This window comes from Uranotaenia lowii, chromosome 2, assembly GCF_029784155.1.
Source record: "Uranotaenia lowii strain MFRU-FL chromosome 2, ASM2978415v1, whole genome shotgun sequence".
NCBI classification, from domain to species: Eukaryota; Metazoa; Arthropoda; class Insecta; order Diptera; family Culicidae; genus Uranotaenia; species Uranotaenia lowii.
This window is the reverse complement of record NC_073692.1, coordinates 430,660,662-430,898,703: the sequence shown is the minus strand read 5'-3', so window position 1 is coordinate 430,898,703 and position 238,042 is coordinate 430,660,662. Positions and strand designations below refer to the sequence as shown.

The following is a 238,042-nucleotide window of genomic DNA, read 5'->3' as shown; positions in this document are numbered from 1 at the left end:
TCATTTTTGTCATTTTTGTCATTTTTGTCATTTTTGTCATTTTTGTCATTTTTGTCATTTTTGTCATTTTTGTCATTTTTGTCATTTTTTTCATTTTTGTCATTTTTGTCATTTTTGTCATTTTTGTCATTTTTGTCATTTTTGTCATTTTTGTCATTTTTGTCATTTTTGTCATTTTTGTCATTTTTGTCATTTTTGTCATTTTTGTCATTTTTGTCATTTTTGTCATTTTTGTCATTTTTGTCATTTTTGTCATTTTTGTCATTTTTGTCATTTTTGTCATTTTTGTCATTTTTGTCATTTTTGTCATTTTTGTCATTTTTGTCATTTTTGTCATTTTTGTCATTTTTGTCATTTTTGTCATTTTTGTCATTTTTGTCATTTTTGTCATTTTTGTCATTTTTGTCATTTTTGTCATTTTTGTCATTTTTGTCATTTTTGTCATTTTTGTCATTTTTGTCATTTTTGTCATTTTTGTCATTTTTGTCATTTTTGTCATTTTTGTCATTTTTTGTCATTTTTGTCATTTTTGTCATTTTTGTCATTTTTGTCATTTTTGTCATTTTTGTCATTTTTGTCATTTTTGTCATTTTTGTCATTTTTGTCATTTTTGTCATTTTTGTCATTTTTGTCATTTTTGTCATTTTTGTCATTTTTGTCATTTTTGTCATTTTTGTCATTTTTGTCATTTTTGTCATTTTTGTCATTTTTGTCATTTTTGTCATTTTTGTCATTTTTGTCATTTTTGTCATTTTTGTCATTTTTGTCATTTTTGTCATTTTTGTCATTTTTGTCATTTTTGTCATTTTTGTCATTTTTGTCATTTTTCTCATTTTTGTCATTTTTTGTCATTTTTGTCATTTTTGTCATTTTTGTCATTTTTGTCATTTTTGTCATTTTTGTCATTTTTGTCATTTTTGTCATTTTTGTCATTTTTGTCATTTTTGTCATTTTTGTCATTTTTGTCATTTTTGTCATTTTTGTCATTTTTGTCATTTTTGTCATTTTTGTCATTTTTGTCATTTTTGTCATTTTTGTCATTTTTGTCATTTTTGTCATTTTTGTCATTTTTGTCATTTTTGTCATTTTTGTCATTTTTGTCATTTTTGTCATTTTTGTCATTTTTGTCATTTTTGTCATTTTTGTCATTTTTGTCATTTTTGTCATTTTTGTCATTTTTGTCATTTTTGTCATTTTTGTCATTTTTGTCATTTTTGTCATTTTTGTCATTTTTGTCATTTTTGTCATTTTTGTCATTTTTGTCATTTTTGTCATTTTTGTCATTTTTGTCATTTTTGTCATTTTTGTCATTTTTGTCATTTTTGTCATTTTTGTCATTTTTGTCATTTTTGTCATTTTTGTCATTTTTGTCATTTTTGTCATTTTTGTCATTTTTTTCATTTTTTTCATTTTTGTCATTTTTGTCATTTTTGTCATTTTTGTCATTTTTGTCATTTTTGTCATTTTTGTCATTTTTGTCATTTCATTTTTGTCATTTTTGTCATTTTTGTCATTTTTGTCATTTTTGTCATTTTTGTCATTTTTGTCATTTTTGTCATTTTTGTCATTTTTGTCATTTTTGTCATTTTTGTCATTTTTGTCATTTTTGTCATTTTTGTCATTTTTGTCATTTTTGTCATTTTTGTCATTTTTGTCATTTTTGTCATTTTTGTCATTTTTGTCATTTTTGTCATTTTTGTCATTTTTGTCATTTTTGTCATTTTTGTCATTTTTGTCATTTTTGTCATTTTTGTCATTTTTGTCATTTTTGTCATTTTTGTCATTTTTGTCATTTTTGTCATTTTTGTCATTTTTGTCATTTTTGTCATTTTTGTCATTTTTGTCATTTTTGTCATTTTTGTCATTTTTGTCATTTTTGTCATTTTTGTCATTTTTGTCATTTTTGTCATTTTTGTCATTTTTGTCATTTTTGTCATTTTTGTCATTTTTGTCATTTTTATCATTTTTATCATTTTTATCATTTTTATCATTTTTATCATTTTGGTCATTTTGGTCATTTTTGTCTTTCTTGTCATTTTTGTCCTTTTGGTCATTTCGGTCATTTTGGTCATTTTTGTCATTTTTGTCATTTTTGTCATTTTTTTCATTTTTGGCATTTTTGTCATTTTTGTGATTTTTGTCATTTTTGTGATTTTTGTGATTTTTGTCATTTTTGTCATTTTTGTCATTTTTGTCATTTTTGTCATTTTTGTCATTTTTGTCATTTTTGTCATTTTTGTCATTTTTGTCATTTTTGTCATTTTTGTCATTTTTGTCTTTTTTGTCATTTTTGTCATTTTTGTCATTTTTGTCATTTTTGTCATTTTTGTCATTTTTGTCATTTTTGTCATTTTTATCATTTTTGTCATTTTTGTCATTTTTGACATTTGGGTCATTTTGGTCCTTTTGGTCATTTTGGTCATTTTTATCATTTTTGTCATTTTTGTTATTTTTTCCATTTTTGTCATTTCTGTCATTTTTGTCATTTTTGTCATTTTTTCATTTTTGTCATTTTTGTCATTTATGTAATTTTTTTCATTATTGTCATTTTTGTCATTTTTGTCATTTTTGTCATTTTTGTCATTTTTGTCATTTTTGTCATTTTTGTCATTTTTGTCATTTTTGTCATTTTTGTCATTTTTGTCATTTTTGTCATTTTTGTCATTTTTGTCATTTTTGTCATTTTTGTCATTTTTGTCATTTTTGTCATTTTTGTCGTTTTTGTCATTTTTGTCATTTTTGTCATTTTTGTCATTTTTGTTATTTTTGTGATTTTTGTCATTTTTGTCATTTTTGTCATTTTTATCCTTTCTTTATTTTTATCATTTCTTTATCCTTCCTTTCATCATTTTTATCTTTTTTCATTTTAATTTTTTTTTGTGTTATTTTCTCTTATTCGGTCAATATAGTCATTTCTGTTATTTTTGGTCATGTTTGTCTTCTTCCTCACTATTCAATAAAATAGATAGAGATTGATAAAAGAATATGGATGATAAATGATAGTTGATATGCGTCGCACTGAAACAAATACGCTATCCAGGTGAAAAGATTGATATCTTTTTTTATCAACATCTTTCCAATATTAAACTTGAACAGTGTCCCAAGCGCCCGATAAATTATTGAGGAGAGAAAGTTTGATTTTGGCTGCCCAGCTGCTTCTTTTTCCAAGATAAACTTACCAATTCAGCAAAAGAATATTTCAGTTTGACTTCGAATACAAATAGGGGCCCAATTTTCAGCCATTCTTCCATAATCGAATTTACCAGAAAAATCGGCCAGCTGAGACACTACACTGACTGTTTGAGTTATCTTACGTAATATCCGTTTCCGAAGTCTCTGCTCAACCATATCAGTACAAACAAATCGACTACATTAGCATACTAACTGAACTTCATTTTTCTGCGTCTCATTTTTTTCTTCTTTCTATCGAACGAAAAATGTCCGAATACAGAGAATAGAGGAACCTTTCCTGTCGGCGGTATCGACAACGCTCGGCGACCGGTACACCCAAAACGTCGAGGGCATCTACAAGGTGACTATCAAGTTCATAATCGAAACGCTGATCGCAGGATATGAATCAAGTGCCAACAATAACGACGACGTCAACAATGCGAATCTATCGTCATCCGGTGCGGCGGGAGCGTCGGGCGAGGCGAAAAAAACCTCTTGAACTCCGACGGCCCCAGCGGAATAATAAAAAAATCATCCAAAACCAAAACTAGCGAAAAACCAAGGGTAAAATAGGAAAACCAAAAACCAAAACTGTATAGCGATTAAAAAGTGTGACTATAACGGAAATTATTGCACACAAAACAGACACAAATCCAGTTCGTTTTTGTAGGATAGAAATCGCACTAAGTCGACCGTTGATAAGTATAAAACTTGTGATTTGAGGAGCCAGTGTGTTTGTTCTCGAGTGTGTAAATAATAAAAAATAAAATCGATGCCATCATTATCGGGGAAAGTTGAGGCGGACACGAAACGTTAGAGAGTAGGACTATAGAAAACAGAAGGAGATTCAACCAAAAAAAAAAGTAAAAAAATAAGAGAATCAACCGGTAACATTAGGATGCTTTTCCAGCCAACTTAACGACAGCATCCTTTCCTTTTTCCAGCCCCTGACGACACAATGACATCCTTTTTGTATACCAACACTCACACTCTCCTTCTCTGTCTCTCAGAAAAATACTTACTACTAGAAACAAAATGTGCAGGACACTCGAAATCTTTTGTATATGCATTTAAAGCGTTTATAAGTCTATATATCTAGAACAAACAAACAAACATGAATGGAGAGGACAGAATCAGCCGGGGAAAGGAAAAATTTAAGGCACCGATTAAAAGCAAGCAAGCATTCGTTTGCCTGAACGATCATAAGAGGACCTCTTCTGTCAACCGAATCTCTGTCGGCGGTGGTGGCGGCAGCGGGGCAGATGAACGAAATTAGACGACTAAGGACGACCGCCCCGGTTAGTGGACCGAGCAACAGTCGACAGACACATAGTCAGAGAGATGCGATGCTGTAGGTGGTGGGTGTGACTTGTGGGTGTGTGTATGTGTGTCTGCAGTAGATTCATGCTATCACGATATCACTCTGGCTCCGGCTCCGACTGCCCCGGTCATTCGATATCACGTTGCTGTGCTGGTGGACATCTCGAGCACAGCACACAGAACAGCAGCTTGCTGGAGCCCGGGACATGGATGCTATCATATCGGTGCATGGGAATGGCACACGTGGTCAAATTTAAACCCCGGGACACCTGTTATTACAAATTTTCCCATGAAAATAGATTCTGAGTGGAGAGTGATTGAAATCGTTTCAATTTTCCAATGTTTTTTCGACCAAATGACCGATGGATAGAAGTCTGAAGTTGATGTTAAAAGTTTGGGTAACATTTTCATCGAAAAATGTACGTTTTTTAAGAAAAAAATCATTTTGATCTACTGTACTTATTGTTTGGATGGGTATGCCTATTTGTGGCCTTTTGTGTGTACACAAACCTTGTTTGGTGTATCCGGGAAAAACAAAAACCATCATATCGGTGTGGGTCTCTAAACCATCGCATAGGTGGGACAGGTACGCCGAACGGTTTTATTGAACAAACTTACCCCGGTTCTAGGTACATGAATCGGGGACAATATTGACAATCGGTGGGAAAATAATCGATCCCCAAGATCCAATATTCAAAAAGGCTTCACAGTTTTCTGTTTTAATTTTTGTGCTTGACATTCTTTGAGAACTTAGCTGCATTACCGTTAATTTGAGGGAACACAAACTTGGATGTTTTGGTACATTTCAGATGATGATGACTGCTTTTTGTTCCGCATGTGGAATTACTTCAGGATTGTGGCTACAGAGAGTCTCTCTGAAGCCACAACAAATTTACAAGCGAAAATCAAAATTTTACAAGCCTAATCTTATGTGTTGAAAATCATCGCAGTTGCAATCACCTGGTGAAAAGCAACGGGCATAATCACTACCTTTGAGGAATACACATCTAGCTTAGTAGATTTCTAACCTTATATTACAAATTTTCTTCGGTCTATTACCATTACAGCCGGGTATTTTTGTAACAGTGTTTGGGTTCGTCCCACTAAAAGCACCTCGGGTTTAATTCTAGGATTCTACATTAAGGGGAGACCACTGGTCTTACTGACTGGACTCGATTTCGTTTGTTGGATAATTTTTCTAGCAGTACGTAATATCGATTACAGAGTGCGCATCGATCGATTTGAAGAATTGCTACCCCAGTTAGAAAGTGCTATTAAACTTTTAAGGAAAAATAGACAATTTTGATGATACTTTCGGACGAAATAGGTCCATTTTTCTTACATGGCATTTTTTTCTCAAATTTTGCAGATTCTACCGACGGTAGGTGGAAAAATTAGCCAGAAAATGATCAAATTTTTAATCTAAGTGTCATTTCAAGTGGGGAGACTGTGGCATTGTACTCTCTTTATCTGCAATCTCTAATAAACTGTCTAAGCCGTTCCGACGAATCCCTGTAGATTAAACCTGTAAATAAACAAGGAAACATTTAGTTAGATCGTTAGAAAAAAAGACTAAACGATACAAGATTTACCTTAAAATTAATTCGATTGTGTTAACTTAAAGTAAAAGAATAGAGGCCAATAATTTGAGAAGGCAGACTAAGCAGTAAGTGAAGCAAATTAAAAAATTATCTATTTACAGCTTTGAAGCTATGTATTTGTCAACGGGCAATATGCCAAGAAAATTTCCGACTAAGTTTCGAAAGCACTTTTATTCTGTTGACGAATAGCTTCAAAGCTGTAAATAGATCATTTTTTAATTTACTTTACCTACAGCTTAGTCTGCCTTCTCAAATTATTGGCCTCTATTCTTGGCAATTCAAGCAAAGCACACTCGCACGAACATCAGTCGATGTTATCGCCGTAATTTGGATACTTTATGCTTTACGTCTTGAGCGGATTTCTAGGCCACTAATCTGTATCGAATTTTCTCGCGGTAAAAAAAGAACAGTTTTAAGAAAAAAATCAACATCTCTGAAAATTTGCCATTTTTTATAGAAGACTCTCTCCTTTTCAACGCACTGTTGACGAAAAAAATCAATCGGAGGATATTGAACAACTTTTTTGTTTGAAGATTTTCGAACAAAATACACGATAACTGTTTTGAACAGATTTCGGCGTCCTGAATTTGAATCATTTGTCAGATTTTGTCTATCAGCTCTTGTTTTGAAGATATGGCATAAAAAATTTAATAGACAACATTACAACTATTTCTGACATCACTGAAGAAAGTATTTAAGTAGTTGATATTGAAGATTTGAATTGATTAAAGAACTGTGATAAAATTCGCAAAACGATTTGACTTTGAGAAATATCAAATATTGAATTTGTTTTCAAAGCTCTAAAAAATTTCGTAAGAATTCCCGAATTTTGCAGAATTGTAAAAAATAAACAATTGAAAAAAATCTGCAACTTGCTTGGAGAAATATCTAATATTGAATTTGGTTTAAGAGTTCTTAAAATTTTCGTCGAAATTCCCGAATTTCGCAGAATTGTGAAAAAAATAAACAATAGTAAAATTTTTACAACTTGCTTTGAGAATTTTTTTTGAAAAGTTTTAAAAAATTTCGTCCAAATTCTCGAATTTTGATAAATTGTTACAAAAATAAAAAATAAGAAAATTTCTACATCTTGCTTTGAGAAATATTTTATATTGAATTTGGTTTAAAAATTCTTAAAAATTTCATCAGAATTCCTGAATTTTGCATAATTATGCAAAAAAATAAACAATGAGAAAATTTCTACATCTTGCTTTGAGAAATATCTATATTGAATTTGGTTTGAAAGTTCTTAACAATTTCGTCAAAATTCTCGAATTTTGAAAACTAGGAAATTTCTACAAATTGATTTGAGAAATATTTAATATTGAATTTAGTTTAAAAGCTCTTAAAAATTTCGTCAAACGTCCCGAATTTTGCAGAATTGTAAAAAAAAAAACAATTTCTCTGAGAAATATCTAATATTAAATTTGGTTTAAAAGTTCTAAAAAATTTCGTCAAAATACCCGAATTTCGCAGAATTGGTAAAAAAAATAAACAGTAAGAAAATTTCTACAACTTGCTATGAGAAATATCTAATACTGAATTTGGTTTAATTTTTTTTATTGCATCAAAATTCCTGAATTTTTGCAGAATTATGAAAAAAATGAACAGTAAAAAAATTTCTATAACTTGCTTTAAGAAATATCTTATATTAAATTTGTTTTAAAAGTTCTAAAAAAATTCGTCAATATTCCCGAATTTTGCAGAATTGTGAAAAAAATAAACATTAAGAAAATTTTCACAACTTGCTTTGAGAAATACCTAATATAATTTTGGTATAAAAGTTCTAAAAAATTTCGTCAAAATACTGGAATTTTGCAAAATTGTGAAAAAAACAATGAGAAAATTTCAACACTTTGCTTTGAGCAATATTTCATATTCATATTTGGTTTAAAAGTTTGAAAAAACTTCGTCAAAATCTCGAATTTTACACAAATTGTGAAAAAAATAAAAACAATAAAAAATTTTCTACAACTTTATCCTCTCAAATCAAAATAAAAAACGGTTGTTGGGAAAGTCGATCTTTGAATTGAAAGCTTTAATTTCCGAACCTTTATAATGTTGTACAAGTTTGCCAAAAAAGTGCACAAATTGATTAAACAATTTTTTACCTATTTTTCAAAGTTATCTTGAAAACAAGAGCTGTTAGAAAAAAAAACTGCTTAATTTGAATCAGCGTCCTCAAAAAATAATTTTAAATTTTCCATTTTCCAGCTTAAATGTGTAAAGATATCTTCAAGAAAAGATAAAACTCCGAAAATTTTGAAAAAAAAAATATTAACCAACAATTTTGGCTAAGTAATTAATTTGTTGTACAAACTTCAAGCAACACTGTAGACAACTAACAAAAACACAAAATTTAATACATGTAAACTAAAAAATTTAAAATTTGGAGAATTTAAGAATAATTATTAGAGATTATTTTTTAATTTGATCGTGTATTTTGCTCGTATATCTTTAAAAAAAAGTTTTTTTTTTGCGTTTTATGAACTTCTTCTAAAATGTGGCAAATTTTCAGAGATGGCGACTGTTTCCTATCATTGGGTACCAAACAAGAAACCGTCCTCTACACAGATATCTCTTTTGACTTTTTGGGCATGTATAATCTAGGCTGAAGAGTTTTTGACTTTCAATGACTCCAGTGTTTCGGTTTGTCAAACATTACTCCAAGGTATTTCAGCTTTTTTTTTCGAGAAGATCCTGTGTCCTCCAACAGTTGAGCGGCTAAATTTTTATTTTTGATACATTGATCTTACGGTGACCTAGCTGGAGCATTACTTCTTTCATCCTTATGCCTACCTTTCCACAGACATCACAGATCATTTGCATCATATCGTCCCGCAATACCTACTTTTAAGTTCAACATTTTCACCTCATAGAACAAAACGATTCAGAGAACAGGCCTGATTATCTACTTTACTTTAATGTACCCGCGCCGATCCTCCGATGCATAGCGTCGTGGTAAAAGTCCTCCACTGTTGAAGATCCGGAGCCAGCGTCTTCACTTGGTCGCAGTCAAGACAGGCCTGATGGCCTTCAAAATTTGAAAAAGGGGAAATGAGTTGAACAAGTTTGAAAAACACAAATGAATTTTTAATAACTTTTATGTCTTGTGTCTCTTGTGAAATTATGACAGGTGAGTGGCTCCAGAGAGACTGATAGGGTATACTTAAGAAGCGTTGGAGGAAAAATATAACCCTCAGGTATCAGTATCAGAAAAGGGGTAGGCTTAATAGCGGCACGTTATCCAAACATACGGGAAAATTGTGCCTAGCCTTTTTATCAAAGATTTCATCATTTGCCTGAGAAACCTGAAAAAAAATTTATTATAAGTAGCATTCTCTACCCGTCTCTCTGGAGCCACTCACCTATCATAATTTCAAAAGAGACATAATTTCAAAAACTAATTCTTAATTCATCTGTGTTTTTCAAACTTGTTCAACCCATTTCCCCTTTTTCAAATTTAGCAGCCTATCTGCTTAGAGATTTATAGCATTAAAGCTTTTTTCCACATTGGGTAAGGAATGATAGTATGTATTTTAAGTTTAAATTCTTAAACTCAGACTCACTTAAAGCGTGATATCCCAGAGTACGAAAACATAGTCTGACAAATTAGGGACAGTTACATCTATATATATAAAAATGAATTTCTGTCTGTCTGTCTGTCTGTCTGTCTGTCTGTCTGTCTGTCTGTCTGTCTGTTCCCTATAGACTCGGAAACTACTGAACCGATTTGCATGAAACTTGGCAGGTGGAGGTATTGGAGGCAGGGGAAGGTTCCTATTGTGGTTTGAGACCCCTCCCTCTCTCATTAAGGGGGGGAGGGGCCTCCCAAACAAAAGACAATTTTTTGCATAACTCGAGAACCCATCAAGCAAATGGTATGAAATGGCATGGGGTGGTATTTGGGAACGAGGAATATTTCTATGAATATTTGGTACCCCTCCCTCCTTTCAGTGGCGTGATAGGAAGGGGGGAGGGGGGCTACCTTACAATTTTTCATATAACTCGAGAACTAATCAAGATATTGGATCCAAATTTGGCATGTGAAGGTATTTGGATACGAAAAATATTTCAATGATTATTTGAGACCCCTCCCTCTTTCCAGTTGAAAGGGAGAGGGACCTTTTTCATATTTTTTTATATAGTTCAAAAACTAATAAAGCAATTCGAACCAAATTTGGCATGGGAGGGTATTTGGATACGAAAAACATTTCTATGATAATTTGAGACCCCTCCCTCTTTCCAGTAGGGAGATATAAAGGGGGAGGGGCCTCTTTTATAGTTTTCAACATAACTAAGAAAGTAATTAAGCAAATGGAACCAAACTTGGCATGGGCGGGTATTTGGGGACGTGACATGTTCTAATGATTGTTTGAGACCCCTTCCTTCTTACAGCGGGGAGGAAGGAAAGAGGGAGGGGAGTTTCATACAATTTCTACTGCATAACTCAAGAACTAAAACAGCAAATGGAACCAAATTTGGCATGGAACGATATTTGGGTACGAGAAATGCTTCTATGAATATTTGGTATCCCTCACTCTTTCGAAGAGGTGGATGAAAAGGGGGAGGCGAGGTCTCCCTTACAATTTTCAGTATAACTGGGGAGCTGATCAAGCAAATTGAACCATATTTGACATGTGAGTGTATTTGGATACGAAAAATGTTTCTATTATAAATTGAAGCCGTACCTTTCAAGCGGTAAGATATAAAGGAAGAAGGGGGGGTTTCCATTTTTTCCATAACTCAAGAATTAATCGAGCAAATGAAACCAAATTTGGCATCAAAAAGTATTTGAGTACGAAAAATACTTTTATGAATATTACGTTATCACCCCTCTATTGAAAGAAGAGAACGGAAAGGGGATTGTACTCCCTTTCAAGTTTATACAAAACTCAAAAATTTACTACGTAAATAAAACCAAATTTGGCATGGCATGGAATATAGGAAGGGAAGAGGTAAGCTTACATTTAACTTTTATTTTACAAAATCCGAGAAATGGACAATACTTAACATGGAAAATCATTTTGGTATGACTCTATGATTATTTGACACATCATCCTCCTTTCAGTGAGAATGTACATGGGAGGAGGGAGGTGAGCCCAATACAATTTTTTTAGCATATGTTCTCAATTTATGCTTACGAAGCCAACAAATGGAAACAAATATGGCATGGAAAAGTACTTGGTTACGAGATATGTTTCTACGATTGTTATAGACTCTTATGCTTTACAGTGTAGAGAGGGAAAGAAAGAAAGGGGCTCCATACAATTTTTGTTGTAAAGCTTAAATACTTATCAACAAATGGAACTATATTTGATATAAGAGGATTTTTGGGAACGAAAAAAATATTTATTAAAGATTACAATCTCCATTCAGCAGGGGGTGAAGGGAAGGACAGGGGGGGCTCTCTAATCAGTTTTTTAGCATAAATCCAGAACATATCAAGCAAAAACAACCATACTTTATAAGTAAGATTATTTACGAACGATTAATTTGGGACCCTTCTTTTTTAGGGCGAAACTTGAGGAAACAGATGAAAATTATCAGATCTTTAAAACAAATTTATAAATCAAGATTCAGAATATAAGTTATGGTTTGTGTTTCAATTTGAAACTCCAGCTGAAGCTCTCATTTTATAGTGGTTGCATATTAATTTCGTCATCATTTGATTTAAAATAATACCAAAAACAATAAAAATTTGAATGATCTCTGAAAATATCATTTGATTCTGAAAGGTGTAGCAAAGCACACCGGGTCAGCTAGTACAAGATAAAAGGGATCTTCCAAAACTGATTCGCAATTACTACATACTGAAGATTCAGCACGCTGAATTTTGTGCATATGATAGTTGAGTTTACAATGACCGGAGAGTGCTCCGATCAGGATGCTGCAATGAGATTTACATAAAGTTAACCAGTAATTCGATATGATTGGAGATGGTTTTTCAAAATATAATTTAATCTGACGACAAATGTCCAACTACTCCCAGTATCGTTCATGCTGGTTAGAAGACCAAGTTTGAATTGGCGATATTGGGACAGCCGGCTCTGGTCCGCAAAAAGGAATCTCCGATCCAGCGAATCCATCGGCGCACTCGTTTCCAAAAATTCCCTTATGTCCGGATACCCATAGAAAGTTGAATCCGTTGCCTTCAGCAAGTTCTTCGACTGCTCTCCGGCATGAGATTACCAGTTTTGATTTAGAACTGGAAGCTCTAAATGCTTTGATAGCTGCTTGACTATCTGAACAGAAATAAATTGTTCTGAACATAATTTTCTTTTGAAGCGCAATTTGCACTCCATACATAAAAGAATATAGCTCAGTCTGAAAAACTTTACAATATCTATCTAGAGGTTGAGCATGTTATATGTTCAACTCGTGACAGTAAATCCCTGCATTTGCACGGCCGTTTGATAATGAACCGCCATTATGGAATACAATATGAGAGAACATTTGGTCCTCTACGAAACCATGAAATTATGCGTCTTGTAAAATTATGGGCCCTATTACATAAGACGAGTCACGAGTCATTTTACTCGAGTGAGCCATTTTGGTATTGCAGTAGTCGAGTCGAGTCAAACTCCAGTGGAGTAGCTCGACTGAATCGACTGCGAAAAATTTCAACAGCCGCCATTCGAACACTCAAATTAATTCGATCAGTTTCACTTGACTACCGTAAAACGACATTTCGCTCGACTCGATAGTGACTGGAGTCGAGTCGAGTTACTCGACACGTTTTATGTAGTAGGGCCTTATGAAAGGTGAGTGGCTCCAGAGAGACGGGTAGCGTATATCTAAGACGTATTGGAGGAAAAAAAGAACCCTAATCCGCTCTCTGGAGCCACAGTTCTGTAAGCATTTCAAAAGAAAAACGAACGAAAAAATCATAGCCAGGGTTGCGATCCGTCATCGTCATGAAGCGTGAAGCTGTGACTGTGAAGACTTTTGGTCCGTATTACTCATTGACCGTTCCTCAAATGGGTTCCTATTTGTTTGCCGGTCACTCATCCCCTAGTCGTTTGAACTATAAGAATTTCAAAGTCGTTTGGGTACAATTCCAAAACAATTTTTGTCTAAAATATGGATTTATCAATAAATCTCTTAGTGCATTATGGAAACACTATCGATGTCATGTTCATAGAGATCGGATGCCAAATGCCATCCGAACAATAAAAGGAAGAGAAATAGAACAATTTGGAACACAACATTATGAAAATTCATAAAAATCATTACTTTAATTAAGAAATGGTGCCTGGAACCAATACAGACAATTAAACAAAACTTTTCATACGAAAAAGTTAAAACTTTTAGGTTTATTTCTACGGTGAGGTTTGCAAAATTTTATGAATCGCTCTTAATACTTAGACATAAAATCATAAAAATATAACCTCGCCGGAGCACGTTTGGTTAAAATTTCTTCCCACTGCATTTCGTTGATACCTACTCCCACACAAATCTGTCAACAATGACTCTCGGTAATGTTCCTTTTATGTGTGTTTGAACGGAAAAACCACTGCTCATTTCCATTAAAGGCCAATAACAAATACCATATTGGATATGGATCAGATATCCTATGTTGATAACTGGAGGGCGGGCGGTGGGTTTAATAAAGAGAACCATTTCGATAATCTCTTATGTGGCTCCATAAAATTTGATTGCTAGACAATTTTGAATCCATTGTCTGATTACTGCATTTTACCATTTAAAACAAGCATCAACGGTCTGAGATATGTTTTGGGCCAGACAACAGTAAAAGGGGTTAATTTATTCGATTTAAAATTCAAGTTAACAATTGAATAGAGTTCAAAACCTGTCTGATACACAAAAATCAATCTGGAACCGCTCACGTTCATCTTTATTCAGAAGAATTTTTCAAAACGTACTCAAGCATTATTCAATAGAAATCCAATGCAGCATTCGATTAACAAACTTCCCAACGAAAAAGTCGTCGGACGTCCTTTTGGAAAGCCTTAACGGAAAAAGCGCTAAGTTAATTTGCCAACCGAATGACGACACCGACGAATGGGTGGATAAAACAAAGGATCATTTAGCTGATAGCGAAGCGGATCCTTGTAGGTATCTACACGAACGTAGGTTTCCGATTCTGTACTGTCCTGCCCAGTTTTGTGTGTTCATATGTGTCCCGATCCTCCTGCCCGGACAGCAGATATCGGCCATACGCGTCCGGGCTGACCGTCAAATGGGGGCACTCGTTACCGGGAAATAAAAAAAAGTTCTATCAGAGATTAACAACTCAAAGTTAAATTACCCTAACTTACTCTATTGAAGGACTTCAGACAAGCTCTTAATTATTTAAGAATTTTTCCACGCTCCAAGTCCACAAAATGTGTCTCTTAACGGTAGACTTTTTTGTTGCTTCCCCGGCTTCCCGGAAATCGCGTTGCTGTAGCGAAACTTCAAATGAAACGGCCCAAAACTTGCATCCCGGTGGCATTGTCTGTCGCCCATATCGGTTCCAACGTCCAATCGATTGTTGTGATTGTTGCGTGCCAACGATTCATTGGACAACAGATTGTATTTAGGTATGAATTGGTGAGCTCCGCTTTCGGTGCAGTATCAATGAACTAGGTACAGAATGACAACGATGTTACCGGATATTCAAATGAGCTACATGGATTAGGCAACGTTTTTGGTTTTTTTGGAAATCGTGAAAATTTTTTTTTGAACCCTTTTTTAGAATCCCATCCTCAAAACAAGCATAATCGATTAAATTTAAAGTTATATCATAAAACTGACCAACGCTTTTCGATTCTATCCTTTGGTTGGTTCGTGTGGCACGCCACTGCACTGCCACTATACTGACTGGAATGCATCGCTTTCCCAGGGAAAAATTCCTGCGGAAGTATATTAATGGATTGGAATTGGAAAATTTCATGGATGGGAAAAGTTTATTGTTCACAATTTCTCTGTGCTATCGCCGGGTTTTCTGGTGGATTTGCAAATCGGAGTTCAAGCACCAGAGATCAACCGGAAAATGATGATGAATGTGGTTTTTGGTATGGGTTAAAAATTGTACAGTCGATAAGTTTTATTGATATTGACTGACCGCATTTGAGAAATACATACTCTATCACTGAGCTACTCGAGTTTTGCCACGCAAAAAAGAAAAAAAAAACGTATTCAAGGGCAAACAAGAAATTATTGCGACACCGAAAATCTCATGCCAATTTTCTTATAATGTTTAGAATGAAACCAAAATTTTAGGGTAGTATTATACATAAATTTACTTAAAAAATCAAAAGAAAAGTTAATCGATGAAGTCTTGGTGTAAAATTGAACGCATTTTCGCTTGATGTCTTCAATCAAAGTCTTTACAGTGTCATCCGGTATCAGTTTCTCAGTTTTTTTTCCATTTTTTTAACATGTCCTTCTCGTTTTTGACTGCCTTCTTGTTCTTCTGAATTTCCCGCTTCGTTATTGCCCAGTATTGCTTCACCGGGCGCAGCTCCAGACAGTTTGGCGGGTTCATGTCCTTTGGAACAAAATGGACAGACGTGCTGCTGCAAGGACGGCAAAAGGCGCTTCTCGAGGCACTCAGATTTGTAGATCTCGCCATTTACTGTGCCTTTCGTCACGAAAGGCTCAGTTCTCAGTCCGCAAGAGCAGATAGTCTGTCAAACGAAATATTTGGAGGGGAACTTTGACATTTTCTTCTTCTTAAATTTGTCGTCCACATCGAACTTGCTCTTGCCGGTGAAAAACTCCAACCCCAAGATTTGCTTAAAATCGGCTTTTATATACCTTTCGTCGTCCATCAAAAGGCAGCCATATTTTGTCAGCATCTTCTCGTAGAGCTTCCGTGCCCGAGTTTTATCCGTCGATTGTTGCCGCTCATCGCGGTTTGGGAAGTTCTGTACCTTGTATGTATATGTAGTCCAACTCTCTTCTTTGCATTCTGGACTTAGCTCTGCGACATGCCGATCTTTTTAGCCAAATCACGACATGAGACGCTGGGATTTGCTTTAATCATCCGCTTTATCTTTTCGTCCGTCTTTTTGTTCTCCGGTCCCGGTTTTCTTCCAGCTCCTTTGCCGTGGTCCAACGTCAACCGCTTTTGGAACCGCTTCAACACTCTGGAGACGATTGAATGGTGAATGTTCAACATTTTCCCAAACTGCTTACTTACTTACTTAATGATCCCGACTTCACCTGGTCCCAGTCAAGATTCTCGTCGACTGTTTGGATTTCAGCAGCTAGGCTTCACCGCCACGAGTTTCTGAGTCTGCCTCTTCTTCGATGTCCTTCTGGATTCCAATCTAGCGCCTCTCTGCAAATCTCGTTTTCATCTTTTCGCAGCATGTGCCCAATCCATCTCTACTTACGTTCCCGAATCTCGATTTCTAGTGCCTTTGATGACACCGGTGATGTAGTTCCTCATTCGAGATCCAAGTGCCAGGCCACCAAGCGCGGATGATATTCCGCAGGCAGCGGTTTACAAATACTTGCAGTTTTCGCGTCGTTACCGCATATGTGCACCAAGTTTCGCACCCGTACAGCAATACGGATTTGACGGTTGAGTTGAAGATTCGGATTTTTGATCGTAGAGAGATCTGGCGTGACGGTCAGATGTTTCGGAGAATCGCAAACGCAAATCGGGCCTTTCTGATTCGGGTTTCGATGTCTTGCCTGGTTCCACCATCAGGCGTTATCTGGCTACCAAGATACTGGAAACACTCCACTTTCTCAACTTGTTGCCCAGCTACCATGAAACTGGATGGAAAGGAAATTCCAGGTGTTTGGAAAGAATTTGTTCACTCGACTCGTGTTGGTTCACCTCCATTTTCGTTGAATCGATTTCAAGTTTGACAACATGTAAACAATACACATCAATGAGAAAGTGTGTAAAATTTGGTAATTTTTGGTGTCGCAGTAAGCCTGTCTTATGGATAGACAGTCTCGTGGTTAAAAGCAATTAAAACTTGGTGTGGGAAATGTCACTGATTGGTGAAACGTTCATTTGAAATTTTTCCACATCATATTTTTTCTCATTCCTCACAAATTTTCTCGGACCGATCTCATTTTATAGATTGGTAGGTAAGTGGACTCGCGTCATTTGCTGGGCAAATGGTAAAATAAATGATGAACGGTAGGTACCTACTCGAATTGTTTGCAGCAATGATTTATACATCCCATTGAAGCTCAGAAAGTTCACCTGACCTAGGAAACAATAACTCCAATTCTGTGGGTCGTAAAAATTTTCTGCAGATGGTGACCCGACCCAGCACTAACGAGAAGCTAGTGAGTTTTCCGATGATTGAATTTTATGCTGCAAACGTGTACCAAATGTGGAAGTAGGTACCTGTACAAGTACTTGGAATGCATATGAATAAGCACTTCCACCTGAACGAAGTATTCAGTAGGTCTTTCGAGAAAAATATTGAAAAATAATAGCACAACTTCTTGGAATGCCGATTTTGTTGAACGAACTTATTTTACAACAGGCTAATAATTCATTTATTTTAACTACTTCCACACAGTAAAATCAACCTTCTTAGGCTGTTCGCTCCAGCCATACCTTTATGAGCGGCCATATTAAACTACCCCACGATGAAAAAGGTTGAATAAATCTGGGCCGTTTTTGATCCCCGCGCTCCTTAATTTCCCGATCTGCCACCAACACAGAATACATTTTCGAACAGGTGAACGTTCCCAATAAAAGCGTCACGCACAAACCACAATTTATTTCCACCTTCACACCTACATGACTTTTCCCCACCAAAAGCAGAAGCTGGTTGGCTTTCCGGTCACCCAACAACAATGCGCAGTTTGAATTGGCGGGAGAAAAAGTGCAGCTGAAGACCCAGTCCAAACCAGGCCGGGCCATTCCGAAATTCCCGGAAATACCAATCCACGTATCATCATCATCGAACCACCACGCTGGCAGACTCACAAATACATATTCAACATATCATAAAAAGGCGGACGCGCGGAGGTAACCGTTTTGTTCGCTTGTTGGTTTGAACACGTCCTGCTCGTTAGCTCTCTGCAAACGTCCTACGATATGAATGGAGCGACGAGGATGTGATTCGCACTTTATTCGATTCCATAAGCACATATGGGGACTGAAGAGAGTCTCGGAAGATGCCTTACTAGAAGAATAATCGGCTTGTTTCGTACGGCACGGATTTAATAAAGCTAATATGATGATTTCGTATTAATTGTAGGGATGATTTTGTATCACAGAAATGCCAATTCAACAGGCTGATTGTGATCGAGTCTTTTTTTTGGTCATTCAAGAGGGAAAGAACATTGAAAATCCTACAGAATGTACAATAAATGGGTCACAGGGCTCAGCATTTCGAACCTCAAATTTCATTACTGATAGATTCGAGGATATTATAGCTTAAACTTACCGGGTGACAAAGCTTGAATATTTTCCTTCGGAAAATGGGTAGATTAAAGATAAGAACGGAGTAAATCCTTCCGCATTCTCGGGCTCCTGATCCAAGATGGTATCCAAGTGATTTGGGACACTTTACTTCCGACACTTTTAAACACCACCTTTGAACACATGTTGATAATATTTTACAACATTAGTTGTTTGGTTCAAAAGTCGCAACTTTCTCGGCACGTGGTGAACGTGTTTGTAATTAACGCAGGTCATCGCCTACTTCTGCAAGAAGTTTAGTTCATCTACTACCCGTTAATGAAATCGAAACGTGAAGTAAAAATGAATTTGAGATAACTCTAAATTGATAAATTTTATCATATCGCGGCCATTTTATAATACATCTGGTCGATTTCGCTGTTAAATGATACACATACACGCTCCCACGAGGTTGCCCCTGCAAGAAATGAGGTCCTTTTGTTCGAAAATTATTTGTTCAACTTTATTCCAATGATTCGCAGCTTCAACTATTTGTAATTCAAACAATTCTGTCTTCTCTGGAAAATAATGATCGAACCTGTAGGAGAACAAATTTGTTTATGAGTTGAAAACACAACAACAAACATGAACAACTAGCGTGGTTGAATTAGTGCGTTGGAAAACAACTAAATGTGGTTATAGACAAGTTTAGGATAGCTCTATAGATGGAAATATTTGTAAGGAAAATCGCATTGTCGTGAACAAGAAATCGGCGCAACAACAGACAAAAAATCCTAGACGAACATGTGGTAATTGATATTGCTGTCAGAACAAGCCGTTAAGATTATTTCTGTCATATTAGTAGGGCCATTGATGGGCCCAGCAAGTAACATAAACAAACCTAGACATATATCCTTGAATGGAAGAATTTAGCGTAACAAATGAAAGAAGAAAAAAAACATCAACCAATGTAGAACAAGCAGAAAAACCAATAGTAGACGAAAATCGGAAAAATGTTGACCATAAAACTTTTATAAGAAAAGAGTGTCGACAACATTGCGGAACACTCTGGAGTCATATTTGCAGCTGTTTAATTGCATGTATTTTGGCGAAGTATTACAAATTTAAAAACAGAATTCATATAGTTCGGTCATCAGTGACATAAATTTATGATTAGCATTTGTATAATAACCACTTGATTTCCTCATATTGTTATCGATAGATACGAGCTTTCAAAATTTGATAGAAAGTAAAGTAAAAGAAAGAAATTGGCAATAAATTATTATTCATTCGAATAGGATTGTAAATTTACAGCAAGTAGTAGTAAAGAATTATATCAAGTAAAAACTAGTTGAAACCGTGATGGCATTGAGATATCGAAAGCATGTTGTAATAGAACAGGAAAAATACCTAAATTGTAGACAACAACAACATTCAAGCGAGAAATAAGAGGAAAAATATATATACAACAAAAGGCTGATTTCTTCACAAAAGCGCACGAAGCAAAATCCAGACTAGTTTGACTTCCATCAACTTCAACCACAAACACAAAAATAAACGACGAAGACTAATCTCGGTAGCATCACCGGGTCATCTCGAAAGGCAGGCAAATTAATTGCGTAAAACTTTTCGCTCTTTCTCTCGAACAATCTTTACTCGATAAATAATTTAGTGCGTGTTGTGCTTTTGGCTGCCAAAATACAAAAGGCGAACGAACGCTCCTGTTTTACCTAAGTAAGTAAAAGCTAGACAGCAGCGTATCGGGAGCAGACGGAAGATGGAAGAAAAAGTCAATTAATCGCTTAAAGGTGACCACCACAACCACCTTTCACACTTTGGGAAAGGGTAATGCACTATTATGGCTAAATAGGAGAAGAAAAAATGAAATCATAGGAGCCATGTGGAAAATTCGAGTCCGTGACTCTCACCATGGCGATCAACGTTCTTGTAGCAGCAAAACAAAGTCAACCGTGTGTAATCGCAGGTGGCATTTGTACAAAATATGTTGTATCCAGTAGCGAAAAGTTACATACATGCACACGCTTCTCTCCACATCCACCCTTCGCTCGCTGATTTTCCTTTCCCATCCCATACATTCGTGCTATTTTCGTTCTATCGCCAACTATAGATCTGTAGAAAACTCACTGTAGAACGGCAAACAAAATAACAAACCTGCTCCAGGACATCAAACTAGGGAACGACAAATCTTACATAAATAACAACACAATCTTGAACGAATCCTGAAATAACTGTTCAGTATTTTATGGTTTCCTGATACGCATAATTTAAGGCACAAAACTAGCGGAAGTAAAAACAAAAACAACCACAACAACAAACCACCAAAAAAAAGTGTAAACCAGAACCAGCACAAAGGAACAATCCTCATGCAAGGAAGTAGCCGAAGAAGAAGAAACCAAAAACCAGCAAGATACAAAGTTCATTATCATTCTAGAAGAAAAGTCATCCCACTTTCCAAACCCTTCTGAAAAAGCAGAAAAAAGAATAAAAATAAACCCAAACAGGAATAACGCTTCCCTGGTAAAGTCGAGAAACTGAATGTTGAATGGAATTAATATCAAAGTAGGCAAGCCAACGATGAAAACGGCTGCAAAATACACAAAAACCCACATACACACACAGACACCAACACTAACACACACACAGATACAACGGCAGCAGTGGCCGAGGCAGCAAAACCAGAAGAACCAGAAGAAGAGAAGAAACAAAAGCAAACACAGCTTCATGATATTATATTGTAAAACCCGGAAAATTAAAACAAACTGCTGAACAACAAAGAAGATAACAGAAAAAAAGAAACAAAAAAATTGTCATAATAAACATATTTCGTAAATGTGCTTTAACTGGGTGAAAGTTCTATTTCCAAATAGATGCTTGAGCCCCCACCCTCTCCGACAGGTGAAATTTCAAGAGTGGGGAAATTGACTATCCGAAAGCCTGTGTCACGAATGGATTCCCGCCGAGGGATTTACATCTTTAAGCAGCGGCTTTTTATTTGCGGTTTTTATTTTCCTGTTAGTTTTCTTGTGCTCGACGATCTCAGTGCTTCAGTTTAACGTCCATTTTGTGCTTCCACAACGACAACGTGGGAAATTATACTAACTAAAATATCCGTTTATAAAATTTCAAATTCTTAAGCTTACTAGGAAAGTCATCAATTTCACCTATGAGGCCGATAAATACAGTAACAAATATTTCAGATTCAGATTAAAGATTCAGATTTCGAATTCAGATTTCAGATTCATATTTAATATTTCAGACTCAAATTAACGATTCAGATTTCAGATTTCAGAGATTTCAGGGATATCAGATTTCAGAGATTTCAGATTTCAAATTCAGATTTCAGATTCAGATTTCAGATTCAGATTTCAGATTTCAGATTCAGATTTCAGATTCAGATTTCAGATACAGATTTCAGACTTCCGATTCCAGATTTCAGATTTCATATTCTCGATTCAGTTTTCAGATTCAGTTTTCAGATTCAGATTTCAGATTCAGATTTCAGATTCAGATTTCAGATTCAGATTTCAGATTCAGATTTCAGATTCAGATTCAGATTTCAGATTCAGATTTCAGATTCAGATTTCAGATTCAGATTTCAGATTCAGATTTCAGATTCAGATTTCAGATTCAGATTTCAGATTCAGATTTCAGATTCAGATTTCAGATTCAGATTTCAGATTCAGATTTCAGATTCAGATTTCAGATTCAGATTTCAGATTCAGATTTCAGATTCAGATTTCAGATTCAGATTTCAGATTCAGATTTCAGATTCAGATTTCAGATTCAGATTTCAGATTCAGATTTCAGATTCAGATTTCAGATTCAGATTTCAGATTCAGATTTCAGATTCAGATTTCAGATTCAGATTTCAGATTCAGATTTCAGATTCAGATTTCAGATTGAGATTTCAGATTGAGATTTCAGATTCAGATTTCAGATTCAGATTTCAGATTCAGATTTCAGATTCAGATTTCAGATTCAGATTTCAGATTCAGATTTCAGATTCAGATTTCAGATTCAGATTTCAGATTCAGATTTCAGATTCAGATTTCAGATTCAGATTTCAGATTCAGATTTCAGATTTAGATTTCAGATTCAGATTTCAGATTCAGATTTCAGATTCAGATTTCAGATTCAGATTTCAGATTCAGATTTCAGATTCAGATTTCAGATTCAGATTTCAGATTCAGATTTCAGATTCAGATTTCAGATTCAGATTTTAGATTCAGATTTCAGATTCAGATTTCAGATTCAGATTTCAGATTCAGATTTCAGATTCAGATTTCAGATTCAGATTTCAGATTCAGATTTCAGATTCAGATTTCAGATTCAGATTTCAGATTCAGATTTCAGATTCAGATTTCAGATTCAGATTTCAGATTCAGTTTTCAGATTCAGATTTCAGATTCAGATTTCAGATTCAGATTTCAGATTCAGATTTCAGATTTAGATTCAGATTTCAGATTTCAGATTTCAAATTTCAAATTTCAAATTTCAAATTTCAAATTTCAAATTTCAAATTTCAAATTTCAAATTTCAAATTTCAAATTTCAAATTTCAAATTTCAAATTTCAAATTTCAAATTTCAAATTTCAAATTTCAAATTTCAAATTCAGATTTCAGATTCAGATTTCAGATTCAGATTTCAGATTCAGATTTCAGATTCAGATTCAGATTTCAGATTCAGATTTCAGATTCAGATTTCAGATTCAGATTTCAGATTCAGATTTCAGATTCAGATTTCAGATTCAGATTTCAGATTCAGATTTCAGATTCAGATTTCAGATTCAGATTTCAGATTCAGATTTCAGATTCAGATTTCAGATTCAGATTTCAGATTCAGATTTCAGATTCAGATTTCAGATTCAGATTTCAGATTCAGATTTCAGATTCAGATTTCAGATTCAGATTTCAGATTCAGATTTCAGATTCAGATTTCAGATTCAGATTTCAGATTCAGATTTCAGATTCAGATTTCAGATTCAGATTTCAGATTCTGATTTCAGATTCTGATTTCAGATTCTGATTTCAGATTCAGATTTCAGATTCAGATTTCAGATTCAGATTTCAGATTCAGATTTCAGATTCAGATTTCAGATTCAGATTTCAGATTCAGATTTCAGATTCAGATTTCAGATTCAGATTTCAGATTCAGATTTCAGATTCAGATTTCAGATTTCAGATTTAGATTTCAGATTCAGATTTCAGATTCAGATTTCAGATTTCAGATTTCAGATTTCAGATTCAGATTTCAGATTCAGATTTCAGATTCAGATTTCAGATTCAGATTTCAGATTCAGATTTCAGATTCAGATTTTAGATTCACAAGTTAGATTCAGATTTATGATTCAAGATTCTGATTTCAGATTCGATTTACAATTCACATTGCAGATTCAGATTTCAAATTCAGATTCATATTTTAGATTCAGATTCAGATTCAAGATTCTGAGTAACGAAGATTTCAGATTTCAGAGTTCGATGTCAGATTCAGATTCAAATTTTAGATTCAGATTTCAAATTATAGATTGAAATTTCAGATTCAGAATTCGGATTTAGATTCCAATTTCAGATTGTATATAGATTAAGGATTTAAAATTTCAGATTTCGGATTTCTGATTCAGAATTCAAGTTTAGATTTCAGATTCAGATTCCAGATTTAGATTAAGATTTTAGATTCCGCTTTCAGATTCAGATTTCTAATTTCAGATTGAAATTTCAGATTCCAGGTTCCAGATTTCAGATTTCAGGTACAAAATTCAGATTCAGGTATCAAATTTAAATCTCAGATATAAGATTTGAGATTCGGATTTCAGATTTAGAATACACACTCAAACTCAAGTTTCAGATTCTGATTGAGATTCCAGATTTCAGAATCTCCCTGTTTCTCTTAAAATTTTTATTTTTCAAATTATTTATAAAAAAAAATCTGTAGCGATTAAATAACTATGGGAAGCTGACTGTTCAAAGGAAAACTAGGTGATAGTTTAGAGAAGAAATTTATAGTTTAGATAAGGCAGCGTAAAATAATAAGCAATCATGAAAAGGTGGTTTTCCAAATTATTTCTTGAAAAAATAAACATCAAATCGTGTTTTGGGAAAAACAAGCAACGCTGTTGTTTTATAGCTAATTTTTTCTTCATGGTTTATGTCTCCACTTTATGGCAGGTCGGTTCACAGCATTTTATAGCTGAAGGTATTCACTCAGAATTGAAACTGTTTTTAGATTATATTTTGTTTATACCGCAACAAAAAAGTTTACCATATAAAATGGAACGTTTGAAATGTTGGATTTGTCCAAGCAAGTTTTTCGAAAATTGTCAGCTATATGATCATCATACAGAGGTAAGACGTAATTATTAATCTTTGAGAACTATAATTTAAGAATGATTTTTAGGAAGTTCATAAAGGATATCGCTATCGTTGCGACGAATGTGCCGAGGGAATTCTCTTCAAAGATGTTGATGAAGCGCGCGCTCACATTGACGACAAGCATGATTTCAACATGCTTCAGTGTCCTTCGTGTAGTTTGAAAATAAACGAGTTTAATTTGAGGAAACACATGCGCGAAATCCACCAACAGAGCTATGGCTTCAAGTGTGACCTCTGTTCGGACAAACTGTTCGAGGATAGAGAAAATTATGAAAAGCATATTCAGGTATTTAATTGACGATTTAATTAACGGATAAAGATAAAGCATATTTTTTGTAGGATGTCCACCAAGGTTACCGGGTAAAGTGTCCAGTATGTCACAAAATGTTGAAAACCAAACTTCAAGTGCACATGGATTCGATCCATTTGGAAGGAAAAGTTCGATGTAAAATTTGTAACCGAGGCTACAGTACGAAATACAAACTGATTCGTCATCTCAAAACTCACATGGACCCCAAAGAGCCGGGCCTGGTGGTTCGATGTGCACGCTGTGATGAAACATTTGAGAACACCTTTAAGTTGAACCAACATAAAGTTAGTCCAGGTGTTGTTTGTAAAGCAAGATTAGTTATCTCAAGTGTTTATTTCGTTCCAGAAGAAACATCAGACGAAAGTATACCAATGTGAGAAATGCTCGAAACTATTTTACCGAAACCAATCATTGCAACGACATCAGAGAAACCACGAGACGTAGAGGGGTCGCCTTGTGATTTTTCCCTCGCATCTAAAGATGTTTACATGATTTGGAAGTTTTAAACAACTCAAATAGATGATGGGAAATCAGCACGAATCCACAACAAGCTAAGAACTTGTGAGTATCCGAAATCCTTGCATTACCTAATACAAAGACGCTTCATGTACTCCAAAAAAAACTTGTTGTCATTGTAACGACACAAATGAAAGCACTTTTCACAACCATTATTGATTTTGTCGTGTTATATTTTTAGAAGAATAATAGCTTTCAAACATTGAGTATTAAACTATTTTTCCATAGAGTTATAAAATTTCATTTGATTATTTATCATTTCATTAGGTTTTTAAGCTATTCGACAAATATTTATGTTTTTTTCCTAATTGAATATGAAATGAACAACTGAACAGTAATTTTACGTGTAAATTTGAGTAAATTAATAGTTACATATATCATTGAAAACACTGACATGATACTTATAGAACGAAGATCCGATATTATCGTCGAAATTGCTAGTTTTTGCTTGAAAGTTGGGTGGCACTTTCCAACTAATAAGATAGCATTTCATCAAAATTATCGTACAAACGAAATCGAGTGTCCAGTTAGTATAGTCTGTGGTTTTATTATAGCTCGATACTGCCAGCACACTTACAGCACAGTGTTGCATAAATTCCAAATTTTAACAAGTTCTTCCATTTTAACGTGTATCTGCTAGCCAGTTTGACATTTATGCTGCAGTAACCCGCCCGCCGCAGCATGTGATTTTGCTTTGCTCAACCCCCTTTCGCATAAAACACATCAGTGCTTCTCGTGGTGCGCTTCAATCTCAACATTCGAGGCTTTTTTCGGTCTTATGCGACGTCGTTGTTTGTTTCTCTCCATCCAACTTCCTCGTCGAACGCGTAGGTATATCGTTTAAACGAAAGTGTCCATCCCATCGTTACGGGTTGTCGCTTTGTAGCTCCCCCACTGACTGGTGGAGCAGCTTTTTTCCACTAAGATTGACAACTTCAATAATACAAATAGTTTGTGCTGGTAAGTTTCATTTAAGAATTAATTGGTACAGTTACTCGTTTGGATAAGGTTTAAGTTATAACATTTTAGATTTAGAAAATGTTTAAAAATTAGCTTTAAGATATTTAAACAAATATTTTCGTAGATGCGCTGTTTGAATATGTATTTGACCAAGGAATGAAAAGAAAAAAACATCAGATTTAGAGCAAAGTTAAAGTGAGCGAACTTTCACGTGTCATGGATTAGTGCGATTGTACAATAACAGACTAGCTAACTCTCGTTCGTCACAAACTTGCGCCGATAACGAAAAAGCGGCTTTGCAAAAACAAGTGGCAATTATATAAGTGCCAGTGTTAGTGCAGCGCAACCCTCAGATAGGGCTCCCCAATAATAAAGCACCAAGTGCGATAAATTTTGTGCATATTTGCTGCCGCAAGGCTCCCAACTTGTAAAAATAATCAAAAGTAACTTTCATTGCTGTTACCTATATAAGGAAGAAAACTTTCTGTCTTCCCACCGTTTAGTAAAACATCAATAATTTGTCGCAGTGAAGATTTTCAATCGATGTGTGTTCTTTTTTTCTGCCTTCCAATTTCTAGGTCACAGAACGTTACAGTGGAGAACTCGAGGCTGACGCAGCAAGGATGCTGAACCCGGTGGAAGCGTTGGCCAATCTTTCTGGCGCCTCACAGCCCGCCATCCGATTGATACTTTCCGTTCTAGCCGGTGAGGAAATGTGTGATTTTTACTGGTGGAAAATTTAATTTTGTAATCTATTAAATCTCAGTTTATTTATCTTTCACAAAAGGCTTTCCCTTTCATAAAACAAATTGAAGTGTCTTGTGAAACATTCTTCCTTCACCACTCCGGCGGGTTTGTTATTGATTTTGTTTTGACTTATTTTTAGCTTCATTCTGTCGAGCGTTTCATGCATATACACAACGATAACGTATTATTGTTATTGATAATACTATTCTGCTCTCCTCAACGACCCCACTTCTTTTACTACATTTTCACTTGCCTTCGACAGCTTACCCGTTGGGTGGATTCTATCGCAAGCTTCAAGCATCCAGTACTGTCAAGCACATCTTCATCGCTACGAGTGGAATCGCAATTGTTCTGTTCAACTATGGCTTCGATCTCTATCATAGTGCACTGGCCGTGGCCGTGACCTACCTACTGAATGCGTTCTTTTCCAACAGCCCGCTGCTGGTGCCGCTTAGTTTCGGCTATCACATGGGCTATCTACTTGTCGGTAAGAACCCCCTCATATGCTTTTAAAGAAGGTCACCTAGATTCATCAAACCAATTTCAGGATACTACTTCACCACTTCGGAAACGTACGACATCAAATGGACCATGCCCCATTGCGTGCTGGTGCTTCGGTTGATCGGGCTGGCGTTCGAGATCTCAGACAGTCGGGAGAAAATAGCCGCCAACAAGCGCGATGACAAGTGCATCGATGTGCCCTCGCTGCTGGAAGTGACGGCCTTCACGTATTTCCCGTCGTCAGTTCTGGTTGGACCCCAGTTCTCAATGCTACGTTTTCGGCGCTTCATCAGCGGTGCCTACGAGCCGTATACGCAGGGAACGCCGGCTTACGCCACCAAGAAATTCCTCTTCGGGGCGTTCTATCTGCTGGTGAACCAGGTCGGATCGCAACTCATTCCGGACAGTTTTCTGCTGTCGGGCGACTTTGAGCAGGAATCCTACCTTATGAAGCATATCTATATGGGCCTTTGGGGTCGGCTAGCCCTATACAAGTACATCTCTATTTGGCTGCTCGCCGAGGGGGCTACAGTACTGTTCGGTGAGTTGATATTTTTGAAAAATTACATAAACATAAAAACCTTTACAAATGCAATGTTGCTTCTTCAAAATCAGCGGATCTTTTTATCCGTTGATAACTTTCTCAGTTATGAGACCCTCTTTGTGTGAACTAAAACGTTATTACGACTTTAAAATGTTTATGTTTCAACTCGTTTACGATATTCCCGAATGTATTTATTTCTACACCGTTTTTTCATGTTGACTCTAGGTAGAAATATTTTCTCTTATTAAGATCTGGATCTGATCTGATCTCTTATCTGAAGATCGATGAGCCGATGCTGCACGAAACCATCGAGTCCTAGATTCCAAGGTTGCTAGGGTCTCAGCCCTAAGAAGCATTCCCTTGATTCAGATTTAGACACTCTTTTCAAAACTTAACCCTTCCTTCCCCCCTTACAGGTATTACATACATCGATGCCAAACCGAACGAACGCGAGTACGATCCGGACGAGCTGTCTGGATGCACCAACATCAAGGTCGGGGTATTCGAAAATACCACAAAGTTTGCTCACTACATTGAATCGTTCAACGTCCAAACTAACCACTGGGTTGCCATCTACGTCTACAAACGGCTCAAATTCCTCGGCAACCGCTCACTGAGCCACCTCGGGGCACTTATTTTCTTGGCAGTTTGGCACGGCTTCCACAGCGGATATTACGTTACCTTCTTCATGGAGTTCTTGGTTGTCCGTTTGGAAAAAGAGGTATTTTACTAAACTTTGAGAATACTCATACAACGTAATAACATTTGATTACTTGTTTACCCATAGGTTGAACCTGTATTGAAGGCAAACGAATTCTTCCAGGCAATAATGCAGAAACCGTTGGCCAAGATTGTTGCCTTTCTTTTTCTTAAATTCTACACCATTGTCTTGGCCGGCTGGTGCCTCGTACCCTTCGTATTTCTCAGCTTTGCCAAATGGTGGCACGTCTACTGTGTCGTGCGCTTCTCCGGCATCATTGTGTTCCTGTTCGGGAACTTTGCCCTCAAGCCAATACTGTTGGCCATCTTGCCTCCAAATGCTGCAAGACCAGCAGCGGAAACCAAGAAAAGTGATTAATTTAGTAACACGACTGCAAAAACAGGATATGTATAACTTTTTTTTCAAATATTTTTCGTATTGATTTGAAGTGTTAAGCAAGCGTTTCGAAACAGTCAATTATTGATGAAAAATAATGTGTGGAATGTCAAGTAAAAACAATTGATTCCATCCGATACTTTAACTCTACTGCTATAACGACTGCACTGAAAAATAAGCTTTTTTATACTTCGTCCTTCGACGATTCTCAAAATCAGCAAATTTCCATTTTTTTCTCCAGCTACCTCTCTTCGAAATTCTCTACTTACTTCATAAGTTCTCATTAGGAAAAAAGAAAATCATTCATTATCACTATTTTCGGGAAAAATGGTTAATATAAAAATATTTATAATCCACACACCAAACGTAACGGAAATTATTAAATGACACGTTGTTCAATCTCACTCCTATATAAATACTTGTTCTTTTCAACTCCAAGTCAAATGTTAGCGATTGATGATGAAGGTGTAAGGTATAATAAGAAAATTATTTATTTTTAATCAACGAATCTAGCAGTACTCTCACATACTACAACAACATGAATGAAAGACGACGAGCAATACTGATTAGCCGATGATACCAACTATGAACGGATTTAGCGTTAAAACCAAATTTGGGATTAAAAAGTATTTATGCAGTTTGTAGAGGGAGCGTGCGGTAGCCAAGAGCAGTGCGTAGACAGTAGCAACTTTTAACTTTAAATAGAATAAAACGCTAGTCAGTTTACGAGTTAATTCAAGTGCGTGTGTTATGTATACTGTGTTTTTTGATGACAGCCAAATATTCAGCTTATGATTGTTGTGTTAAATAAATTCAAAGCCTAACAAGGACGAACGAAAAAGGACCACCCCAAACTTCCCTGGCGCACCACCAACCAGCGCGGTTAGATCAACGGGATTGGATTTGGCGGATAGATGGTGCCTTGGTAGCAGCATCACTGCGATGACAATAACATTGGGGCATGATGGGAAGAATTAATGGACCTGAGATCGGGGTTAAAAACTGCATGCAAGATCCGCTTCATTTGGATGGAAGATCTCGACGAAGTCAACTATTGTAGTAGTAAGCTACGACCAATGTAAAATAAATTTATTCTGTTACCTACTATTTGTCAACACTAGAAGACGTGTTTCAAAAGGTTATGGGCCTATCGTTTCCGAACTTGGAACTCTGAAGTTATGTCAAGTAAAAATTTTTCGATCGAGAGGCTCTGCGGATGGGATAACTGGCCGACGTGGAAGTTTGTCGTGCAACCTATCTAGAGTTTGAGTGCCTTTGGGAAGCAGTCAAGCCCGAGAGAAAAGCTGACGGAACTTTCAACGATGTAGATCCCGTGAAGAACAGAAAAGCAAGAGCCAAGATCATCCTTTTACTGGAAAAACTATATCCACGTGCAATCGGTGTCGACAGCGGTAGAAGTTTGACTAAACCTGGAGAAGGAATTTGAAGATTCGGGTCTTACAAGGCGAGAAGGACTTTTGCGCAAGCTTGTCAAAGCGGATCTCGGAAACTGTTCTTCAATGGCGGAGTACGTGAATCAAGTGGTTCCTATACGGCATATCAACTCAACGGGATAGGATTTCTAATTTCGGACTACTGCACTACTGGCAAAAGGGAAGTGTGGAGGATTCCACAAGCAACACAAAATTTCAAACCATCCGAAAACAGAATCGAGAGGTCCGAAAAGTAGTAAGTGCAAGAAATTTGTCCACATTGCGAAGGAGTGCAAAAATACGTCCGATAAAGCACTGTCCTCTTGACGATCGAGTCATGTCACGCCACCGATTGGTATTTCGATTCCAGGGCCACAGTGCACATGCCTCACAACAAGGCGTGGAAAAACCATCCTGAAGACACTTTTTCAGAAAAGCTGTTTTGAACTCCAAGTCAACGAGGTGCGGTACATTCCACAATTGTTTCGTAAACCTGCTCTCCGTCAACAGGATTGTCCGAAATAGATACAGCGTGGTATTCAACAACGCGGGCTGTAGAGTTCTGCAACACAGTGGCTCAAGGTACTCATACGAATGACTTGTTCAAGCTGGAGCAATACGGTGTAGGCGACAGGGCACTGACATGCTCATCAAAAGTATCTCTGGACATCTGGCATAGCCGAATGAGCCACTTGAACTCGACAAGTTTAAAGCAGCCGGCAAATGGTCTGGTTGCCGGCGTTGAACTGAGAGAGAAGACGGTCGTCAACCATTTCCCAAGACAGGCACGGACCCATAGAGATGAAGTCGCTCGAAAGAAGCCGATATTATTTCACTTTTAGAGATGACAAGTCTAGAACAATTTTTGTCTATTTTCTTGAAACAAAAACCGAAGACGATGTACTAAAAATCCTCAAACGGATCCAAGTGCTGGCCGAGCGGCTAACAGGACGCAAGATCAAAACTCTACGAACTGACAACGGATTGGAGTATACGAACTGGAAGTCTTGCAAAGTTTGGGATTCTCCATCAGGCAACGACTACCCACACACCACAGCAAACTGGGCTAGGTGAGCCAGAAAATCGGACAATCGTCGAGCGTGCGAGATGCATGCTATTCGAAGTGAAGCTGAAGAAGACTTGGTGGGCTGAAGCCGTTTCAACTGCGGTTTATCTCTTGAACCGTTTCCCTACGAGAGGTCATCATGTTACACCTGAACAGCTGTGAAGTGGAAAGAAACCGGGATCATCGCGCGTGAGGACCTTCGCAACACAATTTATGGTGCATGTACCTAACGAGCCTATAGTAAACAAAGAGACGAAATGTCACGGTGGAATGTTTGATTTTATGTCAGTGTCATTCCAATCGAGCAAAATAACCAAGCAGTCTTATTTCAAAAGGGATCAGATTGCGCCTCTTTGTTTACTATAGTTTCTTTACATGTACCGAAGCCCAAACGACGCAAATGGGATGCAAAATCGGAACCTGGTATTTTATTTGGTGTTGGTATTCGTTAGGTTTCGAAGAGGATACCAAGGGCTACCGTCTGTATGACTTGAAGACCAAGAAGATCATCAAAAGCCGGGACGTGATATTCATCGATGAAGGCGCAATCGATCATCGCAAACCGCAACCTGGTGCGAAAACTGACGGCAAAATGGTTTACTTGGACTTCGAAGCCAACGAGGAAGCAGTAGAATCGGCTAGACCAGTCGAGGTTCCGAGCGTGCTCCTTGAAATTCGATGACAAATTTTTCCATACGTTCTTTGCCATCTTATCTTATACCCCCTGGCTTCAAATACACAATTAACCCTCTTAAAGCCAACCCCGTATCGTCATAATAAAAAAGTCAATCATTTTTTAACTTAATTTTTGCGGAGAATGAGAATGGTTTGACAAGCAGTTATAAATGACCTATTTTTCGAAAAGTTATCACTTTTGTAGCTACAGAAAAAAGTTAAAGTAAAAATTGCAACCAAAAAAAGAACTGAAAATCAAATTCTTTGGCCCCTGTGGTAATGCAATCAATAAGATGATGATGTTTGACAAATTGAATTGTTTAATTTTTTCCTCAGCGATATAGTTTTTCATAGAACAAAAGTTGTTTGTCATCATAAAACTAAACTTCTGTGAACTTTTCATCCAAATAAAAAAAAACCAGGGTTTTAGAGGGTTAAAACCAGCGAGTATCGTCGAAAAGGTGTTCGTTTTGTTAAAATGTAGGCACGTAGGACTAAACATACTGTTAATGGGGAACTTAACAATGCTTCTTTTTGATCGCGGTATTTAGAACCAGAAGGCAATAAATATTTACAAAGCTTATTCCCTATGCAGATATCGATAAAACTCTCCCATTGGGATCGAGAATTGGATTTTCAGGACCGATGGACTTTTATATCAAAATAGCTGTACTCAGCTGTATTATCATAGCAAATATTGATGAATGAAATGGTGAATTTTTAAAAACAAATTTTAACAATTTCTTCGACGTTTCGGCCTCCTGCTAGGTACTACCTACTACGATGGCTAAAAATCCTCAGAAATACTAAACAAGCTTAATAACAAAAAACTAAGAATTATAACGAGAGATTCTCGACACAACTTTTATCACTTTACTACTTACACTTTCAAAATTTTTCGGCGAGAGTTTCCTTATTGGCTTTTTGATTGAATTTTAGTCACCGCTTTAAACGGCGTGTTCGTTAATTGATTTTTTCTATCGAAGTGATTTCTTTTATCGATGCTGGCGTTGGTAAATTATAAACAAACGTATGCAAAAGCATTGGAAAGTGATTTGACATCTACCAAAATAAAAATCGATCGACTGATGCATCACCCAAAAAATCCGTAAGTGTCAGCTGGCGTCCGGCGTTCTCGGCGTCGCCGTCTTAATGTCGTTTGTTGTCGTCGAATTTTAAACCGTTGTTTTCACTTTAAATTTTGGGGTCTCTTTTAATTTCAAAATTATTGAGCTGTATATTTCAGAAATTCCCGGCGATGATCAAAATACGTGTCCATCTCAAATTTCCAAAACTTACTTTTTGAGGCAAGGCAACATCAATGCCGTTCTTAACGATGAAACCCTTCAATAATTGTACAGGGGAGCAACCCTAGCATGCGAAAGTCACATTAAAAAAGGTACGAACAAGATTACTTAGCCCCATTATTGATCTGAAATATGTTCTTTGCAGCTCAAAACTTAAGTTCTTATTGCTACTTTCAAGTTCCTAGAGAAGCCTAAATGACTTCTATTCAGCTTCCAGCAGACTCCAAAAAATCGTTAAAAAAATCAACAAAAAATCATATTTCTATCTTAATTTAACCCAATTCCAAACTCGACCAATTGCGGTTTGCCGAGATTTGTTCAATATGCTGCTCGATTGCTTCTTTTATACATCTCCTACATATGTATATCGCAACAGAATGGTCATTCAAGTTATCAAACTACATATTGAAAAAAAAAATTGTTTATGAGCATACCTGCAGGCGCACCCGCGCAACCAGTCAGCCGGCCAGTCAGTAATGCACTCTTTATGACTAAGTGAATGCCCTCTTAAGTACTTTTGTGCACTTTTATGCTCTTTTTGTGACTTAAGTTCCCTACAACGTTTATATAAATATCTTTTGCAATTTTCAAGTTCATTAATTTGTCAGCCAATATGTATAGCTTCCAAAGCCTTCATTTAAATAAATGTGTAACTTTTGATTGCTTGGGAATGCCTCGAAAACTGATTTTGAATAAAGTTGATGCTCCGAACTCGAATTTTTTGTCAGAAAATGCGGTCAATCGGAAGCGGAAGAGCAAAGATGGTTGCGGAGTTGTATTTCCTTTGTTCTTTATTCAAGTTGCATGATCGACCAGCCAGGATACCAACACATGCCGATCGAAGGTTTTCGGATATGGCTGACAATGGTTGACCCTGGTAGAAGTACCGTAAACTGGGGTAACTTTGATCACTTTTTTCATTCATTTTAGAATATTTTGGAAGGGGTTGCTTTTTAGTAATATCTAAAAGCTTTAAAACCCTTACTAAGGTGAGGAGTTTTAAACATGATCATGGATTGCAGTAAACTCAAACGACATTTGTGGTCATAATTAAATGTTTTTTACAAAACCAGATTTCGAGTTTCGGGGTAACTTTGACCACTATGGTTATTACGTATCTCAACATCTTCAAATTTATTTTTTTGATGCCATTAAGCACAGAAGGCTCAAAACATCGATAAAAGTAATTTTTTGTTTCGACTCAGTTGAATTTTTCAACGTTTTCTTTCAAAAACAAATATACTCGAAAGATGGACAATGTTGCTGCATACATTTAGGGGTAAAAATTATTAACATTTTTCAATATTTTTTGGCCTCGAAAACAAATAAAAATTTACCTTCATGCAATTTCCTCGTCCTCGTACTGTTCCCACGTTCTTTTTTTCTTCAAACTTTACCATTTGATAGGGTTTTTAGCCATTTTTCCTATGTACAGGCTTTTTCATGGAAAACGACCGTTCTTTTTTAATATCCAAAAATTATCATCAAATGACCATAAAAATAACACTTAAACTTAATCTAACAAGAAAAATAGTTGAACTTTCACATGAAACAACCCATTTCCTTCTATATGCTTAAATTTTATCAGGAGAGATGTTTGTTTGTGAGCCTTCAAAAAACCAGATATTTTAAGATTTTAAAATTATGTTTAAAGTAATATAAAAAATCTCTTAATAAAAACCAAATTTAGTTTATTTGTAACTCCATTTAAAAGCTTTCAAACGTAGTAAACAGTTTTCAGATATTTTAACTTTATACTAAGTTAATGATAATTATCTGCAAAAATTTCATGTTGATCAAAGTTACCCCGCTGATCAAAGTTCCCCCAGTTTACGGTATATCAAAAAGTTTTCATAATTAAAGATAAAAACGATCAAAAATTCAATAATAGATAAAATATATGGCCCAATCAAAACCAGTAGTTCGTGTGCTATTGTTATTCTGAAGTGAAGTTTCCTTAATTAACAGGTTGTTAAAATTCCAATCAAGACTAGTTCAAACGCCGAGGTAATCAAAACGTAGAATTTTTCAGTACGAATAAATTGATACGTTTCAGGCTGTATGCGCATATTACCCGATATGCGCATTTAGGAACAATTTCCCCTATTCATAGCGAGATATTCAAGTAAGCGTTTAACGGAATTTCAAAACAGTTAATAATTCTTGAATTGCAACTTATGATTGCATCGTTCAACCCCCAAACATCACAGGTATATAGTAAACGTTCCACTTCCTGCTAAAGTGTGATACTAAATATTTTGTGAACTGTGGCAAATTCTTATCAGCCACGTGCTCACTGCTGGGCACCACCTGTTGTAGGATGCAACACCAACCACCTCATCCACGTGTTGTGGGTGTAGTTTTATTTTTGTTTTGTAAACACCCGTCTCCATGGCAACGGTGAAGTTCATCGAATTCATTACGGTTGCCACGGTGCGGTGGTGGTGCGCTGTTGTTGAGATTTATTAGAACGCTTTTGTCAATCGAGGGACGCTCGTCCTGATAAAAATCGAAAAATTTCAATGAAAAGTGCTACAAATGCGGTTTAAAATATGCGGAATGCCGAGTGCGTAAGCCGTTCATTATGGAATTGAGTTTGTACGGATCGCAGGTAGGTAGTTTGCGTTAAAATAGTGATTTTTTGTTGTTGATTTTTTTGATTTTCAAATTCTCGATTTGTTTGCAACCGTAGATCAACCTGGCAACGCGCGAAAAAATAACCCCTACCAATAGCTACCAACATTTGGTAGGGATAGGGTTGGGGAGCAATCAACACCACCCCCACGGCCACCATTTTCATCATCAAAGGCCCGGGTCAGCCTTCAATGGTAGTAATAGTCGTCTTTTTCCGCCAAATATTAGACGTCCACTATCAGCTGATAGTCAAATTCAGCGTAAAGCGACACATTTTGGCGGAAGTGGATTTTCGAGTAGCAACTATCTGTCGAAACGTAGTACTTCCTCTTCGAGTTTACTGAAATCGCTCCTGGCCGAACCGATCTCACGCTATTGGGAATCGAAAACATTAACAGGTTCTTCCACGTCAGGCGTGGCTTCGGGGCAGAGGTCCTCGAAGCAGATGTCCTGTAAGGTTAGGAGCAAGAAAAGATCCACCGTTGCAAAGAAAAAGCTAACAGCTGACTGTAGCTCCGAGGAAAGCAGCATGGACGACGATACACAAGAATCGAACAACGAAGCCGAGCTGGAAAAAATATGGTCCGGAGAAAGATTGAGGATAGCGCCGGGTGTTGAAAAAAAACCTCCACTGCCGAGAAGCGTGATACGTAAACCGGGACCAAGGAAAAACAGTTTATTGCCGGGACAACTTAGTAATAGTGGGGGTATGTCATCTAAGGTTGATAAGAAAATTGATCTTCCTGGAAGGGTCTCATTCAGCTCTAATGATCCGTATGAGATAGATTACAGTGATTATGAGGATAATAACTTCGGTATGAAAAAACCTACGGGTAAAGCTGATTCAACTTATGACGAAAGAAAGTATCAGGATACAACAATCGAGCCAAAACCCAGGTACACATCGGTTAAGTTCGAAGAGGACCTAACCAGTTCAGGCTACGATACCAGAGAAGATAAATCTGATAAGCTGGTCAAGTTTGATTCGACGCCGGAATCGACGTTTTGTGATGAAGATGATTCTCAGAAAATTATCGAAGATTACAAGAAAGAAATAGAGGATATCAATCGACGACGGGAAATGGAACTTAAACTAGTCCAGGCTGAAAGTACAAAATCGTATGATCCGAAAAATTACACATCACTGGAAGTCACTGAAACGTACGTAGAAGAAACATTTCGGATTACAGCATGCGCCAGCGTCAGTGCTACAGAAGATACAGATGTCGAAAACGATAGATTGTTGGATAATCGACAGCATGGTGATGAAAAGCCTGATGTTATAAATGAATACTATGATTGTATCAATGAAATCATCAACAACCAAACAGACAAAAGGGATAAACAAGACACAAAGGAAGATTTGTTAAAGTTGAATCTCAACAACGAAATCAAAACTAGTCCCACTGAGAAGAATTTCAAAACTTCACCAAAACCTACTAACTCATTAGACAAAAATAAATTAGACAATAGCTCGAATCAAGTAATCAAAAATTATTTTAAGGTCAAAGATCAAAACTTAAACGAAGTGAAGCAACAAAATAAATCCCACCAAAAGAGCAACGTTCTGTTAAATAAGAAAAATTTTAAACCGAAATCTGCGGACACCCACAAATCGATACTAAGAAATGCGTCTCAGAAGAAAGCTCCAACGCCGAGTAAGTTTTCTCCAACGCTTTGTCGCGAGGAAAGTAACATATCAGAATTTCACATGGATAAAGTTGTCAGCTGGATGTCCTGCAATGAGGAAACCTTCCCAAAAGCACCATATGAAAGTGACACTGATGGACGAGCAGCTCCGCAATCGGCTCCTCCTATCGTTGGTAAATGTTCTGTCACAACCCCAACGGATATGGACAAGGCTGAAGAGGGATCCAATTTTAACTTCAACCTAGAGAGAAGAGAACCTAGTCGAAATGAATTTACAAACTTTGATGAAGCATCATTGGCAAGCGAACTGAACAACCCACCCTCAGGTAATTTTATAATTGTAATCCCCAAAGCTTTGTTGATCACCAATTTCATGATTTTTTAGATTTCCAATCATTGAAAAAGGAAGTCGAGTACAGGCTGAGCAACATCCTGGACTCCCGAGATTCGCCGGACAGTACGGGTCAGATTCAGGAACAGCAGCACCACGACAAAGACAAGATGAAGGATCTACTTTCGTATTTAGATCATATCGAGATGAAGTGCGAGAAAAGTTTGAAACCGGCGAGACCAGCATCAGAATCGGATCGCTCGGAGCTGGAATTTGCCGCCGAACCGGACTACATCGAAACGATACCAAAGTGATTGATCATTTCACATTTGATCAGAGCTTCTAATTTCAAAATGGTTTTATACTTTTAGAATGAGCGATTTACTGGAAATTCCAGCCCATCAGTTGGCACGACGTGTGATCAAGCTTTCACTCCGCGCAAATGAACTTAGCAATGCTATGCATCTATCCAAGGATCACCTTTCGACGGTTAAAGCGGACAAAACGAAGGCAATCCGAGCGGAAAAGGTCACCTTCCAGAACAAGCTAAAGGAGCAGAAAAAGCACTACGAGGATATCATAGGCCGACATCAAGAGTTCATCGATCAGCTTATAAAAGACAAATCTGGGCTGTGTGAAAAGGTTACACAGCTTACAAGGAGAATTGAGTCACAAAATCAGAGCTGGGAACATCGTCTCAAAACTGAACTTGAACGAGCAAAGGATACGGCAGTTGCAGCTGAGAAAATAAGACGAGAGAAGTGGGTTCGTGAAAACACTAAGAAAATCAAGGAGCTCACCGTTAAAGGTCTCGAAATGGAAATCAATAAGATGACAGCAGCCCATCAGAAAGATATGATCGAACTGAAACGTCAACACAAAGAAGAACTCATGTGCGCAGTTTCCGATCTCAAGCTTCAATACGAGCAGAAGGAAGTCGACCTCAAGCAAACTTTGATGAAAGACCGCGAAGCATTCATCGAACGGGAACGACAAATGACACTAGAACGCTTCGACAAACAGGTCAACGAAGAGCGGCTAATCTTCGAACAGCAGAGGCAACATTTGCTGAAAGAGTTTGAAATCGAAAAAGAACGGAATCTCAAAGAACTGAAACAGCGCAATCAATACTTCGAATCACAGATTAATGAACTTAAGAGCGAAAATGCTAAAAATTTGGAGTTTGCTCGCAAAGAGTATGTTCAAATGTTAAAAGATCGAGAAAATAAACATAAGGTTACATTTCATTTGAGAGTTAAAAATGTTGATAATTTTACATTTCTAAACAATTTCAGGAGGAGTTGGCTAAATTGCAGAATCAGTTGGAAGCTGATTTCGCCATTTGGAAGAGAAAACACGAGGAAACGGCCCGCATGGCTTTGGAGGATCGTGAAAACACTATAAGGCAACAGCTGCGGTCCGAGAGAGATCAGCAAATTGATAGAATTGTTGCCAAAGTGGATGCCGAAACGCAGAAATACCAGCAAGATTTCGATTTAAAAATGAGGTAAAGCACAATTATTTATCAATTAACAGACAATCTTTAACTAACATAATTACAGTCGCTTGAAGGAGAAACATTCGGCTGAGTTGCGTGAGCAAGAAACAGCCGAAGCATTGCTTAAGCAAAAATATCAGGACACCCGTACCCAGCTGGCAGAGAGCGAAGCCACAATACAGAACATGAAGTCTACCACCAAACAGATGGAGCTGCAGCTGACTCACTCGAAGAAACTATGCGACGAACTGCTGCGAGAGAAGGAAACGATGAAGGATTCTGCTCGCAAAGAGGTTCAGAAAGATCTGGCGAACATGCAGAAGGATCATGATCGGGAAATTGAACGGATTTACTGCAGGTGTGTTCTGGTTAAAAAAAAATTGAAGAAAAATGTTGTATTATCGATGGTTGTTTTTTTTTAGAGTTCAACAAGCCATCGATAAAAAGGATTCGACCATTGGAAATTTGCAGAAGGAGATATCCGGATTGAAAGAACGATGCCTAAAGCAAGATGCTATTATCCGTCAACAGCGAATCGATTATTGTATAAAATAACATGAAATACCTAGTTCAAAAGTGGTAATGAAGAGTTTTTTCAAAAAGTAATTTAATTTTTACAATTACAAAACCTTTGAGAAACATTCTTGAACTTTTTTGTGTAGAGATGTTTCTACAAGTGAAGCTGCAAAAAATCACCAGGAACTCCGTATTCTGTAGAGCCACTTATCTAATTGGCGTTCTAGACGGACTATAAACTGAGAATATCGGACAGAAAAATTAACGTTAGATGATAGAAATAAGAGTCTTTTACAAAGCCGTCGCGACGCTTGTTGTTGCCAGCGCCTTCAATACTGCCTGTGGCGAGTTCTCAAAATCGTGTGTAGTTTCTACGAATACAGTGTCATTGCTTACGAAATAAACCTATACGCTCTCAGTTGATATCTTAATCTGAAACAGAAGCTTAAATAGTTACTAAGGCGAGCAAATCGTCGTGCTTGGGATTTGTAAATACGGCGGGACAATCGGAAAGGTTGAAGACCTACAGATTGGTAGTGTCAATCCTTAACCATTTTAAAACAAAAGGAGTGAAACTTCCCCTCGCTTCGAGCACTGGTTTCTCTCATTTTAACTGAAATTTACTCAATTTACCATCGACTTGTTAGCCCTGATTAGAGATATCTTCTGAGAAATGTATGACTTTTCGAAAAGCAACCAGCGTGTGTGTAGCCTCTCAGGATAATTGAAAATCAGTGAAGTAATTTATAAATGTACGGAGGAAATTTACCAGTGGAGGAAGGACCTGTGTCGGTGAAGGCAGGCTAACCATTTCAAAAAGCATCTGTGTTTACGAAAAAATCGACTCAACCTATGATCCAGCTTGAACCAATAACAGATGGCACTGAACGTACGAACGTAGGAGCTCCCATTGGCGGGCTTCGCGATCCTGTGGGTGCAATGGTAGGAAGTCCAAGAACGGGAAATAACGTTAAAAGCCAAAAGCAATCACTTCACAAAACATCTACGGAAACACCAGCCTACATCGGTAGTGCTCATTATTGTCGAGCTATTGTGAAGTAAATTGTGCGTGGTTGAATTGTAATTACGGCCAGGTAAGAAGTGATCGACCTCCCCGGAACCGAAGAAGCACAAAACCGCGCCCCCCTTTTGGTTTGGCTTAGTGCACTGGACACATGGGCCGTCGCGAAAAGCTCCGGGCGACTTATGAAGGTCGACAGGCCAGGAGACACTTGAGGGAGGTCGACGGACAGGTCGGTCGTGACATTCAAACACTGCGTTTGTTCTTTCTTTTCCACTCCGAAAGTGCTCCCTGTTGCTGCTGCAGGTTATGGGCCCAGCACTAGTGGAAAGGAGGAGTAGTTGAGTCTGGTATCCAATTGGAAGGCAGTCGAGCCGGAAATCCGTCGGAGGTGGTCGATCCGGCAACTCGAGGAGGGTCGCGAGCCGCTGTGAAGGGCGTAAAGCCTTGAGGATGGGCTACAAACTGCAAGGAGCGTCAAGCCAACGGAAGATTGTCTTCGAGCGAACAGAAAGCAGGTTGTGGTCGAATGAGCCAGGAGATGATTGTCGGGCGAAACCGAAGGAAGGTTTTGTCGAGCGAAACTTCGTCGTGTTGAAGACAACCAACAACTTCAGAAGACTCCGAGACGTGTGCCGGTTGAATGGCGCTTTCAAAGGAATGTCACAGCAGCAAGGAAAGATTGAAGCTGAGTGCGTGACTGATATATGGCCGAACAATATTTTCATGATTTTTATTAAATGATCCCAAACTATTGGGCGAGAATATATGAAGGGGTTTTACCGCGCCCTAAGATTGCGTAAGATTGCGTTATGCTTCTTCTGTCCATTTTTAAATGTCCTTATATTCTAACTTGGCTTCAACATTACTCGAATATTTCCGGCAGTTTATCAGAAAATGTTATTTAATTTTGTTTACATGGTGTTCCGTCTCACGAGATACTCTGATCAACAATATTCCTCCAATTAACTCGGTCCATGGCAACCGTCCTCCAACTCCTCGGGCATCCCACATTCGCCAGATCACGGTTCACTTGGTCTAACTACCTCGCTCGTTGTGCCCCTGTTCGTCTCGTTCCTACCGGATTGGCAGCGAAGACCTGTTTTGCAGGACAGTCGTCCGGCATTCTCGCAACATGTCCTGCCCAGCGTATCCGTCCATCTTTCGCCTTCTGAATACTGCGTTTGCCGTACAGACGCGCGAGCTCGTGGTTCATCCTTCGTATCCACACTTCGTTCTCCTGCACTCCGCCAAAGATGGTTCTTAACAATCGTCGCTGGAATACTCCGAGTGTTCGCAGGTCCTCCTCGAGCAATATCCACGTCTCGCCCTCATAGAGGGCTAACTCTTCTCGACCGCAGTTGTCGGAAAATGAATGTGTGGTTTGAAATATGTTCGGATCGCAGCATTTTTGTATCAACCGGCACTACCAACCAGGAGTTTTAAGCCAACGATTGTACCCAAAAGGTTTCATGATGATTTCGCGGGATTTGGCCTCATACTACTACACAGCAAAGTCCCCATCGTGTCTATAAAAACCCGCCCAACATCCCAGAGCTTCGCTCAATTGAGCAATGCTTTCATCCTCAAAGATTCTACGTATTTAATTTTCCAGACTTGGGGTGATCCAAAACGGCATTATAAAAGTCTGGGATTCTGGGTCTCAAACTTGTAAGCGTCAAATAACCCTTTCATCGAGGTTGTAGTGATTGGTCGCGAGTAAATGTAGTTTTCAAATTTCGCAGTGAGAGAAAATGATGGGTAATGGTTTTCCCCAAATAATGCAGCCTTCAAAGCCGACGACAGCGCCACAAGCTACCAGTATGCAGCCAGGAAGCTTCAACACGTCACAACCAGATGGCCATCCATGGTAACCTGCGCTTCTTGGTAAACACGCCGATCGGTAGCGACGCCCGACGAATTGAAGGAGGAGAAGCGATCGTGTCCGCCACAATGGGAGAACAACGACCTGTACTCGCGGTTCAAGGCCGGTCACATGCGGCTACCTAGTGCTGGCTCACTTCGATTATTACCACGAAACGTAGAAGTACAAGTGCGAATACAAACATAGCACACAACTAAGCTAAAGTGTTACAAACCAGACACCAGGTAAGCCATGCGACACCGAACCGCATTTTTGTTCCCGCTGAAACACGTAACCCTAACGCCTGAATCTCACAATATGCGCCTAAGTCTTGGGACAAAAGCAACCATTTGGCGGGAAAGAAGTCAACCTGGTCCCTGAACCCTGGTCCTGCATCGGCCTTGGTATTGGTCTCGATCGTCACGGGTAGCCATTTTATCCGGGTGATGATCATACGTTGGAGGTTTGTGGTCGATTCCGAATCACGCACCCTTCGGATCGACCAACCAGTTCCTCAAACCGTTCATTCGTCCTTGTAGCCGAGATTCCCGGAAAGAACATCCCCGTTTAAGGTAGGAATTGGACCGACAAAGCAGTTGGTCAGCAGCAGTAGCGTCGATCTCGTCGAAGCTCCGCTATCTTCGAAACGCGACAACCATGGCTTGGCCCTTAAAGGTACCGTAACCATCTGATCATTACTGCGCATGTACAGTAGAATTATTGTGACATTTGTTAAATAAAGATTGAGAAGTGCATAATTGGGGTTTTCCTGATCTTAGAGTTCGAACTCTCTGCGATTTCCTTGTGATAAACGAGCCGCCCTGAGGACTAATAAATGGAGTCCCTGTGACGCCGGTGGGGTGGTAGGTTTTAAAACTTACAAACTCCAAAGGATAGCTTACGAGGATGTAACAAACAAACTGTGGTGTAAAGTGTCCGTAATAAAAACACAAAAAAAAAACTTTTATATTGCCGCAACTTAGAAAAAATAAAGAGTGATACGGGCAAAATTTTGCCAATATCAACTTGACGTATTTCTTTCAATTTTGCATTTAAAAAACCTGAACACCCCTCATTTTGAAGGTGTGTGTGTGTAGAATGTTGCTCCTATTTTGATATTGGAATTCACTCTTCAGTTGTCAAAATACCATCCGAGGAAGAAGAGCAGCGTATCAAAATTTTGCTCGCGCATCGCGAAAATCCGAGCTACTCGCACGTAAAGCTGGCAAAATCGCTAAAAGTTGCCAAATCAACCGTTACAAATGTAATTAAAGTGTTTGGGGAACGTGTGTCGACAGCCAGGAAATCTGGATCTGAGACGACAAAGAGAGTTGCCGGTAGTTTCAAGCGAAATCCTAACCTCTCTTTCCGAGATGCCGCAAATAAGCTGGGTGTATCGTCTACAACCGTGCATCGAGCCAAAAAACGAGCCGGACTATCGACTTACAAGAAGGTAGTGACTCAAAATCGCGATGATAAACAATATACGACGGCCAAAGCGCGATCCCGAAGGCTGTACACGACGATGCTGACGAAGTTTGACTGCGGTGGTAATGGACGACGAAACCTACGTCAAAGCCGACTACAAGCAGCTTCCGGAACAGGAGTTTTATACGGCAAAAGAAAGGAGAAAGGTAGTAGATATTTTCAAGCACATGAAACTGTCAAAGTTCGCGAAGAAATATCTGGTTTGGCAAGCCATCTGTACCTGTGGCTTGAAAAGCAGCATTTTCATAGCTTCCGGGACTGTCAACCAAGAAATTTACATGAAAGAGTGTTTGAATAAACGTCTGCTGCCTTTCCTGAAGAAACACGGTTATTCCGTACTGTTTTGGCCGGATTTGGCATCTTGCCATTACGGTAAAAAGGCCATGGAGTGGTACGCCACCAACAACGTGCAGGTGGTTCCCAAGGACAAGAACCCTCCCAACACGCCAGAGTTCCGCCCAATTGAGAAATACTGGGCTATTGTCAAGCGGAACCTAAAGAAGACAAAAAAAACTGCTAAGGACGAGTAGCAGTTCAAGGCAAACTGGCTACAAAATCTGATGGCAGGGGTTAAGCGTAAGGCCCTGCAATTCGGATTTGGAAAAGCGGAAGCCTAACTGAATATTTTTCCTGAATTTTATACTAATTAAACTTGAAAAAGAAATTTAATTTTTTTTAATTAAAAGATTTCACCGATTTACACACGTTTTCCTTGACCAAATTTTGACCGTATCACCCTTTAATTCTAAATATGTTTGAATGAAAACGATAACTCCATATTGTTGTTTGGACTTCCCGGAATTAGAGGTATTTCGTATTGAGTGGGTGTTGGGAGATGAACACGTTAAAAAGTGTGAAACATATATCTATCCCCTTTTTTTAATTTTACTTGCTAACTTTAGTTTTAAACTAAAAATTTTCCATTACAAATTTCGTCGTAATATCATAATAATTTTATAAATAAATAGAATGGATTCTGCACAACGTGAAAGTCGCCTAGAATTCCAGCGTACGTTTCAAATATTTGCGCGCATTGGAATCTACAGGCAGAGAATCGATGAAAACCGCGAGCGAGAACGTGATTTCGACGATAAAATGTGCTCCATCGACCGACAATGGAAATTCTAACCACCCACCCCCCACAACGGACAACTGGCGGAATTGCATGGAACGGCATGGCACATGGAACTTGCCTGCCATTCGTGAAAATCGTGCTCCGTGAGAATCAACGCTCTCTTTCTCAGAAAAACAAATGCTACCGAGTAGGTTCCGACTCGTCCAGTCCGACAATACTTTGTAGAAACAGTAAAGGAATGCTCCCGCGAATGAATCGGAACCAGCTGTTCAGAGGCAGCTCTAGCATTTGTTCTGTTCTGTTCTGAAACAGACATCGCTCGAACGCATCTCCCCACATCGCATCAGTTGCTTGCAAGATCTCGGTCGGTGTCGGCAGCGAGTCAGAATTTCTCACGGAACGATACGCGAAACTTCCTACATATTGCGCGTCGATTTCTCCCTAGCAGAGTGGTGGAAGTAGTGTGACGCAGTGCCGTAGAACAAGTGGAATAATCCACTACGAAGCAGAACAAGTTTCGTCGCCCCAAGCCCCAAAAACGTGAGTGAGATCACTGTGCTTGTTTGCTCCATTCCGGTGGATGACTGACTGAGTCAGCAGCAGAAGTGTTACAGTACATCGTCCTGCACGTAATCCTTTTTTTCTGTTTGTGCCCAAAAGGACTCTCGAACGTCGCAGACCAGCGCTAGACTCAGGAGGAGCAGCTGAGAAAGTAACAGGACGCGGACGGACGAACAGACGGTGTCGTGGCCAGAAATCAGGCGCCTCCTTTTAATCGATTCTGCTGGAACCTACCTAGTGGCATTTTTTGAGCAGCGCGTCTCGCCAGAACATCTAAAATGTTCAGCGGATTCACAGGTGAGTACCTACTGGTCGTTGTCGAAAGACGCAGTTTAAATTCTACTGTAACCTGAACTGTTCTCACCTGATTTGAATATTGATTTGTCTACAATTTTTTTCTCTTAAGATTCTACAGAATCTTGAACCGATTGATTTTGCTGATAGCACATTCTACGTTTTAGTTTTTCTTTTGTGAATAACCCTCATCCAACCATCGCCCTTTGAAAATAGGCCAGCAGAAATAAATACATTTGAAAACTAATGGATTTTCAAACATCCCAGAGCTTGGTTTCGATGAAATGTTTTGAGTTTCGGTTGCGGAAATTAAACCGCGGAAAATTGTAAAAAATCGTTGTAATATATACAAAAAATGCCAGTGTCAATTATCCATCACAAGCGTTTTTCGAATGGAATGGCAAATATACGTTCGTACAATGTCGTTCGAATCGATGTGTTCCTGTTTTCACATGGCATGTCGTCTTGTAGCGTTGGGGCCAAAGTTGTGTGATGGTTGGGTGGGTACAGTTCAGCCACACACACTGCTCTCTAGCTCTTCCTACGTTGTTACAATTTATAGTTTTTTTTTGTTTTTTATTTAATGTTATTTTTTCCCGCTGATCTGATGACCTCGTGGGTCACCTATTTATTTTGTGACAGAAAATACACATTCCTGCACAAGTAATTCAATCAATTACTACACACCGCACCGGTGCAGTAGTGGTGTGATTTTTTTCCCTCCCGTCAATGGTATACCAAATATGTAAAATCGTCGCGTTGTTTTGAATAATAATAAGGTGTTTCTCTCTGTCTCTCAAACGCATGCTTTAACACTACATTTGGATAGGAGGTGCAACGTGTAAGTATCAGACATAATGAAAATTTTGAGTTAAATTTATGCAAAGGTGAGATCACTTTTTCTCAATTCGTTTGTGGTTTTATTCTGTTAAGGCTGTTAGACAGAAGAAGCAAAACAGAATATCTACCGAGAGAAAATCAAACAATAATTCCTGTGTCTACAAACTCTCGTAATCTACGAAAAACATGCCGTTGCAGACTTCGATATTAAAATATGACTCTATGTGGTATTTTTAAATGTGAAATTGTGCCAGAATTAAGAGGTTTTTGAAAAAAAAAAGTGTGTTTGCACTATCATCGCAGCGTTACAATGCAGACACAAGATGTCGGAATATCGGAAAAATAGCATTCAAAAGACGAAGAAGAATCTTTTCCGACATGTGTATTAGGGTGGAAATAGTTGTAGGGAAGAAAAATCATGTACGTATTTTGAAAACCGACCATATACATTTTGTGGATTGGCCCAAAAAACTGACCTTGGCAAAATTTCAGCTCAATAGCACTTGGTTTAGAGGTGCCTCAAAGCGCTCAAAGTTTCCGTTTTTCTACCCTCAAAAATCACACCAAAGAGAAGATCAAAGAATCGGAAAAATCAAAATTTCATTATTTATGCTAAATGACTTAAAAATTCATAAAACGTCGGAATCTGGTTTTGCCTAAAAAAAATTTTGATCAAAAATCGACTTTAAAATTTAAAAAATCACCAAAGGGGGGAACAAAGGAAAATCGGAAATTCGAAATTTTAATTTTGGTGCCAAATGACTTAGAAATGCACGAAACAACCAGATTTGGTGCCATTTCGAGAAAAAAAAATTGGCCAAAAAATTACTTTCTGGGAATTAGCCGTTTATCGGATAACAAGTCATTTTTCGGAAAACCAACTAAGCTTGAGCTTGCTATCAACTGCGGTCCACCTACCCCCCCCCTGGCCAACGGCATAATGGTTGCACTTCGTGATTGATTCGAGAAAATCAACATTGCACAATGAACGAAATGAAAGGTGCTGGGAACAAACAACACATTCTGACTGTACAATTTTGAGGATCTCCTACTTTCAAATAAACCAAAAACGACGCCGGCCAAGTCCAATAGAGAAGAAAAACACTAGTATCTATTTTTTTTATCAAAACATATCAGCAGATTACCTAAAGGCTTCCAAAAAAAACCTGGAATAATTTTTGATAAAAATCGATAAAAAAAAAACGCTATTTAGTACCTAGATCTTTAGAAAATTATTTTCAAAGAAGCAGAAGTCAAAGTTTGGGCCAAATGCTTCGATAGAATGACGGCAAACACCGTTTTCGCTAAAACTCCCTTGTTTCTTAACCGATTTCTATCATATTTATAGTTTTGAAAAGCTTATAATTCGACTCAAATATGTTTCTCAGACAATTTTCAGCTACAATCAATAACTTTAAAGTTATTTACAGTAAAAAAAATTTTTATGAAAAAACATGCTTCAGGAAAAAGGCTGTAAATCAGTTATTAAGTGCTCGAAAAAAATTTCACTTAGTGCCTGAGAAAGCTGAAGTTAGAATCTATATGTTGCACATATGAAACATTTTTTTGAGATCATGGCCACAAAAAATGTAAAAAAGTTGTGTAAAACACGTACTTTTCAACCGATCAACCACCAAAGCTGTTCCTGTTACAGTAGAAAATTTTGAAAAAGTGAATTGAAAAGTAGACGTAATTTGTCACATTTTGGCATCTTTAGATTTTTTAAATACTAAATACATAATTTTTGACGGCTTTTCAAAGGTAGTTGTTTTGCGAACTTTTTATGAATCTGGATTTTCTGAAACAATCCCTACACCCAAATTCAGCTTTGCACTGGATTTTGAGTACGTTAACGTAAGGTTTAGGCAATAAAACTATATGCAAAAGAAAGCAAATTTCATGCCGGTTCTGGTGATGTAACTGCATTGGCGGTGCAATGCTTTACAAAAATATAATAAATATATTTCTGAAAGTAAAACTAGAAAATTTGAGCTAACGCTTGTTTGTTTTTTCGTTTCCTTTCATCCGTCTTCGTCTGCAAAATAGCTTTGAAATATTACCACCCACTGCGCCCGTCTACCAAGCAAGAATTTGCGCTGACTTTTCAAAATTCAGATTCTACTTCACTGTTTTTTTTATCATATTTTTGTCAAGCATTGTACCGCCAATGCAGTTACATCACTAGAACCGTTATGAAATTCGCTTTCTTTTGGATATAGTTTTATTGTCTAAACCTTACGTTAATGTACTCAAAATCCAGTGCAAAGCCGAATTTAGGTGTAGGAATTGTCTCAGAAAATCCAAAATGATAAAAAGTTAAAAAAAAACACCTACCTTTGAAAAGTCGTCATAAATTATATATTTCGTATTTTAAAAATCTAAAAATGCCAAAATGTGACAAGTTACGTCTACTTTTCAATTCACTTTTTCAAAATTTTCTACTGTAACAGGAACAGCTTTGGCGGTTTATTGATTGAAAAGTACGGGTTTTACACAACTTTTTTACATTTTTTGTGGCCATGATCTCAGAAAATTTGTAAAAAAATTTTCCACATATGCAACATATAGCTTCTAACTTCAGCTTTCTTAGGCACTAAGTGAAATTTTTTTCGAGCACTTAATAACTGATTTACAACCTTTTTCCTGAAGCATGTTTTTTCATAAAATTTTTCTTGTACTGTAAATAACTTTAAAGTTATTGATTGTAGCTGAAAATTGACTGAGAAACATATTTGAGTCGAATTATAAGCTTTTCAAAACTATACATTTGATAGAAATCGGTTAGGAAACAAGGGAGTTTTAGCGAAAACGGTGTTTGCCGTCATTTGACCGCTCGCGGTATGAATAGGTATACCACATGCGTTATTCGAAAACCGTAACACTTAAAAAATTTTCAAAAACGCAAAAATACTTGCATTTCAAAAACAAAAATAGTCCTGTCGTTAAATTTGCGAAAAAACAATTATATAAGGAGTAATCATCGTTTAAAGTTCAAAAACCGTCATTTGACCGCTTCCGGTACGTTTAGTGTTAAAATTATGAATTTTGAGTACTCTCAAAAAGTATTTTTCGATCAAGAAGTAACGAGCTTTAGCGAATTGTTTCTTTTGAAAAACTTATTTAAAAAAATTGTTATGAATAATTATCATAAGTTAACTTCTACAAAACGGCCAATGATGTTTTCAAAACTTATTTTTATTAAAATTAAACAATCGAAGTTTATATGAAATTTGAATGCATCGGTTCTCTTTTTTGTTCATCAATTTTGCTGCTTCTCAGTTCTTTTTAAAAACATTACTTTTGAAAATTTTTATGAATTTTCCAATTATATGCATACCTTTTTTGAAGGCCACATTTAAACAGAGCGTCTATGTTTTTTTATTTCAATGGACTGTGGCCATTTGCATGGTCCTAGTTTACATTTATTCGATGAGATCTTTTCCAACAGGTACAATTTGATAATGCCCAAGCGGGTTTTAAAATTAAATAAAAACGATCGTATGCGTTTCATTTAAAACTCGTAGTATTTTAAAGCCTTCAATTGCCTTCAAATGTGCTTGCAATGAAAAACTAATTTTTGAGGAGCAAAAACTTTTTCCGTCATTGGTGAAAAATTCTTTCAGAATGCAGTTTAAAAAAAACTGATTGGAACCTGGGCGTCTAAGGTAAATAGAAGGAAAAAATTAGAGAAATTTCGAATTAAAACGCGATCGCGCATTTTTCGGAAATCCAACTCCAGAAAGTCAATTTTGGCCAAAGATTTGTTTCAAGGTAACATCAGATTTCGACGTTTTAAGCATCCTTAAGTCATTTGGCATCAACATTAAAATTTCAATTTTTCCGGTTTCTTTGGTCTCCCCTTTGGTGGTTTTTGTAGGTAAAAAAAACGAAACTTTAAGGCACTTCTAAATCAAGTCAGATAGAGCTAAAAATTTCCACAGATCAGTTTTTTGGCCAATCTACAGAACCGATCATATAGGTACGGTTTTTGGAATTCGACATGACCCTTTTCGGTATCATCCTAATGTGTATAAAGCGGAATGAGAGAAGGTACAAAAAATTAAACTTCACAAGTGAGGTCCCCAGGATCAGAGGAACGCAAGTGCCAAAATCATTAATAATAGGAACATCTTTAACTCTGATAGCTGTTGCACGTTAAGCCTGTTTATCTGTACCTAGGGGAGATGAGGGCATAACGAGCACCCGAGGCATAATGAGAACTACGCTTTTCTACGAAAGTGCGTATTTTCTTAAATAAATTTTCATGAGGATTTGTTTCGTACTTCCTATAGTATTAATTTTTCACAAAAAAAGGAATCTCCTTATCATCTTTACAGAGACATTTAAAAAAAACTAGCTTGGTTCTCAAGTTACGAAAATATTATAATTTTTGAGCACCACGAAATAAGCTCTTATGATCTTAAAATAACCTTGATCTATAATGTACGCACTGCAAAATGATGTACACATTGTTTCTCAATTTTTACCATCAAAAAAATTTTTATTTTTCACTTTTATAAATTTTAAAACACGTTTTTACTTAAATTTGTTGACTAGGGGCATATAGAGCACCATATTATCGAGGCATAATGAGCATTTTCTGCCGTAGAATCTAGCAGCGAATTAAAATTGATTTATAGCGCCACACCTTGACTAGTTTTCATCCGACGATTTAGCCTATTGGTAAGGTGTCGGAGAAGTAATCAAAAGACTAGAGTTAGATTTCTGTTCGAGGTGATATTTTTCCATTCACAATTCATGATCGATTTCTTTATTGTTACATTATACGGCTAGTAGCATCATCCTCCGAACAAAGCACTTAATGTATGAGCGTGCGTGAATTGTTTGTATTCTACAAACAGACCTAGATTATTTTGTTATTGCTTTGTTTGATGAATGTACGACTCACCTGACTTCATCGAATTGAATTCGCTGCTAGATTCCCCGGCAAAAACGCACATCTTGCTCTGATTAATGGTGCTCATACTGCCTCAGGGGGGGTTCTCATTATGCCTCCACAGTGGCTGGTTTTCAGCTTTTGGCAAAATTTTTTAAAATGCATTTTTTAACGTTTTCATCTAGTTTTTCACGTTTCAGCCCGTTAGGGAATAGGCTTTTCAAGTGTCTGAACACGAAACAATAATGTAACCTCCATATTATAGCTATTTTCTATGGTTAAATAACCGTTTTCCTTAAGGTGGCCATTATGCCCCCATCTCCCCTACTGTACATTTTTCAACCATTTGCGAAGCAATGGAATTTTACAATGGTTAAAAAATGGTTATTCAACCATAGCTTGGAAAATAAACATTCCATAAAATCACAGGTATTGTAGAGAGCTTATTGCCTTCCCGGACACAATATCCAAAAATCTCATACAAACTCTGGGCTCGTTGAACATTCCGTTCTCATACTCCTTTCAAATTTATGAAGAGCTAAAGACAGTTTAAGTTTTATAATGATTAATTTTCTTCAACAACTCGTATAACCTCAAATTCACAAAATTGTCATTCATAAAGTTATATCATTTTTCAGATGAAATAAATAAATAGAAATAAAATCTGTAAAAAAAAAGTTATAAAAATTATCAGACTTACGGTGCGTGGTAGATGCTTGGATTGTTTTGAAGCTTACCTATAAAAAGAAAGAAGTGTATTTTCATTAGTAATGATTCGATAAGTTTATTTATTCAAATCTACTAAAAAACATAGCATAAAAGGATTTTGTGTTTTTCATTCGTTGTGATGTAATTCGATTCGAACAGAGCCCACAAAGAGAGCAAGACAGAGTGACATAAATATATTCCCGCTACTTATGACTCGGGCGTATGTCATGTTTTTAGGCTTGCCTCTTGTACTCTTCCTAAATTCATTTACAATATAATGATACATGGATCATGTACTAAAAATAATTATTTGAAGCATGATTTAAGTAAAAAAACCACAAAAAATCATTTAACAACCTATTCTTACATTACTAATTAGCTTAGTTTTAAAAATAACTGAAAAAAATTGAACTGATTCTAACTGAAAGATTAGAAGAATTTTCAAATAAAAGGAAAAACTTTTTCGATCAAATACCGAAAGTTAGTTTGAATTTCTAAGGAAGATTGGTTGTACATATTGATTTAACTGATATACAAAATTGGAAGATTTCAATTGTTCCTCCCCTCTCTTTCAGAATGACAAAAAATAAAAATTTAACGGATTGTTGAATGGATTCTTGTTATCCATTGCGGATTTTTGAAAATTAGCAAAAGAAATATTCTACACAAGCGTTAGAGAAATTTGCCTCTCTTTAATAATTCAAATGTATCTTCAACAAATGATAACGTCAAATCAAAACGTCGATTTTTTCTGTTGAATAATCAATAATCAAAAAGGTCAAACAATCAAAAACTTGAGCACAACCGCTCGTTTCTATGATTAAATATTGATTCCCCCAACAGTCGTAATGAATGTATAAAACATTTCCAACACTTATGCCGTTTTGAAATTTAATTCATGCGTTAGCCCACATTTGCAGTCACCATAGCAATCAAGAATTATAAAACAAAGAATGCACTAAAGGACTGCCGGACCATGACCGTGACCTTGCCGGACACAAACCCGGATGACATCATCGCTGTTCGGTTTTGTATTTATTCTGTACTGTACATAGTATGTCTATACTGTTGGCATATTTATTGCAAGCAGGCGACACCAGGCGGCGGCACCAGCGGGTGGGCTATAAATGCTATCATCGAAATGATTATCATCATACCACAATCGTGCCCGGCATTGGGCGTGTTCTATCAACTATCAAACTACACCATCGAAGTTCGAAAGAATAGTTAACCTTATGAAACGGTGAAATGTCCTCGCGAAAGCCAAGAGAAGAAAAAGTAACCGTCATCATAATGTTTAGGGTACGTCGTTTTGCGAGACGCCGACCGACGTCCTTCGGAGCGCCGCCGCCTTTTTACACCAAAGGAGTGACAATCGCGTGCAGCAGCAGTCGACAAATCGAAACTTTCCTGCTGAGTTAGTTTTTTTTTTTGCTGTTACAAATCATCAGTAACAAAATGTGAAATGATACAGGACCTATCAGGGTGCAGGTATTTTGTTCGTCACTTTGTGAGGATTTTGTATTCAATTGATTACGACGTCCAAGAGCGACTAAATAGAAAATCGTGAAACTTTGACCTGTTTCTCTAACTTTATTACCAGGCGTCGCTTGAGTTTCGAACATATTTGTTAAAGGATCTGACCCGAACAACCAACCTTTATAGATTTTTGTCCGAACTCGATGGTTATAACTTCTTTTTCTTTTTCGTCGATTTGTGTATTAGATTACGCCTAACTTTGAGTTTTAACCATTTCTCGATCAAAAGAATATATTAAGATATTCTAACAACATGATTTTCTTTTTGATTTTCGGGTTTTAAGGATTTCGGAACAGTACAGATATTACAGAATTTTGAAAGCGACGTACAGCTTTGCTAGATATAACTTTTTTTTTGTTTCGATTATAGTCGTTCTTACATGTTTGTGGTTTCTTTTAGACACATGCAATGCGGTTGCGCTGGGAGGACAATGCCAGCGATCAAAAAAGCTTGTTAGTGCCAGCCCGACACAGAATCTTATGCCGATAATTCCACCTCCAATGAAGGTCATTATTGGAGTAGATTCTGATTTGTGGGTGTACATTTTGCTAATTTCATCGTAATCGGACTGGTCAGGGTGCCTCAAAGTCCCCCAAAGTTTGTATATTAACCCTAAAAATCTTCTTAGGGAAGGGTACATTCAATAAGGAAAATAAAAAAAAATGGTATTTTAATTTTTTTTCTCTAGGGTGGTCCTGAAAATAATCATTTTTTCGGGGGAGAAAAAACCTAAATTTTAAGCATTTGAAGCATCGTTTTTTCAAGTCCGATTGAGCGATACTTGCGTTTAGATAATTATTCGAAGGCAATCCTCAACTTAAATAATTTTTATCTACAATGTCCTAACCACAACGAACTGCGGTCGAAAGTAAACTTTAACGTCAGCACACAACGAACGTTTTACGTATATTAATCGAAGATCACTTATCGACATCAGAATTCAGATAAGCTACATCCAGGGTTGCCAACATATATTTTCAATAATCAGGGAACTGGTGAAATAAAAATCAGGCAAAATCAGGCTACATATGTAAGTAACGGAAATTCCTCTCAAAGTGATGACCTTTTTTTTTTTTTTTGGTCAGCACTCTACATTTTTACTGTGTTGTGGGCCTATAATTCTACTGAATCAAAGCCGAACGATTCCTTTTCATTCCCTTTTTAAGATATGAATTTATGGGAATCTGTCGATTGGTTTCATTAAGCCACATTTTCGCTTTTTAACTTCAGCCATGGTACCTAATTTAGTTCCTTACTACCCATTTTTCATCACATTCGCAAAAATCAGGCAAAATCAGGCATTTTTTGAAAAATCTGGGAAATTCAATGGCTTTTCAGGTTGTCAGGCAGAGCCTCGAAAAATCAGGCAATCCCTGAAAAATCAGGCATATTGGCATCTCTGGCTACATCGGATTCATTTTCTATACCTACAACATCTAATAGTAAATGTTGAAATCTTGTTTGGCGTCTATCGAGAGAGAAAAAAATTGAAACGCAACATCATAATAATATTATTCTTTGCTTCTGTGATATTCGCCTCTATCGAAGGAGGACGCTGCGCCGGGATGATGTCATCCTCCGCGCTCAACGACGCGACGCTCGTTGGTGCCAGAGTCGCTTTTGAGTAACGGAATAAAAATTATACTTCATCTTCTCCTATAGTGGAGGTGTGGAGCAACTAGAGTGGGTATCTGCCTACCGGATAGTAACCTGCGAGTTGTACCTATAGAAGGGATTTTTTTTCTTTTAAATTTTTGTATACATTTAACCTCTTCACTTTAATAAACCACATTCTTCACGAGATGTGTGTAATCAAAAAATTCTTCCTTTTAATCGACAACCAAGCAAAATTGCGCACGCGGAGAGAGCGCCAGCAAAAAAAACAGACGCTTGTAAATGCAGTGTTTAATTTTTTTTTTCTCGAGAGTGGTCTAATTTTACAATCTCAAAACTAGATCTGAGAGAAAACATACTTAGAACAGGCGGAGTATACCTACCTAGTATAGGTTAGGTCGGTATTCTCAGTCAGACAGAGGTGGAACTTATGGTATGCGCGTTATTTCTGTTTGTATCTGCCACTGCTGGATCACGCCTCGCGGACCTTTGTGCAATCCGATAGCGTCATCACATTCCTCTTACAGCTGCAACAGTTGAAAAAAAATGTTATTATCTTTTAATATGATGTTTTTTTTTAAATTTTCAAATACGTCCTTTAGAAAATTTCAAAAAAAAATCTACTGAATAGGTATAACAATTACAAACGAAAAAAAAAAAATAAAAATCTAGAAATCAATTGCACAGTAATTAATGTCATACTCCATCAACTGTGACAGAATTATTTCGATATGTCTCTATTGAAGGCTAGACTCGTGCGATATCACAGCAAAAAAGGAATGTTTAACATATTAATCGTTCAAACGTGTCGATGTTTTCAACGTTGATTGAACCCAGTGGTGTACCTCGCTACTGCTTTAAATGGACAACAAATAGAAACATGATCTTGTGTTGTTATTTCACATACTGATCCAATCATAGACGTAACTAAGGATATTCCAATAAGGTCATCGTACCCAAGGACTGCGGATGTGATGCTACTTATGTAAAATTACCAAGGTAAAGTTAATGCTTCCAAACTGGAAAGTCTATTGTCAAAACAAAGAGGATTTTAATGAACAAAGGTGATTGAATGAGTAAAGAATTTTTGTTTTTCGATGTGTACTACCAACTTATAAAATGATGATTATTTTCAACAACTGATGTTAGATCTTCCAAACGATTTTGGTTTTATTGGAAAATGGACAATACATAATTACTATGGTTCTATCTTATCCTAAGACGCGGGAACGCTTTCAGACACCACGTATTTGGCGACCGTAACAACTTTTTTAACGTTTAGTTACACATAATTTTTATCTTAAAAAGCAAGGAATTTAAAGTGATAGTTGCATAATTTATACGCCTTATCGGTGAAAAGTCATATCATTTCTAGTAAGGACCAAAATTGCAGTATGTGATGATAATGCTTAATAATGATGATACCCGCTCATTTTCACCATCATTCATCTCTTCTAACTTTTCATCCATTAAGAAAATCCAATAAATGTATGATGATGATAATCTCAAAAACCGGACATTTTCCTCTGTTATAAGTGAACAAATAAAAAATCATTCAGCGAAATTGACTCTTTTTAATTGATTTGCACTTATACAGCATTAATTTCAATTATGAAATGAATTTGCGGCTTTATCGGTGAGGGTTAAAGAGTTGAAATGAAAGACGGATAGAAGATCAGAAGAAAATTCTAAGGTGGTGAAAAGAGCGAAGAGCATTTGAAATAGAAGCTTGACCACATGCTAAATTCTTTGTCCCGCATCAATTAACTGTATAGAAGAAGTAGTACCCAATAGAGAAGGCACTACATTTTTCGATACAGTTAATCATGGATGGTTCGACCGCCATGTGAGTGTGCACATGTGCCGAAAATTTTTTGTCCGTTCGGTTACTTCATCCTCCTGACTCATATAGTACCTCTGTAAGTCTAGTTTAAAACAAGTCTATTTCTTGAAACGTCTATAACTTTTCAGTTCTGACAAATCCAAAAAAGTACATGTAGGTACATTTGGTTTCAAGCGTTTCTGAGACATTGCAAGGAACATTTTGGATTACGAAGACTTGAGTTAAAATGAGTTAAAGTTTGACAAAATTTGAAGTAAGAAATTATTCATATGATTAGTATTGGATTGATTCCGTTGTATTGGAAATTATTTCGGTGAATGGGAATTTGGTGAATTTAGAAATTTCTCATTAGTTGTTTGAAAGCGTTCTAAGATTTTAAATTTTGTTTTTTTATAAGGTGCTTCTTAGTTTCTTGAATACAGTAGTTTTTCGATTTTATCACTGTTTGTTTTTTCAATACTCGCTAAATTCACGCTCGATTTTATCACGCTTTTTTAGAAATCATTCAGAAACCATTTTCAGGACCTTAATTTTCTTTCAAAAGCTTAGAGCGTCTTTGTTCATGACATTTTTTATGGTTTATGTTATGGTGTAAAAGTATTCAATAATATGAAATTTTCATTGAAGCAGCTCACTTTAGCTGTATAGTTTTTAAAATCGTCATTTGGATTTTATAAACATTTGTAATAATGGACTTAAGTATTTTAACGTCACGCAAATGCAAGTGTTGTTTTTTGTGCTTGGTGAGCCGCTCTTAAAAAAATAAAAAAAAATATATTTTTCAATTAAAAAAAAAGAATTAAAAATGTTGAAAATTTCTTTATATTGAGAAGAGCAGATTCATGTTTTAAAATGTCTTTGTTAAATTTTGAGAAATTTTTTGTATTTTTGAGGGATCAAGCTGTTTTTGTGGATTTTATTCATTCATGTGTATTTTAGTGATTTTAAAAGAGTTTTTAAAATATATTTTTAAATTAAAAAGAAGAATTATAATTTTGATAATTTCTTCATATTGTCAAGAGCAGAACAATGTTTTAAAATGTTTTGGTTAACTTTTGAGAAGTTTTTTGCATTTTTGAGGGATCAAGCTTTTTTGTAGATTTAATTACCTAATTCAAAGAAAAACTTTTATTGTAATTTTGTAAATCCTGTGGCCTATATTTAACTGATTTTTTTATACATTCATGACTCGAAATTAATTTCTTAGTCTGTTTATGAGAAATGAAGACTTATGAAAGGATTCTCTCAATTTCATTGAATGCGATGAACATGATTGCTATACACTACGAAAAATACTATCATGTATGCCATAAGAATTTTATGATAAAATTCTCTTATGAACTGGCGCCATAAGAAAAATAATTTAAATTCATAAGATTGTCTTATCAAGAGAAACAATTCTTCGGATGAACATTCTTATTTCAATGAAAGGTTGCTGCTATTTGTAAGAGGGGTTTATGGAACTAGAAAATCACGTTTGATGAAATAATCCAAGATAATTGATGTTAAAAACGTTCAATTTATTTTCTGGATAATTTGTTTAGATATATGAAGAAATGTGTCAAAAAAATCAATGATTTGTGGAAGTGATTGATCGTAAACAAATGTTCTCTTGATTTTCTCAATTGTAATGTTTGTAAAAATAACAAACTCATAAATTATTCATGTTATTTGGTGAGTTTTGGTTTAGTGGCCCATAAATCCCCACATTTTATTTCAAACACTCTAAGATTTTTTTCAAAACATCCATAGCCTGGTAAAATCAATTTTTTAAATTCAAATATTACTGTCAAAAGGTACGTTAGAAACGTATTTAGAACATAAGTCTGCGTTCTTTCTGTCTCTCAGACAATATAACTGTGAAACCTTCTTAAATTAAATGAGTTAATTTAAACTAAAAGTTGATTCAAATTTCGTGTAGCAATCTTGAAAGAGTATCTTGCCCGATTCAAGTCATGTTTCAAAAAGTTTCAGCCCGACTGGATTACAAATAATCTCTATCGCTTTGATCCACCGTCTGGTCTGGATGACCCTTTGAGAGGTTGATTTTTTAAATACATTTGCATAAATCATGTGTAACATTTTCTCAATTTTTCTTCCAGCATCTCTGAAGAATCTCGGCAGCAAGGCCGAGGGCCTGTTCGACAAGAAGAAGAAGGAGGCTCAGGATTTGGCCAATGAGAAGGTCCAGTCGGCCCAGAGTATGGCCGAGGACCAGGCCAAGAAAACGCAGGAAGCCTTCGGCAAAACCAAACAGGACGCCGAAAACTTGGCCACTTCAGCAGCGTCCGAAGTCCAGGCTACCAAAGACCAGGCCACGTCCGTAGCTTCCGGAACCAAGGAGGTAATGAGGATTGGGGTTGAATTTGTGGATTCAGATGGGAGTTACCAATAATTCGTTTTTGTTCGTTTAAGGCTGCCGGTACCTTGATGGACCATGCTAAGCAAGCCGCCGAGAATGCCGCTCAACAGAGCGCTCAAGTCGTTGAGAAGGCTATCGAGGATCAGATGAAGGCGGCTGAAGAGAAGATCGATGAAGGTAGACCTTTGCTTAGATAATTAACTTACAGAAGACACTAATTTATTTTATTTTTCAATTAAAGGCATGAAAACGGTAAGCAATGAAGTGGACAAGAAAATGCAAGATGCTAACAAATACGCCGATGAGAAGCGAAACGATTTGGTGCAGGTAAAAACAATAAGGACTTTCAAAAACCAGTTTAAAAAATTAAATAATGCATTTTTTAGGGAGTCAACAACGCTGCAACCAAGGCGCAAGAATCGGCTACATCAACGGCTGCTGGACTTCTCGGAAAAATGAACATTGGAAAGTAAATCTTCTCTCTAACATTTTAACAGTAATCTCTACAACTGAACAACATGCAAACTCAACTTGACAGAATATTCCCTTGAAACATTACAAATGATAATTATTAATCTGATATTTAAAAAAAATGAACATCGAATGAGCGCAACAGTTTTCGTCGCCGTGATTGTTCCAGCTTTCTAATGAAATAAATATTAAAAAAAAAAACAAATAATCAATCCAAAGTTTTTCAACACACAAAATGCAAAGCATCGCACGAAATTTTTGAAATTTTAATGCTTACCTGATGAAATGCGACCAGTTCAAAGCATATGGCCTTAAGCATACTATAAATATAAGTAATGCAGAAGATAGTATACAATTTAATTTTGAATCAAAGAGAATAATCTATAAACATATTATATGATATAAACTTCGCTGATGCCTCGACATTTTCAAGCATACACACAAACAAACACACACACAAGATGTGATTTTTTTCTAGACTTTCGAAATGAATCTTACAATTAAAAGAAAAACAAAACAATTACTACGTAGAAGCGAAATGATTGAAAGCTTTTTGAACAGAGATAACTTTTTTGACAAGTAGAAATTTAGTGCACCAATCGAAATGATTGAAACAATTGTTGAATAAATGTTACTCAACTTAGCTGGTTGTTTTACTCGTCAATATCCGAACATTTTTAACCTGTAGTATGAATGGAGCAGACCTGTACCTAGATTATGTTGTTTCAGTTCTTTATATGTCTAGACAATTTCAATTCTTAAAAATAATTTAAAAACTATCCTCATTCTAGAAAGCGAACTTGAATCTAGATTTTTCTTTCAAATCGAGACTAGGGTAAGGGACCTAATTGAGACCAGGTCATTATGGACCACTATAATATTGTATTGGAGAAATATTATCCGATTTTTTTTAAATAAAAAAAAGAATCTGAAACATTGCAGGGATAGTTTTTTTGAAAATAAGAACCGTTAAAACGTTTTATTTATATAAAATTCATTTGAATAGTACCTACTATGAACTTAAATAAGATTTTTCAATATATTTCTTAGTTTTAAACCTACAACTCTGATAAAAAACTTGGTGTTTGAATTCAAAAAAATATTCTATTGAAACAAACTTCTTTTTATTTGAAACACTGTATCATGAGTTTGATTCTAAAGGAAAATTTTTGAAACAAAGCATTTCCCGCATAAATGAGGATTGTAACCAAACGGTTTCCTTAATAGTAAAGCGATGATTTGATGAAGCGTAAAAAAACGTTTAGCAAACGATTATTCAAACCGTGAAATACATTAGTTTAATCGTGAATTCCAAATTCACAGTATTTTTAATATGTCGTTAGGTTATGTAATTGTTAATAACCGTTAAAGCACTTGTATGGAGGAACTGTTCTACATGCAGTCCATGTTAGGTTTAAAAACCGATTGCTGAAAATGTATTTAGATCATCGGAGAGACGGAGACGGATTTTTCATACATTTTACGGATGAAATTTAACCATTTTTCAACTATTTCTATAGAACTTCTAAAATGCCTGAAATTGAATCGTACACTACGGTTGAAAAACAACAATTATGGCAGTTCTATCAAAAATCTCAAAAAAAGGGTTCAAGAAAAGTCATTAATGGTTGAAAAAATATGAGCGTGTAAATTAAACAAACTGTATGCAAGTGATTTGACATCTACCGAAAAAGTCGATGCATCGCCCAAAAAAATCAGTAACTGTTTACGAACACGCCGTTAGGCAGTGTACCCTTCCTTTAATGAGTTCAAAGTTATAGTTACTGTTAAGAATTCTACTTTGAATGAAAATGGTAGCCCTAGCACATTTGCGTATACGCAGTATATACACTGAGCCGAAATAAAAACGTTAAATTCACCTAGATTTTCACGTAGGCGCTCTCTACGTGAATTTTTGCTCGACTTACGTGTTACGTGAATCACTTAGAAGCTAATACAAATTCACTTGATCCGTACGTGAAATTCATATGGCTGATCGCTGTCAAAACGAAGACACATTCGATTTACGTGAAAATCGAGTGATCCGCCAAGTACAAAGGGATTTGGTGCATTCTATGTGACGTTCACGTAGCTCTGGATAACTTATTCACATAAAATCTATGTCTACACTACTCAAGATGGCGCGGATCCAACAGTTGGTGCTATCAGAAAGACAAATTCCAGGTGATGGAGAAGCTGATTTTTCGTAAGTAGTTAAAATTAAGTTGTGAATTCGTTATTTATATTTTTTGTTATTTTTCAGAATTTGGAATTGGGGCAGCTAGGACGACCAGGCAATTATTATGGAGGCAACCCAAATGCCGTCTTCGATGCGATATATGTTAGGTATGTAAAAAAAGTGTACAAAGTTCAATTAAAAATAAAAAGTGCATCATGTTTTAGAAAAATTAAATGTCCTGCAAAATCAACACTTTTTTTGTTTATAAGATCCGAAAAAAAACCAACTACGTTTATATTTCAATACAAGCTACGTGAATCGCATGTAGCAGAACGCATCCCTTTTCACATTCGACCTACGTTATTTTTACATACAACTCATATGAAAATTACGTGAATTCCGCTTGCTGCGCCAGCTCCGTTTGCTACCTGAAATTCACGTAGGTTTCACGTGATTTTCATGGTGGCAAAAATCCATGTACATTTTCACGTAGCGTTCATGTGAAGAATTTTTTCGGTGTACTGTAAAACGGGTACATGTTCATTTTATAAATTTGTTTTTGACTTTTTTTCCTGCCCTGTCGTGTCGATGGAATGAAATTAATCAGAATTAAATTTCACTTTACTTTCGACAGAATCCTTGCTTCCAAAATGTGATGGTCGGTTTGTCTCTACAGATTTCCATCAGTTAGAAAACGTGAAAAACACATTTAATCAAATCAATAACTTAACAGTCTACTTACCAGCCAAGTAGAATGGGTACACTTAACAGTTTTAGATAACTTTACACTTTTAAAAGGGAAATTAGCCGAAATCTTTAAAATTTTTATCCGCAGTTTTAAAAATCTTATTTTGGCGATCCAACAAAATACCAACTGATTTTTTTTAGTGTTAACCGTGCTCGGTAGAGCTGGGCGACCAAGAACCGACTGCATGAAATTTGAATAACAGTTACTGATTCTTAAATCAGATTCATAAATTCATTGTTATAATTTAAAATCTGATTTCAATCAAATGGTACTCAGGGATGAATGACTTTTAGAAGTTGAAATCCATCCAAATAAAATAAATCAAATGTAGAGTTATTTTTGATTATGTCGTATGAACCGATATAAACAAAATTGAGTTAATGGCTACAAACGATTCACAAACATATATTCTATGTTGGGTACAAATTTGGTTTCATTCCATGAATGAATAAATTTTACAAAAAAAATTGGTTCAATATAAAATTTACTTAAATCAAGGAACATGGATTTTCTGTCAATGTACACGAGGTTCTTGAATCAAAGATGTATTTTTTTATCTCAATGGCACTACTTTTCACGTCGTGTGCATGTTTACTCGAAAAACTAAATTTATGCCTGAATCGAGTGCACTAGCTTAAATATTTCTCATCTATTTCCGTTTCGCATACCGCTTTTTAAAGACAACTCTTAGTGATATTCAAAATATAATAAAAAACGGATTACAAAACTTCAACAGCGATTTTCTCGAAACATGTCAGGTGGCTCATACGACCTAATCAAAACAAACTCTAGAAATGGTGATTCTAAACCTGCCCGCTTAACAAAATAAATGCTTGGAATGCTTGAAAGAATGCTTGGATTTCAAGCATTCTTCAAGCATTCCTCCCATTGAATTCAAGCATTAAATGGCCCAACCGATTCTACTTGAAATGGTTTTCCCGGTTCATAATGACAGCCCTGGTTGATATCTGTCATGGTTTGATAGTATTGGTGAGATGGGTATGTGCTTTTGTGTGGGTGAGTTCACAAATTTTAGTGCGTATGTGTGCGTGTGAATCCTGCATTCAATGGATGTTTTCAGAATGGAATGAAAAAATTGAATTGGTTAAAAATATTTTTGAAATTTTATTCAACGTTCCTTCAACCTAAATATCGAAAACATAATAAAACACCCAAATTTGGATCCAGTCGGGTCACTTCCTAAAATTTTTCAGCGATTCATCACGATTGCGCAGTTGTTGGAGCGTACATGCACTAGATGCCAGTTATGAATTCAGTAGTCTCGGCAATAGTCTTTCTGTAAAAAAAATAGATTATACACAATCAGATTCCTAAGTGTAGAGAATATTGATAGTAAGACAGTTATGATGATAATACTGATTATGTACTTATGAAAAAGAACCGATTTAACAAAAATGATAATTAATCATAAATCCAGCAAAAAAAAAAACTCGAATCTAAAAAGTGTGACTGGCAACTATGACGTTGAACGAGAGAAATGAATGTCGAGAGTAAAAGAGAACCTGAGTAAAAAGAACGCTACAGTTGAGATGAATGTGTGTTTGTGATAGGGAATTTCTTGGAGAGTAAATGCTTTGAGATCGGTCTAGATAAAAAGTCAAAGTCAGTTAGTAAAGGATTGTTAAGAAGCGCAGATCATTTGTCTCGTCAGTAGTGATTAAATGAGATAAAAAGGAAAGAACAGTCGAGTCTATAGATTTGAAAAGTGCGGTTTTTGAATATAATGTGCATCAGTCACGACAATGGCGTAGTTGGTAGGCGCGTAAGTATGTTTATCTCAGAAGCGTTATTTGAAGGAAATTAATAAAATAAAGTGAAGTTTGACTTGTTTGTGAAGTGTTTTGGAAGCTTCAAGATGGCGCCGAAATTATTATTCTTGCTGTTGTAAGAAGATGGTTCAGTAATCGGTGGTGAGTTATTTTTTGTAAGATTTGATGTTTTAATTAAAATGTGAGATTTTTGTGTGCACGAATGCGTGATTTATATTGTGAAGTAAATTTTTAAAATTGGTGCATCAGAATAATACCGTTGGAGTACTGATTGTCCGGAAGTTCCCCACTAGGGGGAATGACAGTCCCTAGTGGGTATAGTAAATTAAAAATAAAAGTAGAATAGTCCATTTGGGGTGATGAAAGTCCCCAATGGTCCCACTAGGGTGAATGACAGTCCCTAGTGGGTGAAATTTATTAAAAATTAAGTAAAATAGTCCATTTGGGGTGATGAAAGTCCCCAATGGTCCCACTAGGGTGAATGACAGTCCCTAGTGGGTGTAGTAATTTGAAAATAAAAGTAAAATAGTCCATTTGGGGTGATGAAAGTCCCCAATGGTCCCACTAGGGTGAATGACAGTCCCTAGTGGGTGAAATTTATTAAAAATTAAGTAAAATAGTCCATTTGGGGTGATAAAAGTCCCCAATGGTCCCACTAGGGTGAATGACAGTCCCTAGTGGGTGTAGTAATTTGAAAATAAAAGTAAAATAGTACATTTGGGGTAGTAAAAGTCCTCAATGGTCCCACTAGGGTGAATGACAGTCCCTAGTGGGTGAAATTTATTAAAAATTAAGTAAAATAGTCCATTTGGGGTGATGAAAGTCCCCCAACGAGTGACGAATAAACAGTAAATAGTAGAATGTTCACAGTAAAAAGTAGAGATAAAAAAAAATCAGTATAAAGTAAAATTTTGAAAAGTGAAGAGTAAGGCATAAGAAAAAAAGTCAAGAGTAAAGAGTAGAAAGCAAAAATAAAAGAGTTAAGTGTAGAGCGTTGGAACTAATGAATAAGGATTGAATAGTACAGAATAAGTGGTAAACAAAGTCAAAAGTAAAGAGTAAGAGAGAAGAGAGAGAAGAAAAAAAAGAGTATTGAGTGAATAATGAAAAGAAAAATAAAAGAATAAAGAGTAAAAAAATACTTAAAGAGTTGATAGTTACGATGTAAGTGTAACGAGTTTATAATTAAGAGTAAAATGTATAGAGTAAAATGTAAAGACTGAAAATTAAACATAAAAAATTGACGAATTGGTAATAAAGAGTAAAGAGTTAAAAAAAAATGTAAAGAGTGAACAGTAAACACTGAAAAGTAGAGTGTAGAAAGTGAAGAATAAACAATTATAGAAGAATAGTTGATGAGTGAAGAGATGAACAATTAACAGAAAAAAAAAATTCAAAGCGAAAATAAAGAGTAAAGAATGGAGGGTAAGAGGCAAAAAGAAAATAGTAGTGAGTAATGAATTAAAAGTTATGCGAAAAGAATGAAAGTAAAGCTTGATAATTTGAAAATAAATATTTTAGCTTAGATAGAAAAAGGTGATAAGTTAAAAGTATAAAGTGAAATTTTAAGAGTAAAAAGTAATAATTAAGGACTTGAAAGCATAAAGAGTTGAGCCTACAAAGAAAATAGTAATGGATGAAAAGTAAATAGTTGAATAGTAAGCAGTAATAAGTAGAAAGTAGTAAGTGACGGGTGAAGAATATTGAGTAAATATCTAAGAGTAAAGAATAAAGAGTAAATATTCAAGAGAAAGAAGAAAAAAAAAATCATAAAAAGTTGAAGCTGAAGAGTAAAGGGTAAAGTATAAATAGTAAAATTAACCAGTTAAGAGTAAATATAAAAGATTCGAGAGTATATGAAAGTGTTAAATTTCCAGAGTTTAAGGCAAAAAAAAAAGTTGAAAGCAAAGAATGAAGAGTAAAGAGAAGAGTGTAAAGGGTAAAATGTAAAGAGTAATATATAAAAAAAGAGTAAAGTCTAAAGAAAAGAGTAAACAATGAATAATAAAGAGTTAATCTGCAAGAGTCAATAATAAAGAGTTGCAAATAAGAATAAAGAAATAAGAATAAAGAGTTAGGAGTTCAGAGTAAAAAGCAGAGAATAGAAATGGAAGAGTTAATGATATTAATAAAAATGAAAGAGCAAAGAATAAATATTAAGGAGTTAAGAGTAGAGAGTGGAAAGTATTATGAAAAGAGTATGGATTAAAGAGTGAAGATTAGATTATAAATGGAGCAAAGACCATGTTTGATATAAATTAAGTAATAAGGTTTAGAAAAATTAGTAAAAGAAATAAAAATATAAAGAATCAAGAGCAAGTTCGATGATAAAATCAAATAAAGAATTAAGCGGAAGTGTCAATAGTGGAGAGAAAAAATGTAAAGACACAAAAATCAAGGCAAGGAGTAAAGAGTGACGAATAAACAGTAAATAATAGAAAGTTAACAGTAAAAAGTAGAGAGTAAAAAAAAAATCAGTATAAAGTAAAATTTTGAAAAGCACAAAAAAAAGTCAAGAGTAAAGAGAAGAATGCAAAAAAAAAAGTTAAGTGTAGAGCGTTGAGATTAATGAATAAGGATTGAAGAGTAAAGAATAAGTGGTAAACAATGCCAAAAGCAAAGAGTAAGAGAGAAGAAGGAGAGAAAAAAGATTATTGAGTGAATAATGAAAACAAAAGAATAGAGTAAAAAAAAATGCTTAAAGAGTTGAGAGTTAAGCTTTAAGTGTAAAGAGTTAACAATTAAGAGTAAAATGTAAAGAGTAAAATGTATAGCGTAAAATGTAAAAACTAAAAATAAAACATCAAAAAGTGACGAGTTGGAAATAAAGACTAAAGAGTAATAAATGTTAAGAGTAAACAGTAAACACTGAAAAGTAGAGTGTAGAAAGTGAAGAATAAACAATAATAGAATAATAGTTGATGAGTACAGAGATAAAAAATAAACAGAAAAAAAGTTCAAAGCGAAAATAAAGAGTAAAGAATGGAGTGTAAAAGGCAAAAAAAATAGTAGTGAGTAATGAATTAAAAGTTATGCGAAAAGACTGAAAGTAAAGCTTAATAATTTGAGAATAAAAATTGAAGCTTAAAGAGAAAACGCTGAAAAGTGAAAAGTATAAAGTAAAATTTAAAAAGTTAAAAGTAATAAATAAGCACTTGAAAGCATAAAGAGTTGAGCGTACAAAGAAAATAGTAAAGAATGAGAAGTAAATAGTTGAATAGTAAGCAGTAGTAAGTAGAGAGTAGAAAGTGACGGGTAAAGAATATTAAATAAAGATCTAAGAGTTAAGAATAAAGGGTAAATATTCAACAGAAAGAAGAAAAAATCATGGAAAGTTAAAGATAAAGAGTAAAGGGTAATGAGTAAAGAGTAAATAAATAATTGTTAAGATGGAAGAGTGAAGAGTAAAATATAAAAAAAAAATTATATGTAATGACTGAAAAGTGAACAGAGTCAAGAGTACCAAGTGAAAAATGGCAAGTAAACAGATAACAGTATTAATTAGAGTGTAGAAAATGAAGAATAAAGATTTAAGGGCGAAAGAGAAAAAATAAACAGAAAAAAGTGAAGCGTAATATAATACGGAATAAAAAGAAATGAATGGAGAGTTCGAGGCAAAGAGAGATGGGTAATGAGTTGTAGGAATAAAGAGAAAAGATTCACGAGTTTACAGTAAAAGAATAAAGAGTAAGAAAAAAGAGAGGAAAATATAATAAAGAGTAAAAGTAAAAAGGACAGAGATAAGAGCAGTGAGTGTAATGAGTGGGTATAATAGGTGAATAATGAGTAAAGAGTAAAGAGAAAAAGGTTAAGCTTGTAGTAAAAATTTTACTTTGAAAAGAAAAGAGTAAAAAGTTAATCGTAAAGAGTGAAATTTAAACAGAAAAAAGTAATATGTAAAAACTAAAAAGTAAACAGTTCAGAGTTGAGATTGAAGAGTCATGACTCATGAGTATAAAAGATATATGAAAGAGTTAAATTTCCACAGTTTAGGGCAAAGAAAAAAAAGTTGAAAGCAAAGAATGAAGAGTAAAGATCCAAGAGTTCAGAGTAAAGAGTAGAAAGTAAAGGGTAAAATGAAAAGTGTAATAGTAAAAAAAAAGAGTAAAGTCTAAAGAAAAGAGTAAACAATGAATAATAAAGAGTTAAACTCCAAGAGTCAAGAATAAAGAGTTGAAAATAAAACATAAAGAATAAAGAGTTAGGAGTTCAGAGTAAAAAGCAGAGGGTAGAAATGGAAGAGTTAATGTTCGAAGGAAAGAGATATTAATAAAAATGAAAAAAGAGTAAAGAATAAATATTAAGGAGTTAAAAGTAGAGAGTGAAAAGTAGGATGAAAAGAGTAGTTAAGTTTTAACAGTGAAGAGTAAAGAGTCAAAAGATCAAATATTGATTAAAAATATTGAAGGGTCAAGTTTCAAAAGTAAAGAGTAGAAAGTAAAAAAGTTTCACTTAAAAAAAAGTGAAGAATAAAATGAAGTTTAGAGAGTAGAGAGTAAAGAATGAAGCGTAAAGAGTTAAGAAAAAAATATAAAGAACGAGTACTGTATTTAATTGTTGACAGTAGGAAAGGAAGGATAAAGAGTTTACAGTAAATACGGAAGAGATAAAAATAAAGAGTGAAAGAAGAAGGAAAAGAGTTAAGAGTAGTGAGAAAGACTAAAAAGTTGAAAAAAATTTGTAAAGAATTGAAAGTAAAAACTAATATAAGCAATGAGCATATAAAGAGTATTACAGCAATGAAAAATGATATTCTAGACTAAAGATTAAATGATGAAGAAGGCAAAGTAACGAATTAGTAAAAAGTGAACAGTGGAAAATTCAATGAAGAAAGATAGTAGATGAGAAGAATAAAAAGTCAACATCTAAGAGTAAAGTACAAAAGAAGTCATTGAAAAGTAAAGAACCAAAAATGTACAGTGAAGGGGTAAGAGCAATTATTGAAAAGAAGAGATTTCATAATAAAGATCATATTGTAGAGTAATGGATTAACAGTGTTAGGAGAGCAATGAAAAAGTTCAACTGTGTAAAAAAAAAAAGCTAAAAGAAAAAAATAGGGAGTAATGTATCGGTTTTATGGCATATTAAAAAAAAGTACATGAACACATGTTTTTTTCAATTTACAAACACCACATTATAGCACTTCATGGAATAGTTAACAATTTTATTTAAGGAAATGACTAGTAGGAGTACAGGTGGAGGCGAATGTAGAGAATATTGATAGTAAGACAGTTATGATGATAATACTGATTATGTACTTATGAAAAAGAACCGATTTAACAAAAATGATAATTAATCATAAATCCAGCAAAAAAAAAAACTCGAATCTAAAAAGTGTGACTGGCAACTATGACGTTGAACGAGAGAAATGAATGTCGAGAGTAAAAGAGAACCTGAGTAAAAAGAACGCTACAGTTGAGATGAATGTGTGTTTGTGATAGGGAATTTCTTGGAGAGTAAATGCTTTGAGATCGGTCTAGATAAAAAGTCAAAGTCAGTTAGTAAAGGATTGTTAAGAAGCGCAGATCATTTGTCTCGTCAGTAGTGATTAAATGAGATAAAAAGGAAAGAACAGTCGAGTCTATAGATTTGAAAAGTGCGGTTTTTGAATATAATGTGCATCAGTCACGACACTAAGTTCCACAGATTAAAATAAAAATACTTTACCTTATCAGAAACTCTCCTAATTACTCCCCCAAATACAGCAGATTGCTGCTGGTGTTTTGGCTTCGGATGACAATTTAGAAGGCCTCAGGAAACGCTACATTGTGTCCGGCAGCCGGCATCATAACTGGGGTTTTCGTTTTGAGTAGTTATTGCATTTTTTTTTGTCATGCAGCGCCATTTTCACCACACCAGAAGTCGAATTTCCGGAGACCGCTTTTTAGCGATTTGAAGCCGCTCGTTCTGCTGCCACTCGTTTTTATTCACGAACCTCCTGATCCTCGGTTATTTCCTGCTGAATTCAAAGGAAAATTACTAAATATAAAGGCTGAATTCAATTAAAACTTTACCAAAAGCACAATCTTCGACGCGTGATTGCCCGACCGTTGAGAAAATTAACCGACATGGTTGTCATTTTTTTCGCTTGTGTCACTTATACACACAAGCAAAAAGTCGTTGAAATGATATTTACAGATGGAAGACTTTTTGTTTTGTGTATAGTTTGCTCTGGATTCAATTCGTATGTGTGTTATCGGTACAATCAACTGACTTGACTGATGTACGTTTAGATTTGAAACCCAAATTTACGGCTTTGAACGCAACCCTACGCGCGAAATTGCTTGCTCAAGGTTTTAAAATGGCATGTGGGTGAGTTCATGATTTTCACTTTCATAAATCAAAATATTCCTTTTGTTTTTGCAATGTTGATACAAATAAAATCCAAATCAGTTGAGAAAATTTGATTTCAACATAAATTATTTTCACATTTCAGCTAAATAAGTATCAGAATTTTTTTTTGATTTTGTTGTCAATATTAATAAAATTCTGGTTATTTTATCGATTTTGGTAATTTCGTCTATTTAGTTAATTTTTTTAACTCGATAAATTTTATGATAACTGTCCATTTTATCATTTTTACCATTTTTGTATTTTCATTTATTTTTATCATTGATGTTATTTTTGTCATTTTTGTAATTTTTGTCATTTTGTGATTTTTAGAGCAAACGCACCAATACGGGAGTATACGCGGCCCGGTTTTGCTCATTTCAGCGGACCGGTTTTGGTATACACACCCTTTCGCGCACCAGGCGTTAGCATATTTATTTTTAAATTTAGCATTGCACTGAGAAAACTTTTTGCAGAACATCTTGATCAAATAATATTATACGGACCGAGTAAATTTTCTTAGACGTGAGTTTTTTCGATTAAATTTCGATTGGTGCTTTTTCGAAAAGTTAAGTCATAGCCAAGCAGCTTCGACCGACCAGCAACCGGGTCCGGTGGCGGATACAGCCGAAACTTCCGGGCAGCAGCAGCCGGAATCAAAGTCAGCAGAATCTGCGCGAAATATTCCAGGTGCTGTGGAGTTCTATCATCAAGTAGAAGGTATTCCACCGCTGGTCAGAGGCTTCGGTTTCTGTGAGTTGGACCCGTCCGGCCTGGAGCGAGATGAAGGGCCGTTTTCGTCATTGCCCCGGTTCAAGCCTATCTGATGCATCCTTGATTTGATGCACCTCATCAGGAAGCGACTAATACGTCACCGAAACCGCCACGAAAATCGTAATGGACGAGATGCTTAAAACAGGAAAATCCTAAAACGAAGAATATTCATTTTGAACAGTTTGCTGAAGCTTTCTAACTCCGATCATAATGATTTTCTAGAAAATGTACAGATTGGAAGTTTTCCAGAAAAAAACAAATATGGACAGATTGAAAACCTTCGAAATAAACTATTTATAAACCTATATATGATGAAAATCAAGTTCTTTTCACGTTTCATTAATATTCGAAACACTTTATGATACATTATTTATTACAGTTCAATAGTAGAAAACAACACTTAACAAATATTTCAAATTTAACATGTTTGCACTGTTGTTCGACACATACATCATCATCCAGTACGCCATCCTATTATGTTTTTGAGCCACTGTCTCAATCGATTAGCTGCTCACTGATTAGAAGGCCAATTTGAAGCTGACCTAGTCCTCCCAGCTAGGTTAAGTTGTTCGACTTTCCGGAAGACGTTTCCAATGCCAACAAACGATATCAAATTGTATCCCCGAAAGCATTTTGCAGACGAACCTTCAAAATACAAAAATATATACTGTATTTGTTTTCTCCACTCGTGGAGTGTTCCACCGTACCCGATAAAAACAAACACAAATCGTCGCCAGTGTATTGCTACTCCGCTCACTCACACGCTCTCTCGCAACACTGGCAAAATTATCGGTGGGCCACCGTCCGTAAGCAGCACTCCACCAGGTCAAAACCAGTGCAACACCGTCCGAATAAACAAACAGTTTGACAGCACCTAGTGGTGCACTAGGGCAACACTAGTGCTACACTCGGCATAAACAAATACACCAATAGTTGGCATGTGCTGAACCAATTTTATTTTATCATATTTACCTGATATTTTAGAAGCGCTGATTTTCATTTTTCCTATTTTTGTATGTATACTGGTTCGCTATGCGTAGAGCACACAGACCAATAAAATCACAGCTACACGACCGGAACAATGTTTATCAGAATCGGCCACCAGCGAATATTGAAATTCGAGAACGGATACTTTTTTCCTTTTAGCAATCCTTCGGGTCGGATCGGCGAAGCATGGAGCTTCGGATGAAATCACGAATGAAAATTTCTTTGTTTTTTGAACTGATTGTGGTTGATGTTGCTGTTACTTCGAAGATTGATTTGAAGTTATTGAAGGCCATGATTCTGGTTCGGAGTTCCGTTGTTGTTAACCCTGGGAGATGCACCTTGATTGGAAAAATTTCTGCTCTTCCCGTAAACGAGTCTGCCGGTTCCACCACGGCCGGTGTTCAGTGGACCAGTTCGACCCGATGCGCAAAATGGAATGTAAACAAACTCTACACGCTGAACGTCGTTTGTTTAACTCAGCATTAAACGGTAAAATTTTTTCAGTGCCTGTTTGCTCTCGCCCCTTTCTTGTGAGCAAATTTGGTGATTTTATCGGTCCCGACGGCAACGGCCCTATTTTGCTCACCCATATACCAACCCCCGGTGCGGTATAAAAGTGATCAAACTCGTGAGCATTTTCACTTTGCTCGCGATTGCTGCGGATGCCCTTAGCGTTTTTTGTAATTTGTTTGTAATTTTGGTAATTATTGTTGTTTTTGTCAGTTTTGTTACATGTATCGGGCTAACGTAATTTCAACTAAATTTACCAAAAAAAAAACATTGTGCAAAAATTCCATTCAATCGTCCAGCTCTATTGGTTTGTATCTCACGCCAGTGTAACTCAATTTTCAAACTGCTCGACTTTCCAGAACTCATTCAGTGTGTTTGGTTGCGTGCGTACGACAGAAAAAGACAAGCAATCATTTCAAGGCATGTTTTCTCATTCACTCTTCTTTTTGAGGCCCACTCCGAAATATCAAATAACTCCGAAATTTTTGTGACGTCATATGGTTCTCATGCCAGTTTTCTGTTATGGAGTTGGGGAAACTCCATCCAGCTATTTTAAGTCTGTTCAATGAAGTCTGATCGAAATATACGTCGAAACAGGTAGAAATGGATTGACAGTTGATCACATGTATTTTTCCAATTGACTGTCGTGTCCGGAGGATCCAAGTTCTATCGAGTTCAATCCAAAACATGCCGAGAAGAAGTCCACAGCACGTCCGTCTGTCTCAACTCTATTCTATCAACTCACTTTCTTACCTTCCATTCCTTTTTTCACTCGAAGAAACCGCTCTCGAATGCACCAATACATATCAAGTAGAAATGTGTGAATTCACTGGTGTTAGTAAATTCGTTATGGATTTGTCGAACCGTTTCATTTTTCTTATCAGTTCACAGACAACGGATAATCTAGTTGTGTTCGCTAAATTATATAATTTGAATCCTTTTCTTCATAATAATCAAAATTCAATTTATTCACTATTATCATCTCTCTTTGATCCTATTCTCTACATCCCTCTCCTCGCCTACTCTTCATTTCAACTTTTTTTGTGTAATTTCCTTGGTTCACAATAATCGTTTATTCCAAATATATATCATACGTCAGATACTCCTTCAAATTAGAATATTGGTCAGAAATTTTAACATTTTCAATTAGGTTCAAGTCTTTGAAATTGCCGTTTTTTTGGGCTCATATTCTCAACATTTTGTTTTGTGACATCCTCTCTCAGCCCAACAGGACTTTAATTTTTATTTTACGCATGTTTTTCATAATCCCACTAAAAACGGTTTACTTTTTTTGCTATCCACGTTTCTTTTGTTTTACCGTTTTTTTTTTATTTGCGAGATACAACTTGAACGGTATTTCTTTACCATTTTATTCTATCATGACCTTCGCAAAATCAATGAGTAATTCAATTTATACCACCTTTCTCATCATATTATCTTATTTTAATCTTATCTCTCCAGCTTCCCCGCCTAAAAAATCTCATTTTTCAGGAATTCTTCTATCATTTTCTCATCTTTTTATTATCAACCCATCTTTCTTTCTGTCATCTAAAAACCTGCACTTAATCTCATTATCAAAGATTTTTTTTTTCTTACGCGATAAGGACCATCATTACATTTTTTAGTTTCTTATATTTCATCTTTCAATCTATCCTCTTCTAATATTTCGCTCTTACAACTTTTGTTTTTTCACAAGACCTTAACTTAGTCAACAAATGATAAAATTTATGCCCCCTCATTTTCTCATCTTATTATATTTTTCTCAGATTATCTCTCCAGCTTCTGAACCTAAAACATCTCATGTTTCAGAAATTTATCTATCATCTTCTCATCTTTTAATCATCTACCTTTTCTTTCTTCACCTCATCTGATAATCTTAACTTTTTCATAATTTTTTCGCTCATCTTTTTACCTTCTTATTTCTGCTATTACAAACACTCTGCTAGTTTATTTTTAGTAATTTTTTTATCGATTTATCTTTCGCAGCTCGTTTCTCATCTCATCTCTTCTTATCTTAGCTTCACTTATTCCATTTATCTCTGAATACTCTCATTTTCTAATTTGCATCTTCCCATTTTCTTATTTTAAAATCTTGTCATCTTTTCGTCGTCTTATCACTACGCTTCTTACTAACGTGACATTCTTTTTAGTTTCTTTGTATTCATTTTTTTCAGCAGCTATTGATTCACTTGACATTTTTAGATTTGAATCAGATTTTAGTTCCAAATCTAAATCTTTATTTTTTTTTATAATTTTTTTTCCAATGACCACTCAGGGCCAGAAAAAGAGGCCACTCAGAGCCTTAAATGACCACTCGAGGTCTGTCAGTCTGCCACTCGAAGCAAGACTTTTTTATCCAATGGCCACTCAGAGCCTAAAAAAGACCTCTTCAGGTTTGTCAGTCTGCCACTCGAAGCAAGACTCTTCTTTTAACCCAACGGCCACTCAGAGCCGCGGAAAAAGGCCTGAAAAGACCACTCGAGGTCTGTCAGTCTGTCACTAGAAACAAGACTCTTTTTTTTTACACAACGGCCACTCAGAGCCTGAAAAGACCACTCGAGGTCTTTAAGTCTGCCACTCGGAGCAAGACTTCTTTTAACCCAACGGCCACTCAGAGCCGCGGAAAAAGGCCACTCAGAGCCTGAAAAGACCGCTCGAGGTCTGTCAGTCAGCCACTCGGAGCAAGACTATTTTGTTCAACCCAACGGCCACTCAGAGCCGCGGAAAAGGCCACTCAGAGCCTGAAGGGACCACTCGAGGTCTTTAAGTCTGCCACTCGGAGCAAAACTTCTTTTAACCCAACGGCCACTCAGAGCCGCGGAAAAAGGCCACTCAGAGCCTGAAAAGACCACTCGAGGTCTTCAAGTCTGCCACTCGAAGCAAGACTTCTTTTTTTCTCTAACGGCCGCTCAGAGCCTGTCAGATGCGGATGCGAAGTTCAGAATAATCAGGTACTTTAAATAGCTCCACTTCTTTTACCGAAAACTCACGTTTACAAAATCACTTTTTCACCAAACACACTAGCTCTGTTTCACACCTTTTGCCAGAAACTCACGCGAATAAACAAAATGGAGGCCGTTCGTTCCACCTTAAGCTACAGCAAAAAGTCGGCGTCATCAAACAAGCAGTCCGATCACATTCATTAAAAAAAACACTTATCCTCCGTACATTTCAGCTTCCCTTATTTGAGAGCGTTGACCGCGCCATTGTCGTGTCCGGAGGATCCAAGTTCTATCGAGTTCAATCCAAAACATGCCGAGAAGAAGTCCACAGCACGTCCGTCTGTCTCAACTCTATTCTATCAACTGACTTTCTTACCTTCCATTCCTTTTTTCACTCGAAGAAACCGCTCTCGAATGCACCAATACATATCAAGTAGAAATGTGTGAATTCACTGGTGTTAGTAAATTCGTTATGGATTTGTCGAACCGTTTCATTTTTCTTATCAGTTCACAGACAACGGATAATCTAGTTGTGTTCGCTAAATTATATAATTTGAATCCTTTTCTTCATAATAATCAAAATTCAATTTATTCACTATTATCATCTCTCTTTGATCCTATTCTCTACATTGACTTCGATCGATTTATGCCAGGTCGAAACGAATCCTTCTGCTGGGATCGGTTCTAACTAGTTTCGACCGATTACAACTGGCTTCATTGAACAATGACTTCACTGGTTTGGCTCATTGAACAACTAGCAGTTGACAGAAACCAGTAGAATCCAATTTCTACCTACGATTGAACGAAGCTATTGTGGCGCTCATCGTGGATTTGTGGCATCGGCATTCTCTCAACGCTGCTAAAAGCGAATTCTGCATAATTTGTTGGCTCGCCGTGGCTTAAAGTACTTACTCGGAAATTACGGGCTGGTTAAATGTGGTTAGTGGCTGATTTCGATATTGTTTTAAAGTTCGGATTGGATAGTGTTATCTCATATCATGTTTGGTGCTTTTGAGCGGGGGATTTTCAAAGCTGTGAAGTAATCTATTTTTTTTTGTTTTTGGTGATTCACAGAAAGCGAATGGCACAATAGCAGGATGAACAGTGTGTTGAAGATTGTGGTTGAGTTTTTTGTTTAAAGTTACTTTGCCGTAGTGGATTGTTAAAGTTGGAAAGTTACTACAAACAACTAATTTTCTTGTCCGATCGAAAAGCTCATGTTCGGTGTAGGTAATTTTATACTAAGGCCAGCATAAGTAGTTAGCAGAAGTTAGAATTTTCAAGTGCTAATGTGTTCAATGCTTGCCCTTCTGTTGCAGGTGTGTGAACAAGTTGGCATCGGAGCGGTGTCCAGTCGGAAAATAGCGGTGCCACCAGCACAACACCGGTGACCGAAAGGTACGATCATATTTCAAACGAATCTCCTCCCACCAAGCGGATTTCAGCAGGGTGTTTTTACGGTTTTTACCATCATTTTGAATCTCTGTTTACTTGAGACCCTACTGAAATTTCGTAAGCATTTGGTGCGGGTGGGTCGAATGGGAGGGAAAAGTGGGGTGAAAAGGTGAAAACATGCAGTGACATGATTCAGCTTAACCTCACGAAAGGGTCGTTTTGAATTCTTAATTTGGAAATCTTTTTAGCAAGAGCACTATTTCATTAAAAAAAAGACTGCAGAACATAACATTTGTGCTAAATTTTTTTTAAACTCTTTAATTCTGAGACATTCATTCAATGGAAAGTTTCAAACCAAAAGGAATGTGTCCTATCGCAAAAACAAGTTTGAGGGAGTATCGCTGCTCTTTGATGAGATGACACAAAACTACTTCCTTCCTGGTCGAGTGGAAAAGATATCGAGATGGAAAAAGCAAGATAGTGGTGCGAGACACTCATCATCACAGGGTGCCCCAAAATAAATGCATTCGAAAGGAATCTCCGTCATTTTGACAGCTGAACTGGTTCCTCAAGCGAAGCGATTCGCGCGGATGTAAACAAACCCGGGAGAGGAAATTCTTTCTAGGATACAAGACACTACACCACGGATCGGGGGGAAAATTTTGACGAGCCTATACGATAGGTGAATGGATGGATGTTGGGGCAATTTTCCTGTTGGCGAGCGGATACCTGCGAGAGCCGGAACAGCGGCTGAGAGCATCATGCCAAACCGAGATTATTTCGGTGTGTGAGTGTGTAGAGCCGATCCATTTTCCAACAATTGGAACTAGACCAGGAGTGCGAGAAAAATGAAAAACCTTTTGCAGTCGAGTTCTGTCCATTGGCGTTGAGAGTGATACAAGGAGGAAAATTTTTTCTCCTTTCTCGACCTGGTGCTGTAGTGCTGATAAATTTTCCCATCAAGCAGTGGAAAAATTGGTAAAAAGCGATATTCCCTTGACGGATTTGCTCTAGCAACATATTTTGGGTATTATTTAGCGGAAGTAGTGCTTTGTTCCAGTGGAATTTTCATGCCAAAGTACTTTTACGGTACCTTTTTGATGGCTATTCCATAGGGACCATGAAACGATGTGTGTGAATGCAATTTTCGGTGATCAATAAATGAGTTAATAATTTCTTTCGTACATTGTTGAGGGAGGGTAGGAAAATTTGTCATAGAAAAACACCCTCAAGTGTTCTCCTTTTTTCCTTCGACTTCTTTCGGATTGGAAAAACTGTGAAGTCCTGGCACGAGTGCTACTGGTTTGTGATATAATGTGAAAAGTTGCATTTTCCGAATTCAAGTAGTGTGGGAAGGGAAGAACAACTTGCCTCTTGGAAGTAGAGTAGCAACGAAATAAGGCAGGGAACGAAAAAAGATCGATTTCTGCGCTGGCGACCAGTGGCCTGTGTGCTTTGAAGCTTTACTTTCGTGCTCCGCCGTTTGGTCTTTGGTGGCCAGCTATCGGGAAAACTATGCGACTGTGAAACTAGTGTGTGCTGTTAATAGATATATTCAGAATTTGCCATTTCCATAGCCATTTTAATAGATTGATTCGATTCGTTCTGCCAGGCGCCCTCCAAACGGTCCTCTAATCAGCCTTCTCTCCGCAGCTTTTCTTTAGGGGAAAAGGGAAATCACAGAGTAGTTGGAAAAGTTTGCCAGAGAGACGACATTTAGTGGCTGACGTTGATTTTAGTTGCACAGTTTGGATTTGATAAATTAATTTTTCCACCCTTGTAGGGCACCAAAGAAGCAAAAAGGAAAAGATAACGAAAAACGTGAAAACCCCGAAAAGTATCTGTGTCTGTGCCAGAATTCAATGAAAATTATGTAATAAGTTGTTATATTTTCACTCTCTCAACATCTTCTGCAGAGCGGATTTTCCTCACATCGACGTCAACGCTCCGGAACGTGTGGTGTGTGCCCTACTCACATAGAGCAGGAGGAGGAAGAAGAATAGAAAATACTTACCAAGTGCTATTTCGAAATCGTTGGCCAGTGTCCGGGTGCCCTGATGGATCCCATTTGACGACCAAGGGGCCTTTCCGTTGGTGGGCCTTTGAAAATATTTTGGAAGACCACCAGCGGCGCGCGATCTCGCCGGATCCTCTGGACTTCGGAATACTATTAGTCCAAGTGCTTTAACGAGAAGAAAAGAAAAAGACACATTCATAGTGAGAGCGGAAAAACCAGTGAGAACAAGAGCAAACCGTCAGCAGAGGTCCTACATTCAGGATTCACATTCCGGCGATCGAACACGTCGAGAGAGGAAAAACGGTTGCTCGAAAACTCAAAGAAGTGGACCACCATTGTTGAGTGTCGTTTGAAAATCTAAGCTAAAAAAGTTAAAAGAAAACCCGCTCGGAAAATTCAACACACACACACGCATTCGCGCGAAATTCCAAGCTACAGGAGAAAGAACCCAGTGCCAGTTTGGTTAGCGGTGAGCGAAAATTTCCGTTCCAAGTGACGACGAGGAAAAACACAAAAGTGAAAATCCTCGCGCGCCGTTTTTCTGTGTATACTACCTGTCCGTGTTTGTGGATGTATGTTGTAATGGATTAGAAACCCGAAACTTGTCGCGGAAAAGCCAGGCAGGCATAGAAACGGGAAAACGTCGTGTCTCCTCCACACAATAATAACCACAGTGCAGGTCAATGTAAAAACAGGTAAGTGGCCACTTGTTCCCAACATTACCAAAATATTCATAGAAACGACATATGTACATAACCGTAACTGGAAGTTGAAAACTATATCTATTTCATTAAAGAGTTAGGCCATAACTCTGTCACCACATCGACCAAATTATGGAAAATTTTTCCCTCACATTCCGATCGCCTTGGTCCACAAGACGAAGAACAAGACATAGAAGTCGTGAAAAAGCAAGCAAAATGTTGAAGGTTGCCTTTGCTCAAGTGTGTCAATACTGTCGTCTGTCTTCTATCGTCGTCGTCGTTGTCCCCGTTCTCAGTTCCGGTGAACGGCTCTGAATGGGAGCTGTGCTCTTTCTCGGTTCGAATGTCTCTACATATCAACTCCTACAATAACAGTCACCCACCACACGGGTCAGGCTTTTAATGTCCACTTCTGGGAAGATAGATAGTGACCAGCGCGGTTCTATTTACAGTCTTGAATTGTCATATTCTTTTTTCGACTCCTACTTTTGTTTCATTCATTCCATCATGGAAAAATCTTGGAAGAGTAATTTGATGTTCCTCAACTCAACGTTTAGAGGGGAATAAAATTCTCGGTGTCAAAATGGATGGGGTGTGCAAAAATGGTTGGCTCATGAGTTAGACAAAGTTTTGCTTTGAAACGGAAATAGCAGCTTTGACGAATGGAATCAGCACGACAGTTTTATGCATACCTACACTTTATTCAACGCTTAGAGCCAAATCTCATCGAATCTTGAATTATTCGTGTATTTGAGAAATTTTCAGAACACGGTATGTACTACCTTTCTACCTAAGAGTTTCCCATGTAATTTTTGGATCATTTTACTTTTTTTCTGGAAATGGTCTTTTTAGTGTTTATTTTCGAATAAAAAAAATGGTTTAATATAGGTTCCTCATGTTATCCAATGTTTTATTTCTGGTTTCGATTATAGTCGTTTTGACATTTAACATCTTTATGTCATTCGGGACTTATATCAACGATGCAGTTGGCGAACGGTTGATGTCCTTAGAATGAAAAAGTCGGTAAACTTTCAAAGAAATGACGAGGCTCAGATTTGGTTGGATAACGCAAGGCAGTATGTTGTTAGAGTACTGCCCTGAATTTGGCAAAACATACATAATTAGAGCTTTTACTGGACGAAATGGCATAGCCATATGACAGTTCTGCGTAGAAAGAAGGAACTCGCACCCATGTGCATTCATTTTCCACGCAAATATGTCACGCGAAGCATTTTTTTTGCAAACTGCCGCTGGAACCTGAATTTAAGCGATAAATTAGAATATTGTTTAGCTTTAGATTTAGATAGTTTAGATCGCACTTTTTCTCAACTGCACGTTTTTTCTTAATGAAAATTTGCATGGCATATTATAGGATGGTCGAACAATCCATTTGAAACATTTCCAAACGAAATCAGAAAAATTAATTGATGCGGCTACTATGTTAACGATTTAAAAAAAAATAGGTAAGGTTGTAAGTCAGAAAGCATCATCAAATATCAGATACACTGTGTAGAAAGCTTGTTGCCTGACTTCAGAAACAGAATTGGGCTTAATCCACAAAAGGCAGTAAAAAAAGCAAGAAGTTAGGGCATAAAAGGCATGTAGATACATGCCATGCAACATGCATGAATTTTCTTAACTTTACGATATTCCGAATTGTTTTGAGCATCTTCTAACACAGTGTTATTGAAACTTTTTTCATTCACCCTCCCTATCTCGATATTTTAGGCTGATGTCATGCTGAAGCAACTAGCAACGCGACCTACAACGCAACGTTCACACGACTAACCAGCTCTCATTTGATCTCCATGGAAATCGCGCAGACCTGTCATACTGGTCGCTTTGTGTAGCGCGACCAATCTGATGCCAATGTGTTTAGTAGCGCGACTAGTAGGAAATCCAATAGGAACATTGTTTTTTCTCGATTTGAAGCAGTGAATCCGGGTTTTAAGCACAATAGTACGAAGATCTGTCCGAACTTGTGATAATAAACTAAAAACTAACTTAATCGCCGAGAAAATTTTCATGAATTCTTAGTTCCGGAAAAAAAAACAAGGAATTTTGTCGGTTCAAATTTCGGCATTCTTGCAATCCGGGTCGTGATTTGATGAGTTTTTGATGGCTCCGGAAAGAAAGGAGACGATTCAAAGCATCATCAGATGTAGAGAAGTGATGATTTGAAGGGAATTTCAAAGCGACAGGTCGCGCCAGCATGACATATCAATGCAATGCAACGCAATCTTATTGAAACGTTGCGTTGCGTTGCGTTGCTAGTTGTTTCAGCATGACATCAGCCTTAGAGATCACCGCCCCCCTCAGATTATTTTCGAACAGATTTGTATAGAAATACAACAAACATTGGTAGTTCTGGGTCTTTCACTGCCCCCTTGAAGGCTCTCAACGCCCCCCAAGAGGCGGTAGGGTCCACTTTGAAAATCACTGCCTAATATAACCTGCAACTGTAACGAAATGGGGTCTGCCACGTGATAACTGCTTCCAATACGGGTTTGAACCAGAGAAAATCGCTTATCTTGTACAAGAATCATTACTGTAAACTATCCTTGAATGCCTTAAAATATCTCCAAATTTCAACTCCATTGAACATCTTTAGGGGCGGTTTTAGAACAATAAATAAAGGCAATAATAGGCAACTAGAAAAAAAGCTGTTAGGAGGCCTGAGAGTGTACTCCATCTACATTGTCCAGAAACCTAACTTATTTTTTTATATACGGGATTTTCATTCTCTGGGATAATTCATCCCTACAAACATAACTTATAAGGCGTCCCTACGCTTATATACACTCGTGAATACCAAAAGTGGTCATACTTGATGCTTTATTTGAAAGTTATTACTATTTGAAATCTTTATATTATTTATTAGATAGTATTCCTTTTATTTTTGATGAATTTATCTTTTTTTCTCATACGGTTACTTATATTTGTCCCTTGTTGTTTTTTTTTACAGAAAAATTACTGCATGGTTCTCTTAAAGAATTCTATCAGCATGCGCGGTCCTATGGGGGGAGGCTTGATTGGTGTGATCACCCCCCCTAAGCTGGAAAACCCCGTTAAAAATCTACGAACACGCTCGATTGGATTTGAATTTGATTTTAAATCCGTTTATTTGGAAGGGTGCCATGCGCTATTCCGTTTAAGCACCATTCCACGCTCCTTCTTCATAAAAATTTAGAACTTTTCCTAGTCGGTATACCATTAAATTTTCAAAATTTTGCACTCCGTAATAATTATTTCTCAATCAAATTGCGGGAATATTTTCATTGGGATGATAAGTTTTCCAAGAGGTACTTCAAGCTTCAGAAGCGTAGGACTTATTTAGTGGTAATCCTCCTAAACCCAAATTTTCGCTAAAAAATGGACAGCAGTTTAGTCTTATGATTACATACCACCTTAGTTCTTGGAATAATTTTATAGTTTAAGAACAAATTTTTTCTCCAAAAATTGCATAACCACATAAGCCAAATAACTGAGTTTCAGTACTTTTTCGGTTGCAACTATTTAACCTCTTTGTTGATTTCTTGTTCTTTTTTCCAAACCACGCCTTCGGACGTGTTTTATAAATATGTCTTCTTTTCTGCTGCATCATTTTATTTTTTCGAAAAGGAAACCAGAATGGTGGGAAGTTATAGACCTAACTGTCAATAGCCATTTCAGATCGAAAAACACATGGAACAAGAATTTCTGACGCGACCAAATTGATAATTTTTCAAAAAATAGATCCATTTCCAGTTTTTTCATGTACAAGTTTTATTAAATGTAGCTTTCTTTAAATGTTTAAGTCACCGTTGTTGTTATCTTCTCGTTTTTGGATTGATTTTTTTCGGTGATTCAATGAATTAACTGCCGTGTAGTTTACGTTTCGGTTTACTTATTTTATTTCAACCATCTTCAGAACTAATTTTATAAAAAATAAACGGAAAAAAAATGTTTTAATTAATTAATATAAACTTTCTCATCTTTCCTATCTACTATCTTTCGCTTACACTAATAGCTTTTTTACACCCGCTGGGGCGGTCACATTGATTTTTTCTAGTCACTGTTGATGCTGCTGCTGCTGCGGCTAGCTGTCGACTGAATGTGTTCCGTTTTGCGATGTAGTTTCATTTCCTCTTTTTCCCGCAGCTTTTTTCACAGTCCGTTGTACACGCTCGAGATGCCTTTTGTGTCCTGTTGGATGTTAACTGTATTTTTTATAAAATTAGTTCTGAAGATGGTTGAAATAAAATAAGTAAACCGAAACGTAAACTACACGGCAGTTAATTCATTGAATCACCGAAAAAAATCAATCCAAAAACGAGAAGATAAATGTAGCTTTTGACAACTGCTTGTCAAACAGTTGCCATTAGTATGGATTGTTGGATTAACATGTTTTAAATCATTCAGCGCAAAAGTAAATTAAAATAAGTATTGGCTTGGGTTTAATGCCGATTATTGAAAACCCCGTTTAAAAGCAGGTTTAAGAAGGGTAAGGAATTTCAATTTTTTTTTCATTAAGTAACAAATTGAACACAAACATGTATAACAAAGAGAGGAAACAATTTTTTTTGCTATTGCAATTCCGCCGAGTGGCCAGTGAACCGGGAAAACCCGGAAATTTCAGAATTTCAGAAAGCTTATAAATAATAAGATTCAACGCAATCAGTAGTTTGAGGTCAGCATCAGAAACTATAATAAAAATTCTAACTCTGAAATCAAATTCAAAATTAATTTCTGATTTATGGACCAGTAATTTAATACCAAATTCATCGTTCATGATTGTAATTTAAAATTTCAGAATTTGTGCTAACACTGCGAAGCACGTTTCGGCGCATTGTGAAGGTACACTGCATCACCAGAAAGGATGTTACACGAATTCCACGAATCGTATTTTCACTTTTTCCTTACCGATCGTCGTAACCGTTTTACAGTCTTCCAAATCCTTTCGGAATGAAAACTCCCACACTTCCGAACCAGACCAACCCACCAACCACCAAAAGCCACCCATTCCAATCCACTAAAACCCAAGAGCATCGTCGTATGGCTTGACTCGATTCAGGGCAAAATGGAACGCGGCACACATTGTGCAGATTTTACATAATTATTGAAAAATCGATTTTTCCCTGGTCGCGTTCCTCGCCTGACATCCATCGTCGCTAGTTCGTTTGTTCGTTCTGTTTCCAGTTTTAGTTAGTTGAACTCGACTTTGGTCCTCAGTATTGGATAGTCGGTCTTTGGTTTGAAATGCTAGGACCTCGTTCGTCGATATTAGGTACACACGACACGACGACGGATGAGGCTGCTGAGAACCTTCCACAACTTGCGGCGATGCCTGGAAACGTTCGGTGCTCTCGCGATTCTCAGCGGCAGGGCAATTTGGTCGATTCCGGTTCTCACGTGTTCTCGTGTTGTTTTTATTTTTGGTTGATACTCTGTGATGGTTTGTAGTAAAGGTTTAGTTTTTGTAGTTTTTCAATTTTTTTAAATTTTTGTTCTTCTGTTGACTTTGCAGAAGAAGCATTGCTGAACCGTAGAGTATAGTAAAAGGGCGGTCAATCAGCAGTTTTTAAAAAGGCATATACTATCCTAACGGGTTAAGAGAACTTACCTGGTATGAAGGAGTTTTCACGTTAATTTCTCCGAATGTTGTTATTTTTTCATAGTATTGTAGACAGAGCAATAGAAAAATATCATCTAGAATTTACCTTGGCTCCATTTCAACAGATAACAAAAAAGAATCTCTAAAGGCTAGAAATGAGTCTTGAAAGAATGGATGCTTTATATGAGCGAGGATATTTTATCTTGAGATTTTTTATCTACTCCATCGTCCTCCAAACCAGCTCACGTTAGATTTATCAGTATAAGGTCAACTTTCAAACGAAGAATGGAGATGAACACATTCTGGTGAAAAGATACCAACAATGTAGCCTATGTACATATGTTGGAATATATGTAAATGTTATTCGAGTGTAACATGGTCATTTGCTTATCAAGAATGAATTTCTTTTCCTTTTTTTATAATTTATGCACAAACTTATTAGTTTTTAGGAGGTGCCAGGATATAATACTTCGATACAATTTCATGTAAAATTTGGATTTTATTATTTTAAGTTATTGTGAATCCAAATTCACTGATATGGTCACCTCGAATATGCCAAGTGTAGGTTTCTCTGAAAACTTCATGATGTCTCATTTAGCCAATATTTAAACACTCATGGGTAATCATGATTGATGCTGCATAAGAAATTTAGTCAGTGCGTGAAAAGGTATGATAAATCGACACATTTTGTCCATTCTTTCAATGAATACATACTAAAAGTTTATAAAATATTATTTAAACAAGTTTTTAGCCAAGTCTTGAGCATTGAACATAAACAGTCACACAAAAACATCCCTTACGGGTCGGTTGAACCCTGACACCGTGTGTGGTTCGGTAGATAACACCCACTTAGGTATTTGACAAGCAATGTTCCAAAATTGTTTCAGTCGCGAAAACTAATGCATGTGGGACATAAATCAATAACGCAACGGCAGATTACATCATGCTTCACTCTGATGTGTGCATAGAAAGCAAACGCCATGAAAGCTTACGTTATCCAAAATTTAACCTGTCGCAAAAAAAAAGTTTACCTTTGATAAATCACTGAGCGTTTTCGCAACTGTTGGTTCAACAACTTTGAGGCCAACCTTATCCATGTTTGTCTTTTATCAGTTTGTTGATAAGTTTCAATTGATGGTTTTCGTTTGATTTGCTATCGGTTTTTATTATGCCGCCACGTTCAGGTGATAAGATTTTATAATCCCGAATAATAATTTTTAATTCACTTGAAGCCATCATATGGTGGTTGTGGTATTTTTCTATTCATTCGCTCTCGCCTTTGAATAAAAAAAAAATCATGTGATAGATAATTCGCAACTCGTTGGCATGAGCCCAATAAATGATAAATTAGCAAAATATATCGCGAAATGTGATCGAAAAGTTCACGGTCTCCAAAAGCCATGTTCCGAGGATAGATCGCGAATGAGATAGCCACGATGCTAGATTTTGCCGACGAAACCCCATCATCCGGAACACTACTTAACTGCTTGCTGGAGAGCTTGGCACGAATGCAAAACCAACATTATTGGCAAAACATACTGCACACACCACTCGATTGAGAGATAAACACAGCAGCAGAAGCACGAAATACTATAAACACGAGCTGATTTATAATTGACCGCTCCAAAGCTGCTGTTATTTGGTGGTGATGATTTTTTCGGCCAATAATGGATCAAGAATTAGTACAGTAGTGGTTTGGAGTTGATTTTTTTGGGTTATAATCCTCTACAGGACGGATAAGTTTTTTTTTTATTGCAAAACAATTCAAGACTACGACTAAACGATGTATCGAAATCAAACCACTTTTATTAGTTGTTATTTAGATTTTGATCGGTTCAAGGATCTTTTAAATGTATCCACCAAACTTTGGTTTTTTAAATGTCCGTCCAGCTTCCCCATCCATGTGGCATCAATGACTTATTGTATAAAGTGCCATGTCTCGTTGACTCGGTGACCACTTTCCTTTTATGGTATAACATGCGTGTGTACAAGCACCTGACCTCGCCGACATTGGCGATTAATTCCCAGTTTGGTAGTGTAGTGAGGTATACAAGAAAGATCACAAACAAAACAACAACAAAAACACACCTTCTGGGAACGTTGGAGTTGCCGCTTACCATCGCCATCATAATGAAGTAATTGTTCTCGTTTTACAACATCTGCCCGGTAATGTTAAAATTGTGGCGATAAAAGCATTAACAAAAGATTCGCGTTGTCAGGCTTTCCGCTGGGAAAAGTAAGGCCTTCAAAGCAGAACAATTCTTCGGTGTGGGTTTTTGTTTGTATCTTTCATACAGCGCCGTAGGCGTCCCCTCATTGAAAGGTTTAAGATATTTATGAGCAAAAGCAATTGTGTTGATCAAAAATAGTTGTTGGTAACCGCTTTCGAGAAAAGATACTGCAATTCTTCCGATGTAAATTTTGAAAAAGTGATCTGATTGAAATGATACTTTTTCAATTTTAAGCAAAAGATATGAGGTTTAAGGATAGTATATTCCAATTTTTTTTAATCCGGAATAAAGTTTTAGGAAGCAGATAAAAGCATTCAAATCCTCCATAAAATTTGTAAACAATTAAAAAGTGTTGAAAGATTATCACCGCGAGTTTTAATTGTTTTAATTGAATGATTAATGGCATTTCGGTGAACATTCTAATAGGAAGAATATCAAATGAAAGTAATGAAAATTATAGACGGATAGATTAGATTAGGAAGCATGAAAGGTGTTGAAAATGAGCTGAGAGCGTGATTTGAGAAAACTTCTTACCGCACAAGACCATTTGTCCCGCACCGTATCATTGTCTAGAAGAAGCAAAGTCGATAGGCTGACTTTGCATTGATCTATATAATGATACTTGGATGGATCAAAGCACGTGTTTTTCGTACCCCGATCGGACAAAAGGAAATGTACGACGGTTTACTCAAAATGCGTGAAACAATAAAGTAGTAGCGCTGCCGTGCAAACAACGAAAACCCGAAAACAGCTCACACATCGATCGAACCAGCACTCGCAATAGAAACTTCATCTGAGCCGGCCGTCTTTCATTTCAACAGGTTATGAGCCCAGATACGTCTGGAAGTGTAACCGGTTAGCAAGTGTGGTAACTTCCAGCGCGGAGGAGTCCACCAACTAGAGGAGCCATCCGGTGGAAGGGGACGAGCCAAAGTAGTGGCACTAGCGCAGAGGATCGTCAGCAAAGAGGGCACGATATGCTGCATTGTCCATATCGATTGCGAATTGAAAAATATTTTCAGTCAGAAGTGCAAAATTGACACTCTATTTGCCTATTGACGATCGCTGATGGAACTAGTAATCGCTAGTGTAGAGTGTAGCTATGTAAGGACCTTACTGAAGTAGTAAATAAAGAATTACTTCTATTCCACCACTGAAACCTGCTTTGAATCTTTCATTTTAACAGGTCATGGGCCCACATACGTCTGGAAGTCACCAACCAGAGGAACCATCCGGTGGAAGGTGACCAGCCAAAGTAGTGGCACTAGCGCAGAGGATCGTCAGTTGTTTAGATTTTCAGCCTCACCTCATTACCGACTACTGCGGATCGAGTTTGAGAGGAAATGCTCATAGTACATCTTGCGATATTCAGCTGCAGGGTTGTCAACATTTTCTTTCAAAAATCAGGGAACTGGTGAAATAAAAATCAGGCAAAATCTGGCTACGTAAGTAGCGGAAATTCCGCTCAAAGTGATGACCTTTTTTTTTTGGTCATCACTCCATATTTTAACTGCAATATGTGTTGTGAGCCTACTTGGTTGAATAATTCTACTGAATGAAAGCAATCGAAAGATTCCCTTTAATTCCTTTTTTTAAATAAGAATTCATTGAAAATGTGGCTTGCTTTGATTCAGCCACATTTTAACTTTTTAACTTCAGCAATGCTCCTAATTTAGTTCCTTACTACCTATTTTATTTTGAAAATTTCCCTGATTTTTCCATGTTCATCACATTCGCAAAAATCAGGCAAAATCAGGGAAATTTTCAAAAATCAGGGAAATTCAATGGCTTTTCAGGTTGTCAGGCAGAGCCTCGAAAAATCAGGCACATTCGCATCTCTGTTCAGCTGCATTGCGGTTAGCATGCATCTAATTATTTACAATGGCTGGAAGAAGTTGTTGGTATGGCGGAAAAGCTCGACAATCGCCGATGCTATTCAACATTCTTAATCTGCGAATTGGAGGGAGGTCTTGTATCCCACGATTGGGCAATTCGCCTATTAACGATCGCTGATGGAACTAGCAATCGCTAGTGTAGAGTGTAGCTACGTTTATAAGGATCTTACTGGAAGTAGTAGAACAGTATTTATACAGTATGTTTAACAAAAAGAAATGAAACAAGATTTTTTTTAATCGATTCGAGATCTGAGAACACCTTTTTTGGTGCCACTGAAAAAAGTTACCCGCTTTTTAATTCCAAATAATGTCAAAATTACATTTTAGTCCGAATTAGGATTAAGGATAACTCCAATCAAACGTATAAGCTTCAATACGTGAAGTGTACGTGTACGCTGTGTATGAAATGCGATACACTTCAATCTGACAGACAAAATTACTTCTGAAAACTCAAGCTTTCATCCAATTGCTACTAAATCTTAAGCAATAGGAGCTCGTTTCAAAATCATTGATTAATTTTATTTCACCTGTATAACCGAATGTTCGAACCTTGACCTTAATTCCATCCATAAGATTTTGCACGACATCCGAATCGATCTTTTTCAGTGTATTAATCCATGCCCTCTCAATTACAACTTTAGGGTTTTTAGAAGGCAGAAAATCGACTCCGTGCGCCTCGTATCCATTTTCCACCTCTTTGGAATAGTGACAGGATGCCAAATCCGGCAAGAAGAGCATCGGACCATCGTGGCCCTTGGGGAAAGGAGGAAGCCGTGGAGGCACTCTTTCAGATACAAACGAAACGATGTGTTCCGCTTTCCGTACGTGCTAAATGGCTTGTCAAATTAGAAACTTCTTGACTAATTCCAAAACCTTCTGCGTCCTGTGATTCTCGGGAACATTGTTCTAACGGTAGGTTCAATGTAACTGACAGGTTTCCAGGAATTTGCTTAAAATCTGCCTCGATATAAGGCATTTCCCCACTTGTCAAACGAACAGCTGATTTCTCATGTTTACATTTTCTAGGCATATCGTGGTAGGGTAAACATAACAACAACATTACGCAAGTTCAATGACCAGATATTAACGAAATAAAATGGGCAATACAATTGTAGTGATTTTGCAAGCGCACCTTGGTGAGGAGAATATAAACTCTTTATTAAATTAATTTAAATTTATAACAAGTTAAGACATGAAGGTATGTTAATGATTTTAATTAAAAAAGTTTTTCAGAGAAAGCATTGAACTGTGCTTATCATCAAAGATCAAAATGGCGACCACTTGGTGTTTACATTTTTCAAAACAAAAACAAAACATTACCCTACCACAATCTGTCTCAGGAAATACTCTATACATTTAGTCGAAAATTGACCGTACACCCATGCGCTTTGTGCGTGCGTCTTAATTTTGCACTTCCATAATCGTTTACTGCTATGATATAAATCTGTGATCAGGATAAGGAGTTATGCAAGATGAATTCAAGTAGGCGTTACCTTGTAAGGACGTCAAAATTTTCGCTCCGTTAAAAATAGATTAAAGATTAAAAGAAAATCGAATCCAGCTGATTGTAACTACAAAGTATTACAACATTATTGTGAAGTGCGCTGTAACTCGTGAAAAAATCTTGTGAATATTTCATACACCGGAAAGATGTTCGAAGAGGTTTTTTTTTATTCAGAAGTTCCGTTGCTAAAGTTCCCAATACCAAAACGCATCATCCCTGCCCTTGAAAACTAAAACGCACGGATCTAGCTCAGTGAAAAATGTATCCTCTTGCTGAAAACATATTTGGTGAGATCCAACCTTTTTACAGATTTATACTTTTACATTGCATTATTTTTATAAGAACCTATATGAATCGTTTAGTAGGAAATTCAACACTTTATTCCTTCCCTTGTTCCGATATCTTTTGCGGTATTTACCACATGGTTGGCCCGGCCGTAGTGATTTCTGCAATGCATATTTATAAAACTTGCTTCAGAAAGAATAGTAACAAGAACAATTGCCTGTATTTCAGTTATTTATTATTGAATTCAAGATCTTTTTTTATACAAATGTAGCCTTTTCGTCACACTTTAAAGTAAAAATACGGATAAAATTATTCGTCACGGTTCCGAAGGAAAGCTCGAATTTTTCCTGTAACTCGGCTCATTAGGCGGCGCAGATCGTTTTAGCTATCTTATTCCACCAGGTCTCCATCTGATTGATGTTTTGGCAACCTTTCTCTTTGCCTTGAGTCTTTTCTCTTCATGTTTGCCCAGTATTTCTCAATAGGGCGGAACTGGGGGCAGTTGGGTGGGTTAAGGTTTTTAGGAACAAACTGGACCAATTTATCTGCATACCATTCTTGAACGACTTTGGCAGCCAAAACATTACGGGATGGTCGTGAGATCGAATGAACGGCAAAATTTGTTTTGGGAGACACTCTTTTTGGTATAGTTCCGATGTTATTGTCTTATTTGTAACGAAACTTTCGTTTTGTTTGCCACAGCTGCAAATGCCCTGCCAAATCATAAATGTTCGTGTAAATTTGTCGGCAAAAACAAATTTAAATTTGGCTGGAATATTCCCCTGAGCCGTTGCCAAGTAAAACTTTTGAACTGGGATTTTCCCGAAATCAGCCTTGACATAGGTTTCTCGTCCATCAGAAGACACCCGTCGAACTTGGTCAGCACCTAGTCGTATAGCTTCCGAGCACGGATTTTGGCCACACTAAATATTCTGTTTTATGGTCCGATTTGGCTGTTTGCTAAATCGAACGATTTGATTCCTTCCCAGAGTCGAATTCTCCTCACGGTACTAAGGGCAGCACCGAATTTTCTGGTCAAATTACGGTCAGTCAGGTTGAAATTCCTCTTAATCGTCTTCTAAATCTAACTACTCAATTTCCGGTCGACAGTTCCACTTCGACGATTGGTTTGAGGCTTCTGAATCGTCATCAATGTTTCCTTATACCGTTTGATAACGCGCCGTACGGTTTTTCTGGGAAATTTCAGCTGTTTAGCTAGCCTAGATGCAGACCACAATGGATTTTCCAAATAACTGTGCAAAATTTTTCCCCTTCTTTCGGCTTCCATGATGATTGTTTTCAAAGTATAGTCGATTTGCGGAATGTCAAAAATCCATACGTGAAGCTGACAAAATTCCCGACACCTAGGAGCCAAAAACTTCCAAATTTTTCCACTAGAAGCGTCACAATATGAGCAAAAGTTTGTTCCAATTCTAATTGATGTAAGCTCTACTGAGCGCTTTGAAAAGTACAGCAAAGCACGACAAATCTGATGCCGAGATGTATTGTAGCGCGACAAGTTTGAATTCCAATTTGAATTTTTTTCTCGTTTTGAATCAGTAATTTCGGTTTTTAGGCACAGTATTTAGAAGATCCGAACGAATTTGTGATAATAACCTAAAAAAATATCTTAATTGGTGAGAGAATTCTCATGAATTCTTGTTCAGAAATTTTTTCGGTTGTAATTTTTGGCATTCTTGAAATCCGGACCATGATCTGATGAGCTCTTAATAGCTCCCGAAAAAAAGGAGAAGATTCTAAGCATTAGCAGATTAAGAAAAGTAGTGATTCGTAGTGAAATTCAACGCGCCAGTATGTCATACCAATGCATTGAAATGCTTTGCTTTGCTTTCTTATTGGAACGCAGGAAGCAAAGCAATGCTTTGTCGCTTGAACATGCCGTCAACCTAATCGGACTAAAACTAAACCCACTGAGCCAAGGTCATTAGTCCTTCGAGGCCTTATTAAAGACATTTTAATGAATAAAATTATCTTAAAAATATACTTTGTTTTCTTGTAGTTTTGAGTGAAAGAAGCCCAAAAGGTCGGCCAATCGGTCATTAGCCCGAAGTTTTTTGATAATGCCGAAGGTTGTCTAACATTAAGCCGAATAAACGTTTAATAGATGTTAGGTCAAAGACAAATCCTAACTGAACAAAGGATATTATTTTCCTTCATCCTTTTTCACCTGTTCTGAAAAAAATCCCGTGAATGCATTTTCAGATTCGAAGTGTTACAATTTTTATCTCAGCTGTATTGAAATAAGACTGCTAACCTTGGCTAATTATAATTTAATAAGTGTTTTTTTTGTTTGTATTTCGATCTTTTGTCATATACATATCTACAACCTTCAACAGTTCCGTCATTCTCTAATCACCATTTCGGTGAGAATTGGAATGACGGTTTAACCTTTCAAAGGCCAATCGCGGGAGGAATTGATTTGCTTGAACGAGTTCAACTGCCGCGCGTTGATTTCTAATGCTGTGATTGTCGAGGAGAGCGCCGTTCATCGTTGCTTGGAGTTTTATTTTTTCTCTGTTTTAGCTGTTGCGGTTAGTCGATCGGTTCACCTGTTTCTGGCCGACGATGGACGAAGAACTGTGTACGTAGGAGCTTAACAACTCAACCAAACCAAACCTAACCTAACCGATTCCGTGTAGCCTTGACCAGACGCCGTGGAGCGATATTATTTATCGCTGCTGCTTTTATAGTTTTCCGTCGCTTCCTAAAACTGGCTAACATCGGTGTTCAGCACACAAAAGTATATAAATTTTGCTCGGTGAAATTAGTACGCGATGACGTCAGCCGTGAACTCCCCCGAAATGTCGGTGGTGACTACCTACTACTATTGTTTCTTCCCTTGTTGCGTGCCGATTTGGAGGCTGATGTGGGGAAAGGGGCCACTCAAAGCACATCTGAAGGAAAAACCAATATGAAATTGGAACTATCGTAAAAAGCCATTTAGGAAAATTAATAGAGCTATTACTGTACTCTTCTGACGAGCTCGGGAAAATGCACTGCGAGGAGGCCAGCCAAAAGGCAAACCATCGTCATCGCACCGGGAGAGAATGGCGAGTTTTCCACAATAATCCATACATATCACTTGAGCCAAAATCGCCAATGATCAGCAACAGCAGCAACTCGAGGGGCACTCCACTCAACCAGCACAGCAGAACACAGAACAACCCTCCACAACCACACCAGGAATCACGTGGACGAATCGGGCCAAATGTCTACTTACTTATATGTTACAGGGAATAGAGACCTGTGCCGCCTCCTGGGGCCGAGGACGAGAGCGATTGGGAAGCAAAGGTGCGCGCGGCCGGCAACAAACGGAGTCTCGGATACATGAGAGCTATTTTTAAAATCGACCGAGTTCTTACTGCTTGCTTCTGTCCGCCAAATGCCGGCCTATGCAAGGAAAAAGTACACCAAACCGACCAACGAACGAAACGGACGATTCTACGCGAACTGTATGGGGTCTGCAAGAGTGATCCAAACAGAGAGCAAAACCGCTCGAAACAGCACCAGAAACAACCACAACAACAACAACAACTTATTTTCATCTCTGAACGATGGTCCTAACAGCATCAGTAGGAGAAGAAGCTCTGATGCTAAACGATGAGGAGGCTGACTGATCAGGAGAATGATGATGATGATGCTGTTGCTGATGAATGAAGATGATGACGGGGGAATCCTGCCTGTGAATGCCCATCGGTCTGCACTTCGACAGATAAGTGAACTGGGCCCCCGGTTGAAATATGTTTCCAGAATAATGAAAATCCGATCCTTGTTTCGTTTTGTTGTGAAGACAAACTATAAATATCTATACACATACATCAGCGGTGCACAGAGCGCTTGTTTAGAATCGAAAACTGGTTCGTTCGGATTCCTGGGGTGAATATTTCTTTACATTTGACTCAAATTAGTCAGTACGTGTAGATATTTTGACATTGACCGAACATCTACTATTAATCTTCGGATCTGACGGACTTGGTCCAAAGCTTATAATTGTTTGCCAAACTGTTTCTTATTGTGATTTGAAATAGGTAAAATAGGTGGAAATAACTTAATCAGAAACCTATCAAGACAGTAGTACCAAATGATGATAATGTAGCCAGAAAATGAGGATGTATTAGTTAAAATCTATTGGTCGTTTCTCGATCTATATGGGACATGAGGGTCCCCGGCAGTGTTTTTCCTACTTTGTGGCGGGAAACAAGAGAAGAATCCATAAAACGTATTTATATTTTATCGTTTTCTCGTTATTACTGTCTGTGACCATCTGGTTCTCGTGTAGTGGGACCGGATCGACCGAGATTTCTCAGTCTAACATACTTGTGCAGATTTGTCGAACGCGCAAACATTACGAACGACGATGTTCGGCGAGATGTTCTTCGTCCGACTCGGGGGAACATTTTAAAACTTTTCAAAACAGTTTAAAATGGCTTTGCTCTGTCTACTAGAGCAACGACTTATAGATGACTAATGTACAATTTATTTTTAGATAAAATTGTTATATTGTTCAAAAGGAAAATAAATCCAGCATTATTACACTTTAGCGAAATAATCATTAATTTGAAAAATTTGTGCACTTCTTTTGACAAAACTGTAGAATATTACCAAACTTGCAAATCAACTATCAATTTATCGAGGTGATCTTGATGTTAGCTATTGACTTTTCTTATAATTATAGAATTCAATTTTTTAATGCTTTGTACCTCTTAAACGAAAATGAAAAAAATCTTCCAAAATCAGTTTTTTGAACATACACACCAAAAACGCTCATCGGTTTCCTGCTTTAAAAATACTCCTATAATTTTCAATTGATCAAGGATGTGTGGTACTGTCATGGTCCATTTACTTGGTTGGCTCTACCTGGACGTTGTTCGTACTTCTTACCTTTGTTTGAAAAAGAAAGATTTTGATGCTGTTTGAGTGCTGCCATACTCAAGCTATAAAGCATTGCTTTGGCTTGCTTCCTCTCATGCGACATACAGGGTTTGTCCGGAAAGTAATAGATCTGAATGTTTTCCGCCACGACTGTACTTCGGAGCCTGCGCGCGCCGACTGGATAAGGGGTATAGGGCGTTCCTAGCTATCGAACGAGTGGCAGTTCGGTTGTCTCCTAGCAACGGGAGAATCAGGAGAGCCATTTTCGCGCGACGTGTTTCTGTAAGTGGTGCAAGCTGAAAATGCAGCGGTCGTTAGACCAGAGGTACGCGATTTAATTCCCTGTGAAACTTGGAGACGTCTGAAATGATCAAGCAGGCTTACCCAGATGTTGCTTTAGCAAGAAATGGTTTGTTGCACCGCCTTTTTGGAGGGCCAGGAAGGACTGGAAGACTTTTGACACATTGTCGGTGTTTGTCGAAGTCGAAGGGGGGCTCAAAAAATTTTTTTTCTCTTTATTATAGAGACTTTCAGCCTCGGGCTGCTTCGTCTCTTGGCTCAAAATCAAAATAGGTACCTTTTTTGATCGAAATTCTCCAGTGTGCAATGGAACAGAGAAGCAATGCTTTGTCGCTTGAGCATGTCATCTACCTTTTTGCTTGCCCTAATTCTGGGGTCTATTAAAGTTAAAGATTTTTCGGCCCGCTGACAGTGAGAAATCGCTGGTCATCAGCCAAAACAAAATTTTTGAGTAAGCCATTTTATATTATTTTTCGTTTTTACTATATGATGCTTCAAGTGCCTTATTCTTGTTTTTTTCTCGGAATATCATAAAACTTGATTTTTCTATGATTTTTGAAAGTTTGGTAAGTCGAAGTTTTTTGGTTTTTTTATTAACGTGCACTATTTTGAAACCCTCTTTAGCTACAAAGAGGGTTGCTAGCGAACCGGAAAAACCGGGAATACCTGGAAAAACTTTTAAATTTCATCGCGACACCGGAAAACCGGGAATTTCGGCACCTCACCGGGAATATTGTCATGTTTGAAATTGTTTCGAGAAATTTCTAAAATATTTTCAAAATTATTTCTAAGATAAGTTAACCACCGTTAATAAATTTTTGTAAATTTATTTGTCGGCATATCGGTGAAATGTATATTCTTAAAGAAAGAATATTAGAAATGAAAATTGATAAAGATGGATAGATAAGTGAGGAGAAAATTTACAGATGTTGAAAAGAGCGAAAGAGCATTTTTGCGAGGAAAACTTATTTATTAACGTACACCATACTTTACCCCGCAACATTTCATTATTTAGGAGAAGTAGGACCGGGATAGAGGTGGCACTACCTTAACCTATACAATGAAATCTGGTTGGTCCGAAGTCTACATTTTCTCCTCACTTCTCTATCCATCTTTATCAATTTTCATTTCTGATATTCTTTCTTCAAGAATATATATTTCACCGATATGCCGAAAAATAAATTAACTAAAATTATTTCAAAATTTAAGAGTAGTTTTTGACAGTCTCGGTATAGATTTATCTCGTAAACGCTTATTTTATTTCATTAAGGCTGGAACAAATATCAATATCTACTTTTGTAACCCCTCCCCCCCCCCCCCTTCGAAATTTACAAAATCCCGAAGGGGGGAATAAATAAAGTTTGAAGTATTTTAGGTAAATTTCAAATAAAAATTCAAATATCCGAAAGATTACAAGCCGCAGAAGAAAATTTTGGAAGATGGAAGTTAATTCACATTTTGTATTCTTTGATTTTATTGAATTTTTCGATAAAAAAAATACATGATTTATATGTTTTATGCAATAATATAATATGCAATTTGGTTGCATACAAGCTTTCGTGCAGTTTATTGCAATTTATTTGTTTTTCGCATTATTTTTTATTGTCCCCCCTCCCCCTCGCGATGTTCCAACTCCGAGTGACAAAAGAAGGATTTGAAATTTGTTCCGGCCTAAAGAAGTTATGGAACAACGAAAAAAAGTGGCCCATGATTCCCCACTCTCCCATACTTGATATGTGGATTTTTGATTGAAATATTTTTTCAGACTTAGTTCATTGATACTTAACCATAAGTTTTATCACTTTCTGATAATTTTTATCAAATTGTTTTTGGTTAAAATGTGAGGGAGACGAGAAGTTTGGCTTCTACGATTTTATTTTGGAAAAGTCATTTTCTCGCCCGTCGCCACTTCTCGCTTGTTTTCATTGAATAACCGCAAGTCAAAATAAGACAAAAATAATCTGGTTGGATAGGGAATTAAATAATCTTCAGGAATATGTTTTTGGCTTTCTTACAGAAAGGCATAGCGAAAGGTCAGTTGGGAATATCATTAATTAGGGGTCCAAGACCCCACTTTATATATACCAATCGACTCAGCTCGACGAGTTACGATGATGTCCGTGAATTTGTATGGGGGCATCCATTAATTACGTAACGCTCCTAGGGGGGGGGGGAGGGAGTAAGCTTGAGCGTTACGAATTGTGACATAGGGGAGGGGGGGAGGTATGCTCATCGTTACGTAACGATTTTTTCCTTAAAAATTTTAGTTTAATCGCAGCTATTATGATGTCCGCAATTTTTGCTGAATGATAAGCCCACCAGAATCAGCTTAAAATTTGTAAGCTTCAACATGATTAAACTGGTTTGTAACCTTCCCTTTTTAATGATTCTGAGATAGACTCCTTAAACTGTGTATTGGATATCCAAGATATAGTCGCTAGAAAACCGAATATTGGATATGTACATTTACCCCCAAGAACTCTATTCAACCTTAAGACGGAAATTTCACTATTTTTTCTCAATAAATTTTAAAAATACAATTTTAATTATTCCGACAAATATTGCTTAGTGAAGTATATTTAAATAATTGTTTAATTTATTTCGCTGCTTAAACAAAATAAATTAAACAAGGTAGATCATCAGTTAACAAGCACAGAACAACTAGTAATATGACAATCCTTTTATTTTATCAGAGAGTTATCATCAATGAGCACTAAGAAGCGATTTGGATAGCGTTACGTAATTTCCATAGGGGGGTACGTCGAAGCGTGACGACTTGTGACATACGGGGGGGAGGGGGTCAAAGAAGTGCATTTTTTTCGTTACGTAATTTATGGATGCCGCCTATGTTCCATTTAAACGTTCTTACCACATTAACTCCTATTCTAGGTTTCACGATTTTGATGAGTTTAGTATCAAAAAATTGGATTTTTTTTATCTCAAAACCAAAAAAAAAACAAAATTGTTTAAAATTTTTCTCTTCCATAGAACATATCATGCTTACGTTAACTCCAAAAAAGGTTGCCATTTGCTCAGCAGCGGTAGCCAGCAATCGCTAAATTAATTACAGAGGCGAGGCCAGCAGAGGCCACTAATGAGCGTCGAGAAATGTGGCTCTCAAACTTGAACAGTTTGAAATATTTTGATTGTAAATGAACTCGTTGAATATCAGTTCGCTTATCCTCCAAAAAACGTACTGGCCACCTTTTTTTTTTGAGTTTAGTAATTTTTGCTATCGATTTTCTTTAATCATAATCTTATTTATAAATTTATAATATATAATTCAGAAATAAGGAATCCATTATTGTGTCATTTATTTCCAAAGATAATTGATACTCTGTAAGAAAGCCTCCAATCCACTGATAAGTGTATTAAATCCGTTTTTTTTTTACTTTTTCTTGAGATTTTCATCCCGATGAATGATTCATCCATCATTTCAGGAATATGTATAGTTGGGGTTCTTTAGCTAGAAATTTATACCAAAAAAACCTGTCAAAAAGTCGTCACGTCACGCTGGAATGAGTCATACGTCATTAACACGTTCGTCGCCACGCGCATTTTGGTAGTTTTACTAGCCGGGCCCAAAGAAATTCTGGGAGCGAGAAAGAAAAGAGGAAGAGTTCCCAGATTTGCAACGTGTGGCTAAACTGAGCGGCTAACTTGTGTAAGAGAGCGTCACCTGCTTTTTGATGTGACGGGCTTCCCCAGGAAATACACCCGTCACCCAAATATGGGTGCCATGGCGACAAACGTGTTAAAAAGTAAAGTCAGAGAAATTTTTTTAAATGAATAAACTTCAATAAACGCTTAGCATGGTATGGAGTTTTGGGCTTATTTTCTGATTAATGTTTAAATCAAATATTTTGAACCTTTAGTGAACTTATGAACGAATATTTGGTTGGGTTTCATCAATCCAAACTGAGTGCCATCGCCTTGAGAAAATTTTGAACCAACAGAATTCGAATCTTCCCTACAATTGAATACAATTGAATATAAAAAGCAAATACGATAAACGGAAATAAGTTCCTTGGCTTAAAATCTACCGATTCTTTTCCTCACAATTAATAAATTTTGTCTCTAATAGGAATTATTTATAACTGAAATATCTTTTTTATGGGATTTTAATTGTTTGTTAATTATTCATCCCGAGAGAAGTTTATCGAAAAAAGGCTGAGTCAGCGAACATCGTCGAAAGCATTCGCAGCGTAGTCAGGAATGTATTGAGGTCGTGTATGGCAATTTCGAACCCATCTTAATTTTTTTTTTCATTTGATGTTGTTGAGAAAAATCCATAGAATGTTTCTTGTTGTTCTCAGCCCGTGGTGTAGAAGATAGTCTTCTTAGCCAACGGTCATGAGATCGAATCCCGGTTACGGCATACATAGTACACTTTCTGTGGGTTGGTGGTTTTAGCATTTATAAGATGCTAGCCATCATATTCTCGAAAGTTGGCCACTTAGAGTTAAGTAAAAAGAAATCTCTTCGAGTAAACAACAAGTTCTATTGAGATACAGTGTGTGTATGTGTGTGTTCGTTTCCAAAAAAGGGTTTTGATTTCATTAATTACTCAAAGGGGTAGCAGTTTTGAAGAATTTTTTTAAAAGTACGGGAACTTTATCGTCACCCTGTATTTCAATAGCGGGGCTGCACTCTATTTCACTGGACAATACGTATTTATAAAGTGCAAACTATACATCATGACTTACAGTTGTTAATCATATCAAAGCAGCAACAAGCTACGCTACTAACCTGGTAATTTCAGATGCTGGCCCCATCATAATAGAATGATCATCTAAAAGGCTCGGCATCAACAACATCAACCACCAGATTGACAGTTTCGCTCGCTGCAGCCAGCCAGCCAGCCAGCAGTGTCGATTTCTAATTGTGAATATATTTTCCGCTTGTGTGGTCATAAAAGCAGTGCCACGTGCGAAAATGATACTTTCTGTGAGTATCTACTGGTGGAAATCTACCCAGTGGGCTACGAATAGATTTATGTGGAATTGTGAAGTCATGGTTTGGTCTAAATGTACCTCTGTTAGTTTGTTTCAACACTGATTGTATCATTGTTGTATTGTATCATAATGAGATAGAATTAAAAGAAGGGCGAAGGTACTTTGCTGACTTTTTAGAGACTAAATTTTTTTGTTTAATATAGGTGTTTTTTTCGATTTGAATATTAAATGGTTCAGCACGATATTCTGCCCGGAATTTCAACAGTTATGCCATTACTTGAATTCTAATATAATCAACCCTTTTCTTCACTGTTGTGTTCATAAAAACGTTCTACTGGATGATTTTCCAATTGGGCGGCACTTCTAACAATCCTCTCTTTATTCAAGTCGCGTGATGGTATTGCATTGCTCCTTCCAATTCTGTTCTGTCAAAATTCTTCAATGAATCAATTTTATTGTGCGAAACAAGTTTGATTAGAATTGTACAGCTGTAACGGTCTCTTTCGATTCAGGCGGAAATAAATATCGACATCCGTGCGTAATCAGCTTCTAGTGTTCATATTTATATTTAATAACGTTCTGGCTAGTGGTTTTGTTTGCCACATTGGGACGCGCCGTGATTCATTCAATGCCACCCATTGAAAAGCCCAAAAACCACAAACCAAAAAAATGGAGAAAAAATCAACACCGAACGAGTAAACATCCCACGGCAAAGAGCAATTCATTTTCCGAATTGTGTTGTGTTTACGTCCCCCAAAGCGATAATTGACCGGCTCGTTACGTTGGCCCATGTCCTGGCTTGGCACCATCATCATCATCCCGTGTGTTAGTGCTTAACGTTATACCCTCGTTAATGTACTCGTCCATCGTATTCGGTGGCTCTCATATTCTTATACTTCAGGTAATGGTCGACTGGTTTGCCTTTGAGGTTACCCATCTAACTAGTAGACCTAGCAATTGTTAGATGGAAGGTATCAACCGAAAAAAAAACCTTATTACGCCCACCTTAACACGCACGGATGGGGGTAATAAATCGCGATTGATAAGCGACATGAGTTCATGAGTACCTCTAACAGCGATCCATATACGACTTTGGTCGTGCAGTCAGTCAGTTTAGTCGACGACGACAGAAAGGAAGAAGCTATATGGGATTGTTTTTGTTTTTGGAAGTTCAACTCGATACACTCTTCCTACGATGGCGACTGACGATGATGGCCAAGCGTTCCTTACTCATGTCAGAGTCAGGTGGTAGGTGAGTGAGTCAGTTTAACAAGAAGAATGGCCACCGTTACGGTGAAAATGAGGGTGGCTCGTCATGATGACACAGTTTAGCTTCTGCCTGATGGATATTCTCTGCTGCTTTGCGCTCTGCCGGGTGCGGAAAATTCCGGGTTTGCGTGGGCGTTCGGAGTTGGTTGGTTGGCTGGTGAAGTTATTATGCTCTTCGTGTCCCCCAAATGGCACATATCAATCACGCTTCCACAAACTAAACACAAACCGGGACTCGATTCTCGATTGTCGACCGGTGCTGTTGTAAGCAGTCGGCATTTTGGGCTTGTAGAATGGTTCACGATTTAAAAATCATCTGAGTTTTTCTGGTTTCAAGTGAAAACTATCATATGCTTCTTTTTTTGAATTTGCCAAAAAATATTTACTTCCATAATTAAACAATCATCTGCAACTTGCATCACTGAGAAATCTAATGTTCATAAAAAAATATGCTCATATGCTTGCTCTTGCTCTTTCACGTGGAAAAGGAGTTCTTAATGAATAACCAATAAAAGTAACTCAAACGCAACCAATTTGCCAATCCTCGCTTGTGGGAAATCATTTGCCACATAAAGTGGGATATTCGGAAAATTGAAATTTTAATTTACATGCCAAATGACTTAAAATGAATGAAAAAAAATACTTTTGGCCAAACATTAACTTTCTGGGAATTTCGGAAAACAGCCGATTTTCCGTTGCCACCCTAATATATATGTATATTACACTTAAAAATCTCGTTCATGATGCTAATAGAAACAAAAAATAATTGCGGTCTTCGAAAAATGTAAATCGATTATTTAAAATATTGTCATTCCCGTTTATAAGAAAAGAAAGGTTAAAGCTATCGGGTTTTAATAAACTGTGATCTGTAAATTTAATTAAGCACATGTATCACGGAAAAAATCTGCAATGAGCTTACTTATGGCTAGGTGGGGTAATTATGAACAAAATTATCCATTTTTTTTTATACTATCAGCTCAAACAAGTAGCTCATTAATGTTAAAATTCTGGAAAGTAACCAAAAATGAATGACTGGTTACCTTCTCCATTTCAGAATTTTTTTCATATTTTTATCGTTACTGGTGGGCGTAAAACGCTTATTCATAATTACCCCGTTTGTTTATAATTAATGTCTATGGGATAATTATGAACACTCTAACGATTCTTGTTATGTGATAACTTTTGATATTGGCTATATTCCTAGATTGAAACTACCTCTGAACAGTGCATTGTAGTGAGATTTGTTGATTTTTAAAATTTGCTGTTGAAAAGTTATTGGCTAGTTTCAGTTTTACATAGGTGGGAGGCATCTTTTCATATTATCTCAGACCCAGAATTTTAAAAAAATTTTAAATTATTGTTTTTAGGCTTATTTTCAAGATTAGAATGGTTATCGTGATTTTGCCGGTAAAAATTTAATTTTAATCATCAACCAATACTCAGAAAAAACGTGTTCATAATTACCCCGCATCTTGAAAAGTATGGGGTAAATATGAACACTTATTTGTGCGTAGGTGGAATTTTTTTTCAACAGAAAATCTTATCACACCACATCAAGCATCAATAACTAAACTTAAAACTTTAAAAAACAACATTTTATCTCCATTCACATTGACGAGGGAGTCAATTGATAAGACACGTCTCAAAACGATTTTCGTTTCTCAGAGACATGAATTTTGAGACCCTACTATGACCCTAACGGCGCTTATTTAAGGCGTTTGTTCGGAATTATCCCTTGTTAATAATTACCCAACTTAGCCCTACTTACTTAATGGTCTGGCGTCGATTCATTAGCGCTTAGGGTCGTGATGTCAAGAAATATGTATGTACTCAGATAGATGTCCTAGAACTCTATCCCAAAATATTATTGTTGAATATTAATCATGTTAAGGTGGTCAAATTGTTTCGAATCTTCAATAAAAATGACTTAAAGAACAACCGTTTCAGCACGGATCGGTACGAGAATAAACATTCACATCTACGACAGGTTCAGGAAGAGAACTTGGTTAGATGATATAAAATTGAAGTGTAATTGAAGTTGTATAAAATTTGATACAAATTCAAATTTTCAAACTGTTGAGTTAAAAACATCTTTTACATGAAAAGAAGGGCTTATCCTTAGGAAATCTTTAAAATACCTAAATAAAATTAATACTTCATATGGACGACTCCCGTTTGTGGCCTTTAACCAATATTTTGTTATGCACAAATTTATGTATCAGTATGATGTTTTTTTTTGACAATGCATTTGATTTTAAATCCCAAAGCAACGTTAACAACGTTATTTAAGACTTTTAATGAAAACTTTTTATCTCACATGAAAAACTCATTCGATAAACTAGAAAAAAACGATCTTCAGACGCATTTTTTTATCTGCCGAGCGAAACCAGTAGGTCAACCTCCATCAAACTTTGTACAATGTTTCATTCATAACTGTGTATTTGAATATCGATCCGATGTTTTTTAGAGAAATTATCGCAAAACATTGAATAGTTTATGTAGACTAACCTTTAAGTTTTGACCAAAATTTCAATAAAAAATTCAATTGACTGTTTCACGAAACCCCCATGACCTCATGATTTTCATCTCAATCCGATGCACAATAAATAATATCTAACGCAAAAATAGTAATTTACTCCTTTTGCACCGACCTCAAATATAAAATCAAAAAAGCAATTGGCAGTTCTGGAAAATTTTCGTATGCAGATTTCGATGAAATCCAATGTATACTGTCAATATTGCTGAAGCAGTATTTGCTTTCTGGATGATCTAAATCGTAACATTTTCAAAATGGATAATGTATTTTATCATTTCTGGCAAAAGTTAACATCCATGCCAAATTTCAACTCTTTCTTAGTCATAAGATCACTGCGCACCTAATGGAGAAAATATGGATTAACGCCACTTCGTCGGATAATCGTTAAAAGAAAATCAACGTTTATACGACGAAGTGGCGTATGTGTATTTAAAGCATATTATTGGAACCGCTAGCGGGGAGATATTTTTTTAAATAACGTGAAGAAAAAGCAAATTGAAATCTTTCGCGGGCATTTAGCAGGTTTCCAGCCAGAAACTTTTCGTTGACAATTCTCGCCTGGATGTTCCGGAGATAAATAAAGAGAAAATAGTGAACGATCTGTAAAAGCTGCAAATCAGTCAGTGTTACATAGCTATTGACTCAATAAATGGCTGAATATACGAAGAAGGTGGCCTTCACATGCGACATTTTTTCCCTGAATATCACTTCCATAGATCTTGCAAAGTTGATACTGTGTTTTTTGGTTGGATCTGGAATGGTGCAATAGAGGTGGTGTGATTATAAGTCAAATATGTTGTTTTTTTGTCGAAAAAGGACAGTCGGCTTAAATTGTCATAACTTCGATCAAATAAAAAGTTTTGAGTAGTTTTTAAAGTCAAGCTTCAGGAAACAATAAAAGTTATAAAAAAGCCTTGATTTGAAAAAAGAGTGGTTCATAGTAAGCATTATAGATGGGCACGTTGTCGATAAACTTTTCATTGGACGCTATCTCAGACATTGAATAAAAGCAATCGAAAGATTCCTTTTAATTCAACCCCCCATATAAGAGTAATCTCAAAAACCACTTGCACATGTGAACATTTCATTACTAGGTAGCTTCATTGGAAATTTCATCGATTTTCATCAATGCATTCAAAGGTTATTCTCAAAACAAAGTGTTGCATTTTTTGCCAATACACTCCTAATTGTACTCCTTTCCTGTAGTGACAGGCAGTCCTTCATGAATAAATTTAACAGAAGTGGACCCAGATGACTCCCTTGAGGAACTCAGGATGGAACCATGATGTTTTGAGATTTGATGTAATCTTATCTGATGAAAGCAGTTCTGCCTTGAACATATGACTCAAGCGATTTTACCAGCCAAGTAGGGAATCCCATTTTGTCCAATTTATTAATCAGAAGCTTTTAGAGTAACCGATCGAAAACCTTTACGAAGTCCACGTAGATTGCATCTACTTGCGTGATATTTGCCAGAGAATTGCTAACTTGCAGTCTGACGGAGTTTGATGCTTGGTCATTCAATTCGTAGACAACTATGTTATTCTTTTGCTGATCAGGATCGAATGAAATTGACTGACATTTAGCAGCCTTGATATGAGATTAAAAATCTTCAATCGCTGAATCCACGTCAAGCGCACTGGTGTCCAAATTGTGTGCCAATCATCTTCACGTAAGAGTTGTTGCGGTAGAGTAGGGTCGCTAGAGAATAACAGATCTAACAGACGCGCATTAGATTTTATTCTCACAATATATTATGATAAAAAAATATTAAAGTTTGTTTGGGTTTTTATGTGAGGCTTTCGAAACACGTGAACGTCACGTGTTCACGTTTGGGAATTCTGAACATAATTTTCTAAAGAGATGAAAGTCTGTCGCGGCGCTTCAAGTGTCATTCAAATCTTATGTGGACGACTCAGATTTTGCAACATTCTAATATCCGCTTTCGGCCAGTATAAAATAGGTGATCAACAGAAACATAACTCGCAGCTCCATAATAAAGAATTATGCCACCCAGCGTGAGTAACGAAATTCGACTACGAAGAAAAACATTAGGGGAACGAATGAAAAGAGAGAATATAAAACACGCAAATACCTAAACAGACTTGTACAAAAGAATCGTGTACCTACATTTAAAATATTTCACCTGACACGCACTTCGAAACTTATAAATGTGATTTTCTTGATAGATCCGGCAATTCTATTTATATACCTACTGGATTTATGAGCTAGACATGATTTTTCCAGTACAAAAACATTAAAAATTGAAGTGGAACTTTTCGAATGATTCTTACTCTAAAAAAATGAAATGAAAATTCATAAATTCAATTTAGAAGATGTGCGCAAATTGAATTTGTTCGAATGCCTCTCAGGTATCAAGGTGTATCGTGACTCATAGACCGATGATGCAGCCAGGCAGCACTCCCTGTGGAGAAGTTACAGCAGCGTAACGTCGAAGAAGACTTGAGAACAGCACTGAGTGTCAAATCCATGAAACTCAAACTCATTATCGGTATCTTTCGTCGAGTCAGCAGTTTGGATCGTGGTGGCTTGGGTGGGATATGTTTTTGTTTGCACCATTATTGCCTCTAACCACCCGCTCGTCCTAAACTGTTAAGCACGATTCATTGTTATGACGACCAGATGATGATACCTATACCCTGAATCGCTTCCAAATCGTGCGCTGTCGTCATAGAGAGTGTCAGATGTATTTCCATTCGACTTCCATTCGTTCGAGTGTGTGCTTATTCATAATTTGTAACAGTCATCACCGTGGCATTCAGATTTGGCTTTGCAACGATAGCGATGTTTTGTCCTCAGTTAGCCGAAGCGGAGTGAAGTGACTGTCTTACAACATATTGCCGGCTTTTCTTCTTCCACTACTGACGGCAATGAATGAAGAAACATCGATGACGTCACGTGACCCGAGGAAGGCGATATTGAAGGTTCGTCTTTACTCATGTGTACGGATAATGCATTCGGAAACAAATCTGTGAGCAGGACACTGCCTGTTTCGTGGTAAAGGTTTAATTGGGCGGAACCACATGATGGCAACATGTGATTGGTCGTTGGCTTTTTAATGCACAAAGTCAAGATATTGAATGTTTTTTTCAAAATGAATACCAAACAATTATTTTCAAATGTACATATGTAGTTGTATTCTTTAATTCTTTGTTAAAAATATCTTCATACTCTTCTTCTAAAGGTGAGCTGACAGTAATCATTGGAATTTCATAAACTGAACTCAAATACTTTTTTGGAATGATAATTAGAATTTGTGTAAATGACTTACAGAGTGACAATAAAGTTCCCGGACTTAAAATTTGTTTGAACTTTCTTATATAGTATCAAATCGAATCAACTAAACAACTATTACTTTCTTTGGAATTTCGGCTACCAGGCTCGGAAAAAATACAAGATTTGCTCAAATACCCTCTTCGACTTCCATACATTTTTTCAGCAAGTGGAACATTAATTCGACGATGTTTGAAACCAAAACTCTTCACAAGGTTTTTCTTCATCAACGCTTAATTTTTAACTAATTACTTATTACACTTTACTACCATCGATTGCTCAAGGAGAGCCATCACAATAATTCTACAGCAAAAAATATAAATCCCCAAAAAACCTTGTGGGGTTTTTTAAGTGTAGCTTCAAGACCAATGTTTTTAACCAATCATTATTGGATCCTATGTGATGTACTGAAGTCGTGCACAACGGAACACTAAGTTTCAGATGGATTCACAGCTTCAGCAGGCTTGGAGCTTAAAGAATCGACCATTGTCATCTGTTGATTCGCTCTTGAGTGTCAATATGACACTATTGGAAATTTGGCGGCTTGTATTCTTATTAAGACGCATCCAAATAAAACAATTCCTTCGGGGACCCTCAATGATTTCTTGAAATCTTTAACTTTGCATCATAACTTTTTTTATGGACGCACCCTGAAGGCCCAGGAAAAAAACTCCCTAATCAGACCTTGAGTGTCAATTTGACACTCCTCGTTTAAAACAACTATACCTCACTTGTTTCCCAACCGATTTTTACAAAATTTATAGTTTTGGAAACCGCGTAATGTGACTCAGATATGTTTCTCAGACAATATTCACCTACATCACTTCAGTTTTCCGTTTTCGTTTTTTACATCACCGTTTTACATCTTTGTGGTCATGATTTTGAAAAAAATCAAAAAATATAAGGATATATTCCTTATATTTTCGTATAATTTCTAACTTCAATTTTCTTGGACACTAAGTAAATTTTTTTTTAGCATTCCATAGCTGATCCATAGTACTTTTGCCGAAGCATATTTTTTTCGGATTTGTCTGAGAAACATATTTGAGTTACATTCCGAGATTTCCAAAACTTCAAACTTAGTAGGAATCGGCTGGGAAACAAGAGAGATATATTGGTTTTAGTCAGGAGTGTCAAATTGATACTCAAGAGACTGTAACGGGTAAAACTTTCAGGGACGGATAAGGGTTAAAAGGTTTATTTTTCGCTTTCGGGACTTTGGGGTCAAGAATACTCGATATGTCAAACCCACAGACCTATGCCTAAAAGATCACCCAGTATAGAACATATTTTAGGCAAAAATTTTCAGATTTGGAATGACATTTACGGAAAGAGTGACAGCGAGCATCTCCGGGGGCATTTGCAACTGATTGAGTATTGATGTCGTGGGCAGTGAAGTCAAGCTTCCAGATTTTTTCAGGATCTTCCAGAGTTTTTGGACTTTTGCCAGACATTTTTTTAGGTTTCCAGACTTCCAGACTTTTGTCATTTCTTCCAGACATTTCCAGACTTTAAAAATTCGACATAAATTTTCTGACAGAACTGTATATTCAAAATGTTCGTTGCAGAATGGCAGGGAATGATTCGAATTATTAATTGAAGAGACACTTTACCAGACTATTTTTCAAAATCTTCTCGACATTTCTGGAAAACAGTTGGAATCTCTGGTCGTGGGAGACAAGTTCGAGCCAATCTTGATTTTGTGCCGAAAATATGCTAAGTGCACTTTTTAGCATATTTTCGGCACAAAATCAGATGCCAAAGATGATTTGATTGGAAAAGCACTTCTAGCATAAAGACTCGAGCTCCCACGCAAAACGATGCATGACCACTACATTCAAGCGAAACAAGAAAAACATTTTATGGGATTTAGAAATTAGAAATCAGAAGGCTTGTTAATGCCTGTCCGGCATAGAATCTCGTACCGATAATTCCTCCCCCAAGAAAGATCATTATTGGAGTAAAGTCTGATTTGTAAGTGTAGAAAAAAGTTATAGAAGTTGTTGTTATTTTTTTTTTTGAATCTGCATAATACGTGATTTTTTACAAAATTTATAAGAGATTTGAACCCAAATTGAAACTTAGATGTTTCTTAAACCATGAGTCCAATCGGCTTGCCAGTTTGAACAAAATTCTTGAATAATTTAATATCTTCAATAACAAATACATTTAGACATTCTTCAGCGGTGTCAATAATAGTTGTTATGTTATCTTTTTATTTTTTTTAAAAATTGTAGGATTTAAATTTTTTAAAGCGATGTTTCTCTGAATATAAAATATCCAAGAAAAATTTAAATTCTTGATTGAATGAAGGATAAAAAATAGATTCAATATCAGTTTTTGTATTTTTTTAAAGTTTTTGGTTCATCTGGTATCAATGATCGATTTTGCTTAAAATAGGTAAAATTAAAATTTTTCACAAACCTCATCACTAAAATAAGAGCTGATAGACAAAATCGAACAAACGATTCGAATTCAGGACGCCAAAATGTCCTAAAAACAGTTACTGTTATCTTATTTTAATCGCCGCCGGGATATATTCTTATTTAATTTTTGGCATTTCGGCGAGTTGTGAAAATTCAAGGTAGAATATTTAGAAAGAACATGAAAGTATTATAGGTGGAAAGATCAAAGCTAGAGCGCTTTGGGTAGAAGAAATTGAATAGTTGGTGAAAATGTGAGCAGGGCTTTTTGTTTTGTGAACAGCTTTTGAACTACTTGCGTGATTCTTTGCCGCGCGCCGTTTCAATGTTGATAGGAAGCGATGAAGAAACCCATCGCATTCCTACCCACATTGAAACACGGACGGGTCGAACACATGAGATTGTGTCCGACCGGGCAAAAAATCACCCAAGCAGCAACCATCCGATGTACCTAAAAAGTAGCACGCATCGATAGAATTGGCTTAGCAATAGAACAGCACATGTGAGCGCTGCTTGGGTGATTTTTTGCCCGGTCGGACACAATCTCATGTGTTCGACCCGTCCGTGTTCCATTGTGGGTAGGAATGCGATGGGTTTCTTCATCGCTTCCTATCAACATTGAAACGGCGTGCGGCAAAGAATCACGCAAGTAGTTCAAAAGCTGTTCACAAAACAAAAAGCCCTGCTCACATTTTCACCAACTATTCAATTTCTTCTACCCAAAGCGCTCTAGCTTTGATCTTTCCACCTATAATACTTTCATGTTCTTTCTAAATATTCTACCTTGAATTTTCACAACTCGCCGAAATGCCAAAAATTAAATAAGGAAAAACAGTTACTAAAACATAGGCACCAAAATGCTGTTCCCTAGTGATAAAACATGACTTATCGACTTAAGATCTGACATAATCTCGACACATGTCTATTTACAAAAATAAAATAACAATCTTTTCTCTCCTTTCTTTCAGGTATGGCACCACTATATTAATCGATCGTAATCAGTAAGTTTGTCTCTTCTATTATTTTACATTTTCTGGCCTTTGTGGACTTGAGAAGCTTTCCTTATGAAGCCTTCCTTATGAAGCCTTCCTTATGAAGCCTTCCTTATGAAGCCTTCCTTATGAAGCCTTCCTTATGAAGCCTTCCTTATGAAGCCTTCCTTATGAAGCCTTCCTTATGAAGCCTTCCTTATGAAGCCTTCCTTATGAAGCCTTCCTTATGAAGCCTTCCTTATGAAGCCTTCCTTATGAAGCCTTCCTTATGAAGCCTTCCTTATGAAGCCTTCCTTATGAAGCCTTCCTTATGAAGCCTTCCTTATGAAGCCTTCCTTATGAAGCCTTCCTTATGAAGCCTTCCTTATGAAGCCTTCCTTATGAAGCCTTCCTTATGAAGCCTTCCTTATGAAGCCTTCCTTATGAAGCCTTCCTTATGAAGCCTTCCTTATGAAGCCTTCCTTATGAAGCCTTCCTTATGAAGCCTTCCTTATGAAGCCTTCCTTATGAAGCCTTCCTTATGAAGCCTTCCTTATGAAGCCTTCCTTATGAAGCCTTCCTTATGAAGCCTTCCTTATGAAGCCTTCCTTATGAAGCCTTCCTTATGAAGCCTTCCTTATGAAGCCTTCCTTATGAAGCCTTCCTTATGAAGCCTTCCTTATGAAGCCTTCCTTATGAAGCCTTCCTTATGAAGCCTTCCTTATGAAGCCTTCCTTATGAAGCCTTCCTTATGAAGCCTTCCTTATGAAGCCTTCCTTATGAAGCCTTCCTTATGAAGCCTTCCTTATGAAGCCTTCCTTATGAAGCCTTCCTTATGAAGCCTTCCTTATGAAGCCTTCCTTATGAAGCCTTCCTTATGAAGCCTTCCTTATGAAGCCTTCCTTATGAAGCCTTCCTTATGAAGCCTTCCTTATGAAGCCTTCCTTATGAAGCCTTCCTTATGAAGCCTTCCTTATGAAGCCTTCCTTATGAAGCCTTCCTTATGAAGCCTTCCTTATGAAGCCTTCCTTATGAAGCCTTCCTTATAAGTCTTTTCTTATTAAAGCTTTTTTAAAGATTATACAATTGAATAAAATACATTTTGAATAGATTCAACTGAAAGCATTGACAAAAAACTGAAGTTTTGCTGGATAAAGATTTTTTGTGCTTATAAAAGGTTTAAAGTAGTGAAGACAAATTGGTGTTCCTGTTCAATTTTTTTTGTCTTTTAAGTTTTTTCATAGAACTTAAATAACAATTTCGGGGTTGCAGTCAAAAATTAAACAAATGATTCATTTGAAGAGGTTTACAAAAAAAAAAAACCAATAAAAACAAAACTAGAAACAAAATTTAAAACGCAACACTGGTGCTCACAAAATAACAAGTATAATGAGGCTATTTTTATTTGTATTAATTCGGTTCGGTATTATAAGGGTTAATCCAATCGCTAAAATTCAAAGAAATATCGACTCAATTTCTCAGAAGAAATTCTTCAGCATCCCAAGAATCCAAACCATTTGATTCCAGCACCATTGGAATTGGAACTGAAGCTTTTAATCTTTTCCTCTGAGCGAATTCCGATGATCTATCGAGGTTTGTTTTGACCGTTTCGATGACGATCACTCAAATAATAAGGGAATGGTTGTGACGTATTATTCCGTTCTCTGCTCTCGCTTCTCTCGCTTGTTTCTTGTTCATCGCTGATGATGACTAATAACAACAATGCGATGCTGTGAGATGTAGCTCGTCATATTTTATTATAGACTACCTACCTATTTGCCGGGGGATTGACAAGTCGAAAAACCAAACAGTGTCGCTATTCAGCTTGAGTTGTGTGAAAGAGTTTCAAATTTACGCGCCTTTTTTTCTGTTAAAAGACGATCATCTGTGCTTCATTTTTGTATTCAAGGTAAGTGGATGTATCCTGTGTTCTGAGGTACATATAGTGATTGAAAAAAGTTAGTTTATTGCTCGGTTTCGAAAAAGCAAAACAGCTCCGATATGCTGAATCGACAATTTCACGTTGTAAATTAGTTAACGAGATAAAGCTAGTATGCACGTCGTGTATTATGTAGGTTATTTTCGTTTTTCTCACTCTACGGCTTAGAAATGCCGAACGTTGGATAGGGATGTTAAAGCGTTTTTATGAATGACTTTTTGTTACTGTTATGGTAGTTGTATGTCTTTTTAAAATCCTTATCGAGTGTAATATAACTAAACTTTGAAGAAAGTTCTGGGTGAATATACCTAGTTGAAAATAAGTGATATCTTGATCTAAAAACATTTGTACTGTAAGAACAATATGCTGCACCACCCTACTGTCAATTGATCAAAGAAATCAGTCGTAATTGATAGGCTGTTTTGGTGCGACTCCAAATTGGATTAGTTCTATAAAAAGGGTCATCTTTCGCTTCCCAGTCTGTGAACGGGTTAACACCTAGTTGACCTTTCCGGTTTATTTTAACATCCAGCTATACGATTTTCATGACGGCGACCTCTGTTGGCCTGTAATCGATTATTGGTCGGTTTGAGTGAATCACCGACAGCTTTAGATGACAAGAATTGATCAATAAGCGATAAGCGCTACCACTTAGGTTCTCTTGTAAACCAGTCATAGGAGTCAATTTTAAAAACACTCCATTCCGGTCATTCCAAATCATTCCAATCCATCAAATCGGCTTAGTTTGAATTTATGACGAACGCAAATTTTAGCTTTTGTTTTCGACTCTCTAACATTTTGATAACAAATTCACGCTTGATTCACTCTTCCTAGAAGTTATCTGTAATTTCTTTTCAGAAAATTTTCCTTTTCTTCATTTCAGTAAACAGTTTTTTTTCATGAATCACGTCAGCAGCTGTAAGTAAGGCTGAGTTGCCTAATTGATGCTGCACTACATAGTTCTACTAAATACTACAATGTGTTTGATCAGTTGGATTGGATCAGTTTTCGTTTTATCACGCGTCGTTCGCTGCTTTTGTTTGCTGTTCTGTTTGCGAAAGAAAAACTCGCTCCCGCGCGCCCGTTTCTATTTTCATTACGCTGCTACAGTACGGGGCATATGTTTTGCACTCGGTATTGCTTGTTAGAATTTACGAAGTCTTACAATAATATCTGAATGAATGATTCGGCGAAAAATCTCAGTTTTATTAACTCTACTTGTTATGAAACCTTGTGATCTATCCTTAAAGTGTATTTTGTTTGTTATTGTTATCATATTTTAAGTTATATTTCTTCAGAGTTATGGATACCGTAAAACGGGGTAAGATTGATCACTTTTTTCAACATTTTCGATTATTTTGTCCGTTAAGGGAAATGTGGCATGTTTCATATTTTTAAAACCAGTACAGGACTCGATATAAACGTAAAACATGTTTGCAGAAATTTATTAGACTACATACTTTAAATTTGATTAAAAAATCAGTTTCGTTTTTGTTTAGAATTTGATGCTTTGGGGTAACATTGATCAGTCTCTATTTTGACGGTTTTAACGATCATAAAAAATACAATACACCTTCATAACATTTACAAATGCCTGTTAATCAATTGCTAAGGCAGTTCGGAACAAACTCAAATGTTAAAACATTAAACATAAAATTCTACAAAATTGAACACAACACTTTCTGTAGCTCAAAGATACAAAATTTGCGACTTTTGGTCCAGTGAATTCTGAAATATACCTACAATGCTGAATTTCGGTGTACTTATAAAATTTTAACTAACAAAAAAAATTTTTTTTTTCCTTCAATCAATTCCCTAGGCCCTCGCACGGTCCCCGTTTTATTTTTTCCTTCAAACTCTACCATTTAATAGGGTTTTTAGCCTTTTACCCTAGACTGGCTTATTCTTGGAAATCTGTTTTTTTTAATATCTAAAATTTACCTCAAAATACAACAAAAACTACACCAAAACTATACATTTACTAAGGAAAAATTTGAACTCTCTCATAAATCACCCTGCTGCTTCTAAACTCTTTGATTTCATCAGGAAAGGTGTTTTTGCGAGCCTTCGAAAAATAGATATTTCAAGATTTTTGAATTACATTTTTTCTCACATTTGAAAATTTCAAAAACAAACCAAGTTTCTTCCAAGCTCTACTTAAAGGTTTTTGAACACAGAAAAAAGTTTTGAAATATTTCAACTTTAGACTTAGTTATTGATGATTATCTATGTGAATAAATTTCATGTTAATCAAAGTTACCCCGGTGATCAATGTTACCCCCGTTTTACGGTAATCCAAATCTCCACACCAGAATCATTTTGCTATGATGCAGAGGAGACTTCGATGCAAAATCACAAAATTGTTCTTTCATTCCATTCTCTCTTTGCCATCCTATCAATATGACTAGGACGTGGCCGGCACCGTTATTGATGATTTAATGATAATTCATCGGTTCTGTGCAGGGGACTGAGATAAACGGAGAATCATCGTCAATGATCAAACAAATTTTGCAGCCAATGATTGAATTTGTTATAATTTGTTGCAATTTGTTGAGAGAATTAGAAGGTTTCAGTTAAAATGAGAGAAACCGGTGATCTGAGAGAGTGAAAATGTGCTAATTATTGCAAATTGTTACAATTTATTAAGCAGTTGTGGAATTTTGATCATTACCATTCCAAATGCAACAAAATCTCTCTCCACTGCAATCCCTTGGTTTTGTGCATTAAAAATGGTTTGATTATCGCAAGTCCCATTTTTTTTTGGCTTTTTAACACAATTAATTAATAGCCTCTAGACTGAAATTAAGAGAGAAGATACGCCAATGATCACGCAAAATTTTTAGCCAATTATTGAAATCTCGCGTGAGCTTTCATTACTTCGTATGAAATAAAATGTAACAAAGAGTTTTATTACGAAAAAAAAATATACAAAAACTGACATAAACTCGTGGCAATTTCTTTCCATTTACAATATTTGTAGCCTGGACATCATATTCTATATGTGAAATACAAGTTTTAAAGTTGTTTTGATAGCTTTTGCAGCAGTTTTCTGTGAATTCTTAAGATGTTTCATACGACGTATTGAAAACTCACGTGAGAAATTGTGTTAAATTGTGTCCAACTGTGCGGGAAAATGAGTAAATTTGAGTTGAAATGAGAGAATACGTACAATAGATTTAACAATAATTTGTATGATTGGTTTTATGCACTCAACTATAACCATAATCGATTCAACTATAATCCTATGGTTGATGTTGTGCATTCAATAATAAGTATAGTAGATTCAACTATAATAATTTAATTGGTTCAACTATAGATATGATAGATTTAATTATATTTCTATGGTTGATTTAAGGGGCCGTTCAAATATTACGTAACGCAATTTTCGATCATTTTCAACCCCCCCTCCCCCCTACGTAACACATTCGTTTCATATTTTCTATCCAGAATCCATTGACCGTAACAAACTGATATACCCCCTCCCCCCCCCCCCCCTAAACGCGTTACGTAATATTTGAAAGGTCCCTAATGAGCCCCACCTTAAATATTGTAGGTTCAAAATCTGATTATTTTGCAATAATAACATTTTTGATTGAAATTCTGTATATTTCATTCTGAATAAATCTGTAAAACATACAATTAAAATCTTTAAAAACCCTCTTCGCCATCTTCAGATTTTGATTATTTATTTTATTTTATTTATTTACATAGTATTCCGTCTCACGACATAACTTGACGAACATAATTCCTAAAATTCACTCGGTTCATAGCAACCGTTCTCCAATTTCTCGGGCACCCCACGTTCGCCAGATCACGCTCCACTTGGTCTAACCACCTCGCTCGTTGCGCCCCCGCTCGTCTTGTTCCTACCGGATTCGTAGCGAACACCTGTTTTGCAGGACAGTCGTCCGGCATTCTCGCAACATGTCCAGCCCAGCGTATCCGGCCAGCTTTCACCACCTTCTGGATACTGGGTTCGCCGTAGAGTCGCGCGAGCTCGTGGTTCATCCTTCGCCTCCACACTCCGTTCTCCTGTACGCCGCCAAAGATGGTTCTTAACACTCGTCGCTCGAATACTCCGAGTGTACGCAGGTCCTCCTCGAGCAATATCCATGTCTCGTGCCCGTAAAGAACAACCGGTCTAATAAGCGTCATATACAGGTTACACTTCGTACGAGGGCAAAGTCTTCTCGACCGCAGTTGCTTGTGGAGTCCATAGTAGGCACGACTTCCGCTGATAATTCGCCTCCGGATCTCACGGCTGGTGTCATTGTCTGCGGTCACCAGTGAGCCGAGATAGACAAAGTCTTCGACTATCTCCAGCTCGTCGCCGTCGATCATGACCTTGTTATTACTGGACAAGCGGGTTCGGTCGGTCTCGGATCCGCAGGCCAGCATGTACTTCGTCTTGGACGTATTAATCATCAACCCAATCCTTCCTGCTTCGCGTTTCAGTTTGCGGTAGATCTCCTCCACCGCCGCAGATGATCTGCCGACTATATCAATGTCATCGGCAAAGCAGATAAGTTGACTGGATCTGTTGAAAATCGTGCCCCGCATTTCGCCCACCGCTCGTCGAATAACACCTTCTAGCGCCACGTTGAACATCATGCAGGATAGACCATCACCTTGTCGAAGCCCCCTGCGCGATTCGAATGAACTCGACAATTCACCCGAAATCCGCACACAGCACTGCGTTCCATCCATCGTCGCCTTGATCAGTCTGATTAGCTTCCCGGAAAAGCCGTTCTCGTCCATGATTTTCCATAGCTCGTTACGGTCGATCGTGTCGTATGCGGCTTTGAAGTCGATGAATAGATGATGCGTAGGGACTTGGTGTTCACGGCATTTTTGGAGGATTTGCCGTAATGTGAATATCTGGTCCGTCGTAGACCGTCCCTCCATGAAGCCGGCCTGATGACTTCCCACGAATCTGTTTGCTTGTGGCGTGAGGCGGCGGAGTAGGATTCGGGACAACACTTTGTAGGCGGCATTGAGGACAGTGATCGCTCGGTAGTTCTCACAGTCCAATTTGTCGCCCTTCTTGTAGATGGGGCATATTACCCCCTCCTTCCACTCCTCCGGTAGCTGTTCTATGTCCCAGATCCGGACTATCAACCGGTGTAGGCAGTCGGCCAACCTGTCCGGGCCCATTTTGATGAGTTCAGCTGCGATGCCATCCTTCCCAGCCGACTTGTTTCTATTCAGCTGGCGAATGGCTTCCTTAACTTCACTCATCGTTGGGAGTGGCTCCTCTTCGTCGTTGGCTACGCCGGCGATGTACCTTCCCCCACCGTCTTGATCTCCTGCATGTGCGCCGTTCAGGTGTTCATCGAAGTGCTGCTTCCACCTTTTGATCACCTCACGATTGTCCGTCAGGATACCCCCGTCCTTATCCCGGCACATTTCGGCTTGCGGCACGAAGCCTTTGCGGGATGCGTTGAGTTTCTGATAGAACTTTCGTGTTTCTTGGGAACGATGCAGCTGCTCCAGCTCCTCGAGCTCCTCCTCCTCCAGGCGGCGCTTTTTCTCCTGGAAAAGTCGGACTCGCTGCCTCTTCCGCTGTCGGTGATTTTCCACATTTCGACGGGTGCCTCTTTGCACTACTGCCGCCCGCGCGGCATTCTCTTCGTCCATCACCCTCCTACACTCCTCGTCGAACCAGTCGTTCCGTCGAGATCGCTCCACATAACCGATGACGTTCTCCGCAGCACTGTTGATGGCTGTTTTGATGGTATCCCAACAGTCCTCGAGAGGGGCTTCGTCAAGCTCGCCCTCTGCCGGCAGCGCTGCTTCGACCGATTGCGCGTAGTCTGCCGCGACCTCAGGTTGCTTCAGTCGCGCGATGTTTAACCGAGGCGGGCGCCGGTTTCGCTTGTTGTTCACTACGGAGAGTTTTGGGCGCATCTTCACCATCACCAGATAATGGTCCGACTCGATGTTGGCGCCCCGACAGGATCTGACGTCGATGATGTCCGAAAAGTGCCGGCTGTCGATCAAAACGTGGTCGATCTGTGATTGAGTTTGGTACGGTGATCTCCAGGTGTACTTGTGTGGGAGGCGGTGCTGAAAAAAGGTACTACGTACGGCCATTCGTTTGGAGGCGGCGAAATCAATGAGTCTGAGGCCGTTTTCGTTGGTCAGCTGGTGCGCGCTGAACCTTCCAATTGTCGGTTTAAATTCCTCCTCCTGGCCGAGCTGAGCATTGAAATCCCCGATGACGATCTTGATATCATGTTTTGGGCAACGGTCGTATTCACGCTCCAGCTGCGCGTAGAATTCGTCTTTGTCGTCACCGGTACTTCCGAGGTGAGGGCTGTGCACGTTGATGATGCTGATGTTGAAGAACCGGCCCTTGATTCTCAACCGGCACATTCGTGAGTTGATCGGCCACCACCCGATCACGCGCTTTTGCATCTTTCCCATCACTATAAAAGCTGTTCCAAGCTCGTGTGTGTTGCCGCAGCTCTGGTAGATGGCACGACCATCTGGATACGTTCGTACCGTGGAGCCCTTCCAGCATACCTCCTGCAGCGCTACGATGTCGAATTTGCGGCTCTTCAATTCGTTGGAGAGCACGTGGGTACTGCCCACAAAATTTAGAGATCGGCAGTTCCATGTTCCAAGTTTCCAATCGCTAGTCCCTTTCAGATTTTGATACGATTTTTAATTTTTTTGCTGCTGAGAATTTTCCATACTTCCGCAAGAAAACTCAAATATTTGCTAAAATCGACCCAATGGGAAAAATGCAACTGTATAAATATTAGAATCTATTATATTTGTAGTTGAATGACTAAAATCAATCATACATTTGTAGTTAAACCCATCATATTTACAGTTGAATCAATTATACCATTAAAATTGAATCTATTTTATTCATGGTTGATGGCTCAAGGTCAATAAACAGTTTACAGTTGAATCTATATTATTTATAGTTGAATGAATAAAAGGAATCATAAAATTGTAGTTGAATCTATCATATTTACAGTTAAATCAAATAGACCATTACAGTTGAATCAATTATTAATAGTTGATTGCGTGAGGTCGATCCGAAGTTTGTAGTCGAATCTATCATATTTATAGTTGAATGCGAAAAATTCAACTACACCTTAATGATTGGTATAACAAGCTGAAATAATTGAATCAACAGTCGTCTTTTTTCTCCGTGCAATCAAGTTAAGCTATTCTCAAATGGTTGAAACGGCAAAAATGGCAAACAAGACCAAAATGACAATAAAACTCAAATTATAAAAATGACTCGAAACCTTAAAATAATCACAAAATCAACAAAAACTACGGAGAGGACAAAAATTACACAATTAAGTACAAAGTCAGAAAACAAACTTATTAGAATGACAAAGTAAAAAAAAAAATGTCTCAAGAAACCAAAATGGCAAATTTTACTTGAATTCAGAATTGTTTAACCCTCCAAAGCTGTTCGGGTCAATTGACCAAAAACGCATATTCAAATAGGATGCTTCCATCATTCCAATATACTGAAGAACTGAGATTTTGAAGACCACGTATGTTCTATAATAATGATTATGAAATTAACGGATAAACTAAAATTTCAGTTAAGAAAATCGGTTCATTAAGAATAGAGGGACAGCGAAGCAGAGAAAAAAATTAAATGTCGTTGTTTTAAGTAGGTACGATTTTTTTTCTACCGGAAAATCGAGGATAGAGGTCAAAATGTTCATTGGACCCCTACATAGTTGTACATCGTCGGATAGATGTATTCTTGACATTTCCAAAAAATTAAGAAATACTTAAACAAAGCTGTCAAAAATTATAAACAGTTCAATTGTAAAATTGTTTTTTGGAACTGTTTCCATTCGGAACTAACTACAGACAACCTGTTAAAACAAATTTACATAATTTTGAAATGTTGAAAAACTAGAATAAATTACCTACAAAATGAATCTAATATCATGAAAATCGGTCAACATTTGCGGCCACGGGAACGACAACAAACTACTAGTCAATTTTTTTATTTTGCGAACAGCTTAGGGGGTTAAAAAGAACAAATGATAAAAATAATACAAATTGACAGAAATGAGACGATTGCAAAAAAAATGTTTATAGTTTTCGAGACGACAATGATATTTGGTTGTAGTTTTATTGGATATTTTTGTTCGAAAATTAATTATAGATTGACATTAATCGATTAGTGGATGTTTGTACACATTTTTGGCACTTTCCTCATGAACTTTTCCTTTTTGGTGTTTTATCGGAATAAGTGTTGGATAAATTAAGAAAACAAAATAATATTTTGGAAACTGAGAAATAACCCAAGCAACCAAAAGTCACATATTTACTTAGGCTTTGAAAGTTACATATCGGCTGACAAAGAGAATCTACTGCCCAAATTTCTTGAGTGAACTTTATGTACTCATTAATGAACTTAAAAGTTGCAAAAGTAATTACTATGTAGGTTGTATATGATTTATTTTGCCCAATTCTTATGAGTGACTTTTTATGTACTCATTAATGAACTTGAAAGTTGCAAAAGTGATCTATATGTACGTTGTAAGGAACTTAAGTCTCATAAAGGGCACGAAAGTGCCCAAAACTGGATTGACTAAGTCACAAAAGTGCAGTGAGGTGCTTTCAAAATCACATCACCACTTTGAGTTTTAGTTTCAATTAGAACAACATCTAGGCGTGGTCTTGTGGTAGAGTGTTCGATTCTTACCACGAAGGTCGGGGTTCGATCCTCAAGCCGGGCAAGTTTTTTTTTTTCAATAAGTTATTTGGTATTTGAGTGACCATTTTGGTGCAGGCGGAGGAAATGTAGGAAAGAAGCAATTGAGCAATAAGTCGAGTTTGGAATCCGGCGCGTGGCATCATGACGGCACCATGTACTGAACACAGTAAATAATCGAGATAGATTGAGATAGAGAGAGAAATTTTTGCTCATTTTATGATTTTTCGGAAGCTGAATTGAAAAACCCCTGGAAGCTGAATAAAAGATCATTAAGGCTTGTTTTGGAACTTGAAAGTATCAATAAGCACTTAAATTTTGAGCTGCATAGAACGTACTTCACATCAATGATGGGACTGAGTAAGCTTTTTTGTACCTGTTTTATGGGGCTTTTGCTTGCTTGGAAAAAAGGATATTTTTTACCTAACCAGACTAGAAAACTCACCTTAAATTAAAATGAAGAAAAATATAATTTGTATCATATATTTTGTCTCTTTAGTTGGCGTGCTGATATTAAAAAAATACCTCAACTTTTACGAGACTTTACAAGTTTATAAAAAACAAACTAAACAAGTTAAACAAAATAGTTTCATAAGATTGCAAAATAAAAAATATGCTTGCTGTTACTTTTGCGCGCTGATAGTGTAATAATCCCCAATCAATAATGTGGTGTATATTTTTAGGAATACTTGCTCTTTGGGTACGAATATAAGTGAGTGATTTAAATAGAAACAAGTCAGTACACAAGTGCGCCTGTGTTTACAAACGAATTTCAAACATTTCTCAATCGAAAATATATAGCAGGATCCCATCGGGGTGCACGTACGTGAATCGTCTTGTCTAATAATGCGTTCACCGAATGCGTACCAGCTCATGTGCTCACGGGTTGGAGAAGATATACCTGAACCCGGATCGCCCCATCCTCCTCTTTGCTACTCGTCAAAAAGACGTTCCAATTGGGTGGGAAAGAGGATCGCTCTAATTCCCGATTCTGGGCGCGAGGACTGTGGTGTTTTTCCAACCATCGAATCTGTGCTTGTACCTATGTCCGTCCATTATCCGTGTACAAAACCACTCAAATCGCGTTGCTTCTTTCCTCCGGTATTAATAGTTTTCCCCGCTTCAGTGGATACTTTTAGTTGAACAAATTCGTGCGCACTTGGCTCGAACTTTGCCGAAGCACTGTTGAATGACTCTCGGTGAATGGCCGCCCCGCTTACCCATTTCTCCTCCTGCGTTGTACCGTACCTTACTACAGTTGTTGGTTGTTTTAATTTCATGCTTGACTGGCGCCCAGCAATTTCCCGATTACAATCTCTCAAAACATCCATTTTTTTCGCCCAGCAGCTGGTCTCAAGCTGACCTGACCAACAACCAAACAACCAGCACCTACCTAAGTATTCTTTAAGCTTTAGCGAGAATTGGGGATCATATGTGTTGGAAAGGCATTTTCCGTAAGCGAGGAAAAGCCGAAACAAGTAGAACACTTTTCTGCTGACCGTACAACATTCAGGGTTATATTTATACACACCGAAAGTGTAAATATCCATCGGCAGATGGCCGTAAATCTTAGGCTAATTCCACGTGGATTATGACCGGTATTTGGAGCTAATTTTTCCGAACGACTTCTGAATGCACTTGAGATATTTATGGCCAATTCTCTTCGCATATCTTCCAGTTTCGGGCGCGAAAAAAATCTCGGAATTGTTTTATGTGCCATCCTATACCCTCTGCGGCGCGGCGTATGGATCACACTGGATTGGACGTAAACATTCGGAACCTATCCCCATCCCATCCACGATACGGGAAAGAGCAAAAATACGACACCCGATCTATGCGAAAAGTGGCTGGCTGGCTGGCTGACCGACCGGATAAATAATTAATAACCGGGAGGAAATTGGTGGTAATTTATTTGAACGATATGGTAAGAACGGCCCTCTGATAGAATCTTCTAGTTGAAAGATTTCGCAAATTTGAAAGCGATTTTCGGTCGAGACGGGAGGACGATTATCGTTTGCACGTGCATTTAGGGTTTTTTTTTACTATTTTAAAGAGGTGGTTTGTTGTAGACAAATATGTACATATGTCATTACTTTGGACGCTGATGCCAACATTCATCAATCGAGCTGTTTGGATTTCAGCACAGCAGAGAATAAATTCTATATGTTGAGCTTGACTTCAGAGATTTGTCCAAGTTTAATGCGATATTCAAAGCTGTTTATGTTTAACTATTCAATTCAGACTAAAAATTTTCCCTAAAATTTTCTAAATATATATTTTGATATTCTAAAATCAGGCAAGTTTACTGCAGCTTCTTTCAGCGGCATTCGATGCTGCTGATATATTGAATCTCAAAGATGGTTCCGTGGGTTCCAAATAGCAAATGTTGGAAAAGTGTCGAGATGTGAATTGCTAGCATTTGTTTAAATATACTGTGTTTATAAAACCGCTGCAAAAATGACTTTTCAATCCCATATGTTTTTTCGATGCCTTTTGGGCTACCAAACATCAGTTTAAAATTTTAGATGATTTGTTTGGTTCCTGAGTTAGCGCAACGCGTTTCAATTTGGTATGGAAATTTGTATGGAGGAATCATTGCACGTTAAATCATCCAGAACATTCAAATAAGCTTGAAATAAAGTTGGTCTTTGATTTTTGGTTTCGATTATTTTCAAGCTTCATTTTTTGCTAACATGACAAACAGCTAAGCATTTCTTGAAAAAAGTTTAACCATAAGTTTCAAAATAAAAAATGCAAATCCATTCAAAAATATTTAAAAATTTCATGAAACGTTTTTGCAAATGTTATATACTTATATAATTCTCTGACAATGCTAAAAATTTTTTGAGATTTTTTAAGTCTCATCCTACGGTTACTCAGCTTTCAAAAAAGCAGTCAAAAACGCAAAAATTAACAAGAAAAATTTGAAAGAAGCATATTGTATAACATCGAATATCTTTTCTGGGGTATAAGTTAGGTTTTTGCTTTGTTCACATGAACTGTATTTCAAGAATCAAGAAACATTTTTGAACTTTCAGTACATCTCTAGCGATTTTTGAACGAGCAATTTTGTTTTCTCATATAAATTTCCCTACAAAATTAAGACTCGTTGCTGGATGGATCGCTTCCAAAAACTTTATTGCTATTTCTGGCAGCAAAAACAACCAAAAAAAGTTATGGGAAGTGGAAAACTTTGAAAATTTAAAATTTCCATACAAAGCTAGCAGCGGTGTAGGTTTTATATTGAATAAAGATCTATATTATATTTTACTTTTTTTGCCTTTCTTCAGAAAACGTGTAGATATCGGTCGACAAACCTTCAAATTTTTTTGCTTTTTTTTTAGCAGAAATCAGACGTGTTTTGAATAGCAAGAAAAACATCAGGTTTTGAAACTCAATCTACCGCTTAGCAGTTATCAATATTTAAAAAATAAAATTGAAATTCTTCAAGATGACCTTAAAGCTGATTCTACTTGATTTTTAAGAGATCTGTGAAAATTTTTCACTTTTTGTTTACATTTTTTCTATTAAAAAGGACAAAGAATCATCAGGCATCTCTAATCCTGCATTGTTTGATAGTGTTTAGGTAGGACAATTCAATAATTCACTCAACTGCAAATTATTCAATGAATTCTAAGTCGCGAAAATTTAAACATATTTTTTTTATAAAAATTGAAAGATTTTACAAAGTCAACAAAAACGTGACACAATCGACAAAAACGAAAATAGAAAAAATCGATTAAATTAACAAAATTCTCAAAAATGACAAAATAGACATAAATGACAAATTTCACAAAATTACTAAATTGACAATAGAAAACATTGAAAAAAATGACCAATCCGTAAAAATGACAAAATTGAGAAAAATGCCAAGAAATGAGAAAATAGACTAAAATGGTAGTACAAAAATTACAAAAATGACAAAAACGATATTAATGAAAAAAAGTCAAAAATTTTGAAAATAACCAAAATTACAAATAAAGATCCAAAAAGACAAAAAATGACAAAATTGGCAAAAATTGCCATAATGAACATAATGATAAAAATGAAGAAAAAAATGACATAACTGACAAAAATAGCCAAAATGACAAAAATAATAAAAAAAATACAAAAAGGCAGAAAATAAAAAAATATATAAAAATTAAAAAAATATTAAAAATGACAAAAATATTAAAAATGACTGAAGTATTAAAAATGATAAAAATATTTAAAATGACAAAAATATAAAAAATGACTAAAGTATTCAAAATGACAAAAATATTCAAAATGAAAATTGACCAAAATTACAAAAAGACAAAAATAACAAAACTGACTAAAATGATAAAAATGACAAAAATTACAAAAATAATCAAAATGATCAAAATGATAAAAAGACAAAAATATTAAAAATCACCAAAATGGCCCGAATGATAAAAGTAACAAAACTGACTAAAATGATAAAAATGACAAAAATGATCAAAATGATAAATGTGACAAAAAGACAAAAATATTAAAGATCACCTAAATGACCCAAATGATAAAAATGCCTAAAATATCAAAATTGTTAAAAATGACAAAAACGACCAAAATGCTGAAAAATGACAAAAATAAAAAAAAAGATTAAAATGTCCAAAATGCCTAGATGACTAAAATGATCAAAATTACCAAAAATGACAAAAATTACCAAAACGACTAACATGACAATAATGACAAAAGTGACAAAAGTGACAAAATTGACAAAAATATCAAAAATGGACATAATGGCACAAATGACCAAAATTGGCAAAAAAAGACAAAAATTACCAAAATTACTAAAATCGACAAAACTGAAAAAAAAACCAAAATGACAGAAATGACAGATATGACAAAAATGACAAAAATGACAAAAATTACTCAAATTTCAAAAAAATACAAAAATGACAAACGTGATAAAAATGACAAAAATGACAAAAATGACAAAAATGACAAAAATAACAAAATGACAAAAGTAACAAAAATGACAAGAATGACCAATATGACAAAATGACCAAAATGACAAAAATGACGAAAATGACACAATGACAAAAATGACAAAAATGACAAAAACGACAAAAATAACAAAGTGACAAAACTGGCAAAACTGACAAAAATGACCAAAACGAACAAAACGACCAAAATGCTGAAAAATGACAAAAATAAAAAAAAGATCAAAATGTCCAAAATGATGACTAAAATGACCAAAATTACCAAAAATGACAAAAATGACCAAAACGACTAACATGACAATAATGACAAAAGTGACAAAATTGACAAAAATAACAAAAATGACAAAAATATCAAACATGGCCATAATGGCACAAATGACCAAAATTACCAAAAATGACAAAAATTACCAAAATTACTAAAATTGACAAAACTGAAAAAAAAAACCAAAATGACAAAAATGACAAAAATGACAGAAATGACAGACATGACAAAAATGACTCAAATTTAAAAAAAATACAAAAATGACAAAAGTGATAAAAATGACAAAAATGACAAAAATGACAAAAATGACAAAAATAACAAAATGACAAAAGTGACAAAAATGACAAGAATGACCAATATGACAAGAATGACCAATATGACAAAATGTCCAAAATGACAAAAATGACAAAAATGACAAAAACGACAAAGTGACAAAAATAACAAAAATGACAAGAATGACCAAAATGACAAAAAATGACAAAAATGACAAAAATGACAAAAATGACAAAAATGACAAAAATGACAAAAAGTACAAAAATGACAAAATGACCAAAATGACAAAAAAAGACGAAAATGACAAAAATGGCAAAAATGACAAAAATGGCATAAATGACAAAAAATGACAAAAATAACAAAATGACAAAACTAGTAAAACTGACAAAACTGACGAAAATGACCAAAACGAACAAGACGAAAAAAATGACAAAAATGACAAAATTTTGAGTCAATAATGACAAAAATGACAAAACTGACAAAAATGACCAAAATGACCAAAATGACAAAAATGACCAATGTGAAGAAAATGACCAAAACGAACAAAATGACAAAAATAACAAAAATTACGAAAATGACAAAAATGACAAAATCGACAAAAACGGCAAAAACGACAAAAAACCAAAATGACAAAAATGACAAAAATGCCATAAATGGCAAAAATGACAAAATAAACCAAATCGACAAAAAAAGACCAAAACGAACAAAACTTCCAAAATGACGAACCTTGCGTTAAAATACTCACAATCCAGGTGCTGGAATAAGATCAGAAAAAGCAGATTGATAAAAATTTCTTTTAACAGCTTCCTTTGAAAAGTCGTCAAAAATGCTGTGTTTCATATTTTGAAAATCTAATGATGCCAAAGTTTGTCAAATTACGTTACCTTTCCAATTCATTTTTAACATTTTTTTTACTTTTACTGGAACAGCTTGAAAGGTTGGATAATTAAAATGTATGGTTTTTACACCACTTTTTAACATTTTTTGTGGCATGATCTTAAAAAAAAAAAAACCGTATTTCCATATGTGTAACATAAAGCTTCCAACTTCAGCTTTTTTAGCTTAGCTTAGCTTAGCTTAATTGACTACTCACATCCACCTTTAATCATTGAACCCGAAATGCCTCATCATCACATTTAAAAAGATTTTTTAATGCTGGTTCTGTACATGTTGCTGACTGTTTAAATTGGATGTGTTTTACGAATATATCTTGATTTATATCATTTTTATCTATGCATTTCGAACACCATGATCGCAGGCGTGGCTCAGTAGAAATGATTCCACATCGCCAATGGTTGCTACTCCGTGATTGACCGAGGCCATCAGTTTTGTACAAAGGTCAAAAGAATGGTACTTGGGATTAGTAGTTCATTCTCATTGTACAAAACTCATGCTATCTCTTTGAACATCAATAACGGCGCCGGCCACGTCCTAGTAGTCAATAGATAGTTGGGAAAAATTTAGAAAGGGATGAAAGATTTAACTTTACGCTTTAGGACCGAGGTCACCTCTGCATCCTAGCAAATAATTTTTCTGGGATGGGGTGAAAGGATATGAGCAGGAGACACTTTTGACTAGTGTAAAGATCTTAATAAACTGTAGTTTTAATCCTAAACATATATTGGTTTCTGAAGGAATGTTAAATATTTATAATTCAAATGTATTGTGTTTCATGTTATTTTAAACAAATAACCAACAAAAAAATTGTACTGAACATCTTCTTTCCCTATTTGAAATTCCTTATTTGTTAACATTATTCAACCAATGCTTTCTTTTTTTTTATTGAATTTGTTTTCAAACAATTTTTTATATTTTAAATTATTTTTTACAAAACACAAAAAAATTTTTTTTTAAACAATAATAACTTTTTTGATAAATCATAATGCATAACATTTACCAATAAACCAATCTGATGTTGCGTATTTATGATAGATTTTTTTAATTTTCCACTAAGATAACTTAGTTAGCATTTTTGAAGAAAATTAAAACTTGGTAAAGCATATCTAATTACACCTTGATGAGGCTAGCGAAAAGGAAAACTGAAGTTCTAGAAACAATAATCTCAACACAGAAAAAAAAATAAATTAACAAAAAAGCTTTGAAAAGTCTAAAAAAAATCACTATGAAATGTTCTGGATATTCTTAATGACAATCGATACCAATAATCTGACAATATAAAAATGAATCAGCATGCCTCAAATTTTAGAAGATAATGAAAGTTCAATGAAAGTTTATGGGTTAGAATATAGTTTGAAATTTCGTTATGTGTTTTATTATTATAATAACAATAGCTGGACAGGATGAGTATTCCTATTAATAAGTATAAGAATGTAAATTTTTAACTACAACACATCCGCAATAGCCTTGAACAATGAAAATACCATTAAACTTACACAAACACAAATCTCATAGTACAATTTAGGATTAAAATATTAATTTAAGAAAAAAAAACTCAACCAACGTCTAATTTTTAAACACAGATTTTCTTAAACGAGATTATCAAAACTATCACGTATCTACACCTGAAATAACTCCGAACCATTCAAGATTAATCTTTAATCAAATTTACTGCAGTTTTCATTTCTGTTAGTCAAAAAAGAACAGATTAATTTGAAGTCTCTTAGCTAGTTAATACACCTCTTATCTGAGAAACGCGAGTGGTTTAGAAGCCTTCATGCATCTACAGTTGAATGTAAGCTACAGTGAAATTAAGTTATATCTTGAAAATCCCCAACAAACATGATCAATTCTAAACTGAATTGGACACAAAGCACACATTTTTATGTTATTAAGTTGAATCTGAACCCCGAGAACATAGCGCCAGCTTTTCTGTTCATACCTAATTTTTTTCTGTTTCACCAAAATCCAAAAAATACTATCACCAGAAAACAAATAAAGTTCTTCTCCAGATACAGTAGGAAGTATAGAATAATTGCTGCAAGATCGCTTTTATATATAGTTTTTTATTAAATGGTGAGGTGATTTCTTTGGATTAAAAAAAACTCGATATTTTATTGCTGTTACTGCATTAAATAAATGCCCTAATATAGCCTGAATTAAAACATTTAGCAGGGGGGCAAAATCTTAGAAAAATAAAAAAATTATGATAATTTACTATTCTGATATTGAACATCTTGGATCAAATTAAAGAAAAAAATAACATGAAAGTAAACAATAACGAAACAAAATACTTATCTTAATTGAAATCGGAGATCCCATCGCAAAAAAACACTGATGTTGAGGAAAATAATTCCTTGTCTTTCCGGAAGGCGTAGTGCTAGCCCTTTCTCTCCCTTAACGTCGACCGAAGAACAAATTTTTTTTTATATTTTAAAACTTTTAAAACTCGGCATTTGACTTCCACTTGTTCACTTGTTTCTTCAAATAAAACATTTTTCATTAATTTCAATTTTCTCTATTTGAAAATTTTCTGCCTGAAAAACAATCAACCGTCACGTTTGGCCACAGCCTACCAAGTCCAGTTTCCATTCACTGATTTTTGTAGTGTTTTTCTAAAGCTTCCAACTTCAGCTTTTTTATGTACTAAGTGTTTTTTAATTCGAGCACTTAATAACTGATTTATTGTCTTTTCCCGAAGCATGTTTTTTCGATTTATTTTTTCTTCGACTTTGAATAAATTTTATCAAAATGATTGTAGCTCAATTTGGTCTGTAAATTGTATTTGAGTCACGTCACGAGCTTTCCAAAACTATAATTTTTGTAAAATTCGGCTGAGAAACAATTTGATCGCTCGCGATATAAACAGACATATACAAGGTGTCGGTGTGTTTAGTCTTAAAGAACAGAACAACGCTATATCTCTCCACAAATGATAAAATTGTAATAAGAAACGTTAATTCATAGGTAGGCAATGTCCCCGCAAGATGGCATTAATAGTTTTTGCGAAAAATCAGTCGATTTTTCTTCTAAGTGTACTGTCTGTTGGTCTGTGTTTTAAGTTTCTAGTTAAAATATAGCAGGGTTTATCATGAAGCATGACAAATGCTGGTTTCAATTTATTACCTTGAGGCACTTCCGAAGACACAAAATTGTTTCTAAAAAAAAATGTCTGAAAGTTTTTTTTTTATTAAACGATTAAAGCTTTCTTCTTTTCTTTACCATCAACAACGAATGGAATTCTGGTTACATTTAAATACAAATTAAATATTGTGGAGACAAAGTTTGTTAGCGTCCTACACTGTACTCCCCGGTCGGCAAATCCCCCTGCCGGCGCAAGACACACACCCGGTCAGTCTCGGCCTCAGTCAATGTCATCAACAGCGCGCGGTAAAATGTGAGAAATTCCAAGGATACTGCCAATAATGCCGGACATGCTGGTGGCGCACAAACAACACCCAGCTCCACCTAGTTATTATGTATGTGATGTAAAATAATCTCGTCGAAGGTTTTCCACCAATGTTTAGATGGTTTCAGAATCTCTGGTTGACTTATTGTTTAAATTACGTGCGGTAATCACCCGTTTTTTACTGCAGAATTATTCTCTGGGTCGACGTTCTGCCTGCCGGGAGGAATGGGTCTGATTGCTGCTTTGCTCATCTGTTTTGTAGACACGTTTATTGAAATTGAGTTATCGACATTTTTTTTCTTTCGTAGAATGAATATTCCCAGCAGTGGATCCTCTGCCCTACCTTTCCTTTGAACGGTGGTTTTCTCTGTTTCTCTTCCTTTTGCCTGTTGTGATCCGACAGTGAGTTATAGTTTGTGGGATAAACATTGTCTCCCAATATAAATAATGTCTCTGGCCTTGATCAACCCGTTTCGATTTGGCAAATTTACCCACCCAATATCCAGCAACCATGCTTGGGATAGTATGTTTGGTTCGAATAACAGAAACGTTTACAACAAAACTGTGCTGTAGATTATTTATAGGGTAATGAAGGTTGGAATTTGAAATCTGCTGCTAATTCAGGTGATGGATTGATAAATCATGCTATCTACTATGAGCTAGTTTCAAACAGAACTGTAGCTATTTCCAAACTGTGGAACGAGTCTCCACATTTTACAAAAAAAGGCTGTAGACTTAAAACGATACATTTTTTTTCTCTTCGACACATTTTGTCACCTTTTTTGCTAGCTCACCGAGCCCATACAGGCGAATCGAGGTCAACAGACCAACACTATATCGGGTTATCCTTGTAATAGGATCGAATCTCTCGCACTTCCCATGGGATTATTCTACACAAGCTAGACAGATGTACACATTCGTAGTTAGCACATCTACCTACTTCTAGAGTAGAACTTTGCATTAATCGACTGGCGGCTGTGTGGTGTTTTTCGAGGAGAGCTTCTCGTGGCTTACGGAGGAGCTCATACACTTTGCTTGCTCATCATTATTTATAATTCAATACCCGTTTTCTTGGCCGTGTAGGGGTCGTCTATCAAAACGCCACCCTCGCCCCCCACGGGATGATACGGCCAAGTTTCGGTTCTCCCCCTTATTCTTACCTCGTCCTACTAAATACACTACATCGTTTCTCGAGAAGCCTGCAGCGAGCAAATGGATGCATACGCGAAACCAAACGAAACGACTTGCCGATGGAAATTCTGAAGAGCACACTTGAACAACACTAAGAGCGGCTTTTTGGTTCTCGACTTTGCGATGATATCGCGCTGAAGGAGAGATATCGCGCGCTACCTGCCTGCCACCTACCCGTGTGCCTTCTTCTATTAGCATGGAAGGTTGAGTGATTTTTCATTGAAAATCGATTGAAGCCAGCTCGTGGCCCGTCTTTCGGGAGAGAAGCCGCCAATGAGTGGAAATAAAAGTTGGAGGCATCGAGCCAAACGGCCAAGGATAGAGTGCACGAAAATGGGAGTATTTTTATCATGCTTTATTAAATTCCGATTTGGCCTTGGCTCTGGGTCAGCTAATTAGGTTCCATCCAAGCTGCATCAATAACGTAGAACAGTGAGAGTCGAGACCATCCATCCATGGGACAATCGAATGCCCGACAATGACCACCAGTTTTTGGTAGTGAAGAGTTTAGTCTTTCTCCTTAACAAATCAATTGAAATTTCGTCGTCGCGCCGTGTCGCGATGACGCTGCATTCGCTTAGTCTCAATGTTTTAAACATGAACTTCACCTCTCCTTTTGGTGCCAAAACACGTGGCGGGGCAAGGATATGTCCAAATATAAAAAAAGTGTAACGTCTTTCTAGAAAGTATGACGATGTGTTTCAAGATGGCTATAAATGCTTCCAAAAAGTGTCATTGAGAGCTTAAAATTAGCTTCAATTTTTTCGTTGGTAGCCTTCAACATATCGACTAAATATGAAATGTCCGTTTCATTAATATTGTTTGATTCGAATATGATATCTTGCAATACAAAGTTTACGATCCAATAGGGAAAGCAGCAAATGAAAAATACAATGAAAATACAACATTTGAGATCATTGGACTATTTCCAGGAAGATCCATCAGAATCCATTATAAATAGTTAGTTAAAATTTTTTAGCTATTATCCCCCGGGAACGACTGATTTTGGAAGAGTTTAACCTATTTAAGAAAAAAATGTCCAGTTATTTGCCCGCACCGAAAACCATTTAATTACATCGATCGTATTATGTTGAAACTTATCGTTTTGGTTCGGATCATCCGATAGGAAAACGTTTTGTGGATCGGAACGATCCACCAGCAGAAGTTATCTGCTTCACCGAGCAGAACCAAAACACTGTTTGTTTTGGTTCTCCACATGGTTCCGTCAATTCAATTGAACAATAGATCGATGATTGTAGATGACATTTGAAGATGTGTTTCAATTTCTAACTTTCAAAAATAAGTATTAGAAGTTGTCATTAGTTTTTCCAGAAGTTTCAAAACATAAATTAGGGATTTGAAAATTTCATTTTAAGGAAAAACTTTTTATATTTAATTAAATAAGAAAGTAGAAAGCTAGTTCTTTTTTTAATAACTTTTTTCACAGAGTTTATAGTTTAGAATGGTTTTCCATAATTACAATTTTTTTAAGTCAGTATAAAATTTAGATGTCTTACTTTGAATTAGAAAAAAAAATGAGAAGATTGGTAAAGTTAATTTATTTTTCCCAACTAAAATGTATAAAAGACATGAGTTTTCAATGAAATTAAATAAAGAAAATAGCGTCACAGAAAACCATCACAGAATTTTTGGGTAAAATCACAGAAAGTCAGATTTTTTTTCTCAAAAACACAATATTTTTCGGCAACCTTGGTAGACTGTATTAGGTTGGATTGGCGTGGGCGTCGTATGTTCGGTAAATTCTTCGGGCGGATGCGGGTCGTATTGAATTTTGTATTCCTTCTGTCGGGGAGGACGGTTCCACTGTCGGCTAAATAAAACTGATAATCTAACTCAAACAACTATTAACTTTTATAAACTAAGAGAACCACGAGATATTCATAGTTGTGAATCGTATGATAATTTTCTCTCAACTGACCGCTATTTTCTGCTAGTGTTGTCAAGAATTTTCAAAACGGAACACTCTGATTGAATATAAAATTTTAATTTTTGAATTCAGAATCAAAATTACGAAACTACGATCGCCTGTAATTTGAATCCTTAATGAAAATTCTCACATTGACATTTTAATCTTGATTATAAAACTTAACTTCGAGCTGAATCTGAATTTTTTTTTGTAGTTCCGAATCTGAGTACTACCTTTTGAACCTTAGTTCGAAATCAGGATTCAGAATTCGAAAACAATTTTTGAAACTAAGCTCCAGATAATAATTATAAGCCAAGAAGCGAAATTTGGATTCTTAACCAGAAATCTGTTATTGTTCTGAATTGTTGGTTTTCAATGTGAATTTTTTGTTCAGTTATTTATTCAAAATTCAACTTGTGAATTTGAATAAAAATTGCGAATGATGAAACTGTTTCAAATTTTTCAATTTTGGATCATCATTATGAAACTTTCTTCAGTTCCAATTTTGCATAACAATCAAAAGTAAAAATTTTAAATCTCAAAAGTTGTTGGTAATTTTAAATATTTTCTTTTCACATTCCGAAAGGATGAGTTTCGAACATAAAAGTTTGAAGTGCAAAACCGAGATTCGAATCAGGATTTTTTTTTCCCAATGATGATCCAAACTGAAGTTCAGCAACAATAAACTGAATACAGAATCCGAATTCTTATCAAAGACATCGTATTTTAATGTTTTACAAAATCCGGAATTATTCTTTCTTAGCTTTCCAAATAAGTTTTTCCAAGTATCCGGGATATTTTCTCCAATATCTGCCAATATCAATATTATTAAATTAAAATCATTAAGAAAAATACTTAACTTTTGTTTATCGAAATGCATCTTTAAATTTCAAATCATATTTTAAACTTTAAAAATCGTTCACATTAATTCATCAGTCAATTTTAAATTATATTTGAGGCTTTTTAAAAATCTTTAAATTAATTTTGAAAAAATTTACTCAAAACATTTAGACGGAAAAACAACATAATTTCAATGACTCAATTTAAATTTTTGTTTAATTTTGAAAATAAAGTGCCAAAATTCGGGTAAATCTCTCAAGCTTAGTCTGATCTTATTGGAATTCGTTTTTCGTGACTAAATTTCTATTAATGAGTTTGGATATTTTTTTTCGAAAAATTGTTGTAAAATTATTGAGCTGGGATAAGATTACGAGGTTTTGGCTTTAGTTCTGAGCCGAGATTGTAACTCTTGAATAATTTTAGTCGTTCATCATAATTTGATTTGAAATTTAAAATTTTCAGTTTAGAGAAGAACATTTGGCTTGGCAAAACCCTCCTCCCCCTCCCTTCTATGAGAACCGTAACATTGTCAAGAAAAATTTTCTCAATAATTTTAATGAATGGAAAGGATGAACGACTTAAATGAATCAAGACTAACAATCTCGACATAGAACTAAGCCCAGAACCTCGAAACCCCAGATCCACAATTCTACTACAGCTTTTGTATGTATGTATGTATGTATAAAAAACCCACCAGTGGCTGATAGGTCTTTCGACCCGAGGCGGTACGGGAAGTCTCGATCGCATATTCAAATATTGTTCATGCTTAACTCATCAACAATAATTGCAGTACAACCAAGGGGTCCGTTACCACTGGCTTGGGACAGGTTTGACTCATCTCACTCCCTTCCAACTGTTCGAAACAAATAAAGAATTCTGAAAAGGTTCTTAAGTACCCTTCTCATGATTCTCAATTTGTCGAGATACTCCGGCTGGCTTGAACCCACAATCCATTGTATATCAGTCTTCCGATCGTTTGATGTCCTGTCCAACCCCCCGCTGAACCCCATAATAGAGTTAAGCTATTTTGAACATATGAAAAAAAAAAAACACTTTTTACATCTTACCTCTTTTTCATTTGAAAAGGATACATGTTGAAAGGGATATTTTCCGGGAATATTTAAAAGAAAGGAATGGCCTGCAGCCAAATCCGCCAGTTGCCAACAATCGCTCTTCTTGCACTTACCGGGGGTTGACCAACGTGTGAAAGGGTTTAAGAAACGGCTAGTGACCAACAACACCCACCTTGCGAGCAACAGCAATTGCTCAGCAACATTTGGGACGCGTTAAAGTTCAACGAGTTCCGAAATTTAAGGTTCGGCACCACCATTGCCACCCGGTTCACCACGTACTATCTTCGAGCCCCAAGACATCCCGCAGTAGCATTTCCTGTTGGCCGACCACCTCTTCGGGTACACACTACACGGTATTTTGGATTTCTTGATTAGTGTCACCCCCTCGTCAAAGACGATCCGAGGTTCTTCGTAATTGTGCTCTGCTAGCCAACCAAAAAAGGCAGCATGAGGCACATCCTCACCAGAATCCCCGTGGCTTGATCAGGAATTCGAGGGCCGTTGTAGCTAGCCCTTTTGGTCAGGTAATAATAAACTGGGCTGTTGCGAAGCGATGATGTTACTTCCCGAAACATTGGTTGCAGAGGACACTACTGTCTGCTGTTAACGTGGTTATCGTTCCGGACGTTCTTGAAAACAGATTGAGAATCTCTAACATTTGAACAAATTTTCAGCACAAATGACAAGAAAAAATGAATTTTTCTCCAGGAGTTAAAAATGGCAGCGAAAAAAATCATACCCGTCGTTCACGGCCGCAGCCTACTAATCCACAATTCTACTACAGCTTTTCAAAAAAAATTCTCACTTGTTGATAGACTGTACTTGTAAAACGCTTTCCGAAGTTATTCACAAAAGAAGTGAGTGCATGAATTTTGGGTGCAGTCCATAGTCCAAAACATCTAGTTTCATTCGAACAATAAGGCTGCCCGACTTTTCTTCGAATGTTGTCACTTTATTTGCAAAATCAAAGAAAAATTTAAATTGTGTGATCTATCACAATTATATATTTTGCGTCCAAAACCGTGTTATAAAAAAAAACCGGCAGATGTGTTTCGATGAAAAAGAAAATTTTTCGAGAATTCCCAGTATTTGGTTGGATATTGTCCAAATTTTGGGTTGTAAATTTCAAATTCGAATGTCTGGATATTGCAAGGTTTTAAGATAGAACATCCTGGATTTTCCCTGCCCAAATAAGTGCGGAAAAATAAGCTTGAGCTCGAGTTTGAATCATTTCCGGGTTAAAAAAAAAAACAATTTTTTTTGCCTGTGATCGCATTCCGGAATCTGTACCCAGGTTATAATTCTTGATTTTCAGTTCCGTTCATCATCGGGACAAAATACTTATTCGAATCTTGGTTTTGCATTTGAATCTAAAATAAGACTCATTTTTCATGTTCCAAACTCATCAGACCGGAATACTGAAATAAAATATTTGAAATTACAAACCACTTTTAAGATTTGGTTTTGAAATTTTTACTCCTGATTCTTATACAGAATTTAAACATAAAAAAGTTCCTTAAAGGTGATCCAAAATCGAAATATCAGAGTTCATTCGTAATTTTCATTCAGATTCACTAGTTGAATTACGAATAATTCATTGAAGAAAAAATTCATATAGTAAATCAAAGATTAATAATTCAAATAAGAGATTTCTGGTTAAGGATTCTTTTATGCAATGCTTTTTCGGTTCCTAATTATTCGAAAATTTTGTTGCCCAACAAAAATACAAAACAGGTGAAAACCACTATTATAAAATCATATCTGAATTTCAAGATTGCGTTCTTTGAGAAATCTAAATTTTAATTAATTTTTTTCTCAGGCTTTTAATAACCAAATAAATTATAAACGATAATTTTTGGTTGATAAAATAACTTGTACTTAATCTTCAGGTTCAGAAAAAAATCAGCTGGAAATATTTTTTATTGGTTTGTTGATTAACATTATTTATCTTGAAGGTACTTCGAAAACAAAGATGTCAACTAAAATCTAAAATGTATCGAGTTTACAAGAGTTGAAAATAAATCTGAGTTGATCGTTTTTACATTTATTCCTTAATATTTGATACATTTTCATCAAAGTGTTTCTTATTAATGATGCATTTAAGATCTCTCATTTATTTTTAAAGGCTTAGACTTTTAGGACTTACTTTCAAAAGTAATAATTTTAAATGAATTACTTTTAATATAAAAGAACTCAACCCGAAAAATGAGATACTCTTAGTATCACTTTTTTAAACTATTCTTTATGTATGTGAGAGTGGGGTATAGCGGGCCACTTTCTTTGACTCTTTATTATAAAAGATAAAATGAAAACAACAAAAGGCATGGTTTTGGGCATTGGGCATTGGGTTTTCCTTTAATTTGTTTAACAAATTTATTTCTCGAGTTCTGACTGTTTAAAAAAAGCAATATTTTTTGGATTTTGAAAAAATGTGGGGATACGTGGGCCGGCCATTCCATCCAAATTGATCATATATCATGCAAAGTTTATGAGATTAGAGATTAGTATGATCAAATAGTTTTGAAAATCTGGCTCGCGAACGTTTTGGCAAAATATCTATTATAAGATTTTTGTTCGTCTATATCACATTGAATATAATAGACAGAATATTTCTCATAAATATTCATTTGGCGTAAGTAAAGTTTGAAGAGAGATTGTATTTCAAGATCAAATGACTGTGTATAAAAATACCAAAATAAAGGTAGCCCAAGATACCCAACATTATGTGTCCCATGATTCCCCACAAGGGATGATTTTCAAATTGGTTGCATTTGAGTGACTTATTGATTATTCATGAAAAATTACTGTTTCCAGGAGAAAGAGCAGGTCAAACTACAGGTTTCCAACCGATGCCATTTTCGGGTGCATGATTAATTATGTAAGTTTTTTTTAGCTAGTTGAGTAAAAGAAGCATATGATGCGTACATAAGTCAACAACATATAGAAAAATAAGCTTACGAAAAGCGACGACGATGACAGTTGGATTGAAATTTTCATCTGAACACTCAGCTGAGATATTTAGAGTGATCCACGTCTCTCCATGGCCCACGCTACCCTCACGGGGATGCAATGCTACGAGATTTCTCTATGTATCGTGTGACCAACATCTTTGTTGCAAAGTGTTAGTGAATCTTGTTTTAAAGATTTTTTTCCTCAAATGTAAGCTTTTTTGCCTTAAGAACATTGAAGATGAAATCTCAAATCTGAGAAAAAAAGCTTAAATCTGAGAGATGTGCTTCACACGGGTTGAAGTGAACTGCATCCCCGTGGTTACCTCACTCTCCCCTATGTATTTTTGATAAACAAATTTTATACGAAAAATTTTGTCACCAAAACCCTACACCCCCCTTCCCCCCTCTTATAAGGCAGTTCTTCAATGTACTGCGTTTGAATTTTTTTAACTATATTACTTAGGATTTTGTCTCGGAAAATAAATATTTTGTTTTGTCCATATTTTCGATATCCAGTCTTTTGACGTCATTACTAATTGTCTTTTCTTTCTTTATTTTTCAGGTAAACCATATGCTGTGCAATATTATCTTGAAGTTGTTGAACCCAGTTATCGGCGCCTGACGTTGCAGGCACTCTAGAACTACAGGTATTTATTTCTTATCTTCGAGTAGCATTACTTAGTATGAAGTGATTTAGGCACCTTTATAAATGAAAACTTTTAGAATAAGGTTGTACTTTTTCCTTTTCTGAAAAACACACTATCAACACTTTTTGTAAGTTTGATAGACGCTTACCTTTTGAATATCATAGAATAATTGAGCAGCTTCTAACTGCAAGAAGCTCAATTGGGTTTTGTTTCACTTTTATGAGTTTACAAACCTAACAAACCTCGAAGAAAGCTATCAGCAGTAAACTTTCATCTTCACCCGTATGGAAATTCAATTATGTCACGAAAATGCTCCATTATTGATGTGTGTGCTCGAAACCTAACCGACAAAGAACCTCAAGTGTCAGTCCATCGTAAAATATTTGTTCCGATATTCTCCCACAGGCGCTTGAGCTTACATACTCAGTTAGGCCAACCCAAAAGCAGCGTTTCAAATTGCATGCTCGGTGCTATTTATCAGGGACATACCGGGTACTTATAATGCACCGCGACCGGGTTCCGTGTGATTTACGATTGGGCCAATGGGTATGCGTTGCATTAAGTGGCAATTTCAATTCGGAACTGGTTCCAGAGAAAAAAAAGACACAAACACAACAGAGTCGTCGTAATGCGTCAATACAGTGTAATGTTTTTTTTTTCAAATTAAAATCTATGTCGTGAGACCGAGATATAATAAGCACTTGTTCGCTTTCCCGCAGTTGTACAAATGAAGACTACCTCGACATTATGGGACAGCTTTTTAATTAACGTTTCGAGGAGCCTTTTACCGATAGCCTTCTTTTCTCTATTAGTTGGAAATTAAAAACCGATAGTAAAACTGCACAAATTGACACAGCCGTGTGTGCATCTCAAATAAATCCCCGACTGCAACCTATACGAGATTCACAAATTAACCTTACTTTGTCGAACGAACAGGTGCATCACAATTGTGTTATCACGGCCAGGCTATTGATTGCCATGGCCACAAAGCTTTGATTTACAGGCAAATTTAATTCTATGCGCTTTGATGACGACATTTTCCGCGATTTGAGGTGGCACTGTTTACATACACCCAAAAAAATAATAAAAATATAAGTGTTTTCCTAGCGATAGTCAAACCGGTTGTATCGATAAAATAAACGAAAAAAATAACACCTTATCGAAAACTAAACTCGCGTTGAGGTCATGGTAGAATATGAAATTTAAAGTGGAAAAAAAAAATCACAACTTGGCTAATTATACGTGTTAATGGTAGGTTTCTGGTTTATCGCAATCTATTCTGATGACGCGCGATTGATGTCATTGAAGCATGGAGGCACGAACGTAGTGTCCGCCCCGAGTAGACTTTTCACTTTAGCCACCTATCAAATGGTAGCCTAGAATGGCATTTTCCAAACACCCCGATTATCTCTGCCGTACTGTCACACAAAATAGAAGCGAACGTACACTTCAACCCAGAAGAAGCAGAACGATGTCATACCGAAAGGTTTTCGGGTTTTCTGATCGAGCACGTATGCTTCCGTGCACCGGTGAACGTTTTCGTCAACCGACCGACAGCCAAGATTTGAAAATTTGTGATCCATGAAGTTGGGCCGACAAGTTCATTTATCTGTATTTCCGTCATCGATTGCCGTTGACTGATTGTGTGTTGAGGACTCACCTTATCGACAGTTCGACTCCAAAGTACAGCGAGGTGTGGTGTTCGATTAACGTGGGTCATATTTTCAGTCGATTGACGTGATATACCGGTTCCTCAAAAGTTGTCAACCGAGAAAGAGCGTCATGTGCCGTCTTAGTCTTCGTTTGATATGATTTATGAAGCTATTGATAAATCATTGGGTTTCATAATTTCAGTATCTTTTTTATTTGTAAATGTGCATGTTTTAAGAAATGTTGCAAAGAGCATCTGAGACAACGAAAAAAATTTTATTAAAAGGTTAAGTAGTGTGTGATTCTTGTCAAAACCACCATATCTTCTAAAGTTTGTACCACTAAGAATCGGGTCGCATACAACTTCCCATTTCTCCATGAGGAAATGACGTACAAAATTTGTAAAATGAGTTTTAGGAGGGTTTGTATTAAACTTTTACGGAAAAATACAAAAAAATACAAATTTTTGCTGTTTTGATGAATGTTTGAACATTTCTTCGAATACCTCAATACATTTTCTGCACAATGGTAACCGTATCATCCATTCTTTCTACCACGTTGCCATCTCATATGATGATTTGATTGATTTGCCACCCTTTTTCAACTTACGCATGACTATTGCTTAATATCTTTCGATGGTGCAAAAACTCTGGGCAGTTTGGTGGATTAAATTTTTTTTTAAAAAACATCAAAATTATTCCTCTGGTACCATTACAATATATCTCAACTGTAGTGGCAGGTAGCTAAATCGGGCTTGGACCTCAAGGGGCCTTTGTTCGACTGGATAACAACAAAGCTACCTCCTGAAGTCATTTCTACTTCCAAATTTGTGCATACATGGTTGTTCCAATGATTAAAACTTTTGTCTTCTTTCCACAGCCTAATTTACAATTGTCGAATACTTTAATTGGCTTGCCAAATCATCCACTTGTGGGCAAATTTAGCCCTGAAAACAAATTTGAACCTATCTGGAACATTCATCTTAAGGTTAGGGGTCGTTCACTTATAACGTAAGCACAAAGGGGGGGGGGGGGGGGGGGGGGGGGCGTTGGTTAGGGTTTCACATTTGCTTACGATATCTTACTACCCAGCAAACATTTTTGAAGGTATAACACAGGAACAACAGAATTATTCAAACAAATATACCAGATGAAAAGATTGTATTAAACTTACCAAAATAGCATATAGCTACAAAACTGGAGGCGATATATCTACAATGACAAGATTCCAACGATTCGATTTCCCTACAAAAAGCAAAATAAACGAAAAAAAAAATTTCCCCAACCGAGATTTGAACTCCAGTCCTCCGAGTTGGCTGTCCGATATCTTACCACGATGCCAACCCATCAACTGATGTGATACACGCCATAGCTCCATGGGTGAGATACTTTTTTTACGAACCGGTAAAAAGAGAAGACCGGAAAGAGTGTCAATTGAAGGACCGCCCATTTAACGTAAATCAGTTCACTCAAATCGTAAATGTTGAATCAGCATATTCTCAAATTTTTGGAGACATATTTACGAATTTATTATACAACTATCCGATTCAACTATTTTTGGGCAAAGTTTGTCGTAAATGAATGATGGAAAATCACTCAATACCAACGTGTTTACGATTGTTATTGAAAATGGCTTAATATTCGATTTGGATTATCATTTCTATTACGATTTCATGTTAGCTGGGTAGGGGGGGTAGGGTGGTTTCCAAAAATCTTACGTAAGAAATGTTACATTGATCATTCGTCACAGCCATAAGAAGCCATATTACTCAGGTTTGATTTTTTTCTCACTATCTACATATTTGTTGGTTATTTCTGATGTTATGTGATTCAGCATTTAATGTCTTTGAATTAATAAACAAAATTGCTGGTTCTATAAAATTAATTGAAAACCCATTCAAACCAACATGCCACCAAAAACACTAAATTATATTATTAAAAAATCGTCGCTTTTCGCTTTTCATCATAACAATCTTTTTAATTGAGAAATTTATAGAAACAAATAGGAAAGTGGCGCGTTGTGCTACCACGATTTTAATCCATCATATTTTGAAGATTTCTTCATCAAGCAATTTTTTTAAAATCAGTTTGGTTGTTTTAGATGATGAATTTCTACAAAGTTTTTTCAGTGATAGACACTATCAACTCTAAATTTTAAAAACGATTTACCAAGAACATCCTAAAACTTTATCGCTTAATGCCGAAATGAGTCTGAGCTTTGATATTAGTTGACAACGTTATTGTCTTTAACCATTTTTGCACCAATAGTTGTAGTATAGAATTAAATTTTTATGATTTTCAGTTAAAAAACATTACAATTTTTTATGGTACCGGGTATGTACTAACCTTATCTTTCACTTTTTTATCGGAATTTAGATTTTCTATTGTTTATTCGATTGTGGGAAATTAATGGAAGATTATTATTACCCCGAATATGATTTGTCTTAAATAATGTTTTCTATAATAAGGCCGGAACAAACTTCAAATCCTCCTTTTTGTCACTCGTAGTAGGAACATCGCAAGGGGGGAACAATAAAAAATAATGTGAAAAACAAATAAATTGAAAAAAATTGCACGAAATCTTGTGTGCAAAAATATTGCATAATATATTATTGCACAAAACTTACAAATAAAGTATTTTTTTATCGGAAAATTCAATAAAATCAAGAGTATAAAAGGTGAAATAACTCTTATCTTCCAAAAATTTATTTTTTGGTTTTGTAATCTTTCGGATACTTAAATATTTTTTCTAATTTACATAAAATACTTCAAACTTTATTTATTTCCCCCTTCGGGTTTTTTGAAAATTTCGAAGGGGGGGTAACGAAAGAAGAAATTGATATTTGTTCTAGCCTAATCAAAGATATTTCATCTCTTGTTTTGTTGTGTTGTGCTTTTCAAATGCAGTTATTAAGTTTTACTTAAAAAGTGCTTTGCTTTGAAGCATGAATGTCACATTTTTCATATTTTTTAGCTATATTTTCAAAAAAAGTGTCAATTTCTCAAACATTAAAAAATGTAAGATCATACGAGAGGGCAGGGGGGGGGGGGGTTTGTTTGAAAAATCTTACGTTATCTTACCAGGGGGAAGGGAGGGGTAAAAATTTACAAAATCATGCTTACGTAATTAGTGAACGGCCCCTTAGCAAGGTAAAATTTCAAGTAGTAAAGCATAGATCATCTTAAATCTGGATGCATTAAAACGGGTCTATCACTGAATCAAAGCAATCGAATCGGTACCGTGGTTGAATTAAAAGGAATCTTTCGATTGCTTTGATTCAGTTGAATCATTCAACCACAACACAAGCTCACAACACAGCAGAGGGGTCTATCTCGGAGCTATATAAACGAAATAAAAATGATTTGTACTTTGGAACCAAAGTTATTGATGAAAAACTGGTTTTTTTTATTTCTCTCGAACAGAATGTCTGAAAATCTCACACAAACTTCAGACTCGTTGAGCGACCCCTCCCCGTGATCCGATCTGGCCCAAATTTTGCATGAGATCTTGTACTACGCCTAGGATCGATTTGAGCCTGAAGCGCATAACTTTTTCAAAAGTCAGGTCATTTGGGGTACTCTAACCCATAAATCCAATAAAGAATTCGAGATAAATCAAATCTATCCAGGATGCCCAGGCATTGTTCAAAACATTTCGAATTTTGCCCGGGTTTTTCATTATTATTGGCTAAATCAATTAAAAAACTCAAAATTTCTCTTTGAATATTTTTAGATTTTGTGTTCAAAAACAATTAAAAAAAATCAAAATGAACAAAATGTTTTGTGTAATCCTTAGATATGATTTTAACACTGCTGCTGTGATTCGTAGAATACTTTAAATTTCGAGTTATTTTCTTTCAATTTAATCTTTGACCTAGATGTTGCCCTTTTTTAACAAATCTTTTAAAAAATTGTCCTGAATGGGTACCGTGTAGTAGAAAGTATGGTATGCTTAAGGTAAAAGATTATCGGAAAAGATTATTATTTGTAAGATATCTTGCTCAAATTCGACTTACATCTAATTCGATATCAAATAAGCAATTTCGTGGTTTGTCCCAGATTTCATGAAAACCGATTCTCTTCGGTGATAAACGTCCAAGAAGCGACAAGTTATCTGATGTCCTTTTAATTATTGGTGACAATTTAAAAATCAGAGAAACCCCTTCTTGAAAAAAAAAATTGTAAAACATCACCTGGTTGAAAATAATCGACTCAAAAACATGAGTGGCATTAAGATGAAAGAAATAGAGGAAATTGAAGTAATCGTTCTTGTATTTTCATTTGAAACTCGACCGAATATTCAACCGAATATTCGTTTGGCCGGTTAAAAATTTCATTTTTTGAGTGACATAGTTTTAAAAATTTGAAAAAACCCTGCGTACCCTGATTTGTTGTTTAAATGGTAAAAATAACTGAAAATAAAACCAATAAATGATCATCTCCCATTTAAAAAAAGCTTAATCGATTTTCGTTCAATGTTTCAAAAATGAGTACTTGGAATTTTGGTTGGTTTTCTGTTTTATAAAATCAGGAATTTCGTGAGTCCATGCAGGAAATCAAAAATTGATTTTGAGTGGCCACAATTTTTTATTTCCTGAGTATGGGTATGAATTAGTATCTTATTAGATCCCCGACGAAGACGTCATCCTACTCGGACACGAATGGCTTACCCGTCGATGAGAGCCACTGGTAATCCCCGATCGTGGAATAACCCTTTCCCAACGATTTCCACTGCGAAGAAGGTAAAGTCTTATCCCCGCAGCTTCGGTCGTTGGGGATCGCACTACTCGGATACTCTCCGAAGTGGAGCATCCTACGCACGAAGTCAGCGCACCAACGGCATCTGCTACGCAGAAGATGTTACCTTATCCATGTAGCTTCAAACCGTGGGGTCGGACGCACACTACTCGACAGCCCCTCTTTGATGGGGTCAGTTTACCCCGACTGTTGTCCGGTCTTCTTTATTCCTTTGGCTGGTAACCCTAGGATTTTCGGCCTGCGGATTTGTTTCTGCCCGTTGTGTGCCAGATCGAAGGCAGCTTGTCCTGGACTCGCGCCAGTCACGGCACACAATCGGGACTTTGAACGCTACGACTCGGATGTTTCCCGACAGTGACGACATCCTACACCGACTCGAGAGGCTCGCCCGGCATCGAGAACCTCTCTACACGTGGGTATCCTCCGACAGTGGTTAACACTCTTCCTTATCTTTGTAACTTCGATCAAGGGACCGGACGCACACTACTTAAATGCTCCCCGTCGATGGAATCATTCTACACCGTTCGCGGACTACCGTTGACTCCAGCTCCTCTGCAGGGCAGTCATGATCCGGGTGAACCCATCGCTGACCGCATGCCAAGTGTTGAAATCCGCACACATCTTCTACACAGCGTTGTCTGCTGTCGTGTCGGGCCCGCAGACGACAAGTGTGTTGGCACGTACCGCTTCAAACTTCGGACAGGCAAATACCACACGTTCGGGTGTTTCTTCGTCGTCACAACAATCTGGGCTATATGGCGAAGCCACATGTAGTGGTACTTCAGGTGGTAGCAGGAATTGCGTCATGTGGAAGTCCACTTCATCGTGTCTTCTTCCGATCCAGCTCCCGATGTGCGGGATCAGACGATGGGTCCTCCTTCCTCTCGCTGAGCTGTTCCACAGCTGCTGCTAGTTGGACATCGAGTCCTCGTTGGCGAGATCCCGTACGTTGGGCGTGTCTTTATTGTCGTCGCCATAGACATCCTTCTCTAGCAAAACAGAGACAACCACCACAACGCAGGCGGCTTCGGACGAGATGGTCCGGTACCCACTGATAACCCGCAGGATTATCAGTCGCTGAACACTGCTAAGTCCCTGCAGGTTACATAGTCTACCCAGGGACTGCCTTCAGGCCGCTGCTCCGTACTGCAAGGTTGACGTGATTACGCTTGCCAGTATCCTCCTCTTACTAATGCGGATTGCCGAGGAGTTCGACATCATCCGTCTCTTCCGTACGTAGTCGACATGACTCGTGAAGCTCAGTCTGTCGTCGATCATCACCCCTAGGTACTTAACTGCGCGTTTGGACACGATGTCGCACGGTCCAACTGCAATGGTACCTATTTGGGGTGAGATCAGGTTGGTGATCAGTGGGCTGGACGCAGGCACTTGGAGTGCATCCAGCTTTCCACTGCCTGGATAGCTACTATGGCAAGTAGCTGTATCTGTACCTCCGCTGTCGAGGAGCCTCTCGCCAAGAAGACTACATCATTCGAGTTCTGCTCCCGATGGGAGGCTCATTCGTAGGAGCTCGTCGTACGTGATATTCCACAGGACCGGGCCAAGTATTCACCCCTGTGGCACACCCGCCGAAACCTCTTGTGTTCGTAAGCCCTCACCGGTCATATACTGTAGTTGGCGATTGTGGAAATAACTTTCCACAAGCCTACACAGATATGCCGGGACCCTCATTTGGATGAGCAACGACGCAATCGCTGTCCAACTGACGCTGTTGAACCAAACTGTTTCTCCGAGAGTCCTCCCCCTCACTGTTAGTGTACCTCTGGAGCCGGTTCTGAATCACCTCCTCCAGGACCTTACCCGCTGTGTCCAGTAAACAGATCGGCCGGTATGCCGATGGGTCTCTTGGAGGTTTGGAGGCAGAACTAGTTTCTGCCGCTTCCACGTGTCGGTGAACCCCGCCCCGTTTCGTCACATATCTTTGCAACGATATTGCGGGGAACTCCCTGATCTCCGCTTTTCACTGCGACATTTGGAATGCTGTCCGGTCCGAAGGCCCTCTATGGTTGCAGAAACTTGGCGATTTCGCGAAGTTCTTCGACCGTAATCCTCTCTTCTATGCTGGTATCCCAGTCATACGGGACTGTTGGCCAGCGGGTAACATCGTGCTGTGGGAACAGCTCGTTGATAATCAATCGCTTTCAATTTGTCTGGGCACGTTTCAGGTCACGCACTTCCACTTTTAGTTTTGGCCATGACTATCCGATAGGCATCGCCCCATTGGCGTCACTTCAAAGTTGTTTGAAACGTGCCCTCTTGCTTGCACTGATGGCCCTGCGGAGGGCCGATCTCGCGCTTGTGAAGAGTTACCTAAGCTCCGCTCTCCCTTCTTGGGTTCTTGCGTTCTGCATCTTGCGCCTTGTCCTATGGCAGTCGGCACGCAGACCCGCGATTTCCTCTGTTCACCAGTAGACGGGTGACCTAGAGTCTTTACGCTTGGCCTTTCTCGTCATCACAGCATCGCAAGCGCGAGCTAGTACCCTCGTATTTTTTCCGCAGACAGGTTGTCCAGGCTCCTCTCCCAATACAACACCTTAGTGAAAACGTTCTGGTCGAATTGTGTTGTCCTCCAGAGGCGTTCACCTGTTCTAGATTCACGTCTACCTGTCCGCGTAGTTGATCCTAACCTATAGCGGATCGCGAAGCCGAAGTTGAAAAAGTTCATTCTTGACCAAGAAAGAAACAGAGAAACTCAGAAAACCTTTTGAGTAACGACAAAATTTTCAACTGTTTTCACAATTATTTTCCAAGTTTTTTTTATTACAACGAATCAAAAGGTGTTGTAACAGATATTATACAGAATTATTTAACTTATCTAACGCATTCATACGTAATCTTAGGAAACAGAAATTGAATAGCTCTGGGTTGCTCGTAAATAGCCATTAAGATAAGTTTCTTGGCACAACCGAATGATTTTCCAATGTTCGCTGGGTTGAAGAATTAAACGAGCTTTAGGTATACCTTGCATGTCAATCGAACGCGCTAACCGAAACGACTTCGCCTTTTTCGTATTGTGTATAGAAAATCGTAAAATTATCAACTGCAGCGCCAGTAGGTGGCAATTGATGCTCTCCAACATGCACAACTTCCAGTTCAACCCACCGTTTTTTTTTCTGCTGCCGTTGTTGTTCAAAACCATGAAGCGAAAACTTTGACTGTACCGTACTGAGAGCTTCAGGTTGATGATGGTGATGATCAAGCAAGCACACTGCACGAATGTGCTGTGCTGGGATGTGGGAGGGATTTCGAGTCAGCCAGCCACCTACCTTTTACGTGCCGGGTTTGACCTGCTCCAGGCAACGTGGGTTGCCTTTCGGATTGGAATGACTGACTCCCTCCCTCGCGTTCTGGACTTTTTTTCCCCATCATCCCTCCTCCGCAGCAGCTCAGCTCCCAATGAGTCAATAAAATAAATCTGGAAGCAGAACGAGAAGTTAGGAATGTACCTACCCCCGTACATCGGAATTGATGTTCCAGGGAAGGGTGTTTCAAATTTGTTAAAAAAAGGGGGACTTCTTTCATTTTTTAATTTAATGTATTTCAAAAAAAACTTTGTAATTATTCTATATATTTATTTCCAATGCTAAACCGAAGGTCGGTATTGAAATGAGAGTGATAATTAGCAAAATAAATCTGGTGAACCACTCTAAGAAACACCTGAATGGTCGACGATGATGGCACATGAATAGGTGTCACCCAGAATAGAATGAAAATATCAAGTATCGTGTATGTGTGATTGTGCGTCTGTGACTTGTTGTGAGTAAGCAGTATTAGCTAATCAAGGAGCGTGCCATACTTCCGTTTTATGTTTTTATTGTTATTCTGGCTGAAATTACTTCGGGGTAAACTTGTTTTTTGGATTTGATTATTCAACCTTCGGCAAAAATCCAAAACGCATTGGTTCTAATGATGTGATATTTTTTACGATTATTGTTAATTTTGCTCGCTACCGCTTCGGATCGCTACAAGTTTTTACGGGAAATAACCATTCCTAAATATTTCAATTTCCTTCAATGAATATTGTTTTAAAATAATTCTCTCCGGTTAATTTAGCGCTTACGTAATGCCGCGGCTGTTGAATAACCGAGATCGGCCATCTGTTGCTTATCGAGGTGCGACAGTGTGAATGACGTTAGTTATTCGGTGAGTTGATTCACGGATGATTACCGTCATTCATTAGTTTTAGCTCGCGCTGGCTGTGTTGTATGTAGGTACCCTGAAGCGTAGCGTAGCATGAGTGGGTCGAGTATTTTTAATAGCAACAATATCAGTCAGTCACCGAGACATGTCGCGCAGTGTTTCTTCGATAAAAGCAATCGTACAGCTACAACATCATTTATCTCCTGTGTACCCATCGGTAAATGTGCCCGATGACACAGATGTTCCCTGCGCTAGGTATTTGATGGATGAATTCATTTTAGATCGAGTGGGCAGGGGTGTACCTTGAACGTGATATAAAAAGAAGCATCAAATTCATGAGGACTGTTCATATTAAGGCGTCTCACTTAATGAACTCTTTGCTAACGTTGTGAAAGTATTCATAGAATATCAATATTACAAATTGATTTTTTCATAAGAAGAAATTCATCTGTGATATGAATAAAACAAAAGTATACCTGATTTTTTTCCTTAAAAAGTATTTATAAACGTTTTAAGCTTCAGAAGTTTTCGAATATGTTATCGGTATATGTTTGTACGGTAGTGTAGTAGTACCTGCTTCGAAATGCATATAAAAATTGTTAATCAAATATTTCTTAACGAGATATTTAAATCTAATTAGCTTAGATAAGCTTAGCTTGATTGACTAATACTACTCACATTCACCTTAAATCATTGGACATGAAATGCAACATGAAACATGGTTTAAAATCAATAAATCATTCTTCTTGTAAACTTTTAAATGTTGTTTTATTATATACAAATGCTGCATTTAAAATTCCGTGATCGCAGACGTGTCTCAGTAGAACGACATCCACATTACCAATGTTTGCTACTCCGGAATTTACCAAGACCATCAATTTGACAGCACATTCACAATGGACAAAACCGATGCTCTCTTTAAACATCAATAATGGCGCCGGCCACCTCCTAGTAGTCAATAGATAGAGAGGAATATAAGAAAAATGGATGCTAGAAAATATATTCATGCTTTAGGACCGTAATTAGCTCTGCATACTAAGACAACATTTTTTTGTGGATGAGGGAAAAGAATATGATTAGGAGACACTTTTGACTAGTGTTATGCGATATGGGTTAAAAATCTTATTTCCTATGCTCCTGTCGTTTCCTTCCATTTAATAGATGAAGTAACAAGTAATATTTTGTTCACTTTTGAATAAATGTTACGATTTTTACGACAGTTTCAGCTAGAATAACAGCGATTAGAATAATAATAAAACCTGGATATGCTCACTTTATAAGCATAAGTATTAGTATGAATAATTTATTTCAAATATTATGAATTTTTTGCTTTTAATTTTCACTGTGAGAAGAAAACATCAGTTTTCCAAGGAAACTTAGTAGCTTTAGGACTTAGGAGCGCAGGTTTTAATGAAGTGGTTAATCACTTACAAAGGTGATCTCCTAGCCGCATTACCCTTACCCCCTTAATACTCGGCGTGAGATTTGTGAAGGGATGGCGTACAGCCGGCCTCCGCGAAAATCACATGTGCTGTAGTTCCCTTCCTCTTATCGACTACACGGACTTGGCCGGCGTCGTTATTGGTTGATATCAAAGTCTGAAATTCTCAAAGTGTAGATTGTGTTGCTTGATCCCAGCAATCTTTCACTTGATTCATTGTGCATTTCTAAAGTCAATTTTGACAATTTTGTAACATTAATATTGTGAATTACCAACATCCATTCCTAAAATTACTCAATATATCAGTGTTTGGCATGATTTTACGAAACAGAAATAATTATTCCAAAAAACTAATCTTCTGGATATATTTACCAAACGACATTATTTTTGAATGAGTTTTAAAAACAATCTTTAAAATAAGCATTCCAAATTGTCCGGTTCATTCCCGGATATTCGAGAAATAATTCGAGACAAAGCCAGGACAAATCCAGAAAATTTAAAAAATAACGTAAACATCAGGTGATATAATTCACATCTTCTACAGTTTGGCCTTCGTTCTTTCAACTGTTTGAATTTTCGAAGAATTTATCAAATTTTTGTTCAAAATACCTAAGCTTTATTTATTCCATCATTCGGGATTTTTGAAAAAATCGGAGTGACAAAAGCAGAATAAGATATTTTTTCCGAAATAAGGCCGGAACAAATTTCAAATCCTTCTTTTGTCACTGGGATTCGGAACTTCGCGAGGAAGGGGGGAGAGACAATGAAAAATATTGAGAAAAACAAAAAAATTGGAACAAATTGCACGAAAGTTTGTATGCAACAAAATCGCATACTATATCATTGCACCAATCATATAAATCAAGTAATTTTTTTATCGACAAATTGAATAAAATCAAGAATAACAAAGGTGAAATGACTTCCATCTTCCAAAATTTGTTTTTTTGTTCTTGCAATCTTTCGGATATTTTAATTTTTTTCGAAATTTATATAAAAAAATTCAAATTTCAAATCACGTGTCAAACATTTTCGATGACCTTCAGTTTTATTGAACAGAAAGAATGTATGTATGTAAATATCATAGTTTCTGACTCATAAGAAGCGGGAACACAATGCTGTCACGTTTTACGCGACACTCGAGCCCAATGAGCTTAAAGCTACGTATGTACTTATGCTCATTTTTGTGGACTTTCTTCATATAAACTTATTTTCGTTTAAGATGTGCCAAAAAAGATAACTTCAAGGTTCACAATTCCGAATGCTGTATGAAAAAAATGAAAGTGCTCTCGGAAAAAGTATGTTCCGAGGCTACCATTTTTGGAAAACAAAAATAAACTTGACAAGACTGTTTAAAAAACCTAAAGGATAACTTTAAAGCGATGTAGTTGAGAGTTCGAGTTGAATATTTTCAATATGCTTGGATACCTTATGCTTCTGTTATTTTCTTTTCTGTTTAAATATGTTTAAACCTTATTTACACATGCAGATAATACTGATGTTTAGGCATATACACAAGAGGCAACCAATTGGTTCATGTCAAATTTCGAAAACCGACCATATGAATTTTATAGATAGGCCTAAAAAACTGACCTGTGCAAAATTTGAGCTCGATCGGACTCGATTCAGAAGTGCCTCAAAGCACGAAATGTATCAGTTTTGTACCCTTAAAAATCACCAGAGGGTGTGGTGGGTGGTGGCTGCAAAAGAAATCGGAAAAGTTAAAATTGTAATTTTGATGCAAAATGACTTAGAAATACATCAAATGTCGAGTTCTGGTGTTATCTCGATAAAAAAATTATGCTTAAAATCGACTTTCTGGGCTCTAATATGTGTTGTTAGCCTACTTGGTTGAATAATTCTACTGAATCATAGTAATCGAAAGATTCCCTTTAATCCCACCATGGTAGTGGTTGAATTGAATCTTTCGATTGCTTCGATTCAGCAGACTTTCTCTACAACGAGGTCCGAAAAGCATCTGGTGTTTTTCGCACAAGCCCGGTAGAATCTGTGTTGGTAGAATCAGGTTGTGTTCCATTCCGCTTAAAAATGATAGAACGCTTAAGTCATACTGCAATTCGTTTGTTGTCGAAAAACCATTGCAATGAAAATTCTCCATCAGTAAAAAGAGCGACCGAACTCATTAGACAAATAACAGAATTATCTATTCCCCACATCAATCCTGTGCTAAGACGTTCCACACAAAAATGGTATGCGGAGAAACCGAAAATTGATGATACACTGCGAAAGATTTTAAAAGCTGGCTATTCAAGTATGACCGTTGTTCCAAAATTTATGGAATTTTTAACAAAATACCTACTTGAATCATAAAACAATCTACACGGATGGATCGAAACTAGGCTGCGAGATTGGGGTTGGAGTATATTGTAATTCCATTTCAAATAGCTATAGACTACCCAATTGCTGTAGTATATATTCAGCAGAAGCATATGGGCTTTATATCGCAGTGACAACAGCAGACACTGATGTGTTGATCTTGACTGATTCGGCGTCTTGCCTCGATGCTCTAAGTAGTGGGCGAACGGACCATCCGTTGATACAGGAAATTAAACCAAGAATTGCAACAAACAACCGGATAACTCTCGCATGGATACCAGGCCATTCGGGAATCAAAGGCAACGAACAAGCAGATAAGCTAGCAAATGAAGGCCGTGGCAAAGTACCGTTTGATATTCCCGTACCATGTTCTGACGCCAAGCACTTTATCAGTTTTAGTATCCAAAACGTTTTGCAAAAACAGTGGGATCGATCCAGCAGGTTTTTACGACAAACAAGATCTATTGTATCTAAGTCAACGAATAGGAAATCTGCGAGTGAACAACGAAATCTTTCCCGATTGCGCATCGGTCATACTCGCTTAACACACTCTTACATCTTCGAAAAAACATCCAGACCTGATTGTAACGGCTGTGGGGTTTTCCTTACAGTACAACACATCCTCATTGAATGTAGGAAGTATGAAAAAGAACGACGTGAATGTGAATTAGAGGGATCCGTGCAAACTGTGCTTGCCAACAATGACCATCAGGAAAAAAAAATTACTTAGTATTTCAAAAAAATTGTAAAACAATTGTATAAAAATTTAGTTTTAGAGACACGAAAGCCACAACCGTGGTAAAATGTCTATAATAAATATAAAAAAAGTAGACTTTCTGGGATTTTTTTTTTAAATTTTTAAGTTGATTCTTGATTATTTTTTGTTTTAAGGTAACACCAGATTTCGATGTTTTTTTTTGCATTTGACAGTCATTTGGCACTCACATTAAATTTTCGATTCATCTGATTATCTTCGACTACCTAATTATCTCACGAAAAGCATTTTAACCAGTTGCGTCAGATTTCACGTTTCAAGAAATCCTCTACAAAAATTAAAATTACCCTGCCTAATCCTAAACACAACACTGGCGGCGCTCACATCAGCGTATCGATCAGCAAACTGGTTAGAGCGGCAAAAATTCTTAGAATTATAATTAAACGCTGTGTGCACTATTCGCGGCATGATATTGTGTTATTGTGACTTTTTTATATCACTATATCTTGATCTTTGCGGCTCACAGAGTAGATATGTACCCATTAAGAGCGAGCGGGTAGGTATGTCAAGCTAATGTGTGACTTAAACCGAGCTCAGTAGACCACAGACAACGGTAGCTGGCATTTTTTGCGACCGGTCGAACGAGCTATAGGAACCTATAGTCCAGTTTAGGCCGGGGGGTGTTCAGTGACGTAAATGCGTCGATCAGATTGTCGACTGCATTGCTGCGGTCTGCATTGCAAATTTGTGATTCAAAACAAGAAGCTTCGACCGAGTTTCTAGAACCGACTGTACTGTACCGTACTGTACCGGGCCCTGGGCTGCCAATTTCTGTGGGCATTCATGTGACGTGTCGCCATTATATTTATTGTGAGGGTTGGTGCCATTTTAGAAAGTCGCTCCACCGCCGCAAGCGTCATCATCACTAGTAGTTCCACCCATCATCAACATCAAAAGCAGCAACAGCAAAAACAACAGAAAGCGTCAGCAGAGACTCCGCTGACGTGCTGTGAAACATGGCGGGGCGTCATCGCATTTTCGCTAAGCCACACCGCAGCCAGCAGTTGATGTTGTTGATGTGGAGGACAACACTCTGGTGAACAGTGGCAGCAGCAGTGGCAAATAGTTATTTTTTTACGGACAGCAGCGTGCGTGTTTTGTGTGCGATGAAATTGAGTGCTAAAAGCGATTAAATGGCAGTTAGAGCTCGATTCGAAGTGCCCATAATCGAGTGACAGCTGATCAGAAGCGACGAAGTAACCGATATGTAAGCCGCATTCCGATACACTTGAGCTGATGAGCGTGGCACGTAATCATCCTCGTCTCGTCCCGACCCTTTAGAACCGGTATACAAAGTAGTTCTTCGCATATTGGGCAGTCTGCAAATCTTTCCGCGAAGACGTGATGAACCGATTTCGGCCTGCAGTGCGTGAGCAAACGGAGCAGTCGGAAGAATTCAGCCATCTCTCGCCGCGGTTTTGTTTTTGGGGACACGAGCTCACCTTAGTGATTAGTGCCATCATCGAGTGAAACCGAGTGTGGATTTCCTCCAACGTGCTAAGTGTTTAATGGTTGTGGTTGGAGTTTGTTGATCACCTATCGGCAGGCGTAGATGGTGTTTCAATTTGCAGCAAAAACATTTTTTGGTGAACTTGCTGCCTTGTGATGTTTTCAAAAATCTAGAAAAAAGAAAATTTATACAAAATTATCTTAACCGGTATGTTCAAATCTCACCCTCACTTTCTCCTTTACCTTCTCAACTTCAAAAGAATTCGGAATACGTATACCATTTTTATCGGGCTGCTCGCCGAATTTGAATCTTATGTACACGATCCGGTCATCAGCTTTCAAGAAAGGCCCGGTATAGCTGCATAGAAATGAAGGGAATGAAAAGATTGAAAATCATTAAAAGATAAATTCCCAAGCAACCACAAGTTCCATATCTACTTAAAACGCGTGCCTCCAAAGTTCGAATTTCGCTGAACAAAGATTTCAAAGGAAAAACAAGTTTTTAAGTTCATTTCTTAGACGAAGCTAAAGCCATTAGTATGGATTGTTTGATCAACATTTTGATACATTCTGTACGAAAAGTAAGTTAAAAATATGATTCGCGTGGGTAATGCTGATTTTGTAAAACCCCGTCTATAAGCGGGGTTAGTTTTTTGAGAGCTAATAAAATTCAGTTTCAGATTTTTTTTATAAAGTAACAAATTATAAATGGACATAGAAAACATGTAAAGGCAACAACAAATGTTTACGTTTATGTCTGTCATTGTCTGTTAAACATGATTGAAATTGTAAAATCAAAATTTTCGAAATGAAGGGATTCTATTCGTTTTTTTTTGTGAAAACCTTATCTATCACACAGCAACAATAATCTGATTGTGTGTGTTATATCTAATGTATTCATTTTGAGTAATCAGAGTCAAGCAGGGAAAATAAGTAAGCATTGAACATTAACAATGTTTTAATAACAAGAAATTAGTGCATTGTCGATAGACACTTAAATTCAGCTCCAGAATTCAAAAATCACACTCAAAATTATAACACTAGTTACGAAAATTTGAAAAAAAAACCGTAAACTTCATCAACTGACTCAAAATTAATAGAACAATTTTTGAGTTATGCTCCAATTATGAAATTTAGCTAAGAGGAACGAAGTTCTTGGACATGAATACAAAAATGTTGGACTACGTAGCATAAATTTGAAATTTCTTTTTCTCATATTGAGTTTGCTATCGATCATCTCAAATTCACTTTTGTGTGAAATTGTAGATATTTGTTATTTATGGTCAAAAAACGCATTTTTCAGGAAAAAATCAATTTTTTTCGACGGTTTTGGAAATTTTCAATTTTTGTGTCTATGAACTTTGAGAGTCAGTTTAAAACAAAGAATTCAAGAGATAACCATAATTGAAAACAGGTTGAAAACTGTAGAAGTTGACTGTACGGAAGGCTAAAACTGGTAATTGGCTTTTCAGGAGGCCAAATGTGAATGGGATTATAAGACATTTGTTATAAAGACATACACCGTCTTAGCCGATATAGGCATTACAGACTGAATAAATGACGTGGACAACTTAAGATTAACATTTAACATCCAGTACCGAGATGGGAATCGAACCCATGCCATCAGTGGACCTAGCGATTACCGTCTTACCACGCTAACCACTCGACCACCGAGACGTGCCCGTCAAAAAATTCATCGACCGATTTTTACATTAAAGATTGTCTTTGATTTCCTAATAAAATTCTCACTTTTTGATAGATATCAAAAGACCGTATTTGAAAAACGCTATCAGAAGTTATTCACAAAAGTTGCTGGTGCATGAATTTTTCTGCAGTCTTTAGTCCCGAATATCGAATAACTGCCAAATTTGCCTGGATATTGCCAGATTTTGAGTTGTTAACTTTGAAATCGAATGCCCGGATTTTGCAAGATTTTGAGATAAAATATCCCGGATTCGCCCAGCAGAAAAATATTTGATTAGCTTATGTTTGAATACTTTCCGATGTTCTGGTTTCAAATTTGAAAAAAATCAAAATGTGCTGCCTGTGATCGGATTCCGGCATCTGTATCCAGTTTATTATTCTTGATTTTCAATTCGGTTCATCATTTAAAAAAAAACATTTAAAATTGCAAACCATTTTTAAGATTTGTATTCGAATTTTTTACTCTTAATTCCCATCCACAATAAAACTTAAACAAGTTCCATAACGGTGATAAAGAACTGAAATATCAGAGTTTCATTATTCGGAATTTTCATTCGGATTCATTAGTTGAATTACGAATAAAAAATTGAAGAATAGAATATAGAAAATCAAAGATTCATAATTCAAATAAGAGATTTCAGGTTAAGAATTTTGTTATAAAATACCCTTTTCGATTCAAAATTTTCGAGAATTTTTGAAATTGACTTTTTTAATCTTGGGTGTAGATTCTGTAGATCAAACAACAATTGTTTTTGAAATACCCGACTTTTCGACCAGTTTTGTTGGTCTTTTTCAAAAGAATTATCAGTCTGTTGCTCTAGTCAGTGTCGTTTTTATCCAACATTTAGGGTTCCAGAATTTTATCCGTTCCAGAATACGAGCAGCGAATTCTGGACTCGTAACCGTTGGATAAAAACGACACTAACAGCAACCAACAGACTGATAATTCCCTTGAAAAAGACCACCAAGTTGTATGATATACTTAAAAGACCGAAAATGCCAAAAATATTTAATTTATCATAATTTTAGGTTAATAAATTCCTTAGTACCTACTTTATCTTCAGGTACATGAAAATTCAGCTGGAATTCATATTGAAGATACTTGAAAAACAAAGATTTAAACTAAAAGCTGTATCGTGTTCACAAGAGTTGAAAATAAATCTGATTTTAACGTTTATCTTTAACGTTTATCTTTAACGTTTATTCCTTATTATTCGATTCATTTTCACCAAAGGCTTTCTTTCAAAGCCTTCAAGATTCCTCATTTATTTTTTAATGCTTCAAAAAAACGTAAAACTTTATGGACTCATTTTTAGAAGCAATGATTTTAAATCAATAACTTTTTATATAAAAGCACTTAACCCGAATAATGAGATACTCTTGGTATCACATTTTTTACTATTCTTTATGTATGCATATTTCAAGCAAAAATGTTATAGGGAAAATAATGTCACCAAAACCATTGAACATTCGATGTCTGAACTCTAAACTTTTCGAGTACTTTTTCAAAACTTCAAACAAAATTCAATACTCGTTCAAAACTTTTTGTGAAAGTATTTTTTTTAAATGGTATTCTATTTATCTGTGTTACTTACAGTCAGTGTTCCGAATATCACTCATTTTCTATGAATGTTCCTGATTGCACTTCGCAACTGAACGTACAGCGATCGGGTTTTGTTATTGATTGCTATTGGACCTATCCGATCATTGTTCGTTCTATTCATCGCTAAAATTTAGATCACCTCGCACGATGCTTGCTGCCAAAACAGTACAGCACCATCATCGAATTGGAATCTCACCAAAGAGCGATGCATACGGCGAATCATGTTAATCTAGGATCAGGAGTGAATGGTTCAGGCAGTGAGTGAGTGATACATTCAACCGATCATTAGCAAATATTATTTGATTTTAAACATAGCCAATTAATAAATTTATTTGATTTTACAGCGTGTTTTTACACCAGTATGAATAAAATCCAATTGTAGTTGTGTTTGTGAGGGAAAGATGGTCACTTCCGCTGTGTTTTCAATTTCAAATAAGCTAGGCGGATACTGAGTGAGTGACATTCAGAATGGATCAGTTTGTATCTCACTCATCTTCGATATGCAATGTTTGCAAAACCGATGATTCTGAATGATGCGACTCGGCTGGAACGCTGATCGAGATGGCATACCAGTCGGGCGAAGCAGTTGCGAGAGGCGCCTTCCTATTATACTATCAGAATGTTTCAAATAAGAAACGTATCCTGAGTGTTTGTTTTGATTGATTTTCGGAACACTGCTTACAGTAATATATTTTCAATAAGTTTTTCCCAGTTCTGTGTGTTTTGACACGATTTTATCACTGTACTGGAATGCCTTATTGATATTCATTGAATTTCATTAGGATTTGCTAACCTTATTTGGAAAAAAAGGTTTCTTCCTTGCATACACAAAATCCCTTTTCGATTTATTCAGTTACACTGATCAGAGATGTAATCGAGCTTCATAGCTTCATGACATTTGCTCTAAGTTTTATGGCATTTGGAAAGTTTGCATCATCACATCAGAAGAACATGGGTTTCCAGTTAGAAAAGTTTAAATATCAGTACATTTCATGTGTTCAATGTTCAAGTAAACACATGAATACGATTTATTTTTAATTCATTTCCAAAAAAACAAATCTTTAGAATTGAATAAACACACATTTGTGCGAAAATAGTTCAAAATAACATGACTGTTTGGATTCGGCTAGAACAAATGGTTGAGCTGTTGAGCAGACCTTTAGTGTTTACCAAATAAGCTTAAAATTGAAATTGAGCATTTGGGGTCGATTTGGGGTCATTTTTGAGTTTCTCAAACCCTGGAGTCTAAAAAGCTTCGTTTTGGTGCAAAACTCATCCATGATTTTTTGCAGAATTTTTAAGTAAGATTTGCATGGGTAAATTTGAACTTTCAGGTTTGTATGGGAAAATTAAATATTTTGTACTGAGAAACCATCATAATTTTTTTTTTCTTCTGTGGAGCCAAGCCTACTTATGGTTTTTGTGCCAATTTATAAATTCTTTAAAGAATTTTTTCCACTGAATGGCTTTGTCGAAGACTTGAACTTTGTATCTTATTAGGTCAGTAGTTATGCAATACCTCGCTAGGCATCCAGCAGTGATGTCAATTGAATTTATTGTTTATCAATTCCAAAAGACATACCCCTCTTAAACGGCTTATAACTTGTTTGTCTTATAAGATACAAAGTTAAGGTCTTCGACAAAGTTGTTAAACGGGACTTTTCCTTTAGAGAATTTATAAATTGGCGCAATTAGCAGGCTCGACTCCACAGAAGAAACAAAAATTATGTTGATTTATCAATATAAAATATTAAATTTTCCTATGCAAACTTAGAAGTTCAAATTTACTCATGTAAACGTTACTTAAAAATTCTGTAAAAAAATCATGGATGAGTTTTGAACCAAAACGAAGATTTTTAGACCTCATGGTTTGAGAAATTCAAAAATGACCCCAAATCGACTCAGTCTATTGAGCATCCTCCAAATGATAACTCTATCGGATGCGTATACGCCAAATAAGTTAACACCGGTTTTCTTCATAGATTGCCAATCACCAAAAATCATGAAGCTGTATGAGCCAGTTCTGCAGATTTCTTCACCACCATTCGGTAATCGTCAACAGCAATCGTTATCGACATGTAATTATAAGCTTAGTGATGCCCATTGTTCGTGAAGATGACATTAAGGATTACTAGTTCGAGCAGGACTGCGCTACATGTCACACAGCTTAACCAGCAATCAATGTGTTGCGACATCTGATGCTGAAAAAAGTTGGCTTCAACTGGCAACCAAGATCACCATATTTGACACCACCAAACTTGAAAACAGCGAAAAAAAATCGTATATTTTTGCACATGTTTTCGTGAAAGTCGACTTATCACATTAAGGACCGGAAAGGAATTTAGGCCACAACACACTAAAATTCGGCGTTCTATATCTGAACCAAATTCTTAAAATTGAATATTTTTGAGTTACCGAAAATATTGTGAATTATTTTGTAGAATGAAGTCTCATTATTAAACTTACAGTAAGTCTTACACCATTTGAGTTATGCCCCTTAATATAACACACTACTGGCAAACGAAAAATCATGTTTGGTCCGCAATGTGTTAATAAATATTTTGAATCAAGTGCACAGGTTAACACCATTGATCACCATCTCAGTTATCCAATTCATGGTGTCGCAAAGTCGCTTATCACCTAAAAAAACTATCGGTCACATTGGCAGAAGTAGCGCCTGTTGGAATTCACCAAGAAAGCTAAGAATGTAAAAAAAATCCCTTTGCAGAACTGTCAGTCCTTCGATGTCGATTCTCAAATAAGATTCAATATTCTAAAGCACCGCTCCAATTTAAGGTAGTTATTTCTTTTATCTTTTTCCATTGAAACTGATAATTCTGTTCAATGAAACGACATGTACAAAACGTGCTTCTTATCAGTCAAATACAGTTGTACAGTCGGTTCAAACTGGATAAAAAAAAGTTTGATAATTAAATCGGATGTTCGGGATTAAATCTAACAACGTCGAACGCCCGGTCCAATCATTCCGATAAACATATTTTAACCAATTACCTTGTTTGTGGGGGCTTAGCTCGATATCGCCGGCATCTTCAGATTAAGGAAATAGCTCCAATCAGTAATTATGTTTAAGTAGCTGAAAATAAATAATATGGATTAAAATGTAATTGATTGTTGAACGATGTGTTGGTGAAGTTCTGTTGTCTTTCGTAATGTTAGTCACTGTTTCAGAATACTTCCCGTAAAGAATCTCACGGATGATCCAAATCCCCACAACCCGTTCCGGCTTCTCGGGCGTCCTGACCTCAATGATAAGCGACGACAAAGTGTTACAGCAACAGTCAGCCGGATGTTTACGTAGGAACGCCTAGTTAAGTGGTGTATCCGCGTCAACGTTTGCCATTGTACTCCCGGCTCCCGGCTGCAAGATCAACGAACGGACTGATCCAATGGTATTCAGCCAGGTTAACGTCACCGTTAAGCGTTGCTAACTTGAGTCTTGAGTGTGAGTGGTTAATTCTAGATTTTCTCAGATGTCCTCCGCTCGCTCATTATCTTGGACTTTTGCATTCCTACTACTCTGTCACCAACATAAATATGGCTCAGTGATTGTTATCACTTGTACATGTTATAGGTGCTTAAATTATACAGCTAGAAGATGTTTGTTATGACACGCTATCTGAAGATGAATTTTTCCGCATGCGTATAAGAACAAGAAACAACCCCATCGTTCGTCGTAACGCGTCGTCGACGATTCACTTTCGATTATCTAACCTTGCAGATGAAAAGCAGGAAACTCAAGCTGCGCCGGTTTCGTTCACACTTTGCTCGTGTTTGTTTCCAGATTCTGGTTCGGCTTATCAGGGGTTAAATTCGGGTGTCATAAAAATTGCTGCATTTTTTTTCGGGTTTGTACTGTAATGTATTATATCAATTTTGACATCATTAGTACCGCATATGATTTCATGTAAAAATAAGCGACGGTTTGGACCAGTTTATTTCCAAGCTTAAAGGTTTTAGTTAAAACTTAAAATGGAAAAAACAGACAATATCAGAATTAACAAAATTTATAAAATCGAAAAAATGACGAAATTGACGCGGTATTGAGTTTTGACGAAAACTGCAAAATAACAAGAATGAAAAAAAAAATAAAAAAATTGACAAATTTAACAAAATTTAATAAAATTTCTAAATTGACAAAATAGATAAAAAATAAAAAAAATAAAAAATAAAAATAAAAAAAATAACAACGAAATTGATAAAACAGACCAGATTGACGAAATTGAAAAAAATATGGCAATATTGACGATAAGTATCAACGGAATTGAAAACATTTTTAAAAAATCAATGAAATTGACAGTACATTAATTACAGTTAAACACCAAAAAAGTTACAGGAAGTGTAAAAATGTATAAATTTGAAATTTTCATACAAAGCAAGTTAATAATTCTAAAGAAATTGGAAGCACGCGCACTGTCACTTAAAATTTGTATTATCATTCAAACTTCAATATCTCAGAAACTACGCTACACTTTTTATTGATATTTTGCAAAATGATGGTTGGAATATAAAGTTAGTATGTCTGAATTTCTTGAATAGTTCTATCGTCGGAATCAAAAGTTACCCGAGGTACAATATTTCAGGCATGAACCTAAAAATGCGATTTCTATAGAATTTTCGGCACCTCAATTTTCAATCTTCCTAGGAAAATTTTTGCTTAAAGTGACATATAAGTCCTAGAAAAAATTGTGACGAAATCAAGCTCCTGTCGAAATCTAAGGTCTGATACAAAATAATATCTTACATTCAAACTGCCCTGTCTTATTCACGATTTTCTATATTTTCATGAATCATTACTTGAAATGACTAAGGCACTACTAAAGTTTACAAAAGAATTGTATAAAAAACATTTTTTCTAAAACATAGCTTTGGATTAAAAAAAAAAAAATTCAGCAATCTGATGAATTTAGGTTTTGTAAGACACATCCCTATTCAAGTTGACGAGCTGATGTGATATTATGTGTCGATGTATTTTTTACATATTTTCATAAAAACTTCACAATTTTTTTCTTCAAATCTATAAATTCTAGAAAAACTCAAATTTTTACATTGGAGAGGCTCACCGGATTTTTTTTTTGCAAAATTGTTGAGATTGTGGAATAAAACAATAAATAAATGCCAATTTCGTTGGATTCCTTCTAAAAAATTATGAAAATCTGTCAATTTGATACGAAAAGACTATTATCTGGATTTTTTACCGGTCAACAATTGTTATAAATTAGAGGGCATTGAAGATTTTTATTCATCATCATTCTATATTAAAAAACGAGTATAATACTTACCGGGAAAATTATCATTTGTAAGCGGGAAAAAACCGCAGAAGACCTGAAAAAAATTCGGAATTCCTTCCAAAACGAAAAATTGTTAGTAACTCTGTATTCATGAGTTTTGACTCATGATATTTTTGTTCATGATTATTCAGTTTTGTATGATGAAAAAAAGAATAAATAAAAAAAAATTGAAATAATACAATTTTATAATTTTTCGGGAAAGAGTAGTTTTTTTTATCTCTGTTATTCCTGCAGGGGTGGCCAGCGAACCGGGAAAACCGGGAATTAAAAACAGCACTGGGAAAACCGGGAAAAACCCGGGAATTTGAAATCAAAACCGGGAAAAACTGTCACCAAAAAAAATCATTTTTCCTCTTAATATACTCACATACTTAATAGGAAAGTTCATAATCATAAGATTTTTTTTTTCAGAAGCTTTAGATACAAATTGGTCAATTTTTTTCTGTTATGATTCAACAAGAGATGGAGTTGCATGTTTTTGTGTCGAATTGAGTTTTTTCTTTGAATATTAGAAATAACCAGCCATAAGAGTCCGAATTTAGAAAATCTGTTTCAAATAATTAAATTAAAAAGAGAATTTTGACCTTTTATTAAAAATTCAAATATGATATTCAGAAATAATATTCGTATGTGATTTGTCGACTTTCAATGGATTATTGGTATACTTTTTCGGTCAGCAATTTAACAAAAACTTACTTATGATTCCAAGGATCGATCAAGAACTGAAACGTTGGAATGCTAAATAAAAAGCCGTTGTTGCTATTTATTACACTTGTTAGCCGAAAAAGTATCACACAGAATTTATGTTCAAAATTCAGAGAGTTTCAAAATCTGAATTTATTTTCGATTTGAATTCAAAGTTCAGGTAGAAAATTAAAATTAAGAGATCGGATTGAAATTTCTATTATTTATACAGAAGTCCGACTCAAAATGCAGATGAAGAATTCATATTCAGAATTCAGGTCTGATTAAAAAATCAGACTAAAATTTCAAATTTACAATTTAAGAAAAAGATGGAAATACAATTTTCAAAGAAATATACAGCTTCAAAATCAGAGTCTGTTTTGAGAATTTCTGTGAAAAGGATAAACTTTTGAAAAACAAATCAATTTATGCAACTAAAATTAACCTAGATTTTAAAGCTGGAAACTTAGAATAGAAATCAAAATTCTTTTTTTTTTCAAATTACATAGGATTTTTCAATCCTGAATTCGAAATTTTTCAATCACTTCTATTTTTAGTGACATGTTGTTAGGAAGCTCTAAATCTCATCAATTCTGAGTAAAATCGATATTGATAATTGATGAGCTAATAAATCTATATGAGGCCTTCAGAGTCAAAAGGGTATAAATTTAAATACGATTCATTTTCTTTTATCTTATAAAATTGTAAAATGTCTTTTCTACGGTATAGAAAGTATGTATCTGGGTATGTTGAAGCCGGAAAAAAGATTAAAATATTGATCAGGAAAACCGGGAAAAAACCGGGAATTCGATTATGGACATCCACTGGCCACCCTGAGATATCGAAATTCTATCATAACTTTTAGCCACATTCAATTTCAGTCATTTTCCTGCACGTTATGAACAATATTTGCTAAATGATGTTTTCCTTAAAACATACTAGAATTACAAAATGGTTAAAAAAAATCCCATTTTTGTTTTTATCAGAACTTCTAATGATGCAAGTATATGCAGCTGTTTTTTCTTGCATTCGATTAATAATAACCTTAGCTATGTTTAAGAGACAAAAAAAATTTTGGGCAACGCTGGGCTTTTTTTTGGAAACCAAAATGTTTAAACCCTTAGAGTAAATGTTAAAATTAATCATTTTTTACATTTTTTTTTTGTTAACCGTGTAAAAATATTTCAATAGAAAGCTGGGAAAAAAGCTTGCAAACGATGTTTTGCAAATTGATGTAGCATTTTTTTTGTAGGAGAAAATTTGGTTTGAATACTATGGGATCTGAAGACATTTTTTCAATTTTTTCTAAGTCTGATGTCTGTGAACCGATAAGTGCTTAACATAATGATCTAAAAAATTGAGGATATCTTACTTAAATATAAAACTACGAACTGGCATATGACAAATATCACAACAATGAAGTTAATTTTTGACTTTTTGCCGCCTCAAACCCCATAGTGCAGTAGTCCAACAATTTAGAGCACGATTTGACTACCGTATATCATTTTTTTCATCGATGGTCAGCATTTTTAACTTATATTCAGACATGAAGTCAGGCCTCTTTCATTGTTAACTGGCGTTAACAATAATTTTGTTAACCATACAAAATATATCATTTCTTCAATAGATACTTCCGGATTGCGCTTTATTAAATCTCACAAATTCCTCACCTTCATAAAATCAATCATCATCACATGTATTCTAATTTTAGCTCACTGTTAGATCATCTAGATCTCATTGATTGAACAATTTACCATATGATCTTAGGTCGTTTAATTAATTTCCTCCACAGAAATGTTGGTCCATGATCTTCTTAATTGAACACTATCTTAAAAACCAATTGACAGATCGTCGCAAAATTTTGCACATGTGAACGTTACATTACTAGGTAGTTTCACTGAAAAACATTTTCAAAAATGTGTTACTTATGGGATAAATTTAAGCTGCTTGGATTACTTAAGTCAATTCGGATATATACTCAGTTCAACTTTTCGGTGAGCCGAATGTTCGATAGAACGAAAATTAGGGTGATATTCGGCACGATTATTCGGTGTATTACTTAATGTAAAACACTAAACTCAATAAACCGTCTCAAATTTAGGCTCCATTTTTTATCTTTTTCTCATAATGTAATTCCTTAAAATAGTAATGATCACACGAGGCAAATCCATCGAACCACTTTTATCAATAAAAACGTAAGACATTCAATTGTTTTAATAGTCTACACTAAAGCCCATCTCGTGTCGTTGTTCCGTTGTTCCTTCTCACGTGGACCATCTGTCTTCAAAGTATTATCGGGGGGGATTTACGGAGTGTATTTTTCCGCCCAGTTTTGCTTGTCCCCCCAAATGACAAATCGAAAGCAATCTCGAGACAGGGCACAATTGATTGCCTTCCCTAATCTTGACTCAATTTCGGTGCCGTGTTAGCGGAAGCTTTCCGTCTGGCGACCATTCATTGTTGTTGTTGAAACAGGTAGAAGGAGGAACGAGAGCTTTGACAGCGTTTTCCTAAATTGTATACCCACGTTGAAGATTTTATCACACTACGGCAATTTTTGTCCGCATAGCCGTAAAGATAATGATGAATGAGTAAGAAGTGTCATTGTTTGTGCTGCTCAAACTTTAAAATCATACACTAATTTTCCCTAATCAAATGACAAAACACTGACGGACGTGCAGCAGTCCCGGAGATGAGATATTGAAACGTGGAAGGAGAGGGATGTAAATGTTTTCTGGAAGGTCACCGTCGTAGGTGTTGTTTCCGATAAACAACATGTTGAATTACACTATTCTGGTCCGAGTTTCAGTTCAGCAGAGTTGGATCTCCTCCCATTGGCATTGCATTACTGGGAGGGGATTTGTTGACAAATATGCGTTCATTTGTCCGAGCAATGAGGAATGTCACATTTACCGACGATATCACACTAGACCGGGCCGGCTATGATAGAGCAATTGAAATTCAATGTTCGTACTTCCTTTGGTTAAGTGCACTACATCTGCTGGGTTAGAGCGGCCGTCTGGTTGTTCCCTTGCAGTTACACGATCGATTAGCTTAGCTAGGGATGGTGATACCGGTAATCGGCTTCGTTTCTCTAAATAAGACAATCTTGTCGAAAAAGTTCTGAATGTTATTCTCGACTTATAATAAACATTCAGAGTGTTAGGTTCTAACGTTGAAACTACTTAATTTGATTGTATCAGGATCAGGCAATTTATATTCAAAACATACATTTTTTATACAGCCGTTGATTCAAAACATTCATTTTCCAATTCAAAACATACATTTTTCTTTCTATAACTGTCTTAATGTTCAGAGTATTGGAAAATTTGGAAATTTCTGTCGATAAATCTCAATAAGTTCATACCGGGTTTTTGATTTTTTTTTTTTGCCAAAATTTTAATTTTCTGGAGAGAATGATAATGGTGATTAATATCTTCATAGATTGAATGCTTGAATAAAAAAAAAACACGGCATAGGTCGGTAGTCCGTTTTCAGACTATCGACCTTACCGATTCGCAACCTAACCTCGGTTGCATCGAAACGCGATGATAACAAACTGAAAAGGCAATCCATCGATAGATTCGTTCTGAGTTTAAGGGAGCTAATCTGAGCGATTACATACCATTTTTTTTTTTGTAAGTTCGCACTATATCGACCATTTCATAGTAGTTGGCGCGTATGGACATATGGTCGATGCTACCAGTCCAGCGAGTTTCCTTCATCGAAGAAACTCAAGTGTGGGAAACCACAAACAGAGAAGAAGATAGTAGTAGGCGCGTGCTGAACAGAAATTTGGTATGTGATGATAATGCTTCTCAATAAAATTCTACCCTCTCATTTTCACCATCAAAATCTACTTTGATAATTAAAAAAACCGAAACTTTGAGCGTTTTGAAAATCAAGTCCGATTGAGCTTAAATTTGACTGACAAGGTGGCCACAAAACCGGGAAGTCCTAGAATTAAAAATCGCACCGGTAAAACCGGAAATTTAGAATCAAAATAGGGAAAATTAACAAAAGGAAATCAAAATTAAAGTTTCCAAATCGGAATTCAACAGTTTGAAAATATGTAAGAAGAAAATCTCAAGTTTTGAAAAACCTGATGGTACGGTACCTCTTAATTGAAAAAAAAAACTCAAAAATTTTACCGGAACTCAGAATTTAAAACTGCCTCGAAGTATTAGAAGAGAAATTCAAAAAGTTTCTAAGATTTGTCGAAGTTTAGCACCTCATTACAATAATTTAAAAAAAAGCAATTAGGTATAAGTTAAATTTTTAATCATGTACTCTTTGTTTGAAGTTTGGAAATTTTGATAATGCTAGTATTATAATTTTTCTGTGATATTCTGTATATTTCTGTGGTATTGAATTCAGGAGCTATACACTAGGCGATCATCTTTACGCACGGCACGGTGATTTTTTGTAGCTTACCAATATTAAATTTGACATTGCTGAGTTAAAAAGTAAATTATCTGCTATCGGGGTACAAATCTATTTTTTTCAAGTTGTGCTTTCAAAATTACCTTTTTTCGATTACTGATCATTATTTACCCAGAAAATTTCGAATTACACTTTTTAAAGTTGAGTATGTTTTTTTTTTGTATGAGCAAATCCACTGCGACCAATTTATTTGATCTATTGTGGAGTAAGTTGAGTATGTTAAGATTCCTTCGAAAATTTGCGAGAACCGTGTCAAAAATTTAAATAAAATTTAGAAAATTCCAGAGAAAATTTACTCAAATAGTTATATGAATTTTTAGCAAATCTGTACAGAATTTTCAAGAGCTTTTTCATGAGGGTGTGTTTATGTCGATAGGAGACACCCTATAAATTCTTTAAAAATGTTAAAATGATTCAACGGTGAATGGTACTTCACTTAAATAAACATGTTTGTGCTTCGAGTGAAGAATTAAAACAAAATAACAAAATTATTTCAATGAAATTGATTATTCTTACTTATTTTTTTCGATAGCACAGGCAACACAATTTACGATTTTCCGTTTGCCGAGGGTTTGAAAGATGATTTTGACTGATTTGAGGGCGACATATCCAAATATGCCGTTTTGTTTTTTTGCCAGCTCTAGATTTTGAGATTCAAGGGTTAACTTTTGAAATATTTCAGCAACATTTCAGAACATGTCTAAGGTACTCGAATCAAAGGTTTCGAGGCAATGTTCAACTATGATTAAACTTCTGGAAAAACTGAGGCGTCCTTTAAGTTTCTTTATCACATTCTGGAATTCAATGATATTTTGAAATATGTTTTTTAATCAAAATTAATTTTTTTTTAAAGCATGAGTTAAAAAATTAGTAGTCTCCAACAAAGTTGTTTGTGGATTTTGAATTTTTGATACCGAAAGCTCATAAATGTTCTTCAATAATGTCAGAAATAGTTACATTTTTTCTATTGTATTTTAAAAACTTGAGGTAAAGTTTGTCAATCATTGTTTCTTTGAAATTTTAAAAGCTATATAATATATTTCGTTTTCTTGTCAAATGAAGGATAATACATAGATTCGAAATCAGTTTTTGTTTTTAAAGAGGATTGTCCATTATAAATGATTGATTTTACTCAAAACATAGTAATTTTTAAATTTTGAAACCAAATATCACTAAATTTGATAGAATCTGACAGATCATTCGAATTCAGGATGGCAAAATCAATTTTTGAAACCCCAGCAAACATGTTTGTAGGTATATTTCTCAACATCCTTTGTTATAGGTTTCATATCCATTATAGAATCATCGCATAAAACTCGAAAAAACAGCATTTACCTACCGAATTAACATTTTTTTAACTTCTGGCTTAAGCGATAAGATTTATACAAATTGGACGATATCCATCACCTTCTACGTACATCCTAAAAGTATGCAAGAAAGCGCAATTTTTCCGAATAAACCATATGATTTTTAGCAATCTGGTTGCACTGCTTATCGCAGAGAGAATAACAAGGTTGAATCCCGCGCGGGAGAACAAATTTACAAACATGGCGGACTTTTTAATTGTCCGATTTATACCGACTTTAAGTTTATTTTTACATTGTTAACAATTTCATTTCTAATGCGATTTTATGTTTGTTGGGAAAGGCTATTTACATTTGAAAACACTTTTTTATTGTAATCGGCATTTTATAACTAAACTTATAGTTTTAGAAAATTTGATGAACACTTTCGAGTCTCTTTGATTTTAACACCTTATTTGTTCATTTTTTAACTTGGTTTTTGCATAAATCCTCAAAGTTAGCGTTAGCTTAGCAGATGTGTTTGCAGATATTTATAAGATTTGTTTTCCTGATACCGGGGTTGTTTCCAAGCAAACATTGCAAAATATGTTATAACTTTATCATCAACCGGAACACTTTTTTTCATAATTTAACCCAAAGCAACTGACTCAAATTTAAAATATATGTTGAACAATAAACTTTAACTTTTTCCACTGAAATCAAAATCACGTTTTTCTGCATTACAAAGCTCTACTCTACTAAATTAATTATGAAAAAGATGAGAATTTTTTTTCACTGGGAATATTTTATTAAAATCCAACTGTGTAATTTTTGCAAAAAAGAATAGACCTGTTTTTCAATTATTTTAGTTGTTTCAGAAATATACGAAATCTTTTTTTTTATTTAAAAATATAGTTTGAAATGTTAATGAATCATACTAGGTGCAGTAGAGGATTAAGAAACGTTTTTTAAACTTTTATGGCTACTTAAAAAAAATCTGAAAATTTCTTATCAAGTAGATCGGGGACTGACTTTTTCAAATTGTATATGTGTAATTCTTTTGTACCGTTCCACGGTAGATAAATTGCAAAATGAAAAATTTAGGTGATGGGTGCATTTCGTCTGTGACTTTTTCCCTGATATTGTTTTCAATGACTTGGAATTCATTTAAGATTTGTTAAAAAAAATATTCAAAGGCTGTTACAAATGAAAAATCAAATGAAGTTTAAAGATTTGTATCCAGCGGAAATTGCAATCCAATAAGTAAAATATTGCCGCTAGCTAGAGCTAAAAGCTTTCAGTATTATCCGGTACAACAATGCGATACCAAATAAGCGTTTGAGTGATGACGTGAAATCTGTAGAAGCTCACAATATCTGGCTATAAAATTATTTATCAAATGACGATTGCTGTAAATTCAACAAATGATGTTTTATTTTACACATTATATTTGTGTAAACTACTTCAAATTTACGCAACTTATATGGATTAGTTTTGTATCAAAATAAAACTGAACATTTTTTAATTGATTTAGTGCTCTATCGAGAGATTTCAAAATTTGACTTTTATCAAAGAGACAACCTAAAAATGACACATTTTTCGGTATCTGTACCTTAAACAATCGCTACAAAAATTTAGCGCTCTAAAATCGCTTATCGGTTCAAATGCCATAAATTCTTCTTCTTGAAAGATGCGTTCGACTCTGAGCCGGCATATCTCTGTACCTAGGTACCTAATGTTTACATTTAACTGCAGCAAACGCTACTGCTGCTGATGCTGACCAATGCCACTAAACAACAGCCCCCAAAATTCCGTAGCGAAGTTATTTTTTTCTTATTTCATCTCCGTGATAAACAACGTGTATAGAGGTTTGAAGATGATATCGTTTATCACTCACCATCTCATCTCCCACCGGCTTCCCGCTTCCTTACTCACAGTCTCTACCGAGGTTTAGGATTCTGTCCAGGGTTGATGTGCGGTGTGTCCAACTTGTCAACCGTTTGTGATCGTTGTGTTGTGTATCAACTTGGCATAGTGCAATATTGATAAGGATGTTTTTTCTTCTATTTCGCTCTCTCTACAGCCCTTCTTTACTGTGGTACTTCCGATAACAATACTATCAAAATGCCTACCTAAACTCTCGGGTGTTCTCGGTTCGGGTAGACAGAAGACGAAGCGGCGGGCGTGGCGGGTTGAGGGCGAGTAGAGGCTGACTCGTTTCAATAAAACACAGTGCTGGGTTGTTGTTATCTTTAAGGCTAAACGGGATAGGCTGGTTGTTGGCACTACATCATATCAGTTAGTGGGTACTGCAGTGTGTAAAACCTAAATGGTTGAAGAAACAGATCAGAAGAGTCCAGCTAGAGTGTAGTGTAGTGCAGAAAACAACAACACATACATACATGAGTATTGACTGCGGCTGGTACGAACTGCGGTGACATTATAAATAGAACCGGGTAAGGATTTCGAGCTCCTATAATAGTGTTGCACAGCACTTGTGATAAGTGTAATCACACGGCGTGGCGTGCAGTGCTGTTGCTCTTGGTGTAATTTTGATCGGCGAAAAGTCGCCTGCTCACTCATCACTAGACACGACGAGGAGCAGAGCCTAACCGTGTGAATTGGAGAGTGTGGTTCTTGTTTTCGGCCGTTTTTCTTTTTCTTCTGGGTGCTAAACGATTCTCTGGGTAATACATCTTGCAGTCGATAATTTAGTGTGTAATGTGTTTGCAATTCCGGCAGTCAGCCGGCAGGCAGTTCGATCGATTCCCGTGTGTGTGCTCCCGCGCGTAAAAGGTCGATCGATTTCTCACGGGGTGAAGGTGGAGGCCATTTCACTGCCCCCCTCCCTTTCTCTAAGTCATCGCGTGGAATGATGGGGTGGTCTACATTCACAGACTGTACCTACAATATTGGTTCCCGATAAAATGTGATGGGGTTTTGTGGCAACATGTGTTTGTGGTGGTAGTTTTTGGGGAGAGATCAGAAATTTATTGAAACGACGACGATTTGCTGTTGCTGAACTAGCTAGGGAGCTAGCAGACCGTTTGCCATTTGGGCCGCCGCGAGCCGCCTGGGTTTTGTGTGTCGTGTGATGGGTGACTGCCAGGTGGGAAACATGGAAACAGAACATGGATAGTAGTAATAGCAACGAGCAGCCAGTGAGTGGGTGGACGAGAGAGTAAACTATATTTTCAGCATGTTTCCCAGTCGAATAACCGTTAACGTTGACTTGACTCTGTGAACGACGAAAGACGCGAAGGAATGAAATTTTGGTGAAATGTTTTGCAGGTGGATGTATTTTAAGATCAAAGCTGGCGGCGAGAGCACGCGGACTACTAGGATTGCGGAAGGGGCTAGGGGAAGAACAGAGCAGCAAGTGTAACGATACCGGAGTCCGGATCCAAGCAGCCAACAGCCGATGTGTTCTGTTGTTTTCTGCCCCCGGTCTACTAAGATCGTAGACATCGGTCATGGGCGGATCATTCTCGATTCCAGAGTATCTACTCGAGAAACAAATTATTTATCCCCCAAATTTAAAAGTCTTTTCTAATTATTGTTTTCAAAAATTTCAGTTTGTTATTATTAAGATAAACAACAAGTTTAAACTCAACATTATAACTATCTACATGGTAAATTTATTTTAAATTGAATCACTTATCTTAGCTCCATTGCTCGGGTACTAGCTCTATCTTTGAATAAGTTTGTTGAATCAGAGGGAAACTTACATCTTCGAGCCATTTTAACGAGGAGCGTGGGAGTATCTTTATATTGACTTGTCATGATCTCATGTGTGCTTGGATGATGAACCAAACCAAATCCCATTACCACGTTATACCACCCAAGTCAACTTAACACAGATTCGTTTCTTCAAATACGCTTAGGTATGGCTTCGAATGATGTCTTACTTCATTTTTAATGTGACAAACAAGCTTTTCTATCCTTTCTTAGGTGAAAAGTTCACTAAAACGACATTATTTCTTAAAAACAATCCCTCTCAAAACTGCGTGGACCTTGTTATTTTTCATGTTTGAAATGTAAGGTCTCATGTTCAACCAGCCTGCGTAATCTGATAAAACTACATCCTATAATTTTTCTATTGGTATCCACTTTTGGAAGACTTAATATATTTAGTTGAATTTCACTAAATTCCTACAAATTTTAACTGAAAACAATCATACCAAAATTGAGGCAGAATGTCCGCATGACAACTTGTTTTTTTTACGCTCAAATTTTTAATGCTTTCAACTGTTGATGTCTTTGGCCATACGAAACAAGAATCCAAGGCTTCGAGAAGCTTTGTCGACAACATAGTTCAGAGTTACTGAACTCCAGCCGTCTCCAGATCGTTGATGTAGTCCACCCGGACGATGCTTTCGTCTCCGAGAATGTACTCTGTCTGCATGAAGAGGGTGCCGCTTACGGGAAAACGGTATTACCGAGCATTTACTGCGGTTCAAGGGCAAGCAATTGATGTCGCACCAGTGAGCAAAAGCGGTGAATTTCTGTTGCATTTGGATCTTTCTGGATAATTTCTGGATTAGAATTCGCTGTGTCGCTGTCAAGCGCCGGTTCCTTCCATTGTTTTTTACGTGCTTCCAAAAAGATTTCGGACCGGTCTTGAAATTCTTTTGTAACCGGTTCAGATAAATTAGGTAGCTACGCTTACTGACTTTTTTTTAAGCAGAGCTTAGTTTGCGGTATTCTTCTTTAGTGTAAGGGGATTTGTGCCTGTTGTAGTTTCAGACTGCTTTAGTCGCCCCAATTCTTTTGATGTCATATGAGCCGTTCATGGTTCGAAAAAGTTTCAGGTCATCGACATATGCGAGCTTTGTGCCGCCGAGAAGCGAGAGTACATCATTCATATAGATCACGAAAATGATCGGTATCAAACGACTTACTTAGGGCACTCCTGAAGAGGCAACGAACTGCCAGTACGAACGAATAACTTTCGTCCTGTTAAGTAGCTCCGGAACCAATTCAATAGCGAATCACATAAGCCTAAACGTTCGAGCTTTGCAACTGAAATATCGTGGTTCAACTTTTCGAGGGCCGCAGAGAGATTGGTGTGTCAGTTTTAGTTTTCTTGGCAAAGCTGTCCTGCAAGAACGATGTAAAGCTCGGTAGGTTTGTAGTCGTGGATCGTTGGAGAAATGAGGCTTACAAAATGAAAATAATTGGATCCCAAACAACCAATTCAAACAATTTGGCGATCGGTCATAGAGCGGAGATTCCGCGGTAGTTGCTCACATCTCTCTCATCTCCCTTTTTGTGGACAGGAAACATGTGAGCTTCTTTCCACAATGTGGGAAAGATTGCGCAGTCCAGCGATGATTGAAAGATGTGCCTTATGGGTGTCAGCAGAGATGGCATGAAACTCTTCAAAAAAGTAGCTGGTATACGGTCTGGCCCGTAGAAGATGAATTTTTTAGCTTAGCTGTCGCTTCGTCGACTAGAATACTATTAAAAAAAGACCCTAGGGGTGATATATTTCCGACAATCCAAAGAAATTTCCCCAATTGTAAAAATACTGGAAAATTTCCGGCAAAAAGTTCACAAATGTCTGGATCAGAATTCGCTGTGTCGCTGTCAAGCCCTGATTCTTTCCATTGTTTTTTTTTTTACGTGCTTGCAACAAGATTTCGGACTGGTCCTTTGTAACCGGTTTAGATAGTTTAGGTAGCTACGCTTACTAAAGTCTGTTTCAAATAGAATCTGGTCGAATAGAATAGATCATTTCTCCGCAAAGAAATAACGTACAACAAAAGTAAACGTGTCATTTTGTAGGGTTTTTATTACACTTTAAGGAAAAAAATACATAAAAATCATTCGTCAGCTTTTCGGACGAATTTTCGAACTTTTTTTGTGATACCACTCATCTTTTTCTGCACAGTACTGCTGGTAACCTCATTCGCCATCTTGTTCCACCACTCTTCCGTTTGAGCGGGGTTTTCATGGTTCTGCTTCCTTTTGATCAGTTTGCCCTTAACTATTGCCCAATATTTCTCGATGGGACGAAAATCCGGACAGTTTGGTGGATTGATACTTTTTTCAACAAAATCGATCTTGTTCTCCTTATACCACTTAACGACATCCCGGTTGTAGTGGCAGCTTGCCAGGTCCGGCCAGAACTTCACCGGACCTTTGTGGGACCGAATGAATGGCAAAACCCTCTTCTGGAGACATTCTCTTTGTAAAGATTTCCATTCATTGTGTCCCCAGTGATGAAAATCTTAGTCTTCTTCCCACAACTGGGATCTGTAGTTGCCAAATCATCAACTTACGAGCAAATTTATTCGCGAAAACAAACTTGAATCTACCCGCAACATTCCCTTTACGCTTCGCATGGTAAAATTACCGGGTATTTGTCCAAAATCCACTTTGACGTAAGTTTCGTCGTCCATCAAAATGCATCCGTTGTACTTGGTCAACACTTTCTCGTACAACTTCCTTGCCCTGGTTTTGGCAACCAGGTTTTGTTTCAGCGTCCTGTCATGGTATTTGGTTGCATGATACGACCGCAAGCCTTCAAATTCGTCGAGCTGTACTGTGGTTCGTCTTGAACTTTTTCGCCAAATCACGCAAGGAGATTCCAGGATTATTGTGAACTGATCGAATTACCTTTACACGCAGCTTCCGGTCATTTGTTCCACTTTTTCGCCTGGTTCGTTCTGCTCGATCTACCGTAAGGGTCTCCCGGGAACTTTGCATTAGGCGATCTTTACCCCTGACCACGTCGATTTCTCTACGTGAGTGTGCAGAATTTTCTCTCGCCTTTCGCGTTCCATCGTCAATAACTTTTGACTGACTGCTTCAATCTTGATGAAATTTTCACCACTAAGTAAACAAACCATCCGGATCAAAACACTGTCAATAGATTCACGATGTGACAACTAGGGGCGCTGCAGTAAATGAAAAGATGCGACCTTATTCAAGGACGATGGAGATAGCTTCAAAATCCATATTCTTGAAACCTTGATAGAAGGATCCAGTTCTCTTCACGGGAACATAATTCCTTGCGGCATCGAGAGAGATCATTAAGGCTGGGTGATGTGGAACAACTTTGACTCCTCAGGATCAGGAGGCAAGTACACCATGCATAGATAGAGTTTCCAATTACCGAGATCAATGCAGGTCCATAAAAGCTCCAGATCATCCTAGGAAACGTATTCGATAAGCAAAGCCGGGAGTTTAGATCTGACGGCAAGTAACACTCCACCACCAGTAGATTTCTGACAGGAGAGGGTGCGGTCATTGAGCCATGTTTCGGTAAAGGCAATTATATCTTAGCAAGTCCACGAAGTTCTGGTAGAAAATGCTGATAGAGTAGGCCGATTCAGATGCAATACCGGAACGAAGATCGCTGGAAAGGCAGATTCCATCACGCTAAGAAGAACTGTCTATGATACTTGCCTGATAGCGCAAGCTGGGGACTCCCTTCGCCACAGACGAACCCAAGACCGGGACGAATCTTGACGCTGACAGAAAACAGTGCGACTGAGTCGAAAGGCTCCGGGTCACCCTAGTTCCTAGTTCGTTGCGTCCTGGTGCTGGAAGCCGAGTAGAGTCAGATTTCCGAGGTCAGGAGTGTTTGGCTGGATGTATTTGTCGGAAAACGGAAACTGACTATGCGAAGATGTTCTCGTCCTTACAGGGTACTTGCCTGTAGATGTGATCTGGAGAACCCCATCGCCTCCAACGAACTCAGGGCCAGGACGACTGATGACGCAGGCAGGAAGCAGCGCGACTGAGTCGAAAGCTCAGATCGATGCGTCCTGGTGTCGAAACTCGAGAAGCGATTGAGGTACTTGTAGACGAGATGTGTTGGTAGACTTCGTAGGATCTGCGGTTAGGTGAAAATTCATCCCAACGAGAATGTTCTTGGTGAAAATGAATACTTTCCTGGATGAGTAGAATGGAGGACCTCATCGTCTCCTCACCAACTCAGGGCTGGGACGGCTGAAGAGGCTTTGAGGCCTCCAAAGTGCCAAGTTCTTTGCGTCCCAGTGGAGAAACACTAGAAGCGTTGGCTGATCCTTCCACAACAGGAAAACGGTCACGAGATAAACAGCAGAGAGCCAGGGTCTCGTCGTCGTTGTCAGTTTTTTACAAAATTGTCTTAAAAACCGCGTATTCATCATTATTTTTAATAAGACGTAAATCAGTTCTCTGAATCGTCGTAAACGTTCAATTTTTTTCTTAAATGATTGTTATAGCTGTAGATAGTGATTATACTTAACTGGTGCGGTTTGCACAGTTTTCCCCTACCTATTTCATAGAGTTTGGCACTGGAAGTATTCTTAAAACTTTAAGCTCATATCAAGCACAAACCAGTAGGGTAAGCTTCAAGTTAGATGAAGGGTTCTCGGGAGATTATGAAAATTTCATCTAACGAGTCTAACTAGTGTTATAATATTCGACTGACACATTCGAATTTTGAGAAGATAAGGAATACTCGAGAAAATTCTAACAGTTATTTCACTGACCAACTCGAATATCTTGACATCTTGTTTAAATTTCCATATCCTGTCTTACAAACTCCGGAACGAATCCGGAATCATTTTTAAACTACAACAGCAACTGATTATATGTAGATCGGAAGGGCTCACCCGGCTATTCCGAGAAGGATCCTCCTCAGCGGAAAAATTCCGATCCAGTGCTACTAAAACTCTCATCGGCGCCGCTGGCACCGCAGGCAGAAAACCCCCCATCCTCCAAACATCACATGTGTGTATAGGGTATGGTATGGTATGCTTCTATATCTATACCGCAGCAGCATACAGCTGGGGGTATACATATGATGAGAGTATTAAAACCACCCACCCACCACATTTCCCAGCTTCAGCTTCAGCATCGGCTCTATCTCACCTACGAGAACGAGATGAGCCGTTTGGATGGGTTCGTTGGTTTGCTAGCTGGTTGGATGGATGGAAGCTGGAGCACCACACGGTTCCAAGTGGAAATCGACCAGTCTGTTGTTTTTCTTCTTCTGCGGTGTTGTTTCTGCCTTCTTGTTGGGATAATAGAATTTGCTTAAATTGCACGTTTGAACAGGGCGTTGTTGTGAGAATGAGTACCATTTTCCCGAGCTCTGACGTCTTTTTCCTTTTCTTTCCCTCGAAAAAGCGGTCGATTTGTCTAAAAATTGAAGCCTGATTGGAAATGAAAAAAAAAAACCAACACAGAATTTAGATAGGATATTTAAATGTTAGATGAGTTTAAAATTTTGCCCTATACTGGGTTACATTTCTATATACTAACGAGTGATGATAAAACGAATATAAACGATTCTAATTGATTCCATTCTTTCTTTTTCTCTGTTCAATTTTAGATAAAAATCGACCCCATAATTTATTCGTGGAGCAGCAGTAGTACGAGCCGAAAGCGAGAAATCTGTGCCGGAGTACAATCAAAACCATTTGAACGAACGAAGAAGAAGGAGGATACCAGTCGGCCTTTCCCAATCGATCGGGGAGTCCCGCGAACGTCGTCGTGATTGCAGCTGTTTTTTCCTCAAGGAGCAACGTCGTCATGTAACGTTGTTCTTAGTTGTTGTTGTTAGTGTCCTGTGGCGGCAGTCAGTCGACGAAAAAGCGGTTGTGCATTGTTTGTTGAAACAGCTACCGGAAACTAGAACGGAAGAAGGTGTAAAGTGTGTACCAAGTGTGTGTGTTTAGTCGTCAAGAACAACTGATTAGTAGACCTTCTAGTAATCGTCGAAAGGATGGCAGTTAGTTAGAAGTAACTGTTTGTTCAATTGTAACCAGATCGCCCTATACGCACCTGCAGCAGCGACGGGGCACGTGGCTGTGTGTGGGTGCGCGTCCACACGGCGGATCGTGTGCGTGTTAGCAGAACACCGTAAGGCCACGAGACGACTGTCTCGCAAGAGGAAGGATACGCTTCTTCACCAATCAATCAACCAAACCAACAACAATACAAAAAGGCAACAGCAGCAAAGAACTCACTCTTTGACACTCACTAATATATTATCATTATAACAATTAGGTACGGCTACCGAGAATCTGCTACCTTGCCCCATCCACATCAACTGAAAGTGCGCATCGTAGAGTCGAAGAAAGGAGCATAAAACCTTCAAACGAAGCCATCATCTTAAGATAAAAGAAAACAGAAACTCGTTATTCTAAGTCGAATCTAGTAAATTAGTAAAACAAATAAACCATTCAAAATGGCAACGATAGACGGGCGACCTGCACAGTACCAGATCACGCTGAAGAATCTGCGTGAGATCATGGAACATCGTGGCAGGGAAGCGGTGAGCATCGTGAACGAATACGGTGGCGTCCATGAAATTTGTCGGAAACTCTACACCTCCCAAAACGAAGGTCTCAGCGGCTCGAAAGCGGACATCGAGCACCGGCGGGAGACCTTTGGTTCGAACATTATTCCCCCGAAACCACCGAAAGCGTTCCTAACACTGGTGTGGGAGGCGTTACAGGACGTGACGCTGATAATCTTAGAAATTGCTGCCGTTATTTCGCTGCTTTTATCGTTTTATCAACCGGCCGATGATGATGAACCCGTATTAGAGGAGGAAGAGGAGCACTACTCATGGATCGAAGGCTTAGCTATTTTGGTGTCGGTGTTTGTGGTCGTAATAGTGACAGCATTTAACGATTATTCGAAGGAAAAGCAATTCCGAGGGCTTCAGTCGAGGATCGAGGGTGAGCACAAATTCTCCGTTATCCGAGGCGGTGATGCGGTCCAGATCAACATAGGTGACATCGTGGTCGGTGACATATGTCAGATCAAGTATGGCGATCTGTTGCCGGCCGATGGTATCCTCATACAGAGCAATGATCTTAAGATCGATGAATCTTCGCTGACCGGTGAATCGGACCACGTGAAAAAGAGTGAATCGACCGATCCGATGGTGCTATCTGGAACTCACGTGATGGAAGGAAGCGGTAAAATGGTCGTTACTGCCGTTGGTGTCAACTCGCAGGCCGGTATCATTTTCACCCTACTCGGAGCAGCGGTTGATGAACACGAAGCGGCAGCCAAGAAGCAGAAGAAAGATGCCAAGAAAGCGAAAAAGAACAGCGATGAAATTACCAACAACAGTCACCATGCAGGGCTTAAGTCTCAGACGACTGTTGATTCGATCACATCCGATGACGAAGCTAAAGCTGGTGGCGGCGGTGGACACGGAGGCAAGGAAAAGTCTGTACTTCAAGCTAAACTTACGAAACTGGCCATTCAAATCGGTTACGCTGGATCCACGATTGCTGTCCTAACGGTTATCATCCTCATTATCCAGTTCTGCATTCAAACCTTCGTCATCGAGCAAAAACCATGGAAAAATTCGTATGCCAACAATTTGGTCAAGCACTTCATCATTGGTGTGACCGTGTTGGTCGTTGCCGTACCGGAAGGATTGCCACTGGCCGTTACCCTGTCTCTGGCTTACTCGGTCAAGAAAATGATGAAAGATAACAATCTGGTGCGACATTTGGATGCCTGCGAAACTATGGGTAATGCAACGGCAATTTGCTCAGACAAAACCGGAACACTGACCACCAACCGGATGACTGTGGTTCAATCGTATATCTGTGAGAAGCTATGTAAGGTGACACCGAAATATTCGGACATTCCGAGAATGGTTGGCGAAGCTATTACCGAAGGTATTTCATTGAACTCGGCCTATACGACTTGTTTGATGCCGGGCCAGAATCCAGGCGATCCAGCTCAGCAAGTTGGTAACAAAACGGAATGTGCTCTGTTGGGCTTCGTGCAAGGTCTAGGACAAAGTTATCAGCGCATTCGAGACGATCATCCAGAGGAATCGTTCACACGTGTGTATACTTTCAATTCGGTGCGCAAATCCATGACCACTGTTATCCCTAGGAAAGGCGGCGGCTATCGAGTGTACAGCAAAGGAGCCTCGGAAATTATTTTGAAAAAGTGTTCATTCATTTACGGCCAGGATGGTGTGTTGGAAAAGTTTACCCGAGATATGCAAGAACGACTACTGCATCAGGTCATTGAACCGATGGCCTGTGATGGGCTACGTACAATTTGTATTGCCTTCCGTGAATTCGTGCCTGGAAAAGCGGAAATCAATCAGGTACACTGCGACGGAGAACCAAACTGGGACGATGAAGAAAACATTGTAAGCAATTTGACATGTCTTTGTGTGGTTGGTATTGAGGATCCAGTAAGACCGGAAGTGCCAGATGCTATCCGCAAATGTCAGCGAGCTGGTATCACGGTACGAATGGTTACGGGAGACAACATCAACACAGCCCGGTCTATCGCAACCAAGTGTGGAATTATTCGGCCTCAAGATGATTTCCTGATCCTAGAGGGTAAGGAATTCAACAGACGAATTCGCGACAGCAATGGTGACATTCAACAGCACCTATTGGACAAGGTATGGCCGAAACTGCGTGTGTTGGCTCGTTCATCGCCCACAGATAAGTACAATCTGGTGAAAGGTATTATCGACAGTGCCGTTTCTGATAACCGAGAGGTCGTTGCCGTAACCGGTGACGGAACGAACGATGGTCCTGCCTTGAAGAAAGCCGATGTTGGTTTCGCTATGGGTATCGCCGGAACCGATGTTGCCAAGGAAGCCTCCGATATTATCCTCACTGATGACAATTTCAGCAGCATAGTTAAGGCCGTGATGTGGGGCCGAAACGTCTACGATTCGATCGCCAAGTTCTTACAGTTTCAGCTAACGGTCAACGTGGTTGCCGTCATTGTGGCATTTATCGGCGCCTGTGCTGTGCAGGATTCGCCCCTTAAAGCCGTTCAAATGTTATGGATGAATTTGATCATGGACACCCTGGCGTCGTTAGCTTTAGCCACCGAAATGCCCACACCAGATCTGCTGCTGCGTAAACCGTACGGTCGAACGAAACCACTGATTTCGCGCACAATGATGAAGAACATCCTGGGCCAAGCCGTCTATCAGCTGATTATCGTATTCGGGCTGCTCTTTGTCGGTGACAAATTCCTGGACATCGAGTCTGGTCGCGGCCAGCCGCTAAACTCCGAAGCAACACAACATTTTACCATTATTTTTAATGTTTTTGTTTTTATGACACTGTTCAACGAGTTAAACGCCCGAAAGATTCACGGTCAGCGAAACATTTTCCAGGGTCTCTTCACGAATCCGATCTTCTACAGCATCTGGATCATTACGCTGGTATCACAAATCTTTATCATCCAGTTCGGCAAGGTTGCTTTCTCGACCAAAGCGCTCAACGTCGAACAGTGGCTGTGGAGTGTGTTCTTCGGAATGGGTACCCTGATCTGGGGCCAGATTGTCACGTCGATCCCTACCCGCAAGATGCCCAAAAAGATGGCGTGGGGTCGAGGTGAAGCCGAGTATGCCGAAGCGATCCGGCTCGGCGAGGAGCGCTACGATTCGATGGATAATGACAAGAAACCCCGTGCAGGTCAGATATTATGGATCCGTGGCCTTACTAGGCTGCAGACCCAGCTTCGTGTTGTACGTGCATTTCGATCCACATTAGAAGATTTAGAAGAACGTCGTTCCATTCATAGCTTGCATAGTCTTAGAAGTTCACGCAGTCATCCCGGAGGCATGAGCACGAGTGGTACAATGACTAGTCAAGGTCTCTCAAATCTCTTATATCCACCAGGTTCCAACATCCCAACCGGCCGGCTAATAGGTACTAATGTTGGCGATCTTAAGTATATTGATGAAGATCAAAGACTTCACAATAATCAGCATATAATAGGTATAAACAATAAAGTAGAATACAGTATATAAATTTAATTTATATATTACCACACACGCATATGTATTCTATTTGGAAATTCGTATTTCGATTTGCAACAAAATAACAAAAAAAAACAATATAGGAACTTCAAACTGATTCAAAAATGAATTTTTGCGAATTGTCTAATGCAAAGTAACGAAACCAATAATAATGCGAGTGATTGATTCAAAAACAATTTGTTTGCCACTCTCCACCTCTGGCAATACTACAACTTTGGTTGATTGATTGAGCAATTGTTTCTACTTCTTACTATGTTTCGACTTCTTATTCGTTTTCCTGTGTATGGAATTTCCTGTTCTCAAATAACATTTTTCGAGCGACAAGTTTTGGACAAACTAGTCGGTTTGACTTGACGCCGTTTCTAAATCAAAATTATTTTTCTTTGGTCACTAATATGTGCTATAGTTTTTGTACTTCTCAACAATATTCTTTCGAAAATTTATTCTTTTCTGATTTGTTTGATTGTTGTTTAGTTCATGTCCCTTAAAATCCTTTTTTTCAACTTTGTACCACTGCTACTACTATTACTACTACTGTTACTACTACTACCTACCTAGAAAGTTTTTTTTCCAGTGCCCCCCTCCATAATTCCACTCTATTATTACTTTTAGGAACATTTGAATCGCAAACTTTTGAGTTTTTCGTTGTCTACACACAAACACACACACGAACAATGTTTTTGCCCCCCCAAATGAGATTTTGATTTCGATTGTTGTTTCGTTTAACCACATCTATTAAAACATTATATCGCTATATTTTTTCGTTTCTTCTTTATCGTTTCGTACCCATTCATTCAAACGATTAATCGATTGACTATGTATCTTTTGTATGTATGTTGTTGACATGCAAACGCTGATTTAACACCACTTGTGAAATGCCGCGAGCTGAAGATGTTTTCGTCCGTTACAATTAATTAATTAATAATGATAATAATAAAAAAAAAAAAAATAGAGCTGAAAACTTAAGCGAGAGAAGCCATTAATTTATCGTCTTTAAGTGTTTGTTTATAAGTCAAGAAAATGCCTTTGTGTATGTTTATTTTTTTTTTCTAATTGTTTTATTTTCGGCACCGTAGTATTATTTGCTTATATTTTTTCTTAAAACAAAACTATTATTTTTTCTACCCGAATATGTAGGACTACCAGGATTGACTAACTAGGCTATATATTAGGGTTGTTGTGCGCAGTGCGAAGAAATCTCCAGAGTCACACACTCATTCACAGAAAAAAAAAATTAAATACAAACACACACCCAAACAACCATCAACCCATGGATCCACTTCGAGAAATAGTCACAAAGACAGACAACCTCACAAACACACTAATGCAGGCAGAAGGAGAAATCAGAATGAAAATACCGCTTAACACCAGAGGACCACTTAACTTAGGTTACCTTACTATCGCGTGTGCGCTGTGGACAAAAATCGTTACTCAACAAATGTGAGTGCAATGGAGCGTTCTGACTCGAATGAATTCTACCGTACCGGACACTAAATGAAGTATTATCGCCGGGATCTTCAACCTAAACATCCCCATTGGGCTGCTGATCCTGTTCTGTTTCAATAGAATAGTGTTTTCAATTTAGTAATCTCAAAACGAAAAAAAACCTAACGAACCTATGCAGTAAATAAATAGAATTACTAACGTTATTGTTTTTTGTTGGAAAATTTTAGTTGAAATAAATTGTTGGTTTTAGTTTGATCTACCTGATTGTTTTGACTCGTAGGGACTGTTGAGACCAACAACCCTTAACTCAAAACAGTCGTACGACTGTTGTGAACTGAGCTGTTTTAACATTGGTTATCCACGAGCAATGTCCAGATTCTGTGAGCGCAGAGAGTCTAAGCGTTCTTGATCGGGAAGATCTTCGATGCTCCGTCTGATATCAACTCACAATTCATAGTCTTTCTGAACCTTATCCTAGTTGGTCATACAGATCTTAATTTGAAAAAAATTAACACATGTATGTCTTGTTGGTCCTCCAAGAGAAAGGTTGAAATCCGGTGACTACAATCATTCATGATCGGGCAGATCTTCAAGCCCCCTATTTATGGTCTATCTGAACCCCATCGTTTTTGTCTTATACACCTGCCATTTGAAGAAAAAAAAAAGAAATACGAAGGGTACTTTGGGTCTCCACAAGAAAAGTCCGAATTCCAGAACTGAAGAAGGCAATCGCCTAATTACTCATGATCAGCCCGAAGTTTTTAGTTCCGTGTTGAAGTCCGCAGACTCATGGAATTCCCCCTGTCTTCGTACGATTGAACAAATACTTCTGAAGCCACGTCGAACAAGAACTATTTTTCATACTGTACTGCATGACTTGAAAATATTTTTTGTCAAATCACACAAGAATGTTCTAGGGCCGTTTCACGGTATTTCTCCAATTCACTCGATCCATGGCAACCGTTTTCTAATTTCTTGGACATCCCACATCCGCCAAATAGCGCCCCACTTGGTCTAACCACCTCGCTCTTTACTCCTCTGCTCGTCTCGTTCCTATAGGATTCGCAGCGAACACATGTTTCGCAGGACAGTCGGCCGGCATTCTCGCAACATGTCCTGGCCAGCGTAGTTTCACGGTGCTTCCATTTGTTTCTTCTGACGGTTACTAGAGGCGCTTCAGATTCCGGGATTCGTTTTTTTACATTTTCTTAACATGTCCTTCTCGCTCTTCCGGAGTTCCCGCTTCATTATTGCCCAGTACTGCTCCACCGCAGCTCTGGACAGTTTGACAGGTTCATGTCCTTTAGAACAAAATGGACAGAATTGGCCTCATACCACTTAAGGACACTTAGAAAAGTGGCATGATGCCAAATCTGGCCAAAATAGCGGAGCTTTGTCGTGCTGCTGCAAAAGGCGCTTCTCGAGGCACTCAGATTTGTAGATCTCGCCATTTACTGTCCACAAAAGCAGATGGCCTGCTCAACGAAATATTTGGAGGCGAACTTCTTAAATTTGTCGTCCACATCAAACTTGCTCTTGGCGGTGAAAAACTGTTGCTGCTCATCGCGTTTTGGGAAATTCTGTACCTTTTATGTATGTAGTCCAGCTCCCTTCTTTTCATTCTGGACGTAGCTCTGCGACATGCCGATCTTTTTAGCCAAATCACGGATTGAGACGTTGGGATTTGCTTTACTCATCCGCTTCCCGTTTCAATCCGTATTGTTGTTCTCCGGTCTCTGTTTTCTTCCAGCTCCTTTGTCGTGGTCCAACGTCAACCGCTCCTGACACCTTCTGGAATACTCTGGAGACGGCTGAATGGTGAATGTTCATCATTTTCCCAATTGCCGGTGCGCCAGGTCAGGAAATTACAGGTGTTTGGAAAGAATTTGTTCTCTCGACTCGCGTTGGTTTGCCTCCATTTTCGTTGCATCGAAAAACACGACTTCGAGTTTGACAGCATGTAACATTATACATCAATGAGAAAGTGTGCAAAATTTGGTTGATTTTTACCCAATGGTAAAAAAGTTATGCCTTGGTGATTTTCGTGTTCGCCCTTTAAAAACGAACACGAAGACTCAGCAAATAGTGCACTACTGGTAGTGCACCAACCAAAACGAATACGGTATTAGGGAAGTTCCACGGCATTTGCAATAGTTTCTCGTGACCGCCACTAGAGTCGCACCAGATCTTGTGACTCGTTTCCAATTGCTAGCTGATGTTCGCAGAAAGTCTTCTTGTGTGATAGTAAACATCCGGTGGAGTTCAATCATCCCTCATCAGTCACTTTTTCTCCGCTCTTTATCTTCAATATCCTTTGAACCTTTAAAGCGTCTTTTAGCTCGAAGTCGACTCTCTTCGGAAATCGGGCTTTCTTTCTTCTGATGCTTTGATAATTGTCCAAGATGTTGGTTTTTCTCCATCACGTTTAGAATTCTGCTGTCATATTTTTTCTACTGAATTATGGGTTACTATGATTGATGCTGAATGTGCAGTTTCTTCGGTTTCTTCATTGCTTGTAAAGATACACTCATAAAAATCGGCATTTAAAAGTAAATGATACCTCTTGGTAATACAGCTACTTTAAGAATTCATTCGAGTCGGAATATATTTTGTAGATGATGTGTGTGCGTGAGTTTCGCAAAGTGCCAATATCAGTTTGCCAAAACGCTCCTCCCTTGGCTAAGTCCAATTTTATTTTGAAAAAAAAACTAGTAATCGGACGACCAGCTTGAAGCTGTGTAAATCAACCTAGTTGATAGACTTTGTGAATACTAAGGTGATAATCCCATTAATACACAACACACTTACACACTCACAAAAAGCAAGACACACAAGAAAAAACAAACACACACGATTTTGGATAAGAAAGAAAGATACGAAAATATACACATTTGAAAGCGATTAATGTCAACTCTATCAACTTAGATGAATAAAAACAATAATATGAAGAATAGAGAAACAAAACTTCGCCATAAGAACGATTAAGTAAGGATAGTTATCAGTAACATTGACCAACAACTTAATAAGTGTTAAGATTTAAAAGTGAACTTTTTTTCAAGATATAATAATGTTTGACGATAAACACTAAGAATGAGAGACAACACACTAGTAGAGCTATTTGAATTGATCGTGAACGTTTAAAAAGAAAACTATATAGAGCTAAGTTTTGATGGAAAAAGAAAGATCAAGGAACAAGCACACATAAAGTTTAATTTGTTGACGTTGTTTTTTATTTATTTGTAACATTTTATCTTTCGCCTTTAAGTGATTAACGTATAATAAAAGATTAAAGTAGTTGAGTACTACCAAAAAATAAAACAAAAGCCAGTTTGATTTGTTGTATGGTTAACCCCTCTTTCGGTTTAGTAACAGAAATCCGTATTCTACTCACACGAACTCCCTTTGTTTCCGTTTCTTTGTGTTTTACTATTAGATACGATTTTTTACCCCTCGTTTTTACTCGTAATGTTTTTTTTTAATTTTTTTTAAAAATATTTCTTTCCAAATTCAATGGCAAAACAATCTTGATCAATGAATCCCTTCGAATGGTTCTCCTTCTTTCTCTTTGTTGTACCCTTTATTTTTTTCCATTAAGTATTGCTAATCTCTTTGCCGTGCTTAACGTATATCTTTGATGGTTATGAAACGTGAACAATTTATATCTCACCATTACTGCCTACCACATTGATTGTTCCTTCTTCTCTAATAGATATTGTTCTCTACCGGTTCAATTTCTGTGTTCATCAGTGATTTCATTTTGATAACTTTTTTCTGCCCTATCAAAATAATTTCGAAACAAAAAAAAAGCAAACCAACCTTCTCGCCTTAGGATACTTTTGTGATTTCTAACTTGTCTGAACCGAGTTTATTGAGATGAGGAAAAAATCAGAGAACCGGCCTTTTTCCATTGATAACCCAACAAAAAGAATAAGCGCATATTGTTGAATCTAGTGAAATCAATTTGAGAGTGACCACCTGTGTGAGCTAAACGCCCGACGATGATTACGATGAAGCTATCTTTGCAATCGAAAGCTAGGATGTGCGTGCATGCATGTGTATATTGTATGTTATTTAGAATGCCAAACCTCTTGTAACTACCTGGAAGGAACGTTGACACTCTACCAAATCACTAAAGAAAAACAGAACAAAAAATATCCACAGATTCGCAACCAACCTAGTCTAATCCAAAAAGCAAAAAAACCTCACTGACTTGCAACTCTCGCAGATGTTTTCTCACACGTTCGTTTTTTGTGACACAAACCACTAATTTTGCCAACAAACAAGCAAAACTTTAATCGAAAACGACAAAAACATATGCAGCAACTAGTAGATTTTGTTTATATTGAATTACATCACACAAAGTGTCAAAGGTGTTTTATACCATCATCCTTTAATATGAAAATGCGCTATTGTTCCACCTAGTCCCACCCCTAGGAATGTGATTTCTTTTTCTCGGTTCACGTATCTCCTACACTCTACTCCTCAATCCCAAGACAAGACTTACCACATGAAAGGCCCTCTTAGTAGCACCCGATGCGCCCTCTGTCCGGTTGCGCTCTAGTATACAGTCTAAAGGTCCTCGAGGTAAACCCTTCTTCTTACTTTACTACCATATACATACTTACACTCATAGCCTAAAGACACCAGCAATCGTTCGGAACTAAAACTGGACTACGAGGGAGAAAAAAAAACTGTTGCACATGTTCCATTCCCATTGCGGTGATGGTGTTGTTGTTGTTGTTGGTGAGGTCGTTCTCGTCCTTCATTGTAAGATTAAGCAGAAGACAATTGCCAGGGCCTTCCGTCCTTTCCTAGCTATGGATGGATGCCACAAAACGGACACCGTGTACGTACAATCGACGGAACACGTGTTCCGACAATTGACGGCCTCGGCCACCATCACTGTCGGAGAGCGTCGGAGTGTGTACGTCGCGATGTGACTGGGTGGGTGCCCCATTTATTTCCAACAGAGATAGGTATCTAACGTAAAACTTGCGATTAAGTGTAACGTCAACTTCCCTCCCCCATTTGTTAGAAAAGCCAAAAAAAAACAGATCTTGATCAGCGCTTGAAGCATATATACTAGGGCTGTACTGAGTTTATTCTTGAAAATGTTAGGCCGGACTGAAAACTATTGCGTAACGTTTAACGTCTTCCACTATACCCACCAAATACGGGTTGCATGGTTTGGTCACGTTTACTGGAACACGTCCCCCCCCCCTCCCCCTTGATTCACCCACAGCAAACAGAAACATTAACGGTGTGGTGTTATGCGAACATCCTCCAATAGGTTAGGCCGGACTAGAAGCCTATAGAGGCTAGGACGCTCTACAAAAACACCTGATAGGTGTCTATAATAGTTGATGGTGTCTTTTTGTTTCTTTCGTTGTTTTCTTCTCATCAATGTTTTCGTTGTTGGAAAAACTTTGATTGAAAACGATGAATCACAACGACGCCGCCGTCGCCGCCACGGAAACGTTTACGCTTCATAAATAATTTAAAGCCTTTCGATTGAAAAATAAGCGAGGTTCTAATCATTATTATCTCCTAATTGGCAAAGCAAAAAAAAAAACAAAAGGCTTAATTAGGAATTCTGTTTTGTGAGAATTATTTAAAAGAAATTTGCAGTGAGTTCTATCGATAAACTTTTTGCATCAAAAGTTACATACATTTTCATAGCTTTTAACGTGGTTTTACCAAGCCAAATCTTACTTAGCGATATTAACTGCAGATATGTAAGAAATCTTCGTTCAATTAGTTAGTTAAACATTTCTTTAAAGTTTGAAACCTGCATCTGGTTTCCTTTAGAGGATTTCAATCAATCCATCATTGGCGCGCGACTGCGTTCAAAACACGTGGCTAGCCACTTATCGATTACAGAGACCCCTGGTAGTCAAATTTGGAAACGGCCTTGAAATATTTCAGGCAGGATTGGAAGTTTGTTTACGTACGGCTTTATTTTCAAAGTTTTGCGTGATAACTTTTGTGAAAAAGTGAATTTAATTCGTGCAACCGTGATAATATTTTGGTAAAAGAATGACGGGCCGTTTTACCGAGGGGAACTTGAACGATTGCCGTAGATAATGTAAGTAGGGATTCCATTATTATCTTCGCCGGTAGCGGTAAACATTTACAAAAAAATTAAAAATTAAAAAAATTAAAAAAAATTAAAAAAAAACAAAAAAGAAAAACGTTGGGGTCTGGTATTTTATACGTAGAAAATATGTTCCAAATTTGAAAATAATCGGATTAGTAGTTTTCAAATGACGATGTCCACGGACTTTAAAAATGTGCTTTCGAGAAAAACGCGTTTGAAATTTCTGCTCTTGCTTTCTTGCAGTATTAGATAGGAGGAGATAAAGGCCTATAACTTCTACAGTTTTGCTTCAATTGACTTGAAAATTTGACACAACATTTGACACAACATAAGAAAATAAAAAAATAAAAAAATCGATTTTTTGAAAGTGTTAGATCCTTCCCCCGCACCCCCCCCCCCCTTAATTGTATTGCCAAAATTGTACGTATATCATCAGCCAAGCTTATTCATAGAAAGTACACTAAGGTTTTTTTGAACGTGGATTTATTTTGCTCAGTTTTTAACATGATTTCTATTTACACGGTTTTTGCCATAAACGTAGTTATTTTTATACGGTTCTCGCCAATTTACACATTATTTGAGAGAAATATTTTAAGTGTTAACGGCGGATTTAATATCGCCTAAAAAACCTTTGTGCAATAACAAATGTATCTCAAATTTGTTTTAATAGTTTGAAAACTCAAGCAAACTTCCGTCACTAAATATAAAATTGGACAATTGAGTCGAAAATGGTAGTGCATAAAATGCAATTTAACTAAGATTCTGTCGATAGATTGAAAAATTTAATAATTTTGAAGCAACTCAAACAATATTTTATTCATACCAAAGTTTTCTAGAATTGTATTGGTTGAACGTGCTTCAAGAACGTCTAACTGAATAAGAATGTTATTGTAACTTTAGGGCTACTGAGTATTGGCTTATGTAAAATCTGAAAAATTAATGCTTATTCTGAAGAAAAAACGTATTCGAGAAAAATTGTGTATTGTGTTGCTTGTTTTGAGAAAAAAGACGTAGGTATTTGAAATATTTTTTGTGTCGAACTAATGAATTGTAATTGAGAATAAAGTTTGGATTATTCCAGTGTGATTCAGTGGATTTTGTAAAATTTTCCATGAAAAAAGCGGGACATTTTGAGAAAAAAGCGATCCAGCGTTCTCAATTTTATAGGGATAAGAAATGAAAAAATTCCTCAATCTGAATGCATGATTTTTATCATTTCCGGAACTTTTGCGACGTTAAATCCCGTCTAACTTCGAAAGACTCCCCAGATGTATTTTCCGTCAGTGTTTAGTGTTGGCTTCCTGTATCTGTGGATGCGGAGCTACTTCAGGTTGTCGTCTTCATGGGCAGCCTCTAGATTCAGAGATAATTTATAGAAATGAAACTCTGAAACAATTTTTAAATCAAAGACCTGAATGGACACCCAGTATTCGAAAGGGCTCTGATAAACGTACTGGGGAATGATTCGCGGTACTGCGGAATTAATCCAAAATCAGTTGTTTTCCCTAATGCTGGAAAAAATCTTTTGCAAAATATTGCTAACATGTGAGGAAATTAAACTTTGACAATGTTTTACTTTAAAATAAAAGTTCCACGCGGGACGCTTGCGACCCTTCAAACACTACCAAATAACAACTTATGACCGACTTGCCAAAAAAGTCTGATGAAAAATTGTTTCTACCATTGGTATAGACGGATTTAATAACGGGATTTTTACTTTGTTTATTGAGATGAGCGGAGCATACGTGAATTCCCAGCAAACATTTTTGTAGCTATATTCTTATGCTGTTTGTATATCTTCCATATACATTATGGAATGATCGTATAAAAGTTGGAAAAACTACCTACCAAAGTGCCAACCAATACATACATAAATTTTATTTCTTTCTAAAGCGACGAAAACTACACCAGTTTCGCGTTATCCGACACCTTGATCGTACCTATCGGAAGAATGCAAGAAAGCGCAAGATTTAGCTCTCATAGCCTATAACATCAATTATCAATTATCAAACGATTTTCGTTTGGTTTTTCTGTTTATTTCTGCTTTAAGCGTTTGCCTTTACGTTACGGCTCAAACTTTTATTTCTGACCACCAGATGTCGTTCCATAACATTTCTCAATGCATAAATTTTAATCGCAGAAATATTTCCCAGTGAGAAATATCCCAGTAATTACACCATGAGAAATATCCGTGTGCGTAAAGAGGGAGATATGTGAAAATACCTAAAATATAACTGTTTGATATTTTATTTATTTCTGAGTGTAGGGTATTCCGGGAAATATGCACCTGCTAAGGGAAATGACACTGTTTTAAAGAATTTTTTCTGCTGCTGTTGGCGACAAATTAAGTGAACCGATTCAATTTTCATCGCACGTTTTGCACTCAAACCCGATCAAAAGTTACAATTATTATGCATTCTTTTGATAATTTAGAACTAAGCAAAGGGGAAGATCGATACATCATTTTGATAATTGGTCTGTATTTATGGAAAATTGTAGAGAAAACTGTACAGAACGCACCAGTTAAGAACTAACGCCATTTACAGCGCTAAAAATTATGTATGAACCGAATTGAACGTTTACGAGGATTTTGGGATTTATTTTACGTCTTACTAGAGAGAAAAATAACGATAAAAACTCAATTGTGATGATATTTTTGTTGAAAACTCAATCAGTTAGAGAACATACCGTGGGGTAGAACGCCGAAATTAGTAGACAGAACGCATTATACCGGAAGGCTTGTCAGAAATACTTTGACGAAAACTCATTGGTTATTGCTAAACGTATCGAAAGTTTAGCTTTTTGAAATATACTTTTTGATATCCTTATAGGTAAAAGGCCTTCAAGTAGGCAACGAAATTCAATTTCTTGGCTGATATCGCGGCAAATATTGGTGCACCTTTAAAACTTGAAAAATGACGAGTTTGATATAATTATGCATTCTTATCGTAATTTGGAAGTCAGCAAATAAAGAGAATGTCATTTCACTTTGATTTTCGATTTTTCTCAAAAGTTAACATCATTCTAAATTTATATAAAACACGTGGTCTGGCACGCATTCTGTACCCATTTTGATATGATTGTTTTCAGTAAAAAATTGTGAAAATTACGGTAATATAAAAATATTTATAATCATCCGAAGGAGCATACGATTGGAAAAAAGAAAAGCTGAAATTTTATTAGACTGCGCTGTCTGGTTTGCCATAAAATCTTAAATATTATTCATGAAAAATTACAAGTTTCATGCAGATTCGGTTTATTCTACTGTTTCTAAGAAGTGAAGTCTTTTTTAAAGAAATTTTCACCTAAGAAATGATAGAAAAGCTTGTTCTTCGCAACAAAAATGAAGAAAAACATCTTTCGTAGCCATAAGTTGGCCTATTTTCGAAAAATAATAGCTTGGGCCATCGTATCCCTCTTGTGCGGCGTCGTGTACAGTTTTCCGCTACTTCAATATCTAGAATAAAACACGTTGTTTTGTTTACATTTTACCTCGAGAGGAGGGTGATTTTGATTGGATATTTAAAGTTTAATAAATTTTCAATTTAACAGAAAACACAAATTTTACAATAGTTTTTCATCAATTGATAATTTAAATATATTTTTTGAACAACCAATGAAGGCAATGATGAGGATGTCTTAAGCAATCACCTTGGCGTAAAATCCTGTGATGAAAAGCTAGCTTAAAATTTAATTTGATTGCTTTTCACTTTTAATTGAATATCATGTTTTTTTTTTAAATTTAATTACAAGTTATTGATTTTAAGAACACATTTGTGTAAAAAGAATTTCCTAAAAACTTCGCAAATCTTCAAAATCTTTCAAAATATAGTCGTTGGCGTTCTACCCGGAAGGGCATTTTGGGCAGAAGTACCCTAATCTCTGTTTAATAAAACATGCATTGCAGAGATAATCACGGCCAGGATAACCATGTGGTAACGCAAAAGATTTTGGAACATGGGAAGGAATAAAGGGTGTTCCCTACCAAACGCTTCATATGGATAACTTACACTAGTTTCTTTACATTGTGCATTAGGAAAATTATACAATATAAACGTTTGAAATAGTAGAAAAGGTTCGATCTCACCAAACAAGTCTTTGTTGTTTTCTACCAGAAAACTCTTCCTCTAGTCCGGACAGGCTGTCGTTTAGATTTCTTCTGCACTCCGATCCCCAACCAGGTTTCAGCATTCTGAAACAAAGCACAAACCACTCCGGGAACTTCCGCCAGTCACTTATTCAATCATTCACCCCTGTATAGTTCTAAATTTTGTCGAGTTAACTTTAATTTAGGTAATTTTTGGTAGACGAAAACAAAAACACGTGCGTCGCCAAAAAGTCATGGCTTACTCGTCGTGAATTATGCATTTGTTCCATTTTAGAACTAATTTGGGTAAATCAAGGAACTGAGCATTTCTGAGATAAAGGGGGTTATTCTGCGAGTAGAGTGACGTGACTAACGAAATTTCACTTCTTTATCCTGACTCCAGGAAATGTTTCAGAGAAGAAACGTTAGTATGAATGATCTCCAAAAATCGATCACAGGACATTTGAGCTGAAACTTCTAGCCTAGAGTGGTTTCTGGAGTCGGCACGATGATGTGAAATTTTGCACATCACGTTACGTGACTCTCAGAATAAGCCCCAAAATCTGGGATATTGTGAATTCAGGGAAAACCCCTGGCGATTGGTTCATATGCGATTTGACATCGGATTCCAGCTACCTACTCATATTTCTATGAAACAATCAATTTCGGTAAAGGTTTTCAGATAGATGTATTTTGGTCCATTATCGCAGTTTTTTTTGATGATGTAGTGATGTAGTAAATATGTTTTGATGAAATGAATTTAAAAATGAACAGAAAAAAATGAAACTTGTACAAATAATACATAATGGATGTAAGGCCAAATTCTGCTTCAATTTAGCTTAAAGATTTATTAAAATTATTGTCAAAAATAGGACAAACAATCAATTTGAGCACACGATAGTATTTTGAAAATTATCTGACAGTCAAATTTAAGTTCTCTTTCTTAAAATAATCTCAATGTAGTAATTTAGTATTGTAGTCTTAACTAGGGGCTAAATCGAAATGGTATATCGAGTCTTTTTACTCCAAGAATTGGAAAACCTTCTCAATAATTAAAATATGATAACTGCACTGAACTTTTTCAATCTTGAGATCGTCGTATCATGGTTGAAATCATCATCCTATTAACATTACAAAATATTTCAAAGCAGGTTTCCTATAAGAATTTGCTAATGCAATGTGTCACAAGACATCTCTCAATAAAGAAAATAATCTTGTAAAAATTCTACCTCAACGGGCCCGGACGGTATACCAGCAACTTTTTTGAAGCGTTTTATGCCACTTTTGCTGACTCCCATCAAATATATTTTTCAATCATCGCTGGATAACGCAATTTTTCCCTCACTGTGGAAGGAAGCTCATATGTTTCCTGTCCATAAAAAAGGGGACAAGAGAGATGTTAGCAACTACCGTGGGATATCAGCTCTATGCGCTATATCCAAACTCTTTGAACTGGTCGTTATGGATCCTGTTTTCTCGTTTTGCAAACCTTACATTTCCAACGACCAGCATGAATTCATGCCTAAACGATTCACAACTACCAACTTACTGAGCTTCACATCTTTCGTTCAAGACTGCTTTGCCAGGAAGACTCAAACTGACGCCATTTACACTGATCTCTCAGCTGCGTTCGACAAGGTGAACCATGATATTGCTATCGCAAAGCTCGGACGCTTAGGATTCTGTGGATCTCTACTGGATTGGTTCCGGAGTTATCTAACGGGACGGAAATTATCCGTTCGAACTGGTGAATCCTTTTCCAGGCAATTCCCTGCCCCCTCAGGAGTACCCCAAGGAAGCCATTTAGGACCGATAATTTTCGTAATCTACTTCAATGACGCACTCTCGCTCCTTGAAGGCACAAAACTTGCTTATGCTGATGACCTGAAACTTTTTCACGCCATAAACAACCAAGACGATATCGACTTTTTACAGCAGCAATTTTCCGTATTTGCTCACTGGTGCGACATTAACTGCCTGCCGTTGAACCGCAGCAAATGCTCGGTTATATCATTTTCCCGTAAGCGGCACACTCTTCGTGCGGAGTACATCCTTGGAAGCGAAACCATCACCCGAGTAGAACACATCAACGATCTAGGAGTCATCCTCGATCAACGGCTGGAGTTCAAGACTCACACTAACTATGTTGTTGACAAAGCTTCTAGAAACCTTGGATTACTGTTTCGCATGGCCAAAGACTTCAAAGACGTGTACTGCCTTAAAAGTCTTTATTGCTGCATAGTTCGTTCCATTCTCGAGTACGCATCTGCTGTTTGGTGCCCCGTCTATCAGAACGGAGCTTAACGAATCGAGGCTTTCCAGCGGCGCTTCCTGTGGTTTGCCCTACGTCACTTGAATTGGTACGATCCGTTTCGTCTGCCAAGCTACGAAAATCGTTGCCGCCTTATAGACTTGGACACGCGTCAAGTTCGTCACCCACCCGAGTGGATTTTAATTTTGATAAGTTATTTAGGATTAAGTTATCATTTGGATCAACATATGATCCGTTGATTTTTTATACAAATAAACAAATAAACAAATAACGAATGCTTCTTGGTATTTAAAAATCCTTATTAATAGAAGAATATTCAGTATTTCAATCCTACTTGACTTCGGAACATTGTTGCTAGAATTCGTCTCCTTAGTTTAGACAGCAACTTAAAAACGTTCCTCTAAGGTCAACAATTTGAAATTACATAATCATCAATTTGTCTTCAAGTTAGTTGGTATATTGTGGATCGCATTTCTCTCATAGGAAATAGAAAAAGCGTTATTGTGTAGAACAATCAGCGGCTGTTGGTTGGATTAAAAATTACAATTCAGTAATCTAGAATTTTGAACGAAAAACTTTTGAATGTGCAAATGTTATAGGTCAAACTGACCATCCAATTTTTTTTTTAATTTTTTGTTGATCTACGTTACAGGACATTTTTTTTGTATTTTTCTCAAACAGTTAATTTGAACAAGGTGTTGAACTTTTTAATCAAACATTAGTCTCACATGCCAATCGAATGATCGTATCATATCCTAATTCTTTAAATTAAGTTTGACGCATATGATTTTTGTAAGTCAAAATTGATTTTTAAACTTTCAGTTATTTTATACATGTTCCCATCCCATCTAGACTGGTAAAAGTAGAAATCAGTTCCATAGAAGGTATTCAATAGTTGACCAAGTACTGTGGACCACACATGTAGACTTTAAAAAAAAATCTAGAATCGTTCTTTTCAAAGTCATTGAATTTCTGAACTCTCTAGACTATAGCACTGCCTCGATAGGATTAGCCCATTTGTTTAGCTCATTCAACCAACAACGAAAAAAAAAAGAATCGTTCTAGTTTCTCCAGCACACGTTCCAAAACTGATTCGAGATGCCATGTTCTTGGGTTGTTTTTGATTTTCATTGGCCAAGCCAGCCAGCGTTCGTCGTCACCACTCAATACCTACAAAAAGCACGAACCAGTCGCGGAGTTTGCTTCCGGTTAGAAGTGATAAAAGCAAAATCGAAATGAAAAAATAAACGAAACCCACCGAGAAACCCTTCCCCCCCTCTCTCGAGGCTTCTCCTCAGTTTAGGCCTGAGTCACCACCGAAAGAGCATAAATAATGCCGGGAAAAGCTAGAAAAGTTCCCATTTGCCCATATTGTATCGCCTGGTTCGCGAAAAACCACCACCCACCCTCTGTGGCTCACACCGCCAGAAACTGCTGCTGCTGCTGCTACTGTCCGAATCGACTTCATCATCATTCACCACCCATTCACTTACTCACCCGCCCAGCCATCCATCTCTCTTTCTATTTCCGTAGAACTATACAGTAGAGAGATCTAGATCGTTTCTGGCGCTCATATCTAGAAAGCCCATATAGAAAATCATCCCCCCTTTCCACATTTTTTCCAGTTCGTGACTCTATACCCTAGTGCTAGTGTGCCTATAGTTACTAGTAGGAAGAAAAAAAAACCATCAAAAGCGATTTTTTTTCTTCATTTTCGTCCTGCCACATGCCTGGCTATGTTGTGCTCTCTTTAGCATTTTGCCTAAACATAGATTTGATTTTTTTTCTCCTTCTTTTGCACCCGTTGTTGGTTTGTTGGATAGTTCGATCGTTTGCAGCTGGATTTAATTTTTTGTTTTTTCGTTCTCTCTTCATATTCTTCAATATTTAGTATTCGCGTAGCGTAGCTCTTTTGGTTTTTCCATTTGACCTTCAGTTTGGCGGCGATTGAGCCGTTTATAGATTTCGCTATCAATTCTGGCGACATCCTCACACAGACATACACACATGTACACCCAAATATCCACTTAAAAAAAGAATAATGGTGTCCACAAAAGTCCACGGAAACGGTTTGTTCGGCGTTCACTTAACTTTAGTAGGTTTAATAAACTAAACTTAAATTTCATCCCTGATGTGGATTTTCATTACTTAATTTAAAAAAAATCACTTTGAAAATGATCTCGTAATCAACCAAATTCGCTCGTTTTCGTGGTTAATGTAAACCTTATTAACTTATCGTCAAGCTTTTGGAAATCACCACTTTTGTAAAACAAATACACTAGGTATTCCAATTTGCCTTCTCCCTTGGCCTGAGAAATTTAAAGTTAAATTTTTCATTTAATAATTTTTTTTCTATTTCAACATAAGTTTCTTGGTAAAAATATTATAAAAGTCCAGTAAACCCTTTTATATGAAGACCACGAACCTCTAAGATGCGTTATTCAAAAGTTATGACGATTTCAAACTGAATAATTTAATTTGATTTTCCATCTTTTCAAATGGCACCCCTGGCTCTGCACTGAATGTGGGGTAGGAGCCATTATACCTTGGAAACTAGCTGGCGTGTTTTTCCATATGCGTGTCATTCGATTGTCGTGAAAGTTAGTAGGTATGACAAGGGTTGCCAATTTTTTCTTTCAAATTGAAGAAACCTTGAATATAAAAATCAGGATAAATCAGGCTTAAAACAAAAGACTAATTGATGACTTTTTTTATGTCTGTTTTAAAATCATCATTTATCGATCATGGTGATATCATAAAAAATGGGATCTAGCTAGACCCCTTTTTATAGGTATCTATCAATTCAGCTCGATGATTTACTAAGCTATAATTCATTTGTGCGTCCGTTTGTATTTTGTTCACGCTTTTCATCCAAACTCGGCTTAACTAATTTAGTGAACTTTTACTTGACAGTTAACACATTTATTTCTGACAGTTCCGCAACAGGAAACGGAATGCTATAATTTTGACAGGAAAATTCAATTAGAGTACCATCGACGACAGTCCAAGGTTCCGGTAACTTCATTGACACCGATAGGGATTTTTTGAAGCTTGGATTTAAATCACACACTGTTCGTTTTTGAGAGCACTTTATTTTCACTTGGGATACAAACTGATTCTTGACGCATTAACTCTACCACACTTGGGAGATATATTTATACTGACTCTTCAAGGTGTGAGGCGCTCCTTTTATACATGAAACGAAGGTTCTAAAAACTACAGATTGAAAATCATCTTATTTCGAGAAATTGCATAAAAAGTATCGTTTAAAAGAAAGAAAAACTGATGCAAATTTTTAACTGAATAAAAAAAAATTGCTGAAGCTTTCATCATCTTCAAGTGAAGCATGAGTCACTTATTTTATCTTAACTTGTGAAGAAATTCATTTTATTGGTACAATTTTTTGGCAAATGGTTCAGTCACGCCACAGGGTGAAATGTACCGTTCGATCAAGTTCAGTGCATCACGAGAAGAAATGTATACACGATACTTCGCTGTAACTTTTTTGTTGGATCCTTTTCCAACATAACGAACACGCATCTGTTCGAGTGAGCTATTGGAATTGAGATTTTTAATCTACATAAGACGATTCAACATTACGAAAGCCTATAAACTGTGGATAGAGTGTTTTCAACTAGACGTCAGACAAGTTTATTCTGAAATCTTACTGTTCACATTTTAGACTTAAGATGGGTTTGATGAAATAATCAAATTTCAACAGGTCATTCAAACAAGCACGCAAAATAACATTGCAGTGAGAACTTGCTTACATAACATACGAACATAAAACGAAAATTTCGCAACAGAGTATCGCGTTTACTCTTCTCCTAGCGATACACTAAACTAAATCAATAGGTTAAATATATCTGAGCAAATGCGTAAAAGTTTTTCAAACCGTTTGAATGGAATTTAACACCAAAATGTTTATGTAATCAATTTCACGTTTATTTGAAAAGAATAATAATGAATGAAGGCTGGGAGTCCTTTGCTAGTTTTATCTGTTTTTAATGTAAATTGCTTGGAAATCCAACAAAGGTTCGTCCAACAAAAACATCCAGTGGTAGATCGTATTATTATGCCAAGATTAATCATACGTTTTCTGTGCACTTGATTATCATCCTTTCTGGTTTCCTCGCGTTCCGTACATCACCTCCTTCCCGTCGAGCCATCCTTTGTTAGTTGTGAAATTTCGAATGCAACACTTGCGAGTTCTCCATTCATTCATTGTAGATGATGCTATGATATGTCATTGTTATCGCAAAGCGCTTTTTAAGGAAGGCGAATCCCGAAATTACCCTGTTTAGTTCGAATTTTAGGTTGTCCCATTTAGCGTCTCGTCTGTAGTGAAACATATGTTCATTCCAAATCAAAAAAACAAAAACCGCCCCGTTCAAGCTCCTCACAATTTTTCTTTCTGTCTTCCAGATGACCAGTATTAGAGAGATTGGGGAGCTTACAAACGTTACAAACAAGATACACAAATATCTTTTTCCTGCTTCATTTTCGATACTGTAAGAATTGAATTTGCAATTCTCAAGGCACCTTATGTTTTAGAACTGGTAGTTTGGCAATGAAAATAAACAAAAAAAAAACTTTGCTGCTCGGATTCACCCGAACCCATCACCGGTTTTTTTTTCTCGAAACTCACCACAAAACAACCATTTCACCCCAACAAAAAGATCGAACATTATTGAGAGACTGTTTCGTTTAATCCAATAGTTGATGTTACTGTTTAATGTTGTTGTTAGATTAGTTCGTTTATCGAAAAAAAACTTACTCATTGGATTCATATCTTCATCCATCACCTTAAATAGACAATTCAACCAACATTTATTCCTAGAGTAAGTCCCTCGTTATGGGTGTAGAGTTGTGTTCTAGTTAGTGAAGTTATCAAAATATTAGATTATTTGGATCATTACAGTATCACTAGTTCGTTAGTCATCCCATCAAAAACGATTTTTCTTCCGATTCAACTTCAACAATTTTCGGTTCTCAGCATCATTTTTGTATAGCCTCAATGCATACCAGTTTTTTTCTAATTTTGTTTAAATTTTTTACGATTGTTTTTTCTCGTTACTGAATTGTTTATTCGTCCCCTTGTTTGTTTTGGAAATTTTCTTCCACCTTTCTGATGCATTTCAAAAATTTTGTTTGTTAAAATTTATGCTCGATCGCGCCCTGCTGTTTTTTTTTTCGATGATGAAATTCAACCTTATTGTGCATATATTTACTAGTTTTTGTTTATTTATTCTTAGCTGATTATTTTTTTAATACTGACAAATAACCCTGAAAAATAAAACAGACAAACAAATCGGATTTTATCCACATCTCCCCTAAAGAAATTGAAAGAAAAAAAATATTCTACGCCCTTCCCATCGAATTCGTACAGATAAAAATTGCATCCTCGGAGAACCAATTATGTGCTCTTCTGTTTTAGTGTGTAACCTATGTAAACACTTAACCTCAAAGAGCCCGAACCTAAAAAAAAACAAGCAGAAACAAACTGTATGAATGAACAACACTTCGAAACAAGAAAAACAAACTATACGAAAAAATAAACACAGTAAAGTGTGTAAAATCTGCACTCTAAACCAATTCGGAAAATGATGCAAATTTGAAGTTTCCTTATATTGTACCGCCGTTTCTGTAACACGCACATATTGTGTATATGGTTATTGGTTTCTTTTTTTTTTGTTCTGTTTTGCATTCCGTTGCGTTGCGTTGACTTTTTTGTTGTTGCTGCTTTTTTTGTATTGGTGTTACTATAACTGTTGTTGTTGTTGTTGTTGTTCCAAAGTTGTTTTGAAAATAGAAGTAATCCGAAATTAACGTTTCGAACAACAACCAAACTGTTCAACCACAACCACCTCCTCCATCCTCGTTTTCCCCCCACTTAACCCCGACGACACTACACAACCCCGACGACACAAGCACAGTGAAAATTATTTGTTTCGGCGATGATGGTTTTGTTTTGTGTTCTAGAGATAGTCATTTCTGGTTAAATAGTCTAGCTAGTTGTAACATTTGCCAAACCTGTCGCTTGTACGATTATGCGTTCTTAGATTGTAATACGATTTAATATTATGTTTCGAGATATAACTTATGCACTGGAAATTTAGCAAATCTGAAGAAATGCATTGAGTTTTTTTTCATTTATGGTTTGATTTGTATAGTCTTGTCTAAATGCTACTCATTGTGAACATAATAAAAGAAAACATAATACCTAAAATCATAAAAATATTTTTGGCTACAGTGCCACTTTCATGAAATAACGAGATATTAAGCTAGAATAGTTAATAAGATTTTAGACTGCAGTCATCAGTTGCATCACAAAACTGTACACATTGCAGAATTTAAATTGATAAGATGATATTTATTTTTCAGCGTTATGATACCAATAAGGGTATATAGTCTTTGTTACTGGCCCTTGCCCCTCAACGGCTTAGCTGAAGGGCTGAAGCTGTACAACTAAAAAGGAAGAAGAGGATTATACAAAAATAAAATTCTCAAACAATATCATCCAACAACTGCTTCCGATGTTTTGAACAGAAGTGTAATGTTTATGGCTGGTACAAAAAAAAAATTTGTTTATTCAAAAAAATTAAAGTATCTATCTTTTCGAAGTTCAATTTGTAAAAAAGAAGGTAAAAATACTCAGTTAAGATTCCGATCGACCTAGCCCAAATTGACGAGCTTTTCTTTTGACGCCTGCCATCAGATTTTGTAGAGTCACCTTATCCAATTTCTTCGCCGCAGAACGCCAGTTTGCTTTGATCGCTCTCGCTGCCAACAGTTTTTTGGGTCTTTTTATGGTTCTCCTTAGCTATCACCCAATATTTTTCGATTGGGCGAAGTTACGTTGTGTTGGGAAGGTTCCTATCCTTGGGCCCAACCTGAATGTTGTTAGCGGCATACCAATCCATGGCCTTTTTTCCATAATGGCAGGATGCCAAATTCGGCCGAAACAGCACAGACAAGTCATGTTTCTTCAGGAAAGGCAGCAAACGCTTTTGAAGAAACTCTTCCACGCAAACTTCCTCGTTGACGGTCCCGGTTGCAACGAAAATGTCGCTTTTCAAGCCACAAGTGCCACAGGTGTAAAAATTTGTTAGCTTAATGTGAATGAAAAGGGGGCCGGACATTCGGCCGAAGGCCGATAGGCCGAAAGATGTTAGGCCGAAGGTCGCTAGGCCGAATGGGTTGAAAGGCCGACGGATGTTCGGCCGAATAGGACAATAGGCCGAATGCGACATTAGGCCGAAGGTTATTTGGCCGAATATTATTTTGCCGAATGGTCATCAGGACGAATGGACGATAGGCCGAATGGTCATTAGGCCGAATGATCACTAGGCCGAATGGTTATTCGGCCGAAAGGTCACTAAGCCGAATGGTCATTCGGCCGAATGGTCATTTGGCCGAATGGTCATTAGGCCGAATGGTCATTAGGCCGAATAGTCATTAGGCCGAATGGTCACAAGGCCGAATGGTCGTTAGGCCGAATGGATGCTAGGCCGAAAGATCGCTAGGCCGAATGGTCATTTGGCCGAATGATCGTCGGACCGAATGGATGCTAGAAGGTCGTTAAGCCGAATAGCCACTAGGCTGAATGGTTGTTAGGCTGAATGGTCGTTGGACCGAATTTATGCTAGGACTAGAAGACATATTATCGCTTTCTTGCATGTCGGGCCGCTCAGTAGTTAGGCCGATCAGTAGTTAGGCCGATCAGTAGTTAGGCCGAATGGTCGTTAGGCCGAATAGTCATCAAGCCGAATGATCATCAGGCCTAATGGATTGCCTTGTGATCATTCGACCTATTGACCATTCGGCCTAATGAACATTCGGCCTAACAGCCATTCGGCCAAACGACCATTCGGCCTAACAGTCATTCGGTCTTACGACCTTTCGACCTAGCATGCGGACATGTGTAAAAGATTTCTTATTGACCTAGCAACCATTCATGACGATCATTCATCCTTATGGCCATTCGGCCTTACGACCTTTCGGCCTAGCATCCATTCGGCCTTACGACCATTCGGCCTTGCCACCATACGGCCTTGCGACCATTCGGCCTTGCGACCATTCGGCCTTGCGACCATTCGGCCTTGCGACCATTCGGCCTTGCGACCATTCGGCCTTACGATCATTCGGCCTTACGACCATTCGGCCTAATGACCATTCGGCCTAATGACCATTCGGCCTTACGACTATTCGGCCTAATGACCATTCGGCCTAATAACCATTCGGCTTTATGACCTTTCGGCTTAGTGATCATTCGGCCGAACATCCTTTCGGCCTAACAGCATTCGGCTGGATAAACGTCGGCCGAATAACCTATTCGGCCTAGTGGCTTTTTCGGCCAGATAGCCCATTCGGCCTAACGTCCATCGGCTGAATGACCTTCGGCTGAATGGCTTTCGGCCTCATGACTTTCGGCCGAATGACCCAGCCTCGAATGAAAATGTGCCACCTTCCGGTAGCAGCATAATACTTTTGTCTAGGAGGCTGTCCGTTGTAGACGATATTCCCGACTTAGTTTTTTGAGACATTTCGAAAGAAGAGGTTTGGATAGTGTTTTAAAACGCTAGCCACCCTTCTGTTCGTCACTGTGGCTTCCGGCTTTCGATTTCCTCCAGCGAAAAAATATCAGGTTGGCCTTGAATAACTTCATGATGATTGTGAATATTTTTGTTATATTCTATCATTCGCTCCGCAGTCAGTCATTTCACAAAGTCGTGACAGTATGAGAAAATGTGAATGGATTTCAAATGCTTAGTTTTTAAGTAAACTCTAAAGCAAATCACCAACATGTGGAATGAAGTTTAAAACAAAGCTACTAACGGGTGTTAAATAAAAAATGAGAATTTGTTCAATCACATATTATCAAATTGTTATTTTTTTTTTCATCGATTTCAGTATTTTTTATTAAAAACATAATGTATTTTCTTCAAAAAAATGTCAGTGAATGTTCGAGTAAGGGCCGTGGTCTGATGTTCGACGCAACTTTGTCGCGATGCTCTCACAAGAACGTTGTACGGCACTTACGTCCATTTTCCGGATACAATTCCGGATTCTTGTAGTCAGTTGCTTCGTGTCCTTGGCCCTCCAATTGTTTTTATACACTAGGGGACTGCGTGAGCCAAAGAAATCCTCTATTGGGCGGCACTGGGGCAAGTTTGTTGGGTTACGATCATTCGGCACGAACAGTATCTTTTTCTCCTCAAGGTACGCCAGCCAGCCAGAACGAATGACGTCCCGCGGTATTTTTTGGTCATCCACCGACACTGTGATTTAACCGTCTCAATCTGCTCCTCCGTGTACTCCGACGACCTCGTCTTCTTCCTGCAGACGATTCCTTCCATCTTGAGGGTAGGATGGATCAATACGTGGGAGCAGCCATATTTCCGACCGGCGTCACGCAGGCTGGTTGCGCCCTTGTTGTCAAACAGCTTCTTTAACGATGTCTTCCTTTGCTTCGTCATTATCGTCACCGGACGACCACTTCCGACCTTCCGCTCTACGTTCAGGAAACCCAGGATACGATATACCGTACTGACAGGTACATTTTCTTCCTTAAAATGTGCCACCGTGAACTTTTTTCCTTGCTGGAAATGCGTTTCGTAGAACCGTACAATGCGTTCGCGGAGCACGTGCTGTTTCGACGCCATCTTTGCTTCGACTAAATTCAAACTAGCAAAACCAAACACCCTACTATTTCTAGGGAGCCCGAAAAGCAATTTTCTTGAAGAAAGAAAATTTTACGCTCTTTATTTGAGTTACTGAAAGGTATTGAAAACATTCTCATTTTTTATTTAACACCCGTTAGACGTTCTGAAATGTCCTTGAGCCTTATCTTACAACATGCTCTCAGACGATTTCTGAATAATCCAAACAGAAAAACAGAATTTAAAAACTCTGAGTCTGTTTTTTCTGCATGGAACAACTTTTGTTTCAAATAGAAATATAAACGTCAAAACATCATTCATTTCAGCCAATGCTTCCAACAACAGCTAACTAACTAACTTCACTGACTTCAGCATTTTTATGACTGAGATTTTTTGGAGGATCATGATAACGAATTGGAAAATGAAAAAAACTTTGGATGGACTATCAGTCGAGATTGCTTTGTGGATGATCAGAGGAAATTAGGTTCGAAGTTAAAAGATACTGTGATTGAAAAATTATTTCACATTCATGCTAGCATGTCAACAGTTTTGAACACGGTTCTACACATACACCTACAAAACGAGGGGTGTTCCGTTTTTTATATGAATAGCAAAAAAGGCAAATTTAAGTTGACCACTTTTTGATCCAAACACTCTTTCATCATTGCAAAATGGCTTTTGTTTTTATCGTAGATTTTTGACAAGTTTTTTTCGGGGTAGGCCGTTTCGATGGCCTCAGAATAACGTATGTTTCACATTCACATATACTCTGAAATACTTTTTTACGGTCGCCATGAAAGTTCCCACGTGCAATCGAAACAAACGTAGGTATGGGTATAGCGCCGGAATATTAATTGGAGGAATATTAATTGGAGGTGATTAAAGATTATTCTTCAAGATTTCACGAAATTTATTCTGGTGTCTCAGACCTTTGATCGATGTCTTTTAAATAAATTGAAAATTTACAACAATTTTGCAATGTATAAGTTCAAAAATGCCTTTTCTATCAAAAGTTAATTATCATAAGATTGTATAACTTCCATTTTAACACATTGTAGTCCAAATACGAGCTATTTCGTTTCTCGCTTGCCACGTGATGATCACACTTAGAAATATGAAGAAACACTCTGAAATTCATCATGGAATGATGTTCTGCAAAATCGAACACAACAGTTTGTAATATCTAGCGTAACATTTCATAAGAACGAAACTAGCAATAAGCTCGAATCGAGAAAAACACGTTTGAAATTCGGAACATCTAATCAAATCCTATTTATAAAATTGACCACTTTTCGTTCAACAAATCAAAAACTGTGCATTGCATTATATTCACTTATTGTTCGATGGATATCAAGAACTTTAACTTTTTTCACTTAATGTAAGAGATTTTCGAGTTTCGTCCTTTTATTTCAGTTACGCCTGCAAGTTTCGCCCAATTGATCGGCCGTTTTTGTTTTGGTTTTGAAGTTAGGCCCTTTGGTCCTACACGCAAAAACTAATTAGGCCGTTTTGTCACACACGGTCAACTCAGTTACGCCTAGTGGCCCTACACGAATAGAAAAATTTACCCTATTTTGAATAGGCGTGACTTCAGGTTCCAACGAAAATGCATCAACATGGAGTTTCGCCCAATCGATTTTTATCAATTTTTTGAAAGTTTTAAGCGATTTTAAGATGAAACCGCGTTACCGCGTACATCCGGAATGACCGTTAACTAGATTTGTTTGCATTTGGCAGTTTCGCCCTTTTGAAATGTTACGCTAGATATATCAGATTTTTAGAATTTGGTCTCATAATAGCCAAAATAGTGGACTTTTAACATTCGGTGACTAAATATTATCGCGCTTTAAAGTCTTCGACAATTGGTATATATTTTATTCAAATAGGCTAGCTAAATTTTTAAGATTTTTCTCAAAAATCTACGATTGAATTTCGGTTAGCTCGTGACTCTTTTCAGGCGCATCGTTTAATAACTACGCTATAGACTGGTAAGAATCGGGACAAAAAAAAGTATCAAAGGCTCTAGGATTTGAAATGGGCAGTGCTGTATGAAAAAAATTTAAAATTTCTATGGAAATTCGTATGAAACATTTACTTTTTTGTTCAAAAAATTCAACAGTCTTACTGTACCACTGAACTCAGATTCTTCAAGCTGTATCTTATTGCTGAAGGTTCAAACAACAACTTAGTTCAAGACCGTGAATCTCTAAAATGCGACAACCAAAAGTTATGACGATTTCTAAATCAAATAATTATTCTTTTCCAATGGCACCCCTGCACTGAGCCATTATACATTGAAAACTAGCTGGCGTGTTTTCCCATATGCAGAAGTGTTTTCGTGTCATTGGCTGGATCGATTGTCGTAAAAGTTGATGTAACAGGAATTGTTTCTAATAAGTTACAAACCCTAGGAAAACCAAGGAAAAAGGGTGGGCAAGAGGAGGGGGGGGGGTTTAGTCCCATATAAAATCAACGTAAAATATTACACAAATCGACAATTTTCCACGTGATTTATATCAAATTTTGATCTAAATTGATTATTAAGGTGATTCGGGCCCAAGAATACAAAAGATCCAACCTAAGAAAGTTTCACAAAAAATACCAAAATCAAATTATGAAATTTCCTCTGAAATTCAAATCTGCAGTCGGTTTTGGCAGCAATTTACTGTTTGAGGTGTTTTTAGACTCAATAACCCAAAAACATAAATTTAACATAACAACATTTTAAAATGAAAATTTTACCCAATGCAAATTGACAAAAGTATTTGTAAAATGTTGAATAGCATAGATTCATTTCATATAAATAATTTAAAAATGATAAACGTTTATAAAGAGATCTGTTTTTGCCTCCTCTTACCCTTGTAATAAAACAACGGTTTTTGTGAAAAACGGTCCCAGAAAGTCGATTTTCGGCCAATATTTTTTTCTGGATAACACAAGATCTCGACGTTTCCTGAATTTCTTAGCCATTTGGCTTTAAATTTTGATTTTCCGAATTTCCTTTGGTTCCCCCTTTAGTGGTTTTTTAGTGTCATAACCAGAAACTTTCAGCGGTTTGAGACCAGGGACTGAGTTGAAGAGAAAAGAAACGCCAATGATCACGCAAGTTGTGTAGCCAATGATTAAAATGGTGGTAAATTCCCAAGTAACACCGATAGTTTCGTTAAACTCTTCAAGCCTCTTATAAAACCCAATCTTGGTCTCGAAGCCTGCTATAAAACTTCAAATGTTACTTGGGTTGTGTCTAATTTAGCGGGAAACGAGTAAATTTGAGTTGAAATTAGATAACCCAGTACTCAAAGATGAAGAAATATTGATCCTTACCATTCCAAATACAAAGAATTCTCTCTCTATTGCTATCTCCAGTTTGAGGCACTCCTAAATCGAGTCCAATTGAAATGAAATTTTTCACAGGTCAGTTTTTGGTCCAATCTACAAAATGTATATAATCGGTTTGCGACATTTGGCAAGACCCATTCGGCCGCCACCCTAATGAAGATGGCCTAAATCCTTTTGCTTTTTTACTAAATATTTTTCCAAAGGCACATTCACTTCAAAATATTCTTAGAACCTTTTAACTTAGGGTAGAAAAAAATTTAGCAGGAAATTCTTGAAGTGAATAAACTTGTAATTGAATCTTGCCAACATCAAAGATTCCGAAAGGTACAAGTCATAAAAATGTTACAAAGTCTTGAAGATACATACTACTCAATATATTGCCTTTTTTAATCATGTAATTTGTTTTTGTCTGATCTATCGGAATTTATCTCCTGATACAAGGAGTGTATTCGAAAAAAAGGCAACACTTTGTTTTATGAATAACTTTTGAATGCACGGATGTAAATTGATGAAATGTTCAGCAAAGCTACCTGGTAATGTAATGTTTACACATACAAAATTTTTGTGATGTTCTGTCAAGTGGTTTTTGAGATATTGTCCATTGAAGAAATTTTTCGACTATAATTTTTGGGCAACACCACTTTTTTCAAATCAAGGCTATTTTCGAGCTCGTTTACTGTTTCCTGAAGCTTTACCTTCAAAATAACTAAAATTTCGAATTTGGTCGAAGCTATACCAAATTAAGCCGATTGTCCTCCTTCGGCACAAAAACTTCGTATTTGACGTTTTATCACTAGACCAACGTTTTTGCGTAATGAACGATTCCAGATCCAACCAAAACAGAGTATAAATTTTGAGGGATCAAATAAAGTGCCTTGCAGAGAAAACGGTCGCATTTGGAGGCAGTCTTCCATGTATTTTTAGCCATTCATTGTTATGAAAGATCAGTAATTTGCAGTTTCCACATATCGTTAGCCCCCTCAAATATAATACATTTTATTATTAATTTTTTTTCTCCTTGTTTACCTCCGGAAAATACAGGCGCGACTTGTCAACGAAAATTAACCTGCCAGGTGACGGCGAAAAAGTTCGTTTTGCTGTCCATTACGATTTTTTTTCAAAACATCTCTCCACAAGTAATTCAAATATTTTGGGCACGATTTGACCACCGTATTTTGTTTATTGTACCGGTAGGCAGCTGTTTTTAGCTTGTAGAAATGAAGTCAGCTAGACGAACCGGTCAGAAAAATTTGACTGTTTTTATCACTTCTTCTACTTATACTTTCTGATTGAGCTTGAAAAAAACCTCTCACATTCCTCTTACTTCATAAAACCAATAATCTTCCCTTTTATTCAAATTTAAGCTCACTATTAGGTCCTCTAGGACTTTGATTTCCAGCTGTTTTTGGGTCTCCCACTGCGACTGGATTCTGGATTTTTCTCGATCTTGCCCAAAAAAACTTCATTTTTCTTTTCAACGTTATTTCGGTTACAAGTAAACATGCATTGTAAAGTTTACTGCGGCCAGGCCAACCATGTGGTAAAAACCGCAAAAAATACTGTAACAAGGGGAGGAATTAAGCCTGGAGTTCTCTACCAAACGCATCATGTGGATTATTGGATAAATTATTTAGAGTAATTGAAATTATATTCACTTTTATTTAATGTTGAAAAAATAAAATTGTATGAAAGATTTAATCTCACCAAATAAGTCGTCTACGGATCCACGCGTTGTAGGTTTGATTTTCGTTCAAGGTTTGCAAGCAGAATATCGGAACCTATGACAACTTATGGTTCCTTGAGTTTACTTCTAGATTATGGTCGCCATCGGGGTTTTCCATACAGGCGCACGCATTCCGAACAGAAGTGTTCCATAATTTAAGGCGGATTTGCTTCCTCCAGGCAACTTTTACTGCTTCCCAATTTTGTTCTAGTACTTGACGAGGACCACGATTATGGACACATTAATTCCACCGAGGGAGCAAAGATGTCTCCTTCGTAACTATCACTGGTACGCTGGCTCATACGACCATTAAATTTCAAAACAATTATCTACACTAGTTTTTAAATCAGAAATAAAGTAATATTAAAATTAAAATTTTTACCGACGGAGTGAAAAAAAACCACGTCTGTTGCCAACTAGTCATGGCCTACTTCTCAACTTTGGTAGGAAGGTTTAGCACAATTTTATTCCATCAAATTTAGATGCTCTATTTAAGAAATATGTATTGAGATCGCCAACGGATTTGTCCCGAAATGTTACATATGGTTTGTGGTCGGTGAAAAAAAATCGCTGGGATGGTTTTCGTTTGGAACAGATTGGCCGTTTTGAGTGTGTTTTTCAATTCCCTTTTTGAACACCCCAAATTGTTTTCCTTGCTCATACACATCCAAGTTAAGAACCACAAATTTTCTCACATAATGTTTCACAATTTTATCAATTTTTCGTATCGAGCACTTGCAATTCACAAATAAGACATTCACTCGTTCGAATCGTTACTTTCGTCACATTGATTCTAACTTAATTCTTGTGTAGGTATACCACAATTGATGGAATTGCAATGTTTACACTGGGTGTGTTTTTGATAATGAATATATTTTTGATCACAGTGTTTTACACTTAAACACTTTTGAAAAAATGTATTCCTATAAAAAAAAATATTTTAAGTGTCGCTAGGATGTTTTCTGTTTAAGAAAGCTGTTAGTTAGAGTGAGTTATCCGTTTCAAATTTCCCCCACCCTAAAACGCTGCTTCAATGATTGCAAGTGCAGAATTTTTGCTGCTCATTCACAAAGGTTTTTTCGTTCAATAAATTTTGCGTGTGTACAGTTTACTTCGCGTTAAATAGCAACTAAAATGTTATGCGCGTTCGTAGAATAGTTTTGGAAAAATATAGGCCTGAACTTTTATTTTACCTTATCAAAATTGTTTCATCTACAATGTTCGCTGTATTCGTAAGCATTTGTATAGATATTAATTTGCAAGCCAACAAAAAAAACTAGTTTTTGAATGTATCTCAAACTGCATGTTGTATTAATTAATATTGAATGTATTGATAATCAGTATGTAAATCTCTATCAGTTGATGTTTTATTTTACTATATGAGTTAACTTTATGTGCGAGTACGAATATGTATAGTCTAAATTTAACAAATCAAAAAAAAAACTTCTCTATCACTAATTTAAATTCTGAAAAATCTTAAATTTACTTTCTTTAATTTTTTACAGAGAAATTCGCAGTTTGGACAAAATCAACAACAGTATAAATTCCTTTGCTAGAAGATGAGAGGAGAAAGATCTCGCGCGGTTCCATAATTTCTTTCTGATGTAGTTTAGAGAGCAATATTTGTACTAGCGAAACAACAAAAAAAAAACCCAAACTTAATCTTAACTACAACTGAAAAAACAGAAGAAATTAGTTAAAAAAAGCAAACCTAAACTAAACAAAAAAAAACTCAAAGTTAAAGCGTAAAGTGCAAAGTTGTTGCAAGCGCAGTTTAAAGATGCAAATTAAAAAAAAAACAAACAGCAAAAGAGAGACGACAGAGGAAGCATGTTAGTGAACAGAATTTATAAGGTTAAAAATGCAACTACCCAAAACAAAAAGCGATAAGCCGGAAACAGAAAAAAAATCCAGGCTCACAATATGCATTTCGTTTTTCGTTTTCGAGATTAGAAAACTCGAAGTAAGAGATAGCAGAAAAAAAAGTTTAAGATTGTTTTTAAGGTACTGGCAAAGGATTTACCTTCACAAAGAAAGAGATACACATAGTAGGCCACATCCATCGGTTAGTTAAAAAAATAGCGGAGCCTGTTCACTGAAGTCGATCAGTGTCTTCAAGTCACAGCCTACTACGATTGTGAGTCTGCATTTGAGATTATTTTGGTTTTGTTTTTCACGCGAGTACGTCTCGATAAACTATCTTACGTCTTTTTTTTTCTCGTTACAGTCGTAAGAGCGAAAATTTTCTTTTAATCACACTATCTAAATACGCGACAAGGTCTAAACCGCGAAAAAATCAAGAGTATTATATATTGAAAATTAAAGGATTAAAGCAAACCCTTCTGAAAAGCAGGTAAACGGATCTAAAGTTTACTTATGATTAATGGAACACTCCCCAACCAAAAACAAACAAACAAACAAACCCTTCCACGAGCATATAATTATAGGGCGAACAACACAAATTGAATCACATCAACAACTCACTCAGTGTAACATTTTAAGTGCATATTCATCAATGAAGACACAAACATAAACAAACAAAACTTCGTTTGACACATTCACACGTGTCGTCGTTCAATTGAGCATAGTTCATGCGACACATCTCCCCCAATTGATAGTGGTTATTTTTAGGCATTAAAAAATGGTTTGGGAATCTAATTACGAGCGTTTTTTTTTTTGCGGTGCAGCGATGAACTTTTTTTAAAATTAGAAGTGAATCACTTAAAACAGTAGTTAATTCGAGGATGAGCTGTTTTTTTTTTTGTGTTGAAAAGAGATAGGTCCTCGCAATCGTGAATCGGGAACTTTCAGGGTACAGATTGGTGTTTTGCTTCTGTTGATCTGAATTTTGTTTTGTAAAAATTAATTGTAAAAAAAATTGGCGGAAGGCCGAGGAAGGGCTTTGACAGATACGATGTAGAAAAAAACTACGAGAAAAACTATTCGGCTGAGTTCAGCGATGTTTGATTATATAATAACGAAAAAAAACCAACAAAAAGAAATTCTTGTACAGGCATTTATCTTTCTCCATTACTGTTAAAACTCATTGAAAAAGTTCGTTTTGTTTGTCGCTATCTATCCTCTATCCTATGTCCTACCAAAAAAAAAAACCAAAATCAAGTTTAAGATAAAGAAAACGTTGGCGTTTAACGGAAGAAAAATCGTTAGTAGAGAATTTAACAGCAAAATTTACAATGTTTAAAGTACTGTTTTCTGCCTTATAGTTAAGAGATCGAATGAAAAAAAAAGCGACAAAGTCTTGAAAGCGAATCTAGCAGAGGTGATGCACCTTGCGCATAACTCATCCCAAAATTTAAAAAAATAAATAAAAAAGGAAACTCTTACACATACATTTATGGTTAGCGATTAGAAAATATCAAAAAGACAGCTGCTTTTTGAACACTCGGAAAAAGAGAATGGAACACACACACTCACACACTTTGCGGCGACGAGCTGCAAACAAAGTTTAAAGAAAAAAAGGAATAGAGAGGAATATTTCCAACGGCTCTCTGACATGTGACGGTGAGTTTGAGGAGACGGTCTTTGCTAGGGAAAGATCCGGTGAATCCGATTAGATCGTTCGGAGTATTCTGTCTGTGCAACAACACAAACAATAGTTATTTTGAATAAATCCATGGATGGCATCCGTCTTCTCCTGATCCTATGCATTTTAATTTTTCGACTTGTCGCATGGAATTCCCCTTCAACAAATGCTTATTGAAGTTTACAAAATCATTCAACACATTGCATTTGAGAGAAGTGCATAATTTATGTTTTGGCCCATAGTACAAATTTCTTGTTTTGGCCCTCAGTGGAAATTACTTGTTCATGAAGCCACCGTCAATAATCATGGTAGGCTCTGATGGATACAAAAACAGATTTAAAAAATCCTGCAATTCAAATTTATTTCTTCTAGGCCCTCTTTGATCGTTTCCACCATCGTCGTCACCGTTGATTGCTTTTAACTGCGCACTTAGTTCGCTGCCATCAAACATCTCGGGACCATTTATCTGAACTAAGCTGAACCATGGCTGCTGGTGTATTTATTGCCTTACCTTGTCCGATGATAACAGAACCCCACGACATAAACCAATTCTCCTAACAACAACCCATGTGTTTTTTGTTTCTCTTTCATTTTGGTTTCAATCGAACATTGATGCGTTTTATCATCACTGCTCAGTACAGAGTCGGCTCGTTAAAGAGAGATAAAACGCGTGTGTTTCGTTTGTTGGCTGATTCAAAATTTTTTGCTTTGATAGAACTTTTTTTTGCTAACAACACACAACGCCAAACAAACATCAAACGCAGTTTGTCAGCTATTGCAAACGGTAAGCAGCCGCCTACTTAGATACGCTACAAAGTAGGCGACCGTTAAACTAGACCACATGACCGTTGCGTTCCAATAGATGACTTCTATTGTAAATAGTATAAACACTTTTCACACAAACAGATATACATACTTATTGACCGAAAAGCCGAAAGTAGGTTGATTGCCTCCAGAGTAGAAAACTGAAGATAGTTTAATACCAAAAATAGAAAAATAAGCAAAGAAAAAGCTGAAATTTCAAGATGGAACCATTTGACAAAGAACAAAACAAAACCCCTACCGAAAGCGCCAACTTCCAAACTTTGCAAGTACGAATGGACGATTCCGGTGACGGCACTTACATGTTGAGATGGATCGTAATGCCACAACTAGGGTACCCCGAGAGAAACGGGTCTGCGGTCTACGGCCCGGTTTATTCGACGACGACGACGCCGACGACGGTCTCCGGTGCTCTGAGATTGAGAATCGCTGCCCTACAGCAACAATGCCCGCCTGCAAGCTTTATAGATACCTAGCGAGACGAGACTAAACGAAAATCTCTGCAACAGTGGCGCCGCTCTGTGGTAAGAAAACGTTACTTCTGTTGTTTTATTGTAGATGGTAAAATCTTGAAGAAAGATTTCGTCAAAAGCGGAAGACATTTCATGTGAAAAGTTGTTGAAATATCGGAACATTGAACAGACTTAATGTTGACTTAGTTTTTATTCAACAGTTGCAATCAGCATTTGAACAGTACTAATGTCTATTGTTTTCGTCATGTTTCGAATATCACAGTTCCGATTACAGTATGTTTTAGCAATCAGAGAAGTTGAACAAACTTTAACCATCTACAAAATTTCAAAGAAGCACATTAAACAACAATAGACAAAAAGGAAAGAAAACGGAATAATTTTGTGACCAAATAAAAGAACAAAAAAACCAACGCTAGCAGAGAGCGCAGCCATCAAAAGGTGACAGGGGCAAGCCGAAGGCGATTTATTGAATGTGTATAGTAAAAAAAAATGAAAACACTAAATCTACTGATGACATAAGTTTAACTATAAAACCAAAATAGCCACGATGATCGAGATATTTACGCAATAATTATAATAATAATAATGAATAATATTAATAATAATAAGTTGAGTCAGAGAGAGAAGAAAAAGAAACAAAAAACGAGAAAAATCACACACATTTTACAACCTAAGGAAAACAAGGTATTTTTACTGTTACAGAGAGAAGTTTGTGAAAACTAAAAACCCAAACCCCATCCATTGCGATGAAAAAATATGGAAAAAAGGAAGAGAGAAAAACCGAAAATCCACAAAAAAGTAAATAAACTAAAACTGAAATAACATTTGAGGTAATACTGAATTTAGCAAGCAAGAAAGCAACCAGAAAAAAAAAACAAACAAACCAACCATAACTACGACTTAAAACCGCTACAGCTATAAGGAAATATCACAGAAAATCAACAACGGCTGCTAGGGTGATGCAGCAAGAATAAATAACAAAACATTTGTTGAAGAAACACAACGCAAACACAAATGGGGATTTAGCTTGTTAATTGCAAAGCGCAACACACCCACACACGCGAATGTATGCCGTGAATCATCTCTGATAGCGTTAAAAAAAAAGTACACAAACACTATCCTATAAAGGCTTAAAAAAGAGATAGAATGGTAAACAAGTTACAGACTTCAAAGCGCAGCGCCCCAGAGCAAAAAAAAAATCGGAAATCGTTGACGACCACATTTTTCAGTTTATTTTTACCGAGTACTGTAAAAAGAAAACAAAAAAAAACATAGTAACCCAACTGTCGAAAATTGTTGGTTAAATTTGACAAATTCATTGTACTTTTGTTTCAGTGTTTTTCAATGGTTTTCCCGAGTTCAGTGAAAAATTTAGGGAAAATTTCTGCCAATGAAAATTTTAACGAATGTTTTCTTCAATCGTTGATTCGTTGAATGCGACAGTCAAAGCAACCACTGACTTTGCTTCCCAGAAGCTTTCTTTACCCTGTTTTTTTTTTAACGTTGCAGTAGGCCAATGTTGGGATCGAACAACTGTACTTAAAACATTTTATTTTTGTTTATTTTATTTTTTTAATCGTAGTTAGCTTTGATAACTAACTATTCTCTTATCTGTGATAGCTTATATGAACTTTATTAGAACTTATTCTTTCCTTCGATTGATGGTTTTAAACTCAACTGTCGCAACTTCTTTTACCGATATGCTGTGAAAAGGATTTCGATAAACTGAAGACTTGTAGGTTTCTCCTTCAATGATACGAAAATAGCTGATCGGTGGACAAACTATTTAAATATTGAAAAATTTCCCAAGTCCGATATTTTCTAAGATTGAAAATTTGGTCCGAATTTCGTTTGTTCCTCTGATGAAAGATCCGAAATTAAATCATTTGTTTTGCGGAATCAAACCGTTTTAATACTGATTTCACTGACATGACCCTCGGAGGAAAATTCTATTTTCGCTGCATAGCCTACTAATGTCTGCGCGACGACAGAAAAAAAACAGCTTTCCAACCTATTTGGACACAAACGCTTGTGTCGTCCAAAAAGGGCGAATTCAGACAATTTCCGTGCTTATGAAAAATGAGTCGGAAAAATTTCCCCGTTTGGCAAAAAAACAGGATATGAGCCGTTTTCTAGTCTTCAATTAAATAATAAAGTAACTACATTTGGCAACACTGAAGAGCTAGGAAAAATGCCGATAGAAAACAAATTAGTCATTGTTCTTTTATTATGAGCAAGAGGCGTGTTTTAAAGAATTGCTGAACTGTTTTGAACCGGAATGATCGTGCCAGTTCACGACAATGATTCAGAACGATTGATGATTGGTCCGACTCCGGTAAAGAGGACGGAGTGGCTGGAAAAGCACAGATTTATTGTTTGTTGTTCACAAAGGCTGTTTTGAAAATCTTCTGGCTCCAATAACTAAGACGGAATGGCCGAAAAAGCACTGATTAGAAGAGATTTTGTCATGATTTCTTTTAGATTGTCTTTTCAATCGGCGTCACCAGATTGGAAAAGCTGTTGCAAATTTTTTTCCGGCTTCTATAAATAAGACGGATTGACTTAAAAAGCACACATTGAAGTGGATGTTGCCTGAAATTGTTTTATCACATTGCTTACCAAATACCAAAATTTTCGTTTTTCGCTTGCCGCGAACGTGCTATTCTTAGAAGTATAACTCAAATCTCATAAATTTAGTGATGGTTCAGCGAGTTTTGAGGTATAAATAGAATGCCAAATTTCGGTGTTTCTCAGCTTAGATTTCTTCGCCGTCCTTAAAATGTGTTATGATTATTTCGGCTCCGATAAGTGAGACAGAGTGGTTGGAAAATCACAGATTGAAGTGCTTGCTGATATGATTTTTCCAGCTCCGGTAAAGAAGACGGAGTTCCGAAACTAAATGGCTGGACTGGACAAGCCATTGATTGAAGAAGTTTTCGCTGGGATTGTTTCGGCTCCGTTTGAAAGCACTGAGTGGATGGAAAATCACAGAGTGGATGGCTGTAGCAAAGTTTGCTTTAATAGTTCATCGGATCCAGTAAATAAGACAAAATGGTTGAAAAAGCACAGGCTAATAGGCTGAGATCCAATTCCGGTAAATAAACCAAAGTAACTGAAAAAGCACAGATTTGTAAGGCTTTTGCATAAATTGTTCAAGGATTGTTTAAATAGAACAGAAATGAAAAATATCAATAAAATAAAATTTATTTGGAAACAATTGAATGTTTCCATCGGGAGAAATCAAAAAGAATGGGGAAAACCTATCAAAGCAACCTTTTGCACGAGTTTGAAGAACTTGCTACCATCTCCGTTATTGAATCATTACCCAGACTTGGCCTACTTAACAAAATTCATTTTCTTTTTTCGTATTCAAAGCTGACTGTCATCAGGTGTGTATAATGGGGGAATTCGTAGCTACTTTTTCCATTACAATTTTTCCTCGAATGAATTTCATTTAAGTTACAGCGTTAGAGTGTTGCTTTTATGATTTTTGATAAAGATTACAAACAAAAACTAATAAACAGCGCAACAAATTGGTTACAAGTTGCCATCATTCTACCGTTGCCATATATGAGGAATACATGAATAGAAAAAAAGGGATTAGACTAGGACAATTGACTCTAATTGTCGCTACAGGCGGAGCAGAAGGACGTTATTCTAACTAAATAAGCATTTTAATAATTCACCTTAAGGTATAACGCGGTGGTGTTTCGAGAGTTTGAATCCAAGTTTACACATTCTTCTGAGCACATATGTTAAAAAAAAACGAAATAACACCAAAATAAAAACTCCCACACTTAATGAGATAGGACACGACACCCCCCCCCCCCCCCCTCCTTTAATGGATAATTCTATAAGAACCAAAAAGCAAATCAAAGATTTCTTCAACAAAAAAAAACAGCATATGTGTGTGTGTAATACTTATGTCACCTAAGGTGAACTATAACTTGATAATGCAAAACTAATCCTTACAGTAAATACAAACAAAAACATATACACTTCGAAGACATGACACACGTGAATAGAACAAATCGTTTTGTTTGTAGCTGTTCACATTTATTCACACACAATGCCCAAACCCAAACAGACACATATAACTCAATAAACATAAACACAACTTAGATAAAGGAGAATTAAATTCAAGATAAAACAAAAAGTAAACTTAAGTCGTGTAAAACAACTGAGAATTTTCAAACAAACAGCAGCCAACAACACACACTAGCAGCAAGCAAACAACAACAGCACTTACTTAGGCACCTATAATGTCGTCGTGAGCCTCGTTTTTTCGATGATTTGTTGGAAGTTTTCCGAAATCGGTCTCAGACTTATTTACTTGTTTGGAATTTGAACGTTTTGCTAAATGTTAGCCAAAAACCAAAACATATTTAAGCATAATGAAAAACAAAATACGATCACACACACACACTAGAACAAGAATAAGCTAAAGTTTAAAGAAAAAAAATCGCGGGTAAAACACAAGCAACCAAGAAGAACCGTAGCTGAGTTGAGTAAGTCGTGAAGTAGTTTTTACTAAAAAATGAGATAATCAAGTGCAAGTAGTAGGACTCGAAATAAGAAATTGAAGAAATTGAAAAATCAAACCAAAAAAAAAATACTACCAAAACATCTAGTCAAATGTCTCGAGCGCGAATCAGTGAAGAGCAGTTGAGTGTAAGTTGTTATGTGCGCCTTCTTCCTATTGTTTTGCGTTACACGGTTAAATTAAAATAGGGTCTTGATTTCCGGTGCTGGTTTCTAATACTCTGTCGGTTTTTGCGTTTCTGCTAAATTGGTCTCAGAACCCTAGACACGACGCTTTACCTTTTATCGTAGACACCCCTCAGCCCGAATCTATCTAATCGAAGCAATCCATGAAGAGCGAGCTAGCTAGAGAACAACAGCTGCGTAGGTAGGACAGCTAAAACCGGAATTGGGGACGGTTGCGCATTTTCTCCAAATCCTTCGTTACTCTTAAGTAGAGGAGAAAACCAGAAAAAAAATAAAAGAGCTCCCCTTTGCATTTAATCGATTATTGTGTTTGTCCTCCTCAATACAGACCGATATGTATGGATGAATAGGAGAAAAAACACAGAACCCACCTGGATTATGCACAGTGGGTTCAACGAAAGACATCTCAAACCAAAACAAAAACAAAACTAGGCATCAATTTGCAGACAGAGACAAGTTAGATGAAGCTCTAGATATTTTAATGAGTTGATAGCGAACTTTAACTAAAAAGCCTTTACTATTATAAACTGTTGTTTTAAAACTCAAATTGAAGCGTTACTTTTGACTCTCTATACATTTAGCGAAAGCGTTCGTCCTATCGATGCGTTTGCGCCCGGTGGGTTTCCTCTATTGGTTTGCGTTTGCGAGACCCAGGTCAGGCTAATTTGCACGTACGGCTCCATCAGGATCGCTGAAAAGTATTGAAAACTTGATGAAAAGCGAAGGTGGGAGTGAGACGAAAAGCCACAGCTTCTGTCCTTTTGTATTGTGTATTATATCAATTGTTATGATTACGCACAACAAAAAGGGAAACATGCTTCTTATAAGATCCTAACGGAGGCATCCAACAGGCAAAAAGAGAGAAAAACTAAACACGATTTTAATCACAACAAAAGCCATGCATGTGTTCAAAACGATAATTCCCCCATATATATGTAATACGAACCCGAAAACACTTATAGTGACACAAAAAGAATGCACAGGAAAGAAAAGCAGCAACGTATTACGGAGTGACGTCACCCCCACATCGGACCGCCATTTTGGAAACGCCTCTGGCAGTGCGAAACAAAACAAAACAAGGAACGGAAACTAAAACAAAAAGTAAACAAACATGGTCAAACGTTAAGTAAAGCAAGCCCACCGTCAGCGCGCAACCCAAAAAACCAAAACTCACTACTACTACGAAGTAACGAACAGGAAATCAAACGCCTACTTAGGTTCCTTCTCTCTAAATCCACACACACAGGGATCAGAATTAGTGGTCTTCGATTTTGTCATAAACTAACTCACACTACACTAGGGTACGTATGTCATTGAATCATTGCAGTCATTTTCACGTCACGAGATTAAAAAATAAACATTGTAAACAAAAACAAAACTTAAACGACAAAAACTGATCTCCTGTCCAGCTCTCTCTTTCCCCAACAACCCAACTCCAAACAATCTTAGTTCTAATCCCAATTATTTCTCGTTCCAAAACAACCCCCCTTCAACCTTCAATTAAAAGTTAAACCCTTCGAAACCCAAACCAAAAACAATGAAAAAAAAAAAAAACAAAACAAACCGTTACACTTTAGGTTGAAAACTAATATTTACAGTGAGTTAAGTGCTAAATAAACTAGTGACCTACCATAGTGTGTAAAGTATGGGAAATGAATAAAATGAAACCAAAAATGTTATTTATTTGAAATAGTTGTTACAAAAAGAAACGAGAGAGGAGAACAAGAACAAAAATTAACCACAATTTAAAAAAATATTGAAAAATGGTTACTTTACTTTTGATTCTGTTTTCCCATTGGTTGTTCACTTGATTATTCTCGAAATGTAATAGTAAATGCTGACAAAACAAATTGTCGAAGCAGAAATATTGAGGTTCAAAACCCATAAAGAGATAAATATTGACGCGCAGCAGTGTGTACGAAAACAAAATGAATAGACAAAAGTATTAATTTTTTTTAGAGATCACAGCAACCATTGCGCGATACACACAGACAGGCAGGCGGACAGAGAGAATGAAATGAAAAACAAGTAACTCGACGAAAGCCTTGACGAATTTCATTCTATCGATGTTATTTCAACAGTGACTCGAAAAACGGACGGAGAAGAAGATAAACAAATAGTCAAAAGATCAAGTTGTATAGAGAAAAATGAAAACAGTTAGCCAGTACAGTATGGGGCAATGATGAAATTTGACAAAAAAAAGTAAATAAAATTATAAAATCGCGCGCGTCGTTTAGTCGTAGGACAGTGAAATTAAAAACAAAAAACAAAGCAGGCACATGAAAGCTGGTGACCTACAACACAACACATTCTCTCTCGAAGAAGAAGAAAAGGAAAAATAATTAAAAAAATACATAACAACAAACTTCAAGTACTAACTAGTTTTTCTCGAAAAAAAACAAAACCATATAATTTCCTTTAAAAAAATTAAGAAGAAGGAAAATAAGAGAGCAACTAAAAGAGCAAAAAACACACACATTAAACAAAACAAAAAATTATGAAAAAGAAAAGAAATGATGAAAAAAAAATCGAACTAGGAAAAAACAATTTTGATTTTATTGTACATTGTTATTAATTATTGAATTAAATCATAGATATATTACATAAAAAAAGAAAAAAGAAAAATACAAAAAAAATCAAAAAATAAAAACGGGTCTATCTGTGCAGTTGTTTTTATTTGGCTCTTGTTGGTTATTCGTTTACTGCCTGCTTCATATGTAGGCGGAAAAAGGCTTCGCTTGATGACAGGTTTAAGGGCATTGACATTGAAAGAAATCCTTGATGCTTAGTGATAATTTTTAGAATCAATTTCAAATTCAATATTTTTTCAAATGACATAAGTAAGTGAAAATAAATAAAGTAAGTGATGAAAAAAGTGTTTTAGGAAGAAAACACATCATTTCTTGCTTGCTTCAATGCAAACTTCTGTGTTTAAAATATTTATCGCCTACTTGTACAATGTTATGCAATTTGTCTGAGACATACCATTCACTTCAATTTAAGATTGTCATCATCCATGACTTCGTTTTAGGCATTTAGGTACACTCTCTTGCTAAAATTGTTATCTACTACTTCTTACACTTTCCATACTTAACGGGGTTATTTACTTATTAATGGGCATCATTATATGCCAACTTACATGTCAAGGCAGAACAAAACACTCACTATCAGTCATCTTATTTCATTAGTTAACTGCGTTTTATCACCTTGAATAGTGGCTCCAGAGAGTGGATGTAGTGTTCTTGAAAAAAAAAATTGTAAATTATCTGAAATGGTAACATTTTTCTGAATTGAAGTACGCAAATAATTCAATCGTTATTGCAAACGGTGGCTCCAGAGATTGCGTCCTGAAAATTTTCAATTTTAGGTTTTTGTTATTGAAAACAATTAAAAGTGGTTTAAATGTGTTCTATTCTGAAGAAATTCTTCGCATTGCAACGAAAACAGCTCAAGTTTAGTATTTCCATTGAACATTTTCGTCTATCAAGCATTGCATATTTTTCATTCGTTGAACCTGATGAATTTTATTTTATGATTTTCAAACCAAAATTACTTTTCTCCCATATGTAATTCTAATCGGTATGTGGCCTTCGAGTAAAATATTTGACAAACTAAAGTTTTAAGAAAACCATTATTTTTAAAAGAACACCCAGTTTTTCATGCTGCTCTCGAACAAAGTATTTCAAAATTCCATAAAAATGTCAGGCTCATTACAAGGTACTCTTTTTTGTATTAGTATTAGTATTCATTTACATCAAATAGATAAAATTTGAAGGATGGCTCCAGAGAGTAACACACTAGATTGATAAAGCTTAGTTCACACCAGATTCATTTATCGGGTATTTTTGTGAGTTTGAAAGAATCTCTGTGGAAGTGTCAAAGCAAATAATTGTGTACTGTGTATTTGAAAAAATGTAAATCAAGTTCTTACTTACTTACTCACTTACTTAATGATCCCGCGCCGATCCTCCGGTGCATAGGGCCGTGGTAAAAGACCTCCACTGTTGACGATCCGGAGCCAGCGTCTTCACCTGGTCCCAGTCAAGATTCTCGTCGACAGTTCGGATTTCAGCGGCTAGGCTTCGCCGCCATGAGTTTCTGGGCCTGCCTCTTCTTCGATGACTTTCTGGATTCCAATCTAGCGCCTCTCTGCAAATCTCGTTTTCATCTTTTCGCAGCGTGTGCCCAATCCATCTCCACTTACGTTCCCGAATCTCGATTTCCAGCGCCCTTTGATGACACCGGCGATGTAGTTCCTCATTCGAGATCCAGTTGCCAGGCCACCAAGCGCGGATGATATTCCGCAGGCAGCGGTTTACAAATACTTGCAGTTTTCGCATCGTCACCGCATATGTGCACCAAGTTTCGCACCCGTACAGCAATACGGATTTTTGTTCGTGACCGCCAGATGTTCCGGAGACTCGCAAACGCAAATCGGGCCTTTCTGATCCGGGTTTCGATGTCTTTCCTGGTACCACCATCAGGCGTTATCTGGCTACCAAGATACTGGAAGCACTCCACTTTCTCAACTTGTTGCCCAGCTACCATGAAACTGAAGGGATTTCCTGTGTTGATCTCCATTGACTTGGTCTTTCCAACATTGACTTTGAGACCTGCTGCCTTGGAATTTTCGGTGAGGTTGTCGAGTTTGCTCTGCATATCCGGTTGCGTTTGGGCGAGCAAAACAATATCGTCAGCCAAGTCAAGGTCGTTCAGATGCTCCATCGTTGAAGGATTCCACAGCAATTCTCGGTTCGGTGCACAGTCGATCGATCCAGTCAGAATCTCATCCATTACTATTAGAAAAAGTAGCGGTGATAAAATACATCCTTGTCTCACTCCAGCAGTTACCGGGATTGGTTCGGACAAGACACCGTCGTGCAAAGTATGCCCTTTTCACCTCTGGATTCTCCAACCGGCGGACGTCGTATCGACACCCGACTTTCTCCTCGCGCCGTTGTACACGCCCAACTCTCAGTCGTATCTCGCCAAGGACGAGGTGATGGTCAGATGCAATGTCTGCGCTTCGTTTGTTGCGGACATCAAGAAGGCTCCTTCCCCATTTTCGACTGATGCAGATGTGGTCAATTTGATTTCCTGTTTGGCCATCTCGGGATACCCAAGTGACCTTATGTGCTGGTCGATGGGGGAAGAGCGATCCACCGATCACCATGTTGTTGTTGCCACAAAATTCTACAAACAGCTCTCCGTTTTCGCTCATCTGTCCTAGGCCATGGCGCCCCATGATGCGCTGAAGGTCTTGATTGTCGGAGCCAATCTTTGCGTTGAAGTCGCCCAAATGGATTTGAATGTCACCCTTCGGAATTCTCTTTACCACGCTGTTCAGTTGACTGTAAAACTGCTCTTTCTCCTGCAAATCGGCAATGTCAGTTGGCGCATAACACTGGACCATTGTAAGGTTTCTAACCCGTGTTCTAAATCTGGCTACTTTTTTTTTTTTTTTTTGTTTCGATTATAGTCGTTTTACCATGTTTATGGCATTCGCGACTTTATCAACGTTGCAGTTGGCGGATCGTTATTGAAAAACTATCCGGTACAACTGTGTTCGATATTTACTCTTGGGCTCGAACTCGCGGACATCGGCTCAGGAGACAACAGACTTGCCAACTGAGCTATATCACAAGCCCTAAATCTGGCTACGATTATTCTTTCGTTTATCGGTTCCCATCTAATGAGGGCCGCGTAGGCCTGCGGGCTTAACAGGAAACCAACTCCTCGTTCCCGAGTAGCATGTTCTCCTCGTATGCCAGAGTAAAGCAGTACTTGTCCGGACTGTGTCTTGTGTTCTCCAGTGTTAGGCCAACGGACTTCGCTCAGTCCCAGAATTTCAAGCTTGAGGCGGCTAGCTTCTCTAGCAAGTTGAGCCAGCTTGCCTTGTTGAGCAAGGGTTAAAACATTCCAAGTTCCAATTCGTGTCCGTGTTTTCATGCTAAAAGTCGTCGCCAAAGTTCCAGATCGGTCATTTCTTTCGGATTCCGTAACAAGTTTATGTATCGGGAGCAGTAGGTTGTTGGCCTAAAGTCCCTATCCCGCGATGGGGCTGCCATTTCGGACTTAGCTGGCGGGAGCCGCATTTCATAAATTCAGCCGCTTGCTGCAAGACAAAGGCTGTTTGAGCCGCCCCTGACCTGGAGAACAGACGCTCGGTTGTTGTTGCACGCCGCCCCTGACCTGGGGAACAGACGCGTGCGGCCACCTTCTCAGTCTGCATGCGACCAAAGCATCCACCGGGGTTGGGTACCCGATCTCCGCTTAGGTTACTCGCACCCCAGCCGGCACCGCGGGGAGGTAGAGATAGGAGTTGTGAATAAGAGGTGATATGACCACTATGGGGTCTCGTGTTGCACATTATCCACCGTTTGCCAGCCAAAATCAAGTTCTTAGCCATATAAATTTTGTTTCCATAACCTAATGGAATAATATTTCAAAAGCAAAATAGTAGCTCTCCTGGTCAAACCAAAGTGCTTATTTGTACTTTTAACCAAGGTTATATTCAGTCAATAATCACTCTTAAAAAATAAATATTCTATATATCTACATATAATAAATGTCACTAAATAAATGACAATATATTTGTATATATCAACTGCGTTGTAAAATGCCATCCTGATGAATATTATTTGAAGAACATAGTTTTCCAAGTTTAAGGAAGATGGTTGATCAATGATCATATTTATGATCATTTCAACATTCAAATCACAGGTCGAATGTTAAAGTTGAAACAGGTTTACGACATAGATTTTTTTCTTAGTTACCTACAAGATTTTTGTTGTGATTTTCTTGCCGAATTTTGAAAAAAACATTCTAGCACACCCTTTCCTCATTTTCCGGAATATCCTTTAAAAATTTTCTTCGAAAAATATTCTTAATTCCTATGCTTCACTTCCTACTCAGAAACAAATAAAAACTGATGTGACTCAAAGAAGGGCTCTAGAGAATGATTTAGGTATTTCAATTAAATAAATTGAAACATCAGCACCCCCAAGTTCTTGGCTGATATATAATGTTTATCTTATGTTGACCGCCGTCTTACCTGTTGACAAAATGCTAAAGTATTTTCTCTCTCAAAACTTTTCTTTACGCTTACTTATAGAATGGGTTAAAGGTTGAAGAGTTATAAAGACAACTAGCTAGTTCCGATTATATTGCTCCTAGAGATGTCGTCACTATTTTATCTTGAAATGCTTATAAAATTTATTCCAAGTGTGGTTGTTTGCGTCATTTGAGTCAAGTTTCAGCCTTTTTTTAATAGATTTTTTTCGCGACTCACAATAATAAAAAATCTACAAATGGATCAATGCGGTAGAATCATGAAAAATGCGGTAGAATCATGAAACACCAAAATTAATCAGTGTAACCGTTTGAAAGTAATTTCCAACAAGTTATAGAAAGAATCAAAAAAAAATTTACCTTAATCAAGAGTCATCTCATTTTTATACGTGATCACTTTTTTTTGGGTAGCTTGGCGCTTGTTATTTCCAAACGATTAAAACAAAATTTTAATTAAATTATTTGAACAATTTTTAAACTTACGCTTTTTTGATTCAACCATGAATTGAAAAATATTTTTGTTCAAGTACATTTTCAGTACTATTCAAAAAGTGTGGCTCCATAGAGCACCGGTCTCCGTACTAGTAAAAAATAATTTATATTTATTTATTAGAGTAATCATACGGAAAAAACACAGATTCATCGGTCACCATGGTATGTCAGAATCAAAGCCGTGCAAACTTCAGAAGTGATGGGGAGGTTAGTTGTAAACCACGACTTTTGTCTTCCCGATGATGTCAGCCGACTTTTGAAAATGTTACACGTTTCACAATAAAATTGATCCTAGATTTAGCTCAAGATGGTATGCTAAAATTTGAAACAGATTAGACTACGGAAAGGGGTCGTGTATCGAGCTGTAAGTTGGTAAGAATTTTTTGATAAATACATACATTGTTCAGGAGAACCTTGCAATAGCAAAATGACTTATAAACAGTTTTTAATTTAAAGTTATGAAGAATTCGGTATACACTGTATACACGGTATACAGTAATCCGGGGTAATATTAATCACTTTTTTCAATATTTTCCGTTTATTTTTTCTGTTAAGGGGTATCTGGCTTGTTTCATATTTTAAAAACCAGTACTGGACTGTTATGAACGTAAAACATGATTGCAGAAGTTTATTAGTCCACTTTAAATTTGATTTAAAAATCGATTTTGTCTCTGTTTTGAATTCGATGCTTCGGGGTATCATTGATCAGTTTCCATTTTGACGATTTCAACGAGTTTTCCTGACAATAAGGGTACAAAACCACCTTCATAATATTTACAAATGCTAGTTTATCAATTTTATTTTGATTTTTAACGTTTTCTTCGTTTTTTAACATTTATAATCGAAAAAAGAACTATAATGGTGCATACATTTAGGGGCAAAAATTAAAATATTTGCTAAATAGTTTGAGCTACAAAATACAAATGAAATTTTACCTTTCACATTCCTCTAGGCCCTCCCACTATTTACTTTTTGATTTTTTCTTCAAAGTTAACCATTTGATAGTGTTCCTTTCCATTTGTCCAATACGAACTTACTCTTGGAAAATGTCGGTTTTTTTTCAATGTCAAAAATTTATCACTAAATTAATATTAAAATCGTACTATAACTTTACATATACAAAGAAAAAAAAAGTAGTTCTTTCACATTCAACAACCCGTTTACTTCTAAATGCTTTTTGGTTTCATCAGGGGAGCTGTTTGTTAGCAAGCCATGAAAAAAGAGATATTTTAGGATTTTGAAATTACATTTTTACTAACAGAACAAAATTTCAAATTCAAACCAAATTTTGCTTATTTGAGACTTAGTTAATAGGCTTTCAAACGTAGAAAACAGTTTTCAATAATTTAAACTATAGACTGAGTTATTGATGATAATGTGCAAAAATTTATTGTTGGTCATAGTTACCCCGTTTTACGGTACCGGTCGAAAAAAAATCGTCATAATTTAAAACAAAGATTGAGTCGCGTCTCCAGAGAGTTTTTTTTAATTAGAAGAATAACTAATAGTGATTCCATGAAGTGTCTAAGGATCTTTGTAGCTGTTTTATCTTTTTGATGATATCATGGTCCACATTTACACTGTAACGCTGGTGTAGTGGATAATGTTTTCGAAGCTGTTGCGCACAGACGAGTTTTAGATTTTTTTACAGTCTACAATTTGCAGTTTGAGACAATGTTTGACCTTCTATCTCTATCTCACTATTTGTCTTACGTATTGTAGGATACAGATGTAAAGTACGATGCAGCGTCTCAAAATAAAAATACGTAATTCGTTTTGATTAACCTGTTCTTGACAACGAGTATTCTTGGAGTAGTGTGTAAATATCGTTTTTGAAGGGAGAAACAAAAAACGATATGATTCCAAAGAGTCAGTCGATTAACGAATTCTGGCGTGACGGACGCGAGTGCTTCAAACTAATTTGTGTTGTTCGGAAGATGCTATCGAAGAATCCGACACGTATAACTACTGCATTCTAAATTATGATCTTCAACTGAGTATCCGGAGAATGTCAATTATTTCATGATATTCAAATGAGATTATTCAAAGCGTTCCCAAAAGCTTCAAAAAGTCGATTATCAATGGCAAACTCAGTCCTTCTTAACTCCATATTAATTTATTTCTGACCACAGTAAGGGGTCGGGCAACAAGCTTGAATTTAAAACAATTTCTTCGGGAAGAGCATGGAAAGATTTAGGGCTCCATTAAAAACCCTACTAAATACTCTGATCACCATCAGACTTATAGCGTATTTGTGTTCGTTTATTCAATCCGGAGTCCACCAGTTTTGCCCGAGTTTTGAACCTCAAGCCGGTGGTTGCAATCCGTAGAAGTTGTCAGTGTCGGGGGTGAGCATGAGGGTGAGTGTAGCAACTATTTAGATATTCGCACCGTTCCGGGTGACAATTTTGTTTGCCTATTAGGAAGAAGTTTTCCACTGTGCCAGTGTTTTATACAAAAACGCTTTTAAAAAATAATGTAGTATCTAGATTTGCTCTTACTTGGGAACTTGCTTTCTGTAGTTGTCAAATAACTACAAACGAGCCTTTATTTGTTGACCGTTGAGATTTTTTCCCATTCGGCTAAGCGTTACAGTTTTGACACTCTTGAATGTGTGAGGTCAAAAGGGGTGGCCCCAGAGAATGTGTAACCTCCTACTCGGTTACAACCTGAATTTTATGATTTTCGGTAGCAGTTTGCCAAAAAATAAAGAAGCTAAGCAACGTTACCGATCGTTGGTGAACTGGGCCGAAGTTCGCTATCAGCGATCCCCGGGGCAACAAAGTGTCCAGTAGCAACAGCAAAGATAAGTAGTGAGTCGAAAAGTGTTTTCCGTTCCATTCCATTTTCGGGGTTTCCGTTCAATATAATTGGTTTTTTTTTGCCTCTTAAAGATTGATGTTTCTTTATTGTGTGCACCGAAAAATCTGAAATACGGGTTTGGGTGGAAGGAAACGACATCGAACAGGTGAGTGAGTTTTACCTAGAAACGGCGAGCCGACCCTGAGTCCTGAGCTAACCAAAGGCTCAAATGTTGTTCATAATACAAGCAAAATTATCGAAAAAATAGGAAAACAGAAAATAATTAGCTCACAATTTCTGGTCACTGAAAGATGGTCAAATAGGGCTTTTGTACAGTGCAGTAGTAGTAGTAAGCCGTTGGGCAAACAAAAGTGACAGCTTGATGCAAAATGAATACGATTCGAAGGAAGACAGTTAGTTTTCGAATTTCTATATATATAAAAAGCAATTATCTGTATGTTTGTTTGTTTGTTTGTTTGTTTGTTTGTCCTCTATAGACTCAGCCGTCTTAAGAGCTAGAGATCTGAAATTTGGCATGGATGCTCATTAGGACCAGGAATGATGAAAAATGTTTTTAGATTTTTGGACGACCCCTTCTGAAGGGGGTCGTCCATACAAGACAAATATTGTTTTCACGTTATTGACGTTATTTTCCGTCGGATTGTGATGAAAATTTGCACATGAGTATTTTTAGAGACGAACAATCGATTACAGTTATCAAATTTAGGGTCAAGGGTTGGCCAAAGGGGTCGTCCATATCCACTGATTTATGTTTTTGCGATATTGGCGTTATTATACATCGGATTGTGATGAAAATTTGCACATGAGTGTTTTGAGAGACGAGCAATCGATTACAGTTATCAAATTTAGGGTCAGGGGTCGGCCAAAGGGGTCGTCCATATCCACTGATTAATGTTTTTGCGATACTGGCGTTATTATACACCGGATTGTGATGAAAATTTGCACATGAGTATTTTTAGAGACGAACAATCGATTACAGTTATCAAATTTAGGGTCAGGGGTTGGCCAAAGGGGTCGTCCATATCCACTGATTTATGTTTTTGCGATATTGGCGTTATTATACATCGGATTGTGATGAAAATTTGCACATGAGTGTTTTAAGAGACGAACAATCGATTACAGTTATTAAATTTAAGGTCAGGGATCGGACAAAGGGGCCGTCCATATTCACTGATTTATGTTTTTGCGATATTGGAGTTATTATACACCGGATTGTGATGAAAATTTGCACATGAGTGTTTTGAAAGACGAGCAATCGATTACAGTTATCACATTTAGGGTTTGATGTCGGCAAAAGGGGTCGTCCATATCCACTGATTAATGTTTTTGCGATATTGGCTTTAT

The 238,042-nt window shown here is 36.8% G+C and overlaps 5 protein-coding genes and 2 long non-coding RNA genes across 39 annotated transcripts; 5 read left to right on the top strand and 2 right to left on the bottom strand.

Moving 5' to 3' along the window:
• The first annotated feature begins 24,657 nt into the window (after window positions 1-24,657).
• On the top strand, window positions 24,658-25,670 carry LOC129749498 (oocyte zinc finger protein XlCOF28-like). Of its 2 annotated transcripts, none has more exons than XM_055744470.1 (4): window positions 24,658-24,786; window positions 24,839-25,099; window positions 25,153-25,407; window positions 25,472-25,670. In XM_055744470.1, exons 1-4 carry the CDS (start codon window positions 24,712-24,714, stop codon window positions 25,565-25,567), a joined length of 687 nt encoding a protein of 228 aa, XP_055600445.1. In that variant the 5' UTR covers window positions 24,658-24,711; the 3' UTR covers window positions 25,568-25,670. The 2 variants fall into 2 exon arrangements, with proteins under 2 accessions (XP_055600445.1, XP_055600444.1); XM_055744469.1 differs by having other exon boundaries at window positions 25,469-25,670.
• Window positions 25,671-26,357: 687 nt separating this feature from the next.
• Window positions 26,358-30,226, top strand: LOC129744655 (lysophospholipid acyltransferase 5-like). Of its 2 annotated transcripts, none has more exons than XM_055737285.1 (6): window positions 26,358-26,599; window positions 27,178-27,304; window positions 27,609-27,833; window positions 27,894-28,388; window positions 28,808-29,112; window positions 29,179-30,226. In XM_055737285.1, exons 2-6 carry the CDS (start codon window positions 27,223-27,225, stop codon window positions 29,467-29,469), a joined length of 1,398 nt encoding a protein of 465 aa, XP_055593260.1. In that variant the 5' UTR covers window positions 26,358-26,599; window positions 27,178-27,222; the 3' UTR covers window positions 29,470-30,226. The 2 variants fall into 2 exon arrangements, with proteins under 2 accessions (XP_055593260.1, XP_055593261.1); XM_055737286.1 differs by lacking the exon at window positions 26,358-26,599 and adding an exon at window positions 26,826-27,042.
• A 6,213-nt stretch (window positions 30,227-36,439) lies between these two features.
• LOC129747300 (centrosomal protein of 131 kDa-like) lies at window positions 36,440-40,642 on the top strand. The gene is made up of 7 exons (XM_055741444.1): window positions 36,440-36,579; window positions 36,661-38,578; window positions 38,638-38,893; window positions 38,955-39,819; window positions 39,879-40,090; window positions 40,146-40,439; window positions 40,504-40,642. The coding sequence occupies exons 1-7, from the start codon at window positions 36,553-36,555 to the stop codon at window positions 40,634-40,636; spliced, it is 3,705 nt and encodes a 1,234-aa protein (XP_055597419.1). The 5' UTR covers window positions 36,440-36,552; the 3' UTR covers window positions 40,637-40,642.
• Window positions 40,643-46,337: 5,695 nt separating this feature from the next.
• LOC129747252 (uncharacterized) lies at window positions 46,338-61,817 on the top strand. 2 transcript variants are annotated; one of them, XM_055741361.1, is made up of 7 exons: window positions 46,338-46,585; window positions 46,706-46,903; window positions 47,730-47,741; window positions 60,444-60,685; window positions 60,757-60,880; window positions 60,945-61,030; window positions 61,090-61,817. In XM_055741361.1, the coding sequence occupies exons 2-7, from the start codon at window positions 46,885-46,887 to the stop codon at window positions 61,174-61,176; spliced, it is 570 nt and encodes a 189-aa protein (XP_055597336.1). In that variant the 5' UTR covers window positions 46,338-46,585; window positions 46,706-46,884; the 3' UTR covers window positions 61,177-61,817. The 2 variants fall into 2 exon arrangements, with proteins under 2 accessions (XP_055597336.1, XP_055597337.1); XM_055741362.1 differs by lacking the exon at window positions 47,730-47,741 and having other exon boundaries at window positions 46,341-46,585.
• Window positions 61,818-65,272: 3,455 nt separating this feature from the next.
• On the bottom strand, window positions 65,273-71,974 carry LOC129747254 (uncharacterized). Of its 2 annotated transcripts, none has more exons than XR_008737474.1 (3): window positions 71,906-71,974; window positions 71,559-71,850; window positions 65,273-65,398 (listed from the first exon to the last, which is right to left on the bottom strand). It is a non-coding gene; the product is annotated as an uncharacterized LOC129747254 (long non-coding RNA). The 2 variants fall into 2 exon arrangements; XR_008737473.1 differs by having other exon boundaries at window positions 71,559-71,847; window positions 71,906-71,956.
• Window positions 71,975-78,258: 6,284 nt separating this feature from the next.
• LOC129745656 (plasma membrane calcium-transporting ATPase 1-like) lies at window positions 78,259-228,716 on the top strand. 29 transcript variants are annotated; one of them, XR_008737163.1, is made up of 7 exons: window positions 78,259-78,373; window positions 78,509-78,664; window positions 78,754-78,832; window positions 80,746-81,541; window positions 183,677-187,772; window positions 206,447-206,532; window positions 218,251-228,716. XR_008737163.1 is itself a non-coding variant. In XM_055738910.1 (7 exons), exons 5-7 carry the CDS (start codon window positions 184,535-184,537, stop codon window positions 218,286-218,288), a joined length of 3,375 nt encoding a protein of 1,124 aa, XP_055594885.1. In that variant the 5' UTR covers window positions 78,259-78,373; window positions 78,509-78,664; window positions 78,754-78,832; window positions 80,746-81,541; window positions 183,677-184,534; the 3' UTR covers window positions 218,289-228,716. The 29 variants fall into 29 exon arrangements, 28 of the variants coding, with proteins under 28 accessions (XP_055594885.1, XP_055594883.1, XP_055594886.1 ...); XM_055738910.1 differs by lacking the exon at window positions 206,447-206,532 and adding an exon at window positions 187,980-188,078; XM_055738908.1 differs by lacking the exon at window positions 206,447-206,532 and adding an exon at window positions 187,980-188,078 and having other exon boundaries at window positions 183,677-187,919.
• LOC129745657 (uncharacterized) lies at window positions 158,038-166,146 on the bottom strand. Its single transcript, XR_008737164.1, has 3 exons — window positions 165,639-166,146; window positions 159,545-159,677; window positions 158,038-159,489 (listed from the first exon to the last, which is right to left on the bottom strand). It is a non-coding gene; the product is annotated as an uncharacterized LOC129745657 (long non-coding RNA).
• Window positions 228,717-238,042: the final 9,326 nt, after the last annotated feature.

Bases quoted from the DNA above. Each gene is read 5' to 3' on its own strand.
- LOC129749498 (XM_055744469.1), top strand. From the start codon at position 24,712: ATGGAACGTTTGAAATGTTGGATTTGTCCAAGCAAGTTTTTCGAAAAT. The intron at 24,787-24,838 runs GTAAGACGTAAT...AATGATTTTTAG, and splicing joins TATATGATCATCATACAGAG to GAAGTTCATAAAGGATATCG. The intron at 25,408-25,468 runs GTTAGTCCAGGT...ATTTCGTTCCAG, and splicing joins TTAAGTTGAACCAACATAAA to AAGAAACATCAGACGAAAGT.
- LOC129744655 (XM_055737285.1), top strand. From the start codon at position 27,223: ATGCTGAACCCGGTGGAAGCGTTGGCCAATCTTTCTGGCGCCTCACAG. The intron at 27,834-27,893 runs GTAAGAACCCCC...AACCAATTTCAG, and splicing joins CATGGGCTATCTACTTGTCG to GATACTACTTCACCACTTCG. The intron at 28,389-28,807 runs GTGAGTTGATAT...CCCCCCTTACAG, and splicing joins GGGGGCTACAGTACTGTTCG to GTATTACATACATCGATGCC.
- LOC129747300 (XM_055741444.1), top strand. From the start codon at position 36,553: ATGGAATTGAGTTTGTACGGATCGCAG. The intron at 38,894-38,954 runs GTGATTGATCAT...TTATACTTTTAG, and splicing joins TACATCGAAACGATACCAAA to AATGAGCGATTTACTGGAAA. The intron at 40,440-40,503 runs GTGTGTTCTGGT...GTTTTTTTTTAG, and splicing joins ATTGAACGGATTTACTGCAG to AGTTCAACAAGCCATCGATA.
- LOC129747252 (XM_055741361.1), top strand. The intron at 60,686-60,756 runs GTAATGAGGATT...TGTTCGTTTAAG, and splicing joins TAGCTTCCGGAACCAAGGAG to GCTGCCGGTACCTTGATGGA. The intron at 61,031-61,089 runs GTAAAAACAATA...TGCATTTTTTAG, and splicing joins AGCGAAACGATTTGGTGCAG to GGAGTCAACAACGCTGCAAC.
- LOC129745656 (XM_055738896.1), top strand. From the start codon at position 184,535: ATGGCAACGATAGACGGGCGACCTGCACAGTACCAGATCACGCTGAAG. The intron at 188,079-218,250 runs GTATAAACAATA...AATTTTTTACAG, and splicing joins CAATAATCAGCATATAATAG to AGAAATTCGCAGTTTGGACA.